We start from the raw sequence: 259,834 nt of genomic DNA on the forward strand, positions 1-259,834 counted from the left end.
CTGATTACATCCGTACAAGTCTCCCTCAAGCCTGGACTCCTTGGCCCAGTGTGAAACCATGTTGATGTAGAGATGAGTGTGTTCTCTGCTCTAGACTGTGCTGAGACACAGAAAGGCCGAGAGGAGACTGAGTTCCTGAGAGCAGAAAGGAACGAACAGAACTGTGGGGAGGCAGCCATGGGCAGCTGGCCCTGTGGGAAAAGTAGAGCCCTTCTCCCCATTTTTTACCCTCAAGCTAAGTCAGGGAGAGCCCTGCAAAATGATCAGGTAGTGACCAGAAGATCTCATGTGCAGCCATGACAGGTCTAGAACCATGCTGGGAATTAAGTCACTAAACTGAATCATCCCATGTTCTCTGAGCAGTTCCATTGCGCTAGCTGCTGGCTCCCCAAACACAGGTCCAGAAAGACTCTTTGAGGCGTGAGAGTCCAACTGACTACAGAACCAGGGACCCAACTGCTGAGATTTCACGAGGGAACATTCTGATGGCAGTTGAAGGCAAAAGTTGATTGAAGGCCCTAGAATGCAGAATCCACAGTGCTAGGACGGGGTGCAGGGAAGACGGGTCAGTCTGGACTTGATTAGATCAGGGACTGAACTGTGGCAAAGGTCTTGATTAGATTAAGTGGTTCAGCTATTCTGCTTGATGCCCAACCGGATTAAGCACCTGAGTAGATTGAGAGGTTGATTAGATTAGGGCAATCAGATTACTGCTGATTTGATTAAGGAATCATTTTAGACCAGGGGTCCCCAAACTACGGCCCGCGGCATCACTCACATACAGTACTACTTCCGGTGATGCGGGACGCACACAGCACGGCTCCAGAAGTGCTTACGGCTAGCAGTGACAAATATGGAACCGGACATTGACCATCTCATTAGCCAAAAGCAGGCCCATGGTTCCCATTGAAATACTGGTCAGTTTGTTTATTTAAATTTACTTGTTCTTTATTTTAAATATTGTATTTGTTCCCATTTTGTTTTTTTACTTAAAAATAAGATATGTGCAGTGTGCATAGGGATTTGTTCATAGTTTTTTTTATAGTCCAGCCCTCCAACGGTCTGAGGGATAGTGAATGGCCCCCTGTGTAAAAAGTTTGGGGACCCCTGTTTTAGACTGAGGGGCTGATCAGATTAAACAGTCAGATTCAGGGGCTTTGATTAGATATGGGGTGATTAGTTTAAACCGTTTGATTAGATAGAGGTGATTAGTTTTTAGCAGTTTGGGATTAAGCTGCTTCATTTAGATTGGAGGGCTGATTTAAATTAAGGGCTGACCAGATTAAGCAGCTGATTTAGATTAAGGGGTCGATTAGATTGAGATGATTAGATTAATGCCCTTTTTTTCAGATTAAGTGATTATAGGGATTAGCTTTGAGTGCCTGGTAGATTAAATGGCTGGTTAAAATTTGGCTAGGCTAAGCAGGCTAATTAGATAGTGCGATTAGATCAGGGGCAGATTAGTTTAAGCAACTGATCAGATTGAGTGGATAATTAGGTCACAAATCTGATTATATTGGGGGCTGATCGGATTGAGTTGTTGATTAGATTAAAGGGATTAATTTAGATTAGCGGTGTAGTTTGAGCAGCTCAGTAAATTAAAGGGGTTTATTAGATTAAGTGGCCTATCAGAGAGAGTGTTGATTAGTTTATAGGGCTGATAAATTAGAGTTTGGTGAGATTAAGGGACTGATTATATCAGGTATCTAATTAGATTACAGGCTAGTTAGCTTGTGGTGATTAGATTAAGTGGCTGACTAGATTAAGGAGTTGGGATGAGCTGTTTCATCTGTCTGACTTTCAGAAGGAGGCGACCTGGGGCCAGGTTTCCAGAGGATATACAATAGACATGAAATGCTAGCTGTTACAGCCATTACAATTTTGGAGTTGTTTATTATTGCCACAAAGTCTATCTTCAGTGGTAGGAGTAGTTAAAACTACCTCTTTTATGCCTCAAACGTTATATTCATGAATTAGATGAGCTAATGCCTGTTGACCTTTTGGAACCATTCGTGAGTTGTAGGCCTTGATCAAATTCCTTGTTGGGCCTGACCAGGCGGTGGTGCAGTGGATAGAGCGTCGGACTGGGTTGCAGAGGACCCAGGTTCGAGACTCCGAGCTCGCCAGCTTAAGCGCGGGCTCATCTGGTTTGAGCAAAGCTCACCAGCTGGACCCAAGGTCGCTGGCTTGAGCAAAGGGTTACTAGATCTGCTGTAGCCCCACGGTCAAGGCACATATGAGAAAGCAATCAATAAACAACTAAGGTGTCGCAATGAAAAACTAATGATTGGTGCTTCTCATCTCTCTCCGTTCCTGTCTGTCTGTCTCTATTCCTCTCTCTGACTCTCTCTCTGTCTCTGTAAATAAATAAAAAGATTTCATTTAAAAAAAAAAAAAAAAAATTCCTTGTTGGGTTTGGTATTTCCAGTCTGAAGTCCCCTCACATTTAGAGTTCACCCTAATACCCTTCCTCTACCATTGTCACTGCTAGCCACTCACACGTGCACTCACACGTGTACAGATGAGTGCATGCACTCACACACAAACACAGCTCCATTTGATGGTGCCAGCTTAGCAAGGACCTGGCAACCCAGCCTCTTCCTTGTTGCATTGGTTGAAAGTCACTTCACAGAGCTCCAGAAGGGACTGAGCTTAAAATCAGTGCACAGAGAGTGGCCTCTTCCATTTTATAACGATGTGGCTGAAGAGGGGAAAACACAACAGCTGGAGTTCAGATTGCTAAATCAGATAAACCAAGACAAACAACAGGAACACTGAGATGAGCCCCAGAGTCAGGGACAGAGAAGAAAATAAAACCGTGAACCAATTCCTAATCAGGAAAAGCATCAGACAGTCCCAAACTAGGCTGCTCACCAGAATCTCGTTAAAAGCTAAAGCTAGTTAAAAGGTGCATGCCTGGGCTCCATCCCAGATGTCCAGAATCCGAATCTCTAGGGATCAGAACAGGGACTACAACATGTTTACGAGCCACCAGGAAGTTCTGAGAATGAGCCAAATTGGTGACCCTCTGGATTAGGTGAACTACAGAGCCCTCTCTAATTTTAACATCTCATGGTCTACAACTAAATCCAGGAATATACGGAGTCAGTGTCCTCAGATATGAGAACGGAAGGTGATTTGTGCTTAGGTGAACCTGTACTCATTAGGCAATCTAATGGGAGGCTTGGATAAAAGTGAATAGTAAAAATTTCAAAGAAAGAATGAGAAAAATTGCCTCCTTGTAGCCAGGGTTCAACATGAGGGTGAACTTTCTGCCAGTGAAGGTTGGCTGTGAGAAATGCAGCAAGTCTGCATGTGGTAAGGAACCTACATTCTTTCCACTGCCATATTCTACACATCAAGTCAGGTCCAGCTTCATGTGTACATGACCTATGTCATCACAGAGGGACTCTCTCCCAGAAGGAACTCATACTTGGTTTATTGTTCTATGGTTGCTATCTTGAAATGCAGCGATAATACAGGCCTTTGGGGATGGCAAGCAGGGGACTGTCTAGGATGTCACAGGGCCCTGAGGGGCAGCTCAGGCTGAGCCCAGATGGGTAGCAGCAGTGGCCACAGCAGAGGGAGCCCATTTCTGTTACATCTGCATAAATATGAACTCTCTGTCCTTATCGCCGGGACAGGGACTGCCACCAGTGCTCAGGCAATACACTCTGCCAATAAATTATTACAAAATAAAAATGTACATGTGGACACTGCAACAAAGCATATCCAGGAGTTATTATGACGCTTCACTTTAGAATCTCCCATTTTAAAAAGACTGCAACATTTGGGTGATGGGTATGCAACATAATCAAATGTCAAAATAACCTGGAGATGTTTTCTCTGAACATATATACCCTGATTTAGCAATGTCACCCTATTAAAATTAATAATAATAATAAAAAAATTAAAACAAATAAAATAAAATTGCTTTAATTAAAAAAAAGACTGCAACATTGCAAAATAAATATTCAAAAGCTTAAAAACAGAACTCGAGAACATTATACTGAGTAAAATAAGTAAATCAGAAAAAGCTAAAAATTGATTTCACACCTAGGTGGGATACAAAACTGATACTCATGGACACAGACAAGAGTGCAGCAGTTACGGGGTGGGGGGAGCAGCTGTGAGCTTAAGGGGAGGGAGGGAGGGAGGGAGGGAGGGAGGGAGGGAGGGAGGGAGGGAGGGAGGGAGGGAGGGTGTAAAGAAGGACAAATATAAAGTGACAGAAAATTATTTGACTATGGGTGATGGGTATACAACATAATACACTCTTTAAATGATGTAGTGATATTTATCTGAAATCTATGTACTCCCGTTGATCAATGTCACCCTGTTAAATTTAATTTTTTTAAAAAAAACAAAAACAAAGAACTTGAATTTAAAGGCTGTCATTTTCACCAGAAAAGAGAACTATTTCCATAGGAAACATTAAATAAACTAATTATTAGCAAAACAGAAAAGGCATTTGTTAAATTAATTTTTCCTTGTAGGAAGAAACACAGTAGACTGCATAGACAAGTATTTTGAATAATATGCATATCATGAAGATACTTTAGTTGCTTGCAGTATATCTACAAGTTCCAGGAAATGTCAGAGAAAGCATTAAAACACCATTATATAAATTTACATTTAAAATTAAATTCAAACCTACACAAAACTGATTTGTCTAAAGAGTTAAATCTTTTTAGTAAAATCGTTAGGCAAGAATTATTAGCTGTAGACATACTAAAGTCTGTATTTCAAAATAATTGTTTAGAAATTTACCCTAATGCTATTACAGCCAATAAAATACTCTTAAACAACTCCAGTAATGGTTGCATCAGCAGAAAGAGGTTTCTCAAAATGAAAAATTACCAAAAATTATTTGTGATCTTACTTGCAAAGAGCAACTGGTGCAGCTTTCCATTGTAGTGACTGAAAATTAAATTGCTAAACGTATCCATTCGATAACCTGATAGAAGGATTTGCAGAAAAGTGGGCCAGAAAAATCACATGGTCAATCAAGGTATCACATTTATAAGGTATGTTTTATTGTCATATATAAAATTAGAACATTCTTTTTCACTATATATAATTGTTGTTACTCATGTATCACAATCACACCATTATTACAAGCAACCAAGGATTTTTAAAGGAAATATTAATATTGTAATACCTTTACTTGTCCTTTTATTTTAAAATTTTTCGTTTTGCACTGGGCTATATCTATTACATCACTGCCTTGTTTGGAGGGTAACTATTCTGAAGCTTTGCTGGAAACTTCGGATGTGTCCGAGATTCCCATCTTGCCAAAGGTTTTTAGTGGTTTCATCGAATCTAAGAGAGTCCATTGTGTTCTGTAACCCAGAGACCAGGAGCATTAGAGCAGCTATATCCTCAGGGTCCACAGTCTTAGTTCAAGAGCGCCCTTGACTTTGGGCTTCTCCTTGTGGATAAGTAAGGTCTTCCTCTTCTGAAACAGAAAGAGCTATATTTCAAGCCTTCACCCAATGATTCATGAGTGCAACATCTTTAAATAAAAACAGAGCAGGGAGGAGAGGGTGCATCAAAGTTCTTTGAATTTGAGCCAGTGTTTCCAAATGCAAAACACTCAACAGCCAATTTCCCCTGGCTTTGTAGATAAACAACAAGATGACCTTTTATGTCAGTGAGGAGCAGTGAAATTTCCATTTCCTTGTAGAATGTTGGGTTTGGAATCAAATTTTTCTGTGTTTCTTCTCACGATAACAACCCACAAAATGCCCCCAATAAATGCAAAGCATGGGATTCCTGTGGCCAATCCAGATGTTCTAACAAATGATCTTGCTACTTTTCCAAACAAAATATTACAAACACATCCTTAGAAACTTTTCCTTGCAGGCGTGGAAATCCCCTTTCCCAGTAACTTTGCACCCTTGGGTTCCTGGGAAATGATGTCCAGTGACTGGGCGGAGCCAAGGCAAGACACGCCCCCCACTTGCCTGGTAGCCACTTCAGAATGAACTGAGGCCGTTTCCCGATATCCCTTTGGTGATGGTGAGGGAGGAGGAGGGGGCCAATTTCTACCAGTGGAGAAAAATGAAACCATCGTCATTCTCTACAGAATCTTTGATCCACTTTCTCTTCTCTCACTATTCCCAAACTTCTTTAAGAATAAAAGCATGTTTCCCAGGCCCTGCCAGTCTAGGGATAAAACTGGGATGGTTTATGGTAAGAGTCATGTTCCCATCCTCTTTAAAAATATATAAAATCTGCCACTCCCCCCAACTCTAAATCCAGGGGGTGCTGATTATTCTTTTTACAGGGTTTCTTTAAATAACAACTGTGCAGGGTGAACTGAAAATAGAATTTTTGTTACACAAGTCTGGTTTACATGCACTCTTCAGGACTAGGTCAAGTACATGCAATGAGGTCCACTCGATTATTTGGCTTGTAATCTCTCACAAAATATTTATTTCAACAATAAACTCTTAAGAAAAAAATATATTTTTAAAAACTTTGTTGTGTTCTTTCTACTTTGCTTTTAAAATAACCCTGATAGGCCCTGGCTGGTTGGCTCAGTGGTAGAGCGTCGGCCTGGCGTGCAGGAGTCCCAGGTTTGATTCCTGGCCAGGGCACACAGGAGAAGCGCCCATCTGCTTCTCCACCCCTCCCCCTCTCCTTCCTCTCTGTCTCTCTCTTCCCCTCCAGCAGCCATGGCTCCATTGGACCAATGTTGGCCCGGGCGCTGAGGATGGCTCCATGGCCTCTGCCTCAGGCACTAGAATGGCTCTGGTCACAACAGAGCGATGCCCCCTGGTGGGCATGCCGGGTGGATCCCGGTCGGGTGCATGCAGGAGTCTGTCTGATTGCCTCCCCATTTCCAACTTCAGAAAAATACAAAAAAATAAAAAAATAATAAAAAAATAAAATAACCCTGATATAAAGGATCTATGACAGAATTGAAAATATGAGGGCTCTCTCCTTTGCCAAACCATAAGGGTGGTGGTGGTTTGGGGGGGATTTGGACCTTGACCTGGAAGACATGAGAAGAAATGGATAAAAGTGGAGTCATGTTCCTTGACATTTATTTCACCTTGATCATCAACATTCATTGCAAGCCCACTGGACCAAAAAGCGATGTTCCTGCCAGCACTAATACATTAGCAATGATTCAGGTACTGTGGGAGATACAACATCCATCTATGAAACTGCCAGAAGTAAAGGGACACTAGATTGGCAACAAGTACTGCCATGACCATGTGAGCTCTTCACAGCCAGGATCGGAACAGTACTGGACCCAGAACTGCCACAGAGTGTCTGTTCATTGGGTGAATGAGTGAATGGCCTTTCTAAAGGAACATACCATTTTTTTGCAGGTCTCACAAACATGGACAAATTCCAACCAAACTTTGGATTCAAAGAGCAACCAATGAGTGGGTCAGATAAGAGCTATGTCAGCTCAAGGAAAGGAGAGAGCCCAGAAGATGTTTTAGAAGGAGGGTGAGGCTAAGAACTTCACCCATCGGCAATTCCAGACACACCTCCATTTGTTCTCTTATCAAACTGAGAGTGGGGACGAAGAGGACACCTATGAGACCACAGTGAAGAAGATCTCATGGGTGACCATGCTTCATAGATGCCAAATGGCTCTGCTGGTGGCAGATACCCTCAGCACTCTAACTCCCTGCTCGCTTTCAGGGCCTAAGTGCGGAACTGCCTAAACTTCCCAAGGTTTAGAAGCCACAACAAAATCATATGAAACCGCTCCTATTGTAAAGAGCTGGGAAACTACACAACATAGGAAACCAGCCTCAGACGTGGCATTCCTGCTGACTCACCCGTGGGAAAAAGAAAAGAGCCTTACCTGCCATCCCCAACTGAGCGAAGTGGGCTGCAAAGGAGCCCAAGCAGCACCAGTGAGCCCGGATGGTGACAGAGGCCTGGGAAGATGAATGGCTAGGGGATGAACCTTCTGAGCAGGCTTTTCCACGGACTGGCTCCTTGTGCAAACCAGAAAATTGCTTTGTTCTTGAATAAGATATAATTGCTCTCTGCTTTACTTTATTGTCCCCTCTTTTTGCTTTAGTAGCTAATATATCATTTTGATTCATTTAGAAGGCATGTGAGGTTGCCATGCTATATACTAGCTGGGCACCCAAGCCCATAATCTGTCATCAAAAGTGGAGTCACCCAGTAGGAGTTTTATTGCCCAATGTCATCCCTCTGCTCTTAAATGTACTCATCATGCCAAAACCAGACCTTCACACTGGGATGTGTAAAATACTCACATGTCAACCCTCCCCCCTACACACACACACATACACACACACACACACACACACACATACACACACACGGCATGATTCATTCACTATCCTCACCTGCTCCCATCACAACACCTACCACACAAATTCAAATTCAAAAGGTGAAACATTACTTCCCTTAAGAAAACAAACAAACAATGCAGGTTTGCTCTGTTAACTAGAGATTCAGAAAACAGACTCTAGACATTCTTGTTTTTCCTAGTCTTCTGGCTTCTAGTTTCTATTGTCTTTATGCCAAAAAAAAAATTGTCATCTTTGCATAACAAACAGGGCAACTATTTCAAGGAAAAAAGACTGTAATGTCTTCCAATGAAACTTGACCTGCCTGCCTAACTGCTGGTTGCCTTTTCTATGTACTTAGTGCTATGTTATCTCCACCTTCAAGATGATACATGAAGGTGCAGCCGCCGTGGAGACCCAATATCATAGTATTTTACAATTAGAAGAACCCGAGGGATCCTTTAAGGCTCTATTAAAAGGGTTAGCCATGTGGTCCCTTAAAATGACAAGCTCGCTGTGTGCCTTTAAAATGGAATTCAATTATAAAAATTAAATTCACGTCGAGACGCTCACATTTCCAGGAATATACCCACCATATATAATAAGGTGAACCTATAATATTATTTGGTTTGTCTTGTGAGAGCTATACTACACAAGGATAAAATACAAAATGGAAGTTGCGTGGTCATCGCATTGTTAAGGAACATACAGGGATTACTGCTATCGGGGCTGCTCCCACCCAGGGCTTCTTCCCGGCTCTTCCTCTATCTAGAACATGTTGTTTCCCAGATGTGTGAATGGCTGGCGCCCCAGGTCACTGCTATGAGTGGCTTCATCCAGGTCTCTATTCAAATGTTCTCAGAGGAAGTTTCTCTGATCATGCCAACGAAAGTAGTCTCCCCCCACCCCTGCACCCCCATCCTAATGTCACCGGAGTTCTCTTCATAATACTTATGATCACCACCTGGCTTAGCAGAGTTCTTCATTCCTTATTAGTGGCCCACACTGCAGCGCAAGCTCCCTGAAGACAGGAATTGTTTTTCCTGTTTGGTTCACTAGCGGTATTTCCAGCATCTAGATCAGCGCCTGGCACATCTAGGTCAATGTGGAGTAATTGAGGAAATGAAGGAGCAAGCAAGCTCCAAGTCCAGGGAGGACTTGGTCACATCTCCAGTAGATTCCGGAGAACAGTCACACTCTCCTGCGGCCACATGGCGTGACCATCTCCTACGTGATGGTCTCGCAGTGTGAAGAGCTTCTCTCCTTTGACCAGTCTGTGCTAAATGGCAGTGGGTGCTGAACAGGTTGTATAATCCACCTGACCACTATTATTTTATTAGATTAAGTGCTGGATATGTCCAGGCCTGAGATGAGTTGCAGTGGACTTGAAAGCCCAATGACTCTCTATATCAGGGGTCCCCAAACTTTTTATACAGGGGACCAGTTCACTGTCCCTCAGACCGTTGGAGAGCTGCCACATACAGTGCTCCTCTCACTGACCACCAATGAAAGAGGTGCCCCTTCCAGAAGTGTGGCAGGGGCCAGATAAATGGCCTCAGGGGGCTGCATGTGGCCCGCTGGCCAGAGTTTGGGGACCCCTGCATATCATTCCATCCCTATTTCCTAAAACAAACAAACAAAAACCCTGCTGAGTGTCAGACAATGTGTATGAACCAACAGGGCTTTATAGTAAGAACTAGGATGACAGTGAGTGGCAAGAAGGACAATGGGAGCCACCAGGGGCCACATCCTCAAGGATGAATCCGGGTAGCCAGACAAGGATGGAGACACGGGCATTCCAGGAAGAGGGAACAGAAGACACAGACCTACTGGAACAGCAGAAATGAGGAGAGGGTCAGGAAAGAAACTAAAAGATAAAAAAGGAAACAAACGATAAAATAAAATTTGAGTTCTTTATACTGGGTGAAAGAGAACTCAGTCTTTGTAAAGGTCTAGCCCCTGATTGCCTACAACCCAAATACGAACTATTCTGTGATCATCCCCACGGTGGAGGGAGCGTAGCAGCCACCACAGCCGGCCCTGGTCGTGGCTGCGGGCAGCCCCGGTGGCGGGGCTGGACAGCTGACCTCCCAGGCTGTGTGTGAGGGACAAGCTGCCGCCCGTGCACTCAGACCTGAAAACCATCAGATAAAGATAAGCCTCTGCTGGCAGATGCAGGAAACTTCCCCAGCATGAATTTGATAACCTTGGTAGAGATCATCTGCCTGGTTTAATTTTCTGGTCTGTGAGCAAAGAGAGACAAAGATGTGATAGTCATTGGGCTTTCAAGTCCCCTGCAGCTCATCTCAGGCCTGAGCGTACGCAGCCCGTAGTTTTATATCTGATTTTATAACGAAATTACCTGACCAGTAGGTAGTGATGAAGTGGATAGAATGTCAACCTGGGACACTAAGGTCCCAGGTTCAAAACCCCAAGGACGCTGGCTTGAGTGCGGGCTTATCCGGTTTGAACACAGGCTCACCAGCTTGAGTCTGGGTCACAGGCTTGAGCATGGGATCATGTCTATGAGCCCAAAGGTGGCTGGCTTGAATCCCAAGGTCACTGGCTTGGCTTGAGACCCCCAGTCAAGGCACATATGAGAAGCAGTCAATGAACTAAAGTGTCGTGACTACAATTTGATGCTTCTCATCTCTTTCCCTTCCTGCCCTTCTCTCTATATATCTCTCTCACTTGCTAAAAAGAAGAAGAAGAAGAAGAAGAAGAAGAAGAAGAAGAAGAAGAAGAAGAAGAAGAAGAAGAAAGAAAAGAGAAGAGAAGAGAAGAGAAGAAAAGAAAAGAAAAGAAAAGAAAAGAAAAGAAAAGAAAAGAAAAGAAAAGAAGAAAAGAAAAATCCCCGGTTGTTCCATAATTTTCCATCATTTGCCCATTTCTCTGTTGCGTTCCTTCTCTATTCCAAAGTCTAACAAGAAGACTTCTGGGGAAATGCAGCACCAGAGACCAACTCTAAGGGCCAAAGGTCACCAATGTGTCCCCTGGAGCCTTTCATGGGATAAACGCATGTTGAGGACACTGAACAAACATCAAGTACCTCTTGTCAGCAAGAAATGTGAAGGTCTGTCCTTCACCCTGCTATCAATCAAAGTATCTTGGTGATTTCATCTCTAGATAAATTCACTCTGTTGACACTTGTGTCTTGCCTCTGGATCATAAAGTCAAGATTTAAGAACGCTGCAATACAGGAAGCTTGGATTTAATTAGGATTGTCTGGAATTTGTCCTTAGATCACCAACTAAGTTCTGATTTAATGCCAAGTTCTTTCAAGTGGGGGAACAAGCGGAACCATGTGACTGGTCTGTAGAAAACTTGAGTTGACCCTCTATGCTTCTCTTCAACCATCTGTCTTTAAAATGTTCCCTGCACCGTCTGGCCTCCAGTGGCATTTTCATGGCTCAGAATGTCCCAAGGACTGAGCTACTTCCTGAGTTACCAACATGCTGGTGGCTGTTGACTCTACACTTGGCACTTGTCATAGCAGCCTGGTCATGGACACTCTGTGCATTCTTCCAGACCACGTTCAGGATCACCTTCTTTCTCTACAACACCCTTCCAACCACCCGGCCCCCTGCCCTGACACCTACCCGGCCCCTACACCCCTGTACAGCTCTATTATTGCAGGGCTCACATACTCATTCAATCCCTTTAGTGGTTTTCTCCCCTACTAGACTTTGACCATTACAAGGGTGGGGACAATAACTTATGCATCTTGTTATGCACAGCTCCCACACAGTGCTTAGTATCTTTATTGCTTTTTCTGATAACACATGTAATACAAGGCAATACAAAATTCAAATCTTTTTTTTAAAGGCTTAGTACTAAAGGGATTATGATTGATTGATTGATTTCATAGAGAGAAAAAGAGAGGAGAGAGACATTGATTTGTTGTTCCACTTATTTATGCACTCATTGGTTTTTTCTTGTATGTACCCTGACCCGGGGTTGAACCCACAACCTCAGTACATTGGAATGATGCTCTAATCAACTGAACTATCTGGCCAGGGTAAAATTCAAATCTATAGAAAAATAAAATGTAGGCAGTGAAACATCCCCAGAATCCCTAACCATAGCCAGTTTGATGTATATGCCATCACTAATGTGTACATAAAACTATATATAAATTATTAGCCTTATAATTTTCCTGAAAGATGAAACCATTGCCTACATGCTGTTTTGGGACCTGCTTTGACTGCTAAGCCACAGAAGACAGAAGCACACTTCCTTGATGAGGTGCGTGGCTTCTGCCCTAGTCATTTTAACAGCTGCATGGCATTCCGTGGTGGGTGGCTGCTGTGGCTCACTTACCCACTCCCCTACGCAATGGCTTTATGTCCATCTTCCTTGCTATACAAACAATACCAATGTAAAAATTTTGTGTGTATACCTCTATGTCCACAAGGGAGTATTTATCTGAGATAAACTCTGAATTTGAAACACTGCGTCTTCATAGAATCCCTCCCCCTCTGCAGAGAACTGGTGCAGTGCCTAGAGCCAACAGTGCCCCAGAAATGATCTCTGAAGGACCAAACAATAAAAGTCAATCAAAGAAATAGTCCTAAGAGGATGATTTCTGTTTCTTTGGTAAAGTAGCTTTTGGGAACTGGCCGTGTGCGTTGTACTTGGTCCCTTACATAAAGAGTCTCGTAACAAACTCCTCAGCACCAGGGTGACGGGAAGAATCACGTCTTAGTTATATGATACTCGTTCCAGTCACCGAGTATTTTCTGAGTTTACTCTAGGCTAGCAGCAGGCCACAGAATTATCAACAGTAACTTCTGGTAACAAGTTGATGACTCCTGATGAAATTCTAAGCATCCTCGATGAGATAATTTCCCTTTCTGTCTCGTCTGCCCGGAAGTTCACACTCAGTGCTGATAAGAACTCCCTCTGGCTCCGACTTCCTAGGTGCAGTTCCTCTTCTTAGTGGTTCCATTGAACGGCTTTGTTACAGGCTCTTACCCATATTTCTACAGTCCTGTTATGTATGCTACTGTCTCATTGCAAACGGACCTCTAATTCATGCTGCGTATAATAACAGTAACTCATTTATAAAGCATTTACATGTGTTATTTTAATTCTTTTTCAAAATTATAGTGAAAGTAGGACAGGAATTTTCCCTGCCATCTCAAATTTTCAGTAAACTGAGGAGCGGGAAGATGAAGATGAAGAAACTCTCCTAAGACATTACAGCCAGAAAAACAAAGATTTGAGAGTCCATCTGGGGACTCGTGATTTGATAGCTGAAAAATAAATAAATAAATAAATAAATAAATAAATAAATAAATAAATAAAATGAACTATGCACTGAGTCATTTGAACGCCTGTCTCCTCCCTTCCTTTTTACAGTTTAGTACATTCACCCTCACTATCCTGGACACCCACATTCTCGAGGTAAACAAATAAGAATTTCGTGGGGGGGTATGTAGGGGGGAGACAAGGGAAGCAGAATCTTGCCTCACTATCAGGCATGTAACAGCATTAGCTCTGACACCGTCCCTGTACATGTCACTGTCTTCAACCTTGATCTGTCACTCTGCTCCACAACACAGCTATTTCTTTCTTGTCTCTTATGATTCCCGCCTAATTCTTCCAGAAATGTTCAATCGCATGACTGGAGAAACGAAGAATAATAGAGGTTGGTGGAGGGGAGAGACAGAGAGAGTGAGAGAGAGAGAAATGAAAGAAAAGGTGGCTGTTGGATAGGTTCAGCCAGTAAAAGACTGCTGAGACCAGCTCAGCAATGGATATGCTCTAAAGCAGTGGTCCCCAACCCCCGGGCCGCAGACCGATATCAGTCCGTGGGCCATTTGGTACCAGTCTGCAGAGAAAGAATAACTAACTTACATTATTTCCGTTTTATTTATATTTAAGTCTGAATGATGTTTTATTTTTTTTAAATGACCAGATTCCCTCTGTTACATCTGTCTAAGACTAACTCTTGACACTTGTCTCGGTCACGTGATACATTTATCCGTCCCACCCTAAAGGCTGGTCCATGAAAATATTTTCTGACATTAAACTGGTCCGTGGCCCAAAAAAGGTTGGGGGCCGCTGCTCTAAAGGAAGGTGTTGCAGGACTTAAGAAAAGCACACAAGGCACAACATACAGAAAAGATGGGTACAGGGGACTCCCAGCCTCTGGCACTGAGAGCCCAGATCCCTGCAGCCTCATTGTATTTACTGGTTTCTATGCTCATCAAGCAAATGAGCAGAGCCTGGGTTCAGGTGCAGAGAAGGGTAACTAACTATACCTTTCAGGTATGCAGGGAAAAGGTCATAGGGATCAGCTGTTTCCTTAAACAATCTTATCAGTGCTTGCAGGGACAGCATTCTGCCCCCACAGGACTTGGCGTTCCAAAGTCCACACCCAAGACTTGTCTCAGGACCACAGTCTAATTCCTGGGCATTTTCCTACAAAAGACCCTTCCCAACGTGCACACGGAAGGAAGCCCTTCTGTTCCTCCCCAGCATTTCTTCCATTTTCTTTTCTATTCTGAAAGGATGTGAAGGACTGTGCTTTTTTCCACTGTTGCAAAACGAGAACTATGAGCTCCATTTCACAATTTATGTAGCAATTTCGTGTCATTTTGAAGGTCTATTAGAGTTCCCGCAGTTATAGCATTTTCCTCCCGGGAGAGCTTGGACCTGCCACCCTCCCCAGCATCGCCTATTTATGACCTGTATGCTGGCTGTGTCGTGGGCTGGTTTCACTTTATTTATTTATTTATTTATTTATTTTTCTTTTCTCTTTATTTTATTTCATTTTTTCTTTTTCACAGGCTGGTTTCTATTGATTTTCTCCACCAGCCTCTGAATGCCTGACTCAGGGCTTTTCCCTGCTCGATCCTGGTGGTGTTCATCTCCTTCCCAGGAAAACTCTTACCTGACTCTGCAGTGAGTTTTGGAACCCATGGATCATACTTTCAAGACCTTCAGGTGTGTGTCCCCATCCGTTCCCTAGCTGATGACAAGCCCTGATACTACAGTGCCCGTGACCACTGCCCGCTGCCCCCAATGTGCCCCGGCCTCAAAAAAAGTCCGGGGAAAGGCAAATCCGTTTTCCCTCTCCCCTTAGACTGAGACGTTCCTCTTCTCCTGCCCTCAGATAGCTGCCCTTCCGGTTCTTGAGTTTTGGACTGAGACCGGGACTGGCACCTTGGCCCCTTGGTCCTCAGGTCTTTGGACTTGGCTTGCATCACACCCCCTTCCTACAGCTCCACCTTGCAGGTTGCAGGTGGTGGGATTTCTTGGCCTTTATAACCATATAAGCCAATTCCTAAAATAAATCTCCTCATGGAAATCTAGAACTAGATCTACAGTAGTATAACCCCTTATCAGCAGTTTTGCTTTCTGTGGCCTCGGGTATCCACGGGGGTGGGGGATGTCTTGGACCATGTCCCCCATAGGTAAGGGGGACTGCTGTAGGCTCTATCTGTATTGATATCCTATCTGTTCCGTTTCCTTGTGGGGCTCTAAGACACTGACTGGCCACAGGAGTGGGAAAAGAACAATGCTGAAAGACCTCTACCTTGGAAGGTTTTGGACACCTATTATTCAAAGTCCGAATATTCAAGTGTTTGGCACTTTGTGAACCTTGCCTAGCAGTTGGAGTGATAATGTTCTTTAAGCAAGGAACACTCGGAGTCAGGAAAAATCTGTGCTAGCAAATGGTGAAATTTCAAAAAAGCATCTCTCCGGGACAGATCTGTGTTCTGAGCATCAGTCCTGCACGTCGCCTGCCTTCTTGACAGCTTTGGCTGGATGATTCACAGGCAGCTTCAACGTCACAAGTGCAAAACCAAATTAGCCACCCTCTCATCGCCAGCCCCCTCCAGGTTTCCTACCCTGGAAAAATGGCACTTCTCTGTGTTCAAAGAGGAAAAGCTGGAGTCATGAGGCACCTCCTTCTCCCTGCAGCATCAACAATTTTACTTCTTGGAGAGTTCTCCAATATATTTATTACCTTCCAACTTCACTACCCTCTCAAACCGCCATGATCTCATGACAAGGCTATTCCTATGGCCTCCTGGCTAGTCTTCTTGCTCCTCACTCTTGTCTCCCTTCCATCAGTTTCAACATCAGAGTGAGCTTTCAAGAACACAAACCATTGCATAAATGCTCCAATGATTTTCTTTATTTTGTGTGTGAAAGTAGGGGAGCTACAGAGACAGATTCCTGCATCCACCCCAAACAGGATTCATCCAGCAACCCCCAGCTGGGGCTGATGCTCTGCCCATCTGGAGCCAATGCTTGGCAACTGAGCTGTTTTTAGCACCTGATGCAGAGGCTCAACAGAGCCATACTCAGCTCCCGGGGCCAACATGCTTGAATCAATGGAGCCATGGCTGCAGGAGGAGAAGGGGGGGTAGGAGGATGGGAGGAGGAGAAGCAGATGGTCACCTCTCCTGTGTGACCTGACTAGGAATTGAACCCAGAACTTCCACATGCTGGGTTGACACTCTACCACTGACCCAACCAGCTGGTGCCTCCAATGGCTTTCTTATGCTCTTAGAATTACATACAAAGATTCGACTTTGGCCTACAGGGGCCCACATAGGTCTGACCCCTGCAAATCTCTCCAATCTCCTCTTTCACCATTCTATACCATGTTGGCTGCCTTTGGGCTGCTTAAAAGCACTGTGTCCTTCCCTTCACAGAGCTTTTGCACATGCTTCTCGTTGACATTTGCAGGGATACACATGATACTTGTTAAAAATAAAACCATTTGAAGAAAGAGCATCAATGTAAGTAAGTGCTGTGTACAGAAAACTCAGCTCACTCTGTCAAACCTCCATTTTCCTGAACTCCAGTAATTAGAATGAGCAAAGAACAAGTCATCCCTGGTGTTTATTTTACTTTTTGTGGGACAATCTTTTTAATCTTTTTCTCCCTTTTTTCAAATATTGCACAGGTCTCTTGGGGATATTAAGGATTTTCAAAATCTATGGCAGAATCAATGTAGCTCTCAAATCCATTGCACTGGGACATCAAATCTGTCAACTGAAAATGAGAAACAATCAAAGTCAGCCACCAAACTGGAAAGTCTGTACAGTGGAATCTAATGTCCCCTGGGTACAGGGTAATGAGACCACATGAAAAAACACTCATTTCACAAAAGCACCCCCTACCACAGCCATCACCTGCCATAAACACTTATTCCTAATGTAAGGCTGCTGCTCAAACTAGTTTTGCAACTATCTTTACATATCCACAGTGGGGGCCGCTCTCAGCTGCTGAGGATCAAAGAATGCGGTTTTTGGAAGCATCTAAAAACCAAGGTCAACTGAGTAACCCCATTTTTTTGGTTTTTGAAAAACCTGCTGCATATTATCAAGGGCATAGAAAGACTCATACCTCACGTGGTTTTTCTCCAGGCCCATCCCGAAGAGGACCCCTGTCCTTAGGCATTTCCCAGACACTCGCCTTGAGCTGTAGACGCGTGGCCCCCCTAGAGTGGGGGCCACGGACCCTGTGCCCTGGAATCGCAGGACTGGGAGCTAGCTGACATACGAATTTCTGAGCCCCATCCTGAAAAGAAAAGCTAACTGAATTGAATCCATTGGTGGAGAATACTGAGGGAGCCCGACAAAGACTCTGACAAGAACTTCAGGAGAAGTTGGAGGCGGGATGCTAGAGGCAGGGACAAGAATGCAGGAAGATGCTGACATGGGGACAGCTTCCGGGACAAGAGAGGAGGCCTGTGCTGTAGGAGCCCAGCGGTCAAGAAGGAGACCAGACCAAACCGGACCAGACGGAGAAGGGAGCCTGGGAATGGGGAGTTGTTGAAGCCTCTGAAGTGGTCCAGTGCCCTGGGAGGTTTGGGGTTTGTCAAGACTGCTCTGGCCTGACCAAGTGGTGGCGCAGTGGATGGAGCGTCAGACTGGGATGCAGAGAACCCAGGTTCGAGACCCCGAGGTCGCCAGCTTGAGCACGGGTTCATCTGGTTTGAGCAAAAGCTCACCAGCTTGGACCCAAGGTCGCTGGCTCAAGCAAGGGGTTACTCGGTCTGCTGAAGGCCTGCGGTCAAGGCACATGTGAGAAAGCAATCAATGAACCACTAAGGTGTCGCAATGAAAAACTGATGATTGATGCTTCTCATCTCTCTCCATTCCTGTCTGTCTGTCCCTATCTATCCCTCTCTCTGACTCTCTGTCCCTGTAAAAAAAAAAAAAAAAAAAAAAAAAAGACTACTCTGATGCTGTGAGGAGACACTGGGAGGGGGAAGAGAAGCAGTCAGAAGACTGTGTGCTTTAGGACTAGGTTGGTTAAAGTGGACACAGAGACACGTGCAAGTTCAAAGTACACGGAGCAAGAACACGAGCTCATGAGCTGCAGGCCAAGGTCAGTCAGGGAAGAGGGGATTGGAGAGGTAAGCAGGATTTACAGCATCTGCAGGGTGGGGGCATCTGCAGGGTGGGGGCAGTGCCACCTGCCCAGCTAGCTGGGCAAGGCTGGAGAAGAATGGGGGGCTCAAGAGGTCCCCTTGGCATGTTCAGTGGGGTGTGTCTCATCGGTGAAATGGAGGTAATTCCACCAGCGTGAATGTTTGTGTGATGATTGGAGATAAATATGCAAAATACTTCAAGAAACATAGTAGGAGTTTAATGAATGGTACTTGTTATTATTTATTATCAAACATCAGAATATCTGTTAGTACACTGAACATGTTCAGGCCAGTATTTCCTCTTCTTTTCCCTCCTATAAACAGCATTTCTTTTTTTTATTTTTTTATTTATTTATCTATTTTTAGAGAGGAGAGAGAGACAGAGAGGGAGAGAGAGACAGAGAGAGAGAAGGGGGGAGGAGCTAGAAGCATCAACTCCCATATGTGCCTTGACCAGGCAAGCCCAGGGTTTTGAACCGGCAACCTCAGCATTTCCAGGTCGACGCTTTATCCACTGCGCCACCACAGGTCAGGCTAAACAGCATTTCTTGATGCTGGACTGGACAATGGCCCCCGCACGAGCCCAGCCTCAGAGATCTTGCACCGGGATTTTCTCTGCCAGTGCTTGGCACCAATACCTAGCATCGCACACTGCTCACGTGGTCCATTTCACTCCACTTTGTTAACCAGGAACACCAGCAATCATAAGAATTATGCTCCCCAGAACTTGTGTGTGGATGCAGTTTGTAAATTTCAACCTCCCAGCCAATGCTTTTTTTCCCTTCTTCTTCTCACTTTTGCATCTCTCAAGCCCATGCGTCTTCTCGGGGTTTCCAGCACAGATCCGAACACCACAGTTTCACCACCCTTGAGACTCAATGCATCTCACTCTTAAAATCAATGAGTCAAAGACCCCTCCCCACCCACACCCCCCACACCCCAGGTAGGGAGAAAACAGAGGAAATCAAATCCCCCAAAGTGTATTTCAGATGCCATAAGATGATCAAGAACGCAGCCCTGTTTGCACCAGGAGAATTCTGATGTCTGATGAGCTCCGAGGAATTAAGTGCTTCCAAAAATGTTTCCTGGGAGAATCTGACAAGTCACTGGGGGATCGAGCAAAATATCCCTTTGAGTAAACTATTCCCTGACATCGGGCGACAGACAGTTTAGCCCCTGGCAGCTGCTCATTGTGATTTGGGGAGGTAGGCCTGACATCAAAAGTCTTTGCTGCCAGATAAGCAGGAAAGTGATGCTTGTGGCTGACGGGGCAAGTCAGGCCAGAAAAAGAACAGCATTCAGTAGCTCCAAAGCACCTAGGAAACCACATGACGTGGGACCAAGATGGGAGTTCAGCACATCAGCTTCAGCAAGGAACAATCAAGCCTGTTTGTTTCGGGACCACAAACAGAGGGAGGGGGGTGGCGGGCAGAGGGAAAGCCTCTGGAACTCTCAGGAGGTGGAGCGCTCAGCCCCAAGGAGGCAGCATTGTTAACCCAGGAACCACGCCATCGCTGTCCTGCCTTAACAATGGCTGCAGCTGGGGAGGAGGCGAAGGGCAGAGAGCAGGGTGACTCCGGCCTAGTGGAAGCGGCTGCCGGCCCCGCCCATCTATTCTGATGGAATCAGACTCCCCAGCTCACCAGGAGGACTAGCTGCATGCCAGCCTCTCCAATCAGGGAGAAGGCAATCATCAGGCGCCAAAACAGTCAGCATTACTAGGACTGGTACACATGTCAGTCTACAGCTGCAGTCACAGGTCAAAGAAACGTGCCATCATCCTCTCCCCAAAACTTCTTCCATTGGGCATTTAATCCAGACTTTGGTCCATAGTGTTGTATCACCAGCATCAGGCTACACAGAAGGGTGTCAGTCCCATCTACAAATTATCTCCAGCCATAAGCCATTCAAACATTCAATGACTTTGATCATCCTGTCGGGAGCACAGCTGAGGCAAGAGACCAGACCTCAGCAGTGACGGGAAAACAGGCCTTTCCGTCGCACAGCTTGTACCAAAGGAGCAGGACTCGCTCGCATCTTCTACAATAAAATTTGAAAGAGGCAAGGATTGAGGGGTTTTTAATTTATGTTTCCTTTTATTTTTGAGACACAGTAGGATGTAATCAGCTTATGAGTTAAATAGAGACATCTGTCTGCTTCTCCCTGAGACCTCCCTGCCTGCTCTACACAGGCCAGAGTGCTTTTTAATAAAAGCAATAGGATAAAGGCACACAAACACACACACACATGCAGGAGGGAAAGCAGAGCTGGTCCCACTGCCCTTCTGCACGGATTCCCCAGCAGCCTGGGCCAGAGGCATTGCTTCTTGGACAGGGGAGGCCCGACGGCCCCCCTAGAGCCACACTCCACCTGCTTGTCACAGCAGCTGGAGTGGCAGCTTCTGGAAAGAAGAAGAAGTGCTCAAGATTGAAGTCTCCCCTGCCCTGCCTGGTTATGGAGTCTTACTTCTGGACAAGAAGGACCTGCAAAAAGCAGTCCATCGGTCTATCAATAGGTATTTAGTGAGCACCTACTTTGTGCCAAGCCCTTGGCTAAATAATAAAGAGCTAAACGGTGCTAGACACAGAAGTTAGGGGCAAGTAGGAGAGGAGAGCAGACAAAGGAGGCCAGCAATGCACTCGGGGAGTGGAGGGAAAGGTGAAGGGCTCCAAGGAACACAAGCAGGGTAATGGAGGAGAGGGGCCCTGGGGTGTTGGCACCGGCCACAATAGTCAGGGAGGGCCACTCTGACATGACACTTGACACGTGGCTCAAAACCTGGAGGCTACAGAGAAGGCAGCTCTTAGCCCAGGAGCAGCGAACGCAGCATCTGGCGGCGGCACACATTGTGACGGGGCCAATCCCAGCCATGCACGGCGAGAAGAGAACAGCGGTAAGGAATGGTGTGCAAGGCAGTTCTGCCTCAGCCACACGCCTGGCTGCATGCACACATGTGCCTGTGTGTTTGCATGTAGATGTCCTACGTTCCTTCGGTGGCTGGGGCTGCACATCTGGCTTAATTTGGCAAATCCAAGGCAGCCCCAGAGCATGGAAATAATGAGCCAGATTAACAGGTCAGGCCAGTGCTCAGGCCATGGGAAACCACTCCGCGCTAACCTCGGGGCTTTCTGTTCTCCGCTCCGAATGTAGCACCATCAGCCACTGCTCTGCATTATTAAGGAAACCCATGGGGAGCAGGGCACCTTTCCCTCCAAACGGTCTAGAGCAGACAGAGCTCCCCCCTCCCCCAGTTCACAGCGAGCCCGTGCCTGGATTAATGCTGGGTCATTGCGCCCCATTAAGGTTGTCATGGTTACAGCAGGCCCGGTTACCTGGACTTTTTTAAAAAATTCTTTTTTGCTATTGTTGTTTGGTGGGTTTTATATTTTTGTTTTTATTTTTTTCTTTTTCTTTTTTGTTTGTTTGCTCATTTACTTTTATTTACCTAGACTTATGAGGTGCTGGGCGCATTAGCAACAGCTGTGTTGCTTCTTCTGGTATTTGCCAGGAAAGTGGCAGAGAGGCTGGACAAGACCCCAGGGGTCAGAAAAACTGCAGGTGGGAAGAACACAGCAGCCACCACTGAAAAATTAAGGCTCTTTCCAAAACCCACTGGCCTGTGAGTTCCCACAGGGCAGGCAGGCACCCGGCCTGATAAGTCTGGCCTCCTGCGGCACCTAGAACAGGGCCTGGTGCTTAACTAACTCTCAGCAAATGTAACGGATTCATTTTCTGGCAAGAAAAACCTTCCCAAATGACAGCCCATCCATCATGAGCTCCGCCTTCTTTCAAAGTCAAGGGGTAACAAGGGGATGACAAGAAAAACGAGGCTCCTCTCGAGGCAAACTGGAGCTTGTGGACAGGGACAGCTCTCTAGACACGGGAGAGCCTCTGAACACGTGGCAGGGAAGGCACGTTGGGGTCAGTCCTCCAGGAAACAGATGCCAAGGCGGATCGGACGTGCCAGAGAGTTGCTGGGAGAAATGCCCATAGAAGATAGGAGGGGAGGGAAGAGGAACGGGAGGGGAGAGTCTCATACCCCAGTGCAGATCTTCACATCCAGCAGAGGAGAAAGGGGGAGAGGGAGATTGGGTAGAAAGAGCCTCAGACTCTAGGGCTGCTCTGGGAGACTCGCCAGGCGGCTGGAGAGGCTCTGAGCAAAAGCTATCTGTTACAGGGGTCCCACACTGAGCACAAGTGGCTAACACAAGTGTCCCCACTGGGCTCGGTCGTGGGTTAGGCCCAGCCCAGGGGAAGTGTGATCTAGGTATGAATATTACCTGGGATCCCAAGGTGGGCAGCTGCGCTCCCCAGGCAAGGAGAACCGAGCAGAGCTCCTCCGTGACCAGCAGGATGGAGAGAGCTCCAAGGCAAGGAGAGGAAGATCCCCAGGAGGCTGGAAGCAGGGACCAACATGGCTGCCAAGTGTGGGAACATCTTCAGGCCACAGAGGCAAGATGAGGAAGGGGCTGGAGGCTGTGCCTGTCACTGCTGGTTGCCTACCCAATGTCTACTCTCTCTTCCGGCTAAACACAAAAATACCCTAGGTTCCCTTGCAGCTAGAAGCAGCCATGTGACCCAATTCTGACCAGTGAGATGGAAGCAAGGAAGCAGAAACCTGCTGCGTGTCCCCAATTAAAAGATACCAGCTCTAACGGTATCTCCTCTCGTCTCCTCCTTCCTACCTAGACGGTGAACCTTTGTCTCAGTAGAGCCCAAGCTCTACATTGATCAGGCATCCCTGATTCGACTTCCGCGTGCAGTGGGACACTCCTGCTTATCAACAGGGCTGGCAGCCTCTTCGAGACTACTCTTGAGGTGGCTATGAGGATGCTACTGTTAAGTGCCATCTGAGGAAAGACACGACCGACACACAAATTAGTTGCAATAATCACACAGGCAATTTATTACTCACAAATCCTTTTGGCGTGCCTGGGTACAGCTTATGGGGCCCCGTCGGCGTGCTCCTCTCAGCTGGCTTTGGTCAGAGCTCAGAGCGGCGTGGAGACAGTCCACAGTAAGTTGGAGTCTGGGCGACTACTGCAGCAGGGGGCCCCTCAGCTTTAGTACCTTTCTGGCCAACGCCTTCTAACAGGTATCAATCTACAGGATTATTACCTCAAACCACCTTTTTGGGAGTTCCTCGTAGGGAACCCCCTTTATGTCAATCTACTGAAATGTTTATACATTCAACCACTTTTTAAAATGTTCTTATTTTCATTAATTTACAAAGTTAATGTAAATAACACCAAGCCACTTCTTATTTATGTATAACTTCACACACATACTAACTGGGCTCTGCTTGAAAGTCAGAGCCTATTTATCACATTACAGAGTTATAGCACTAAGCCACTATATTAATTCCTATCCAAATGGCATAACTTTTTTAATTTTAATAATTATTTTTAATATCTTTTTAATTACTTTTATATATCTTCCATATTTTTATATTTCTATATATTTAATTACTATAGCCTTATATTACTACAACAACCTGAGACATCCAGAGCAGGGGAAGCAGTCATCTGGCTTCCACCAGATGACAAGCCCGAGGATGACAGCCACATGCTAGAGGTGGAATGCAGACAAGGCAGGCAAAGCCTCGCCGCCGATGGACAGCATGGCAGAGCTGCTGTGTGTGGGAAGCCCACCTCCAGAATCCTTGTTACATGAGAAGAATCAACTTCCATGGGGTGGTGGGCTCTATAACAAATCTGACAAGTCTACTGACTTAAAGTAACCTGAAAGAGTGATCTCATTATAAATTCCTAATCTGGCAGGTCATGGTGGGTAGTCACACCCCAGGCATATAACATCTTTAGTAAAAGGTTTATCTTTGCCTTCAGCAAGCTCTATTGTTTTTGGACATCTTTGTTAACAGAGCATTGAAATGTCCCCTTTCAAACTCCTCAGAAGCAGTAACTACCCTTAAGAGAACACATAATCTTGTTAGCTATCCTGTAATCCAATCCCTCCCACCTTGCTTCCCACCCCCCTCCTGTAATCTTCCTTATAGTCCCTCCTTAATTCCCAATGTATAAAAGAAATCACAAAACTGTCATTCTCTGGAGCATCTGAGATCTTGCTCCTGGGCACATGTTGTCAGTTTGGCTTAAATAAATTCTTCTAAAAATTCTCTATAAATTTGGACACTTCTTACATCAACAGGGTTCAGCCACAAAAGTCAAGCTAGCACCTCAAACAGCCAACACCAAATCCCAAAATAATCCAGATGAAGGGCTACTCCAAGGTGAGCACCTGGACTCCTTCCCCTGCTTTCCTACAAGACAGTCAGTAAAATCCACTCCCCAAGGCCGTTTGCTAGCCTTTACAGGGTAGGGCGGGGTGCCCGCAGGGCAGCGGCCATGAGCAAGTTACTCCCTATAGTGCACACGCCAGGCAAGACAAGAGGCCCGTCCAAAAGAACCCTGTCACCTATAAATGAACACATCCTGAACCCTGCCCTCAAGTCATTTGCACTCTAAGTGAGGAGACAAAGCAGAGAATTTCTACCTTAATCTAAATATTAACCTTTTACATTCTACAATTTAATCACTAGAGCTGGAATTTCATCCCTGCAGCCAGCCTACGCCCAGACCCCCCACCAGCGACAGAGGTCAGTAACAGCCTTATCACTCTTGCCCCTTTTGGCCCAGAAAGGCTTGGTACCCTCCTTGCCCTCTGGCAGCCCCTACCACTCAGGTGAAGTTGGCCCTTGAAATGAGCCCTATTTACCTGGCTTGATGTCAACTGCAAACTAGAAGATTTTAGACTGCACACTATACACAAAAGGCTGTTGAAATATACCTATCTTAACATTATACGAAGTGAAATAAGTAAATCAGAAAAAACCAGGAACTGCATTATTCCATATGTAGGTGGGACATAAAAGTGAAACTAAGAGACATTGATAAGAGTGTGGTGGTTACGGGGGGAGGGGGGAGAGGGAGAGGGAAAGGGGGAGGGGGAGGGACACAAAGAAAACTAGATAGAAGGTGACAGAGGACAATCTGACTTTGGGTGATGGGTATGCAACATAAATGAACAACAAGATAACCTGGAGTTGTTATCTTTGAATATATGTATCCTGATTTATTGATGTCGCCCCATTAAAAATAAAATTATTAAAAAAAAATAAAAATAATAAAAAAAAGAAATATACCTATCTTTTCTCTCATCTCCACAGATGTCAGTAAGACTGGTTTTCCCTAAGGGTCTCCTGAATATGATTTCAGATACCATTGAAGGTGAAACAGGCACACACACACACACACACCTGGCTCCGGCCAATGACCAACGTTAGAAAGCGGGCAGGAACTCCTGCTTCTGAAGCTCCAGGTGGTGCTGTTGGGAGGGGAGGGGCACTGGCCCAGAGCAACACCCTGGCAAACAGCGTGCATTCGCAGTGATAAAGGAGAGATTTCCCAGCCACACTCCTCCTGTCAGTGTGTCAACCTCAGAATGTCAGCTCGCAGAGATGTTCACTTACCACCGCTGCTCTGAGGGTCGGGCGCTGGAAATGTGATCAGCCCTCTGGTTCTGTGCAGGCTCAGCTCACCGTCCAGAAAATTCATTAAGGCCTCCAAAAGAAACAGAAAATCTGGTCATTAAAAAGTGAAACTGGCTCCCCATTCCTCCCCTCGCATCCCCTGGAGACTTCCACCGAGTCAGTCTTCTCATCTGAGCACAAGTGCCACATCCTTTCTAGTTGCCTTAAAGGGGAAAAGTGCCCCATGGACCCTTCCAGGTCTTTCATCAATCGAGAGAAAATGCATTTGATTAGTAATCATGTCATTACCTTTCCAGTTCAATGGGCATTATTGGATGGGGCGACCCAGGAGCTCCCAAGATTGAAGTCCATCAATAACTCTGACAGCAGCGGAGCGGTTGGTGGAAGGGTGTCCGTGGTGACGGGGGCTTTGTGAGTACTGCAGTCACCACGGAGTGGAGTCACCAGAGTCCAAGTCATGTTGCAGACCTTTCCTAAGAACAAACTTGGCCCTGGCCGGTTGGCTCAGCGGTAGAGCGTCGGCCTGGCGTGCGGGGGACCCGGGTTTGATTCCCGGCCAGGGCACATAGGAGAAGCACCCATTTGCTTCTCCACCCCCCACCCTCCTTCCTCTCTGTCTCTCTCTTCCCTTCCCGCAGCCGAGGCTCCATTGGAGCAAAGATGGCCCAGGCGCTGGGGATGGCTCCTTGGCCTCTGCCCCAGGCACTGGAGTGGCTCTGGTCGCTGCAGAGCGACGCCTCGGAGGGGCAGAGCATCGCCCCCTGGTGGGCGTGCCTGGTGGATCCCGGTCAGGTGCATGTGGGAGTCTGTCTGACTGTCTCTCCCCGTTTCCAGCTTCAGAAAAGAAGATAAAAAAAAAAAAGAACAAACTTACCTCTGTGAAGTCGAACAGATGAAATTAGGGAGACAGAGGCCAACAGAAGCTGGTCCCTTAGAAGAGGAGCCCAAGAGGAGACAGTGGAAAAGGCAGGCGGCTGTGCTCTGTCCTCCCCAATCCGTTCACTGCCTCTACTGCCAACCGCGACTGCTAACATAGCCTTCAGGCACAGAACGTCTCAATCCCACTCCTCCAGCTCCCGGCCTCTGCTCAGGGCCTAACAACGCCGCACCTGCGTGGCTCCGGTTCGCCAGCTGCCGGTCATTTGCTTAGCTCCTTCATACCCTCAACCAGGCTGTGTCCTCTGTGTTTATTCACAGTCCCCCGTTATTCAAACAGGAACCTTGGCGTTGCGGTGAAGACATTCTATAGATGTGATTACAGTCGGCTCTACATAAAGGGGATTATTCTAGATCAGGGGTAGTCAACCTTTTTATACCTACTGCCCACTTTTGTATCTCTGTTAGTAGTAAAATTTTCTAACCGCCCACCTGTTCCACAGTAATGGTGATTTATAAAGTAGGGAAGTAACTTTACTTCATAAAATTTATACAGCAGAGTTACAGCAAGTTAAAGCATATATCAGTAATTATTTACCAAGTACTTTATGTTGGATTTTTGCTAAGTTTGACAGAATAAATCTTTATAAAACAACTTACTATAGTTAAATCTATCTTTTTATTTATACTTTGGTTGCTCTGCTACCGCCCACCATGAAAGCTGGAATGCCCACTAGTGGGCACTAGGGACCAAGTTGACTACCACTGGTCTAGATCATCTCTGTGGATCTGATTCAATCAGGTGAAAGACCTTAAGAGCAGAAGTGAAGTTTTCCAGAAGCAAAAGAAATTCCACCTGGGATCAGCAGCTCAGCCCAGGCCTGAGAGCCCCACCTGCCCACCCTGACCTCCTACTCTGGGGATTTCAAGCTCACCTTGCCAGACCACACACCCAAGTGAGTCAGGTCTTTCCAATAAACCTCTTTTTTTTCTTTTTTTTTTTTTTTACAGAGACAGAGAGAGAGTCAGAGAGAGGGATAGACAGTAACAGACAGGATCGGAGAAATGAGAAGCATCAATCATTAGTTTTTTGTTGCATGTTGCGACACCTTAGTTGTTCATTGATTGCTTTCTCATATGTGCCTTGACCCTGGGCCTTCAGCAGACTGAATGATCCCTTACTTGAGCCAGCGACCTTGGGCTCAAGCTGGTGAGCATTTGCTCAAACCAGATGAGCCCTCGCTCAAGCTGGCGACCTCAGGGTCTTGAACCTGGGTCTTCCACATCCCAGTCCGACACTTTATCCACTGCACCACTGCCTGGTCAGGCTCCAATAAACCTCTTAATTCTTAGATCCTACTGCCTTCGTTTACTTGGTTGAACCCTGACTAATCTATTTATGAGATAACATAATTTATATTGTTTTCTTCCAATCTACTCACTTCCTTCTACTAAAAACAAATTCATTTTGTACACCAAATTTATATCCCTGTCATAAGTAGGAAACTAGCACCACCTGCCACCATGGAAGGAGACCATAAAGATAAACACGATGAAAACAAAAGCGACGCCATGACATTCCAGCTGGTGGTAGCGCCTGCCAACGGCTCTGAGCTGGAGGCTGTCCGGATGGCTGGAGAGGAACACGAGAGAGGGCCGGCGAGCCGCTGGGATGAGTCCACAGCGAGGGCAAAGTCTGAGGGAGGTGCCGAACAGGAGGACTGAGGAGGGAACACGTTTCTCACCATGTGCTCCGTGTTATTTAATGGCACACCCATGTCTGTCCCACCTGAAATCTTCTCCTGAGCAACCTGAGGTTTCTGTCTAGACTTTGCCGAGATAACACTGCAGGGTTGTGGAAGGAAAGAAGGAAAGCCTAGCAGCCTTAATCCTTCACGGTGACTATTCAGTGTCCAGAACAACCCGTCTTGGTTTGTCTGTGGGGGGGTGCCAACCCCAGCCACAAGAACAGTGCAGTCAGTACACAAACCTCATCTTTCCTGTGAACCCCCAGAACAGGGCCCAGTACAAGGCTCCCTAGTGATATCCCTTTCCCAGCAGCAGGAGGAGGCATCACCCCCAAACTCTCAGGTGTGACTGCTGGGCTCCCCGTACCAAAGGGGAAGGGTCCCAAGCCCCAGGAAGCAGTGTTCAGAAGAAGAGGCCCTGAGTGACTCACTGCTTTCTATGGCTCTCGCTCTGCAGGCCCCGTGCCATGGAGGCCTTGGGCTGCATTCACCACATACAATAGTCAGATTCACAGCACACAGCACAGCTCTTTTCTAATCCCCTGCCTGTGTCACTGGATTACTTCTTGTTTGGCGACTGGCTTAGTGGTTCACAAATAACCTGTAAGAATCAAGCCAGCGGAAAGGCACAGTAGATGCACTTGAGATAGAGACTGTTCTATGTTAGGAGAGGCCTAAAATAGGCCAAATAATGAAAAGAAGATGGGTGAGGGTTCTGGCACTTCTCAGTGGTGAGATCTTGGAGCAAATTACATAAATTCTCTGACCTTCAGTCTCTTTATCTATGAAATGAACCCAATAATAGAATTGTGGAAGATGCTTAGTGTTTTATCTTTGGGTTAAAGTCCTGATTTTCTTTGGGAGTACCATCCCTCCCATTCCCAGTCCATATGCTATGGATGGGATGGACCTTCCCCCTTCCCCCCAAGAACCTGAGGTACACACAGAACCCAGCTTAGACCAATCAATCTAGTGTACCTCCCCGGTTAGGTATGAGCATGCACGCAAAGGTGGTTCACTGAGAGTGAATGCTGGAGCCACCGGGAAAAAACACTTTCCTTGGACCTTGCTCTCTAGGCTGGTACAATATAAGCCCAAACTACTATAGGGCATCTTTGCCACCTCCCAGAGAGTTTCTGCTGAGAACAAAATCAATATAAAGATGACATCAGAGTCATGGCAGCATGAGAGATACCCTTGATCTCTCCCCTTGAAATTTTAATACATCGAACAGCTATAACCCAGCTACCTGACTTCAACCTATACTACAGAGCCACAATAATCAAAACAGCATGGTATTGGCAGAAAAACAGATATACAGACCAATGGCACAGAATCGAGAGCCCAGAAATAAAACCACATATATATGCAAATAATCTTTGACAAAGGAGCTAAAACACACAATGGAAAAAAGGAAACCTCTTCTATAAATGGTGCTGGGAAAATTGGAAAGCCACACACAAAAGAATGAAACCTGACTACAGTTTGTCCCCATGCACAAAAATTAATTCAAAATGGATCAAAAACCTAAATATAACATCTGAAACAATAAATTACATAGAAGAAAACACAGGTACTAAACTTATGGACCTTGGCCATAGAGAACATTTTATGAATTTGATTCCAAAGGCAAGGGAAGTAAAGACAACAATAAATAAATGAGACTTTATCAAACTAAAAAGCTTATTCACAGCAAAAGCAACCAACAACAAAACAAAAAGGCAGCCAACCAACTGGGAGATGATATTTACAAACAACAGCTTTGATAAGGGGTTAATAACCAAAATATATAAAGAACTCACAAAGCTCAGTAGCAATCAAGCAAACAATCCAATTAAAAATGGAGAGAGAACCTGAAAAGACAATTCTCCCAAGAGGACATACTAATGGCCAACAGATATACAAAAAGACGCTTATTAGCTAGCTACTAGAGAAATGCAAATCAAAACTACAATAAAATACCACCTCACACCTGCTAGGTTGACTATTACGACAAGTAATAGCAAGTATTTGAGAGGCTGTGGAGAAAAAAGAACCCTTATTCTCTGCTGGTACGAATGAAAACTGGTACAGCCATTATGGAATAAAGTATGGTGGTTTCTCAAAAAGTTAATAATAGAACTACCATATGATCTACCCAAAAAATTCAAGAACATTGGTATGCAAAAACACATGCACCCCCATGTTCATCGCAGCATTATTAACAAATGCCAAGAATTGGAAATAATCAACCTATCCCTCAATAGAGGATCAGATAAAGATATGGTACTTATATACAATGGAATACTACTCAGCCATAAGAAATGATGACATATTGCCATTATGACAACATGGATAGATCTTGAGAACATTATACTAAGTGAAATAAGTAAATCAGAAAAAGCTAAGAACTATTGTATATGATTTCACACATAGGCGGAGGAATATGAGAATGAGACTCATGGACCTAGATAAAAGTGAACTGGTTGCCAGGGGGGAGCGGCTTGGGGGGGTTTGGGGGAGGGGAGTAAAGAAGAACAAATACACAGTAACGGAAAATGATTTGACTTTGGGTGATGGGCACAAAACACAATCAATAGTTCAAATGCTATAGAAATGTTTACTTGAAACCTGTGTACTCTTACTGATCAATGTCACCCCATTAAATTTAATTTGCTAAAAAAAAGTTTAAAAAAATCAGTATAAAGAAGGCAAAACAGTATGAGGAGAAAGTGAGTTCAATCACATCATTTGAGCATCTGGATCGAGCCAGGCTTATGCTATCAAGATTTATCCCACAGACATTTTTTCCGTTTCATTAGCCAATAAAACTGGTTTGGACATTGAAGAGAGTTGAGTCGGGTTACTGTCACTTGCAACCTCACTAGGTAACTATACCTCACAATATGCCAATCAAATGGAATGCCCTAAAACAAACCATGGAGCACAAGTTGGTGCATAGTCAGCCCTGAATAAATACTGGCTGTCACTGTGGGGGGGCTCAGCTGACATAATGCACCTAAAGTCCTTCCCCAGCTGTATACACAGGGTGAGCGCTTATTCAGTACGTACGTGATAGATGTTACTTCTCCGCAGTAGCTACCTTGAGCTCCAACTCATTCATCCAGCAGCCCAACTGGTCGGGCTCTTACTACTGAAGCCCCACAGTTAAGATTCCAAAGATGAGAAGTTAATAAACCAAAAATGATTTTTTTCTAAGTGGCCAAGTTCATGGCAACCACCTCTCAAGACCTGTGTAGCTTAGTGGGTTTCGACAGAGCTATTCAAATGGGAACATCATTCTGTTATCGGTTAAGTCAGAGCCATCTTTAAAAAGTAACTACACGCTGCTGCAGAAGCTGAACTTCTTCAAAAGGAAAACAAAAGGGAAAACGTCATCTGGCTTCGAAAATCCAGATGTAGAGACCGCCAAGAGTTACTCATGACACGCAACCCCGCTACATCTCGATGACAACAAAGATTTAATAATCACTTTTTTTTAAGGTGAATGTACTTAACCATTCTTCCAAAAATACCAGCGAAGGGGGAGGGGCGGAGGGGAACAGGTGGAAAGTGACGAGGTGTCAGTTGCCCACACCCTTTCACAGCACAGCAGTCACGAGGAGTCGGTCGGCACGGGATCGAGCTGCATCTGTGGATCCAGCTACTTGGCAGATTTCACCTGTCCCTGCCGCGGATTAGCTCCATCTTCTAAAAGACAATATAGAAAATCTGATGAGACAAAACATTACAGAATGAATGTTGCTGGATACCCTCTTTTAAAAAAAAAATGACCTTCTGATGGCTTCTGAATTCTCCCAAGGTCTACGTTATGGGCAGGCAACTGGTGACATTGGTTTCATCTCAATGGGGAAAGGGCAGAAGAAAGGCAAGAAATGAACACTTACTGAGATAAGTTCTCTCCTTTTATTTTCGTGCCCATCCCCTGAGATGAGTAATTAGTAAACCGACTGTACAGATCTTGAGTTCAAATGGTTAAGCAATTTATTTAAGGTCACCATAGAAATGACAAGGACAGGTCTGAAAGACTCCAAAACTAGTATGCCTTACGCTACTACCCACCCTATGAATCTCTTTCCTCTCCCCTTCTTCTAATTCTTTGTCTCTCCCTTTATACCCTATCCATAAAAACGGGCCTTCCCTATTCAAGAACTATTTGAGGAAGCACACAGAAAGAAAGAAGAAACTGAAAACCAGTATTGAATGGCTTTCCTCTGTTTATCTTTCAATCCTTTGGAGTCCACGAGGAGTCTATGCCGATGGGAACTTTCCAATCAAGCAAGATCTAAGAAACAGAAGAATGAACTTGATATGATTGCTAGCATTTTTCGACCTAGTGCTTACTATCTGCCGGACACTCTCTTCATCATTTTATTTGCATTAACTCAGAGAATCTCCATAACAATGCCATGAGATTGGTACTGTTTTTGAGCCTAAATGCCAACTTCTGCACGTATCCCACAGAATGTTATCACTGTGGCTTTGACTCTTGCCTTCCAACCTGCTAGGGCCCTTTGACCCTTGTTTCTGTCGTGGGTACCTTAGCTTCCTGGCTTAGTACCTTTAGGAAATTTAATAATTACATTTTCTCTTCCTGCTTCCACTCCCCATGGGTGCAGAATCGAGGTGGGACCGCGGTGGGGTCATTTTCCCGTCTAGTCCTACCTGGGTAGTGGACAGGGAGGGCGAGAAGAAGAGCAGTTTACCATGTCAGCCCTGGGGACTGATGGAGAGAGGGCTAGCAGAGGAGAGGAAACAGTATGGAAACAGAGAGAACAGAAGGAGGAGCCACAGAAAAACATTCTGCCTCCAATGTGATTACGGAGCCCAAGAAATCCAACCTCCGGGGCCAGCTCTCCTGGCTGCCTGCCGCAGCCGCAGACCAGGCTCTGTGGTGGGCCCACTCTGCATCACGCACTTAAGTGGCAACGACATCTGACAGACAGAGCACCGAGACATGGCCCCGTGTGTCCCTAATGTGATTAGAGTTGGAGAAATTATTCATCAGAGAATATACTAAAGTGTTTAGTGTCCCCCGGATGGATGCATTAGGGGCAGGTCCTGTTGGCCTCTGCAAGGCTCCTCTGTGTGTGTGTCCTGGAAACCCCTGCGCTGGCTCCGTACTGATGGCCTCATTACTCACCTCCAGTCCCTCCGCGGTCTCCATGACTCACACTCTTGCGGCCTCATCGCAGCCCCACGTCTCTCTCCATTCCCTTCCAGGACCCTCCATTCCCTTCCAGGACCCTCTGGGCCACCTGCCTCCCTCACCCCGAGGAGCCACAGTCCCCAGCCATGATGTAAAGGGCTTGCACCTGCTGTCTCTGCCTTACCCTCTAATGCCTCGTGCCAGCCCCCCCTCCCCTGAAATGTTCCCTGCTCTCAGCATCTCCACCTGTCCTTCCTGTCTTTTGGGGTCTGGCTAAGGCCACCTTCTGCCGAAGTCTTCTAGACTGTCATTAACCAGAATTATGACCGCTCTCCAGTGCTCACAGAGCATTTTTTTTTCTTTCTTTCTAGCACTTTCTCAGCAAGCGTAAGGATGGTAGAGGGATGGTGGGTGGAAAGCCGTTGTGAGGGAGATTGTCCGTTCCCGCAGGGAGGAAAGGCTACTACCTCCTGCTGTTGATGCTTTGCGCACAGCCTGGCATCAAGTGTGTGGGCTTGGTGTGCACAGGCAAAGTTCCCTACGCCCTGGTTTCCTGTGAGAAAGAAAAGTTTTGCCATTATTCCCAACAACCATTATTACAAAAACACTTATGTAATATTGTGAAGTCTGAGGTTAGAAAAAGATCTACACTTTACAAAAGAAACTCATTATAACTCATTGTAATTAGGACTATTATTAATTAATCCCCTTCATTCACTATGCAGCTGCTATGAACCAGGACGGTTCTAGGCTCTGTGTATAGTGTCTCTAATGATCACGACAATACTACAAGTAAGTCCTAACCCACGTTAGAAATGGGAACATTGAGGCACAGAGAAGTACAGTGACTTGTCAAAAAGATCTAATTGCTCAAAATTTGTGAAGTCTGGATTTAAATCCGAGGCCTAAGTCCATATTCCTGTCCTCCCTACTCCTCAGTGTTTTCTGGTAAACTTAAGACTCTGCTGCAGACTGGGAATTACTGAGCTGTATTAGGCTGCTTCTGTGGAGGGGATGTCAGGGTTATGGTTAAGAATAGGACCCTGCAGCCAGGCAGCCTGGGTTTAAACACTGGCTCTACTGTTTATGCACTGAGACCTTGCTTAAGGCCCTTGTCTTCTTCATGGCAAAGTTTCCTCATCTGTGAAACAGCAAGTTGGCTTGATGGAATCCCGGTGATTGCAGTTTTTTGTGTTTTTTTTTTTGTAGGAGACAGAGAGTCAGATAGGGACAGACAGACAGGAAGGGAGAGAGATGAGAAACAATTCTTCGTTGCGGTTCCTTAGTTGTCATTGATTGCTTTCTCATATGTGCCTTGACCGTGGGCCTTCAGCAGACTGAGTAACCCCTTGCTTGAGCCAGCAACCTTGGGTCCAAGCTGGTGAGCTTTTGCTCAAACCAGATGAGCCCGTGCTCAAGCTGGCGACCTCGGGGTCTCGAACCTGGTTCCTCCACATCCCAGTCCGATGCTCTATCCACTGCACCACCGCCTGGTCAGGCCCGGTGATTGCAGTTTTATGTGCCAACCACATCATGGCAATGAGTTCATTAATCCCACGGAACACCCTTACAACGAAGACATAATCAGCTTGGCAGGAAGGCTTAGGAGTTGAAGGGGCTGGAAAGAGTTTTGAAAACACCACAACTTAGAAGATCCTTCATATATTAAAAAAGTAATAAATCTAAAAGTCTCTTATAGTTAACTTGGAAGTCATTTTGTGGTTTATAAAATGCTTATGATGAGCATATTTTCAGAGACCTGGGGTTTACCAGTTCTCCTGGCAACCTGGGAAAGCTTTGTTAGGGCATAAAGACCAGAAACATGCCCTGTACTTTTGCTACCTTATGTAAAACCCTTCCTTCAACAGATCCTAATGCCAACAGGTAAAAGTCCAAATGCCGGAGCCTGCACTACATGAAGCTTATCAAGCTAATCTTGGGTCAAGTTGCCGGTCTTGACACTTCACCAACTAATCTTCCATTGCGTATTGCAACCTTCTACTCATCATTCAATATCCTTCATTGATTTCTGCAGGGAGAAGTCATTGTTACTATGTCCTGTTGCCACAGGCCTTTTGCACACATTCTACTGCTGCACTTCTTACATTATGTTAAAATGTTTAGTATGTGTATGCCCCCACTGTTAGTCACAATAGGGAGCTGGTCAAAGGTTGGGATCACATGCTGGTCATTGTTCATCTTTGTACCTGGCACGTATCAAGTACCAAGTAAATATTTTTGATCACATGCATAAATTAATAAATAACTTTCTGTTTTTAAATTGAATTTATTGGGGTGACATTGGTTAATGAAATGACATAGGTTTCAAGGTGTACCATTTCATAGTACATCATCTGCACCCCACACTGAATAAATAACTTTTAGTGTTAGTAAAAAAAAAAAAAAAAAAAAAACACCACTCCAGCTAAAGCAGTATTTTGTTTGAGCTTTAATGAATAGTAGTTCCTTCATCATTGTCATCATCCTCATCATCAAGATCCTTAAGATCCAAGCAATACAGCCTGTGTAACTGAGAAAAGTTAAGACCATCTATAGAGGATTTTCTTGCATTATTCTTCTACATAAACTATATCAGTAAAAATGTTTTCTTAGCAATGTCAGATACAACTACCTTCTTCATATAGTCAGTCTGCTAACTATGAAATGACAAAATCACAGGACCATTCAAAGGTTAATTTGTTGTGCTTGCAGGAATGTGGAAGCCTATGTTCACAGGGAAGGCACATAGTAGGCACCTGGTAAATACCTGCCACATGATGAGCATGCGTGGTGAGGCAGCTCTCCCATGATGACAGCTTGGAAGTCAGCTGTCTATACACCTCTGATTCAGCCACTTCCGTTATGAAGGGTCAGGTGGGGATGCAAGGAAGAAAAGCATTCAGTGAGAAGACCCAGGTTTAAGTCCTGGCTCTGCTACTTAGCTGCTGGGTGACTTTGGGAAAATCACTTACCTCTCTGGGAAACAGTTTCCTCATTTACAAAATCGGGACAATGTTTCTTGCCTTGTTGTTGGGATTCCACAAAATCAATACATGAGAAAGTATCTACCACAGGCCTGAGTGGTGGTCAGTAGACATCTATACGGTATAAACTTGGTTCTATTGCTAGACCTTTTTCTTGACCCTCAGCCTCAGGGCCAGAAGTATATTTGTATACATCCATCGGCATCCAAAACAAGAAGATAAAGAAAGAATATAAAACAGAAATAAAGAAAAATTGGCTCCTTGGAAGAAAAGGTGCCTTATCCAATTGGACCAGAGGCGGGGCTAAGGGACAGCATTGGGAGAGCTATCACAGGCACACTCACACACAAAGTCCCTATAGGCTGAGCCTGATACTAGAGACAAAGAGGAAAAACTCAATTTATTTTGGTCATCTAAAACTTGACAAAGTTCTCTTCTTTATGGGAATCATTTGTGTCAATTTTATGCTCATGCACACTGAGATATGAATTTAATTTGTTCTGTAACCAAGCTCATAAGTCAGTCAACTTGTATATCAAACTGCCGATACTGGACCCGTGCGCCAATGCGCCAACTAGTGGCAGCTTCTCGAATCACGACTCGTATATCAGAATTTCGCTCAGATCTCAAACAAAATACAGACCGAGTCGCGGTTCGTCGTATCTTAAAAAATTTGTATGTTGGTCTGTTTATATGTCAAGGTACCACTGTAGTTATTGGTTTCACTGGGCTCTATGTTAGTGCTGCATCTTCATAATGTGTTGCTTATTTGTTAGAGTCATATAGTTACTACTTTTAAAAATCATAAGCTATGTTGACTCTTGCTTTTATTGATATTTGTGACCAAGGAAAAAGCAACTTAAAAGAAATATGTGGATGCACCCATTAGGAATTACCAACAAAAATATGGAAAATTAGAGTTGGTGCGGATATGGGAAGATCGGAACCCTGTGCATCGCTAATAGGACTTTTAAATGGTACAACCATTGTTAAAAAAGAAAAAACCAGTAGGGCAGCTCCTCAAAAAGTTAAACAGAAATAACATATAACTCAGCAATTCTACTTCTGGATATATACCCCAAAGAATTAAAAGCAGAAACAGACACTTGTACACCAATGTTTATAGCAGCATTATTCACAGTGGTAAAAAGGGGTAAACAACCCAAATGTCTATCAAAAGAGTGGATAAACAATATGTGGTGTACGTACATGATGGAATACTACTCAACCTTGAAAAAGGAGGAAATACTGATATAATGCTACAACATGGATGAACGTTGAAGGCATTATACTAAGGGAAAGAAGCCAGGCATTAAAGAACAAATATTGTATAACTCTACTTACATGAGTAACTAGAACAGGCAAATTCATACAAACAGAAAGTAGGATTTTGGTTACGAGGGTTTACGGAGAGCAGGAATGGAAGCTACTGTTTAATGGATACAGAATTTTTGTTTCGGATGATAAAAAGAGCTGGATAGTGATTTTGGTTGCACAACAGTGAGAATGTACTTCATGCCACTGAATTCTACACACAAAAGTGGTTAAAATAGTGCATTTTATGCTGTGTATATATTATATCACAGTTTTAAGGAACTTTAAATGATGTGTATGGAATACAGTGCTGTGCTCAGATATGGATGGTTCTCAATTTCTCCCTAATTGTCTCAGTGTACCAGCTGGCACACCAGTCATAGGGGAACCGTCCCAGGCTGGCCAACCTCACTTCCTCTCTGGAGACCTGCATTTGGAAGGATTCTGAAGGGACACAATTTTTAATTCCTCCGCCTAAGTGTCAGAAACCCTGCCAACAAGGTTGGCAGAATGTCGAACTAGGCCACTCTCCTTCCGGAGCCTGGGACTCCCTGGCAGGTCCCGGCTGAAAGCAAACGCACCCTGTAGTCCTATCCTGAGGTTGTGTATCCCGTCACCACACATGACCTGCCCGGCTCCTGGCGATCCAGTTAGGTGACCGGAACTAATTCAATAAACCAGTGGTATAGACTTAATAACTTAACAGGCTGCCTCTCCCAGAAAGCATATTTGCATTTTCACGGGGTTTTCTGAAGACAATAGTTTCAATCGAAGGGGCAAAGACAAACCCATTCTCTTGACAAATATTTGCTGCTTATGGGACACACAGCCACGGAATACTTTTCCTTCCAAAGAGGCACAGGTCACACGTCGCAGGTGGCCACGGTTAGGCTTGTTAACTGGCCCCAGTGCCAAGAACAGAACGCTGGTCAGCTACAGAGAACCAAGGGCACATCTCTGCCCCATGCCTGTCTCAGCTGATAGATTGTGATGCTATGGGAGGGAAACATCCGCGGGCACTCACCTGGCCCCGGTCCCCCTTTCGGAACCAAGGTTATTCTAGGACCAGCAGTCACCCTCAGTAATAGCCATCAGGAACCTTTTGAAACTCAGGGTTTATTACTCAACAAGTTCCGAAAGGTACACAGCAAGCCACACAGTGAGGTCACAACTGTGTGTGTTGGGGGGTTGGGGGGTGTCTGCTTTTACTGGGCTTAAGGGTGGGGACCTAGGGTTTCACAGGTTCACTCTTCATTGGTGAGTTCAAAGTTGAGAGTCAGAATTAAAGCTTGGGAAGAACCAGGGGGGTCAGGGGCGTGACCAACAGTCAGTTATCTAATCAACCAAAGACCTCCAAAACAAAAAGGAGGGAGGGAGTGGCTGGGCTTTTTATCTAGTCATGTGGCTGACATTGTTTGTCTGAGACAGCCATGGAAGGGGATGTCTGGGCAAACAGAGCTTAAGTCGGGCACTTGTGTTACAAAGAGAAACCGACAGTCAGGGTTACACTGAGCTCTCTGAGAGAGGGTCCCCTGGCGTACAAAGGAGACTCTTGGGCCTCTCTCTCTCTCTCTCTCTCTCTCTCTCTCTCTCTCGCTCTCTCGCTCTCTCGCTCTTTTCCATTCTAATCATACTGATTGTGCTAAATTATATTTGCCAGCTCAGCTCCAGCCACACATGCCTCCCAGGTCATTCACTGGAGCCACATTCCAGAGGGCTTTAAGGAAGTAACCCAGCCTCCCACCCTGTTAACTCCATGGGTCACCTGAACAAAGGCCAGGTCAGCAGGCGCTCACCGCTCACCGTAGAGCTGTGGTAATTAGATTACCCCCCGCGTTGCTGGCTAAATTCCTTAACTGAGAGCTGGACTTGTGAAGCAGACTGAAACTCATTCCCATGTGAACTGGGACAAGGGCCCGAAAGGCACCTCGTTTTTACTGGCCAGAAGCTTGTCCTTCCAGGATAAGCAGCCCAAACGGCTCCTGGTCCCAGGGGCTAAGGGGTTCAGGGTTCAGCATCCTGGAAGGAGGTGGGCAAGAACTGGGTTTTCATGAGAAGGAGCTATGGCAACAGGACCCTCCTCTCCCCAACTCTTGCTCAGCAATTCTTGTACAAAATCCTAGCACAAAGGGGTAAAGGTTGGCTAGAGGATGCAGGGAAGAAAGGACTGCAGGTGAACCTTGGACTCAGGGCAAGAATAACCCCACCGAGAGCAGAAGAGAGCTGCTCGCCTGTAAGCACTTACGACGGGTCAGGCCCGCACTGTACACCGTATGGGCATTACTTCATGTAACTGCCCAGTGACACAGAAACTATTATCTCTTTGTAGATGGAACGGAGACTCAAGGACACAGGCACAAAAGCCAGTGTATAGCTCCTCTTGGCTCCCCTCGATAGTAACATTTTTTTTTTTTTCTTTTCATTTTTCTGAAGCTGGAAACAGGGAGAGACAGTCAGACAGACTCCCGCATGCGCCCGACCGGGATCCACCCGGCACGCCCACCATGGGGCGACGCTCTGCCCACCAGGGGGCGATGCTCTGCCCATCCTGGGCGTCGCCATGTTGCGACCAGAGCCACTCTAGCGCCTGGGGCAGAGGCCAAGGAGCCATCCCCAGCACCCGGGACATCTTTGCTCCAATGGAGCCTTGGCTGCGGGAGGGGAAGAGAGAGACAGAGAGGAAAGCGCGGCGGAGGGGTGGAGAAGCAAATGGGCGCTTCTCCTGTGTGCCCTGGCCGGGAATCGAACCCAGGTCCTCCGCACGCTAGGCCGACGCTCTACCGCTGAGCCAATCGGCCAGGGGATAGTAACATTTTTTACAAGGCTCAATTCATAAATGTCTCTTGGCCACTGTCCAGGAAGCATTCTATGTTTTCCCAAATAGCGGTACATGCCTCTGTACGGCCCCCCACCCAAGGGTAGCCCTTTCCCCAGCCTCGGTCCTTCCCAGAGCAGATGCAGATGCCCTCGGTGCCCCTCTGGACTACAAGTCCGCTGGGCATCAGGCTATGGCCTTGTCCACTTCGGATCCCAGATGAACTGGAGCCAGACACCCACAGTGCCACATGAGATAACACGAAAGAAACCGTAAGAACACGAGATGTTTACAGGGGTTCCTTCCCAGCAATGCTGACGTTGAAAAGACCACCAGATACCCTGTGCCTATCCTCCAGGCCCAAGGAACAGCAGGGCTGACTCTTGCCTACTGCCTATAACTAACACCAAGGCCAGGCCTTGCAAGAGAGAAGCCCCATGTATTTTCTTGGTCTCATGGAGACATCTGCCTTGAAAGTACCCGACAGCTGTGCATGCCACAGTCGATTGTACATTAATCATGCATCGCAGGGGAACGTGCCACCATTGCTTCCAAATCTTCTGCTAACACCACTAACATACAGACGGGTACCCTGCTTCTGAGCTGCTAGGGGACAGAAACAGGCCTCCAAATTCCAGCTGGCCCCTCTCTATAAAACCTCAGACATCTGGCTAGAAATATTGGCAAATGAGCATCCCTTGGCTGGGGAAGTGCGTGATTACATAAGGGCTTGAGCACCATTTGACAAATGTTCACTCGCTCCAGCCCTGCCTGGACTCCTTCATTCTCTTCTCCATCTATTTTCCCTCGGTCTCTGTCCCCTTGCTCTACGTTTCTGTCTCTCTTATAGTCTCTATCTCTCTGGTCCTCTCCTTCTTCTGCCATAGGTTCAGGGTGGTGCATGTTAAAAAGAATTAGACTCACAAGATTCATTTTTAAAAATTACAGCATTTCCCATTTGCTGGAGACTAAGGTACCAGGGACTTGGCAGGCACGGCTTAAAGCCTCATCTGCAATTGAAGACACCAAAGCAAAAGAAAATTAAGTGACTTTCCTAAGTCACATGGCTGGGAAGTAGAAGAACCAGGATTCAAACCCCAATCTGATTGCTTCTCTTGTTTTACTTTCTTTTCTTTCCCACAATCCTACAGGCTCCTCCTGCAATTACTAGTACTCGGGTCAAAATCCTAAAGCCTGAAATGAAAAATCACTCACCAGAGAGGCCAGGCCAGCACAGGGCAGAGCAGGGGCCAGGACAGGGGAAGGGGGGGAAGAAGGGTGTCAGAGCAGGAGAAACCTATGACGAAGGTTATGAAGAAGGAAACTGTTGTGAAATGTTTAATTATTGCAGTTGGGGGTAATTTTTTATGGGGGGAAATTAAGTGATTCCATTAGCTCTTGTCACTTTCCAAAATAAATCTGTCAGAGTGGGGTGAGGGGTAAAAGGAGATGAGAGCTTCTGTTTTAATGTGTTTTTCTGCCGATTGCCAAATGGAGTTAGTTCCAGGCTCCATTCATCTATGGGAAGGGAGTCGGTGAAGGTCCTGTGTGAGCCTCCCTGCTGCATTCAGCCCCTCTGCGGCCACATTTCCATAGCAGAACAAAAACACCCAGCCCAGCCTGGGGAAATGGGGCAAGTGCCCAGTCAACGCAGAAAGAGACCAGAGCTCTGGGGGCTGGAGCCAGCTCCGCCACCAGCTGGCTCTGGGGCCTTGGGCACCTCGCTCCCCAACGCGTAAATGAGATTCCCAAAAGGTAATGCCCCTTCCCCCTAGCATCCCGTAAGGGTCCACTGACTCAAGCTTCCAGTAATCATTGTGCTTTAGCACAACGTTTGGCTTATAGTAAGAGCTTGATCGATGGCCAAGCCATCCTTCCGTCCTCACCGTCCTCACCGCCAGGTACTGGGGCTATTCGTATCTAACGGATGGGGCTCTAAGCGACCAGATGGTGGGACCAGGACAGGGATGCAGGTCTGAGTGCTCAGCCAGTGCTCTAAGCCAACGTCCTGTGCTGTCACCTCCTTCCATGCGGGTCCAGGAACCTCTCTACCTGTCTCTCCATCACCCACATCACGGCAATGTGAAATCCTGCCTCCCTAGAAGGGAGCAACTGAAAGCAAGACACTATGATTTTCTTTTTCTATTTTTTAGAAAGAGAGAGAGAAACATCAATTTGTTGTTCCACTTATTTATCCATTCACTGATTGATTCTTGTATGTGCCCTGAGCAGGAATTGATCCCACAACCTTGGCATATCAGGGACAACACTAATTGACTGAGCTACCCGGCCAGGACACTATTGTCTCCTTTATCTCTGAACTAGCCCAGAGCCTAGCCAAATGCAAACATGCCTTACTGCTCTTTGTATCCCCTGTGCTTCACACTCAGCAGGTACTCAATATGAATTCATTGATTACCCTGTAATAGGAAAGTTCTTGTTTAGCTGAATGAATAACCAGGTCTTAACCAGGGAGAGGGAACTGTAACTTTTCCACGGAAAATCTAAATATCTGGAGAGAAGACAGCTGTGGACAGTCTGATGGTTCCAGTGGGGAGAAGCCAAATGATGTTCTTCTGAACAAGAGCTCCAGCTTCCCCACCAACTCAGCTGTGGCTCCACGGAAGTGAAAGCCGCCAACTGATAAGGGTCCCGGAGGCCCCAGGCCGCAGGCCACTGCCTCTGGCTGACGCCCCGCCCCGGCCACGTGCCCGGGCAGGGGCGGTGTTTCTCCCGGCATCGTTTCCTGGGCACTTCCCCATCTCTCACCTGACAACGGAGTCCCACCGCTCAGCCTCTGTCGTTGGAGTCAGGGACAACACAGGGGACCAAGATCTGCATTTTGGTCACTGGCAGGCCCAGGCACCAAGTGATATCTTCTGGAGGCTTCAGCACCAGGGAGTCAGGGCACTTTATGGTCCAAACAGGCTCCAAGCTCAAAGCCAAGGGAGCCCAACTCTGCCATCCACAGAGGCACCAAGGTACATGGCTACCAGCACCAAAAAGTTATCCCAGCTGCCCAGTCATGTCCTGTGTGCCGAGAGTGAGACTGCCCCACCATGGACAGTGTCTGGCCCCACCTGCAGCCCACGACCGGCGTTCCCAGTGTTCATTCAAGGATCCACAACTGGAAGGAACATATACCCTGAACACACAGTCTGGGTGCTTTTCTGGGTGTTTTCTTTTTTCTTTCTTTTTTTTAAATATTTCATTTATTGATTTTTAGAGAGAGAGGAGTGAGAGAGAGAGAGGGAGAGGGAGAAGGGGGAGGAGCAGGAAGCATCAACTCCCATATGTACCTTGACCAGGCAATCCCAAGGTTTTGAACCGGCAACCTCAGTGTTCCAGGTCGACGCTTTATCCCACTGCGCCACCACAGGTCAGGCTTTTCTGGATGTTTTCTATGTCAATAGATACCTTTGGTTACTGCCAACCACTCACACCAGTTGAAGATGCGCCTGCCAGGGCAGCCCATGAACACAGATTGTTGCCTGGCCCAAGTCGTGCGCATCCTGGCCCCTGCTCTCCTAGCATGGATGAAGAGGGGGAGGCACAGCCGTTCCTACCACCTATTCAATGGCTGCCTGGGTCCCTTATCTACATCTGCTGTGAGCTAGCTCGCGAATATTGAGCATTCATCTGCCTGCCCTAGATCCTGGGTGTCCACCCCCCATTGCAGGGGGAGTTAGAGATATCCTCAGGACCATGGGCAGGAGGCAGCTGGAATCTCAGAACAACACAGCCTGAAGCTGAGGCCAAGGCCTTGAAGGCAGATGGCACCAGTGCCAAACCCAGTAGCCTAAGGAACAGGACCCTCCATAAATATCTGCCTTTCCTGTCTTCTCTCCCCACACCCCCACTATCAGAGTCAGCTTGAGAGTTTCCCTCTATAACTCACACATCTCTCTTTCCTCTTATGCAAAGATCTATGCTGCCCTCCTCCCCTCCCTTTGGCTCCACCAACCGGGTATCCCCATTTCCAGAACAAGTTTCCTGCTTTTCTACCTTCAAGCTGTTAAGATTTTCCTCCTTAAAATGCTGTTCCATGTTCTTCCTACTGGAACATCAACTAGTCTTCCTGCAAGAAACAGCTTAAATCCCATCTCCATTTTGATACCTTTAAGGATCACCCCCATAGCTAGAACCAGCTGACCTTGATTTAAAAAAAATTTCCAGCTCTGGCCGGTTGGCTCAGGGGTAGAGTGTTGCCCATGTATGGAAGTTCCAGGTTTGGTTCCCAGTCAGGGCACATAGGAGAAGTGCCCATTTGCTTCTCCATCTTTCCCCCTCTCGCATCTCTCTCTCTCTCTCTCTCTCTCTCTCTCTCTCTCTTTCCCTTCTGCAGCTATGGCTCAATTGGAGCGAGTTGGCCCCAGGCATTGATGGCTTCATGGTCTCTGCCTCAGATGCTAAGAAGAGCTTGGTTGCTGAGCAATGGAGCAACACCCCAGAAGGGCAGATCATCGCCCCTAGTGGACTTGCTAGGTGGCGCCCAGTCAGGGCACATGTGGGAGTCTGTCTCTCTGCCTCCCTTCAGCATCGACTTGGCCTAATGGCATTGGCTACTGTCTAACCCCACTTCTCATCTCTCTGTATGCTCTTGGGGCACAGGAATAATACAGATGAGCAGCTGTCCCATGAGCACCCACCAGAGTGCCCAGCACAGAGCTGGTGCTCAGGAATTGGTTTGGTTTGTTAAGACAGAGGTAGCAGACTGGGAAATGTGTCAATGTTGCCATTTGTGCCCAGGAGCCCTGGACAACAGTGTTGGACCTGTGGCTTGCTCATCCTGACAACCCCAGACCCCTATCACAGGGCCCGGAGCTGGCCACAACTCAATGAATGCTTGTGAAATAACCCCCTGGACTGGACTCATCTTAGGTTGGTGACTTTGGAGAGGTGACTCGAGCCTCAGTTTCCTGAACCCTAAGCCAGAAGGATGAGTTCCTTCCCGTAAGGTTGTTGTGAAGACGAAACGAAAATGAGAAGAGTTTTGTGCCCTGTAGAGTCCTCACCTGTTCTGAGTGGCTGAGCAGATCCCTGGTCAACAGACCTTTTCTTCCCCAAGTGGACACCACACCCAGCGGAGAAGGATGTGGACCAGGGAGCTGACTGCAGCACATCCGGCTTCTATAGAACTGGCGACACCAAAAGCAAAGAGTAACAGGCTTGTGTTTCAGCAAGGAGTGTCTTTTCACCCCCCATGACTGAAATCGACTCTGCCCTCTGAGTCTGAGATTCTGAGCAGAGCGTGGCCAGCCAGGTTTCATGATGTTCTTGGTCACCGTGTGTGCTTTTCCAGGGTCTTGTTGAGTAGGGTTGCTCCAGAGAGCTGCTCTTGCCTCCCGAACATTCTCCCCATCAGAGGAGAGCCAGTGTCGTGCTGGGTATGGTCGCTACGTCCATCCCCTGAGAAACAAGAGGTTTAAATTCTACCAAGCAGTGAACGATGCAGACCTGGAGGTCAACACCTCTTTCAGCACCTACAAACCCAGGTGACATTCCCCAGGCAGACAGGGCTGAGGGACAGTCTAGCTCTGCCTTTAAAATAGCTGGTAGAGCGTCGGCCTGGCATGCAGAAGTCCCGGGTTCGATTCCCGGCCAGGGCACACAGGAGAAGCGCCCATCTGCTTCTCCGCCCCTCCCCCTCTCCTTCCTCTCTGTCTCTCTCTTACCCTCCCACAGCCAAGGCCCCATTGGAGCAAAGATGGCCCGGGCGCTGGGGATGGCTCCTTGGCCTCTGCCCCAGGCGCTAGAGTGGCTCTGGTCGCAACAGAGCGATGCCCTGGAGGGGCAGAGCATCGCCCCCTGGTGGGCGTGCCGAGTGAATCCCGGTCGGGCTCATGTGGGAGTCTGTCTGACTGTCTCTCCCTGTTTCCAGCTTCAGAAAAATACAAAATAAATAAATAAATAAATAAATAAAATAAAATAGCTGTGTGATCTTGGGCAAGTCCCTTACTCCTTCCAGCTTCAGTGTCCTCCTGGTCCTTGCTTCCTACCGTGGTGGTGAGGACATATCCAGATACTGCTTACACGGCCCTTAGCGTGGTCCCCAGCACATGGAAGAGCTCAATCTATTCTAGCTATTTGCATTTTTATACCATCAGGGCACATATTTGGGTTTGAAAAGTGTGCAGGTGGAGGGCTAGAAGCCAGGACCCCCACGTTCTCCCAGACACCTTCCCAAAGGAAAAGAGCCACAGTCCTACAACACACACGCTGACACATTTGCGGAACAACTCCATCACACATGCGCACTCCACATGCTCTCAGACAGAGGTCTGTTTCCCACAAGCTTCTATCGCACAATATACGCAGAACAGACCGGAAAACCGGCAAGTTCCCAGACCCTGATTGCTCTCATAATGGGCACTCATGGAAACTCCCCTTTTGATTAGGGAGATGGCAGGGATAGAAGGCAGAGCTCTAGAACTTTCCCATCCCAAAGCAGAGCCAAACCCAGGTGGTACTCAATCAGTACCTCCACGAAGTCTCACCGTCCAGCGTCGGGGGAGAGATACTGGAGGAATGGGAACCTTCTCTCCTTCCACTCATGCCGCCTGTCTCATCCAGGACAGAAGCAGGTCCAGATTACTGGTTCAGCCTGGGGACCAGACAGTGAACTAAAATTCTCTGCCTTAGTCAGCGTTCTCCAAAGAAAGAAAACCAATAGGATATATGTGGAGAGAGAGGGAGCAAGAGAGGGAATCAGACTGGTTCAGACGTACACATTTTGTGGAATGGCTCACGCAATTGTCCACTTTGGGAAGTCCAAAACCTGCAGGACGGGCAGGACGGCTGGAGCTGGAGCCCCCGGGAAGACTGGATGCTGTAGTTTGAGTCTGAAGCCAGAAAGCCATCCTTTCCCATGGAGGAGGACGCCATTCATTGTGGTAAGGCCTTCAACAATCAGGACGAGGCCCACCCACATTGTGAAGGGTAATCTGCTTTATCCAGAGTCTATTGATTTAAGTGCTAATCTCCTCTAAAAAAAAAACAAGAAAACAAACAAACAAACAAAAATCCTCCATAGAAACATCTAGAATAATGTTGGACCAAATATCTAGGTCCCAAGGCCAAGCCAAATTGACAATGAAATCAACCATCACACTGTCGTTCTGACAAAATGTGCCTCCTGAGGGAATGGCCTGTGCAGGACAAAGATGAGCCCAAGGACAATGCCAACAAGGGTAGAGTGGGTCTGTGACCATCAAACTCGAATGGGATCCTAGGCAGAGTCAGGGAGGCAAAGGACACATTTCCCTCCAGGGAGGCTGGACCAGAGCTTCTCCGATTTTCATGTGATGTGAATCCTAGGCAGGGATCTCAGCCTCAGCACGTCTCGCCAGGCTGCAGTGACTGCCTGAGTTGGTCTACAGGCCAGGTGGGGGTGGAGGTGGGGCTAAGAGCACAGGCCCTGGGGTTAGAAACCCAGGTCCAGTCTCAGCCCTAGCTCCCGTCACTTCCCATGGAACTTTAAATAAGGGAATCTATTTCATCTATGAAGTGGGGAAGAGGGGTAATCATAGCATCGACTTCAAAAGGTCACTGTGAAATTAAAAAGAAAATGAACAGGAAGTATGGCGGCATAGGGTCCAAACTCAATAAAAGCTTTCGGTTGCTACCATTAACGGGTGCATCAGGTTTTAAAAGAGTCCGTGTCAAGTAAGAGATCAATAAATCTTCTATCTGCCGATCAGCATGGTTAGAGGATCTAGGCATGGAAGCACAGGAAGAAGAGTCAGTAAAATTGAGAGCATTCTCCCTGGAGAATAGATGCAGAAAGGAGGCAGGGAGGCAGGAAGAGAAATGGTGAGGGGCTCTCTAACCATACTTGAAATAGAGTGTGTCCGTAAAGTCATGGTGCACTTTTGACCAGTCACAGGAAAACAACAAAAGACGATAGAAATGTTAAATCTGCACCAAATAAAAGGAAAACTCTCCCAGATTCATACCTATTTAGTGCAGTTCGATGTGGGCTCACACACAGATTCTTTAGGGCTCCTTAGGTAACTATCCCGTAGAGCCTCTACAGACTCGTCACTGACTGATGGCCTACCAGAACGGGGTTTCTCCACCAAACTGCCGGTTTCCTTCAACTGCTTATCCCACCCAGTAATGTTATTCCTATGTGGTGGCGCTTCGTTATAAACGCACCAATATTCACATTGCACTTTGGTCACGGATTTGAATTTAGCTCGCGAGCCACAGAACACACTGAACTTTCCTCTGTACCATCCACATCTCAACTGGCATGGCCGTGGGCTGCTCCACTGTATACACGATGTTACATCATCATCTGCACATGCACACATGCTGCCACATCATCCTACAGAAACTGGGAGGGTTTTCCTTTTATTTGATGCAGATTTCACATTTCTATCATCTTTTGTTGCTTTCCTGTGACCAGTCAAAAGTGCACCATGACTTTACGGACACACTGTAGAGTGAACATGAAAATGGAATGAGAATTGTCCATAAATCAACCAAGACCGACATCTGCCGTTTCCTGGGCAGTTGGAATGGGATCACTAACAGAACTTGGGAGTAATTGAAGTGGTCAGTGAAGCTGGCTGTGTGGACTGAGTTACCCATCTGCCACCAAGCCAGGCCAACAAATTGTGCCACCATTCCTTAGTCAGAGGCCACAAGGCTGGTGCCACAAATTCACTTGACAGTTCCCCAGACCTTTCAAGTACTTCCAGAACTCAGAGCGCTTGCATGGATGGCTGTCCCTGGGAACGGTGTCCAGTGTGCAGGCCTGGCACTGCAGTCCTGTTGTCCCGGGGCCTCTCCTGGGGGACGCTTGGCACATTGCAAACTTAGTCATAATGCATCAGACAATTTATTCAGATTTCCTCAATTCCATTACAGGGCCCTTTGGGAGCCAAATGGGAAAAAGAATCAGTGCCTGTTGCTGGCCAGAGAAACAGCCGAGTCCAAACAGCCTGCCCCTCATGAGAACACTGGACTGTCCTCAGGCCACCTCCCAGACCAGGGCCACCATGTTACCAGGACAATGAGATGCAAGCCTGGATGGCCAGCAGATAACACGATATGGAGGTGGCAACTGAGGCTACTGCATGCATTCATTCAGTGACTTGGGAGGGGGGGCATCCTGGATGCAGAACGGCAAGCACCTCGGAGCGGAGGGGCGGAGCCTGGGACTGCCACTGGACTCACTCGGAGCAAGAGCAGGTTCCCTACTGCCCAGGTTTGGTCACTGTAGCTGTAACTTTTACGAGACTTAGGGGACCCCTCACCTTCCCCCCCATATCATGCTTGAGTTACATCTAGAGCCTTTCTGAACTAGAATTGCCAAATAAAACTAAGGTTAGCAAATAAAAATACAAGATAGTCAGTTCAATTTAAAGTTCAAGTAAACTACTTTTCTAGTGTACGTATGTCCTGCATTATATCATATTTGGGACATACTAATACTAAAGAGATTATTCATTGTTTATCTGAAATTTAAATTTAACAAAATGTCCTCAATTTTATCTTGTATTCCACTCCAAATCCCCCATTTCTTTACCTAAGTGTGGCCTATTCCAGTGGTGGGATTTAAATAATTCAATGAGTTCTCTGCCCTAATGACTATTTTAAGTATAATAAAACAATATACAGAAATGCAGTTTATTATTTCATGCATTTAACACTTAAATAAGAACAATTAAAAGAGATATACAAAAGTAGATTATAAGAGAGTTTTAAAATATTAAATAATACCTGGAAAAAAAAACAATAAAACTGTTATTTAAAATATTTCAGCCCTGACCGGTTGGCTCAGCAGTAGAGTGTTGGCCAACCATGTGAAAGTCCTGGGTTCGATTCCTGGCCAGGGCACACAGGAGAAGCGCCCATCTGCTTCTCCACCCCTCCCCCTCTCCTTTCTCTCTGTCTCTCTCTTCCCCTCCCGCAGCCACAGCTCCATTGGAGCAAAGTTGGCCCGGGTGCTAAGGATGGCTCAGTCGCTAGAATGGCTCCGATTGCAGTGGAGCAACTCCCCAGAGGGGCCGAGCATTGCCCCCCGGGTGAGCATGCCAGGTGGATCCTGTTCGGGTGCATGCAGGAGTCAGTCTGTCTGCCTCTCCCCTACTTCTTACTTCGGGAAAAATACAAAAAAAAGATATTTTCATATTGCTTCTTGATTGGCGTCCTCACTTGCAATTTTTTCACCTGTGGACGGAATGAACATTACTACAGGCGCTTAGAATGTGCTGTTGCACAGAGAAATGTTAAAAAAAGAATAAGGAATGTAAATTTGTGATTTCCACATTGAGCCGCTTCCTAGGCGCCCACCTTAGAGAGAACCCTGATTAAAAGTGCCATTTTAAATTATTTTTATTTATTTATTTTTATTTTATTTTTTTACAGAGACAGAGAGAGAGTCAGAGTGAGGGATAGACAGGGACAGACAGACAGGAACGGAGAGATGAGAAGCATCAATCATTAGTTTTTTGTTGCGCATTGTGACACCTCAGTTGTTCATTGATTGCTTTCTCATATGTGCCTTGACCGCAGGCCTTCAGCAGACTGAGTAACCCCTTGCTTGAGCCAGCGACCTTGGGTCCAAGCTGGCGAATTTTTGCTCAAACCAGATGAGCCCACACTCAAGCTGGCGACCTCGGGGTCTTGAACCTGGGTTTTCTGCATCCCAGTCTGACACTCTATCCACTGTGCCACCTCCTGGTCAGGCTAAAAATGCCATTTTAACAACCAGTTCCCGAACTCAACAAAATATTAGGTATCAGTTCTGCCAAACTGGTGTGAACCAACTGAATCCCACTACTGGTCTATTCCCCAGACTGGTATTGCCACCCTGAAGAGTTCCTGGTATGACCCCAATACACCTGGCATGGTAGCAGGCGGTATTCACGGAGCCCCCCGACCCCCCGCGCCCCCTCTTTGCAATGGGGCTAGGGCTGGAGGCTGCCCCAGGTCCTGACCCACGGTGAAGAATGGAGTGGGAGGGGCGGAGACCACATAGCACCTCGGTGGAGGAGAAAGCCAATTGGGGTGAAGGTGCTGCGAGCTACATGCATCTGGGCTTCCTAATACTGAACCCCCAAGTTAGACAAGTCCCCTACCCAGTCCCAGGTGGTCCCGGACCCTCCCAGTTCTACTGAGAGTAGGAGGGGGCTGGGAGGGGGCTGCCATCACCCTAACTCGCCCTGGGACCAAGAACAATGGAGACTCAGGAAGAAGGAAAGGGTGAGGACTCCCATGACCTGTTTTTCCCAAATTCACCCATCAGCTACCTCATTCAGTCCACTTCCCCCCTCTTTCTAACCAGCTCCTTGGGAGAAGAAGGAGCAGCACTACTGGGCTAATGGACGGCCTCCACGCAGAAAGATCAACCCTGCGGCTCAACCCTGCCCTCCTGGGCAGCAGGCAGGGGCCCCGCTGCTCCCACCGGCAGCAGATGACTCACAAGGTGCCGTTTGGTACCTAGGCCTTGATCATGTAGTTGCCAGTCAAAACGAGCCCTGGCCAACCAACAGAGACGGCTCCTAACCTCTCTGTGCCCGGTTTCCTCACCTGTGAAATGGGGCAGAGGGCACTTACCCAAGGCTTGTTTGTGGGTATGCCTGCAGCACGCCCACCCAGCACCAAGAGCACGCAGCGGGGGCTATGACTGCTGCCATCCCTGGCTCTGACCAGGAGGGGAAGTGGGGGAGACTAGGCAAGCACGAGGCTCTGGAGGGAGGAGAGAAAAGAGGAAGAAAGGGAGGGTTAAGCTGAGTTCGGGTGAGATCCGCACATGGAGGGCAGCTGGGGGCTGGGCCATTAAAATGAGGAGGAGACACGAACAGATGAAAGGGACTAGCCTGGCTCCTACCTGGGTGAGCTCAGAGTGGAGACAATGCCCTGCAAGGGGCATGGGAATGGAGCCCTCTGTCCCCATCACCCTCTCGGAAGTGATGGTCTCAGTTCTGACAAGCGCGGGCTGTAGGCAGGCTATGACTCAGGGCATGGATCCAGGCCCAGCTGGAGCAGGAATGCTCAAGGGACCCGAACCGAAGCCACAGTAAGCCAACAGCAGAGACAATGTGTGTGTGTGTGTGGGGGGGGGGGGGGGAAGGACAGCTGGACCCACTGAAACCCAGAGTTCACACTGGATTCCAGATTCAGGTGCTCACTCACCTGGTCGCTCAACATACTTTCATTCATTCACTCAGCTAAATGGATTGTCTCATCTGCCCTAGGCCCACTGCTAAAGGTTCAAGACATGGGGCTGGTGGCAGACTGCCTGGCATCCTGGTTTTCACACAGCAGGATTCAAGAATCCAGAAGCCCAGCTGCCTAGCAGAGCACTGGAACTAAAGCACACGGTTAGTCCGCTGTGCCCCAATCCCTACTTAATGGAGGTGCCTGTCACCTGCTCTGCCTAGAAGAGTGACAGCTCTGCCATCAACACACTGTTTTCTCCACGTGGACTGTTTGCACGCACAGAGCTTGTCCAAGCGTCAAGGGCAGAGCAGGAAGCATTCTGAGCTCAAAGGAGTGGAAGTGACGCTTTAGAAACCACTTACCTACAGTTCTTCACGTGAACAACTCTTCCTCTTACTGGCAGAATCTGGTCTGAGACTTGCTCTCGTTGCCACACACCTCCAGGTAGCAAGAAGAAGATGCTGAACTCCAGCCCAGTCATGGTTGTGGGAACCTGGGTATTGATCAGAAGCCCCTGACAATCGTTCAATGTCCACAGAGATTGAGATTCCTCCCGGGTTCTCCTTCCAGGTTGTAGGGAAGACTCATGATACATGAGTTATCATCATTCTTGCCTCTCTGTTGATCAGAGAACCTCTCTCTGCTGGGGGAGGAGCTGAGAATAAGAGAGAGGTGGCTGAGATTTAGAAGCCACAATGTGTTTAGCCAATGACACTCCGGCCCCCAGAAACTATACATATTCAATCCCGGGATACATGGACCTTGAAGAGGCTCTCCCAGTGGTGGCAAGAGCTCACTCAGGACCCTCTTCTGTCAAGGTCATGAATCCCATCACCCCATTGTCATGGCCACACAGGAGCTGATAGAGCCCTCTTCCCTCTGTCATCTACCAGTGACACATGACACATGATTTTATATGGGTACACTTTGTCATGAAGATATTTTGATGATGAAGGTAAGAATAACATCAAAAATAATCATTTTGTTGTAGCTGGTATTTAGTAAATGAAATAATGTTAGCTGAGTTCTTATTGGATGTCCTGATAGTAGCATATCTTAGGAAATACACAATGGGAAAAGTGAAGCTTAAAAAAATTATGGGACCCTGGCCAGTTGGCTGAGTGGGTAGAGAGTCATCCTGGCTTATGTACAACCTGGGTTCAATTCCTGGTCAGGGAACACAAGAGAAGCAACCACCTGCTTCTCTCCCCTTCTTTCCCTCTTCCCCTCCCACAGCCAGTGGCTCAATTGGTTCCAGCATCGGCCCCAGATGCTGAGGATAGCTCAGTTGGTCTGAGTGTATCAGCAGAAGCCTCTCTCACTATCTCCCCTCCTCTCATTTAAAAAAGAAATTACAGAATTTGCCTAAATTCACAGATTAAATGGCAACTGAAACTTGAAAGCAGGCACTCATTCTGAAGCCCGTACTCCTAACCACTGCTTTACAAAATGCCAACAGGAGGTGGGGGGGGAATGTAGAAGCAGACAATCAGATTCTAAAATTCAGGTAGAAAAATAGACAAACCAGAATATTCATAAGAAATTCTGAAAAAGGAAAGCTATGAGAAAGGACATGCTATATATCCCCAATGATTAAATCAGTATCATAACATATGTCCAAATATCCCAATAGAACAGAATGACAAGGAGAGAAACAGACCCAGCTATGTATGAAATTGAGTATGTCATAAATGGAACACCTCAGATCACTGAGGGGAATAAAGAATGAATCAATAAATGGTAGAGAGCCACCTGGGTGACCATCTGGAGAAAAATTAAGTTGGACCCGTCTCCCATATGATCCACTACAATAACTCCAAATAGATCAAAGATTTAAAACTAAAAACAAGGGCCTGGCCGGTTGGCTCAGTGGTAGAGCGTCAGCCTGGCGTGCAGGAGTCCCAGGTTCGATTCTCAGCCAGGGCATACAGGAGAAGCGTCCATCTGCTTCTCCACCCCTCCCCCTCTCCTTCCTCTCTGTCTCTCTCTTCCCCTCCCGCAGCCAAGGCTCCACTGGAGCAAAGTTTGCCCAGGCGCTGAGGATGGCTCTGTGGCCTCTGCCTCAGGCGCTAGAGTGGCTCTGATTGCGGAAGAGCGATGCCCCAAGATGGGCAGAGCATCGCCCCCTGGTGAGCGTGCCAGGTGGATCCCAGTTGGGCGCATGCGGGAGTCTGTCTGACTGTCTCCCCGTTTCCAGCTTCAGAAAAATACAAAAAAAAAAAAACCTAAAAACAAAACCATAAAATTATTGGACAAAACCCACAGAATTTGCATATAGCCATGGGTACACATTCTCTTACCAGGACTCAAATTGCAGAAGTCATAAAAGAAAAAAGATGGATCAATTTAGCATAAATTAACACTAATGCACAGGAAAATAAACAATGAAAATTTGGGAGAAAATATTTATACCCCATGTCATAGATTAAGGGCTAATCCCTCTAAGTTTATTGTGTTAAAATAAACTTAACACAAATGGATGAGTAGATAGCTCCTAGCCAAAGAAACATAAATGACCCTTAAATAGACTGCTCACAAAAATTAGGGGATATTTCAAAATAAATATGAAGCGATAAAATATCCCCTAATTTTTGTGAGCAGTGTGTTTGAAAAGATGCTCGACCTTACTCATAATAAGAAAAATGCAAATGAAAACTGCACTGAAAAGAATGTTGTTTACCTAGCAAGTCGGCCCAAAGGAAGACATTAAACATTCAGCTCTTTTGCAGAGATTGTGGAGAAACAAGCTCCTTCATTCGTTACTTGTGGGGGAAATCCCCGGGGGGGCAAGTTGGCCATATCTACCAAAATTACAAATGCATATAATCCTTAACCCAGTGAGCACATCCTGGGAACTTATGCTACAGATGGACTTGCAAACATGTGCAGTGACAAGTTTACAAGGTTATTCACTGCAGTATAATTTATTATAGCGGAGGAAAACAGGGAACAGCCAAATGTTCACTTGGGACCGGCTAAGTAAGTTATGGCCTCACGGTATGTCCACCCAGAGGTAATACTGTGAGGCTGTTTGAAAGAAAATACGAGAAGAACAAGGAAGCCTTTACATGCTGATACAGAAAGAACTCCAAAATATGTTATGATTAGGGAAAAGTGCTGAACAGTGTTTATAATGTGCAACTTTTGGTGTAAAACATTAGGGGTGGGGGGAATGGTATTTTTTAATTTACTTGTACTGTATTTTCTAAAGAAACAGAAACTCAGAAAAGAAACGAAAAAAAAAAAGTGGTTGCCAGTAGGAACGGGGACAGAAACTACACAGAGAAGGGGCTGAGGAGGTTGGGGGCAGGGGCGGTTTCACTCTCAACCTTTTCAAAAAATTACATTTTAACAAATTGTGATGTGTTTTCCATTTTTATCATGATTTGCCAAGCACTCAATGAAAATAAACATCGCCATGCCCCCCCACACACACCCTCCGTCCCTCCTCCCGGACCTTTAGCCTCCTCCTATCCCAGACCCCGGCATGAGGCTCAGGGACCATTTAAGAGAAAATACGAAGATCAAAGATAACTGCTCAGTGTGTTGTTTTGGAAATTAAAACACGCAATTCTGCATTTCAAGGAGATTGTATCAAAGTGTGCCCCACCCATCACCGGCAGGAAACGGCAGCGGGCACCCAAGTACTGAACCTGAATGAAGCACCCGCCCCGTGTTCTGCCCCACCACACTGGTGGTGCTCAGGCCTGGCGACACGTTAGCATCACCTGGCAGTTTTAAAACCAATCCCGATGCTGGACCCAGCACCTACCTAGTCAGACCAGGTGGACTCCCGGGGACCCCGCGACCCCCGCATTGGCTGCCGTTGTAATTGTACATCCGGGCATGTGGTTGTCCGAGTGGTGTCTTACTCTCTTAAACTGTCGGCTCATGAGTACAGCACCTGTGTTTTCTTTGCTCATTCCTGTGTCCCACTTGCCTAGCAAATATTTGGTGCTTAATAAATATTATATGAAACAATGAAGGAAGGAAGGAATGAGTGAGTGAGTGAGTGAATGAATGAATGAATTCTGGGACCTAGAGAAGGAAGCAGGGGGACAGGAAATAGGGCAACTGCTAAGCCAAGGCCCCTCAGCTCACCCCTCCTTGGCTTAGCAGCTCACAGTAAGGGGCACAGGACCCTTCCTGGGCTATGACAGACAACTCATTCTCTCCAGGGAGCTGATCTATCCCACACAGGTGGAGGAACTGTTGACCTGCATCTCTGACCATGTCGCTGAGGGCTTTCTGGTTGACAGATGACCTTACGTGTAGCCCAGAGCAAGGAGTGACTTCCAGGTCCCTCATGGGGCCGTGGTGCCCGTGGAGGAACTGATCAAACAGAGAAACAACATACAGGAGGCCCCGCCCCACGCTCTCAGCCTTTCTCCTGAGAGTGGTGAAGAGGAGTTCAGGGGCAATGGTCCTCGGCTCACCCAGCACCTGCCACTGCGCCTGGGGACAGGTCACACAGACTCTCTGGACCTCACTTTCCTCATCTGTCAAATGAGGAATAACACCCGAGGCTTAGGCTTATGGGTGCTCACGGAGGAGCAAATAAACCAGATCCCATAACCTAGGGATCTGCTTAAATTACACACGTGGCTCACAGTATTCTATTTCTATTGGACAGCGCTGCTCTGAGGTCTCAGTTGGAGGGAGCAGGGCGTGGCAACAGTCAAGGCAGGCCGAACACTATTTATGACTAAAACTCACCTCACACAACTTTCTGAGGATGTATCTGTTTTCAAGACACCATCGGGTCGTATCCAACTATGCACTAGTTGACCCTCACTGATCAGTCTCTCTCCTGAGCCCTGACCTCTCAGAGGGAAGGCCTCCCGAGGAAATGCCAGGGCATGGGGCCTGGAGCCCAGCATAGCCCCAGTCATGGTCAGTCCAGGATGATGCTGTCAATAACCCTCGTGAAATCCTGACCGCCTTGCAGGAGAAGCTATGAGGGCTGGACTGAGTCCTACGAGGCTGGCCTGGGGCCCCAGCCAGCTCAGTCCTGTGGGGCAGATGAAGGAAGGGTCCCGGACACTCAGGGGTGCCTGCACGCCTGTTCCTCTCCACGTGTGCACCGCTCCAGGGGCATCCGTGGATCTCTGCCCTGTCTGCATCCTCCAAGCCTGCCTGCCTCATTGTTCAATGATGTGAGTGAGGGGCTAGGATGGCAGTGGAGGGCGAGGTGGCCCTCCCCCCTCCCACCTCCCCCTCCCACCTTTCCAGTTTGAGGAGCTGATTGTGAGAATGAGATAGAGCCACAACCCATTCTTGAAAAAACTGTCACCTCCAAAAGAGGACACATGCCACACAGCAGATGGACAAGTTATGTTAACAGGCCAGTCAGAGAAAGAAACATCAGTGGGTCAGGGAGGGCTCCACATTGTCCCCCAGAGCAGCCAGCCCTGCACTGAGCACAGGATGGGGCTCAGCCTCTCAGCTGAGGAGGAATGCGGTGGATTGTTCCCCTGTCAACGCAGAGCCCCTGGTGTGGTGGCCCTGTGCGCACAGGTCCCCGTCCCTGCGCCCGCCGCTTCTCGCCTGGGCCAGCCACCCACCTGACAAGCTCCCAACTCTTCCCTCAAGCCACAGCTTGGGTGTCTCCTCCTGTGATTCCGTCCCCACCCTCCCCCAGTGGCAATGGCCCCTCCAACTCTGTCCCACTGCCACACCGGTGACTGCCCTGCATTTCAGCCTGGCTCAGTGCCACCTTGCCTGCTGCTGGGCTCACCAGGGAAGGATTAGACACATAGCCCTGCCCAGAGGAGCCAGCTCAGCCCTGTCGCTGAGAGAAACAACCTGAAATTAGCACTGTTGTGTCTCAATCTTCCCTTTTTTATTCCAAACACGAAATAGAGAAGTTTTATCAAGCACATGTAATCACCGTTCTTCCTCCTCGTCTTTTTCATTACCACGAGGGCGGGCGGTTCAAGCCACGTCCTTGGCAGGCTGGAACAAACGGGAATGGAAATTCAAGTCACTGACAACACATCCAGGAGTTCCTTCATGCGTGTTGGTTTAGTCCCTAAGCCTTCACCCAGCCCCTTTCTTCTGTGAGCCAGGAACAGTGCCACACTGCGGGATCTCACAGGGTCCCCAGCCGATGGAGGCTGACGGGCTGGTGTCTTGAGTGGTCTGTTTATTTGTCCACTAGTACAACAGGGAAATGAGCAGAAGGCTGTGGAAACAGATGATGGAAGAGCTGGTTGTGTCTGGAGGAATCAGGGAAGACTTCATGGAGGAAGCATAGTGTTAGTTGGGTCATAGGATAAGAAGAAAGGGAGAGAGGTTCCAGGCAAAGGGAACAGCACGTAAAAATGCAAAGAGGTATAAAAGGGCACTGTGAATTCGGGACACAGGGAGAAAAGTGTGACATGCCCTCACCATACGGTGCATGTGGAGGAGAATCACCGATGAGACTGAGGAAGAAAGCTGGGTGCAGACTTTGAAGGGCCGTGTGTGTGATTATAGGCAGCAGGGAGCTGTGGGTGTCTGTTTTGTAACGGAAGTTTACTCTGGAAGTGGATGGGAAGCTAGACCATTCTGGCATGGTTAGCTAGACCATTCTGGTGTGTTTAGGGTGCTGTGCCGGGCACGGAGTCCTGGACTTCTGTATAAGAGGACTGACCTTTTATTTTAAAGGTCTGCTGAGCACAGACTGGACAGCCAGGGGTGGAGAAATCTAATGGAATCCCCTAAATAAGGGATCACAGTTGCCACCACTCCTTTCTTTCAGGTCCTTGGCAGGCGTGGCTAATCAATCTCAGCATCATTCTCATCCTACAATTGGGGAAACAAATGGGGATGGAAAGGCGGGCCCAAGGCCCCACCAAGTTAGGAGGCAGTGGGGGCCAGGATTGTTATCTACAACCAAATGGGGTGGCAACCAATGAGACAGCCCAGGGGCTCAGGCAAACACGGGTGTGCACCCAGCTTTTCCCATTTACTGACAGACTGCAGCCCCTTATCGTCTCTGAGCCTCATTTTCTTCAGCTGTAAAATGGGGCTAATAACATTCCCCACGGGTTTAGTGAAATGGGATAATCAATGTGAAGTTCAGTTAAGTGCTCAGCAAATGGTAACTTTGTAATATTAATAATACTATTACTTCTCACTGCTACTACACCATCTCTCTATACATCAAGCTCAGTCCACCTGTCCCTCTCACCACAGGGTCCCGTCTTTTCTTTTCTTTTTTTTTTATATATATATTTTATTGATTGATTTTCAGAGAGAGAGAGGAGTGAGAGAGAGAGAGAAGGGAGAGGAGCAGGAAGCATGGAGCATCAACTCCCATATGTGCCTTGACCAGGCAGGCCCAAGGTTTCGAACCGGCGACCTCAGTGTTCCAGGTCGACGCTTTATCCCTCTGCGCCACCACAGGGCAGGCCAAGGGTCCCAGCCTTTTCTATCGTTCGACATGCTGCTGAGGAAGCCGCGTGGGAACTACTGATCTTTAGTCATGGCACGGACAGGTGCGTGCTGGGTCAGACGTCCCGGTGCTGCTCCGGATGGCCCGGAAGACAGCCTTGTCCTCCCAGCCGTGAAGGGCGATGAGGCTGGGCGACTGCAAGGGGCTGAGGTGGGAGCAGCCGCCCTCTGGGTAATCGCTGGCATTCGCAGATCTGTGGGTTTCTAAGAAGGGAATGATCTTGGGACTTGAGTAATAGTAACAGGTGGGCAGCTGGGCAGCTGCCTGGAGCCCCATCTATAGGGGACAAGAAAACCCCACTAATATGTAATATTAGGGGTGATACTTACCAGAGTAGCTTTCAGGGAGAGTCTTATCATGCTGGAAGATTTTGAGGATAGCAAGTGGTCACTGACATGTGCTGAGAACATGAGACAGTTCCTGAACAGGATGGTGACAACTCTCTGATAAACTTTGGGTTTGCTGGGTACATTTGGGGCCAGAGCTGAATAGCTGGCTGGTTTGGGGCAGTGGCGGAGAGACCGAGAACCACCATCCCAGATCCTCCCTGCCCCCTCTGACTTGAAGGGGAGTTTGTTTTTAAGGGGTTTCCAGTTGTTTGCCAGCCTGGGCAGCCTGGTCTTTTGGCCAGCCCTGCTCACGCCTGCCGGGGCCCCACAGGCCTCGGGGTCAAAGAGCTGCTGCTGTGGGCACCGTGGAAACCTGGGTGCTCTTCCCGGAGTCTCTGGCTCAGTCTGGGCAGAAGCAGGAAAGCTGTACAGAGAGTGAAGTGGGAAGGTTTCAGGTACACGGTGTCCCTGCTGTCGTGTCATTCATCAGGAGTGTCCAGCCCGGCCTGTACTGGGAAGATGTAGGTTAAAATGTGGGTGTGGGTGTTGACAGATGTTATACAATGGTAGGTGCCCAGCTGCTGGAACCGACCAGTCACGCTGACAGGAAAATAGACCTGCCAGGATTTCAGGTGGCCCAGGATGTGGGGTGGGCAGTGAAAACCACTGACACAGAGGCAAAGGCTGGGGGAAGGCGAAATTCCTTCCATCGCAACCCTATCAGACCTTAGAGTGATTCCCCCGGCCTTCAGGTGACCTTGGGCTGAAGGGTTGACACAGCACCACTCTTCACGTGCAAAAGCTTCATGCTCGACTGCTCGATGACAACAGCATCTCCCTGCCACCCGCCAGGTGAGACTGAGTGATGGCTCCAGGCCTCTAGTCATCCCATGTTGCTAGGCTTTCGGCCCCTCGCACCTGGACACCTCCTGGGGGCAGTGAGCTGAGGCCCCAGGACAGCCAGGGCGTGCTGAGCCCCCTGCTGGGTGCCAAGTAGCAGATCAGGTGGCTCCTGATGCACATGGTCTTTAATCCTCCCAACAAGCCTGCAAAGTCTGTGTTAGAGTCCCCATTTTACAGAGGAGAAAACTGAGGCCCTGGTTAAGGACCCAGCTCCTTAACCGGCTTGGCTGGGGCCCCTGGCCTGGCCTGGAAGGAGCCTCTCATGAGAGTCCTGCGGCTCTAACAGCAATGAGGAAGGCGGGTTCTGCTCTGCATGTGCCCTGCCTGTGGGGTCCTGGTGGGGTGTGCAGTGGTCCATTCCTTCGTGGCTCAGGGGGCTCAAGACTCACAGGAACCTGCTGGTTTTACATGTGGACAGCTGGGTCCCTGAGCGCAGCCAGGTAATAGGTTCTCAGCCTGTTAGAAACCAGCTGGGCTTGTGCACTGAGGTAAAGAGGGGGCAGATAGGTGAGGGAAGGGGGCAGGTATGCTCAGGGGGCTGGGTGGGACCCTTCACAGCACCTGTGCTAAACCTGGGGACTTGGGGCAGGGGGTGGGGACACCAGAGGCCAGTGTCACTTTTCTTCTGCTTCTTGGGGTGAGTCTGGGAAGGCATGAGAGGGAAAATCAGGCCCTGGGCAAGGATCAAGTAAGGAACAAAAGTCCAACGTGGTATTTGCTTGACCCACTTGTTTGCCAAAGGCCCCTGGGAAGGTGACTGGCGGTCGGAGCACAAAGCCCAGGTCTCCCAATGAATTGGGGCCCTGCCTTCCCCCTGGAGTCCTCCCTGGGGGCCCTGGGGAGCAGTCAGATGGAGCCTCACCTCTTCCCTCACCAGCAGCCATGCCAGCCTCCCGGGCCAGATAAGGAACACGGCTGCTCTGCTGTCTGCCCCTTGGGAAGCCCAACTAGCCGGTTCCTTGTTTACATCAGACTTTGCAACTCCCTTCTCTTTCTGCCGGCAGCGAAAGAGGAAATTGAAAGGCGAAGCCTGTGGCAGCAAGGCCTTGGGAACTGCTTACAACTTTCAAGTGTGTGCTAGAGAGAGTGACAGGTTTATGAGGACTGCTGTGTGAATCGGCCACTTTGTAGGGAAATGAATCCCAGTGTACTGTTTTCAAATGGGACGCTCTCAAGGCTGTGAACCTGATTCCTGCCCACAAGCACCGTGTGATGATGTTGAACACCACTTCTCAGGAATTCTTACATGAAGTTTTCCTCGCCGGTGCTGCTTGGTTAGGACTGAAGTCAAAGTCAGGTTTTATTTTCCTGAGGCAAGAATGGGAAATACGCCTCATTTTATGTGCCACCTCAGCTAAATGACAGTGGCTACCTGCAGCTCTGCCTTGGGAAGAAATCTGTGGCCAAAACCAGATGCAGCAGAAAAGAGTGCTGTGATTGATTAGCAATGTCTGCAATGGACACGAACGTAAGGAGTGGTGACACCTATGTGAATCCCTCTTTAGGGGATTACATTAGATTTATCCACCCCTGTTTGTCCAGTCTGTACTCATCAGACCTTTAAAATAAAAGCTCAGTCCTCTTATATTTGGGTCCAATATGCTGTGCCCAATGTAGCAACCTGATTGGTCTAGCTTCTAGTCAGCTTCCAGAGTGAACTTCCTACAAAACAGTCATAGCTCCCTGATGCTTCTAACAATACACACGGGGCCCTTCAAAGTCTGCACACAACTTGCTACCCTAGTCTCATCAATGAGTCTCCTCCACCTGCACCTTTTAGTGCAGGCCGGTCATACTTTCTGTGGCCCGAATTCACAGTACTCTTTGCATTTGCACATGCTGTTCCCTTTGCCTGGAACCTCTTTCCATTTCTTCTTATCCTTTAAGACCCAGCTAACACCGTGCTTCCTCCATGAAGGCTTCCTTGGTCCCTCCAGATGCAATCAGCCCCTCCATCATCTGTTTCCATGGCATTCTGTTCATTTCCCTGTTATACCCGTGGACACAGAAAGAGACCACTCAAGAACAGCATTTTGTAAAGTGCAAAGGACTGAACCCCCAAGAGTCTCTGGTATTCCCATTGAATTAGGCTGAATTCCTCCAGTGAAGAAAGTCACTCCTATTGGCTTCTTGTGGCCTGGGAGACACTGTTCCTCTTCTTCACCCTGGAAACACTACTGAAATAAACAAGGCCAGCATCCAGCACCAGTCATGCCAACTTCCAGCACCTTGAACCTTAAGTCCTGATGTTCCTGCATTCATGTTCTTCCCCCACCCTCATGATTCAGAGCAATCTCATGCCTAGAACGCAGAGCCAGGTTACGCAGGCCCCAACATGGGTGGAAAGCTGGGGGTTTTTCATGTGAATAAGTGACACAAGATATGAAAATAGAAATGGACAAAGGAACTCCAGTCCACTGCTGATTGGTCTCACTGAGCTAAAAAGGAAAACAGGGTTTTAAGACCCTGGCAAGATCAACAATGGAGTGGCTTGTGGGGAGGAAAAGAGATGGCATTTTCTTGAGCTAAAGGGACTAAAAATAGCATGAGGTTTTCCATGAGGCTATAGCAGTACTTCAGGATGTGGCTATAAAGCGTTTATTTCTACCGCTGTTGGCGCGCTCCAAGCTAAAGCCACTCCCAGTGACCAGCTGCCCACCCAGCCCCGCAGCTGGCAGAGAGTGGCCGTGGGTTCCCACCTGTGCGTTTGCCATTGCAATGCCCCAGCCCCCACACTGAGCCAAGTCGCCCCTTCCCTGAGTTCCAGCCACTCCTCTGAGCAGCATTCCCAAACGTTTCTCCAAAGCCCGCCCCACAGCGCAGGAGAAGCTACAACGGCAGAGGGGTTCCTGAGAGCCGAGACTTTCCTGTAGAGGCTGCTGCAGGCACGACATGGCCCCTGGATCTCAGTTTCATCTTCAGGACTCACAAACATATCCCTCCACTCCAAAATGTAAGTCCAAGTTTGTGTCAGTGTTCAAAAATCAGTTTTTCCCCCAATCTCACAGTTACGTCATTACTCCAGAAGGGAGAGTTGTGTTTTATTTCTTTTTTTTTTTTTTTTTTTTGTATTTTTCTGAAGCTGGAAACGGGGAGAGACAGTCAGACAGACTCCCGCATGAGCCCGACTGGGATCCACCCGGCATGCCCACCAGGGGGAGATGCTCTGCCCATCTAGGGCATCACTCTGTTGCGACCAGAACCACTCTAGTGCCTGAGGCAGAGGCCACAGAGCCATCCTCAGTGCCCGGGCCATCTTTGCTCCAGTGGAGCCTCGGCTGCGGGAGGGGAAGAGAGAGACAGAGAGGAAGGAGAGGGGGAGGGGTGGAGAAGCAGATGGGCGCTTCTCCTGTGTGCCCTGCTGGGAATTGAACCTGGGACTTCCACCTGCCAGGCCGACGAGGGAGAGTTGTGTTTATCCAGCGACATCAAGAGGCCCAGGGCTCAGCTCTGCCGTGTGTGTGGTGCCACATCGTGACAAAACCAAAGCCTCTGCTAAGGACCTCAGCCTCAAGCAACCTCAGCCATTGAGGTGAATCATTCATTCATCCATCCATCTATCCATCAACTCATTCATTCACTCAACAGTTATGTACTGAGCTTTCTTGAATGCCTACCAGGGGTCCCTAAACTACGGCCCCCTGAGGCCATTTATCCCGCAGGCCCTACTTCCGGAAGGGGCATCTCTTTCATTGTGAGAGGAGCACATTGACCATCTCATTAGCCAAAAGCAGGCCCATAGTTCCCATTGAAATACTGGTCAGTTTGTTAATTTGAATTTACTTGTTCTTTATTTTAAATATTGTATTTGTTCCCGTTTTGTTTTTTTACTTTAAAATAAGATATGTGCAGTGTGCATAGGGATTTGTTCATAGTTTTTTTTATAGTCTGGCCCTCCAACGGTCTGAGGGACAGTGAACTGGCCCCCTGTGTAAAAAGTTTGGGGACTCCTGACCTAGGGAAGAAGCACAGGTGCACCCCAGCCCCCCAGGAAGCACAAGGAGAGTGGGTATCACATGGCTCTGTGACAAGTACTCCAACAGGGAATAACCACGGAGGCTTTGGGGGCGGGGCCATGGGGATCAGGAAAGCCTTCCCTCCAGGGTGGGCGCAGCCAGGCTGCAGTCAGCCTAGTGGTTATGTTCACGTGTCCTTGGACGTGCCACTTAACCCCTCAGCTTCCTCATCTGTGAAATGGGTCTAATGGCTTCATATGGTTTTCACGGGGGTTAAATGAGTTACACAGTGCTAAGTGTTCAATAAATACTGTATATTAAGCTGAGACCTGAGGAATGGATGGAATTGGGATGCAGAGGTGAGGCAGAGAGGGAGGAGAAGAGGAGCGTAGATTGGACGCATGTGTCCCAGACAGAGGGAACAACTGTTTGCAAACAAATATGCAAGAAATATTCGTTGAAGAATAAATTCTTTAAGGGAAGTGAGAGTAAGGCAATCTCTGTAAGCCACGCCCTTTGCCTATTTTCCCTGGTACGTGTGTGTAGGTGGCACGGAGCCGCACCTGAGCCAGGCAGCATAGGCAAGCCTGTGCCTTTTTCTAACTAGAGTGTCAACTTCTTAAGGCACAGAGTGAGTCCTCTCTCAGGGTCCCCTAGCCCTGAGCCTTTGCTCCCCCAGGGTGACCAAAGGCCCCTCTGGTTCCTCCTTTTGTATTTAACCACCACTTCTGCCCCAGGGGAAGGCCTTGGCCAAGATCACGGGAGAGAGCCACGCATCCTACCTCATGGAACAACTTGCAAAATGCAGGCGAGGGATAAAGAACCCTGAACTTGTAACCAGGGGTCCTGGACCAAGTTCTCACTCTGCCGGCTGGCAGCACTGTGACCTTGGGTGGGTCGCCTGAGACACCGGTCCAGAGCACACTGGGCCCCATGATGAGCAAGTTTGGGATTGTTGAGACAATAAAGTGATCAACCATCCTGGTTGTCACAGGACAGAGAGGTTTCCTGGGATCCATGACTCTCAGTGCCCAAACCAGGAAAGTCCCAGGCAAACAGGGGTGGGTGGGTCACTGGAGGACTCACTTCTCCCCTCCTGGTTCTGCTCCCTCCTGCTGCCCAGACCTGAGTCCCAAGTCGGCACAGAGAAGCTTCCAAGTCCTTCAGCTTCGTGGCTGACCCACGAGACCACTCTGTGAGGAGGAGGGAAGAGGAAGAACAGGCCACTGGGGTTATTGCCATGCCATTTCCACACCGGAGGTTGGCATCAATCCACTGTTTGAGATGGCAGGGCTGGGCTAGACTCTCTGAGATTCCACGAAGGACAAAAACCAGGCTAGCAGGGTGTCCACAGGGCGGGGGTGGGGCGGAGGGAAGATGATCTGTAGGAAAAAGTTAGGATGATGGAATTTATGACCCTGGTGGCACTGAGCCCACTGCTCCTCCCCACGAGAGCAAACTGGGCTGGTCGACTTGATGCCAACCCACCGGTGAGAGGGTGGGCAGGAGGTGCAGGGGTACTCTCAGAGGAACTCCAGGGGAGCCCGGGTCCTCCACTCACGACCCCATGCGCACTCCCACGGGGAGCACAGCAGGCGGCCTGCCATCCCGTCAGAGACAGCTTGTGTTTCCAATCACAAGTCCCCGTTCACGTCCCGCTCTGCTTTGGATGCCAGGCTTTTTTGGGTCGTGCCAAGCCAGGCCTGTTGCGCTTTCTCATTAGCCGCATCACGTCATGTTTTTAGGGACGGCCCAGACTGAGAGACAACGCCAGAGGGCCGGTTTGCTTCCTGAGTCCCCAGACACCACCTCTGTAAAAATACCACTCTTGAAGATTCAAGGGCCCTGTGGTTCCTGCCGAAGTCTGGAAGGGAACAGGCTCTACGACCGGGATGAGGGGCTAGAGCAGGGGTCCCCAAACTACGGCCCACGGGCCACATGCGGCCCCCTGAGGCCATTTATCCGACCCCCGCTACACTTCCGGAAGGGGCACCTCTTTCATTGGTGGTCAGTGAAAGGAGCACATTGACCATCTCATTAGCCAAAAGCAGGCCCATAGTTCCCATTGAAATACTGGTCAGTTTCTTGATTTAAATTTACTTGTTTTTTATTTTAAATATTGTATTTGTTCCCGTTTTGTTTTTTTACTTTAAAATAAGATATGTGCAGTGTGCATAGGGATTTGTTCATAGTTTTTTTTATAGTCCGGCCCTCCAACGGTCTGAGGGACAGTGAACTGGCCCCCTGTGTAAAAAGTTTGGGGACCCCTGGGCTAGATCAATCAGAGACAGCAAGAGACGTGTTTCCCCTGCCTGTTTTTCCACCCACTTCAGCCCCTCAAGCTCCGTCTGGTCCCCAAAGCCGAGCTGAGCTCCTAGCTCCTTGTGGCCCTGTACAAAAGGACAAAGACCCAAGACTCTTGTGGGGACCACACTGCCTTTGGCGGAGCAGCCTTTCCTGTCCCTCTCGACCCTCGGCAGACCCCCAGCATGAGGCAGGGGCGGGGGGGGGTGTCCCTGTGCTCTGTCCCTTCCCTGTCCCTCTCCACTACAGCAAGAACATTACAGTTCACAAAGTGCTGCCTGCCGGCAGTCTCATTTGGTTTACCTGTAGGGGCAGTAGTAGGACATCAATCCTGCAGATGAGGAAGTCCAGGCATTGAAAGGGAGGTGATGCGTCTGAGTGACAGAGGCACTGAGTGGGAGGGTCGGGGCCTCTGCATGGCCCCGGGGACTTGGCTCAGAAGCGAAACCCAGCAGCCTATTTAACTCCACTCACATGGTCACGAAGGAGGGGCCGCTGCTCATGAGTTTCCTCTCCCCAAGAGCATCATTCACGGCTGGGAGTCCTGGCAAGTCCCTCGGCCCTCTGACCTTCACTGCCCCAGCCTCCCCGTGCCCAGGACGGTCTCCATCCGCAGCGCTGGGGCCAGCGGGACAGGAGAGAGGAAGTGCTTTCTGTGACTCTGCACTTGTCCCTACCGTGGGCCTCCTAGTCCTGCTCAGTCTTAAATCAGTCTGTCCCCCTCTCCTCCCCTTCCCCTCCCCCTTCCCCTCCCCTTCCCCTTCCCTTCCCCCTTCCCCTCCCCCTTCCCCTTCCTGTCCCCTCCCCTTCCCCTTCCCCTCCCCTTCTCCTTCCTGTACCCTCCCCTTCCCCTTCCCTTCCTCTCCCCTCCCCTCCCCTCCCTTTCCCCTCCCCTCCCCTCCCCCTCCCCTCCCCCTCCCCTCCTCTCCCCTTCCCTTTCCCTTACCCTCCCTTTCCCCTCCCCTCCCCCTCCCCTCCCCTCCCCCTCCCCTCCCCTTCCCCTTCCCCTCCCCTACCCTTCCCCTCCCCTCCCCTTCCCCTCCCCCCCTCCCCTCCCCCTCCCCTCCCCTCCCCCTCCCCTCCCCTTCCCCTCCCCCCTCCCCTTCCCCTCCCCTCTCCTTCCCCTCCCCCTCCTCCTCTCCTGCACACAACTCAGTCTGCCATCTAGCCTCCAGGCCATCTTAGATTGGAGGGGGAGGGGCAGGGCCATTCTTCTAGAAAGCTGTCAATTCCTTCCCTGGTCACAACCCAGCACAGCACCAAAGCGCAGGGACTAGGGGTGAGAGGTGTCCCCCAGAAAGGGGCAGGGATCATCCTGGGGCAGAGGTGGCAGGCAGGGGTCATGGCTCACTCCAGTGCAGCTGTACTGGTAGCAGGGCTGGGATCTTCCGAGTCCCTGTGTCCCCGAGACCCTTAGGATAAGGCCGCAGACAGTGGGGATCAGGGACCAGCTCCAGACCCCTCCAGGCTTCTTGCCCAAGAAGGACAAGGACAAGCCGTTTGCCCATAGCTCTTTGGCCACTATTCCTTCCATATCATCCACACCTCAGGGATCAGAACACAGGCCACCTAACAGGTGGGCCAGCCCAGTGGGCCAATCCACATTGTTGAAGTGGTTGTGGTCACTTTTTCTTCCACGTCTCCACTGTAAAGCCAGGAATCCAGGCTCACTCTGTTGAGGGCTCAGTGCAGCCACAGGGACCCGTGAACAAACACAGCTCAGACTACGGAGCCAGGTTTAGCCTCCTGTCACTGCCCACTCCTCGCTCTTCTGGCCACCCCACCACGCCTTCCCTCCAAAACCTAACTTCTGCCCTCAGACTCTGCCCTCACTCCCATTGGCCACCCCCACCCCCACGCCAGCCAAGGCCACCAAACACCCTCTATATGCACCCCGTTAGGCACCAGGTGGGAAGTGGGAGAAGTTGGTTTATAGAGAGAAATAAAGCAGTCTCGGCCCACTCAGCAGCTTCAGGCTAGTTAGAGAGAGAGGAAAAGCTTACGTAGACTCCTCCACCCCCCCCCCATCAAATAATATGGCAAGTCAAAATCAGCCTACATAATAGCAGTCTAGAAAGATCATAAGGGGGGGGGGGATTGATAATACCCAGCTGCTCTTAGAAAGACAAAAGTAACGTGGTCCCCAGACACTCCTCTCTTCCTGGAGCCACACGGCTTAAAAGGAGCAGAGTGATGTGACCCCAGGGTACATACTCTTGACCACAAGTCTCCTTCCTTTCTCACGGGACCCACCGTCACAGTCGATTTGCAGGCATTATTGGCACTTCTACGAGTCATGCCCGATCACCACTGCACAGTGTTGGAGGTTGGCCATCTATAGGAATGTGCCGAGGGGCCAAACGTAAGTGCAGAAAGCTGGAAGTCCAAATGGCCCATGCTTTCAGCTCATCTGGTTTCATTTTGCCAACTAGATCAAAGGAGAATATTCCAAAAACTCAACACACAAAAATACATGCACACTTCACCAGCCTCTAAACTCATTTCTTGGAAGGTTCAGCCATGAAATAAATCACTGAGTGGCAAGCTTCTATTCAGGAGCGGTCACAATCTGGGCCATGAACTCAGTTGCTTTTGGTGGCAGTGACTGTGTTGTACTATTTGCTCAGCCAGGAACAACTATTCTGTCCTCTTTAGAAACACATGAAGGGTGAGCTGGACCCTAGGACTAGAAGCCCAGATGACCAGTAGCATTCCACTCCTACCACAATGTAAAATACCAATAATTCTAAGAATCAACGGATGACTGGAAGTTCCTCTCCACTCATCTAAGGAGCTGGGCCATCTAACCCTATATACTCCGTCTGTTGGCTCCCACAAGACAGCAAGTGAGCTATGAGTTTGACTTTGGAGTGACTGGGCCTCCAGACAAGTTCAAAGAACTGTGTAAGTCTTTTGAAAGAGGCATGTCAACACAGTTGGACTTAAAGAGTTGATCATAACATAGGACCAAGTAGCACTCAACAAAAGAAGCAAAACAACTAAACTCATTTCCAAGTCTTGCAACCTTGGAGAACACTGATGATGTAACTTTGACCCAAGGGTCACAGGCCTATATGAATTAGGATTTTCTTGGTTACAAGTGACAGAAATTCCAACTGAGATTGGCTTAAATAAAAGGAGTTTATTAGCTCATAATGGTTTTTTTTTAATGTCTAGATGTAGGTCTTACTTCACACCCATCTGGATGAAAGGGTTAAGTTGATGTCATCAAGACTCCCTCTTTCAGAGCTCTGCCATCTATGAAGGTGACGCCAGGTGATGGATGGACAAAGCAGACCCACTGGGAAAGAACACATGCCTCTTTCCCAGCAGTTCCAGGAAAAGTTATCGACTCTGACTGATTCAGGGACGGGACCATCACTGCTATGGTCTGAATGCTTATGTCCCCCAAAATATGTGTGTTGAAATCCTAACCCTTAATATGATGGTATTAGGAGATGGGGCCTTTGGGAGGAGCTTAGGTTATATAAGTAAAGCCCTCATGAATGGGATCAGTGCCCTTATAAAAGAGACCCAACAGAATTCCCTTGCTCAGTCTGCCACGTGAATCTATAATGAAGTCTACAACTTGGAATAGGGCCCTCACGCAACCATGCTGGTCCCCTGACCTTGGATTTTCCAGCCTCCAGAACTTTGAATCTCTTGTTTATAACCCACCTCATCTGTGATGTCACAGTCTGTGTTACAGCAGCCTGAAGGGAGTAAGACAATGACCCAGTTACTGTGGGGGGGTACACCGACAGGTCATGGCTGGTTTTACTTCATGTGGATACCTTGGAGCCCACCCCAACCACACAGACTGGGAAAGGCAAGAGAGAAGTGTCCAAACAGATATGCGGTAATTATGGCCAAAAGAGGGAATGCAGTCTGGGGAGACAAACCACACTTGTTCACCACAGGACTCATACAGATGGATTGCTTTTCCCTCACGGACTCCATCATACAAATGACCTTGTGAGCTATAGAGAGAAACCATCACGTCCGTTCCCTTTGCCCTAGTGTAGGGGAGACCCTGGGGAGCTGTGGGAAAGCTGGGGATGTGCAGAAAGTCAAACAGAGTGTCCCACCTGTGAAGAGCAGGAAGGGGGAACCTGGCAGAGAGCATCCGACATTGCCTGCATCCCTCCCCTCTGTTCTCGTGAGCAAGCGCCCCACTGTGGAGCCAGGCAGGCCTCGCCTGCAAAGCTGAGAGGGCGGAGTGTGAGTCATCCGGTCACCCTCATAGCAGGGGCCAGGCACTGGGGCAGAGAGGCATGCCCAAGACACTTCCATGTGCCACTGAGAGAGAGAGCAGGCAGCACTGCTACTGAGCAAGTACCATTGTCCTCCTCATCCTCCTCATCATTATCATCAGCATCATTGAAAGGAGCCAAGACCCAGAAGACAACAGCCTGTGCCAAACCCAAGACAAACCAAATTTAAAAATGAAGCCCTGGCCGGTTGGCTCAGTGGTAGAGTGTCGGCCTGGCATGCAGGAGTCCTGGGTTCGATTCCTGGTCGGGCACACAGGAGAAGCGCCCATCTGCTTCTCCACCCCTCCCCCTCTCCTTCCTCTCTGTCTCTCTCTTCCCCTCCTGCAGCCAGGGCTCCATTGGAGCAAAGTTGGCCCGGGTGCTGAGGATGGCTCTATGGCCTCTGCCTCAGGCACTAGAATGGCTCTGGTTGCAACAGAGCAACGCCCCAGATGGGCAGAGCATTGTCCCCTGGTGGGCATGCCGAGTGGATCCCAGTTGGGCGCATGCGGGAGTCTGTCTGACTGCCTCCCCATTTCCAACTTTAGAAGAAAAAAAAATGCAAAAAAAAAAAATGAGAGAACAAGTAACTACATTGATCACCAGGACAGCCAAGAGTAAGATATGACAGAGGCAAGCGAGCTGTGGTGACTGGTCAGGACTAACACTATGATTAGTGAGGGCACCCCGGAGCAGCTTGAAGATGAGGGAGAAAGAGGAGAAGGAGGCCCAGACCCCGCCAGGTATAGGCCATAGGACAGAGAACCCAGAGGAAGTGGCAATTAACACAGGCCCAGAGTGACCCTGACTTCATGAAGTGTGGCATGCAGGAGTCAAGTCACCCAGAGAGCAAAATAGAGCTAGTGTCCATTGCTGCACACACAAAGGGTCCCCAGGAAGTGACTGGAGCTCCAAACTGTCTGAGCTGATGAGTTCTGAGCCCCTTCTGGCCCCTCCCTACCAAGTCAGGGACAGTTTCCGTGAGCTGAGCCCACATTGTGTGTATGGCCTAAAAGCTGGTCCAGGAACACCTGCCCTGAAACTCCACTGTCCTGAATACTGTCCTAGATCAGAGTTCTGTTTTAAACCCATTTGTGATGGTTCGTTCTTTGTGTCAGCTTGGCTAGGCCACAGTACCCAGACTCCTGGTCAAACATTATTCACTATGTCTCTGTGCAGGTGTGTTTTAGATGAGATTAACATTTAAACAGATGGAGAGATAGATAGCTAGATAGATAAGATAAAGTAGATAGATAGATAGATAGATAGATAGATAGATAGATAGATAGATAGATAGATAGATAGATTCTGCTATGCACATCCTGTTGGCTTCGTTTCTCTGGAGAACCCTGACTACTGCACCATCGCTCTGGCTTTAACAGCTGAAACTCTTCCCCATAACCTCCAGCCCTCATTTCACTGCTTCAGATAAAGATGATAGACATAGAGACAGTATCTCATATGTATCTCACATATATGAGATATCATGTGGTATGTATCTATATGCATATCTCACCTATATCACATATATGGTAGAGATAAACATATGCATATCTCCCACACACACTATTCTATACCCTCCTGGCCCTGCACAGGGACCCTCCCATGCCCTCCAGGCCCCTGGGCAGCGCTGCAGCCTGAGGTCCGTCCCCTCACCCTAGCACACCTGCCTCCACTCTCTGGTGCATTCGGGCACCGCAGCACCGCGGAGCAGCAGCTCTTGGAGGTGAAGAGACCTGAAGATCTCTATTGATTCCACCCTAGCTCAGAGAAGAACCCATTTCACCAAATGAACCTCTGCTTAAACACTTCAAGGAAAGGAGACTTCATCCACCTGGAAACGTGTTCTCCCACAGGGGACAGCATGCTCCCTGTTCTTCAAGAACTTCATCCCCTCTGTCCTACAGCAGGCGTGCATGTGTGGGGAGCGCCACATGGTGTGTGTGCCTGCTTTAGGCTTTCCTTTTCACACCTGACGCTATGTATTCACCTCTGCACTCACCATCCGGCTTTTAACACAGTTCTCAGTGATGTGTACTGACTTAGTGTGTTCCATCACATTTAGCGTCACGCTCACATTCACCCGGCAGAAGTTCATTGAGTGCCTGAGACTCAGCAGGAAACAAAATCTCTCTCCTGTGGAAGTACTCTCTCCGAGATAAAACATGATAAACATGTGGCTCTGACAAGGTAACCACGCAGCCATGACACTGTGGGGAAAGGTATCATTCCACACTTTTTTCAGGGAAGGACACCGAGGCTCCAGAAAGCAAGACAACTTGTCCAAGGTCAGAGATGGAGCCACAGTACAAGCCCAAACTTGTCTGACACCAAAATCCAAGCTCGCCTGACCCCACTGCTGAACAGCTGGTGAGAACGTATGGCCTAGCAGTGGCTGAAAGGGGAGAAAACTTGCCAGAAGCAAACATCTGCATTCCTCATGGTTTCCTCTCAGCTTACACCTGAAACTCTTCTGACCAAAAGTCGCCCCACGAAGCAGGCAGCAGATTGGTAAAGACACGGGTCCCTGACCCCAGACCATTCACACTTGATGAAAAGACACTTCCCACCCCGAAGAGCCTGGGAGGGTGGGCTAGGCAGGGGACAAACACAATGTCCTTCACCACACGCATTTGCCATCGTCGGGGAAGGAGAAAGAGGTTGACAGGGAGACAGCCCTGGGATAACCGATGCCAAACCCCAGATTCTTCCCGCTATTAAAAGTAAAAAGTGTTGCAAGGTTGGCTTTAAAGTTTGGGTGTGATTTTGCAAGGCAGCAGGGGAGAGAAATGTGACATTCCACACGGAGGGCACATAACAGCTTGAGCGGGGTTACGGAGGCAGAAACAAGAGTGTCACCATCAGGAGGTGGGGAAACCAGCCCAGCGCGCAGCAAGGTGGCGAGGGGCTCTCACCTGGGTGTCGGTTTCAGGGCCGCTTCACTGGAAACCATCGCAGTCATCGGGGGTCCTGCATGGGAACTGGAGTTTGTTCCATGCCGCCATCTTGCTCTACTGAAAAACACAAGGTCTTCTTTCATTGGGCTGGAAAGAGAACGCTAGGAGCCTAAGAGGTCAAATCCCTACCACAAATTATCCTAAAAGACTGTTCTCGGAGCATGGTGCCAGCCGTGTCCAAACTAACCTGCTCAGCCCGGCTCAGCCCAAAGCAGTTTCATGAGCAAAAACAAGCCCCCAGCCCCCGGGCTGGACTGGAAAAGGTTGGCACTACTGGGTCTCTGCACTCTGCCAAGCAAGTTGGCCTGGCAACTCACCAAAACATTGGGAACCAGAATCTCCAAATTACAGGTGGGGAAAATTAAGGCTCGGTCAGCTGTTCAAAGTTCAAATCAAAGCTATGCAGTGGAGCCGGGATTGGAACCAGGTCTTCTGATGCCCAAGGCTTGGCTTTAAAGCAGGGTTCCGATGGCTTTAAGCGACCCCTGTGTTTTGGTCGTTCGAACCCTGCCAGGGTCGCGACCCACAGGTTGAGAACCGCTGCTTTAAAGAGTCTTTTTCAGAACATCAGCCATTCTCTCCAAGACCTGGACACCCACCCCCCTCTCTGGGAATTCCTGGGAGAGAGTGCACCCTTGCAAACCTGTTGGGTTTCAAGCCATCAAGCAGGTGCGTGTGCGGAGAGTCAGAGAAAGGCCCTGCCCAGAGCAGTCAGTTTGCTGCTGAGAGCTCCTCATAGCAGACAGAGAGGACACCTGTGTCAAGTCATTCCTGAATGCCCAGCAAACAGAGGGTTTTCTCTTCAAGGGACCAAGGCAAGCGAGGTGTAGGGTTGAGCACGATGAGTCACGGGTTGGAGGCTTATTAGATCTTAAGCAGAATCCACGGGGTGTTTCAAGCTCGCGTGTGCCCCTGCGTCGTCAGCTAGTGTTTGGGCAGCTCGGGAGTGCACACAGCCACACTCGGGCTCGGGCTCTGTGGCCGCCTCTCATCCTCCCCGACCTGTTGTTGTGTCTGTGTCAATAAGGCAGCCGAGGTGCGGAAACAGGACGCAAGTCAGACCAGGTCCCGCGGCCAGTTAGCTTTCCTCACCACGCGGTTGGCTGTGCTGTTGGCACGTAGCCCTGAGCTCAGAGCCAGGAACCTCTCTGAAGATGGAAATTCACAGAGGGTGGGGCGGCGGTATATCATATTTTGTAAGGAAGGGCACCTCTGAAATTCCAATATCTGTGACGACCTTGACCGGCATCGACCTTTGGGTGACTTTAGGGAAAGTAGGGGCCCTGAGCTTTCCTGAGTGACATGTCAGCACCCTAATCGGGACACTGTCATCTGTTCCCTACATGCACACACACACCCATCAGTCTCCACCCAGCAGCCAGGATGATTTTCCAAACAAAAAGAATCTAATTGTGCTCATCATCTACCTAAACTTCCCCTGAGGAGCCCCCCCTCCCACACCCCTCCTGTGGCTCCCATTCTCCCCAGGATAACCTGTCCCGGTGGCTGCAGGATCTGGCACTGCCCCTGCCCTGAGGAGCCCCCCCAGCACGCCCCCTCCCGTGGCTCCCATTCTCCCCAGGATAACCTGTCCCGGTGGCTGCAGGATCTGGCACTGCCCCTATCCTGAGGAGCCCCCCCTCCCACACCCCCTCCCGTGGCTCCCATTCTCCCAGGATAACCTGTCCCGGTGGCTGCAGGATCTGGCACTGCCCCTGCCCTGAGGAGCCCCCCCAGCACGCCCCCTCCCGTGGCTCCCATTCTCCCCAGGATAACCTGTCCCGGTGGCTGCAGGATCTGGCACTGCCCATTTCCTGAGGAGCCCCCCCTAACACGCCCCTCCCGTGGCTCCCATTCTCCCCAGGATAACCTGTCCCGGTGGCTGCAGGATCTGGCACTGCCCCTGCCCTGAGGAGCCCCCCCAGCACGCCCCCTCCCGTGGCTCCCATTCTCCCCAGGATAACCTGTCCTGGTGGCTGCAGGATCTGGCACTGCCCCTATCCTGAGGAGCCCCCCCTCCCACACCCCCTCCCGTGGCTCCCATTCTCCCCAGGATAACCTGTCCCGGTGGCTGCAGGATCTGGCACTGCCCCTGTCCTGAGGAGCCCCCCCTAGCATGCCCCTCCCGTGGCTCCCATTCTCCCCAGGATAACCTGTCCCGGTGGCTGCAGGATCTGGCACTGCCCCTGCCCTGAGGAGACCCCCTACCACGCCCCCTCCCGTGGCTCCCATTCTCCCCAGGATAACCTGTCCCGGTGGCTGCAGGATCTGGCACTGCCCCTGTCCTGAGGAGACCCCCTACCACGCCCCTCCCGTGGCTCCCATTCTCCCCAGGATAACCTGTCCCGGTGGCTGCAGGATCTGGCACTGCCCCTGCCCCCTGCCTCGTCCTTCTCCTCCTGGCCTCTCACGGTCCCACTAAAGTGGACTTCATTCAGTTTCTTGAATGTACTGTGCTCCCTGTTTCATCCCAGTCCCCTTTTGGGGCCTATTCCTGCCTACCCTGAGGTCCCCTCTAGCTGTCACTTCTCCAGGGATCCTCCTCTGATGCCGAGCCCAGGTCAGGCTGTCCAACAGAGACCCAGGAGTTCACTGAACCGCCCTCATAAGCCTGCTTATCCTGCCTGGTGCCCACTTAATATCTGTCTCCCCACAATAAGAAGATTGGCGCCTGACCAGGCGGTGGTACAGTGGATAGAGCGTCAGACTGGGATGCGGAAGATCCAGGTTCGAGACCCCAAGCCCACCATTTTGGCGTGGGCTCAACTGGTTTGAGCAAAGCTCACCAACTTGGACCCAAGGTCGCTGGCTTGAGCAAGGGGTTACTCAGTCCGCTGAAGGCCCGCGGTCAAGGCACATATGAGAAAGCAATCAATGAACAACTAAGGTGCCACAACAAAAAACTGATGATGGATGCTTCTCATCTCCCTCTGTTCCTGTCTGTCTGTCCCTATCTATCCCTCTCTCTGACTCTCGCTCTGTCTCTGTAAAAAAAAAAAGAGGATTGGCAGGGTAAAGATCCTAATAATCTTGCTCACCTCACCATTCTACCTCCAGCACAGAGAGTGCAGCATCAGTGATGTTAGTTTGGGGAAGCTCAAAAACATTGCATAGGAAGGAAGGAAGGAAGGAAGGAAGGAAGGAAGGAAGGAAGGAAGGGAGGGAGGGAGGGAGGGAGGGAGGGAGGGAGGGAGGGAGGGAGGGAGGGAAAGAAAAGAGTTTATTATTCCTTAAAACACTTAGTGCCTCCTCTGGGGGCAGGGCATAAAAAAAATCCTTACTCTGTGTATCTGCTAAGGAAGGCTAAGGGGTGCCCAGAGGAGCTGGGTAAGGAGCAGCAGAACTCTCAGTGTACCCAGAGGAGCTGGGTAAGGAGCAGCAGAACTCTCAGTGTACCCAGCAGACAAGTAGGGCCATTGACCTGGACCAGTCCCCACCACGCCCCACCCAGACCCCAGCCTCAGGGGTGATCACTGCTGGGCAGCTTAGGGTCTGCTTTTTGGCCTCCTGGGCTCAGCCTGAGCCACAGACACGAGGACAGCCTAGACACCTTGGGCTAAGAGCCAGCCACATGGTTCTCTGGGGTTTTCTTACCTAACTCACCAGCTGGCTGGGAGAATGGTGTGCATGTGTCTGTCTGTGTCTAAGTGTCCGTCTGTACCTGTATGTCCATGTGTGTGTGCCATATTCATAACAAACCCAACACAACCCCAAGACTCAATGAGGCTAATGACCCTTAGTGTCAGCTGAGCCCAAGAAGAACATATGGCTTGGCCCCCGCCTCGTGTGCCTCACCTAAGGAAGGGAGGGACAGAGGAGAGAGCAGACCTGACATTTCATAGCAGCTCAAACTGATCAAGAGAAAAGCCCGGTGAGAGCCCTTAGTCCCATATCACCCGAGTGTTCCATCGGACACGACTCACTGAGATGCTCTGTAGAAAAGTGAGTCTGCGGCCCAGGGAGTTTGAGAAACAGAGCTCCCCGTGTCCACCCCTCTCAGAGACTCACAAGGCATGCAAGCATATTCAAGGCTGCGAGAAGGCCTGCAGAAAAGACACCTGCGATAGGTTGCTCAACCCAGCAACTCAGCAGATGGGTGATGTAGACAGACAGACAGATAGATGATAGGTGATAAATACGTGTGTGAGAGAGCTTGAGATAGATTTTGTAGTTAATAAACTCTACAGAACACACTTAAATCCCCCTGCTCTAGACCAGCCATTTTTATTTCATAAATGAAGAAACGGAGGCTCAGAAAGGGCTTTGGCGGATGTCACACCTCTGGTAGAAAGAACAAAGCTGGGACTAGAACCGCAGCCTCCTGACTCCCAGGCCCAAGCTCCTTCCAACAGGCTCTGTTCTCTTTTCTGTGTCTAACTCTGAACCCCAGGACATCTGGTAATCAAAGAGATCGATGCTGTTTTCTCAACAAACCCTGGCGTTGGTGACTGTGCCCCGGGCCTCCGCAGGGCTCCCTCAGGCCCAGCCTCCGCTGAGGACCGCACCCTCTCCTGCATCGCAGGGGCTCCGGCCCACTGGGGCGGAAGCAGGGCCCAGCGCGGAGGCCTGCACGCCAGGCCTGGTGGGGGACGCTGGCCCTGAGAAGGCAGGAGCCTGGGCACTGGGACCCTGCTACTGTGTGTGAGTCAGGGAGGTCGGTTTCCTGGTAGGATGGGTGTCCTCAGTCGGGAACAGGAGCTCGCCATGCCATCCTCAGGGATCAGGATGGAGAAATGAAAGCTGGGGCCTGACCTAGGCCTCGCAGTGCTTCCACAGGGCTCAGCTCTAGACCCAGCGCTGCCTTCTCCTCCCACCACTCCCCACCTCGGCTACAGTCCCGGCATCTCAGCAACCACATCCCACTCCCTGAGCTCCCAGCCACAGCGACCTTTCCCCACTGCACGCTCACAGTACAGAGAGATGCCATGACCTTCAGCAGGCACTGAGCATCCACCACCCCCTGCCACACTCGCACTGTTGTTCAGTTGCTTAGTGCTTCCCACGGGCACATCCTGTCCCCCCACGCAGCCTTATGCTCCCAGAGCACAGGGCAGGCCCTAATCTCTTAAAGACAAGTGCTGGTTCTGCAGTGCCCATGCCTGAAAAGGAGAGAGCTGCCACACACTGCCTGGCATGGTGCTTGGCACAGAGGGCTCCTCTGGGGTTGGTCAGCGACTCACCAAACCCAACAGCACAGGAGAATTCCTGTAGAATATCAGTGGCACCAGACAGTGGGTCAGGAAGCAGTAGGCTCGAGGTTTTCTAAGATGTCACATAACCAGTCGCCTTCAGGGCCTCTGCTCCCTCAACAGCACAGTACAGGAGCGGAGGATGTGCGTGGAAACTTCTGGCTCTAAAACTCTGATTCGATTACAGAGTCACAAAGAGGGGAAACCTAAGGCCCCTTTTCCCTGTTCTCGCCCCCAGCCCGGTAGCGCAGAAGAAAGGGCACAAAGTCTTGCATCCAGGCTCAAGTGAGGGTACCACCCTTCCCCTACTCAAGGCACCTTGCAGGAGTGAATCTGGAAAAACACACTTTAGACCCAAAAGCCAACGGCTTTGATATGCTCACCAAAGTCACACCAAATAGGAGATGCCATCACAAGACAGATCCTCTTGGACCAGATGTGGACAGGAAGCTGTGAGGTGACTCCGTCTCACCTCCTGACCATCAGGCTAAGATCCCCTTGAGGGCCATTTCCCCTCCCAAATGCTCTCCCTGCCCCAGACACTTACAGACTGTGTGTCGTCTGAGCCCTTGGAGATAAACAGGGATGCGCCCTGTTTACTCCAGCCCCCCCCCCCATTGCCCAGGACTCCGTCTCTAAGGCGTCTCTACCACTGGAACGGGGGCTGGGGGCTGCCCTGCGGGGCACCGTTGCCCACACTCCCCTTTCCAGGGAGCAGGGCCTCTGGGGGTGAGGGCAAGGCAAACACAGACCGCAGACAGAGCAGAACAGAGTCAACAGCAAGCCCTGTTTGCATCTGCCCCTGCGTCTGAGACACAGAGCCCAGCTCCTGGGGGCCTGCCAGGCTGGCCTATTGTCTGGCGCTGTTTGCCTTTGGGGCGATGGGTGCCTGGAGTGGGAGAGACAGAGAGGCCAGAGTGGGGGCAGGGAGCAGGGCTGAACACCAGACCTGGCAGCCAGACTTGGCAGCAAAGGCCACAGTGTATGAAGCCCCCAGGCAAGCTCACAGGAGCTCGGCCTGCCCACCCTGCTGTCTGCAGGCTCAGACTTCCCACCTCCACAGAAACATCTCAGAACCAATGCGTTCCCTCTCCCGGCCCTCCTGGGGCCCAGATGACTCTGCAGGGCTCTGCATCCTCCCACCCTCCCACACACACCCTCGCTACCACTAAAGAAATTAAGGAAGACACACACCCTCGCCTCACTACAGTGTTACCCTAAGGGTGCTTGAGGACCTGCTTCTGGGAGGGGGGGGGGGGCATCCAGAGCTGGTCTGCACGGTGTGTCTGCCTTTGAAGTCCATCCTTTCCCAAACCAGGGCCCGCGGTTGTGATGGCCCCTCAAATCCAGCTCCCGGATGGAAGCTCTCCATCAGCCGTGTGTGATAACACACATGCGCAGAACTGCTCCAGCTGCTGCCCAGCTGGACCAGGCAGCATAGGTCCATAGCCCCGTCACCCAGAACTGCGGGACCCTGCGCAAGTCACTCCTCTGAGAAAAGGAGGGGTTGGATTCTTGGATTTCTAAGGGCCTTTCCCATATCCAAGTGCCATCCATAATCATAACATTAGGGTGAAGATCTTAAATTCTCCTACACAGCAGGGCAGAACTTGATATTACAGAAATGCAACAGGAAGGATTCATGTTTTTGGCTGGAGACATTCAAGCCACCAACTACTACATGATTCTCTTTAGGTTTTTATACCTCGCTCTGTGCATACACCACACTGTGGGCTCCACACCACATGTTGCATATTATCACACTGTAAGGTGCAATACACATCTTGGAGTAGATGCACTTTGTACATATACCATACTTTGGAGAATATACATACACTTTGAAGTAGGTACACGCCTGCAGGGCATATAGACACCCTGCTGTGTGTACACACTTCATGTGTGTATCTGCACACTTGAGATATGCCCCATACTTTGTGTACATAGGATCCATGGTGTATCGACCTCCCTGCTGGTAGTATTCTGCAAAATGGTAATGATGTGACTCTGGCAAGGCACTGGCCTTGAATACAGACCCTGGAACCAGAGAAAGCTGTAAACAAACCATTCCCATCTCTTGTTAATCTTGAGCAAATCTCTTGCTCTCTGAGACTCAGTTTCTTTGCCTCTAAAATGGGGATAATAATAGCCCCTATCTCACAGGGCTTGGAGAAAAAAATTAATGAAGCAAAACTTATAATGGGCTCATCATAGCAACCAGCACATAAGAAACACTTGGTAAATGGCAGCTGTTACTCTTTGCTCTTGTAAAGGTATTTTATAATGTACATGTAATACATATATATATATATATACATATATATGTATATATATATATATATATAATTTCAGGTGTTCCCCAGTGCCTTAAAACTTTTGGAAACTCAGATAACAGACAAGACCATTTAATTCATATTTATTTCACATTTGATCTGTAAACTTTTTATTTTAAAAAAATCCACTGTCATTAGCAACATGTGCTGACATTAATTTTTCTTTAGTAAAATAAGAGTGCAGGCCTTAAAGAGTCTCTGTCTGAAACATGTAGAAACTCGATGTAAACACGAGGTCTCCGCCCTCCTCCGTTGACTTTGGGAATTCATCGGTGACGTGATCTCAAGCAGAAAAACAGAGGGGGGAAAAGGACAACACTTTGATACCTAAGAGCTCTTGGGGCAGGAATGGTACAGTTTGGCAGGCCCATTTGTCTTTTCAAACTGTTTACCTTCGGCAAATTGTATTAGGTTAGCCTCTTCCACATAATTTACACTTCTCTGTGTCTAAAATCAGCAGCTGAAAGATTTCCCCACAGTCAGCACTTTGGGAGACAGAAGGGCACATGTACACACAAAATAGACACATACATATTCTTCAAGCAGTGTCCCCGGAGAAAAGGAAGGAGGGGATACCAGAAAGAGGAGGTTTTAAAATGAGTTACTGGGGCGAGGGTGCATCAGGAAGGGGATCATGGCTTTATACACGGGGCTAATGCCAGGCAGACAGGCTCATTTCTTCTGTCTTGGTCCATCATTGCAATATTTACATAGGAAAAGGCCATTATGCTGTTAGGCACAGGGGAAAATATGGACAAATCTCTTTGCTCTCAGGACATCTCAAAGCAGATCCAAAGGGACAGTCACCAGTTGCTGGTGAAAAGGACATAGAGGGAAGTAATGAGACTAGAAGAGGGCTTGCTTGCATTGCAGAGGGACTTGGCCTGTACCAGACACCAAGTGTCTATCTCCAGGGCATTTCCAACAGCTAGGGTTCCGACAACAAAAGCCAAGCGACATTAGGGACCCCCCCACCACCACCCCGCATGTGCTATCAAAAATAGTGTATATTTACAGTGGGGGATGGGACGGTGGGCTGGGCTGCCCTGAGCTTTGTTTAAAAACAGAGTTTGGTGGGAGGTCAGAGCAAATAGGGCCGGGTAACCCCTGCCGTTAACCCTTTGTGAGCCATGCCGTCTGGGGCTCAGAGATTGCTCTGAACTGCTCTGGACTCAGGGGAGGTGAAAACACCTTTAGGAAACAATACTGATTAGAGGCGGCCCAAGAACCCTGGAAGATCGCTCGGAGTGCGGAGCGGCCATAACAACAATTGGGGGGCGTGTGGCCCTCCCAGCCAGTATCTTTCCGTGGTAGGGAAGGGCAGAAGGGGGCCGCAGAGCAATCCTGGGGCCAGGAAACGCGGAGTGTGCAGGCGCCGGGTGTCAGCGTGCTGGGACTGCGGGGACGCGCCCCTCGACCCCGGCTGTCCGCGGCAGCGCCGTCCGTTCGCTGGGGGGCGCGGGCTCCGCGCTCACACGATCCGCTTCCTGTCCCCGCGGCAGAGGATCTTCTTGAAGGCGCGGCGGAAGTCGTGGTTGAAGATGGTGTAGATGACCGGGTTCAGCGAGCTGTTGCAGTAGCCGAACCAGAAGAAGAACTTGAAGAGCGTGGGCGGCACGGAGCAGCCGACGGCCGAGAGCGTGTAGGTGAAGAAGAAGGGGAACCAGCACACCACGAACACGCCGATGACGACGGCCAGCACGAACGTGAAGCGCTTCTCGCGGTTCTGCCGCCCGCGCCAGCGCGACGCCTTGGCTCCCCCGCCGCGCTCCTCCCCGGGCCCGGCTGCCGGCACCCTGGGCCCCGGCGCCCCCTGCCCGCGTCGCGGCAGGCTGTCCCCGGGCTTCGCCTGGCTCTCCCGGGCCTTCCCTTTGGCCCGGGGGCCGCGCTCGGACCTGCGGGTCCCTGGGGGCCCCTCCGCGTGCTCCGACGACGAGCTCTCCTCCAAGTCCAGGGCTTCGGTGTCGCGCGGCCCAGCCGGTGTGGACTCCCCGGGCGCACCGTTAAGCTGGACGGGCAGCGGCTCGGCCTCAGCGCCCCCGGGGCCCACGCCGCGCTCGGGGCCCAGGCCGTTGGGCCTGCGCTCGGTGCCCCCGGGGGGCGCGGCGTCCGGGCCCCGGCGGCTGGGCGGCACGCGGGTGCGGCGCTTGGCGATCTGGTAGATGCGCACGTAGACCAGGATCATGATGAGGCAGGGCGCGAAGAAGGAGCCGATGCACGACGAGATGACATACCACTTCTGGTCGTTGATCTCGCAGCGCGGCTCGGCCTGCTGCTGGTCGCCGCCGCCCTTCTTCTCGATGGAGATGAGCGGCGGGAAGGAGATGACGGCGGAGATGACCCACACGGTGACGATGATGGCCTTGATGCGGCGCGGCGTGCGCTTCAGGTTGTACTCGATGGCCTGCGTGATGGACCAGTAGCGATCCAAGCTGATGGCGCACAGGTGCACGATGGACGAGGTGCAGAAGAGCACGTCGAGCGCCAGGTAGATCTCGCACCACGCCTTGCCGAAGTACCAGTAGCCCATGACTTCGTTGGCCAGCGAGAAAGGGATGACAAGCGTGGCCACCAGGATGTCTGCCGAGGCCAGCGACACCAGGAACAGGTTCTGGGGCGCCTTGAGCGCGCGGCTCGTGAACACGGCAATGATGACCAGCACGTTGCCGAACACAGTGAGCAGCATGAGCAAGCCGGCCAGACACACGAGCGTCAGGGTCACCTGCAGAGAGTAGGGGGTGGCCCGGGCGCCGCCCCCCGGTGCCTCGGTCCCGTTCCAGCTCGCGTTGCCCGCGTCTGGCTGCAGGGAGCCCATGGGCGCGAAGCTGCCCTCGGCCAGTGGCTGCTCCTGGCGGAACATGAACGCGGGTGCCCGCTCGCCTGGGCCTGCTGCCAGCTGCCTTCCGGCCCAGAGCCCGTGAGTCCTCCTCTTCCTCCCGCGCCCCGCTCGCCCCGCGGCGCCTCACATGGGGAGGGGGCCGCGGGGAGGTCGCGCCGGAGCTGGGGGGCCGCTAGCGACCCATGGACCCGGCTCCCGCGAACGGCTCCCTGTCCGCGCTTCGCCGCTCAGGGTGGGCGCCTTCTGGTTCCCAGCTCCTAAACACAGCCAAGTTTTATTTCTAAGCAGCGGGAGAGTGTAGGTCGAGCCGATGGGAAAGAGATTTATTCTTCAAAAATCGAGAACAGAAATCACCGCTGGCCTGATGACTTGGAAGGATAACAGGAAATTAAAAATACATGTCTATGTCTATATCTTGACTCTTGAGCCCAAGCCTGAGCGAAAGCAAGAGATCTTACCGTGTGTGGGGACCGCCCCCACCTGGGAAGGCAGCCGAGGGGTGTTGATGCGGGCTTGGGGTCCTGTGTCTGTCTCCTTACATCCCCGAAGCGATTACCGGCTCTCCTGCTTCCCCTAGACGCGGCGGGGCCGGCGGGGCCAGGGCTGGGTCCGGGGTGCAGACTCTGCTTGCTGCCTCTCGGAGCGCCGCAGGACTTCCAAAGTTACGTGCCCTGCTGGGGCTGGGGTGCAGCGCGCGGAGCTCGGGGGCGGAGGCGCCGGCGTGGTGAGAGGTGTGGGGGCCGCATGAAGGCGCCCCCGGCCTCAGGCGAGCCTGGACTGGTGAACGATCGGCCCTCCAGGAGCCACGGTCTAGGGTCTCTTGGGCGTCGGCCTGGCGCGCCGCGGGTGCTGAGCGCGACCCGAGCGGCCGGGTCCGAGGGCAGCGCGAGTTAAGGCAGGAGCACCTGGCTGGGAGGGAGAAGGCGCTGGGGGTGGCCCGGCGGCGGCGCGCCGGCTGCTGGGCGTCTGCACCGAAGCCGGAGCTGCTGCTGCTCCGCCGCACTCACGGTGGACTGGTTTTATAGCCCCGGGATCAAGCCGGCGTTGCCGAGCAGCCAGCGTCAGCCCCCACGTGGGAAGCCGACCCTCCCCCGCCCCTTGCACCGCCCCTCCACGGGTCCAGCGCCCGCGCCCCGCGCCGTGTCCAGGGGAGCACTGCCTCCGTAGCGGGACTTGTCCTTTAGAGAGGCGGGTACCGTGAACGAGGGATTTAAAGAGCGTGCCCGAGAGTGGGGAGCGGACCCCACTGTGAATTAGCAGAGCAGCTACGGGCCAACCCAACCCAGCAGAAAAAGCAGCGGACACCCAGCAGTGTCCCCATCGAGTTGTGCCCGGGGAGGAAAGGGGTTGGGGACCCCCAACCTGAATCCGGAAAAGCAACCACCGGTACGGGTCACATCCGAAGCAGTCCCGCCCTAGGCGCGGCCCTCAACCGTAAGTGCTCCTGGCGGCCGGAGCGAGTGGAGTCCTGGTGAGAAAGGAAGGCACAGATTCGCATCGACCCCCTGGGGCGGAATGGGAAGTGCCTCCCGCGGAGCAGCCCCGGCCAGAGTTTAGAGTTGCGCTTGAGGGCGGGTGACCACGCATCGTCGCAACTGACGAGCTGTCTGCGGGACGCGAGAGGCCAGGGGCCCGGACCGCGCCCCCTTAGACCCCTTAGACTGCGGTGGGGAGGGGTCCTGGAGGCGGAAGCCTCGCTCAGTGGCAGAACGAGGGCGCACTGACACCTGCTGGCCGCTCGTCGTCACCGCTGGGAAGCTATCCGCCAGCACCAGGCGCCTTCTCCGGCCCCTGCAATCCTTTGCCTAAAGCTTCTTCTCCTATCTCAGCACAAGTTTGGGTTCAAGCTCCAGAAAGTAGGACCCAGATTTTATATTGCACCGTCGTGTTGCAGAAACCTTTCATGTCTACCCGCAGCGGGAGCGGGGGTTTGTCTGATAAAGCCACATCAGGAAGGGGCTCCGCAGGCATTAAGCACCCAGGACTGGCACAACCCACCCTTCCAGCAGATCCAACAGGTCTGGACCCCGCCTCGCTGGATGGCCAGCTCTGGCCCGCCTCCGGGAACCATTGTTCTGTTGAGGCAGGAAAGCTAGACCCCCACCCAAACCCCAGTTGAGAGGCACACACACCATCTTTTAGGAAGGGGAGGGGGCTGGCCGAGGGAAGAGATTTTCCGTGTTCTCTCAGATAAGAATGACTTGGAGTGGGGTGAATGGCTTGTTTTTCTCTGCATGCTCGATGTCCTATAATAGATTTTAACAGTTGCTAGAGTACCAGCTTGTACTGTGCTATCTGCACTTTTCAAATAAGCAGCAGGCCGTTTAAGGGTAAAGCCCAAGAGGATAGGAACTGTCAGCAGAAAAGAGATTAGACCTAAAGACAAGCGATCTTATTTAGGGACCCTCTATACCAAATATGTAGTCGCCCGTGCTGCAAGTTCCAAGGGTTGAACAGATCACCTCTGCCCAGCAGGATGCAGGCTCAGGGCTGGCCGGGGGCTGAGAACTAATTCAAGACCTTGAGCATCACCTTCAACCGGAGCTGATGATACAGTTATTAATACTGCTGCTCTTGATGTAGATAAGCACAAAGTCTAGCTAAGGACTTTCAAAGTACTGCACAGCTGTCTCCTTCGACTGCAGTACCTTTATCTCCCAGTCTTTGCTCCAGGGCAATGAACTCCTCTTCCTGTCTTAATTCGGAGGAGTCTGTCTAATCCCCTCTTCTGGATAAAGAAGGCTGAAAAGGCAGTATTTGCTCCCTCTGCTGAGTCCATCATTTCCCATCTTCTACTGGGGTCTCAGCTGAGTCTTTTGTCAGGGGAAGACACTTTACACTAGGCTCCGCTGGAAACGTGGTTACACTCATCTTTGCACAGCAACCAGGAGCCCCAAACATCAGGTATGAAAGCCCGTGGCAGTCTGGGGTTCACCTGCCGTCCACAGAGAGTAGGGAGGCCCATCTCTGCACCAGCTCCTAGCACAGTGTTCTCCTTCCTCTCTCATTTCAGAAGCAAAAGGGAAAATGAAAAGACACACCACGGTGCTTTCCTCTCTTGAAATCTCTGCTACTAGCCTGCGTATGACACCTCCTGTCACATTTTCTAAATGCTACCCAAACAGCTGGTTGGTTTCTTAACTCCTGACTTTGGAGTCTTTTCTCCTAAAATGGAAACAGACTTTTCAACAAGCAAGGCCAATACACAACTATTAATAATGATGATGGCTGCCTTGTGTTGAGGACCGAGTATGCACCATGTCCAGGGCTACATAGAGAGTCCCAGATGTGCAGAGTTCTTCCTCTTCACCAATGGCTCTGCCTCCTTAGCTGGACACATGGGGTCAGTATCTCAGCGCTTGGAAAAGCTACTGGACACCATTACTTTTGCTAGAAGATGCAGTGCAATGTAGCCAAGTGAGGTAGCATTGATCAGAGACACATCCTCCAAGACAGTAATTCTTTACCAGGCCTGCATGTTGGCATTGCCTGGAAAGGTAAGATATACTCACCAATGCTCTGCTAGGGTAATTATGAATTCTCAAGTCCGATGCATCATAGTGGGACGCAGTTTGTGTGTTTTAACAAAGCTCTTTGGCAGATGCTAACACAAACACTGCTTAAGACTCACTGCTATAAGCAATAAACGTCAGTGGGGGCCAGGAAGGAGGGAGGGAGTTCAGATGACCTGAGGACTTTTATCAAGCTGAACTGAGCTATGAAGAATGGGCACCAGATTGAGAACCACTGTCCTAGCTGACGATAGGACAGCTAGGAAGGTGTCATAGCCTTCCAGGGATCTGGGCAGAATGAACAGTTGACAACCACTGTAAATACAGAGGTAGGCTTTCATGGCCTGAGGAAGAGTCAGCTCTGGGCACACAAATAGAGGTTCATTATTAGGTCTACTATTAATAAAAATAAATACTATGTATTAGCACTGACTCCCTGTCAGGCACAATGCTGAGCGGTTTATGTACCAGATATTTTGTTATTCCCCGAACAACCCTCATATGTAGCTGATATCACCTGCGTTTGCAGATGGGGAAAACAAGGCTCTGAGACCATGCAGATTGATTGCCCAGCTAAGACGCAGCAGGGTCAGACCTGGACCCCACGTTTCCTGATTATAAGCCCAACAAGAGGTCTAACTCCCTGTCTGTGGATATGTGCCCTCTGCCACACACCAGGGGACCTGCAGGAGGCTCATCAGGAATGAGAGCTGGGACCTTGTCCACCCCACCCATTTGTGGCTACTAGGGCAGGACAGTGTAAGGCAAGATGTGTTCTTTCCTTCCACATCTGATGCCCGCTGCTTAGAGAAAGCATCAGACACAACATCCCCCCAGTGGGCGACCTGCTGGAGAGTGGGACTGCGGCTTCCCCTTGGTGGGAGGGGCCACTCCCTCTCAGGGCTGCACAGATGGGTTTCTTCCATAGCGTGGGGGGACCCTGATTGAACTAGCCTACCTGGTCATGTGTATGAAGGCCTAGTAAAGGAAAAAGGCTGTCCTGCCCAACTTTGTATTCCCTGAGTATCCTTCAAACAGAACTACTAAAAAATCACATTTCTAGAAACTATCCCTTGGAGACTCGTAGAACTTAGGCATTTACTTGTATTTTTAACAGATACCTAAGTAATTCAATCAATACAAAATGTAAGATGTACTGGCAGAGATACTTGACAAATGTTTGCATGATGAACAAATGAAAGACTTAATGAATGAATAAATACTTACAATTAATGTACCCAAGAGGAAGAGTTCTAGGAGAGGGTGGCTGAGATGGTTGCACTTCATTACAAAATTAGGTTTTAGCTGAGGAACCTTAACTAGCTTGGAGATATAGGTATAGGATTCTCTCATTCTTTATTCCTCTCTGTATCTACCTATCTCCTTATCTATCTATCTATCTATTGTCTATATCTATTATATACTATCTATTATATACATACTTTTAAAGGAACACATAAGTAGTGAGAGATACTCTATAACTATCAGACAATTTACCCACAAGTGAAAGCTGCTTAAGTGAAATAATGTTTGATCTGGTATTACATCTGCAATTAAAGTGTTAGGCAAAATGACACTAAAATACAGCCTGACTTCTTCATCTAAAGGGAGTGAGGACTGGGTAGAGGTGGTATTAATAGCTTTCTTTTTTTTCTTTTTTTTTTTTTTTTTTTTTGAAGACATGACTAAGAAAAACCTATGTGCCCTGTTAGCTTGGACTTCTAGGCTGTGATATAACCCTCACACACAGTCGCTGGGACACACACCCACACACACAGGCCATACTTAAACACACTCTCACCCATCTAAACACGATGAGCAGGTGCAGAACACAATGTTCCCGCTGCTGTCCATGCCGTGAGCACAGCTGGAACCACACATCTGTCAAATCACTGTATTGCTGACACAGAGGCGGGGCAGTCACTAGGAAAAAATCTATTGCTTCCTTTGAGCTGTTATTTAATTCCTCCACTTTCCTGTACCTGTGCGGTGCCCTCGGGAATCACACGATGACTGAAGGTAAATGAAAGCCAAAAGAAAAGCCTGGACTCCGAGAGGGTTGCTGTAGGGCAGGGGTCCCCAAACTTTTACACAGGGGGCCATTCACTGTCCCTCAGACCATTGGAGGGCCGGACTATAAAATAAACTATGAACAAATCCCTATGCACACTGCACATATCTTATTTTAAATTAAAAAAACAAAACAGGAACAAATACAATATTTAAAATAAAGAACAAGTAAATTTAAATCAACAAACTGACCAATATTTCAATGGGAACTATGCTCCTCTCACTGACCACCAATGAAAGAGGTGCCCTTCCAGAAGTGCAGCGGGGGCCGGATAAATGGCCTCAGGGGGCCGCATGTGGCCCGTGGGCCGACCCCTGCTGTAGGGACTGCCTTACTTAGCACCATCCCTGTTTCTCACCACTGACTGCAGGACCAATCCTGCTGTACTCACAAAAACAAGCGAGAAGTCCTGCCACGCCCTCGTCAAAGAGGTTCTAAAGTGCCAGCCACCTCGCCCCAGCTGGAAGATAAAGCAGGTGTGTTCTATCTCTGCAGGGGCCTCTGGCCAAGACCAGGAACACCACAGTCTATGCCAGGATCCTCACTGCCTTCGGGATGCCAACGAAGGTTGGGCTCCTCTCTGGCTCTTTGCTGCTGCCCAACCCTGCAGATGTGTTTGTGTTTCCACTGACATGTGACTGTCAAGGGGAGGGCCGAGCACACACACCAATCTTACCATCACCTCCTGCAGTCCTCCAGGTGGGTCCTCACAAATAAGTGTCCCTCCTCCCAAATCCAGGCGAATTATCTTGCCTGCTGTGTCCAGAAGCATAAAGAAAAGCAAAGCTTGAAACAGTCATGGTGAGTGATGGCTATTTGTTCTCAGGCAAAAAAGGTGAACCAGACCCACTGGCCCTCGGGTGTAAAGGACATCATTGTCCCCAACATCAGTAACTCTTAAACTAACATCCCATTAATCTAATTAGGTAAGGTGAATCACCCTTCACATTTATGCGAAGAAGCCAAGGAGACATGGTGCCTGAAATACACACACAATTTAAGAGGTGGTCTGGCTATCACTGCTCCCTGGAAATGATTGTTTTCCATTCTCCTCAGTTAATGACAATAGCACAGCTATTCCTTCCTAAAGGGAGCCCTGCCTGGGAGGCGTTCAAGTAATTAGGAGCCTGGGCTTTTGAATAAAATAAGCCTGGGTTCTGGTCCTGTTTCTGTCACTTAAGAACTGAATTAACTAACTTAGTGGACCTCAATTTCCTCATATGGAAATGGGGAAAATACTTGTACACACCTTATGCATACCCTTAAAGATTAGATGTGTAAATATGTGGGAAAGACATAACACAGTGTTTGATATTTAATAGGAGCTCATTGCACATTAGGAACACTTAATGTATTTGGCCACACTTTTTTTTTTTTTTTCAGAGACAGAGAGAGGGATAGATAGGGACAGACAGACAGGAACGGAGAGAGATGAGAAGCATCAATCATTAGTTTTTCGTTGCGACACCTTAGTTGTTCATTGATTGCTTTCTCATATGTGCCTTGACCAGGGGGCTACAGCAGACCAAGTGACCCCTTGCTCGAGCCAGCGACCTTGGGTCCAAGCTGATGGAGCTTTGCTCAAACCAGATGAGCCCGCATTCAAGCTGGCGACCTTGGAGTCTCGAATCTGGGTCCTCCGTATCCCAGTCCGACGCTCTATCCACTGCGCCACCGCCTGGTCAGGCCACACTTTCTTTATATAGTTTAATTTTCCTTAGACATGCAAAGAGATCCTGAGATAGCCCTCTAAAAGTTTGATAGCTAATTAATAAATTAGCATGAGAAATAAGAAATCAAAACAAAATGAAAGTGGTAAAATATTACTTTAATAGGTTTTAATAGGTACTTTTGTGTATGTGTGACCAGCAAAGGAGGGGGTAGAAGTCAAGGGTTTTTGAACCATTCACAGAATGTAATTACTTATATTATTAGCTACCAAACAAGAGGCACAAACATCAATGAAGTTCAGAGAACCAAGACAACTGAATAAGAGAAGCCTCCCAACAGGGTCATTAGTACTACAACTTGAGAGATAAAAGCTGGGAATTGCTTTCTTTGGGCACTTTAAAGGCAGGGCTTATGTCTATCTGTTGATTTTGAGTCAGATGTGGACCAGACGGTGGGGGGGGGGGGAGGGGGGTGCAGAAAGAGCCAAGAGAAAGAAGAGAGTCACAGAATCTTAAAGCTGATGGGACTTGAGATAAATAGAGTGAATAGGATGATGCTGTTCTGGGATGCTTTCTTTCGCAACAGAAAGCCCAACTAAACCTGGCTAAAATAGAACAGAAAATGGATTCATTCACGTAAATGACCTTCAGTTCAAGCCAGGGGCCGAGCTGGCTTTGGGCAAGGTTGATGTGGCGGCTTAATGCTCTCACTGAGAACCTGGTTTCTTTTCATCTCTCTTTACCATGGAGAAAAGAAAGAGGATTAAACAAATGTGCAGTGAATGGCAGATATGAGGAACCATTTGTCCTCCAATGTGCACATGAGAAAGAAGCTGGCTTGCTTCTTCCCGGCACTCCAATATTCATACTGTATTGCTATGAAACTAAGATGTTTTTGGTCCTCCGATTCCGTAAGACTCCAGAGCCCAGAAAACTACTTCTTTTCACTTCAACCTATTTGAGGTTTCTCTTCTGTGCAAACGGAATGTTTGACCAGAATGAAAGTAAGGGCTTTAATTTCACAAAAATTATTTATTCATCATCTACAATGAACCAGACTTAGTGCTAGACACTGGTGCTAATTATCACTAACAAGACTTCCCACTGACTGGGAAGTCTCTGAGAGGAGTCTTTCACATTGACCTTACATATATTCAAAAGTTTTAAATGAAAAAACCAAGCCTTTTAAAAAGCAACAGATATTTCCAGTGAAAATACTATTCCCAGTTGGGCACTAAAGCATTCCTTTGTCTAAACATGTAGAAATAAAAGAGAAAATTTAAAAGACATATCCATTCCCAGTGTCAGACAAAGATTAAGCCTGATACAGCCTCTCTCTCTCACTGATTACAACTGAAACATCTGGAAAATATACAAAAAGTAACTGCTTAAATAGTAAACAGTGGCAGGTTTCCAGTTTAATTCCATTGTGGTCTAAGAACAAATTTGTATGATATCTATACTTTTAAATTTGTGTAGGTGTGTTTCAAGACCAAGAATGTGGCCTGTTTTAGTGATTGTTCCCTGTGAGTTCTAGAAGAATATGTAATCTGCTGTTGGATGAAGTCGTCTATAGATGTCAATTAGATCCAGTTGATTTATGGTGCTGTTGTGTTCAATTATGTTCTTACTGATTTTCTGACTGCTGGATCTGTCCCTTACAGATGGAGGGGATATTGACCTTTCCAATTATAATAGTGGAGTGATCTCCCTATAGTCAGTTCTATCAGTTTTTGCTTCCCATATTTTTATGCTCTTTTGTTAGGCATCTACCGATTAAGAATTATGTCTTCTAGCTCAGATAAGGGCCTAATATCCAAAATATACAAAGAACTCATAAAACTCAACAACAAACAAACAAACAATCCAATAAAAAAATGGGAAGAGGATATGAATAGACACTTCTCCCAGGAAGAAATACAAATGGCCAACAGATATATGAAAAGATGCTCATCTTCTTTAGCTATTAGAGAAATGCAAATCAAAACGGCAATGAGATACCACCTCACACCTGTTCGATTAGCTGTTATTAGCAAGTCAGGTAACAGCAAATGTTGGAGAGGCTGTGGAGAAAAAGGAACCTTCATACACTGTTGGTGGGAATGTAAAGTAGTACAACCATTATGGAAGAAAGTATGGTGGTTCCTCAAAAAACTGAAAATAGAACTACCTTATGACCCAGCAATCCCTCTACTGGGTATATATCCCAAAAACTCAGAAACATTGATACGTAAAGACACATGCAGCCCCATGTTTATTGCAGCATTGTTCACAGTGGCCAGGACATGGAAACAACCAAAAAGCCCATCAATAGATGACTGGATAAAGAAGATGTGGCACATATACACTATGGAATACTACTCAGCCATAAGAAATGATGACATCGGAACATTTACAGCAAAATGGTGGGATCTTGATAACATGATACGAAGCGAAATAAGTAAATCAGAAAAAAACAGGAACTGTATTATTCCATACGTAGGTGGGACATAATAGTGAAACTAAGAGACATTTATAAGAGTGTGGTGGTTACGGGGGGGAGGGGGGAATGGGAGAGGGATAAGGGGGTGGGGAGGGGCACAAAGAAAACAAGATAGAAGGTGACAGAGGACAATCTGACTTTGGGTGGTGGGTATGCAACATAATTGAACGACAAGATAACCTGGACTTGTTATCTTTGAATATATGTATCCTGATTTATTGATGTCACCCCATTAAAAAAATAAAATTATATAAAAAAAAAAAAAAAAAGAATTATGTCTTCTTAGAGAAGTTACCTCTTTAAAATTTTGTGATGCCCTTTTATCTGATAGTTTTCCTTGCTCTGAAGTTTGCTTTATCTTAAATAGTACTCTCACTTTTATTAGTTTTAGCATGATATATCTTACTCCATCCATTTGCTTTTACTCTATGTGTCTTTATATTTAATGTGAGTTTCTTCTAGGCAACATATGGCCTTGTTTGTTTTATCTACTGTGACAATCTTTTTTAATTGGTGTATTTAGACTATTCATACATAAAGTGATCATTAAAATAGTTGGATTAGTATCTAGCTTCCATAAATTTTGAGTTTTTTTGTCTTCCATACTTTGCCTTCTGTGTTTTAAGTTGAGCATTTGATTCCATTTTCTCTCCTCTCTTAACAGATTAAGTAGACTGTTGGAAGTTTTGTTAGAGGTTGTCCTAGAGTTTGTAATATATATTTACAACTTACCCAGGTCCACTTTCAAATTACCCTTATATTACTTTATGGGTAGGGGAGGCACTTTATAAAAGTTTCCCATTCCTGTCCCATCACTTATTAACACGGCTGTCATTTATTTCACTTACCTATAAGCTATAACACCAAATACACTGTTGCTATTATATTGTACAACTTGTTATCTGTTAGGTTAGTTAAGTATAAGAAAAGTTTTATTTTACCTTCATTTATTATTTAATGCTCTTCCTTTCTTTGTGTAGATTACATTTCTGACCTATAGCATTTTCCTTCTCTCTCAAGAACTTCTTTTAGCAATTCTTGCAAGGCAGGTCATGTCCACTGGTGACAGATTCCCTAAATTTTAGTTTGTGTGGGAAGGTATTTCTCCTTTTGAATGGTAATTTCACAGGGTACAGTACTCTAGGTTGGTAGGGTTTTTTCTCTCAACATTTAAAATATTTCACTCCACTCTTCTTGCGTGATTTCAAAAACAAGTCTGATAAAAAAAAAAAAGTCTGATATACTTCTCCTTGCTTCTCCATGGATAAAATGTTTTGCCCTCTTGCTTCCTTCATGAAAATTTTCTTTATTTTATCTTTCTTTTTTTGCCATTTGGATAAGATATGCCTAGGCATAGATTTAAGAGTATCCTATTTGGTGTTCTCTGAGCACCCTGGATTTGTTGTTAGGTGTCTGGCATTAAACTTGGGAAATTCTCAGTCATTATTGCTCAAATATTGTTTTCAAATATTGAAAGGAATGTCTTCCCATTACACATATACCTTTTATAGTTGTCCCATAGTTCTCGAATATTGTTTTCCCATTTTTTTTAATTTGAAAAGTTTCTACTGACATGTCTTCAAAGTCACTGATTCTTTTCTCAACCATGTCACCTACTAAAGAGCTCATCAAAGGCATTCTTCATTTATTTCTAGCATTTTTTTCTTTCTTAGAATTTTCATCTGTGCTGCATTACCTATGTATTTTTGCATGTCATCTTTTTGCTTTAAAGCCTTTAGATTATTAATCATTACTTATAACTTCCTGGTCTGATAATTCCAGCATCCCTGCAATATCTGAGTCTGGTTCTGCTGGTGTTCTGTCTCTTCAAGCTGTTTTCTCCCCCCTTTTAGTATGCCTTGTACCTTTTTGTTGAAAGGTAGTCATGATGTATTGTGTAAAAGGAACCAACATAAGTAGGCCTTCAGTGATGTGGTGATAAGATCAATGAGCTCTACAACCCTGTGAGTAGGTGTGACTTTTAGTGAGTTTGTGCTCCTGGGTTGTGACCAAAAAATAAATACGTCTTAGTTTTCCCCTCTTCAGACAGGAAGACTAGGGTTAGGTATTCCTCTTTCCTCAATTAAGTTAGGCTCTGATAAACCCAACCGGTTAGGCTCCAGTAAAATAGTTTTTCTGGAGGACAGGACTTGTTAAGAACAGAAATGCTCTCAGTATATTTCAAAATGGCTATTTTCTGCTCTCCATGCTGGAAGCATATAGATTGTTCTACAGTCTTCACTGTAAGAACTGGCAAGGGCTCCTGAAGATAAAAACTAAAAAAAAAAAAAAAAGTGTGGGGTCCCTGTAGACTGGACCACCAGTTTTTAACTTTGAGACTGGTTCACAGTCATCAACAATCCATCAATCATGGTCCAGGCTTCCTACCCTGGCCCTGGTTTCCATGGAGGTTTACGCTCATGGGTTTCTGCTCTGGTGATCGTGATTCTCTGTACCTGTCTCTCCCTCCAATTTTGGGAACAGTAGTTTTGCCCTATTACCTCAAATCTCTGACAAATGGTCCATGTGATTTCTTTGAACCCCTAACTCTAAAGTCACCAACCCTTGACTTTGTCCAAAACAAAAATTCTATTACATATTTCACCCATAATCAAGACAAAGGACTACACAAAAATTAGCAGTTAATTATATAAATTATATATTATAGACTAAAGTCTAGCAGTTTGTGGCTTATATCTTGCATTTGATTTAAAAGGATAAGAAGAAAAAAAGTAGGGAATTCAATCTAAATTGTTCAGATTTATGGTTGTTACAATATATGGGTATTCCAATTTGTAGATTTTTTGTATTTTTCTGAAGTGAGAAGCAGAGAGTCAGACAGACAGACTCCCACATGTGCCTGACTGGGATCCACCCAGCATGCCTAGGGTTTGATGCTCTGTCCATTTGGGCCAGTTGCTCCATTGCAATCGGAGCCATTCCAGCAGCTGAGGCAGAGGCCATGGACCCATCCTCAGCACCTGGGCCAGCTTTGCTCCAATGGAGCCTTAGCTGCGAGAAGGGAAGATAGAGATAGAGAGAAAGGAGAAGGGGAAGAAGAGTGGAGAAGCAGATGGGCGCTTCTCCTGTGTACCCTGGCCTGGAATTGAACCCAGGACTTCCACACGCTGGGCCAACACTCACAGAACCAAATGGCCATGGCCCCAATTTATAGATTAATGGAGAACAAGTTTTGATTTGGCTTTCACTTGGTTAGCTTGTTTGTTTGTTTAAGTGAGAGGAGGGGAGATAGAGACAGACTCCGACATGCACCCTGACTGGATCCACCTGGCAACCCCTGTCTGGGGATGATGCTCAAGTCAACCAAGGTATCCTCAGTGCCCAGAGCCACCACTTGAAACAATCGAGCCACTGGCTGTGAGAGGGGAAGAGGGAGGGGAAGAAAAGCAGCTGGTTGCTTCCCATGTGTGCCCTGAGGATCGAACCTGAGACGTTCTGCACACTGGGCCAACGCTCTATCCACTGAGACAACCAGCCAGAGCCTGATTAGCCTATTTAAATGAAGATGCCACTTCCCAGCTGTCACCCAGTTAGCACGTTGGGGTCAGAGCAGTGGAAGCACTGCGGTTCAGACAGGGAGGCAGTGCTGTGGAGCAGCAAGGGTCCTAAGGAGTCCGAAGACCCAGGCTCTCATTCACTGCTGCCATGATACTGCACAGTGCACCTCATTCACTTTTCCTGCATATCCCCTCATCTTGAAAATAGGTAATAAACTCTGATCTACAGAAAAACCAAAGGAACAGCAAGGGAAAATGAAATTAGCTTAGTTACTTAAAATAATACACAACTGATCCTTAAAAAAACAAAACAAAACAAAAAAACACCTAAAACTAAACATTACCAAAACCCAAAAAGTGGGAAAAAATTATTACCAAGGTTGTCAAGTTTTTGAAGGTTCAGCAGTAATCTGAGTCCTTTACAATCCTCAATAAAATGCATAGCCCATGCCCATTCCAGTAATCCAAAGTGTTTTAAAATTCACTCTTGACAAATTATATAAAAGTTGTGATATAACTGCCAAGACTCTTAGGTATAAATAAACTCTTGAACTTAGAACTTGGAAGAATTGTCTGTATATTTTAGAATTGTATATTTTAAAAAGCTGGTATTTACTACACAGCATTCAAATATGTTGGAAAAGCTGACGAAATGTAACCTCCATGAAGATATGCATAAGTGTATATGTATGTATATATGTATATAAAAAACTTATCACTAGATATCTCACCTACAATAACACCTAATGAATGCAATAAGATTACTTATGCCCTGGGAAAAGTTAACAGAATAAGTTGTTACAGTACAAAAGCAGAAAACTAGAAGAATTTTGCTTTTAGTTTTCATCTGCAACCCAAATAAAGTAGGGGTTTAAAAAATTCTTGACTGTACAGTGCTCTTTTGAAGTTGACATCAAAGGCCAAAATGTGCAGATTATTTGCATCTAAGCTGATGTTCAGAGAAGTAAAAAAGGAAATCACCAAACTTTTTAAAAGGAAATGGTAATCACTCAAAACCCAGGCTCATCCAGAACTCTTCATATTAGTATTTTATTCTCCAGACACCAAACTTTATCAGTATTTTTTAAGGGCAATCAATATTCGCAATGCCTCGGGATGGCCATTATCAAGCAGTAACAGGAGGTACTTTGGAGGTTAGAAAAATTGAACTCTGAAATCAGCTATTCTTAACTTTTTAGAAGTTGATTACTCAAATAGGTGTGAAATCCATTAGACTGTGCAAAAACTTGTCGAGAGTGTGTTTGACAAAATGTATGATAAACATTGCTTTGCACTAAGTAGTGGTAGTTAAAAGGCATATTATCTGTAACAATTTAGCAAAACATAATAAACCTCCAAAATCAGTAAAAACCAGGAACTTTTTAACAAATCAGTCGCCTGTCTCAGTTAAAACATGAAGTTCACTACCTTTGTTTTCACCATTATGCTTTGACTCTCTCCATTCATATTCATACACACTCACATGCACATATGGGTATCTTCACACTTCAGAAACTAAAAGGCTAATTCCAAGCATTCAGAATACTATTTTTTTCTTAGCAAGTTTGGACTTTGAGATGCTTAAACAGTGTGCATTAAAACTCTCTATGATATAAGTAACATTAAAATTAGGTTTTCTTGCCTTTTGACCCAGCTATCCCACTTTTAGGAATATACCCTAAGAACACCATAGAACTGCTCCAAAAGGAGAAATGCACCCCCGTGTTTATGGCAGCATTGTTCACAATAGCGAAGATCTGGAAACAGCCCAAGTGTCCGTCAGTGGACGAGTGGATTAAAAAGCTTTGGTACATATATACTATGGAATACTACTCAGCCATAAGAAATGACGACATCGGATCATTTACAATAACATGGATGGACCTTGAGAACATTATACGGAGTGAAATAAGTAAATCAGAAATAACTAAGAACTATATGAACCCATACATAGATGGGACATAAAAATGAGACTCAGAGACATGAACAAGAATGTGATGGTAATGGGGGGGGGGTAAGGGGGGGAGGGAGTGAGGAAGGAGAGAGAGGGGGTGGAGGGAGGGGAGGGGCACAAAGAAAACTAGATAGAAGGTGACGGAAGACAATTTGACTTTGGGTGAGGGATATGCAACATAATCAAATGTCAAAATAATATGGAGATATTTTCTTGGAACATATGTACCCTGATTTATCAATGTTACTGCATTAAAATTAATAAAAAATAAGTTTAAAAAAATTAGGGTTTTTGACTGGTTTTCAAAGGTACCAATAAAAAATTTTTTAATCTAAGCATTTAGATTCCTCTCTCTAATCTCAACAGGGAAATTAAAATAACCATATATTTAATCAGGTGATATCTTTAAAAAGATCTGGACATAAACATTGCCTAATTTGAAGGTAATAGAATATATACTGTTAGTATAATTACAAGTTAATATACAAGCATATCTTATACTAACTCTGTACTTGTAATTATAAGGACATATTAACCAGTTTTTTTAAAAATCTCAGTAAAAAACTAAAGTATGAGCTGATAGTCTAATCATTTAACATGTTATTAAAGAGCCAATAATCTTTTCTTAAAATCCAATAATCTAATCACTTAATTTAAACATTTTATAATGGTATTCTGTCCAAGTCAGAATTTTTGTATGTACATTTTAGAATTCTGTCCCTCGCAAATATGGACATTCTCCTCCTAGGCCTGATTTTTGCTAGCCAGGGCTAAGAACGTGAAAATCAAGTTCTTTATCTAGACCAGTTAAGCCAGTCTTGCTCAAGTATAAATTAAAAATAAATGTGTAGTCTTGCTCAGTCATCTGAAATCTAATCTATTCCATAAGATTAACCACAAAGTGCCTGACCGGTGGTGGCATAGCAATGGATAGTGTTGACTTGGGACACTGAGGTCCCAAGGTTGCCAGCTTGAGCACAGGGTTGCCACCTTGAGCGTGCGATCATCAACATGATTCCATGGTTGCTGGCTTGATCCCAAAAGGTCACTGGCTTGAAGCCCAAGGTCGCTGGCTGGAGCAAGGAGTCACTGGCTTGGCTGAAGCCCCCCCCCCCCCCCCCCCCCCCCCGTCAAGGCACATATGAGAAACAGTCAGTGAACAACTTGTGCCACAACCTAGAGTTGATGCTTCTCATCTGTCTCTCCCTTTCTGTCTGCCTCTCTCTCTCTCTCTCTCTCACACACACACACACACAAAGAAAAGGAGGGAGGGAGGGAGAAAAATTAACTACAAGGAGAGTTAAATGGCTAAAAGGAAGAAAGGCCCCGTAAGCCAGTTGATTAGAATATGGAAAAGAGCAAAACAATTTGCTTAAATGAAGAAAAATAAGTTAAGTCTTTGGCATTTCTTGAGATAAGATTTAAGGGACTCAAATGTGAAGAATATAATCAATCATATAAGATAATTGGAAAGACCGTAAGAGCTGCACCTAACCATTCTGATCTGGCACCCTCCACCCAATTCTTTGGGGAAATAAAATTGTGCACAGGCCCAACCTGACACTCAGTGTAATCTCTATCTCAGCTTCGAGGCCAAAAAGCAAGCAGGGAGAACGTGGATATCAACTAAGACCACTGCCACAGACTTTTCTGGGACGACACATATGTTCTGCATCTGCACTAATGTAAGTCACCACCAGCCACAAACGGTTACTGAGAACCTGATGCGATTAGTGTTACTGAGAAATTCAAGTTTTTATTTAATTTTAATTACATTTTAAAATCAACATGTGGCTAGTGGCAACCATTTTGTATAGTGCAGATCCTAGAAACATAGGTTTGGTAGTAAAATGATATTGAAGCAGAATATACTGACAGGTTAGAAAGACTGAACTCAATAAAATTCGCTATACATTGACTAAATATTTTGCTTCCCACTTCTATTATAGCTCCTTCTCAGTCTCTGCAGGATCCTCTCAAACTATGCAGAAGTTAAAAACTGAGGTCGATCAGGATTCCATCCTCTCCCATGTTCTACCCAGTCTCCCCCAAAAGATTCTTGCTTCAATTATAACCTATATGCTGAATCATGTTTCCCAACATAGCTGTCTAAGCACTGAATTGAAGTATCCAATTGCTTACTTGCCATCTCCAATCGATCTCCTGCAGGTACTAGGACATATCCTCCCCTTACATCCCAACTAAAAGAACCTGGTCCTGCTGCAAGTTCCATAGTTTAGTATCTACATCCAGAGGTTAAATCATACTGGGAGTAACCGTTGAGTCTCGAACTTACCTTTTCCAGTCAGTCATGATGTCTTACTAAGACCTCTTCCTAAGACCCCCTTAAATGTATAATTCTTTCCATCCCCACTGCCACAACCCCATCAAAGCCATGTTCTCTCTCACCTGGATTACTCCAATAGCTTCCCATCTGGTTGCTTGATTTCTAGTCTTAATTCCCTTCAACCCATTCTTCTCAAGGTTGCCAGAGTGATTTTTTAAAAAATACGTTATCAAAGAATGTTAAAAGATGAAAATGAATCAAGTTGTGCAAAGGTTTAATATTTGTTACCTTCCCTAATAAGTTTTCTTTAGCCAGTAAAATAGTTCCTTCCCACAGGGTAAGGTCTTCTTTACCCTTATAACTTTTGTTCCTATGAACCATTTAAAAATACAACTTAAATAGTTGTTAGTATCACAACTTTTTCTAGGAATCCTGCATTCAATTTCAACCTTTAGTTACCAAGACTTCTTAAGCAGCAGGGCAAAAAGGTTACACAGCATTTTCTTCATGAAGGCTAAGATAACGGGGGAATCACCTATAATAATTCAATGTCTCCATTATAGGACAGTCTTCATTATAGAATATACTCATTATATACTCTAAAATAAAACATAGTTTTGGACTTCATAAATAGTAAATATAAATAATATAACTAGATTGAAGGTCACTATTGACCATATAAAATATATTGTTGCCTATTTTCCTATACCTTCTGCATGACATTTGTTCTTTTAAAGTTTTTCAGATTAAATGACAGTGAAGTCTCAGGTCCACGTTTTTGTGGTTCAGTGACACTGCAGAGATTTCCTGTGCGACTTTAGTTACATGTAGCGTTGGAAAAAGTCTCCAAGTCTCAATGGCAAAACATTCACAAATAATTATTTATAAGGAATACCTTACTAAAGAATGATTAGAAAATTTAAGATAATTTTTATATAGCCAAAATAATCAGCAATTCAATTCAGGTTAAAAGTACATTTTCTGAAGGCTGTTTTATCCTCAAATCAACAAATCCAAAATATCTAAGTATGTACCACAGCACAAAACCTGTTGAACATCAGGGAAGTTTAACCTTTACTAGAAGAAAAGTCAAAATTGTTAAATATTGTTTTTAGATAGTATTGTTTTTGTAGAGTCTACCTGCACCTTGTAATCTGTGTACTATGTAAATTGTCATGTAGCTAATTAAAAATAAGTTCTAACATGCAAATTAAAATATAATCAAAAGACACTACTCATCATACAAAATAATTCATTATTCTTCTTTAGCAATTACAAGACAGCATTCTGAACTCTGATAAAATACGTTTTGAGGTAAGAAAACCACTAAATAAAGAAAAATGATATATTAGTATACTATTCTATTAAAAGCAAATATTAATGAGCCATACACATTCACTTTAGTGGTAGACACCAGGTTTTAAGTGCTAGCTAGATAAATACTTACTGAAAAATAATTTGTACAAAATCATGAAAAGAAAATGGTATTCACAAAATACATGTATTCACAACTAGTGTGAATGCGATTTGTATATTAATGCTGATCAGACCCGTGGAAAGTTAAATTCTCTACGTAAATAATACCAGTAATGACAAGAGGTAAATTAGACAACATATGAAATATAAATAATGGTCACTGATAAAGCACCTCTTAATTAGGTTTCCCAAGTAGGACAATTTTTAGTCATACCTGTACCATATAAAATGCTTATAATGTCATTTAAATATTCTTCGGTTGTTATTAGGATTGTTAGACTGAAGCTCTAAAAATCTGCAGGAAGATTGAATCTCCCCATTAGCCCACTAGTACCCTGTTCAGTTGAGGGAGGAAATAGTCCTTTCTTAAGACTATTTCCATCTCTCTGAAATTTAACATAATATACTGATTTTGTTAGAAGGCAGCACCGTATTGCCATCTGCTGAAAAACATTCATAATAAATACACAGATCTACAATGTGAATATATCCTCCAACAGGTGGTAGTGTACTCTGTACAATCTGCAAAATCTATACGTGACAGCCTTCTCTGTGCTACTGTCAGCAGTGGACACTATTCCTCCTACCAAGCTTTAAAAAGTCCCAAACCTGAAACACGAATAAACTGTCTAGCTGAAGTCTTGACACTGACAAGTATTTACATTAAAAAGTTTATATTCAGAATGTATTGTGTTAGCAGGATAATCAACAAGTACAGTGTGTCCGTAAAGTCATGGTGCACTTTTGACCAGTCACAGGAAAGCAACAAAAGACAATAGAAATGTGAAGTCTGCATCAAATAAAAGGAAAACTCTCCCAGTTTCATACCTATTCAGTGCAGTTCGATGTGGGCTCATACACAGATTTTTTAGAGCTCCTTAGGTAGCTATCCCGTAGAGCCTCTACAGACTCGTCACTGACTGATGGCCTACCAGAACGGGGTTTCTCCACCAAACTGCTCCTTTCTTTCAACTGCGTATCCCACCGAGTAATGTTATTCCTATGTGGTGGCGCTTTGTTCGTTATAAACGCGCCAATATTCACGTTGCACTTTGGTCACGGATTCGAATTTAGCGAGCCACAGAACACACTGAACTTTCCTCTGTACTGTCCACATCTCGACTGGCATGGCCATGGGCTGCTCCACTGTATATACATTGTTACGTCATCATCTGCGCATGCGCACATGCTGCCACATCAACCTACAGAAACTGGGAGGGTTTTCCTTTTATTTGGTGCAGATTTCATATTTCTATTGTCTTTTGTTGCTTTCCTGTGACCGGTCAAAAGTGCACCATGACTTTACGGACACACTGTATATAAAGAGCAAGTTTTTATAAGGGTAGTAACAATCAACTGCAGCTTTAAAAGTTAACCCCCCTCAACAAAATACATATATTTTAACTTATGTTTCAAAGTTTAAAATAAACCCACACGGGTTTCCTCAGAGTTAATGTTTCTAGGTTTAGGAGGCATTCTATTCAATAACAAAGTATTGCTATTTTATAAAATATTCTCATACTTTATTAATCTAACAACAGTCAAGATACTTCCTTAGATACCAAATCAATGTATCTGTATATTCAAATTCTCAGAGATTTGATAATCATCCAAATATTGCCATATGTTGTCCAATTGCCCAAGTTGGTTCTTAAAGGCTCAAATAACCAAAAGAACAAAGCAAGAAAAAAGTTTTAGCTAAAGTATTTGGTATACTACCTTATCCTCTAGGATAGGCAGAAGGAAACCTTTCACTAAAAGTTCTTCATTTTAAAGTTGGAAATTTTGGATGTTGATGCTTCTTGCTCCTCCCCCTTCTCTCTCTCTCTCTCTCTCTCTCTCTCTCTTTCTCTCTCCCCTCTCTATAATGCATAAATAAAATCTTTAAAAAAAAATTTTGGGGGGAAATTTAATCTGCTTATTTTTAGATCGTGCCACTTGCTTTCATCTACCATATTTCTCCATGTATAAAATGCACACAACTTTTTTCAAAAACTTTGGTGTCTAAAAATTGGATGCGTCTGTACAATGGTTGTAGATTTTTTTTGCTTGCATTTCTCGCTTTTTCATGCTTATTTTTGTGCTCATTGTTGAAGTCAGTGATTCATCATCAGACACAGATGAGGACAAGATAATGGATGAGAATGTTGACAGTTATGAGGAGTTGTGTGAATTTTATGATGAATAAAACTTGAGTTCAATAACTTTATGCAATACATTTCTTTTTCAAATTTCAGGCCCCCAAATTAAAGTGCATCTTATACATGAAGCGTCTTATACATGGGGAAATATGGTCATTTTAATCCTGCAAGTGTAACCGTATATCCTAGTATTCCAGAGAAAGTTCTGATGTATGGATGTATGGTTGTTGGCTCATTATGATGATTGGTAGTGCCCACTTCCCATTTCAAAGTGTTCCATTTAAATATGTTAATCATGACCCATTCTTATTGATAAAACAATTACAAATTCTGCAAGTTGCAATCTGCAAGCAATAATTAAGATGAAAAGTAAAAGTTGTAACAAAGGTATCAGAGAAAGACTAGATAACTTGTGATGTATAAGTTTATCCATTTTAAATGATTCAGACTTTACAACAAGATAAATTAAAAAGATGCAATTACATATTTAGAGCTCATTCCAATTGCATCACCAACCCTTTAATACAAGTACAAATAAATGTTTCGTGTGTATTTTCTCCTCCAAGAGTTTGTATTTTCTACTGCTTTCATTTGTATCCATCAAGTCCATAAATTACTTAGCCTCCTCCTTCTTTCTGTATGAAATAATCATCTGGGATTTAAAAAGCATTAAACTACCACAAAAGGACTATTTGACCTAGTTGTTGATGTTTTGCTACTAAACAGGGTGAGGCAAAAGTAGATTTACAGTTGTGAGTACAGGAAACAGTTTATTTCTGTATTATCTTTTGTATTATTTTCCATACGAACACCTGTAAACCTACTTTTGCCGCATCCTGTATACGAAAAAAAAAGCAAAACTTAGAGCAATGAATTTTGACTGAGCCTCATGGAAAGACTAAACCTAATCTCTTTAAAAGAGAAATTTTCTTTAAAAAGAAAATTTTGCCTGACCCGTGGTGGTGCAGTGGATAAAGTGTCAACTTGGAACACTGAGGTCGCCAGTTCAAAACCTTGGGCTTGTCTGGTCAAGGCACATATGGGAATTGATGCGTCCTGCTCCTCCCCCTGCCCTTGCCCCCCCCCCACTTCTCTAAAATGAATAAATAAAGCATAATAAATAAATAAATATAGAAAAAAAATGTTGGACATGCCAATTAGTCCTATTGCAGTTAGCTCACAGGTAGTCAACAAGATCCCTTATAGTCTATTTAAATACTTTGATTTCACAAGGATATCCCAGTTAGAATCCACTTTAGTTTCTTAGCAGAAGTAGTAATGAAATTCATGGGCTTTTACAAGGTGGCAGCCATATCCAGGACATATGTTTTATATTTCTTAAAAAATGTTTAACTCCTCAGCTGTGTATTATTTGTCTATAACATCACTTCTACATGTAAGATTTTGATCATTTTATATTTGCTATAGACTAATATAAATGAAAGGTAGGGGAACCAAAATGTTAAAAACCATATCTATTTTCATTTTTAAGAAACAATAACCATATTAAAAAAAAGACATTAGATTACTCCCTTTAAAGTTCAAGTTCCATCATCTTAATACATAAGCACACCTGCATATGAGACTTAAAAACCACACAAACACACAAGCTCCTGGTAGAGCTGTAATAAACAAATTCCTTTTATAAACAAAATTTTAACTGAAAAGCCACAGTAGATGGGAAAAGAGAAGAAAGGATATTACTTGGTAAAATCCAGTGACATCTACAATAGTTTTACAGCACATTTAAGCATTCTAGGGTTTTATATCTTCACCTGCCTTACATTTCTTAGTTGCTTCTTAAAAATTTGCCAATTACGAATACAGGTTCCATCTCAAACTCAGTCCTGATTTTGAGCGCCAGGAAAAGCAAAAACAACACTCCAAATTTCTATCTGAATGATGGCTTTAATTCAAATATGGTTTTATGGCCCTGGCCGGTTGGCTCAGCAGTAGAGCGTCAGCCGGGTGTGTGGAAGTCCCGGGTTCAATTTCCGGCCAGGGCACACAGGAGAAGTGCCTATCTGCTTCTCCACCCTTCCCCCTCTCCTCTCTTTCTTTTTCTCTCTTCCCCTCCCCGCAGACAAGGCTCCATTGGAGCAAAGTTGGCCCGGGCACTGTGGATGGCTCCATGGCCTCTGCCTCAGGTCCTAGAATGGCTCCGGTCGCATTGGAGCAACACCTCAGATGGGCAGAGCATCACCCCTTAGTGGGCATGCTGGGTAGATCCCAGTTAGGCGCGTGCAGGAGTCTATCTGCCTCCCTGCTTCTCACTTCAGAAAAATATGAGGAAATAAAAAAGAAAAAGGTTTTATTTATTTTAAACACAATGCCCATCTAAATGGAAATTTAAAAAAAGAAATCCAAGCAGCAACATGTAATTACACATAATAGTTATTCATTATATCTGAAGTGTTTTTTAGGATGATATCTAGAATGCACTTGCTCTTTGAGTCTCTTCAAAAATTAAATCGACTTAGACCGACACTACCAAAAGTAAGAGTACTGTGTAAGGGGCACACATTTACAAGACTGCCAGCCTTAAAGCAGTAAAGCAAAAGAAAATACATCAAATAGCACATGCACATCCTACAGAACTTCCACTGAACTATCAATGGCTTCTATGCAATGTGCCTCTTTTTCATAACTGCATTAACAACTACCCAGAAGGAAAGATGAGATAAAAATCAATGGTACTGAACTGAATTGTTTGAAGCCAGTGCCCCACATGTGGGGAAAAGTGCATTTAGTTCAGCAGCAATACAGCACAGTGTGAAGATATTGTGCTTAGACGCAGCTATTCCAGAACTGAAAGATGTACAAGGCAAGTCAAGATATAAAACCATAGTACACTGTTAAATAACCTTGAAACATACATACATTGCAGTGTTCAAAGAAAAAACATTCATTTTCATTGTACAAGGCTAGGGAGAAATCCTTAAAGTTACCTATTGTAGTTTATGATATAATAAATACATATCTATATAGCATTATATATACATATATAGAATGTGTGTGTGTTTACGTGTATTTTTTGCCAAATTATTGTTATTTTTTGTGGACCTGTAAGTTTTAGGAATGAAAACTTCTTTGCACTGAAAGTTTCTGTTCCCCCAAACTTAAGAAAAGATATTTATACTAGAAAAGGTCTCAATATCCTCCCCCTAATCCAAAGACGCACTTCAGATATTTTACTTCACAACTGATCTGAGAATCACAATTAAAGGAATTCTAAAATTTCTGTCTGTATCTTTTCACCTTGCTAGTTGTTCCAAAAAGCAAATATCTTTTAATAGTTAAACCAGCTGGCACAAATTCTTTATCAGAGGATATAAACTCTAGATTTGACTGATTAAAACAGAGCAAATCAAAACAACAACAACAAAAATCCAGTGATTTACTCTGACTGTAAACAATATATAAAATTTAAATCTCAAATTTCAAAATAAGTTAAAGAAAAATTCTACCTTCAGGGCCTATGATACTATAAAGAACTGACAACTGATAAGGGGAAAATGTATATGAAAAGTTGCAACAAAATTGTTTACCCATTATTTTTGCTAAGAGAAAGTATATCTAACTATATACTACCCCTGCTCCTTAAATTTAATAAATTCATAATTTGTTTACAAATGTTTTAAGCAAACTGGCATATCATATTACACAAAGGAAAAACATCCATCAAGTTCAGCAAAGAAAACTTATATAAGCCTTTTATACAGAATTAAAAAAAATCTAAATGGCTATGATTCCTCTATTAGCAGAAACACATAATGCAGTCTTTATAAATCTGCCAAATATATCAATATCTACATAAATAGATAGAGATACGTATAGGTATGAAACATTAATGGCAGTCTATTTGTGAACAGTGTGTGAAACCAGCAGACTTGTATCAGACCATGGCACGATACGGACCCTGCATCTTCAGGAACTGAATGATGAAAGAAGGACCCCCAGCAACGATCTGAGGTGGAAGGTGACTGAGCGGACAGTTCTCAATACTCATGATTGTAAGTTTGCTGCAGAGGGCCAGCTCAAAAGGAAGGCTATGCAGGTTGGGGTTGTCGTTCAAATACAGTTCTTCCAGGTTCTCCAGTGTACCTTTTAAAAAAATCAAATCAATTATTTTTTTTTTTTTTAAATCAGCTACTACTAAAAAGAACTCAATAACTTGATGCTATCTTAGGCATTATATATACTGAAATACCCATTTGCTCTTACTTTCTTTTAAAATTCTCTGTAACTGTGGGTCTCAAACTCTGCTGCATCAATTCAAATACTGGGGAGATTTTAAAAACCCTAATATCCAGGTCACACTTCATACCAATTAAACCAGAATCTCTTCCTTTATGGCTGGTTTTCAAGCTTGGAGAGTTTTGTTGTTGTTTGTTTTTTTTTTGAAACTCCAGAGGTAAGTTGATTGTATAGTCAGTGTTTACTATCGTTTCTGTTGTAGACAATGTGACAATCTCTCTTACTAATAAATTTCTCACGTGGAAAGGTTTTTATTAGGCATTATAAATCCTTCACTAAGAGTATATATTTGACAGTAAGCCAAAAATCAACTTAGATAATCTTAAAATATTTTTATCTCAGACTGCTTTAGGATACTCATACTTTCTAGGCAAATGTCTCAAGCAATTGCATGAGGCCAGTTGAATAAATATTCTAGAAATAAAAATGTAAAGTTGCTTCATGTGTTGCCAAATTTTAAACTTCAAATTTTGTGATATTTAATAGTTCTATGTAAAAGTGTAATAAAAATAAAAACTACCAAGTAATGGATAGTACATTTGTCATAATTATCTGAAACACTATTTAAAAACACAAAGAGAGAAAAAAAAAGATTCATACCAATTTCCTCCGGAAGATGAGTAAGTAGGTTCTCTCCAAGGCCTAAATGTGTGAGGTTGGTAAGGTGACCAATACCTCTGGGAAGAGTGGTCAACTGGTTGTTTGTCAAGACTAACTTCTAAAATATCAATATAATAAAAAATGGTTACATATATATTTCTAAACAACTGACATATAAAATAATAAATACATCTACTAAATCAGTAATAAACAGGGAAATTACATTGGCCAGGACAAGAATTACTAAGTTTTTCTTTCAAAAAATATTAGTTAGGAACACAAAAGCAAATAGGTTAAATGAACATAAAATTCAGCCTTAATACTGTAAGAAAATCCATTTGGTCCAAAAATTATATCAAATTCTTAAGATAAATGTGCAATCTAGAATGCATCCTGAAAACGTTAATCACATAACTATAAAATTACCAGGATAATGTTTTACCTGTAAATCCTTAAGATAAGCTATTTCATTTGGCAAAGACTCCAATTTGTTCTCCTCTAGATCCAGCTCTCTTAACTTCCTGAGGTTTCCAAGACCATGGGGAAGCTTCTTTAGAAGATTGTTTGATAATATTAAAACCTAAGGAGAAATTATTGATAGTGTTTGGCAACTCACAAAATAGAATTATATATTACCACTGTGTGGCTTAAAAATTAATTAAGCAATGCTAATTTTCTAAACATTAAATATTAAGGGTAATGTTCAATTATATCACATAAAACTCTTAACTTACTATTATACACAAAATTCTCCATAGTTATTGGAAATAAAATAAATTTTATTTAAGTCAAAACTAATGTATGCAGAAGAATTTAATTCTAAATTTAAAAACATACAGTTACTTAGTACTTGCACTAAGATTCATATAGCTAATGGTATGTTGATACTGAATAGCTGCAAACATCTAATAGAAAACCAATTATTTTATTCAGACCCCTTATAACCATCACTTGAGAGGTAACTGACTTCTAAACTATATCAACCCACCAGTTATTATTTGTCACATATTTACATTGCAAGACATCCTACAATACACTGAAGAGAGAAAAAAGGTTGAAGAACACAGTCTTTGCTCTCAGAGGAGTTACACTGGGGCTGCGGGGAGACAATACTGGGTATGCGGAGAGTGAAAAGAACACTAAATGGAAAGATCTACATAAGGTTCTGGTGAATTTTTTATACTAACTTATTTCCTCCAAAGTTATACTACCCACAATAAAATAAATATATACAGTAAGACCAAGAAAATAATAATAGCAGTTATCACTTATTAAGTTTACTAGTTGCAGGACACTGTACTGAATGCATAAGTACAGCTTTACCAGAAAAATAGTAGATATTATCCCCATTATACCATACTATTTCACCTTACTAAATAAAAAAAATAAAAGGAGAAATTAGATTTTTAGACAACATGGATACAGAGAAAATCTTTAAAATATGGATTTACTATTAGTAAGCTTTCTCATCAAAAGAACAAAAATTCTAGGGACTCAGAGGCAGGCGATATTATACTTGACTAAGGAGGTGAAAAGTAAGACAGATCTTACTTGTCTTAATTATGGAAAATAATTTTAAAGGGGAAAAAAAGGGAATGAGAAGAGGGCATTATAGATACTGAGAACAATAAAACTAAATGTATAAAGCTAGAAATATGCATGTTTCCAACAAAGAAAATAATCTATTTAACTAGTAAATAAAAGAGTAGGTGGATTAGGATGGAAAAGTAGGCCAGACTAGCATGAAGGGTTCCCAATGCCAGTCTGAAGAATCCATAATTATTTTGATAAGACAATGGTGCCGAGTTCTTAAACAATTAAGGGAAAAATATATTCTAAAAAGTGCTAAATCTTAGAAATCTTTTATTTCAAAGATACTTTATAGCACTCAAATTTACCAACTTTTAGTGAGCAAGAATAATTCAGAAGCACTGAGCCCAAATTAAGTCAACACCTCATCATCCTAATAGGGTTGTATGTTCTAACATTTCTTTACTTTTTTTTTTTTAGCGAGAGAGAGACAGAGACAGACAGACAGAGAGGAAGGGAGAGAGATAAGAAGCATCAACTCATAGTTGCAGCAGCTTAGTTGTTTACTGATTGCTTCCTGTTATGTGCCTTGACTGGGGGGCTCCAGCCGAACCAGTGACCCTTTGCTCAAGCCAACGACCTTAGGCTCAAGCCAGTGACTCTGGGCTTCAATCCAGAGGCCTTTGGGCTCAAACCAGCGACCATGAAGTCATGTCTATGATCCCATGTTCAAGCCGGTGACCCACGCTCAAGCTGGTGAGCCCATGCTCAAGCCGGCAACATCTGGGTTTTGAAACTGGGTCTGCAGTGTCCCAGGCTGACATTCTATCCACTGCGCCGCTGCCTGGTCAAGCAAGAGTTCTAACATTTCTAATTATTATCTTCACCCAAACAAAACTTGTGTATTTTAATTGGAAACTTTGAGACCTAAAGAGTTCTACCAAAAAAAAAAAAAAGTTCTAAATGTTCTTTTTATACACACCTCAAGAGAAACGAGACCAGACACATCCTCAGGGATCTTTGTGAGCTGATTAGTAGCTAAATTCAATTCTACCATACTGGTCCATGTTCCAAAATCCAAGGGAAGTGATGTCAACTGATTGTCCTGGCAACGACAAAAAGAAGCATCTAAAGCATAACCACAAAAACAAAGTTCCACCACCTGAAGGAAATTCTTAAACAGAAAGCCTTATTTCCTTTTTTTTTGACAATAAACATAGTAAAAGCAGAAGCAATAGAAACTCTAAACTCCAAAGTTTTTCATATCATAATTAGGTTTTTATTTTGAAGTTAAATTGGAAGATTGTTCCCTATCTGATTACCAGTATATGATATAGAAAAAATATACCATACCACGCAAACCAACACTTAAGACCACTGAGATTTCAACAGTCCCAATGATAAATATATTTTCCTCATTCTGCAATAATGTACAGAAATCACTGAATAAAATTTGGATGCTCATGAGCACAATGGAAGAATAAACATCTAATTATGGCCTACAAGAAAACCAGATAAACTTAGCATTTCTAGAGATGATGAGCAATAAAGTACAAGAGGGAAAAAGTCTCAATAAGATAGTGAATTAAATCACTAAGACACTAAGTATCCACAATTTTACTTTAAATATGAAAAAAAAATTTATCACTGCATAATAGAAACAGATGAAAGTGAGTCTAATTTTATTTAAAAATTAGTTATAGCTGTACATAGAAAAAAAAGTGAAATATATGCCATATGCTTCCTCATATTCACTGATAAAACACATTTTCATCAGTAACAACTCTTACCACACTGACATGTGTTAGGGGGACTGGTATGGAGAGGTGGCCATCAGTAACCCTCTCCCAGTTGGATAGCAATAATATATGCCAGTACATTAACAGTGATGCTAACTCTCATTGGTGGGATTATTTTAAGTTCTTTTTGTTAATGTGTATTTTTAAATTTTTAGCAATGTACAATGATTACTTGGTCTTATTTTACACAAAACCATACGTTAGAGAAATCCCAAGTAGCAAATATGCATTTGAAAACCAAGTTTTCCTTTTATTCTATTTTAATTTACTACCAATTTATTATTACATTTAACCTTATTTTCTATTCATGTCCAAACTACTGATAGTTAATTGTATATATAAAACATTTTCATTAAAAAAACTTACTACTGGTGCTATGAGGAGGAAAATGTCAGGCTTCATTTGACTTCTTTCAAGAAAATGTTTTGTTAAATATTTGTTATAATTTTGAAGAAAAATTAAGACAAAGCTTTACACAAAGTTTTATTATTTCACTCAAAACAGCAAGTCTCTCCAAGTTAACATTACATTAACATCATATCCATAAACATGTATAACCAAGTGAAAAGGTAATGAACGCCTACCTGGACTGCTGCGTTCTAACCCTCTTATAACTAACTGAACATTAGATTAATGCCATCACCATTGCTAAATCTCATACAACCTGACTAACATTAAGTTTCATACTAGTTTAAGATTATAAAATTATTTTGAATTTCCATTAGTTCATTTATTATATATTTACAAAGAATTACATGAAAGAAACATATATCATGTGACCATAAAGTCATGGTGCACTTTTGATCGGTCACAGGAAAGCAACAAAAGACGATAGAAATGTGAAATCTGTACCAATTAAAAGGAAAACTCTCCCAGTTTCATACCTATTCAGTGCAGTTCGATGTGGGCTCATGCACAGATTTTTTAGGGCTCCTTAGGTAGCTATCCCGTAGAGCCTCTACAGACTTGTCACTGACTGATGGCCTACCAGAACGGGGTTTCTCCACCAAACTGCCGGTTTCCTTCAACTGCTTATCCCACCAAGTAATGTTATTCCTATGTGGTGGCGCTTTGTTCGTTATAAACGCGCCAATATTCACGTTGCACTTTGGTCACGGATTCGAATTTAGCGAGCCACAGAACACACTGAACTTTCCTCTGTACCGTCCATATCTTGACTGGCATGGCCGTGGGCTGCTCCTCTGTATACACGGTGTTACGTCCTCATCTGTGCATGCACACATGCTGCCACATCATCCTACAGAAACTGGGAGGGTTTTCCTTTTATTTGGTGCAGATTTCACATTTCTATTGTCTTTTGTTGCTTTCCTGTGACCGGTCAAAAGTGCGCCATGACTTTATGGACACACTGTATGAACGAGTATAGATAGAATCAAGGAGCATCGTACATTTAGACTACAGTTTAAGGGACCATTAATTATACTGAAATGGTTCATCAAAGACAAAAGGATTTATTATGATATAAGAGAAAGAACACTATATCTGGAAGCAGTAAATATAGGTTTCCTGAATGCCTACCTCAGTCATGGAATAGCTACGTGGCCAATTTACTTATCACCTCTGGCCCTAAAGTTTGTTCACTACAAATTAAATCTCTGAATAAATCATTTCTCATTTCTTTCCTCCTTTTGTAATAAACTTTTTTCCTTATTACAAATGTAAAACTCATTCACTGTAGAGAATACAGATACAAAAAAGAAACTAAAAAAACCCATAAATAATTTTGACATTCAAAGATAAACATACTTTGGTGAACACTGGCTATATATGTGCATTTACGTATGTGTACATGTGTGTATGTAAATCATAGGTATTTAATAAAATAATTAAGCACATTAAAAATAGCTTTCAAAAACTGTGTGGAAAGAATGTCTTATATGCTTTAACTTTTTCCTATTAATAAATCAAGAATACTTAACTGGTATTTAATATTCTTCTATACTAGCATATTATTTTTAACAGCTTCACTGTATTCATACATGGGCAAATCTGATATTGTGGGTTTGGTCCAGACCACCGGAATAAAGTAAATAAATATCACAATAAAGCAAGTTACACAAATTTTTTGGTTTCCCAGTACACATAAAAGCTATGTTTATACTATACTATAGTCTATTAAGTGTATAATAGCACTATGTCTAAAAAAATGTACATACCTTAATTTAAAAAGTTTATCGCTAAAAAATGCTAACCCTAATTTGAGCCTTCAGAAAATCAGTCATTATGTTGGTAGAAGGTCTTGCCTAGTTGGCTAAAGCTTGGGGTGGCTGTGACAGTATCTTAAAACAAGACAACAATGCAGTTTGCCACATCAATGAACTCTTCTTTTCATAAAGGATTTCTATAGCCTCCCTACCTCTCTCAGCCTTCAAAGCATTGAAGTTAGGATCTTCCTCCAGATTTGGCTTTTGCTTAAGGGAATGTTGTGGGTGGTTTGACCTATCCAGACCACTGACATGTTCTTCATATCAGCAATAAGGCTATTTTGTTTTCTTATCATTTGTGTGTTTACTGGAGTAGCACTTTTAATTTCCTTCAAGAACTTTTCCTTTGTAGTCACAGCTCGGCTAACTGGCACAAGAAGGCTGGCTTTCGGCTTATCTCGGCTTTCAACATGCCTTCTTCACTAAGCTTAATCATTCCTAGCATTTCATTTTCAAGTGAGAGACATGCAACTCTTCTTTCACTTGAACACTTAGAAGCCATTATAGAGTTATTAACTGGCCTAATTTCAATATTGTTGTGTCTTAAGGAATACAGAGGGCAAGGAGTGGGAAAGAGGGGAATGACCGGTCGGTGGCACCATCAGAACAAACACAGCATTTATCCATTAAGTTTACTGTCTTCTATGAAGCAATTCATGGGGCCCCAAAACAATTACAATAACATCAAAGACTGCTGCCTGACCAGGTGGTGGCGCATCAGACTGGGATGCAGAGGATCCAGGTTCAAGACCCCGAGGTCGCCAGCTTGAGCACGAGCTCATCTGGTTTGAGCAAAAAGCTCACTAGCTTGGACCCAAGGTCGCTGGCTCGAGCAAGGGGTTACTCAGTCTGCTGTAGCCCCCTGGTCAAGGCACATATGAGAAAGCAATCAATGAACAACTAAGGTGTCGCAACGAAAAACTAATGATTGATGCTTCTCATCTCTCTCCGTTCCTGTCTGTCTGTTCCTATCTATCCCTCTCTCTATGTGTCTGTAAAAAAAAACAAAAACAAAAAAACCCCCACAACACATCAAAGATTGCTGATCACAGATTACCATAACAAAATAATAATTTAAAACTTTGAAATATTGCAAGAATTACCAAAATCTGACACAGAGACATGAGTGAACTAAAGTGGTGCAGACTTACTTGATGCATGGTTGCCACAAACCTTCAGTGTGTAAAAAAACCCCACAGTATCTGCGAAGTGCAATGAAGCAAAGTGCAATAAAATGAGGTATGTCTGTAGTACTTTTAGAAAATGAAATCTCTATTACTGTTATAAGACGTTTGGTACTAATAAAATAGGAAGCTCTGCAATAAAGTGCCCTATAACTATGCTTTTGTAGACATTCCTAGTTATTTCTTTAGGACCATTGCTAAGGGTCTACATGGTTTTAAGATATCTGTTACCTAACACAACTTGTCCTGAAGTATCTTTCGTATCAGCTAGACCCCATCAGCAAGAAGCAAACGCCCATTCTCCACAGAGAAAACAAATGAGAAGTGCCAGGAACAGCAGCTTCCCCCTAATACAAACAGAGGCTTACCTTCATATTCAGCTTACTTAATACTTTCGCTCTGGAGAAAATTCCAAATGGGATTTTATTGATTCGATTGTGTTCCATGTTGAGGGAATAGATGGTGGAAAACTGAGATGGACCACCTACTGGATATAACTGGAAGCAATTTCTAGCTAAGGTCAAACTATTCAGTTTCACAAGACTTGATAAAAGACTCTGTAAAAAAATGAAATAAACATAAGAATTAGAACTGTAAAAAGACTTATTCTGGAGAGTATAGAGCAGAAGTTCCATACACAAATGCCTCAAAAGGGCCTTGCAGGTAAGAAATGACAGACTGGCTGGGACATTCTATGAAGCCCCATGAAGAGTGACAGTCACTATTCAACTCTAGCTAATTATTCCTAGCAGGAATACGGAGCCAAATAGAGTCAAGGTTTCAGATTTTACAAGAAACAGAAAATTCATTTATTTATATGCAATCTTCTCATTTTTATTCTTTGGCTCAATTTATTTAAAATATAAAGAAAATAAGTCTGTGGGTAAGAGGTGCCTCGTGAGGGGCCAGTCTGAGACATCTGTAGAAGAAAAACTTTGGTATCACACAGTCCTGGTTCTGACACGAGCAGGTGACCAGTCCTTTCCAGGTCTTTATAGTTAAGTACCCGTCTCTCAATTATTAAGATTAACACAATGCCCGACATAGAGTAAACAGTTTAGTAATTTAATGGTTCCTTTTAGAAATATTAAATTCAGAAGAGAATTATACATCCTGATATTGTACAATACATTGCTTTTCCATATGGTAAAATTTCTGAGGGAATATGCACCTATCAAAATATGTATTAAGCACATCCTCCCATAACCCCTTACTTCAGTCTCTACTATGGTGTATGTGGGTACTAGGTGTTTAGGAATGTCTGCTATTAAGAAGACTAAACCCTAGAGAAATATATCACACAGACATGAAAAGAATATAATACATAATTGTATATAATCAGTGATAAATTATATAAAATAGACTCTTGCTATCCAAGTCTGGTTTAAGGAAAAGCGAATCAGCATTCCCTGGGAGCTTACTAGATATGCAGTCTTAGGCCCTACTAGTACAGAATCATAGTAGGTATACATGAATCTTGAGATTCCTGGATGATTTGTATGCTCATTAACATTTGAGAAACTGGTATAGGCTATAAAATAGTTTTGAATCCTGGTTCTTTTAGTAGCTTGTGATCTTGGGTAAGTTATTCCTCTGAACCTTAGTTTAATCATTTGTAACTAATGAAGCCTTATTTTACAGGTTGTAGTAAAGATTTTTTAAAGAAATAAAATACATATCTATAGTTTTACAATATCTAACATACGGTTAAGTACTTAAATTTTAAGACCCTTCTCTTTGAATTGAAGATGAGAAAAAGTGAAAAACCTGGAAAAGCAGTAAAAAGGCTGAGAGTGAGCTAAATATTGAATGATGAACAAAATTAAGTATTTAGAGAAGCAGAAGAAAACACTGTGGATTGAAATAAAAGCTCAAGCAGGAATAAACCAAGCAATGTGAAATGTGCATGTGTATGTGTTTTAAGTAATGTTTCACTTTTAGCTGTCTACCATGAGGAAATGGGAGACCAAGTACCTGAGGTGGTAACTGATTCACACGGCCACAGCAGGAATAAAAAAACTATATAATTAAAGATGTAATTACAAGGTGAACTGAAACTTGTTCTTATACTGAATGTTAAGTTATCAGCATTTGTCTACTGGAGCACACAGATAAAAGGAAGAGCACAGATAAGAGTGGTGAGAAAGCTTCACATGGCAGTCAATTCAGGAAAAATGTCTACAGTATATTTTACTGAAAATAAAGGAGTTTTATTGAGTCTCATGGCAAAAACGTTACTTATTCTTACAGCCTTCTTTATTGAATTAACATTCTCCTATTTAAAAATGTTAACACTGAGGATATTGGAAAAGGGGCAACAAAGAAGGCAGCTCTCCAACCTTTCATTCTTAGATCATATTGTGAACTTTGGGATTGTTTATCTTTGCTTTAGAGTCGGACACATCTAGGTTCCCATCTTAGATCTTTACTCACTGGTCTTGTGACCTTTGGTGAATTAGCTAGATCAGGGGTGGTCAACCTTTTTATACCTACCGCCCACTTTTGTATCTCTGTTAGTAGTAAAATTTTCTAACCGCCCACTGGTTCCACAGTAATGGTGATTTATAAAGTAGGGAAGTAACGACTCTATAAAATTTATAAAGCAGAGTTACAGCAAGTTAAAGCATATAACAGTAATTACTTACCAAGTACTTTATGTCAAATTTTCGCTAAATTTGGCAGAATAAATCTTTATAAAATAACTTATTATAGTTAAATCTTTTTATTTATACTTTTGTTGCTCTACTACCGCCCACCATGAAAGCTGGAACACCCACTAGTGGGTGGTAGGGACCAAGTTGACTACCACTGAGCTAGATGATCAATATATCTTTCACTATATTCCCAGAAAAATATGTAAAGTAACAGATCTGGCCAAAAACATAACTTCTCTTAAGTCTTATTTCTGCACCTCTTTGATAAGAATATCCCCAATAATAAGTAGGAATATAATGAAGATTTGAATGGATTAATATGCACAGAATTCCTAGCCTTATGCCTTGAGCATTAAGTTCCTTTTCCTGATGTATATATGTCTACATTAAAGCCGGTCCATTTTTAGATAGTCTTAAAAAGGTAAAGTGTACATTTGTCAGTTCTGATTTCAGCAATGTATAAGCCTCAACTGGAACTCACTTTTCTTGTTTTTCTTGCCTAACCCAGTATCTTAAGTGCTGTCTAAAAGATTTTGTCTTCTTTACTCTATTTAGTATAAATGCAGATAAGTAGGTATTTGCATTAGGAATATGCTCTCCCAAAGCACATACACTATGTTTAAATAAGACTTAATGCTTTCCTATATTTGGATAAGGCCAGTCAAGAGCTTCCCCCCATAGCTTCTCCACCTGAAAATAGGCCAGTTAAAAACACACATACATACATGCACACACACACACACACACACAAACATGCACACAAAGCCCTCTTCCATAGCCAGACTGAAAAGAGCTGTGCTCTTTATAATTCTATCAAAAATAAATTCTGACTTATTTCGCTCACAGAATACTATATATGAAAGGACTTACCGCAATCTCTGTATTCTAAGAGGTAACCAATAATTATTAGCTTCCTTTCATTGACAGAAAGACTAAATATAGAAATAAGTTTTAAATTTCTCACTGTGAAATCTAATATTTACCCAGTGTTTATGTTCAGGCACAGTGAAGTTGTAAAAGTGGTCAATCACACCTTAACAGCATCCCAATGAGGTCTAATCGATAAGCTAATTTTTGTCTTACTATGGTATGAATCACTTTTACAAAAAAGGATGATGACATTAAACAGTAGACTCTCATCCATTTTGATCATTCTAAATCACCATTATAACAAAACATGAAAATTCCGACAGTCTAGTTGTCAAGGCTCCAACTACAATCTGTGGATTCTATTCCTTATCCCACTTACACTGCTGCTAACAACATTACTCTTCTGCCGCAGGTGCAATACTGTCACAATAGTTTCAGTGAACGGGTCCAGCCTAGAAACTACAATACTGGGAAGCTCATTTTTGTTCTCTGGCCAAGATCCTTTCTGAAACCCCAAATGCCCAAATTAATAGGAGTCAAATTAAGAGATGCTACTTTATTTTTGTATCCCGAAGAAACAAATAGATTGAATATATGTATTAGTATAATAATTGCTATAAACCTATAGCTTCATCTACTCAAATTATTCTTTCTAAATCAAAGTATAAATCTGGAAAACATTCATCCAAAACACTTTCATTCTTAATTCAAATATACATACATGAACACTATGGAAAAACCAGCTAGTCAAAACAAATTATGTGTATAATATGTGTTATAGTAGACTTTTTTTGATATTTTTATATATATATTTTTAAAGATTTTATTTATTCATTTTAGAGAGGAGGGAGGGAGAGGGAGGGAGAGGGAGAGGGAGAGGGAGAGGGAGAGGGAGAGGGAGAGGGAGAGGGAGAGGGAGAGGGAGAGGGAGAGGGAGAGGGAGAGGGAGAGGGAGAGGGAGAGGGAGAGGGAGAGAGAGAGAGAGAGAGAGAGAGAGAGAAAGGGAGAGGAGCAGGAAGCATCAACTCCCATATGTGCTTTGACCAGGCAAGCCCAGGGTTTCAAATCGGTGACCTCAGCATTCCAGGTCAATGCTTTATCCACTGCGCCACCAGAGGTCAGGCAATATTTATTTACTGATTTTTAACTGAATTTATTACGGTACAAGTTTAGGTGTGCAACTCAGTAATACATCATCTGCACACTGTATCGTGCACCCATCGCCAACCATTTTTAAGTGTTAAAAGGAAAAAAAAAGACTTTACAAAAGCTTACTGAATCCATAAGTCTACAATTCCATTCTTTTATATGTTAGAATACTACAGTAAGATATTATGCTGAATAACCATTAGCAAAGATACAGATTGTTGGGTATGCTAATAAAGTAAGCAGCAAAAGAAGAAAAGGCAAGAGTGAAAAAATAATAAAAGTTGAGAAGGAATTTTTTTTAAAGTATTGTATTTTGCCCAACTAATCTGAGCAAAATAAGTGAAAATATTTCTTCTAATAGAGCCAATAAAACTCAAGTTAAAACTAACGTGTTAAAAAACAACAAATTAAGAAAAACAGATTTTGGTGACTGACAGATGCTAACTAGGCTTTAATATTACTGTATAAACAGGGTAATTAATAACTTGGGTCATAGTGTTGAAGCTAATATTAATCTTGATAATAAATAGTATGTTCTATGTAGTTCATTGTTTTCATATCTTTTTACAGTCCCTTTTTTTATATAACTAAACTAGGTAGGGTAGTTGAGCATTAAAACCAGCCATACAACTTTTCCTTCATTATAGCTTTTATTGCCAGTTCTCAAAATGAAGGGAGAAAGATTTACGTGGTGCTAAAGGGGAATGTAGCACACCAATTTCCCACCTTGCTTTCTCCCTGCTGCACATGGAAAAAAATGTTTTTATTATGTTCCTTTAATCATACCTGTTCTTTCTTCTTTGGAGTTTTTATCGTAGTGGTGACTCTCTCCACGGCATACTCATGCTTAGGCAATCTCAACCATCAATTACTGACCCCGCTGTAGACTTACTAGTTCTCCATTCATTGTCGTGCATGCTTGTTTCTACTTCTTACCTCTGGTAAAGTGGAAATGTTATTGTTCTCTAAATTTAATTCTTCAAGTGCACTGCATTTTGCTAGTGATCTTGGTATTGCTGACAGTCTGTTATATCTCAGACCAAGACGACTTAAACTGGACAGGTTTCCTGTGAAGAAATATATAAAAGGAATTTTTAAAAATATGACGAGCTTCTCACAGTCCCAGTGTATCAACCAGATTTTCATGAATCACTGTGAAACATTATTTCAGCAAAATCTTTAAGTTGAAGTACCAAGGAACACACTACACTCCATTGATTACTGAAACCACTTTTGTGTCCACTTGTTCTAGTGAGATAATGAAATACACAGCTGTAAGTCAATTATAAAAATAAATTGTTAGGCAGTATTTACATACTTTAAAAACAACCTTTAGATAAGGCCTAACTGAATAACATCAAGCAGTGTATATTTAAAATTTATAATAGTTATCCCATTTGTATCTATGTGATAATGATCCAAGATGGAACAAGTGGTTATATATAAAAACGTATGTGTAATTTTGAAGAAAAGAATTTCTAATTTCTAATGGTATTATTTAAAATATATAAAGCATAATTATTTAGTAAGATGAGAAAGGTTCAAAGGTTCAAATTTTCCATGAGCTTAAATACAAACATTCCAAAATTTCTCTGAAAAGTTGACTTAATAATAAAACATTTCTCAAAATTATTTTTTTTTAATTTCAAACAAAAGTGAAAGTTATAGTTTCTTTTATCTAAATCTATACCAGGCTTGAGCACAAATTAGCTATTATTAAATACATGAAAAAGCAGAGCAAAAAAATAGGTATTTTCTAGTTTTTCTGCCAAGACTACATATATGGCAAATGACAGTAAGCTACATAAATTAATGATATCTGCTGTCATAAAAGGTTTAAATTCAATTCAATTTCACAAACAATATACATCAGAAAATAAGTACATTTTATAGCCAAAAAAACCCCACACACATAACAGTGATGAGAATTTAGTGTTTATTATGACTGGTCAATTTCTTTTCTGACTTCAAATTTACAACTGTTGCTATAGCATTTTTATTTTTATTTTATTTTTTTAACTTATTTAATTAATTGTGTTTACATAGATTCTAGGGTCACCATGAATGCATCCCCCCTCCCCTGTATTCCCCTCAACATCTCCCTTGCCCCCCTCCCTATAGTGCCCTCCCGCCTTCCCTTCAGGTTTATCCCATCCTGTCATCCCCTTTCCCTCTGTCCTCTTTTCCTCTGGTCCCTTTGATCCCTACTCTGTCTCAATTCTGTTCCTCAGTTCTCATTATTCCTTGGATTCCTCAAATGAGTGAGGTCATATGATATTTTTCGTTCTCTGCCTGGCTTATTTCACTCAACATAATAGTTTCCAGGTCCCTCCATATTGTTGCAAAAGGTAATATTTCCTTCTTTTTCATAGCCCCATAGTATTCACTATAACATTTTTAGACGGGCCAAGTTTCAATATCAAATGGAGCCTCTGGCTTTAAATTAAATAGTATTACCAGTGTTAGGAATAACAGAAGTAGTTGTCTGTGCCACACTTAACTTTTTGGAGACAAATATTTGGATGCTTTTCAACTTTCAGCAACCGTCTATTTCTTTATTTTTGCTCTTGTCTTTTTTTCAAAAAGTTGTTGCATGAATAACTTTTCTCTTAGATACAACTTTACTACAACACTTACAGAAAAGATTTATTAGCCTGTACATAAGTTTAGCCTTGAAGCCCAAGAACAGCACTCACTATGCCGTATGACCCTCACCTAGTTACAACTCATTGCATCTTCCCCTCTTGCTGAAGAAATCCATGACTGAAGTTGTAGAAATGACTAAATGAAGTTAATTTTTACCTTTTACATTTTCAAGGTAAGAATTAGTCATTTGCAAGGAAAAGACATTGATAATTGTATACCACAAGTATAGCCAATTATAATATAGAAAAACTCAGCAATCATTTCAATTCCGGCAATTTAGAGCTATTCCAGAGGTATGCTATGATCATTTACATTACTTTCTTATAAACAGTGTTTGGAAACTGGGTCAAGAGTTCACTGGTACTGATTAAGTATATTCCAATAGGCAGAAAACTGAACACAAAAGTAACAATAAAAACTACGACTTAGCAAAGACAACTTATTTAGTCTTTAAAGTGCTTTTTCTAGCCTGACCAGGAGGTGGCACAGTGGATAGAGCGTCGGACTATGATGCAGAGGATCCAGGTTCGAGACCCCGAGGTCGCCAGCTTGAGCACAGGCTCATCTGGTTTAAGCAAAAGCCCACCAGCTTGAACCCAAGGTCACTGGCTCCAGCAAGGGGCTACTCGGTCTGCTGAAGGCTCACAGTCAAGGCTCATATGAGAAAGCAATCAATGAACAACTAAGGTGTTGCAACACGCAATGAAAAACTAATGATTGATGCTTCTCATCTCTCTCCGTTCCTGTCTGTCCTTGTCTATTCCTCTCTTTGACTCACTCTCTGTCTCTGTAAAAAATAAAAAACAAAAAATAAATAAAGTGCTTTTTCTAAATTAACTAAGGATGCTTCTTCAGGAGTGCCGTTCTAATGACATGCTGGTGAGACGTGTCAATTCTGGAGAGAAAAATGAAAAGGAGAGGATTGGATGACTTTCCAAGCTTCAGAGAATTTAGGGATTAGAAATAAGGGCAAGAACAATATTTACTATTGTTATCACTGAATTATGATATTGAATATGATATGTTACTTAAAAGTCAGGTTGTCAGAGCCTGACCAGGCGATGGCACAGTGGATAGAACGTCAGACTGGGATGCAGAGGACCCAGGTTTCAAACCCAAGTTCACCGGCTTGAGTGCAGGCTCATCCAGTTTGAGCAAAGGCTCACCAGCCTGAGCCCAAGGTCGCTGGCTTGAGCAAGGGGTCACTCAGTCTGCTATAGCCCCCGGTCAAGGCACATATGAGAAAGCAATCAATGAACAATTAAGGTGCTGCAACGAAGAATTGATGCTTCTCATCTCTCTCCCTTCCTGTCTGTTCCTCTCTTTGTCTCTCTCTGTCTCTATCACAAAAAAAAGTCAGGTTGTCAGAAAATAAAATAATCTGCTTTATGACCACTAAATTAGTTAATTATAGTCATATTTTTAACAGCTACAAATAGAAACTACCTATATATTCAAGAATAGATAAAAAATTATTTAATATAGCATAAAAAAACCAAAGGATTTTATATTTTCTGTGTGACCCTAGGCAAGTTACTGAACTGAGTCTATTTCTTCATCTGTACAGTAGAAATATAATGCCAAATACCTGACAAGGTTACTCTAAGGGTTAAATATAATGTGTATAAGACACTTAGCACAATGACAGATATATAACAAATATTCAAAACACAATTTTATTCTATGGTATGCCTACATACCGATATATTCTGCACCTATTAAGATGTTACAAAAATTTTTAAGATGTGACAGACTTTTAAGTTATAATGTTAAGTGAAAAAAAAAGGTAAAATTGTACATTTTATATAATCTCAACAATGAAAAACAAACACAAGCACACACAAAAAGAGCATGGTAGAACAATGGAAGGTTAAACTATTTTCCTTTGAATTTGTCCATATTTTTCCTAATTTTCTATAGTTTTATAATTTTTAAAAATTCGCTTGATAAAGAGAACAATCTAATTCTAAAAACATTTTTTTTTTTTTTTTTTTTTTTTTTTTTGTATTTTTCTGAAGCTGGAAACGGGGAGGCAGTCAGACAGACTCCCGCAAGCGCCCGACCGGGATCCACCCGGCATGCCCACCAGGGAGGGATGCTCTGCCCATCTGGGGCGTCACTCTGCCACAATCAGAGCAATTCTAGCGCCTGAGGCAGAGGTCACAGAGCCATCCTCAGCGCCCGGGCAAACTTTGCTCCAGTGGAGCCTTGACTGCGGGAGGGGAAGAGAGAGACAGAGAGGAAGGAGAGGGGGAGGGGTGGAGAAGCAGATGGGTGCCTCTCCTGTACGCCCTGGCTGGGAATCGAATCGGGGACTCCTGCACGCCAGGCCGATGCTCTACCACTGAGCCAACCGGCCAGGGCCCTAAAAACATTTTAATGTTAAAATTGAGATTTTTTTAGCCCATTTAGAAGCGCCCATTTGCTTCTCCACCCCTCCGCCGTGCTTTCCTCTCTCTCTCTTCCCCTCCCGCAGCCAAGGCTCCATTGGAGCAAAGATGGCCCTGGTGCTGGGGATGGCTCTGTGGCCTCTGCCTCAGGCGCTAGAGTGGCTCTGGTCGCAACATGGCGACGCCCAGGATGGGCAGAGCATCGCCCCCTGGTGGGCAGAGCGTCGCCCCTGGTGGGCGTGCCGGGTGGATCCCGGTCGGGCGCATGCGGGAGTCTGTCTGACAGTCTCTCCCTGTTTCCAGCTTCAGAAAAATGGGGGGGAAAAAAAACTGAGATTTTTTTCTACCATCCTTTTTCTGAATAAATATTTTACATTATGGAAATGTTTTTCACTAATGTAGAGGTGTGATGTTTGTACACTTTACATTTTGAGAACCATCTTCTATAAAGTGAAAATATGACCTAAACTGTGGAAAAACAGACCATGGTGGTTTGAAGTTTTAGATAGCCATCCTGATTAAAAAAAAAAAAAAAAAGATAGATAAGATATCCAAGCAGCAGCAATAAAAGCCACCTGCGAGTAATCAGCCTGGACTTGACCATAAGATACATGAAGTGACTTGTCAAAGTCACCAGCTAGTTGTGGTAGTTATAATCAAACTCAGCTGGCTCCTTATCAAGCAACCGTTCTTAGGACCTTGACTGCTCCAGTTCGCTTGTTTTCTTCTGACACAGAACTAAAATGTTTTTTACCTCCACACTGTTTGTCCATGTTGTTGTGCTCATGGAATTTGTTTTTATCCCATATTAAGTCCAACACATCTGTTCATGAAGCTTTCCCTGGCCCATTCTATCAAGAAATTATTAATCTCCCTGCAAACTGCATTTCTGGCAGCATACCATAAGTTGGTATTTAATTATATTTGGTCTTATACTGTTAGTTGTTGCATAGATTAGTTACCTCCTCCAATAGACTGAAAACTCTCTTGCTATATATATACTTCTATCTCCCCATAGAATTTGTTTTAGTGACACATAAGTACACAAGCAGGCATTTATTATTTGTCCTTTTTCCATTAGGAATGCGATTCAAAAACTTAAAATTACATGGAAGGCTCATAAAATTCTCTTTTCTTTGACTATTCTCATTTTATAAAATGGCTTGTCTATGAAACAGATTTTACTAAACATGATTTTAAAATATGTATCAGATTTGTCTGGTCTATCTAAACAGAAATTAATTATTCTATGAATGTTCATAGTAAATTGAAGGGGGACAGTTCATCTCTAAGTAATCTAAGCAGCCCATTTCCAGAAACGAAGAAGTAACAATTCCAACTCTCTGCTTCCTACTGCCCCGCCAAATAATTTTTTATATTACAAAATAAATGAATGAGTCTTAATCTCTTTCCCCAGATAACTATGGTTTGCAATCTAATATGTACCTATTGAGGCCTTTCTCTAAGCATTTATTTACATACATACAAATACAGAGATTTTGTATACTTGTTTTTATATAAATGGAATCATTCTATAAGCTCCTCCCCCCATATATAGGAAATACATATAAATCTCATTTTATTTAATCTTTATAAAGTATTCTAAATGTTTGTATCATTATCTCTAATCATTTCCCAATTCGATGACATTGGTTTCTAATTTTTTTTTTCCTTTTTGTATTTTTCTGAAGCTGGAAATGGTAAGGCAGTCATACAGACTCCCGCATGCGCCCGACTGGATCCACCCAGCATGCCCATCAGGGGGGCGATGCTCTGCCCATCCGGGGCATCGCTCTGCCACAACCAGAGCCATTCTAGCGCCTGAGGCAGAGGCCACAGAGCCATCCTCAGCGCCCGGGCAAACTTTGCTCCAGTGGAGCCTTGGCTGCGGGAGGGAAAGAGAGAGACAGAGAGGAAGGAGAGGGGGAGGGGTGGAGAAGCAAATGGGCGCTTCTCCTGTGTGCCCTGGCTGGGAATCGAACCCGGGACTCCCACACGCCAGGCCGAAGCTCTACCACTGAGCCAACCGGCCAGGGCTGGTTTCTAATTTTTAAAAAAGAATTCTGTGAGCAACCATATATATATATACACATACTATATATATATATATACACACACACACACACACATATATACATGTGAAAGTATTTCTGGTCTATCAGAACATATAGATATTTTAAATCTTGATAGTACCACCGGGCTGTATAAAGTCTCATTCCTACCAAAAGTGAAGGACAGTGTCCATTTGCTCACGTACTTTTAAAATGGGGAGGGAGGAAAGATATCAATATTTTATCCCTTGCCTATTTAGCTATACAGCAAAGGCTGAGAGAGGTGGAAATTTTCCTACAAGTCGTGATAATGTCTGACTATAAAGAATTTCAAAATCTTTTGAACAAATTTCATTTGTTCTATGATGTTAAAGATTAAAAAAAGCCATCGGCCTTAAAAACAAAACAAAAAATCCCCAGCCTGACTTGTGGTGGTGCAGTAGATAAATGTCACACTGGAATGCTGAGGTGCTAGGTAGTCGGTTCAAAATCCTGGGCTTTGGTGCGTACAAATGGGAGTTGATGCTTCCTGCTCCTCCCCCGCTTCTCTCTCTCTCTCTCTCAAATGAATACAGTTTTAAAATATATTTAAAAAATAATAATAACCTGGAAGTAAATAAGACCAAGCTTTTCTCTCCTCCTTCATACCATTGCTTTCCCTACGGAAGAAAGCTGTTCCACTGTAAAAAGGACTCAAGTATTCATTCAGGGGTCTTTGAAACTTCCCAGAAGTGGAGAAGACTTGTTAATAGTAAAAAATGCCCACGATTTCCCTCCATCAACTGAGTTGCCTCATTCAATCACTGTTCAGGGGGTCCTCAGGTTACAACAGTCTGACATATGACGTTTTGAGTTTACAATGCTCACTCCCATAAAAACTTTAAAAAAATCGAGACATGAGTGTCTTGGCTTACACCATTCACGTCGTACTTATGGACTGTGTAGGCAAACCAGTTCCAGACTAGCCTGGAACAATTCTTTAAGGAGGTAGAGAGGACTGCCACAGATCCTGTGCCCTCTACATCAGCTGCTTCTCGAGATGAAACACTTGTAGTACTGGTAGAATCACCAGCGTCTCCTGCAAGTTATCCTGCATCTCCAGCTTCTTCCTCCCAGTAGGTCACTCTCTCCCACCTTGCAATGCCTCTTCCAGTGTGCAAGCCAACCACAGGAATAAAAAGTAAGGAATTTTTTTTACACTTATTTTTTGTCATTTTTTCTATTACTACAGTACAGTGTACAATACAGTATATTTACATCCTTTTCCTTTTCCTGTGGCTTAGTTGTGTATTTTTTTAATTTTCTTTATTTTTTTAGATTTTATTCATTTTAGAGGAAAGACAGAGAGATAAAGAGAGAGAAGAGAGAGAGAGAGAGAGAGGGGAGAGACAGAATGGGAGAGGAGCAGGAAGCATTAACTTCCATTTGTGCCTTGACCAGGCAAGCACAGGGTTTTGAACCGGCGACCTCAGTGTTCCAGGTGGACACTTAATCCACTTAGCCACCATAGGTCAGGCCATTAGTTGTGTTTTTATGTTCTAAATTATGATTTTACAACTGTGTTAGGATACGTGACTTAGGCTAGCGTATGTTTCAACTTACAACCAAAAATCGGTTTACATCACTGTCGTAGGAATGGAACCATGTTGTAACTCGAGGACCTCATGTGGTAGACACATACAATATTTTAATCATTTTTTATGTTGACTGAAACCCCAAAGCTTTTTTCTGGTAACAAAAATTAGTATGGTAACCAAATTCTAAATGCTTATCAACTCAAAAGCTGAGTAAATAGAACCAGATTCCTACAAGTTCTCTCCCAAAGGCAAAATAATTCTTAAGTTTCTCACTATTAAAATCGGAGTAAATTTCTAGAATTTAAAAATTACAAAATGAAAATGATGGTGAAATTACCATATTAAATTATCTAGTACCAAAATTCAGTTATTTAAACAAAAATGGTACCTCCAACTTTCCTAAACTTTTTCTTTTTTCCTGGTGTGTGCTTTAGAAAAAGTTGAACTTTAAAAAATGTAATGTATAAGAATATGCTATTCTGATGAAGAAATTCATGGTTGTAAAGGCTTTACCACTTTCTTGAGAGCATGACATGTTCAAAGAGTCATCCACAGTTTGCCAAAACCCATTACTCTCAAAAAAATAAAAGCTGAAAAAAATTAAGGATGAAATATCAAAACTCTCTTATGCCAGAGAAAACTTGACATCAGAAGTCTGGCATTTACTGTGATTCACCCCCTACAGTGGTTTCAACCTCTAACCTCTTCCAATGAGCGGTTTTAACCACAAACTAAACTGTAACCTAGAAATCAAGCCATAACTTGCTTTAATATTGAGCCATTGTGACTAAGTAAAATCAATGTTTCTGAGGTTTTGTGTATAAATGTAGGCTGATCACTGCCACAATCACTGGCATTTAGCATTTAAGTGCTTAACTTTGTAAGCTGTTCTATGCTTCACTTTGACAGCTTGCTTTCTTATGCTGTCTGATTTTTAAAATATGGCAACATCAAATGGCTATGAATTAAAATTAAATGCTTTAATTTCAGCTAATATGATCAGCATCTTTAGGTTAATTCAGTATAACTTTTGAGTAAGACTCTAACTTAAAAAGCCTTCATCTTATTTTAACAAAGTAACAACAAAAAAAGGCAGAAAATGTACACAGTTCTAACAAATATCAAAGGTATAATTCTTTTTTCAATATTAAACTAAAAAAACTGAAAGCACACTGAAAAGCAAGCAATACAAAAATTCTTAAATGCCAAAACCTAAAAGAATACCACTATTAAAAATAAAACTAGTAAAGTTGTTATATGTAAGCTGCACCGTAATTACCTAAAACCTAACTACTAAAGCTCTACTTGTTGATAAAAACCATAATTATTGTAACATTTCTTCAGAGCCCAGTGCAACAAAAAGACCTCTGTGAATTGTTCTGTACTCCAGCCTTGAAGGCAAGATCTTGTTGCATATTTCTCTCTTTATCTCATTTTAAGAAAGGAAAGGAAAATATGTTTTCCTACTTCAGACACAATCTCTCTCTCCCACCCACTATTTCATAAAACCACCAGAGATCTCCTAAGCCTTTAAGATTGTCAGGTTCATAGTCTGAAACCAAATGATTATTGTAATTTAACAATATTTTCTTTAGTTCATAACTGATTCTTGAATTAGAAAATATTTACATGAGACATTACACTTTTTATCCTTCCACAGGGCAGACTAATGGTTAAATGAGAGAAACTAGAAATACGTTTTAAAGTACTGTCCCACTTAACTGCAACCAGCTGCCCCTCCCCATTTTCTCCTGCATCTTTTCCACATTCTACGAGCTGTCAGTGATTCTGGCACTGCTCAGCCTGGAGGTAAATGGCAGTGATTATTGCCAAGGAGCAATAACTTCTCTAAGAGTGTTCATGTTAAATAAATAAAGAGACAAAACATCTCAGTCTACATTTTTTTTAAGTGAGAGGAGGGGAGATAGTGAGACCATCTCCCACATATGCCCCAAATAGGATTCACACAGCATCCCATCTGGGCCCAATGCTTGAATCAACCGAGCTATATTTTAGTGCCTGAGGCCGAGTCTCAGACCAGTGGAGCTATCCTCAGTGCCGGGGCCAATGCTCAAACTAATCAAGCCACAGACTGCAGGAGGGAAAGAGGGAGAGGAGGGGGAGAGGGAGAAGCAGATGTGCCCTGACCAGGAACTGAACCTGGGACATCCATACACTGGGCCAACCAATCAGGGCCTAAGTCTGTATTTTTTTAAAAAGAAAAGGCAAGGAAATAAAGTAAGTTTTGAAAAAGTAATCATAAGGTGGTAGTTAGAAGATCTGTCTTTGAACAGTGAGTTTAGGGCTAATTTCTTCAGTCCAGAGGGAAGAGCAGGGCAGCTGCTGCAGGACTACCATCAACCCTCCAGGATAGGTGGTGGGTTGTTTTTTTCATTTTAAGTTATACTTTTCAAAAAGCAGACTAGGAAACTGAGAAAAAGTATCAGGAAAACTATATTCTAATTATTATAGTTTGCCACTATGTTTTAGGTGAATCATACTCCAATAAATGAGAAAAAGAATCTCAAAAGTCAATTAGGACTGTTAAAATTTGTAATAGACCAAAATCCAAATGTTCAAATTTCTCACCAAATCTCAACCTTCTGCTAAATAATCAAAGTACTGTGGATAGAGGGATGGAAAAAGGCAAAGAATTATTTTAATAGCCATGGCATATGATAAATGACTACAATATTATAAAAATTTCTATAAATATTATTTCTTTTCCTATTATATTTGTAATAGCTGTACTCTATTTGATGACAACTATCAGAATATTCAAAAATGAAATATCAAAATTTTTCTTATTGTTAATGTTTCAGTTCTCATTGATTTTCAATATATACTTGTAATCTGTCCATGTAAAATGTACTAGAAGTGAGACACTTGTATTATTCTGATATAACATCTTAACTAAGAGATTAATAATGAAATAAAGTATTTTCATATTAATCAACACACTTAAAATACATTAGAATTACTTCTGAGGGAACAGAGATATGTAAAATTAAGAAAATCGGGAGAAAGATGGATACATGAAGACATTACCATTTGTCAGGAAACATGAATCCAAAGGACCATAGTCTTACTAACTAGAACATTTTATCATTCATTACAACCTATGCTTTCTCTGTTTGACAGGATTATTCATTTTAGTACTTAAACTGTACCCTCCTTTGATTGTTAAGAAGATAGGAATAGGAGTGGCAAGATGGCGATGGAGTAGACGGACGTACCAACTTCCACTTCCCAGAACCAAAGTGGATTACAACTTAATTTTAAGAACCATCATCTGGAAAAACCAACTTTGGACTAAACTAAGAGGACTCTATAACCAAGAAACACTGAAGAAGCCACACAGACTGGTAGGAAAAGCAGAAATGCAGAGGGGGCTGCCCAGCTCCCAGCACGAATGGAGGGACTCACATGGTGGGAAATGAGTTTAGAGGAGAGGGGAGGGTCCTTGGCCCCAGGACCAAAGCCCCAGCCTGCAGCCTCAGAGACTAGAAGAGTGTCCATATGGACAGTATTTAGCTGCAAAACAAGCCAGGATACTGTTTGTGAGAAAGAGAGAGATTTCTCAGACCCAGTACTCTTATTAAAGGGACCGCGCAGAAAACCTCTTTCACAACCACTCACCCAGGACTCTGGGGGACGGGAAGAGATGAGAGAACTGGAGTAGCAGGAAGAGAGTAATCTAGGAGGCACAGGGAGAAACACTTTGAGGGACAGGTACCCTAACCCTTGGGTTGAGTCACTCCCCAAATCTAAAGTGAGTATTTACCCTGGAACTAGCAATACCAGCAAAGGGAAGGACACCAGCCAAACAAGCTCTCCCATGGCACCCAAAGCATAGTCGCTTAGAAGAAGGGAGCCATCAGGAATACAGTATTCAGTGCTAGGGTTTGAGCTGCACTGCCCCAACCCACACTGCTGAGGGATTGCCACGGGCGGGTGGCAGCAGCGGGATGCGGAAGCCAGGCTGGCCACCACTGAGGTCCAGGGTGAGCTCAGTCCCGCCCGGTGAGGGCAGAAGGGGCAGACGAAAGTGGTCTGACCCAGCTGCTGGCCAGGTGAGCAAGAGCGGTCCCACCTGCAATCCCACCCACAGGGGCAAGGCGAAAGCCAGAGAACCTACAGAGAGCCACGGCTGAGCAGGGGAACACAGCCCCGCCAAGGAGCCGGGCTTACGTCCCAATCTGCAAACGCAGCCACGCCATCGGAGGCGGGGCGAAAGCCAGGGAATAGGCAGAGACCCACGGCTGAGCCAGGGTGCGCAGCCCCACCCCTGGAGCAGGGTCTTGTGGTGTTGGGAGCACAGCCCTGCCCGCAGGGGCGGAGACCCATGGCTGAGCATAGGTGTGCAGCCCCGCCTCTGATGCCAAGGCTTGCTGCCTCAGCGCAAAGCACAGCCCCACCTGAGGGGGGGGGGCGGGGCGAAGGCCCACCAGGGCTCGTAGCCCAGGCATGTGAACACAGCCCCCCCCATCCCCCCCCCCTTCCCTCGTGGAGGAGAGGTGGAAACTTCAGTGACTGCGGCAGCAGTCGGCACCGGCAACACCCATACACCAATGCCTGAGGCAGCAGCAGAGGGAGTGGTGGGCCTGCAGACAGACCACACTTAGGGAATACAGAGGCCACACCTACTGGACTCCTGTGGCCACACCCTTGTTATACACAGACAGAACGGGAAGGCAGAGAAATGCAACCCAAATGAATCAAGAGAAATTCCCAGAAAAGAACTTGAATGAGTCAGATAATAAACAAATTACCAGATGCAAAGTTTAAAATAATGATTGTTAGGATGCTCAAAGATCTTAGAACAGCAATTGAAAGACATAACAAGCACCTAAAGAGATAGCAAATATAAAAAAAGGATATTGAAATAATTTTTAAAAATCAGTCAGAAATGACAAATATCAGAAAGTGAAGACCACAATGGAAGGAATTAAAAGCAGGATGGATAAAGTGGAAGACTGAATCAGCGAGTTAGAACAGTGGCCCCCAAACCCCGGGCCGCGGACTGGTACCAGTCCATGGGCCTTTTGGTACGGGTCCACAGAGAAAGGATAAATAACTTACATTATTTACATTTTATTTATATTTAAGTCTGAACGATGTTTTATTTTAAAATATGACCAGATTCCCTCTGTTACATCTGTCTAAAACTCACTCTTGACACTTGTCTCGGTCACATGATACATTTATCCGTCCCACCCTAAAGGCCAGTCCGTGAAAATATTTTCTGACATTAAACCGATCTGTGGCCCAAAAAAGGTTGGGGACCACTGAGTTAGAGAACAAGATAAACAAAGGCACAGAAGCAGAGCAGCAAAAAGAGAGACTCACTTTTGCAGTGCTGGTAGACCTGGTCCCTACCGCCCACTAGTGGGGCGTTCCAGCTTTCATGATGGGCCAATCGTGGCGCTGTTTGGTTGCACGGTAGGGACCAGGTTGACCAGCACTGCAAAAGTGGGCGGTTTTTATAAAAAGTTTGACGACCCCTTAGGAGCCCTGGCCGGTTGGCTCAGTGGTAGAGCGTCGGCCTAGCGTGCGGAGGACCCGGGTTCAATTCCAGCCAGGGCACACAGGAGAAGCGCCCATTTGCTTCTCCACCCCTCTGCTGCGCTTTCCTCTCTGTCTCTCTCTTCCCCTCCCGCAGCCAAGGCTCCATTGGAGCAAAGATGGCCCGGGCGCTGGGGATGGCTCTGTGGCCTCTGCCTCAGGCACTAGAGTGGCTCTGGTCGCAACATGGCGACGCCCAGGATGGGCAGAGCATCGCCCCCTGGTGGGCAGAGCGTCGCCCCTGGTGGGCGTGCCGGGTGGATCCCAGTCGGGCGCATGCGGGAGTCTGTCTGACTGTCTCTCCCTGTTTCCAGCTTCAGAAAACTGAAAAAAAAAAAAAAAAAAGTTTGACGACCCCTGCGAGAGCACTGTGACAACATGAAGAGAAATAACATCCACATCATAGGGGTTCCTGAAAAAGAGAAAGAGCAAGGGATAGAGACTTTGTTCAATCAAATCATAGCTGAAAACTTCCCTAAATTGATGCAGGAAAGTCACACATGTTCAAGAAGCACAGAGAATTCCATTAAAGAGAAACCCAAAGAAATCCACACCAACACACATGATTGGATCATTTAATCCATTTACATTTAAGTTTATTATTGATATGTAGTTGTTTATTGCCATTTTATTCTTTAAAGCTATCTTCCTCTTTCACTATATTCTTTTCCCCATACAAGGACCCATGTATGTTACGCATTATCCAATAAAAATTTGGTGTTCCCGGAGGACAGCTGTGATTGGCTCCAGCCACCCACAACCATGAACATGAGCGGTAGGAAATGAATGTATTGTAATACATGAGAATGTTTTATATTTTCAATGTTATTTTTTATTATTATTAAAAATTTGTCTGTGAGCCAGATGCAGCCATCAAAAGAGCCATATCTGGCTCATGAGTCATAGGTTCCCAACCCCTGACATAGAGGCTAAAGAATACAGAGGATCAATGAAACCAAGAGCTGGTTCTTTGAAAGGGTAAATAAACAAGATTGACGAACCTTTAACCAGACTCACCAAGAAAAAAAGAGGACTCAAATAAATAAAATTAGAAATGAGAGTGGAGAAATAATGACACAACAGAAATACAAAATACTGTAAGAAAATACTATGAAGAACTGTATGCCAAAAAATTAAACAACCTAGGTGAAATAGAAAAATTTCTTGAAACATATAATCTTTCAAAAATCAATCGGGAAGAATCAGAAAACCTAAACAGACCGGTTACAACAAATGAGATCAAAACAGTTATCAAAAAACTCCCAGCAAACAAAAGCCGTGGGCCAGATGGCTTCATTGGTGAATTCTACCAAAGATTCAAAGAAGAACTGACTCCTATCCTTCTCAAACTATTTCAAAAAATTCAAGAGGAAGGAAGACTTCCAAGCTCCTTTTATATGACAAGCATAATTCTGATTCCAAAACCAGGCAAAGAAAACACAAAGAAAGAAAATTATAAGCCAATTTCCCTGATAAATTTAGATGCTAAAATCCTCAACAAAATATTGGCAAATCAGATCCAGCAATACATGAAAAAAATCATACATCATGATCACATGGGATTTATTCTGGGGAGGCAAGGATGGTACAATATTTGTAAATCAATCAATGTGATTCATCACATAAACAAAAGGAAGGAGAAAAACCACATGATAATTTCAACAGATGCAGAAAAAGCATTTGATAAAATCCAGCACCCATTTATGATCAAAACTCTCAGCAAAGTGGGAATACAGGGAACATACCTCAACATGATAAAGGCCATCTATGAAAAACCCACAGCCAATATCATAATTAATGGGCAAAAATTAAATGCAATCCCCCTAAGATCAGGAACAAGACAGGGGTATACCCCCTTTCATCACTCTTATTCAACATAGTACTGGAAGTCCTCGCTACAGTAATCAAACAAGAAGAAGAAATAAAGGCATCCAAATTGGAAAAGAAGAAGTAAAACTATCATTATTTGCAGATGATATGATACTGTATATTGAAAACCCTAATGTCTCAGTCAAAAAACTACTGGACCTGATAAATGAATTCAGCAAGGTGGCAGGGTATAAAATTAATACACAGAAATCAGAGACATTTTTGTACACCAACAATAAACTGTCAGAAAGATAAATTAAGGAAACAATCCCTTTCACTATTGCAACAAAAAAAAAGTACCTAGAAGTAAATTTAACCAAGGAGGTTAAAGACTTGTACTTGGAAAATTACAAATCATTAATCAAAGAAATCAAGGAAGATACAAACAAGTGGAAGTATATACCGTGCTCATGGTTAGGAAGAATAAACATTATCAAAATGTCTATACTACCCAAAGCAATTTATAAATTTAATGTAATACCAATTAAAATACCAATCACATACAGTGGTTTGTTGAGATACGAGTTTAATTCGTTCTGTAACTGAGCTCGTAAGTCAGTCAACTCATAAATCAAACAAATTTCTCCCATTTAAAATAACTGAAATAGAGTTAATAAGTTCCAGCCCTGTGAAACATCCCCAAACCACCCTAAATTATGAAAAAAGATGTTTTTAATTAAGAAACACACATGTATACTTTACCAATGCATAACAAAATATATGAAATAAGATTAAAAAGTGTTATTTAGCACTGTATTCTTACCTTGGAGACAGACGAGTGCGGCTAAGGCTAACGGAGGTGAATGGCGGAGGAGGAGGGAGGGAGAAAGGGATGCAGGCACTGTAGACACGTAAACTAAAACTAAACTTTCTTGACACTAAATGTAAACTAAAACTGTACTTTCTTTACTTAAAATGAAACCACAAAAACTTAATTGTAAAAAAAGACACTTTCTTAACTTTAAACTTAACCTAAGCTTAACATTACGTATTTTTCAGTTAGTCATAACCTGTTTTTGCCTTTTTGGCTGCACTTTCAGAACTTTCACTTGCAGGACTTTTGAATAAAAATCTATCCAAAGAGGTTTGCTTTTGCCTGCCTTTTAAAATGTTACAGAAATGTGACAAACAAGTGTCATTAAAAAATGCTGAAGCTCGACCAGTTGAAACTTTTTCTGGGTGTTTCTTTTCAATGAAACTTGAAAGCTTTTCCCACATTGCCAGCATGTCTTTAATTTCACTTGTAGAAATCACTTCCTCCGACTCTAGCTCCTCCTCACTACCAATCTCTTGCAGAAGCTCCATATGTTGCATCATCTGTAGCTCCTTCAACTCCTCAGTTTAGAGTTCCTCCTCATGTTCCTCAACGAGCTCCTTTACGTCACCCTCACCTACCTCAAGACCCACTGACTTTCTGAGGGACACAATCTCCTCCAATGCTTCTATCTCGTCTCAGTCTCTGGTTCGAATCCTTCGAAGTCCCTGTCTGCAACAACATCAGGACATGACTTTTTCCATACCGAGTTCAAGGTTCTTCTTGTAACCTCTTGCCATGCCAAGTCAATAATGCATAAACATATCACGATGATCTTTCCAAAACTCTAGAAGGGTTAGATTTGTATTCTCAGTCACTTCAAAGCAGCGGCGGGACAAGTGCTTTGTGTAAAGCCTTTTAAAGTTGGAAATGACCTGCTGATCCATAGGTTGCAAGATTGAAGTCGTATTGAGTGGGAGGTAGAAGACTTTCACAAATTTGAGCTCATCGAGAATGTCATCTTCAAGACCAGGTGGGTGAGCTGCAGCATTTTCAAGGATTAGAAATGCTTTCATCGGGAGTTTATTTTCTTGAAGATATTTCTTCACTGCAGGACCAAAGACCAGATTTACCCATTTAATAATGGGTAAATTACTAAATGTGTACTAAACTGCCGAGTAACCCATGACCTAGCATTGGTGCGCCACATAACCTGCAGTTTTTTTTTAAGAATCTTGTGAGTCTTAAAGGCTCGAGGATTTTAGAAATGATACACTAGCAGTGCCTTTACTTTACAGTCACCACTAGCATTTGCACACAATGCAAGGATCAGACGGTCCTTTATGGGTTTATGGCCTGGCAGCTTCTTCTCCTCTGTGGTGATGAAAGTCCTCCGGGGCATTTTTTCCCAAAACAATCCTGTTTCATCACAGTTGAACACTTATTGGGGGATGTAGCCTTCCTTTGTGATTAGCGCAACAAAACGTGCGAAGTACTCCTCAGCTGCCTTAACATCAACACTCGCAGCTTCAACATGCCTCACTACCCAGTGGATGCCAGATCTCTTCTTGAAATTTTCAAACCAGCCGTGACTTGCCTTAAACGTATCTTCTGCTGCCTCTTTTGAGGTTGACGGTTCTTTCTTCTTCAAGTTGCCGTAAATAATACATGCCTTTTTGCATATTACAGTCTCCGTCACTAAATCTCCTGCCAGCTCTTTCTCTTTCACACACACCAGAGAAGCTTCTCCATTTTTTCAGGGATATGTGTCCTTAATTGGGACAGAACTGTAGTTTCTTTCATTGGATTTGCGCTTTTGATGGCATCCTTTTGTTTAAGGATGGTACAAATAGTACATGTATTGCGGTTGTACAGCCTTCCAGTTCAATCACTCGTACTCCACACTCATGTTTTTCTATTATTTTTTGCTTCACTTCTATTGACATCATTCTCTTCTTCTTCTCACCATTGTCCTTAACACTCACTTTCTTTGGCCCCATGATAGCACACACAAAAAAAGTTAGTAAAAAATACAAAAATGATGCAAGAACGAGTACAGTACACAAGATTTGACTTGATTCTGCGGGTAACATGTGAGAAAGAACAAGATGCTGGTGTTGTGCTACCGATACTAGACCCATGCACCAATGTGCCAACAAGCAGCAGTTTTTCGAATCATGACTCGTACCTCAGAATTTCGCTCAGATCTCGAACAAAAATATTGACAGAGTTGCAACTCGTATCTTAAAAATTCATATGTTGGTCTGCTTGTATCTCAAGGTACCACTGTACTTCAAAGATATAGACTACATATTCCAAAAATTTATATAAAACCAAAAAAGAACACGAATAGCCTCAGCAATCTTAAAAAAGAAAAATAAAGTGGGAGGTATCACACTTCCTAATATCAAGTTATACTATGAGGCCATTGTACTCAAAACAGCTTGGTACTGGCATAAGAACAGGCATATAGATCAATGGAACAGAACAGAGAACCCAGAAATAAACCCACACCTTTCTAGAAAATTGATATTTGACAAAGGAAGTAAGAGCATACAATGGAGTAAAGACAGAATCTTTAACAAATGGTGTTGGGAAAATTGGACAGCTACCTGCAAAAAAATGAAACTAGACCACCAACTTACATCAGTCACAAAAATAAACTCAAAATGGATAAAATACTTAAATTTAAGTTGTGAAACCATAAGCATCTTAGAAGAAAACATAGGCAGTAAGCTCTCCGACATCTCTCAGCAATATATTTGCTGATTTATCTCCACAGGCAAGTGAAATAAAAGACAGGATAAACAAATGGAACTATATCAAACTAAAAAACTTTTGTACAGCTAAAAACATTATGAACAGAATAAAAAGACAAACTATACAATGGGAGAACATATTCGACAATACATCTGATAAGGGGTTAATAACCAAAATTTATAAAGAACTTGTAAAACTCAAGACCAGGAAGACAAACAATCCAATCAAAAAATGGGCAAAAGAAATGAATAGACACTTCTCCAAAAAGGACATACAAATGGCCAATAGACAGATGAAAAAATGTTCAACATCACTAATCATTAGAGAAATGCAAATTAAAACCACAATAAGATATCACCTCACACCAGTCAGAATGGCGTTCATTAACAAAACACACAATAGGTGTGGGCGAGGATATGGGGAGAGGGGAACCCTCCTGCACTGCTGGTGGGAATGCAGACTGGTGCAGCCACTGTGGAAAACAGTATAGAGATTCCTCAAAAAATTAAAAATGGAACTGCCTTTTGACTCAGCCATCCCACTTTTTGGAATATATCTCCAAAACACTGTATCACTGATTCAAAAAGAAATGCACCCTCATGTTTATGGCAGCATTGTTCACAATAGCACAGATCTGGAAACAGCCCAAGTGTCCGTCAGTGGACGAGGAGATTAAAAAACTGTGGTACATACATAAAATGGAATACTATGGGGCCATGAAAAAGAAGAAAATATTACCTTTTGCAACAACATGGAGGACCTGGAAACTATTATGTTGAGTGAAATAAGCCAGGCAGAGAAAGAAAAATATCATATGATCTCACTCATTTGAGGAATCCAAAGAACAATGTGAACTGAGGAAAAGAATTAAACCTGAAGGGAAGGGGGGAGGGAGGTGTTGGGAGGGGGACAAAAGATATGTTGTGGGGAATATAGGGGAGGGAGGATAGGGGATGCAATTGGGGCAACACTAGAATCTATGTAAACACAATAAATTTAAAAAAAAGATAGGGATACAAACACAATAAATATTAAACAACAAAATATTGTTAAGACTATTCGAAAGTAAGAAAAGGACTGATTGATGACCATGCCCTATATATCTATTTGTCTGTTGAAAGAGTAGAGGAAATTATGTGGATATTTTAAAAAGTTCTAAGCAGAGAAATCAAAAAGTACAAAAGCCCTTAGGCTAGAACTTGTCTGATACTCTCACAGAACAATAAAGTATCTATAATCTATAATATCCTAAGAAATACATAGTGATTAAGCATCAATGAGAGGGATAAGAAGAAACTTTATAGTATTTCAAACATCTTTAATTTTGGTTCCCCTATCCAATTCCCAGTAAACAACATTTTTTCCCCTCCTTTACTGTTCTAAGTCATTGGTTGTTCAAAATAAGCAAACTTACAGACATATATTTCAATGTAATATATAATTCAAATCAAAGATGTCAGTATATAATTCAAGAAAACTATACTGAAATAAAAGTTAAACCTAGGCCCTGGCCAGTTGGCTCAGTGGTAGAGCGTCGGCCTGGTGTGCAGAAGTCCCGGGTTCGATTCCCGGCCAGGGCACACAGGAGAAGCGCCCATCTGCTTCTCCACCCCTCCCCCTCTCCTTCCTCTCTGTCTTCCCCTCCCGCAGCCGAGGCTCCATTGGAGCAAAGATGGCCCAGGCACTGGGGATGGCTCCTCGGCCTCTGCCCCAGGCGCTGGAGTGGCTCTGGTCGCAACAGAGCGACGCCCCGGAGGGGCAGAGCATCGCCCCCTGGTGGGCAGAGCGTCTCCCCCTGGTGGGCGTGCCGGGTGGATCCCGGTCAGGCGCATGTGGGAGTCTGTCTGACTGTCTCTCCCCGTTTCCAGCTTCAGAAAAATACAGGAAAAAAAAAAAAGTTAAACCTATATATTGAATTGGCTTAGAATATCTCGGGGAAATGGAACCTGAAAGATCAACACTGTAAAATATAGTATATTCAAGTTCTTGAACTTAAGGTATAAAAAAAATAACCTTTTGGGTGGCTGGACAAAACAATTAAGTCACTTGTAATGAGAAAATATTGGACTGGCATCATTCTCTTACACATTCAGTTCCAGAAGACAGAACTACCTTTTAGTTCTATTAATATGCTCAAGAAAAATAAGATGAACACAAAAATTTTAAACCCATCCAAACTGTTCAAGTATAGAGGTTACAAGTATACAATTAGGGAACTACTTTTCCATGAATCATTTCTGAAAAAACTACTACAATATTGATTTCGGACAACCAAGAGATTATGAGAGCAACTATGCAGCAGGATTGTTGATGAGCATTAAGATTAAAACAAAAACAGAGATTGGTAAACTTAACAAGAGATAACATAAACATTAATGTCCTCACAATGTAACCAACAAAACTTAGAAGGAAAAGAGGTAAAAGAAAAAGAGACAAAAAAGGACAAATTCTGATTTGTTGGGTTTTTCTTTTGTTTTGTTCAAAATTCTTTAATTTGCCTTTCTGCTTCTTCTATAATCTATGATTTATTCAGATGTGTTATTTATTTCCCAATATCTCACGGCTTTCTATGGGTTTTTCTTTTATTGATTTCTAATTTAATTTCCTTGTTGTTGAGAACATACTTTGTGTGGCTTAAAATTAGTTTGTAATCCACTTTGGATCTGGGAGGTGGAAGATGGTACATCCGCCTACTCCATCGCCATCTTGTCTTCTCTCCACTTTGTGTGACTTAAATCATGTAAATTCTTTGAGACTTATTTTATGGCTCAGTATATTGTCTATCTTGATTAGTATTCCACATGCAACTAAATGTGTATTTTACTTTTGTTGAGAAAAGAAATAATTATATTCAGTCCCTACTGAACCAGAAATCTAATTCTTTTATTTATATAGCAAAGTTGGTAAAATAATTATTATGAATATTAACATAATATTAACATTGTGTTGTAGACCATCTTGCCTTTCAGAGATAAATTTAATCCAAATATAACTAATTAGAATAATTAGTTTGTTGCCATTGCAAATTGCTTCTGTTTCAAACAATGGTAGACTAGGTGGATAATTCAAGTAAACCCTCCCATTGAAAAAAAACAAAACTAAACTAAAAACACTTCTAAAACAAAAATCAGATAGCTAGGTAAGACAATACTAATTTCCAGGCCAGAAAATGGCTGGGAACTCCAGAAACACTGGAGAGAATTTTATCCTATGAGCACTTCCCTAAATAAAAGATGCAACTGAAAGGCTCAGGCAAGTTTCCACCAAGAGTCAAAACTAGTAATCAATATTAACCAGAACTCTACAAGGCTGCACACTAGTATTAAGGGTGGTCTGAAACTAAAACAGCCTTATAATTAGTCTGCAGCCTGCCTTTGAATCACCTGCAGGGTTAGAAAAAAAATCTCAAAACTTTGAACATAAATGAATTAAAGTGGTCCCCTAGATATGATAGAAGAAGAAAAAATCCTGGAGAAACTGGAGAAAGATATCATACAATTTAGTAATAGAACTTCATAAATATTCATTACTGAAATTATATAAATTAAGTACAGATATCATTTTTCTGAAAAAACATTAAGTTTATACCACATCAATAACTAAAAAAGTGCAAATTATTCAAAATTCCCCTTACTGTTCATGTAAATTTATGGGCATTTAGAAAATAAACAAGACTGTGTAAATATAGAACACGTCTGGCTCTGACCAGTTGGCTCAGCAGTAGAGTGTTGACCCAGTGTGCGGAAGTCCAGGCTCGATTCTCAGTCAGGACACACAGGAGAGGACCAACTATCTGCTTCTCCATCCCTCCCCGACCCCTATCTTTCTCTTTCTTTCTCTTCTCCTCCCACAGCCATGGTTCCATTGATTTGAGCAAGCTGGCCTTGAGCACTGAGGATAGCTCCATGGAGCCTCTGCTAAAAATAGCTTGGTTGCAAGCCCCCCAAGATGGGCAGAGCATCAGCACTAGATGAGGGTCACTGGGTGAATCCCAGTCCAGTGCATGCAGGAATCTCTTGGTATTCCCTCTACTCTCACTTTAAAAAAGAAAGATAAGGCCCTGGCCGGTTGGTTCAGTGGTAGAGCGTCGGCCTGGCGTGCGTGAGTCCCGGGGTTGATTCCCAGCCAGGGTACACAGGAGAAGCGCCCATTTGCTTCTCCACCCCTCCCCCTCTCCTTCCTCTCTGTCTCTCCTCTCTGTCTCACTCTTCCCCTCCCGCAGCCAAGGCTCCATTGGAGCAAGGTTGGCCCGGGCACTGAGGATGGCTCTATGGCCTCTGCCTCAGGTGCTAGAATGGTTCTGGTTGCAACAGAGCAACGCCCCAGATGGGCAGAGCATCGCCCCCTGGTGGGCATGCTGGGTGGATCCTGGTCGTGCGCATGCAGGAGTCTGTCTGACTGACTCCCCGTTTCCAACTCCAGAAAAATACAAAAGGAAAAGAAAAAAAAAGAACATATCACAATAAATGCAATTCAACTTTTTGAGTTTTGGTTAAGTCACTGAAACACATTTTGCACATCTCTTAGTCCCTCAATATTATAAAGGAACACATTTAAAACTATACTGGCTATGGTTTAAAAACTAAAGTATAATGGTTTTGTTTTTCAGTGTGGTCTACTTTAGCAAAAAAGGGACCACATCCTATAAATAGCATGCAACATTCTAAAATTTCAAAAACAGAAAATGTACCCATTCTGCAATTTAAGCACAGAACTCCAGTAGAATATATACATATAACTTATTCTTTCTTTTATATAATACCATTAACTCATTTCCCAAAACCTAATTATTTTCTTGGCCAGGAAATGGATATAGTGATTTTAAAATACAATCTATTAGAAGTTTTACTACTTCAACAATGTTCAGTTTTAATCTTTTAATATTATCAAAATGGATCAAAAATAGTCCTTTCATGTCCAAGTAGCTATAAATGATTATCAATATCTTCTTTCTCCTCTCATACCTTACCTATAGCATCTGGAAGGTCTAACAGTTCATTGTGCTGCAAGTCAAGGTTGGTTATCTGTGTGCAGTTTCCTATCTCCTTTGGAAGGTGTTCAAGTTGATTGTGAGCTACGTCCAGCGTAATGAGGTTACATAATTCACCTGCAAAATGACCAACATAAACACTCAGTAAGAATTAATAAATATATTAATACTGAAAGAAAAAAGTTCATTTTCTATACCACAATTATACTTTCTTCCTGAAAAAGTTAAATACAAAATCTGGAACTGTTACTTGACAATGGCATCTTACAAACACTGAGTCATTATGTCGTACACCTGAAACTAATACGCTGTATCTCAATCATTATCTTTAAAAAAATGACATCAGATAAAATTAAATTGTCTAATAATCACCAATCAATATATACATATATATTAAGTAACCAATTCAAGTACATTTACACGTATGTATTCCAAGAACTCACTGATTTTTTAAACCAAATTCAACACAATACCAGTTTTGAATTCAATTTGAGAGTCACTTTCTATCTCAAAATATACATGTTCTCAAATAGGCGTATGTTAGACAAATGTGTAAACTGAAACTGCTTCTCAATTTAATAGTACTCTATAAGCATAGAAAATAAGTATTTTCATTTCCTTTTTATTTCCGTTGAAAGGGCTGTATTGACAGATTATTCTTAATGTTTATTTACTGTCTTCAAAAACTAACATAACATATTTGTTCACGATTTTTTCTTTAGGGTAAAGGCTGGAGATACGAAAAAAAGTAATGTGAGTAAATAAAGTGCACAGACCTCTGAAAAAGGGTGTGGGGTACATTATTAAGTCACAAATAAACAGGTTAAAAAGAAATTAAGAGAAACTGAATTTCATCAAAATTTAAAACTTATGTACATCAAATGACATTATGAAGAGAGTGAAGAGCAACCCAGAGAAGAGGAGAAAATATTTGTAAATCTTTTATCTGCAAATGGATTAATATCCAGAATATATTATCACTCCTACAATGCAACCAAAAAAAATATTTTAAAGTGGGCATAAAACTTGAATAGACATTACTTCAAAGATACACAAATGGTCAATAAACATATGAAAAGATGCTCAGCATCACTAATCATTAGGGAAATGTAAATCAAAACCACAGTGAGATAACACTTCACACTCATTAGGATAGCTAAAATAAAATAAACAACAAATGTTGGCTTGAAACCTTTGTTTTTCACCTCCAACAGCCTCACCCCAGATTCTAAGGGTGAAGACAAAACAAAAATCCCCTCCTGTTTCACCGAGGCATAATATAATCAAACTGCAGAAAACTCAAAGACAAATAGAACATTTTGAAAGAAGCCAGAGGAAAAAAACACCTTATAGAGAAACAAGGATAAGCATTACACTGGACTTTTCTTCAGAAACCATGCAAGTAATAAAAGATTGGAATTAAATAATTTAGTGCTGAGAGAAAAAACTCCACCAATCCAAAAACATTTATCCATAAAATTATCCTTCAAAAGTAAAGGAAAAATAAAGGTTTTCTCAAACAAAAATTGAGGGAAATTGAGTAGACCTTTCTTGTAAGAAATATTATAGAAAGTTTTAAGAAGGAAAATTATATAAATAAGAAACTTGGATATACATAAAAAAAAGAGAAAAGCATTAGAGAAGAAATAAAAAAAAGGTTAGTTTGTTCAAAGAATTAATAGCCACAATACACAGGGTGATTATAGATTAAGAAAGAATAAATGATATAAATGTCAGCAATGTTCTAAGTGACAGGAGGGAGGAATTAGGAATATTCTGTTACAAAGTACCATATTACCTATAAAGTAGTACAAGTATTATTTAAAAGTGGGCTTATACAAGCTGTAAATACATACCTCAAAACTCCAGGGCAACCACATGCATACACATACCAAAAAAATAAGTAAATAAAATAAAAAGTATAAATGTACAAATGATCTGCTAAGGAGAGAGACTGGATTAATTAAACCGATCATTTAAAATCAGATAAGACAGAAAAATGGTGAAAGACAAAGAATAATAAGATCAAGTAATAGAAAAGTTACAAATATAGTTGATATTAATCCAATTAAATCAATAAACACTTTAAATGTGAATAATCTAAACTCACCCATTTAATAAAAAACAGATTGCACAATGAATTAAAAAAACAAGAACCAACTCTATGTTGTCTTCAAAAAATCCACTTTAAATATAGATACAGGTAGAGTAAAAGTAAAGGGATAGAGAAAGACATTCAATGCTAACGTTAATCAAAAGAAAGCTGGAATAGCTATATTAATTTCAGATAAAGTCAAGTTCAAGGAAAATTATCAGTTATACAGAAAGCACTACATAATGATAAATTAAAGAATTTTCCATCGCATAACAATCTTTAAAGAGTATACACCTGATTATCTCCTCCATATCTATCTAAGTACAGTGCTTATTAGATTACACCATGTTAACTAAAAGAACAAGACAACTGGAGAAAATAAAATTTAAATTCTAATATTTTTCATGCCAGAGGTAATAAAAAATATTTTGTATTTACCATCATCTTTTCCAATAAATATCTGATGTAGTTTTAGTTTCTACTACTCTAAAGGAAGATGCACAAATTCAAAAGTATATAAAGTCCAGGCAAGTAAATAAAATTAGAAGGAAATTATGGCTAACTTTAACCCATATAGAACAGCTATGACTTAACTCAGGTCAATTATTGCTATATTGCAGGACTTCTCAACCTCAGAAGTACTATGATACTTCCAAGCAGTTCTTGGCCCAGATAATATTTTGCTGTGGGAGGTCATCCTGTACATAAGCAGATCCCTGACCTTTATACATTAGATGCAAATGGTACCTCCCCACCAAGTCATGACAATTAAAACAGTCCTAGACATTATCAAATGTTTTCCCCTGTCACATTGCCAAAATTGCCCCAGTTAATAATCACTGCTGTGTAGGAACGAGAAAGCTCAATACTGTTCAATCCTCACATTTTTCAGAAGTTGGAAATCTAGATTTTTTTTTTAAACTTTAATAACAAAATAACAAGTAAAGTCAAACAGGCACTTATATTAAGAGAAAAAGTAACTCTAGAAAAACTTTATCTTAAACACCTTACAGTAACCTACTTGCAGTTGCATTTAACTGAACTCTGTTGCTATGAAGAATACAGCTCATGCACAGGTCTGGATGAATGAATTGTACATTTTTCAAGTATTCACTGAATACTACCTTATATACACATATACATTAAATTTGAAAAAGATTTAATTGATGATCCCCAGATATACTTCGTTTCTGTTGATCTTTTGGAAGAGGTAGTCTAAAGAGAAGAATATGTGGTTCTGGCTCATGAATCATGTAATGAACCCAGCCTAGACTCTGTTGGACACCAAGTCTCCTCCACTCCTCTTCTGACATCAGATGGGTTTTGGGTACTTGTTTGGAAAGTTCTCTGGGTAACATGACATGCCGGTACTCGTAGTGCTCGTCGAAGTATTTGTCTGAGTAGCAGATCTACTTGTGGGCCATCCTGCTAGCGGTGTGCGGCGCGGAGGGGGAGCGAAACACAAGAAGGGCAGGTGCAGCGAACCGACGCCCCACAGCCAAACAAGACAACCAGGTGACTGCAAACAACCCGGAAATCTAGATTTCCATATAAAATATTTGAATGCATAAATGCTAACACTAATTCTTAGCTTAAAACAACAAAACACCGTTTATCAAACACATCTGTAGGCTTTTTTGAATTTTCAGGATGCCAGTTTGACACCTCCAAACATAGAAAAATATTAATTAACAACATCTTAGGACAGGAACTTGCATAGGACTAATATTAAAACGAAAAAAAGTTAAGTGTTTTTAAAAAGCAGAACACAATCACCTAAACTCAAATTAAGTTAAATCCCTTTTCATTTGTGTAAATCGCTACATGGTAATTGAATTATTATTTTATTTCATTTGATTCTAGAAAGAGCAAAGAGGGCAGAGGAGAAAACATATCAATTTGCTATTCCTCTTATTTATGTATTCACTGGTTGTTTCTTGTATGTGCCCTGACCAAGGATTGAACCCACAGCCTTGGAGTATTGGGACAATGCTCCAACCTACTTAGCTATCAGCCAGGGCCTGAATTATTTATTTTAAGTAAACATATATTCTCTCCAGAAAGTTATCCTCCAGAGATATGACTCTGCAAAGTCAGAAAATCATGTTAATACCAACACATTAAGAAGTGTCATCTAATAACATTAATATTTCTTTCTCACAATCTAATAATTCCTAAAGGTTTTGAAAATGCTTATAACTCAGAAAATGGGATTTAATTTTTTAATATCAGCACACAAAAATAACATGTAAAATTTGGTCTGTTAGTGCATAAAATATAATAAACTCAAAACTGAGTTACATATATTATTGTGTTTTATTTAAAAATTATTTTATATTTTCCCATAATTCCATGTATACATTTTAAGACTATGAAGAACATTTTCTCTTAAGAACTTTGAATTTTCTTCAGCCCAACGAAAAAGACCTAATAAACTTCTAGAAAGTTTATCTTTGTAAAAACAGTTTCCATGAAAATTAAACTATTATCAAAACCGATCCAGAATTTCCTATTTAATGCAATTAACAAAATTTTAGTGTAGTTCTGAAAAAAAAATTATTCTCTTTAGAATAATTATAACTGCCCCAAATCCTTTTGTTCATATTCAAATAATCAGAACCATTTGAAAATTCTGAATATACAATAAATTCTGCACTAAACAATACTGTGCCGGGATAAAAGCCTGTTGTAATTTGCAAGGAACAGGATAGTAAATCTTTGAGCAGGTAGGTCATAAAATACTTTCACACTGTTTACTATTGATTTGTTGTTTCACCCACCTATGCATTCACTGGTTGACTCTCGTTATGTCCCCTGATTGGGTATCAAACCCACAACCCTGATGCATCGAGATGGCACTCCAACTAAGCTACCAGGCCAGGTCCTAAGTGTGGTTTTTATATTCTATTTAGACATTTGTATTTTGGGATTTTTAATTTAATTCAAAAGGAAAAAAAAGGAGATTTAAGAAGTAACACTAGCAGGCTCTCCTACAGTCTTCATGGAAAGCATTTTTCTGATCCATAAATAGAAGTTTCCTGTCTGTGGAGCAGATGTATCCTTTAGTGAAAACAAATGTATCATGTTATCATACTAATGACATCAGCCATTAATATGCATCTTATGACTCATGTTGCATACTTACTAAGCAATCTTTTGATTTTAAATTTGACTCCCCTTACAGATTTACCTACAGAGAGAACACTGACTTCATTCATTCATCCATTCTATAAATGTTTACTAAACACTTTGTGCTAGACACTATTCTAGGGGCTAAGAATACAACAGGATAAAAAAGAGACAAAATTCCTGCCTTCATAAAACTTACATTTTAATAAGGAAAAAATACACAAATTAATATATGATCAAGGTCAGAAATTATTAGGAAAAAATACTGCAGGCTAAGAGTAAGAGTGTGATGGGGGAAGGAGAAATTAGAGATGTTGATAATAAATAGACAGGAAAAGTAACCCTGATAAAATAGCACCTGAGAACTGACCTGAGGAATGAGAGGGATGAAGCAATGGGAGTGTCTGTGGGGAGGGTGTTCCAGCTGAATGAATAGAAAGCACAAAGACTCTGAGGCAAGACAGCAGTTCAAAACAACAGCCCAATGTGGCTGGAATAATGAGTAAGGAAGAAAGTAGTAGATTAAGTAGCCAGAAGTCAAAGATTGCAATTTGTATCCAAGACTTTTTAAGCACCACATTACCCCATATCCAGACAAGGAAGCATGTTGGATGTATCCCTTCTCAAAAGAGACAACATTGACTAGACTCATGTTGGAATTCTTCCTGCTATTCCTACAGGCAATATAGTCTCCTCGGTTACACTAACATATTAAATGCATTTTCATTTTGTAATACAGAAAGGTAGTATTCCACATGTAATAAGAAGTGGGTATAGGACCCCTGATATCCAGAAGTTAGATAGCTGGGATTCATGAAATAACACAAAGGCAACTTAAAAAAACAACAACATACCCCTCTTCTGGAGACTACAAATAATTAAAGTGTTTAAATACCAAATTCCTGAGGATTATTTGGCACTTTTCTAAGTTTCCCATTTTTCACATCTTACAATATTTTAGAATAATTTTTTACATTTAGTATGCTAAAAATATTTTATATATGGTTTTGTTCAGTATAGAAGCTTAATAAATATTTGATAAATGATAAAACTACAATAGTAAAGGAACATTATTATACAAACATTTGAATACAATACAATGTGTCCATAAAGTCATGGTACACTTTTGACCGGTCACAGGAAAGCAACAAAAGACAACAGAAATGTGAAATCTGTAGCAAATAAAAGAAAAACCCTCCCAGTTTCCATAGGATGATGTGGCAGCATGTGCGCACGTGCGGATGATGACGTAACACCGTGTATACAGTGAAGCAGTCCACGGCCATGCCAGTCGAGATGTGGACAGTACAGAGGAAAGTTCAGTGTATTCTGTGGCTCGCTAAATTAGAATTCGTGACCAAAGTGCAACATGAATATTGGTGTGTTTATAATAAAGCACCACCACATAGTAATAACATTACTAGGTGGGATAAGCAGTTGAAGGAAACCAGCAGTTTGGTGGAGAAACCCGTTCTGGTAGGCCATCAGTCAGTGGCTCTACAGGATAGCTACCTAAGGAGCCCTAAAGAGTCTGTGCATGAGCCCGCACCGAACTGCACTGAACAGGTATGAAACTGGGAGAGTTTTCCTTTTATTTGGTGCAGATTTCACATTTCTATCGTTTTTTGTTGCTTTCCTGTGACTGGTCAAAAGTGCACCATGACTTTACGGACACACTGTATGTACCTATAACAGAAGAAAATTTATCGCTATAAAAGCATTAATTCCGTCAAACAAAAAATTCTTGGCCCTGGCCGGTTGGCTCAGAGGTAGAGCGTCGGCCTGGCGTGCAGGAGTCCTGGGTTCGATTCCCAGCCAGGGCACACAGGAGAGGCGCCCATCTGCTTCTCCACCCCTCCCCCTCTCCTTCTTCTCTGTCTCTCTCTTCCCCTCCGGCAGCCAAGGCTCCACTGGAGCAAAGTTGTCCCGGGCACTGAGGATGGCTCTGTGGCCTCTGCCTCAGGTGCTAGAGTGGCTCTGGATGTAACAGAGTGACGCCCCAGAGGGGCGGAGCATCGCCCCCTGGTGGGCATGCTGGGTGGATCCCGGTCGGGCGCATGCGGGAGTCTATCTGACTGCCTCCCCGTTTCCAGCTTCGGAAAAATGAAAAAAAAAAAAATTCTTACGTTGCATATTCTCTTTACCAGGTACTAAAGATACAAAGAGACTACAATACACTAAATTGTTATTCTCATGTTAGTTAGAAACAGACTTTATGTAACCTGAGGGAGGCTGGAGAGGATTCTGCTTACGAAGTTTCACCATGAAAGCGCCATTCTTTCTGATCTTCAAGGTCATCCATGGCCAAAATTCTTTAAAGTGACCATTTCATTCACGTAATCATTCAAGAAAAACTGATTGTGCCCCTACTGGATATTAAGCAGTGAATAAAACAGTCTCTATTTTCATGAAGCTTACATTCTACTGAACATGGAGTGGGGAATCAGAAAATTAGGAAATAAAGGGACAGTAAGTGATAACTGCTGTAAACAAAAAATATAGCAGGGGAAGGCAGTCAGAAACAAGAGTGTTGAGAGGTAAATCATGAGCCTATTTGAACTGAACCACAGGGCATAAGACGGCATGGAAAGGGAGGGGAGTGAAAGGACCTGGAGTCTTAAATATCAAACTAAACAATCTGGACCTTTTAGATCAAGTCATAAAGCACAATTTAAAATTTTTGAACAAAGCATGATAATCAGAATAGTGTTCTAGAAAGACTTATTTTCACATAGTTTTGAATGGATAGACTGAGAAGGCAGAATTAGGCATGAAACAACATAAAAGTCTACACTGAATCAATAACAGTGGATGAACAGGCCACCACAAGAGCTACGACGAGAGGTGGGGGAAAAGCAATAGGAATGTAATAAGAATAGTGATTCTCAAGTTATATATGATGAGGCCCTGGCCAATTAGCTCAGTCAGTTAAGAGTAATGCCCCAAAACCACAAGGTTGGGGGTTTGATCCCCAGTACACACATGGGAAGCAACCAATGAATACATGACTGAGTAGAACAACAAATGAATGCTTCCCTTCTCCCCTTCCCCTTCTTCTCTCTCTCCCTTCCTATCTATCTCTGTTAAAAAAAAAAAAAAAATTAAACCGTGGCTGAATAGCTCAGTTGGTTGGAGCACTGTCATGGAGCACAAAGGTTGCTGGTTTGATTCCCCAGTAAAGGCACACACAGAAACAGCTCAATGTTCCTGTCGCTCTTTCCCTGCCTCTCTCAAAAAAGAAAGACAATTATATATGATGAAGGCTCAGTTTTGTGGTTTTGCTTTTTTCCCAATTTGTTGTAAGCCAGTATTTTGCAAAATACAAAATCACATGCTTGGACATCTCAACACTGTTAAATTGTTATACAAGGTTCCAAATGCTTACTTTCAATTTCTAGGGGGGTTTTTTTGGTTTTTGTGACAGAGACAGAGAGAGACAGAGAGAGGGACAGATAGGGACAGACAGACAGGAAGGGAAAGAGAGAAGCATCAATTCTTTAATGCAGCACCTTAGTTGTTCATTGATTGCTTTCTCATATGTGCCTTGACCGGGGGCTACAGCAGACTGAGTGACCCCTTGTCAAGCCAGTGACCTTGGGCTCAAGCTGGTGAGCCTTGTTCAAACCAGATGAGCCCGCAATCAAGTCAGTGACCTCAGGGTTTTGAACCTGGGTCTTCTGCATCCCAGTCCAACGTTCTACCCATTGTGCAACCGCCTAATCAGGCTTAATTTCTGTTCTTAACCTGTGGCAAACTGGTAACAAAAAAATTGGTGGTCCACACTTGTCTGATGAATAGGCCACACCTTGACTACAACTATAACAAAGGAAAAAACTCCTGATTCTTAAGATCTTGAACCTTGTTAACAGAGAAGATAATGATGAAATCAAAAGCGAGAAATGAAATCTGAAAGGAAGAAAACTTTTTAGTAAGAAGTTCTATTTTAATCATACTGAATTGGAGATACCAGTGAGACATCTAGGTACAATATCTAATGGTTAATTAGGAAAATAAATAAATAACATATACAAGTATGAAGAAAACATAATCATGATAGAACATTTTTGTCTGAAAGAGGAGTTGGTGCTAACATCCCCAGAGTCAAGTATTAGGCTTCTGGCTAATGGTAATGGTGGAGATCTGGATAAATTATTTAAACTCTGAATAAATTATTTTTAAAAACACACACACTATAAAAGCATGTAGCAAGACCAAAAGCAGGTAGAAACTGGAGGAAAGTCAACTCTTGCAAAAAGAGAACTGTGATCGGTATATTTTTGAGATGGCCCTAATGACCTGGTACCTCACATATACATCCTGTATACTTTGTGTAATTACCCCTCCCTTTGAGAGTAGGCTGAATTTAGTAATTGCTAAAAGCATGGCAAAGGAGATGAGGTGCTACATCTGTGATTAGGTTACAAAAGACTGTGATTCCATCTTGCTAGCACTATTACCTTCTCAGCCTGTACCTTTGAACGAAGCAAGCTGCCATGGTGGAGAGGACCATGTGGCAAGAACTGAGGGTGGTCTCCAGCCAGCAGCCAGTAAGAAACTGAAGCCCTTAGTCCAACAACCTGCTAGGATCTGAATCCTCACAACCAACAAATGAGCAGATGATACCCCAGCCCTGGCTATCAACTCAATTTGAGAGACCCTGTGAAAAACTCCGAATCAGAGGATCCAATTAAGCTGTGCCCAAGTCTGAACCAAATAATTGTAACCGAATAAATTAGTGTTGTTTTAAGTTATTTTTTCATGTAATTTGTTGTACAACAGTAGATAACTACATAGGAATCACACTGAGTGAAATCCACATTTGTAAGGCTTCAAGTTACTCACAAATCTGCCTATGGAAAATAAATCTCAAGTAAAAATCCAGAGTTCTATTAGCCTGAGAAGCCAGAGGGCAGGTACGGAGTTACAATAGTGCCTAGTCGTCAAGGTTGTATACACTCTGGAAAGGAGGAAACTACCTACAAGAAACTACGTACAAAGAATGAAGTTCCAAAATCTGCATATACAAAACCCTCCAATTCTTGACTGACTCCAAAAATACACCTATAGGAGAAAAAACTGAAAGGAGCCCAGGTGGAAAACAACAGCTAGTGGGTTAAAAGAACCAAGCAGAAATTTTGACAGCCGTCATATGTTGTAGGTAATATTTTGGAATTTCAATCCTGCCAAGTAAGAAGTATCAGAAACAAAAATCCCAAAAGGGCCATAGCTAAGCGTAAAGACCACATCTCAAGATGAAGGAATTTTCCCTGAGTTAAAGGACATCGCCAAATAGAACCACCCTACGAGAGCTAAATCCAAAATTCTATGAGATCAAAGTTTCTTAATACATAGTCACTTAGTTTGCTACCAGAATAAAATTTAACACTTTCAAGAGGACAACAACAGAATCCCTAGTCATTATAATATCATCCATTTATACTATACAAGAGTTTCTAGACTGACTTCCATTTCTGGAAATGATACAACTAGAAAATGGACAAAATACAATGGTCCCTCGTATCTACAGGAGATATGTTCCAAGAGCCCCAGTGGATGCCTGAAACCACAGATTGAATAAAACCCTATATATAGGCCCTGGCTGGTTGGCTCAGTGGTAGAGCGTCGGCCTGGCGTATAGAAGTCCCGGGTTCGATTCCCGGCCAGGGCACACAGGAGAAGCGCTCATTTGCTTCTCTACCCCTCCCCCTCTCCTTCCTCTCTGTCTCTCTCTTCCCCTCCCACAGCGAGACTCCATTGGAGCAAGGATGGCCCGGGCGCTGGGGATGGCTCCTTGGCCTCTGCCCCAGGTGCTAGAGTGGCTCTGGTGGCAACAGAGCGACACCCCAGAGGGGCAGAGCATCGCCCCCTGGTGGGCAGAGCGTCGCCCCCTGGTGGGTGTGCCGGGTGGATCCCGGTCGGGCGCATGCAGGAGTCTGTCTGACTGTCTCTCCCCATTTCCAGCTTCAGAAAAATACAGAAAAAAAACCAAAACCCTATATATATTATATTATGTTTTTTTCCTATGCATACATACCTATGATAAAATTTAATTTATAAATTAGGCACAATAAAAGATTAACAACTTATAGTAAAATAGAGCAATTACAATATACCATAATGAAAGTAACACAAATATGGCCTTTCACTCTCCCTTTCAAAATATCTTACTGTTACTGTACCATACTCACCTTTTACTTAAAGGAAATACTTCACATCTTCTCTTTGGCAAATCCGAATTGCCAGCATCGCTACTCTTGCACTCTGGGGCCATTGCTAAGTAAAAATAAGGGTTACTTAAACACAAGAACTGCAATACTATGAAAGTCCATCCATCTGATAAACAAGGTGGCTACTAAGTGACTAATGAGCAGATAGCATATACAGACTGCATGAATACACTGGAAAATTCACATTCTGGGTGGGACAGAGATTTTCACACTACTCAGAAAAATGTGCAATTTAAAACTTATGAATTATTTATTTCTGGATTATTCCATTTACTATTTTCTGACTGCAGGTCAAACTGAAACTAGGAAAACAAAACCTGGGTAAAGGCAGACTGCTCTATCTGAGAAAATGGTAGAGAGCAGACAACAGCCATAAATGGCTGTGATCATGAATATAAAGGAAAGAAAGTATGTGAGCATACACAATTGCCCCACATAATTGCCTGGCATGATCTAGGCCATAAAAAAAGCAGGGAAGGAACACTGAGTTGTGGCAAAAGATTTGAGTTTAGGAACGGCCAAGTAAACGGAATATTTTAAGCAGAATTTGAGAGATAAGAGAGAAACAGATCTGTGCACTATGCAGAAAAGTTCCTTTCAGTCTTTGTCAAAGTATTGATTTGCATATATGTGAAAAGAAATTACCAAAGGTTAAGCAAAAAACCAGCAAAAATCAAGCAGTAGCCAATAAAATTTCTGGCAGTCACAAAGACTGAGAATAGTCTGAATTCCTGCCAGGCAAAAAGAAAAGACCTCATAATGTACAGTGCCATCAGGGAGATTCCTCAGAAAGGTATCAATTTAGTAGTGTGGGCTAAGTGAGATCTAGACTAAAGGCTGCTCTGAAACAGCCATAACGAAGCTTAAAAGCCAGCCACAGAAGGATCAAACTGACTCCAAGTAACTTGACAGTATGCCAAAGTTCAGCACTATTTGAAAGAATACAACAAAATCTTAAGGCCCAAAAATGTAAAAATTATAATGCTGGACATCCAATTAAAAATTTCAAATGGTCAAGCATGCAAAGAAATAGAAAAATATCACCCACAGGCAAGAGAAAAATCATTCCATAAGCTAGAGAGAAATAAAAGAGATGACAGAACTAGAAGAAAGACATTGAAAAAGCTCTATATGTTCAAGAAAAAAAAAAAAAGACATCCAAATGGAATGTATTAAAAGTACAATATCTAAAACTAAAATTTCATTGCATGAGATTAATAATAGATTTAGACATTTATAAAATGACATCTAGTAATAAAAGTATTTCAGTAGAAACAAGTTGAAATAAACACACACCAAAAGATAGACCATTAATGATCAAAAAGACAATATAATATATGATATGTAATACATATTTATGACATATAGAGATCTAGAGTATAAAAAAGCACTGAAGGGGCCAAAATAATAAAAAGGAAATTTTTCAAAAAATAATGTTCAAAATCTTCCCACCTTTAATGAAAACTGTAAACCCACAGATCCAAGAAGTTCAGAAACTCCAAGCAGAAGAAACATGAAGAAAACCAAATAAAAGCACTTTATAAACAAACTGCTAGAAACCAGGCATAAAGAAAAAAATATTTAAAATATGCAGAGAAGGGAAAAAAAAGAAAAATAAATGCTCTCCAAGGGGCCACAAAGGGAGTCTCCCCTCTTCCTTCTTACTGAAGCAGCTCATTGGGAATGCCTTTTGAACCTCAACCATGTTAGCAAAGGTTTGCTGTTTAGCAAAACAGTTTTACAGAATTTGACATGAAGGCAAGCATCTTCCCAGAAGTGTCAGAGAGCACAGATGCCAGTGAGTGTAAGCAAAAGAATGACATGAGAGAAAAATTCATCATGATTATAAATAGGGTCCCCACCCATCCTGCCCACTTACACCAACAGCCACTGACCAGCAGACACACAGTCAGACATCTAGAGCTGAACTTGAATCAACAAAAACAAACTACAGGGCAGTGCCTCCCACAGCCAAAGGAGCACACTAATTGCCCACCTTGCCGCTTGTCAGAATGTAGGCTTTTTGCTTCCGTGAGTCTGGAGTGGAGCCTGAGAGTCTTCATTTCTAACAAGTTCTTCAAGAATGCTACTGCTAATGTGGACCAGGAGGGAAACTGGCATAGAATGCCAATAATTCTATACACACAGTGGACCCATGAAACCATTTCCATTTTAATAGAATAATGACTCCTTTTTAAATAGGCTCCTTCCCCTCTGTGGAATGTTTTAGGTGTAATACTGCCTGAGACTGGGGGTTTGTCTGAGAAGACACCCACAGGCCTGGGATTCCATATGCATATGTTTCATTAAACAAATGTCTCCACGCCCTCAAAGACAAACAAAAATAGGAGATATAGCCTTAAAATATGGAAAAGAAAAGATATCAAACTAGAATTCAAAACCAGGAAAATAGCTTTCAGAAATCCAAGCTAAATAAAGGCTTTCAGACAAACAAAAGCCTAGAGAATTCACTATGAGAAGACCCACATTTCAATATATATTAAAAGAAGTTCTTTGCACAAAAGGAAAGTATCAGATAGAAATTCAGATCTACAAAAAGAGCACTGAAAAGTGCTCAAAGTGGTATACACATGGGTAATTTTTTTTTTTTTACATTTTTAAATCTTTTTAAAAGATAACTGAAAAGGACGATATGTCAAAAGGCTTGACTTCAAGAGTCTATATCACCAAAGCTGGAACAATCTGAGCAATAAAATGATAAAAATAATACTAAATTGAAACCCATAAAATAAATAGGTCCAGATTTATGTAAATTAAGTAACTGAATAAAAAAATAAATAGGGAAGAAGGGACAGCTCTTCCTTATACAAAAATTTCAATTAATAAATGCAAAAAATAAGGGAAATAAAAAGATCACCATTCAAATACAGTAATAATTGTTTCAGGGAACATCCACCAATGGATGCTAAAATTAGTGAGCAGAGATTAATGCACAACCTCAAGCTGGTCATGAGAAAACATTACAAAAACAGAAGACTTAGTGATATAGATGTATCACTAAGGAGTACTCTTCCAAAGCATCAATGTCATGAGAGAAAAGGAAAGATACTTAGTATTTCCAACTGTCAACTGCTGGAGGAAACTACAGGCAAGTGACTATTAAATGTAATGGACTCTGAAACAGAAAAATGATTAGTGAAATCAGAATAAAATTTGTTTAGTTAAGAGTATTGTACCAATGTTAATGTCTTGGTTTTGATCATTGTACAATGATTAAGTAGGATGTTAACATTAAGGGAAGCAGGGTAAAGGGTATGTGGGAACCCTCTGTACTTGTTTTGCCACTTTTATGCAAGTCTAAAATTTGTTAAAAATGAAAAGCTTAAAAATGATACAGTGTAGCCCTAGCCAGATATCTCTGTTAGATAAAGCATTGTCCTGTAGCACAGAGGTTGCCAGTTTGAAACCTAGTCAGGGCACATTCAGAAACAGATTGATGTTCCTCTCTCTTGCTCTCTTTCTTTCTCTCTCTAAAATCAATAAAATAAACATTAAAAAAGAGATACAATTTAAAGCAAAAGCAATGGCCATGTATTATTCTGGGATTTATAATATATGAAGTAAAAATAAAGGATAATAACTGCACAAACAATGGGAGAAATAGAAGTGTTTTATTGTAAGATTCTTGGGATATATGTGAAGTTGTATTTTATGTGTGTGTGTGTGTGTATTGTATTTTTCTGAAGCGAGAAGTGGGGAGGCAGAGATAGACTCCCGCATGCGCCCAACCAGGATCCACCCAGCACGCCCACGAGGGGACGATGCTCTGCCCATCTAGGGCGTTGCTCTGTTGCAACCGGAGCCCTTCTAGCACCTGAGGCAGAAGCCATGGAGCCATCCTCAGCACCTGGGCCAACTTTACTCCAGTGGAACTTTGGCTGTGGGAGAGGAAGAGAGAGAAAGGAGAGGGGGAAGGGTGGAGAAACAGATGGGTGTTTCTCCAGTGTGTCCTGTCCAGGAATCAAAGCCGGGACTTCCACATGCTGGGTCAATGCTCTGCTGCTGAACCAACCAGCCACGGCTGTATAATATTATTTTAATGTAGACTCTGTTGAGTTCTAATACATACTGTAAATACTAGAGCAGACACTAAAGAAAGTAACAAAGATGTATAGCTAATACGCCCACAGTTGAGATAAATGGAATTTACAAAAAAATCCAAAAGAAGGCAAGAAATGCAGGGAAAAAAAGACTAAGTTACAAATGGCACAAATAGAAAATAAATAGCTAGATGGTAGGTTTTAACCCAATCATATTAATATAGTAACTATATTAAATGTAAATGATATAAACCCTTCAATTAAAACAAAAACTATCAAAACAGGATAATAACGCACCACATTATTTGCTGTCTATAAAAAAACCATTACTTAAACATAAAGCCACAAAAAAATAAACATAAAAGGATAGAAAAATGATATACAATGTAAGCAACAATCACAAGGAAGCTTCCTTGAATAGCAGTAGTTAATACCAAAATAAAATATAATTTAGAAAAATAAATATTCCCAGAAGACAGACATTTCATAGTAAAATGTCACCTCATCAAAAAGGAAGTAAAATCCTAATTATATATACAACTAATAATGAAGTTTCAAAATATAAGAAGCAAAAAGATAATAGCACTAATGGGAGAAAGGCAAATCTATTATAGCTGAATATTTCAATACTCACTTTTCACTAATTGACAGATAACCGATAGGGATATAAAAGAAATGAATAACATTATCCTCTTATGTGGCCTTGTTCCAAAATTAATAGCATAATGCACATTTTTCCAACTGCAAATAGAACATTTACCAAGACAAACCATATTTTATAAATCAATAACAAGAAGTACCTGAATACAACTCTCAAATACTTAAGACACTGAACAATTCAATTCTAAATAATACACAGGAAAGAGAAGAAATAATGAGATATTTTGAAAATATTTTCAACTGAACAATAATGAAAACAGAACATATCAAAATTTGTGTGCTGCCGTGAAAATAGTGCTTGGAGGTGGATTTATACCCTATAAATGCTTATACAATTGACTCTTGAACAATGTGGAGGTAAGGGACACCAGCCCACATGCAGTTAAAACTCCAGATACAACATAACTACAGTCATCCCTCAGTATCCACGGGAAACTGGTTCCAGCACCTCCATGAACGCTAAAGTCCTTTACATAAAATGGCATAGAATGATGCACAGTTGGCTCTTGCCATCCCTGTATTCCTAAACATGGACTGAAAATACTGTTTTCTATCTGCAGTTGGTTGAATCCCTGAATGCAAAACCCACAAATACAAAGGGTCAACTGTATATTTATTGGAAAAAATCTACATGTAAATGGACCCAAACAGTTAAATCCATTTGATTCAAGGATCAACTGTATAAGGAAAAGAAAGGCTTGAAATAAATCTAACAATTTAATAAAGTAGACAAAGAAAAGCATATTAAAACTTATGGACTAAAGTACGTATTAAAAAGCAGAAAACATAACAAAAAACACAGAAAGATATCAGAAAAAAACACCAAAAGCAGGGTTTTTTTTTTTTTTTTTTAAAAAAGACCAATAAAATTGATATACCTATAGCCAGACTGATCAAGCAGAGAAGAGCCAAACTACCAATATCAGGAATGAAAGAGGGACATGATTACCTGTATTCTAGATGTTAAAAGAACAATAAATAACTATTTTGAACTTTACGCCAAAAAAATACAACCATTATATAAAATAGACAAATGCAGCCATGGCCAGTGGCTCAGTAGACAAAGCATCAGCCCAGCGTATGGACGTCCTGGATTCAATTCCTGGTCAGGACACACAGAAGAAGATACCATCTGCTTCTCTCCACCTCACTCTCCGCCTTCTCTCCCTCTTCCCCTCCCAGTGGTTCAATTGGTTTGAGCATGGTCCCAGGCACTGAGGATAGCTCCATTGGAGCGCATCAGCCTCAGGCATTAAAAATAACTCGGTACTCGAGCATTGGCCCCCCAATAAGGTTGTTGGGTAGATCCTGGTCAGGGTACATGTGGGAGTGTGCCTCACTATCTCCCCTCCTCTCACCTAAATAAAATAAAATAGACAAATACTTTGACAGATTCAAACAAGTAGAATTCAATTGGGGGAAAAAAACAGAAAACTCAAATAACTCTTATTAACTAAGTTAAATTGGTGATTAAAACCCCTCCTACAAAGAAAACCTTAGTCTCAGATTACATAACTGATAATTCTTCTAAACATTTGAAGAAATAATAGAAATAATATTAATTCTACACAAACTCTCCCAGAATATAAAAAGAGAACACTTGCCAACTCATTCAATATGAAGCTAGCATTACTCTAGTAGTAAACAATAAAAACAAGAACTACAGATTAATATCCATAATGAATATATATGTGAAAATCCTTACCAAAATTTTAGTAAATGAAATCTAGCAAAATATTAAAAGGCCCTATTAAAATATACCTCATAGGCACTCAAATATTGGTAAATAATGTTTTGTTAGTTATACTATCATTTGACTCTCCATTAAGGATGCTTAGATTTTTAAAATAACTCTTATTTCTGAACTTACAGGAATATTTTCAAATAATGAGTTTAGCTTTATGAAAATCACATCAAGTCTTACTAAAATACATTTATTTGTAAAACTACATTAACAAGGAGTAGAAATAGCTGTCACAGAAGCTTGAATAGATTTAGGGACTTAAGTGCTCACTTCAGTAGCACATATACTAAAAAAGATTTAGGGACTTAGATCAGAAGTTATATATTATTTAAATTTGTATTATAGGCTTAATTCTCCCTTTCACTGCAAAGAAGACTTTAGTAGCTCTTCTAAGCAACTGCTTCTGCAACTTAGCAACACGGACAACAGCGCCCACATGCCTTTGTGTGAGTAGCATGCTGTTGTTGGAGCACTATGATTGCCCTATTCTCCATACCTCAGTAGTACCAGAAGTCAACGGTATCCTACCAAATCCCCTCAGATAGCTTAAGTGCTATTTTTTTCTATTCTCCCCCTGCCTTCTTTAGCAATACTTTTTCAAGATTTCTATTGTTTCAATGAAAAACCTGACAATTTCATAACTAAGTTTTCAGTTCATTTCTAGGTCTCTAAGATTTCATACTGAATCTTAGTCAAAAAGTTATTTATTAACAACTCTGAATTTCCTTTCCTGATTTTTCTTGCCAAATGAAGTTACACATTAACAACTGTACAAAATACTCAAATGAGAGCATTAAAATAATGTTCCCTGGACCATGAAAGCAACTGTATCACCCCTAAAAGCCTTGGGAAAATTTCAAAAATTTTAAGGACTAAAGGTTACAATTTGAGTTAATATTGAAACATGGGTAACAGTACTAGGCTTCATTAAATTAAGTTCAAGACACATTTATTAAAAACCGATCATTTATTACATAAAACAGTTCATAGAAATTACAATAATTGGGAGTTAAAATCTCTAAGATCCTTCAACTTTAAAAAAAATGCTCATTCTGTTCTTTGTATTTTTATATAGACATAATTATTTATATATGTTCATTTATACTTTTTTAAAGACTTTATTTATTGATTTTAGAGAGAGAACAGAGAGAAAGGGGGAAGTACAGGAAGCATCAACTCACAGCAGCTGCTTCTCCTATGTGCCTTGATGGGACAAGCCTGGGGTTTCAAACTGGTGACTTCAGCATTCTAGGTCAACGTTTTATCCACTGTGCCACCACAGGCCAGGCCATTTATTATATATTGATTGTATATTACTTGACATAAAATGTAACACTTCAGTACAGTAGGAATTTATTGATTTTTATTTCAATAAATGTTACTGAGTCAAATATAAGAAAATTGCTTATTTTATTTTCTCATATATCTGAATGCTTTGAGAGTTGTTTAAATGAGTAAAAATGATCTAGGTTCTCAAAAAGCAAACACTTTTACTTATCAAATCATTTTCTTAAACAAAAAAGGTTATTTTGACAAATTCATGTAGAATTGTATACTACATAAATGATGTAGCATTTTATTGAACATACAATATAGAAATAGATTTTTTTAGTAAGTTCTCTAACTTAGTTATCTTATAAAGAATAATTCATTAGGCAGAAACTTTAAAGAAAGTGGAAAATTCCTAAACTAGGCAATAATTCAATGAAGGAAAATAAACTGTAGAAATATTAGCAAGAGACAAAGATAAAGTTTACTTCTGGTTTCAAAGAGTAAACATTTCTTTCCTAGAAGAATAAAATTCTGTAAAACTTGAAACATTGATCCACAAAAAACAGCAGTAACTAAGGTTTCCCTCGACTTAACACAAAAAGACATGCCTTATACAAATAAAGAAAAAGTAAATGAACATTACCAAATGCAGTTTTTCTGGCTACTCTCCAATATATTATTATCTGTAGCTCTTCATATGCTTATATGTACCATCTGTTCAGTATCCTTTTAACTGTTTTCGGCCAATATTCACCAGGTGAATATTTATCACGTATCAAATCACATGGCATTACACAGTGTGTCCGTAAAGTCATGGTGCACTTTTGACCGGTCACAGGAAAGCAACAAAAGACAATAGAAATGTGAAATCTGCATCCCAGTTTCTGTGGGATGATGTGGCAGCATATGCGCACACGCGGATGATGATGTAACAACATGTATACAGTGGAGCAGCCCACGGCCATGCCAGTTGAGATGTGGACAGTACAGAGGAAAGTTCAATGTGTTCTGTGGCTCGCTAAATTTGAATCCGTGACCAAAGTGCAACGTGAATATCGGCGCGTTTATAACTAAGCACCACCACATAGGAATAACATTACTAGGTGGGATAAGCAGTTGAAGGAAACCGGCAGTTTGGTGGAGAAACCCCGTTCTGGTAGGCCATCAGTCAGTGACGAGTCTGTAGAGGCTATACGGGATAGCTACCTAAGGAGCCCTAAAAAATCTGTGTGTGAGCCCACATCGAACTGCACTGCATAGGTATGAAACTGGGAGAGTTTTCCTTTTATTTGGTGCAGATTTCACATTTCTATCGTCTTTTGTTGCTTTCCTGTGACCAGTCAAAAGTGCACCATGACTTTACGGACACACTGTATTAATGCTTAAACAGAGAAAATGTTCTTTTAATATAATTTCCCTATAAGGCAGCAGCACAGTACAACCTTGTGTAATAGTTAAATTCCAAATATATTATTTAAACTAAATAGTCACTATAATTTCGAAAACTTGAAATTTCTCACATTCCTCAAATATACTGCTGAACACATATGAATGTATACTATAAACCTAATATATATCTATAATAATGTGAATCTAATATTCATAAATCGAAGTTTAACAAAATTATAAATTCTCCACTGGGTTTCAGCCAATTATATCAAAGGTGTGTAACACTTTTACAATGTCAAATTTGGGGTCTGGTGAGGTAGCTCAGTTGGTTAGAGTAGTGGTCCCCAAACCCCGGGTCGTGGGCCAATACCGGTCCGTGGGCCATTTGGTACCAGTCCGCAGAGAAAGAATAAATAACTTACATTATTTCCGTTTTATTTATATTAAGTCTGAACAATGTTTTATTTTTTAAAAATGACCAGATTCCCTGTTACATCCGTCTAAGACTCACTCTTGATGCTTGTCTCAGTCACGTGATAACATTTATCCGTCCCACCCTAAAGGCCGGTCTGTGAAAATATTTTCTGACATTAAACTAGTCTGTGGCCCAAAAAAGGTTGGGGACCACTGGGTTAGAGCAATGTCCAAGGTTGTAACTTCAATCACAGGTTGAGGGCACACACCAGAATCTCTCTCCTTGTCTCTCACTAAAATCAATCAAAAATAATTTTTTTAATTTCTAAAATGTCCCACTTCCATCCTACTTGATTTCTGTGCTTAGATCTTATATTGAAGATGATTTTATAGATTTTACTTAAAAAGCAGTAAAGGGGCTCTGGCCACCTGGCTCAGTGGTAGGTTGTCCATCCGGCATGTAGAAGTCCTGAGTTCAATTCCCAGTCAGGGCACACAAGAAGGGAACCATCTGCTTCTCCACACCCCCCTCTTTTTCTCTCCCTCTCCCACAGCCACAGCTTGACTGATTCAAGCACAATGGCTCTGGGAGCTGAGGATGGCTCCGTGAAGCCTCCACCTCAGGTGCTAAAAATAACTCGGTTGTGAGCACGGCCCCAGATGGGCAGAGCATCGGCCTCAGATGGGGTTTGCTGGGTAGGATTCTGGTAGGGGTGCTTGCAGGAGTCTGTCTCTCTATCTCCCATCCTCTCAACTTGGAAAAGAAGGACAAAAAAGCAGTAAAGGAAGATCTGCATCACAAAAAATAAATATTTCTGTCTTTCCTTTACAATAAAAGATAGCTTTCAAGATTTAAGAAAAAATATATAGTCATCAGGGAAGTGCAAATCAAAACCACAATGAGATACCACTTCACACTCATGGAATAGCTATAATAAAAAAAAATTACAAGGATGTTGAGGATGTAGAGAATTGGAATCCTCACATGCTGCTGTTGGGAATGTAAAATGGTACAGGAAAGTCTAGTAGTTCCTCAAAATGTTAAACATAGAATTACCACATGACTCAGTAATTCCTCTTCCAGGTACATACCCAAAAGAAATGAAAAACAAATGTACAAACAGAAATTTGTACAAAAATTTTCATAGTAATTTTATTCATAATAGCTACAAAGTAGAAACCAACCAAATGTTCAAAACAACTGATGGATGGATAAATAAAATGTAGTATATTCCTATTATGAAATATATTCAGCAATAAAAGGAAATGAAGTACTAATACAGGCTACAACCTGGATAGAATTTGAAAACAGTATGCTAAGTGAAAGAAGCCAATCACCAAGACCATATTTGGTATTATTCCATTTATTTGAAATGTATAGAATAGGAAAATCTATAAAAACAGAAAATAGATTAGTGTTTGCCTAGGGCTAAGGGTTTGAGAGAAAATAGGGGTGGGGTGACTGCTCAAGAGTACAGTTTCCTCTGGTGTGATAAAAATGTTGTAAAATTGTGATGGCTGCACAGCTCTGTGACCATGCTAAAAACCATTGAATTTTACACTTTAAATGTGTGAATTGTATGGCATATGAATTATATCTCAATAAAGCTAACATCCTCCTCACCTCAAAAAAAAAAGAAAATCTAATGCAATGGCTTTCAACTGCAGCTACATATAGAATAAATCAACTTATGCTTTAAAAGTACAGATCCCCTAGAATTGCTCGACTTCTAAATTATCTATGAAGGGGGACCCACTTTAGATTAGTGGGGAAAATACAGTGAGACCAAGGCTCACATTCTGACTCTGACAACTAACTTCTAGCTGCATGATCTTCAGTAAATTATTTAATCTCTACATTTTCAGTTCTTTCTTTAGCACGAGGGGAGAAGTACCTATTTTACTTGGGTTACTGTAACAATATAATGAGACAATATGCTTAAATATCTAAATGCTCAAGAACTGAAGTAAATTTAAAATCCCATGAAATATAGTAATTCCTTGCTTAAGAAATGTGTGTTCTTAATTCCCAGGTAATTTGATAACATCTCTGTGGAGAAAAAAATCCTTAGAGAGAGACTTCATATGAATTAAAGCTAAAGTTTTAGAATGGGTAGAATACATACACAAAACAATAAGAACAAAGGCAGGGCCTGACCAGGCGGTGGCTCAGTGGATAGAGCGTTGGACTGGGATGCCAAGGACCTAGGTTCAAGACCCCGAGGTCGCCAACTTGAGCGCGGACTCATCTGGTTTGAGCAAAAGCTCACCAGCTTGGACGCAAGGTCGCTGGCTCGAGCAAGGAGTTACTCAGTCTGCTAAAGGCCCGCAGTCAAGGCACATATGAGAAAGCAATCAGTGAACAACTGAGGTGTCGCAATGCACAATGAGAAACTAATGATTGATGCTTCTCATCTCTCTGTTCCTGTCTGTCTGTCCCTGTCTATCCCTCTCTCTGTCTCTGGGGAAAAAAAAAAAAAAAAAGAACAAAGGCAGGAAATAACTTTTTTTTTTCATTATTCAGTGAGAGGAGGGGAAGCAAAGACAGACTCCCTCATGCGCCCAGCCCAGGATCCACCTGGCAAGCCCACCAGGGAGTGGTGCTCTGCCCATCTGGGGTATTGCTCCGTTGATCAGCAATTTAGCTCTTCTTAGCACCTGAGGCAGAGGCCATGGAGCCATCCTCAGCAACTAGGCCCAACCCGTTCCAATCAAGCCATGGCTGCAGGAGAGAAAGAGAGAGAATCCAGAGGGGGAGGGATGGAAAAGCAGATGGGTGCTTTTCCTGTGTGCCCTGACCAGGAATCGAACTCAGGACATCCACACACCAGACTGATGCTCTACCACTGAGACAACCAGCTAGGCTGGGAAATAACGTTTTTTATTTCTATATAAAAAGTCAGCATTTCTTTCTCCAATGGCCTATACAGCTATTCCAAAATGAGCCATAAATACAGGTCAAATTTTGACTGAATCTGGTATAAAATCAAAAGTCTTTCAACAACAACCTCCCTGTATGCATGCCCACATAGAAAGGAACATTTCCATTCAAATTCCTGGGAATATTTTAATATCTCAGGGGTAAGTCATACTTTGCAAGTTCAGTGCATAGCTTGAGAAAATCTATCATAGATTTTCTAAGTACATTTAACTTAAAATTAAATTAAGATTTTTAAGTATCTGGCTGGGGTCAAATGTAGTAAAACCATACCTAAAAGTTAAACTGGAGCTTTTTCAAAAGTAGATTAAAATTTCTAAAATATACACAGATTATACCTATACATAGCTACAAAGCCTAAAAAGAGAAAGTTTCCTTTATCACCCACTACAAGACCAATGGCTCAAATATTTAATTCACCTGTTTTATTCAGAATAAACTGATCTTTCATACAAAAGAAAATTTTCCTTAAAAAGTTACATAATCAATTTTGTCAATTTGTAAAAAAGATCCACAAAGATAATACCTCATCTATTTCCCAAAATTTATGCCAATGGTTTACCATATTCAAAATCTTTCTAAAAATTTTTCCATAATTAAAAATATCAAGACAATAAATCTATTGACTTGTTTACACATGTACATTCCCTATTTTTATCTTAGTACTGTTCTTTTAAAAACATTTCCTTGTTTTAGTAAAATTTAGTTTTATATACAAAAACTGGAATGAAATCTAGCAAGATGCTAACAGTGTTGCATTGCGACTTTTCTTCTACTTTTCTGTTTCCTTGGATTGTTCTTAACAAACATGAGTACCTTAAAATGAAAAAACATTCTTCAATTTTCATATGACATTGCTTTTTCACAACTGCTCTGTTATGCTAATCTTTTATAATAGAAAAGGGTTGTGAACTTAAAAAAACATTTTTCAGGTAAAAAGGGAAATCAGCTTGGCCTCTGTAGCAGAGTGGATAAAACATCGACCTGGAACTCTGTGGTCACCAGTTCAAAATCCTGGCCTTGCCAGGTCAAGGCACATATAAGAAGCAACTATTACCCTGGCCAGTTAGTTGGTTCAGTGGTAGAGCACCGACCCTGCATGTAGAAAGTCCCGGGTTAGATTCTCAGTCAGGGTATAAAGGAGAGGTAATCATCTGCTTCTCCCCACCTCCCTCTTCCCCTCTCCCCCCTTCTCTCTCTCTCTTCCCCTCACACAGCCATGGCACAATTGGTTTGAGCATGTTGTTCCGGACGCAGGTGCTGAGGATGGCTCATGGAGCCTCCATCTTAGGTGCTAAAAATAGCTAGGTTGCGAGTGGCCCCTAGATGGTCAGAGCATCAGCCCCAGACAGGGGATGCCAGGTAGGTCCTGGTCAGTGCACATGCTGCATGCAGTCTGTCTCTGTATCTCCCCTACTCTCACTTAAAAAAAAAAAAAAGCAACTATTATGAGTTGATGCTGTCCGCTCTTCCACTTTTTTCCTCTTTCTCTCTCCATAAAATCAATCAATAAAAATATTTAAAAAAAAAAAAGAAAATCCGACAATGGGAAAATGTAGCCTTAATGGATGTAATAAAATTACATGTGTAAAGACTTTAAAAATAAGTGGCAATAACTTAAAAATTAGGCAAATATATTTTTTGCTTCAAATTCACTTTTTCATCAATGAAAATGAAAGCATATTAGGTTTGAGTGAAAAAGGTCTAATTATATTTCTATTCTAACTCTCTTAAGTCTATAAAATATCTAAAACCAAGTACTATTACTATTGCTAAAACTGAACAAAGTAAACCATCAAGAAGATGGAATTTAGAAACCCCAGCTATTTTCAGGCAAGTAGCAGATATTTTCTGATAAGGAAAAGCACTCAACTAAATTAAATTATTCAGCATAACAAATACCACAAACAACAAGAGTAAACCAAGGCCTCTTACCAATTTCAGCAGGTAGTTGTTTGATTTTGTTCTCTCGAATGCTAAGCATGCTGAGTTTTGACAGGTTTTTGATGTCCTTTTCCACAGTAGTTATACGATTAAAGCGAAGGTAAAGGGTGGTGAGAGAATCCAGCCTGTACACCACTGAAGGAATTTCTCTCAGTTTATTATGCCGTAAATCAAGCATCCGCAGCTTCTTCAAGTTATCAAGAGAGTCAGGCAAACTAGTAAGTGAATTTTCACTTAGAGCCAGTGTCATGAGATTTACTAAATAGCCCACTTCTGCGGGGAGAGACTGCAATTTGTTGCTATATAAATAAAGTTCTGTTAATTGAGTCAACTCTTTGATTGATGATGGCAATATGTGTATAGACCTCTTAGATAAGTCCAAACGCATTGAGTTCTCTTCCCGACATTTGTTGAGCTCTTTAATTACCTCTGCATTGCTAGATTTTTTTCTAGTCCCGGGTGCTGGATTTGGCCGTTTGATCGTATTGTCAACTGAAAAAGCCACCCCTGGTTGGGCAGCACTGGAGTCCTTTTTTCCATCTTTGGCATCTTTCCCTTTGGTCTTAGGTTCTTTTTCTTTGCTCTCTTTCCCAAAACCTCCAGAGGCTTTTGCCTCCTTTTCTCTTTCCTTGGCTGATGGTACTTTGGGATCTTTCTCTTTAGAGTCTTTTTCTTTTCCTAAACTACTACTCATGGTGACTTTAGCTTGGGCAAAAACTACATGAACTCCTTTTATTCTAGTGCCAACAACAGTAATTGGAATAAAGATGAAGAGACAAAAATCCTATGGATTCAAAAAGGTGTCAGCTGGAAGCAGTAATCACCATGGAGTAACAGCCATCGGTTACATGTTGGATCTATTCCCATTTCTGATAATTCATTCCAACTGGTAAATTGTGCTGGTCAATCAAGGGTTCATTAGAATTCCTGAAATATAATATACAGAATATTAATACTTTAGATTGTAATTAGCAAATGAGTTCTGAAAAACAATCTTACTAACAATTGTCATTTTCCTATGATTTTATATAGTAAATATTTATCACTTATGCAAAATCCTTTTGAAAACTACAAAAATGAATAAGGAAGGCTCTATTCTCAAAGAATGTATAGTCTTAACAGGAGAAGTAATATATCAAAATACACAAGTTACACAGTACAAAACTATGTTAATAGCAGAAAAGGGGGAGAGTCACAACAGCATTTAATGTTTGAGTATATTCTATGTATAAGCACTATTGCAATAAATTTACAAATATTAATTCATTTAATACATTTAACAGCCCTATGAGATAATTTGTTATCACTGTTTTATTCACAGGAACACTGAGGCACAGAAATATTTTAAGTAACTAGCTTTGTAATCTTGGAAAGGTGACAAGAGCTGAGATTCCAAAGTAGGTAGTATGTGTATCCAAAGACTATGTTACTAACCACTACACTGAAGTTGTTCTGTCTGTAACTAATTACTAGAGAGCTTTAAGTAACAGGATTTCAAAGGTGGTGATGATAGAATGGAGAGCAGTCTGCTAAAAGAACAAAGTTAGCAAAGTGAAATATGTGTAGAGAACAGCAAATAGTTTAGGAAAAAGGTCATTAAGAATCTGCACTTAAATAAGCACTCCAGATGCAGGTAGATCTGGGGGCCACATTTCAGAAACAGTAACAAAAAGCAATCTTCAATTATGTCTATATTCTAGGAACTAAGAAAAGTTAAGACTCTTAAGGGTTCTTACAAGTAGAAAAAGTTCCCAGGTACAATGACTCACTAAAGCAATCCACAAAGGCTGAAAAGAGGAGTAGAATCTTTGGGAATTAGTCATCCCTAAACATTTCAAAATTTAAAATACAATTTTTGTTTTGTGACTCTATGATTAATTTTATAACTAACTGATCTTTATTTTGTACTAGGATTTAAAGATTAAAACCAACCATAACATCTTCCCTATTAGCTTAAGAGATTAAAAAGATGCTAATAAAATGTTATTAAACCACAAAAAGTACTTGTTAGTCTAAGTCAATGATTTTCAACCTTTTCCCATCTCATAGCACACATAATTACTAAATTCTGCAGCACACCAGAAAATATTTTTGCCAGTCAGACCAAAAAAAAAAAGTATAATTTATTATTTATTCACACCAAATGGTTATTGTGTTGGCTGTTATCATTTTTTTATCTGACAATCTAAGGGAAAAGAGGTCAGTGCCCTTGACTAAATAGTCAGGTATTGCATGTTTTAAAACAGGGGTCCCCAAACTTTTTACACAGGGGGCCAGTTCACTGTCCCTCAGACCGTTGGAGGGTCGACACATACAGTGCTCCTCTCACTGACCCCCAATGAAAGAGGTGCCCCTTCCGGCAGATTTCACATTTCTATCATCTTTTGTTGCTTTCCTGTGACCGGTCAAAAGTGCACCATGACTTTACGGACACACTGTAAAGTATATCTATTCCCTCACGCCTCCTCCTTTCCAGGCACCAGCTTTCCAGATGAACCCATAAACATCTTTAAGACTTCTAGGAGTCAGTTTTTCCAGAAAGCCTTTCTACATCGCTCTCATTAGGCTAGGTATGTCCCAGGAGCTCTCATAAATGGCAATCACTATATATAACATGGTTTTTTAAATTATTGGTTTTACTTTTAGTTCCTAGGTAAATCTTTATAGACCTTAAATTCCTGTTAACTTTCACAACAGCAATATACTTGTTTTTTATATATGCTCATTTGTTTCTGTTACATCTATATTTTTCATATTTAATAAAACTGTAACATTTCTGAATATTAAACAACCCCATTCCCCATCCTGATCAAGTCAGAACTAAAGCAACTAAGTGCTGTAGAGCAAGGTGGGCATCTACCCCAGTGATGGTGGAAGGTGAAAAATCAAAATGTCCCACTCACAACAGCAGAAAGTCACAGCCCAGGCAGACTAAAGAAGGTAGAGGACAGAGATCTGCTTCCCATCTTGGATTTCAGAGCCTGAGTGAGATGAGAAAGACAACCCTACAAAAAGGCAGCTCAGTGAGGGGATATCAGAACCCAACTGGACAAAGTGGACACTAACATGTGTTAGCAATCCACAAGAGGTATCGAGGCCAAGTGAGGTGGGCATGGGTGTCCTCAGAGGGAATGGTTCACCATGGAGAATGATGCAGTGATACTGCAGTGTACGAGGGGTAAGTAAGGAAGATGTCTACATGGAGAGCTGGATAGTTAAGTAAGTGGCATGGGATGGAAGGTTAAGAATACAAGCAAGGTGACAAGGGCATCCATGATACAAATACAGCACTAAAAAGTGGGCCGGCGATTCAGAGAAAATACGTAAGTGGCCAGTAAATTTTGTTTCAAAACTACTCAATATCACTAGTAATTTAGGAAATATAAGAGATATTAGTGCCATTGCATTAGCAAGTAAAAAGTCTGATAAAACCAAGTTGTTGGAGACTGTGGAGCTGAAAAAATGCACACTTTGCTGGTAAAAATATCAACTGATAAAACTGCTTTGGAGAGCAATTGGGCAAAAAGCTGATGAATTTGAAAATGCCACATCCACCCATTAGATCCATCAATTCTTCTAGGTACTTACAACATGAAAATTTCTACACCCTTGCATAAGAAGCCTCTGTGGCCAAGTCACTCTACAACCTTGGTAAAACATCACTATGCCTACAGGAAGCAACATGTACAAATCTCAGAAACAATAGTGAACAACAACAACAACAAAAAAACCCCAGAAACATGTAAGTTGCGAATGATACATAAAAAACAGTTCTATGGGAGAACATATTCACCAATGATGTATCTGATAAAAGGTTAATACTTAAAATTTATAAAGAACTTATAAAACTCCACATCAAAAAAACCAATCCAATTTAAAAATGGGCAAAGGATGTGAATCGACACTTCTCCAAAGAGAACATACAGATGGCCAACAGACATATAAAAAGATGCTCAATGTTACTAATCATCAGAGAGATGCATATTAAAACCACAAGATATCTGGTGGGTATGGTAGCACAACAGTGTGAATGTACTTGATGCCAAAGAACTGAATACTTAAAAATGATTAAGATGGCAAAAAAAAAAAAAAGATATCACTTCATACCTGTCAGAATGGCTATCATTGACAAATCAAGAAACAACATGTGTTGATGAGAATGAAGAGAAAAGGGAATTCTCATGCACTGTTGGTAGGAATGCAGACTGGTACCACCATTGTGGACGGCAGTATGGAGTTTACTCAAAAAATCACCTAGCAATTCCACTTCTGGGAATATATCCAAAGAAATCTGAAACACCAATTGGAAAGAATACACGTTCCCCTATGTTCACTGCAGCATTATTTACAATAGCCAAGATGTGGAAGCAGTCCAAGTGCCCAACAGCAGATGAGTGGATAAAAAAGCATGGTACATTCACACAATGAAATACTATTCAACTGTAAAAGAGAGGAAATCTTACCTTTTCAATAGTATGGACAGACCTGGAGATCATTATGCTAAGTGAAATAAGCCAGTCAGAGAATGACAAGCACAATATGATTTCACTCATATGTGGAATCTTATGGACAAAATAAAGAAACAAAATATTATAGAAACAGACTCATAGGCAGAGAACAGACTGACAGCTGTCAGAGGGGAGGGGGTTTGAGGGGCTGGGTGAAAAGGTTAAGGGATTAAGCAAAGGAAAAAAACCCTCATAGACACAGACAACACCACGGTGATTCTCAGAGGCAGAGAGGGGGAGGGGGAGGTAGAAGAGGATAAAGAGGAGTACTGGGGTGGTGAACACACAATACAATATACAGACGAAGTACTATAGAACTGTACACCTGAAACCAATGTCATCTCAACAAATTCAATTAAAAAAAAAGAATGGTTCTATTTATATAAAATTTTAAAACATACAAAAATAGATATTGCTTGTGGATACTTACATATAAAGATTAGACACACATAAAGGATTGAGAAACAGCAAATTTAGGATAATGGTTCTAAGCTTAAGAATAAAAATCAAGCTAAGGTAGCATGCTAACCAATGTTTTGGTAAGCTGAATCAGAGTCCAAAGTTATGTTTCCATTTTGAAGTAAATACTCAAATGAACTCTGGGATCCTCCCTGGCTATTTGAAAGATTTAGAAATGTATCTTCATTAGTCATTAGAATAATTTTGATTTAAAATTACAATGAGAAATGTTATATCTTTCTAATTTATGAAAATATAAAAGAAGAACAATGCTAGTAAGGATTCAGAGAAATAGCCAATCATACTCTGCTGGTGGATATACAATCCAGAGAAACCTTTCTGAATATGTGGCTTTTTCATAATATGATTAACTGGGGTATTTTTATTTGTTTACTTGAAGAAAAACATAAATGTATGTGAAAGTTACACATATAGGTTAGAGCACATAAAAAATAAAAGAATATGCCCCAAACTTATTTAAGTGCTAACCCCTCTCTCTGGAAAAACATGGTAGTTAGGGGTGATGAGAAAGAGACAGGTAGAGGAAACTGTGAGGAATAAAAATAAATAAATGGGCCTAGGCCCTGGCCAGTTGGCTCGGTGGTGGAGCGTCGGCCTGGCATGCAGGGGTCCCGGGTTCGATTCCTGGCCAGGGCACACAGGAGAGGCGCCCATCTGCTTCTCCACCCCTCCCCCTCTCCTTCCTCTCTCTCTCTTCCCCTCCCGCAGCGAGACTCCATTGGAGCAAGGATGGCCCGGGCGCTGGGGATGGCTCCTTGGCCTCTGCCCCAGGTGCTAGAGTGGCTCTGGTCGCAACGGGGCGACGCCCCAGAGGGGCAGAGCATCGCCCTCTGGTGGGCAAAGCGTCGCCCCCTGGTGGGCGTGCCGGGTGGATCCCGGTCGGGCGCATGCGGGAGTCTGTCTGACTGTCTCTCCTCGTTTCCAGCTTCAGGGGAAAAAAAAAAAAAAAAAAAGAAATGGGCCTGACCTGTGGTGGTGCAGTGGATAAAGCGTTGACCTGGAACACTGAGGTCGCCAGTTCGAAACCCTGGGCTTACCTGGTCAAGGCACATATGGGAGTTGATGCTTCCTGCTCCTCCCCCCTTCTCTCTCTTTCTCCCTCTTTCTCTTTCCCTTTCTCTCTCTCTCTCCTCTAAAAACTGAATAAAATCTTTAAAAAATTTAAAAATGGAGGTGGCCAGCTTGCTCAGTGGTAGAGCATCAGCCCCGCGAGTCGAAGTCCCAGCTTTTTTTCCCAGTCACACAGAAGCGCCCATCTGCTTCTCCACCCTTCCCCCTCTTCTTCCTCTCTGTCTCTCTCTTCCCCTCCCTCAGCCAAGGCTCCATTAACAGTGGAATATATACATAAATGTTTCCATAACTGACCACTAGAAAAGTAATGATGTAGCTGAATTCAGAAAACAACCTGACTCGTGCATCCTTGGTCCATGCACCGATTCTTAAAAACTAGCAATGATTATTCCTTACTAGTAATACTGTTAAGAGTACATGCATATTTTAAAACTATTTTTCTCTCACCTAGAAGAGAACAATTCAGATAAGTAAGGGAGGGACTGGATGTCCAGAGACTTACCTGGGGTGTCCTATCTATATAAAATTTAACCCACCTTAAATCTAACTCTAAACTTGATTATCATGTTCAATGAAGGCACCTTCTAGCTATTCCTATCTCAATGGGAATGTGATTAAAAGTAATATATTGAAAAAATGCAGTAAAAAAAAGACCAAGAGATATGGAGCAGTGGATCTGGGTTCCAAAACCCGTAATAAATTACAATGTGACTTTAGGCACATGATACATTTCTAAGCCTCAATTTTTTAATACGAAAAATGAGTTTAGAAAGCTACATGATCTCACAGAAAGCTACATGATCTCACAGGAAACTTAAAGCCCTAAAACTCCTATTGCTAAGTTTTAACAGAAAGTAGTTTCAAGGATCAATTTGGGGTATTTAAATATTCTGAGTAAACCTAACATATCATTTATCCATATTAGAAAGCTTATTAGGCCTGACCAGGCGGTGCTGCAGTGGATAAAGCATTGGCCTAGAATGCGGAGAACCCAGCTTCGAAACCCCGAGGTCACTGGCTTGAGCGTGGGATCATAGACATGACCTCATGGTCGCTGGCTTGAGCCCAAAGTTCACTGGCTTGAAGCCTAAGGTTGTTGGCTTGGCTGGAGCAACACAGTCAAGGCACAAATGAGAAAGCTATCAATGAACAACTAAGGTACGCAACTATGAGTTGATGCTTCTCATCTCTCTCCCTTCCTGTCTGTCTGTCCATCTGTCTGTCTCTCTCTCTCTCTCTCTCGATTAAAAAAAAAAAGCAAGCTTATTATGTCTCCAAGGTAATCATAACTGTCATGCAAACACATGTTTTGAAATACCTAACAACATGCTAATCTGAAAATGTTCAATACTATTCTCTGAATTTCCCAAAATCTATTTCTACAACGTTTAGTTCCATGGTCACATAAGTTTAGGATAAGATGTATTTCAAACATAATTATACTATGTTTTCACAGCAGAAGTTAGCAGACTTTTAATATAATAATGTACTTTGTGAAGGAAAATATAATATATAAGACTTCTCCATTTATTAGTTTAGATACTAGCTATCAGCATTCTTCATTTAATGATATCAATATCTTATATAATTAATGAGAATATTAATATATATGTCATGAGTATTTCCCCTCTGTTGACAGTTTTTCTTTAATCATGGCATTCATAAATAACATATAAAATCTTAAAAGTCTAAAAAAAACCTTTCAAGTGATAGCAATGTATAAGGACGGATTTCACTTTTATCTCTGTATTATTTTTTAAATGTATACAGTAAGCACTTACTCCTTTTATAACTAAGGATACAAATAAAATAAAAAACTTTTCATTTTGAAACAGAAAATATTCTAACAGTGCTAATTTGGTTATGTTGACTTTTAAACTGAGAAAGAATAAAGGTAATTAAAAATATTTATAATGAAAATCTGAATGCATAATACAGGGGACATCAACATAGTATCAAAGCCCACTTATATTATTAGTCCATGATAGCCCATGAAGAACTAACTATATCCAGCACTTCAGATTTGAATTATAATTTACATTGTTTTTATAAGAGATAATTAAAAGTATCTGGACTGATATGATCCACTGAAGTTACAAACCAAGTTTTTGGATACTGGTATTTCAGAAAACCAATTTTTTCTCCAATTATATATATTTAAGTTTTTATAAGTATAAAAACTATTTTCATTCAGTCAACATTTTATTTAATACCCAGTGTCATGCACTGTTCAAGGTGCTAAGTATGCAATGAGACACAGTTCTGGACTGCAAGCTTATGAACAAATGGAAAAGGCAAAGAACTGCTGCAGCACAAAGAGAAGGCACTTAAACTAGTCGTGGAGGTTGGGGGTATTAGTAAAGACTTCTTTAAAAAGATAACAGCTATGGAGAAATCAACTAAAAAGGGTAGGAGGGGGTCAAGAACCCTGGAGTCATCCTGACTCCTATCTCTCCTTCAACTCTCACATCCTAAAATCACCAAATCTTATCCATTCTTCTCTCCAAATTTCTCCTCACTCCAACTTCTTTTCATTCTCACTGTCACTACCCTGCTCCAGGATATACCGAATTTCCTCTAATAGCTTTGTAACTGGTCTTACCACATCCACTCCCCCATCCTGTTCCTAACCTTAATCACTACATTGTAATTAGTGATCATTCAAATACATCAAATTGGGTTGCTGTCCCATTTAAAAGACTGGGGGGACGAGTGAGTGGGTGGCCCCCACAAACATAGCCCTCAGGATAAAATCCAAAATTCTTAACAGTAATTACTCAGCCTTTCAAGATCTGGCCCCAGCTTACTTCTTCTCCTGCCACAACTGATATTTTCCACTTTGCACCCTAGTCACATGAATGTTCAGAACCCACAGCAGGTCCTCCTATCTCTGTCCATTGACTTTACAAAAGCTATTTCCTTCCGCCAGAAACATAGGTTTACAATTCTTCACTGAGTAAATTCTTATATTCTTCAGATCTCAGCTCAGAGGTCTAGGAAGCCTTTCTGAATAGCCCCTCCTCCATGATCCCACTTTAAACTGTCCCTTATCAGGGTATGTATCCCATTGTCTTATATTTGCCAGGTTAGTTGTCTGAGTCCTTCATTTAAACTAATGGGAAAATAGTCTACGGCCATACCACCCTGGACACACCCGATCTCGTCTAAACTAATGGGAAAATAGACATCCTCCCTTTCACAGTTGTACCCTGGTACTTAGAAATAACGTCTAACACATATAACAGTACCGTTAGTAAAAGAATTATAAATATAACTTGTTAACTTGGCTTTATCTGCCCTAACAGGAAAGCAGACTCCTTACTAAAGAAGCAATTTTTACTCTATAAAGTATCAACAAATTAAAAAATATTATGAACTTTTTATTAAGCACACAGTATTTGCTCAATAAATGCTTGTTGAAAGAAGACCATCAAACAATAAATAGATGAAAACCTTGTCTCATGATAGTTTCCCTATACTCCACTTTAAATTATTTATAAATCATTCAGATTTTGATATGACTACCTAAAAACAGCAAGATTTCATTTGCTTTTTCCTTTTTTTATAAAGATCTGAAACACTCTTTATTATATTGTAGCTTCAAGAACAAAAATAAACTATCTCCACTCCAAACTACATAAAACTATGTATTTGCATAGTTAAGGAGTTAAAAAGGAATCCTCAAAACTAAAAGACCTGGCCCTAGAAAGTTGGCTCAGTGGATAGAGCATCAGCCCAGAATATGGACATCCCGGGTTTGATCTCGAATCAGGGCACACAAGAGAAGTGACCATCTGCTTCTCTCCCCTTCCTTCTCCCCTTTGTCTCTCTCCTTCCCTCCCGCATCCAGTGGCTCCATAGGTGGGAGCACTGGCCCCAGGCACTGAGGATAGCTCAGTTGGTGCAACTGACTCAGTCTCAGGTGCTAAAAATAGCTCTACTGATTCCAGCATCAGCCCTAGATGGGGTTGCCAAATGGATCCTGGTTGGGGTGCATGCGGGAGTCTATCTATCTCCCATCCTCTCACTTGAAAACACAAACAAACAAACAAACAAAAAACTGGAAGACCAAAGATCAAAAAAACACCCTAAATTAACATGCTCAAGGGAACATTATTGTTCACATAGGAAAAAAAGAAAAAAGCACATCCTTAAGCAGCATTAAGTAAATCTGAGGTAAGAGTAGTTTTCATGGAGGCTAAAGAAATAGCTGTCTGTGAAGAAAAATACTAATCTGTTTATTAGAATTATGTCAAGAGTGTACAACTCATAGCACTTTCAAATTCATTCATTCAACTTTATTCCCCCTTTGGTGAAGAGGCAAGATGAAGTAGTTTGGACTGACATAGAGGAAGACAGAGTTAATTTATTTTATACAACAGCAAATACATGACAGTTTTTCAGGAAATCTGTGTTCCTTCTTATGAAAAAGCATAAGACTTATATACGTACTATAATTTTGATTCTGGGCAAACAAAAGTTTTAAGTAAAAAACTGAAAATTCTTGTTTACTCAACTCACTATATAAGCCATAATTGGAATTACAGCTCTCTTGTACAACACTTCAACTCATCATATACATAAATTGCACAATTCTCCAGTAAAGTTTCAAAATAAAAGGTAGGGGTTAGGCAGGGGCAATTAACGTCTCAATATAACTTAAGATATAATAGCAAATATACTTGACCAAACATTATCTGAAAATCTCTTATACCACACAAACACTCCCCCCAAAAAGAGTTACCTCTGAATAGTGCTTAAACTGTCTTTCTTGGCAAGGAATTCAAAACATGTCACACACAACCTAAGTATTCCCAAAATATACTTTACTCTTCATTTACCAAGGGCAAATTGGCAATAAATCAATACATTGGTTACCTATCAGTGTAGGGCAAAAGAGAAAATTGTAAATGCTATCTTAAGTTATTCACACTAACATGACTATAGTGTTCAATAAATTATTTTCAACTTCAACAAATGACTGTCAGCACTTTTAAGCTAAAAATTAAGTTAATTACACTTAACTGCTTCATTTTTGTTTGTATAAACTTACACATTCCTTCACTAGGTTTTATCTGATCCTTTCCATTACTCACTCTATAAACTATTTATCAGAAGCTGTCAGAAAAATATAAACAAAAATAAATGTACTATATGTAAGACGATTAGAGGAGTGTGTGGTCTCAAGGTAGGTACTTAAGAATCAGTATTTAATAAGTAGCCATTACCATAAAACAAATAGCCTTTCTCACTTTTTGAAACTATTTAGACATGGACCATATGCTCAACTAATTATTCATCTACTTATCTTGACAATTGTAAAAATAGGATTTATATCTCACTTACTTCTGTATTAATTTTTTTAAATATACCAAAGGAAAAATTATTTCTCATATAAAATCAAAAGAAATATATTGAGCAGCCAGTCCCAAATTAACTTAAGCTATTACATCAGAAGCTACTTAAATAAAGGCAGCCTTTATTTATATTTTTGAGTATATATAAAAAGACATTTTATTGCTTTTTGTAATTTAACACATAAAACCCAACCATTTGCAACTAGTATGTACCACCACCTATCTTATGACTGTAATCTCAAAATATAATTCCCACATAGTTTACAGAAACTTTGATGTAAAAAAAATTTCTTACATCATAAAGATGTAAATCATGTAGTAATTTGCAGATAGCAAGTGATACATTACTTACATTATGCCAAAAAGGAAAAAAAAATTGGCTAAATTTAATTTTAATTAATCTCAGGAGCAACTCAAATATTATCAAATTATTAGTTTAAAAAATTGGATAATGGTATATAGTCAGGAAAGACATACACTAATTAAGAAGTTGTTTTTATTTTTATACATGCATCTACCATTTGTGGATTAGCAATTTTCAAAAAATTTGAGAATAAAATATAGCAAAACTTCAATTATATTAAATATAACTTCAACTTTCTTTGATGACACAAAAAATCTTCCAGATCTTGCTCCAGGACCATTATTATTATTATTATTATTATATCGGTTTTTACACACATACAGATATATGAAAATGTCAAGTATAACTGAGTTCCAGTTGAGAAAAGGCTGTTGTTTTTTATATTTTTATATATGAATAATTAGTCATGTATTAAGGCATTACTTTCAGAGCTAACTTTACAAGAATTACATAGCTGACTTTTAAAGCAAATTTATTAAGTCCTTCTTTTTCATATCATAAAAATCCTTAACCTGAAACATTTAACTCTAATATCCATTTGCATATACTACAATTAGTGCAGATCAGCTCAGTCTCTTTTTTAATTAACAAAATCAGAAGTTTGTTTTATCAAATGTCTTTACAAACATATTTTCCTGAACAATGTATATCAACTAGTAGATTTCATTCTTTAGAGTTGTTTCTAAAGTTTCATTAGCTGATTCTCATAGACTGACAATGTTGCACAACATTCTAGGGGAGAAGTTTACAATTATTTCCACTGAAAATTTTAAATCATATACACAATCATCATAGAAATGTTTATATCAGAGTTACTTTTTAAATTTTAATAAATTTTAATAGAATTGAGAAATTCTTTCTGCCCTGACTGGGTAGCTCAGTTGGTTGGGGCATCATCCTGATGTGCCACGGTTGTCAGTTTGATCCCTGATCAGGGCACATACAAGAGTCAACCAATGAATGCATAAATAGATGGAACAACAAATCAATGTTTCTCTCTCTCCCCCACCTTCCTCTCTCTCTAAAATAATAAATATATAAATTTTTTTTTAAATTTTTGTTTCAGAAGTTTCCAGTTTTTAAACCACTTTTTTTAAGCCCCAAAACAATTCTTGCTTTTCATGCCTAAACTATTACCACCTGATTTATGTCATTCATTCAGTCACTGGCCATCATTATATTTGATTATAGTTAGGACCATAGAGCCCAACACAAAGTCTAATATATACAATCTCACATATTTTGGGCCTTCAATAAACTTTGTTATTGTCCAAATACTCATGTTCAGTGTGTACTACTATAAGCTATTATATAACAGAAGGTAGGGAAAATTAAAAAATACTGCAGCACTACAAGTCATTTAGCATGCTGAGTTCCCACAGTTGCTCAGTGGGTGTTCTGAAACTAGGCCATATTTCTAGTATTAAGAATTTCAAATCACTACGTCCAAAGTGCAGAAATAAACAGATTGAAGATTAAATCATAAAACCTTACTATTTTAAAGCTGCCTAGTATATAAGCATCCTATTTCTATGAGTTTAAAACTGTAATTAACATAGTACATAAACCAGCAATTGTTTTACCAACAAAATAAGAAATAATTAGTTCTAATTTTATAGTAACAGAATTCAATAGATTACAATATCAAGATAAAATGCAATTTATCTGAATCAGAATAATAACGAAATTTTATCTCAGAAGATATACAGTGTGTCCGTAAAGTCATGGTGCACTTTTGACTGGTCACAGGAAAGCAACAAAAGACGATAGAAATATGAAGTCTGCACCAAATAAAAGGAAAACCCTCCCAGTTTCTGTAGGATGATGTGGCAGCATGTGCGCACGCGCAGATGATGACGTAACAACGTGTATACAGAGGAGCAGCCCAGGGCCATGCTAGTTGAGATGTGGACAGTACAAAGGAAAGTTCAGTGTGTTCTGTGGCTTGCTAGCTAAATTCGAACCGTGACCAAAGTGCAACGTGAATATCGGCACGTTTATAACAAAGCGCCACCACCTAGGAATAACATTACTCGGTGGGATAAGCAGTTGAAGGAAACCAGCAGTTTGGTGGAGAAACCCCGTTCTGGTAGGCCATCAGTCAGTGACGAGTCTGTAGAGGCTATACGGGATAGCTACCTAAGGAGCCCTAAAAAATCTGTGTGTGAGCCCACATCGAACTGCACTGAACAGGTATGAAACTGGGAGAGTTTTCCTTTTATTTGGTGCAGATTTCACATTTCTATCATCTTTGTTGCTTTCCTGTGACTGGTCAAAAGTGCACCATGACTTTACGGACACACTGCATAAAACAAAATAGAATTAACTATAATCTATTTCAGGTCACCTAATCTGTTACTAGACTACATATACTTCTAGCAAAAAATTATGACCTCCAATCTAATTTTTCCAGTCTAGGTTACCAAGAAATGCCAAGAGATTAAGCTTATTCTCTTCCACAGAATAAAAGTTGCAAAAATATGTCATTTGTCTTATCATTGCAACAGGTATGTTTTCATTCAAAACTGTTGAAGAAAAACATGTTGTTACTCAATTTTACATATTTCACAGCTAAGTAAACAAAGAACATATGTTAGGTATAAAAAATCTACTTCTGCAAATTATAAGGTCAAAATATTATAGTGCACTAATTCTGTATTGTCAGATAATTATCTGCTTCTAGTTAATTTTACTCATTTTTACTTAAGGTGCCTACTATATTTCACCTCATTAAGCACATCATTTTCCACTAACAAAAGCGTAACACATTAAAACTTTTTTGTGTGTGTATTTCTCCGAAATGAGAAGTGGGGAGACACCCAGACATACTCCCACATGCGCCCAACCAGGATCCACCCGGTATGCTCACCAGGGGTCATGCTCTGCCCATCTGGGGCGTTGCTCCATTGCAACTGGAGCCATTCCAGTGCCTGAGGCAGAGGTCATGGAGCCATCCTCAGCACCTGGGCCAACTTTGCTCCAATGGAGCCTTGGCTATAGGAAAGGAAGAGAAAGAGAGGAAGGAGAGGGGGAAAGGTGGAGAAACAGATGGGCGCTTCTCCTGTGTGCCCTGGCCGGAATTTGAACCTGGGACTTCCACATGCCGGGCTGACGCTCTACCACTGAGCCAACCGGCCAGGGCCACATTAAAACTTTTAAACAGTACATTTTAGATAGAAACCTTTCTGAAATACAATATATTGTCCTGTGTCATCTTTAACAAAATTTACCAAAAGCAATAAATCTCTATATGTTTATCACAACATTAAGCTGCCTTAAACTATTTTTAAATCTTCTATCTGCTTTTTAACTGTTTTCCCTCTGTTCTTATTTTCAACTGTCTTATGACCTCTAAGAGTATCCCAACCCTCTTTACATTTGGTTACCAAACTTTTTTTAGTTGTACATTATAAGAGAAAAGCTCTGAATTCAGTCCTGAGAGTTTCTAAGAGCAGAAACTATGTTTAAGAGTAATGACACCTCTTTGTCCTTTTTAGTGGGCTGTTTGTTTTGGGGCTCAAGACTACTAATTTTAACTAATTTTCCATTAGGAGCCTATAAGCCAAGGTCTAGACACTGTATACTGGAGAAATAGTAAAGATAGACATACACAATGCTCATCATGAAATTTACAGTCTAGCAAAACGACAGACATTAAATACATCATTACAAAAAATGATGAGTGGAATAAAAAAGAAAGCACAGGTGCTAAGGGACCTTTAAGTAAAAGAATCTAACTAGGGATCAGAGAAGGGCCTCTCCAAGGATGAGATATTGAAGGCTGAACGGCAATTAGGTTAGCCATGGAAACAATGTATTGGGTTTTATCCCAGGATGACACCCAGAAAGTTTTAGTTTCGTAATGAATAACCTTGAGATAAATGAGGTTTTATAACATTTATAAGATAATTGCTAAAATGCAAAAAATTTTAAAAGAAATATCTCTACTTTCAATAAATGAAAATAAAGTATCAAAACCAAAAGAAAAGCAACATGAGAATGTTTTAAAATGAGCAACCAGAGTACTTTGTGAGGAATGGAGCTCAGGATGGCAAAGAAAGCCTCACTGAGCCCTTTAAAAAGTATTATTTATACTATATGAAAAACTACTTAATATTCAAGTTGAGAAAATTTCTAAATCATGTAAGACCATAAAAAGACATCTACCAGGATATAACTACTGATCACAGTCTGACCTAGCTAATAAAAAAAGTGGGGGGGGGGGCACTTTTAAATAAGTTTGGAAAGAGATTATTTTTAATTCTCGGAACAGCAAATTTAAAATGTAGAATAAAATCCTACCATGAGTTCTAAAGAAATTCATAAATGTTACCGGTGACGTGACGCATAAATACTGAGAAAAAAGATATTTAATTTAGATTTTGGAACATATTATCATTATTCACGTTGTAAGCCTGGGAATTATTTTACATCAGGCTATGTTCTCCTTATAATTAAAATATTAATGAAATACATACTTTATTAAGTTTAAGTAATAATTTGGAGCAGCTCCCCAACATGAATACAGATCTACAGTTCAAGACCCAAATTAAATTAAGCACACAAGAAATAACAGTTTCTAAAAATAGGAGCTTTCATGAAAGCTGTATCACCTAAAATATTAGGTCATACATAGAACCCAAATTGTAAACGAACTTTAACATCTCTAATGTCTATGCCTTTTTTAACCTCTTCTTACCTACTTATTCCTCAACAGTTAGTTCAAGCCCAGTCCTCCAGTAAGCAGTGCTGGTTTTACATTCTGAGTCTTAACTTACCTGAATTCATCAGTGTATACTGCTATCAAAACACTTGTCACACTAAAACAACTAGCTACTGATCTGCCCAGCTTATGCAACAAATTGAACTTATTGAGAGCAGGAAACACAGTATTTATCTTTGTATCCTCAGCAAGTGAGACATGCATGGCACTCAGTAGAAGGCCTATGACATTAGTGAATATGAAACTGTAGTAAGAACTATTATTCATGGGACAAAATTTTAAAGTTAACATAAAGACTATGTGCAAAACTGTGAAAGTCTTAAAAGCCAGGAGTGGTGTATGACATGAAACTGAGAAAGCCCTAATTTAACTGATGAAATTTACTCCAAATTCTAAGCATTACCAGTATCAGAACAAATCATTTTCACTTTACCTCCAAGACATTAGAAAAACTAAAAGATTTATCTTTGTCAACTATAACGTTACTAAATTAAAATTGTAGGATTTATAAATAGTAACTGAGGGCAAAAAAAGTGCTTAAATTGTGAGTGTTCACAGTGTTATAAACACTAGAAGACACACACCAAATACTTTGTAAAAACCTTTCAAGTTCATTTCACATAGGGACAAATAAAGGTCTCCTTACTGTTTTATCTTCAAGTAATATGTTCACTCTTTCCAATAAAAGAACCTTTGCTTTTTAGAGTATGCACTACTTTTTTGCAACTAGTGAACTTTAGAGAAGTTGCAATGAGATATACACAGTGTGAAATCTAAATATTCTTTTAAATCTTGATAATAGGAACGTAATATTTTCTCAAAAAGCATATGTTACCAACACCACAAGTATCTGAAATCACTTTGTAATTAGAATACTTTTTTCATGTGTTAGAACTTTGGTTTGCTAAAAGTTGTAAACCAGAGGGGAAATACCCAATAAAGACAATAAACATTAGTTCACTTTAAAATAATGCAACTACATATTTTAAAACATAACTCAGTTTCTCAGACTTATGCATATTCCTCTCAACCTACTGATTGACAGTTTTACTTCAGAACTCTATGTCATGGTCAAGTACATCATAGGTTACCTTGTAACTTAGACATTTTCCAGATTTTAAAAGTCAATTTAGACAGAGGTAGGAAAATAAAAAATTTTAACAACTATATGAACAAATAAAATATTTCTAGAAAGATCTAAAGGGCATTGAAAGGGCATACATAGACGCAATGTAACAAGTAGACAAAACAAAATTCCAAAGGCAGGAATAACAAAATAACAAATTTTATGCATGTGTATGTATGAACAATTTAGCCTTAAATTATAATATGCCTAATACATATAATTATTTTATGCATATAATGCATAAAATATAAGTCTAACACTAAACAAAAATAGCAATCTATTTCATATTTGCTGGACTCACTTCTCAAGTACCACATAAAAATATTTATCATTCTTCTGCTAAAATACAGCCAATTTCTATAATATTTAACTTATCTGTAACAAAATATTTACCCATTTCCTATTAGTCTTATTAGGAGATGTCAAAGTGTTTATTTTATATCTAAAATTTCTTTCCTAATTGATATTTTATAAACTAATTCAAGAACACTTCCACCAAGGCCAACCTACAAACCTCAGAATTCACTGAAGGTCTTGTGGGTCGATTTGTTTGGTTGTTTTTTATTGTTTGGGGGGGGCTGTCTTGGTTTTGTTAGTTAGTTGTTATAAGCACTGATTCATGAATGAAACATGAATGATATAGTAAACTAAATTCTAAAGATATACTTTCATTTAATCTTCAACCTCCAAAAATATTAATCCTTATATCTGCACATACAGGTTAGAGTATATATTTTAATCAAAACACAACAGATTATTTTTATATTTAAATGATCTTTTTACTAGAAAAAAATCTGAAAATTATTTAAATTGTTTAAGGAGCATAAGTCCTACATAAATATTAAACTACACAACAGATATTGATAATCCGGCATATCTTCAAAACAAATATAACAGCAATTAACTGCCTGGATAATAAAGAATTCCAATTTTATTCACCCTTCACACACAATCGACACCAATAAATCAAGGCAAAAAATATACCAGCAGCTATTCAGGAAGCATTTTTGGAAGTATTCTACAGAGAATTACAGTTTATGTCTCTCTGAACATGCAACAAGCCCTGACCAAAGACACTAAAGAAATAGCATTATTTAAAAAGCATAATTCCAGCAAGTGTAACAAAAAAATTTATAATTTTGCTGTTCCTTTCAAAAGTGAAATGTCTTAATTTCTGACTGGTTTGTGGTCCACAGTTGCTGTATGACTCTTGCTTGCTACGATCATCAAAACACAGCTCTGATAAATTTTCTGAATATGGTAGTTTAAAAATTAAAAAATAATCCAGCTGCAAGCTGTTAATGTAGCTCTTAATATCACTCTTTAACCATAATAATTTCTAAGAAATAAGAGAAAAGGTAAAACACTTGAAAAGAGTACTGACAATGAGATCAGATAACAAATGCTAACCTGACGTATATGTAGTTGTTTCTTAAAAAACTGAACACATCAGGTCTGAGGAAAAAGTAGTAATCTTAGAGATAGGCGAGGTCCATACCTCAAAACTGGCATTTCAAGAATACAGTTTTACAAGGAATTCCTATCATTTGGGACAACACAGATTGACCTTGAAGGCATTAAGCTAAATGAAATAAATCAGAGAAAGACAAATACTGTATGCAAGACTCACTTAGATGTGGAATCTAAAAATACAAAAACAAAATCCTAATAAAAAAAGAGATGAGACATGGTTATGAGATGAAGAATGGGGTGAGGAGTGGGAGAAAGGTGGTCAAAAGGTACAAATTTCCATTTTTACATATACAATAAATACTAGAAATGTAATGTACAACATGATGACTATAGCTAACACTGCTATATAATATACAGGAAAGTTAAGAAAGTAAATCCTAAAAATGTATCCTTGTTTTCCTTCTTCTCTTTTTATTGTATCTATATGAGAAGATGGATGTTACCTAAAGCTATTGTAATAACCATTTCAATATATATATATATATAAATCAAACCAGCATGCTATATGCCTTGAACCTATACAGTGATGTATGCCAATTATTTCTCAATAAAATTGGAAAAAAGAATACTATAATTTTACATGTTAGCTTTATATTACATTTAAGCCATTTGAAAGTTACAAAACTTAAGACAAAGCCTTTATTTATTTGTCTGTGGTCTATTTTTCAAATGTATATTCATAATTAAATAAAAGCATTAAAGTGTACCTTATGCCCAAACAAGTACTCAACCGGCTTATATTCAGTCTAAGCCCTATATATAAGGAAATGGTCATTTACACACTTTATTCCTCAAAATTCGTGTCACTGCCACAATGAAATACCTCAACACTTGAACTATAGTTCCAAATTGTATCCAATAGCTAAGTCTCTTCAAATACAAAGTAACAGTCCTATGGCACAAAGGGGGAAGTCGTAGAGATCAGTACACTAATAAAACGAGGTCTTTAAAATCAAGAAAAATTTTCAGGGTTGTTTTCATTTACATTCAAAGATACTTGGTTACACAAGTGTACCCTAGGATTCTGAAAAACATAAACAAAAATAAGTTTTGCATGCAATACTCCCTCTGAGTAGATACTAGAAGCTGCGGACATTTAAGAAATGTATTTTAAAAATGTCCAAGTGTAAGCTTATAGACTGCTGGTAGTTCTGATGGAGGCACATACCACATCTGCAACCCACTTTTGCTTCAGCATCCCCAGGGACTTAGAAAACATTTCTTTGGGTAGGTTGCAAAACATTGCTTCCTCTTTTATTCTCATCACTCGCATTATGATACAAAGCAACAGATAGACAAGAAAATCAAATCAACAACTGTGAGGGCTGAAAGCTTAAAACACATACACACACGCACAAAACGATCTTTCCAGCTCCTGAATCGGTATTCATTCCACCTGTTTGTAAATCCACAATAACACAACCCCGCTGCTGACGGGGGGCGGGGGGCAATTAATGGTTTGGAGTTCTTATTCTTCTACTTAGGCTCGGGGCGGGGGAGGAGGATGGTACAAAACAATGGATACCGAGGGGCTGGGGGAAAATCGTTTAGCCCTGAAGCTTCCAGCGTTGAGCTGGGGCGGGAGGGGGTTGAGTAGAGAGTACTTTTCCTCTATCCCTAAAAGCTACCGCGAAAGAGGCTGCCATCAGGCTTGCCCCACAGGGCAGTGTCGGATGGCTACAACTCTTCACCCGGCTACACGCCCGAACCCTCCTCCCCACTCCCGGCCGCCGGGAGAGGAGGCGAGCAGAGCGCGGCGGGCTCTGGGGAGGGGGCGAGGAAGACCCCACCCCGCACCGCCGCGCCGGCCGGGAACCCGGGCAACCATTCACACGCCTCCCGGCGCCCCGGGGTCTCCCGGCAGCCTGGCCCCGCCGGCTCCGGGGGCCGAGCGGCACGGGACCGTCCGCCGGACGCCCCCGGCCCGCGCCCGCGCCCTCGCCCGCGCCCGGGCGCTGTCCCGGCCGCCCTCCGCCACCGCAGGCCCGGCCCCAGTCGCTGTCAGAGCCGGCCGGCTTGCCCGCGGCGCCTGGCTGCGGTCCCCGCGCGGAGAGCCAGGTCCGAGGGCCCAGCCCTCCCGGCGACGGCACCCAGGAAAGCCGCGGCAGCGGCGTCGCCTCCCAGGGCCCCGGCCCCCGGGGCCTCGCCCCGGCCCCGCCGGCTCGCGCCTGTCAGGGCGCGCGGGGCCTCCCCCTGCCGACAGCCCGCCCGACCGCCCGACGGGCAGGAAGAAAGGCAGGAAGGACCGACCCACGGACAGCCTCCCGCCTCGGCGGCCCCCGGTTACCGTCGGGAGCCCAGACTCCGCCATCCCGCTCGCTCGCTCTCCTGCTCGCTCGCCCTCCTTCTTCCTCCTCCTCCTCCTCCTCCTGAGAAGAGACGCTGCCCAACCGCCGCCCCCCGCCCGCCCCTCCCCCACTCGCCCCGCCCCGCCCGCCCGCCCGCCCGCCACACACTTTCGCTCCTACCATAGCGCCCCACCCCTCGGGCGCAGGCCGGTCACTCGCAGAAGGAAAACAGGCGGAGCGAGGGAAATCGACGCTGCCCAATCAAAGGGAGGTGCTGGCGCCCGCGACGCTGCCCGGCCGGAGTGAGGCGTTGGCTCCAGCTTTCCTCTGCCCGCCCTTTTCCTTGCCTCCGCTCCTCGACGCCCTCTCTTCCACCCACTGGGCGCCGCTGGCTAGCGGGTCACAGAGTAAGCCTCCAGCAGGGTAGAGCGACAACTCTCAGTCGGAAGTTACCCTTGAAGCTAAGGCAGCCATTACTGATCGTGGCAACGGGAGTTCTCTGCCCCCCCCCCCCCGTCCCCAGTGTGACGTAGTTTTTCCTTCGCCCAATCCCTCTGTTACTGTTGCAACAGTTGAGCCGTGTGGGAAAAGAAGCATCTGTAAGTAGGCCCGAATGGGACCAAAGGTGACCAGACGTCCAGTGTTACACAAGTTCATTCGTATTCCGGACCACCTGCCTGGGATGGGGGAGGGGAGGGTGCAGGTTTCCTGGCCCGTAGTTTGCTGGGACGTCTGGTCACTTACCTAAATGGGCAAGAGTTTAGGGCTCTGATAATCCCTGTCCTGCCCGGAAGTTGCGTTTGGCACTTCTGAACCGGGTCATAGCGGAAGGGTGGGAATAGCGTGCGCCCCCGGCGCCCCAGGGAGTGCCCGTTCCGTCTGGAGTCGCGTAGGGAGGTGAGTGTCCTTCGGCCTCGACCCGTCGGTGCAGCAGGCCTGTGCCGGACAGTCCCTGGTAGCCCGAGCGCCACGGAGGCGAGCGAGGGCACCGAGTTGCTTCCGCTGGAAGATTTCTTTCCGGGCTGGCCAGGAGGTGGCCCGCTCTCCCTCCGCCCCTCTGAGGCTCCCTGTGGGGCGAGGCCGCTCTACCGGCCCCTCCGTCCAGATGCAGCCAGCAGCGCCGGGAGGGGCGTGGGCGCGGACCGCGGGCGGAGCCCTTAACTCGCGCACCGAGCTCCTGGCCACGCCCCCGCAAGTTCCTATTAAGTACTCTCACCCCCTGACCTTTGGAGAACGAAGGATAGGGGAGGAAATCATTTTCCATTCCTAGCTGTAAAAGAAAAGGAGGGTTCCCTCACCACTGAGTGTTATATCCCGCTTCCTTCACATTCTGAATTTTCTTCCTTTTCTTTGTTTCTACTGAGGGTTTGTAAGCATTCAGGATGAAGGTATACTGCCCTAATCCTGCATGCCTACAATTTATTCAACAGTTTAATGCATGTGACTATATATATATATAGTATCAGTTTTATATGGCTCTTTACAAGTGTCACACACACAATCCCATGTAGTCCCTTCCTTCTGTAGGCTTGAATCAAAAATTATCAGTCATTTTGGTAATATCGGGTTAGCTGTGTAAATCTACCAGGAGAAAGACCAGAACTTTCACGTAAAGTGAAATTTATTTATACCCAGCCAGTCAACAACAAAGGTGCAAAACTACATTCTTAATTTCTACTCATATTCCAGCCAAAATGAACTACTATTGTTTCTTCCAACGTTACTCACTGAAGCACCAACCTTTTGTGATTCTGTATCCATGCCCTGGTGATCCTTCAAGATGTGTTTCCAGACTCTGCTCAGCAGAAAGTAATTTTATCTGGGATTACCTCACACTTTTTGTACCTCTTATATGACAACCCCTATGAAACAGCTGCTTGTGTTCTTAGCTTTGTTACTGTGTTTACACCTAAATAGAATGGTTTCTATCAGATTCATCTGCCTATCATTTTACCCTGCATATGATATTTTAGTAAGTATTTATTGTTTTGAAATGTCTCCTGGATGACCACAACACTGCCAGCAAAGTTTTATGGAACTTGAGTTTTTCAGAAATTCAGTATAGCCCCTACTACTCAACCTTTTCTTAGGCTTCCCTCTGAAGGCTTTCCAACATGACTATTCCCCCAATTTTTTAATTTAAAAATTCAAACAAAAAAGTTGAAAGAAGACAAACATTCATGTACCCTTCACATAGATCCAACAGTTAATATTTTGCCATATTTATTTTATCCCTTCTCACAAACTTTTCCATTGTCATTGAACCATTTGGAAATAGGTTGCAGACACCTATTATTAAGTAGACACCTCTAAAATTTCCAATATGTATTTCCTAAGAATTATAAAGTTCTCCTGCAAAACACAGTATTATCACAACAAAGGAAATAATCCTGTAATAATTTAAAATCCAGTCTATGTAAATTTTCCCATTTGACCTAAGAATATCTTTATACCTTCTCCACTTCCCTGGGGGGAATAAAACCCAAGGATCCAGTCAAGGTTTCTCTGTCAGATTTGGATATTTTAACTCTTTAGCCTTAATGTAGTATAATTCCATTCTTTTTTATCCCTTGTTACCTTGACATTTTGAAGAATTAAAGTCGAGGTTTTTGTCTCCTTTTTTCTTATTTCTTGTAAATCAGAAGTTAGTCTAGAGACTTGATTAGATTCTATGTAATATTTTTTGAAAGAAATCTTCACAATATTCATACTTTTCCAGTCATAATTAAGCCTTCTCAATTGCAGCTACACCTACCCATGCCATGAGCTGAAATCCATTCCACTTCTCAGCACACTCATCTTCCTATGCTGTCTTACAAAGAGTTTAGCATTTAATCCTCCTGTCTGTGTAGAGTATGTGTTAATGCCCTGGACTGGCAACACAGACTGCCTACCTTTAATAAAGTGATGCTGCTACTTTGCCCACACTCAGAGCTGATGCAATGTAATCTGCAGCAAAATGTACTGATGTCAGCATAGTTTCATGAGTTTAAACTCATAGCACCCGGAGGACTGTTGATAAAAGATGTGTGGGCCCTGCCATTCATATACAGATGAATCTTGATGTTATCAAAGCATATACTAAGGCAACTGCTGGCCATCTGGCCACATTCCAGTTTAGGCAATGTTATTTTCCTCCTGAAATTCTCTTGCAAGTCCTAATTGGTCATGGTGTTCTTGTGATAGCTTTTTGTTAACATTCATCAAAGTCTATTAAAAATTGCAAAATCAAGATTATACTTAACACTTAGTGCATTAAGAAAATTCTCTATCCAGTGGATAGAGAAGTGCTTGCAGAATTTGCTTTATAATCGCAAGAGAAAAAACTCCCCAAACTCATTACTCCTCATATCCTAGACTTCTATGTGATCGTGAAAGATAAGTGAAAGGAAGAGAACGTACTTACTGGAGAAGGAAATGCTGTGGGAAGGCAGAAGTTGAAAGTTAAGTAATGCACTCCGTCAGTCACTTCTTTTGTGGAGAACAAAACTTGCTCATGTGGGACTATGAAACAATTTTAAGTTGACTTCAGCTTCAAGTAACACAAAATAATATACTTACTAAGACCACAGATTTTAGAATCAGACCTCAGCTTCAGAAACAGGGCCATTCAACTACCTGGTGACTTTGGACAGTTTATTCATTCTATTTATCATCTATTAAATGGAGCCATAAAAACCCTTGAACAGAATGACTCAACTATATATAGTGTATGTGTATAGCAAGACATGTAGTCAGCCTGACCAAGTGGTGGCGCAGTGGATAGAGCGTCGGACTGGGATGCAGAGGACCCAGGTTCGAGACCCCGAGGTCGCCAGTTTGAGCGCGGGCTCATCTGGTTTGATTGAGCAAAAGCCCACCATCTTAAACCCAAGGTCGCTGGCTCCAGCAAGGGGTTACTAGTAAGGGGTTACTAGTCTGCTGAAGGCCCACGGTCAAGGCACATATGAGAAAGCAATCAATGAATAACTAAGGTGTTGCAACGCGCAATGAAAAACTAATGATTGATGCTTCTCATCTCTCTCCGTTCCTGTCTGTCTGTCCCTGTCTATCCCTCTCTCTGACTCACTCTCAGTCTCTGTAAAAAAAAAAAAAAAAAAAAAAAGACATGTAGTCAGTGGTAATTAATAATTTCTAAAGCAGTCCAATTCGGGCACATAGTAGGCTGAAATATTTATCAAGTGAGAATGAATCTAAAACTCTGGTTCTCCAAGTTTAATGGGGGAAACTTAATAAAATAATTAGAGATTCTGATTTAAGAGTCTGGAAGCCTCCAGAAAAATCTGTATTTTTAATAATTGTCCAGGGGATTCTGATGCAGGTAATCAGAGGATCAGGCTTTGATAAACAATGAAGAAATTATCAAACAATTATTTCCCCTTTTCCCCTTCCTTGCATACTGTTGAAATAGCTTTCTATCTCAGATGCTGAGAATATAAAAAAATTCTTCAAATACCTTTTTAAAGGTTAACAGCTAATATTTTAGGACCACTTTCTAGCACTGAATTTAAAAATAGCAAAAGTCATTATAAAAAGACATTCTGCATTAGTGGGATGTAGTATCATTTTCTCCTAACTTAATAGTGACTGCTACTGGAGTATACCAAAACCAGCGCTATCATCCCAGTTCACCCAGGAAGCGTAGTTCTTGTTCTTAGGCCCTGGCACATTCCAGAAGCCAGACACCACACATTTTATTCACATGAGTCTGGATTAATTAGCCAAATTGAACATGTTGCAACATTTTTCTACCAACAGATGCCAGATAGCAAAACAGAATAGAATCTATTATGGTTTCCAACTACATGACATATGATGGTATTTGGCATCTCCAGATGAACATTATCAATCCAAATTAGGTCCCTGCAAGCATGTGGGCAGCCACTTGAGTAAGGGTGAGCATTGCTACATTGTGTCTGCTCAAAAACATTTTCTTTCTGTGCTCCCTCTTAGCTTTTTGTCATGTGAGTTTACATTCAGAAATTTGCATTTAAAAATTCATCTATTAGTCAACCACAGGTCTTGGATAAGACAAAGATAAAAATTTTTGCCATTTTTCCTACAATTCCTGTTACTGCTATCCATCACCTACACTAGCCAGATTGAATTTACTTTTAAAAGTAGCTCACATTGCCTGACCAGGCAGTGGTGCAGTGGATAGAGCGTCAGACTGGGATGCGGAGGACCCAGGTTCGAGACCCCCAGGTCACCAGCTAGAGCGTGGGCTCATCTGGTTTGAGTAAAGCTCACCAGCTTGGACCCAAGGTCGCTGGCTCAAGCAAGGGGTTACTCGGTCTGCTGAAGGCCCGAGGTCAAGGCACATGAGAAAGCAATCAAGGAACAACTAAGGTGTCGCAATGAAAAACTGATAATGATGCTTCTCATCTCTCTCCATTCCTGTCTGTCTGTCACTATCTATCCCTCTCTCTGACTCTCTCTCTGTCTCTGTGAAAAAGTAAATTAATTAATTAATCATAAAAGTAACTAACATTAAATATTCACGAAAGAAAACTGTCCTGGACTTTACATAAACAGGATTGCTTCTGGTTTCTCCCTCAATTCCCAGATTGTATTTTTGCTTCTGGACAGTTTGACATATAATATGTTTTACTGATGTTGCAAAATCAAAGGCCTGGAGAGGCTGGGCATGTCGGGTGAAGGGAAACCATATGCTGTAGTGGCAACTGGAGAACTCCCCATGCTCATCTGAATGGAGCATCGCTTCCCACACAGCGAATCTCTCCATGTGGTAATATGGGCCTGGTGTTCCCATATTTGTCGAGAGGAGCTGACATTTGAAATTTACGTGAAATCTCATAATTTTTTGCCATATTTCAGGTGCCTTTATTGACTTCTCTAGTTAGGCAAAAAGTGACTTGTCACCTCCATTAGAAATTCAAAATAGATTCTTATGTACACCAAGTTTCTATTCCCTTGATTACAGTTTTAAAGGTTTACTTTTTACTGCCAACTTATAAACTTGTCCATATTTTCTCAACCTTGTACTATATTATGAAATAGGTTTGCTTTATTTTTAAAAATATAATTAAGAACACAATTTTGCAGCACATGCTCTTGGTAAGTAAAACAAATTTTAAAAGGAAAACACATTCATTCTGTCTTACAGGTACCACGATATTGATAAGCAGTCAAAGGATTTTTAGAGTTGGAAGGTACTTGACGGGAAATCTACAACAAATCCTTTATTATAGCGATTTGAAAATTAGACCTGGGATAATGTGTCACAATATATTTCTAATCACTTTCACATCTACTTTTCACTTAAACTTTAAAACCCAGGACAGATACTAAACCTGGTTTTTATGAGAAAATCAAATCTCCAATTTGCAAAGAAATGTATTCAAGGTCACACAGTTTGCAGTAGAGCCAGAGTACAACCCTATACCCCATTTAAAGTATAAACGTGATGATTAGGAAAAAGTGAAAAAAGAAACAAACTCCAGTACAAACTTAAATCATACATTGGATTTTACTGTCAGAGCTTATTTAAAACACTTGGAACACTAGAATGCATTTAAATTCAAACTCTTGGAACTCTGAAGCATTTAAATTCAAACTTTAAAAATGAGGTTTTATACAATTAGGATAAGCTGATAAGTTTTGGATCAATTAATGAATAGGTAAAAAGAATTATGATGAACTAATGGCTGGTTAGGAGTGGTAGGCACCTGGATATGAAGGATAACTACATACATTGACCCATAGAATGGCTCCTTGGGGCACCTAGCAAAGGTTAAAAATGGATTAAGGAGGTAAGTATGACATAGGACAGTTTTTTAAACACCCAAATATGTACTGTCCAGAGCATTTTTAGAAGCCAAGACTTGGCTTTGGTACCCACGGTATGTTTTTTGATATTTCTGATCCATAATATGATGCTGTGAGTTACCAGGAATTGGATTTGAATTTTAGTAATCTATTCCCTTTCTCTCTGCCTCCTATATGACTAATCTCCATTTTCCAGATGTCTAGATGAAACTAGGGTACAATCTAAAGCTAACAGTCGTGTCCAGCTCTTTAAGCGTGATCTTGGTCTCATCATACTCTCCTATGTTAAAAAAAAATTACAAAATTTGTAAACTTTAAAAATATTGAATATTTCTAATTAACCTTGAGATTTGAAAGCCCCAGCAGCATCTTTTAAAAATACTAATGTGGCCCTGGCCAGAGCCAAAAAGAAGTATTTTTCCCTGCTAAATTTCTTTCAAGGTGTTATCAAATGTGACAACTGGAATACAGAATCCTCAAATTAAGGAGCGTGTATGAGAAGGAAAAACCACATGTTGGTTAGAGCTATACACAGGCCTGATTTTAACACAATTCTCAAAACTAAGGAGAAAAAAAATATATGCAGTGCTTTAGTCAGTATGCTGCACTTATATTTTTATCACGATATTTAATGTTTGACTCATTTTATATTCATCCTCCTTTGCCAAGGTCATTAGTGGCTTCAAACTGCCCATTTTGGCAGAAATTGAATCTCACGTTACGTTAACCTTCATTGGCTTCTATACAGCCCAGTCTACCTCCTCTTATCTAATATCGTCTTCAACGTTGGTGTTCCTACAGTGGAGTGCCATACTAAATCCGTCTGGGGTTCTTCAGGCCATTCGTACAGATACAGCTTAGCAAAAACTGAAGACCCCAGACTTTGGAGTCAGGCAGATATGAATTCAAATCTTGTTTCTCCACTCATTATACAATGTTAGACAAGAGAACTTTTCCTAGACCTGGTTTGAGTCTGTTAAATCTAACATATGTATGTATGAGTTGATGCAATGGGAGTTGAGTAAATAGTTAATACAATTCCAAAGTTGACTCTTAGAGTGAAAGTTATTTTCAAAATCACTATAGAAATCCCTTAACATGTCTGTGTAGTTAAAATATATTTAATTTTTGTACTAAAACATTGTGCTGTTAATCTTAAGCCAGGCAATCTTTTGAGCTTGGTGTGTCACTTCAAAATTCGCCAAAAAACCGAGCATACCTCGGGTGGTGTGTCACTTCAAGAAAAAAACCATAATTTCATGATATTTATAGTTTAAATAACAAAAATGTGTAATTGTAATATACAGTGTATCCATAAAGTCATGGTGCACTTTTGACCGGTCACAGGAAAGCAACAAAAGACGATAGAAATGTGAAATCTGCACCAAATAAAAGGAAAACTCTCCCAGTTTCATACCTATTCAGTGCAGTTTTTTTTTTTAATGAGAATATTTTTATGTATTTATTCATTTTAGAGAGGAGAGAGAGAGAAGGGGGGAGGAGCTGGAAGCATCAACTCCCATATGTGCCTTGACCAGGCAAGCCCAGGGTTTCAAACCGGCGACCTCAGCATTTCCAGGTCAACGCTTTATCCACTGCACCACCACAGGTCAGGCTATTCAGTGCAGTTTGATGTGGGCCCACGCACAGATTTTTTAGGGCTCCTTAACTAGCTATCCCATATAGCCTCTACAGACTCGTCACTGATTGATGGCCTACCATAACGGGGTTTCTCCACCAAACTGCCGTTTCCTTCAACTGCTTATCCCACCGAGTAATGTTATTCGTATGTGGTGGTGCTTTGTTATAAACACGCCGATATTCACGTTGCACTTTGGTCATGGATTCGAATTTAGCGAGCCACAGAACACACTGAACTTTCCTCTGTACTGTCCACATCTCGACTGGCATGGCCATGGGCTGCTCCACTGTATACACTATACACGGTGTTACGTCATCATCTGCGCACGTGCACATGCTGCCACATCATCCTACAGAAACTGGGAGGGTTTTCCTTTTATTTGGTGCAGATTTCACATTTCTATCGTCTTTTGTTGCTTTCCTGTGACCAGTCAAAAGTGCACCATGACTTTACGGACACACTGTGTAACTATTTAATAAACCAAAAACTATTTAACTTACCTGCTTAGTGACTTCTTTGTTCATCTGTTAGTCAGTTCTTTTGTTGGTCTTGATATTATTTAACTTGTGTGGGGTGCCGTGAACTAAGATAAGTGAGGGGAGAGGGAATTCTTTAACTAACCTGCCTATTAGTGACTTTTTTGTTGCTAAATTTCATTGGCTAAATCTTCAATTGAAGATTGGTATTTTGTACACTTCAAGCCCAAGCAAGCGCTACTAACTTCATCTGTCAATCTGTTTCTTTTGTTGGTTTTGATATTATTTAATGCTGAGAATAAGGTCTCACAAAAGTACATAGAGGGAAAAATTGTGAGTAAAGCCGTTGCTATATTTTTCAGGGTGCTAAAAGTGCCTGGTAATCTGTTCTAGGCACTTCAAATTTCCTGTTCATGGTGGCACTCCTCTTGATTCTCCAAGCGGCACCTTTCCAGATTCTCAAGCTTTGACCTCAAGTCGACAAACACCTGAGCCCAGATGCTGTCTTGAAATTCTGCAAGTTGCATCTTATGTAAATTAAGATGGCTGCCGCTATTTCTAATGGGGGGAAACAGCACCCATAGCACAGGCCCTCGCCTCTCACAGTCTCCCCCTCACTTATCTCAGTAATGATGGTCAATTAGAAATCCACAATACCCCAGCACAGTAGATTGGATGATGGTTGCTGTGGTTATGTGGTTGCTGGTAATGGCGATCACAGGGCCCCCAAAGATGCATCCCCGGAGGCACTCTGCTGCTCCCTGCTCCGCCGGCTGGAAGTGAGGTCAAAGATAACCTAACGGCCTAACCGGAAGTCCCAGAACTAGACGCTCTGTGCCGGAGTTCTGATGTTTTGGCCTACAGACCTCTGGCACAGAGTGTCTACACTACAGCAAATGTTTTATCCTCGGCTACTGCACCTGGCCGTGCTGGAGCCGAGGATGAAACGTCCTTCTCAGCATGCGGCCCCATACTTCTCTGGTATGCGGCAGCATGCCGCATGTCATCGAAAATGGCTACACGTGTCATAGGTTCACCATCACGGTCTTAAGCAAACTAAAATTTAAGAGCTTCTATGCTAAAAAAAGCTAAAGTAGCTATTCTTCCTTTAAGATAACTTTTAAGACAATATGGTGAGTAAAGGACAAATATACAATGACGGAAAATGATTTGACTTTGGTTGATGGGCACAAAACATAAGTCAAATGCTATGAAAATGTTTACCTGAAACCTATGTACTCTTATTGATCCATATCAACCCATTAAATTTAATTATCTAAGTTAAAAGACAGTAAAGGGGATGAGTCAACAATTATAAAGTGTTCCTTCTTGCCTGTAGGTTTTTCTTCATTCTGTTTTATTAATAAGCCTCTATAACTAATATATGTCAATAGATTTATTTTTCCTAAGAATCTAATGACAACATTGTATTGATAAGAGTCACTGAAATTCACTGCGCTTTTACCATGTGCTAAGAAGTGGTCTAATGGCTTTATATGAATTGTTATTTAATATACTAAGTCAATACTATTTTAAGCTTTATTTTACTGCTGAAACTGAGCCTTAGAAAATTAATTTGTTTAAATGATCATCCTGACTCCCGATCCTTCTCTTAGCCACTACACTACTCATCTCTTTTTATTTTATTTATTTATTTATTTATTTATTTATTTTGTATTTTTCTTAAGTTGGAAACGGGGAGGCAGTCAGACAGACTCCCACATGCGCCCGACCGGGATCCACCCAGCATGCCCACCAGGGGGTGATGCTCTGCCCATCTGGGGCGTTGCTCTGTTGCAACTAGAGCCATTCTAGTGCCTGAGGCAGAGGCCATGGAGCCACCCCCAGCGCCCGGGCCAACTTTGCTCCAGTGAAGCCTTGGCTGCGGGAGGGGAAGAGAGAGACAGAGAGGAAGGAGAGAGGGAGGGGTGAAGAAGCAGATGGGTGCTTCTCCTGTGTGCCCTGGCTGAGAATTGAACCCGGGACTCCTGCACACCAGGCCAATGCTCTACCACTGAGCCAACTGGCCAGGGCCTCATCTCTTTTTATCTACCATCTTTCTATATCCTTTTTAGGGGAAATTATATCCATTTCTATAGCGTATACAACTGTAATATCGACTTCTGGGCCTCCAGTCCTTTTTACCTTCCTATTGGACTTCCACATTCATGGGGTTTGAACCTAACTCGTGGTCTCTACCATTCCCTCCTAACCTGTTCCTCTTGTGTTCCCAACTTGAATTAATACTGCAACCATCCACTCAAACATGTTAGTTTGAAATCTGTTATCTTTGATCATCTTCTTATCACTCAAAGGGTATGTGGGACAGGTGGAGTGGTGGAGAGGTTTAAACCTCAACTTCGTACATCCTGAATACTTCTTGTCTTTTCTTATAGCCTGTTAGCACTGCTTTTGCTCATACCCTTACCTAAACAATTATAGCTTTCTTACTAACCACCTTGCCTCTAATGTCTCTTCTGTTTTTCCTGTCTAGAATGTGTTTCCAAAAAAAGAATTATGTCACATGCCCATTCCAAGCCATCAATTAGGTTCCTGTCTTTAGGATACAAAGTCCAAATTCCCAGTCATGGCAGTGAAGGCTCAGTAGGAACGGGCCTCCACCTAGCCAACCCCACCAAAGTGCATTCACTCTGTGTACACTGTACTCTGGCCCTTCCCTTGGTTTTTCCTTTTTCAATGCTTTTTTCTTTGAACACATTTTTTTATTTTGTCTAGAACACCTCCCCTTGCTACAAAACCACCTATTATCATAATACTTCACACCCTTCATCCTTCTGGAACTAGTCCCAGTGTCAAGTGTAGTGATTCTTCAGATACCAACCAAGTATTTCATGGTTTTGGTTTATTAAGACACAGTAGATATGCTTTTATTAAACTGTTATGTTCAACTGTAACTATTTATTTACATGTGTCTCTCCCACATTTCACCTCCCCCAAATTCCTCGAGGGAACTAGTTCTTATCCACTGTATCCACCTCATTTAATATCTTTGTTGAAAGAAAAAATCCATTTGCAAAGGCACATATGATCCCAAATTCCTCTTTTATTTTCCACTCTGAAAGAATAATTCTCATCACCAAAAACAGCATCCTTTCCTACTCCAGTCTTTCCTGTTGTGTTTACATCCAAAGTTCTGTCCTTATTTAAAGATGTATAGCCATTAACTTTATTTTTTATGTTCAGTATTTTATTAATGTCATTTTTTGACCAATTTTTCACTAACTGTAATAACTCAATCCAGATTTTTTTCATTTAAATTTATAAACGTTTCTGTAGCACAGAAGTATGACAGGATGATTAAATGTGTTCAAGCATGAAAATATATTACATTAAAATAAAATTATGTGGAATGGACATAGAGGTCTAGGGAGCAAAAGGACGTAAAATATCTAAAAAATAAATTCATTTTTAATTAATGGATGATGGAGCTATCAAACTGCTGTGATATTTAGATCACATTGGATATATTTTTAAAAGACTAATATAAAAGTTATTTTAAGTATGCCAGAAGTTATATCTTCTATAAATATTTAACATAACAAATGTATATCTCAATTTAGAAATGTGTAAAGGAGTATGCAGTTTTTCTGCCTAGTTTTTCAGAACCACTGGGAGTTCTGAAAGTGTAAAATTTGAGGGCCACAGACACAGATTCTCAAGGTTCAGACGCGAGCTTGTTAGTGCTGTCTGGTCCCACACCCATAATTCAGTTTTATCACCAAACTAAGTCACCTTGGAGATTTTTAACTTGTCCAAGTTGTATGATTAACTTAAGTTATCAACATGTGTATGACTGATTTAAAGTAGTAATCCTTCCTAGACTTAAGTGTCTTTCAACCCTCACTCTACAGCTTAGTAAAATATTTCATGACAAAGATTTGGTTTCTCTCCAAATTCTTCTAGATTAATTTTAAACATCTAGCTCAAATGGTTATGATAGGTGTGCTTATGTTGTCATGACTTTGAAATGCACTATGCATCTAAAACCATTATCTCTAGGAGAAATTACAAACTAAAGGAACCAGGGGTGGGGGATTGGAATGAAACAGCAGATTATTTTCTAATTACCCAGACCAAGAGCTTCAAAACATGATTGACACTGCATTCTCTTTAAGCAGAAAAAGTCTGGGTTCTATTATTTTAAGAATTTTGTTTCTGCAGTTTAGTATTTCCTCTTAAAATATGACTTAACAATCTGTGATATTTTAAAATCTGGCACAGTATTCCATTGTGTGGCTGTTCCATAATTTAACCTTTGGCATGCTGCTGAACACTGAGATTTAACCATTGCTGAACACTTTGCTATTCAATGCAATACTTTAATAAACATTGTTATATATTGTTATATCTTTATACACTCATGCTTTGTTTCTTTAAGGCTCATTGCTAGAAGTAGAATGTTTGAGTCAAAAAATGTGCATACTTAGTTTTGGTAAAAACTACAAGAAATTAATAGCTACTAAAAAATATCCCTCTAAAAGCCCTGTATTTACCATCAACCCTCCCAACAACAAAGTGCTCACTTCTCTACACCTTCCCCCTAACTATAGATACTATCAGGCTTTTGACTTTTTTGCAATTTTAAGACATAACATACACACCAAAGTGATTTTTACCTTTATGAAGCCAAAGTGATTTGCCTATTTAAATTGCAATACCACGACTCCCAGCATTTCTAAATCCCCTTAAACTATCCTATTTTCTATAGCATTTACTAATCTTCTACTAAAGTTTTTTTATTTTTTGTCTGTTTTGTTCACTAGACCAATGCCTGGCACATAGTAGACACATTTATTGAATGACATGGCAGTTGTATGATAAGCATGAATTTCAGCTGTAGTTGCTATGTTTCTTCTTTGGCCCATCTGTCTCCAGTGGTCCACACATCTTACCAACAAGAAATAAGAAAGTACCCTTAGGAGCAGCCACAGCTCCTTAGGGCATGTTACACCAAACAAAACACCCATGTCTGGCTACTCAGCCATCCTGAGGAAACAAATGCTCCTTCCTACTCTGACTCCAGGGCAGTTGATTTTCAAGACAGTGTAGCCTTGCCCATGTGGCCATACAGCCACCACCATGCTTATTTTGGCCCTCCCCTTCCTGTTTCTCTCCTACCAAAGCCTACAGGGGCCTAGGAACAAGAACCAACCCTAGTAAAGCAGACACTCCAGCCAGGCTAGTGAGGCCACTAAGCTTCCCAACACCAGGCCTTCGGCCCCACACCCTTTCCCGTAACAATGGCAGCTTAGTCAAACAGGACTAAGGTTTGGTCGAGTGCCACATTTCACTGTTCTCCTCAAGACAGATTTTAGAATGTGAAAGAGGTACACGACAGAAAAAGCGAATAGTGATTGAATTCTGCGTCCCCAGTGTAGCTAATCTATAAAAGAGCTGAGTTGTTTCACCTCCCAGTTTAGCATTGTGGTGATTAAAAATGTTTAACTCTTTAGTATTACCTTCACATATATCAACATCTATAATGCATATCCTCTCTTTCAGTAGTATCATGTCAGATTAGGCCCAAATAAGGGCCTAATGAGTGTTTTCATTATGGTACCTTAAATGAAGAGGCTACATGTTTTAGTTTTATTCAGGCTAATCAGGGATCTGCAACTACAATGTTATTAGCCTTCAATGTAACATGGGAAAAAAATCACTAGGTACCTACCACTGGCAGGCCTAAGTACAAGAAGGAAAGAATGTGGCAGGAGTGGAAGCCGTGCATTCTAAGGAAATTGCATTTGCATTTTCTCAGATCCAATTAGTGATGAGTTGCTTGCTTTATTCCTGGGCCATTCCCAACTTCATCTTCACTCTGGACAGAGCAGCATTGGGGTGCGGTTGCTGCTTTGACGTTCCGGAATGGAAATTTGAATGAGGTGAAGAAGTTTGGTGAAAGAAGAGTAGGAAATTTTTATTAGGAATGTACAAGTAGTAGTGGAGTGGGAATAACTAAGACCAGAAGCAGTTTCACTTGATTACAACTCATTTGCAGTAGGCGGGTAAGGCAGGCATCAAGCCAGCATCACCACTTTATAAACAATGAATCTTTCTTCGGTGGCAATGTTGTGAAAGACACATGGAAAGGTTGCATCAGTATGGTGAAATATCACAAAATGGGTGGGACTGTCTGAAGAAGCATCTGTTTGGAAAGGAACCATGCTACAAATTACATCCAGAATACCTTGATGATATAGCAGACTGTAATCTGGGATGTAAGAGTGGGAACAAGTGTCATCTGCCAGAGGTAGCATATATGCTGGGCTATTGATAGGAAAAACACATATAAGGCTATTCATTGGTACTTTAGCGTATATTTCGGTATTGGGGAAAATAGTAAACTGAAAGCATACCTCACTTCTGTTCTTCAAGAGCCAATATCACCTGTTACTGCCTTACCGCTTGAAGCCAGTAACAGAACCTTAAGATGCTTTTTGTCATTATAGCAAAAGGGTTAAAGTAGAAACTAGCTGTTAGCTATTGAGAGAAGTGAGACTCGTAGGAAATGTTTGCCTGCTACCCTATTCTTTCTCTAACCACCTCTTACCACCTCCCAAATGGTCATGTAATTTACGTCACCCACCGGAGATGCTGTCAGTAAACAAAAGTGGCTGCACATAAATGCCTGTTTTTCCTCAGCTTTGTCTAAAAAACCCGACCAAATTTTTTGCTGGGGGGTGGGGGTTAGAATGTGCAGCCTTCCAATTTACACCAGCATTGACTAGTGGAAGTTGACAAGATCTAGATGCTTGTATGAACTATCTCAGCCTTGTTTCAATGAAAAGATCCACATGAAATTAAGGGGGAAATTATACAAGAAGAGGTAGTTCATTTTTTATAGAAATTATTATTTTATTTTAAATTATAATGGAAATGTCTCAGCATTATGTTGGGAATTCATTCTTGAACACTAATAACTGATTTCTCATTGAAGGAAAAACTATAGCCAACAATTCAGATATGGCAGAAGTGAAGTCTGTGTTCCGGGAAGTTCTTCCAAAACAAGGTATTTAAATCACAAATACTAGATTGTAGAATATTATAGGGCCCTAAAAAGTAATAGGCAGTGTCACATAGTAGACTCAATAGCTAAAACTCTGTAACTACTGAGGTTCCCATATTTACTGTCCATTTCTATTCTACTTCATTCAAGAGTAGGTTGTAAAGGAGTAATCCATTGCTTAATTTTTCCCAGTAAAGGATGACAAATGAAATATTTTTTCTTAAACCTAGAAATCCTGTTACACTCAAGACTGCAGTTACAATACAAATTTTTTATTTTTTTAACATTTTATTTTATTTATTTATTTTACAAGGACAGAGAAAGAGTCAGAGAGAGGGATAGATAGGGACAGACAGACAGGAATGGAGAGAGATGAGAAGCATCAATCATCAGTTTTTTGTTGCGACACCTTAGTTGTTCATTGATTGCTTTCTCATATGTGCCTTGACCATGGGCCTTCAGCAGACTGAGTAACCCCTTGCTCGAGCCAGTGACCTTGGGTCCAAGCTGGTGAGCTTTTTGCTCAAACCAGATGAGCCTGCGCTCAAGCTGGCGACCTCGGGGTCTCGAACCTGAGTCCTTCCGCATCCCAGTCCCAACGCTCTATCCACTGTGCCACTGCCTGGTCAGGCTACAATACAAATTTTTCAATAAAAAAGAGCACTGTAATCCATATTAAGGTCTGAATGTGGGTAAAAAGAACCTAAATCAAGCAATAGTAAAAATTACTAAAGGTTTCTATTCAACATTCAGTAATTTGAATATTCATGTTAAATTATTACCACACAGTATTTTTAGGCACTGTGCATTCCTCCCAAAACTCTTCTAATTAAAAATTTGACACAAAAAGTTGTCTTGTGATAGCTTCGAATCTTAAGAAAGTTTGATACTTGTCTTCATCATGAACTCCATAGCATTAAAAGCTTTTTTAGATGTATTTACAGGGGTAAACTATGAGAACGAGATTTTCATTAACAATGGATAAGTTTTTAAACCTTCATGCTACCCAGAAATCCAAACCACCAAACAACTGGGTTGTCTCAAATTAATTTGTCTTTCTTTTTAAACTTAGGGCAGGTGTCTGTAGAAGATATAACCACAATGGTGCTATGTAAACCCAAACTTTTACCCTTAAAATCTCTGACTCTGGCAAAGCTGGAAAAAATGCAACAAGCAGCACAGGAAACGATTCGCCAACAAGAAATGGCAGAAAAGGAACAACAGCAAGTAACTCACTGAATAATGGAACACTTCTACAGGACACCCTACCTTACTATTAACAACAGCTAGAAAATACTCCACCTGTATGCTGAAAGTAGTATGTGTTAATAAAACTGATACTCATATAGACCATATAAAAATACCTAAGACTAATGAAACTTGTGAATTTAAACACTCTGGTTTGTACTGAACAGAAGCCATTAAAAAAACTAATCCAGGTTTTATGGTTTTGTTTTTTTCTTTTACCCAAGTTTGTAGAACTGCAAAACTATTGTTCACCATTCCTACTAATCAGTTTTATCAAAAACATTCTTAGGCACAAGTGACTAAACACAACTTTTCAGAGACTCTACATGTTTATTAAAAACTGAATTTAAAGATACATTCTAATCCTGCATTGTGTTCACGCTGGACTTTTACAATACCTAATTGTAAAACATTTTCTTTATGAATTTGGTGTGACATGTCATGTTTAAGGCTATCTTGCCTGACCAACAATTCCTACCAGTCAGGACAAACCTCTGTTTTTTAAAAACTTCATTTTTAAGAAATCCTCACTTGAGCTTTTAATTATATTGATTTTAAGGACTTAATTACTGGCTACCTTTATCATCTAGGTATTAAACACAATTAAAACTCTAAAAATGGGAATATGGACTTAAACGAATCCATGAGGTAAATATGAACATTCATCTTATAGTGTTCTAAAAGACTACTAGAAACCTCAATAGGTATATTCCTAAAAATACCTTTGTAAATTCTGAATATAATTCTTGGTTGGTTTTCTGCAATCAATAATAGACACTACAGTATAAATTAGCATAGCCCTTCAGGCTTTGCTGAGTAATTAAGGCTCTGCAAAAGAGGTTAGAAATGTGATCATTCTTTAATTATTTATTGGCAGCTACTATATTCTCAGACACTGAATAAATGTAAAACTCATTGAAGAATAGTTTTTTTTAAAGAACTTAAGAATGATGACAGGTGATAATATATTTACAAAATCTCATTAAGCTATTGATAAAAGTTTTTAAAAGTATGCATGCATTTCCCAAGTATATTTAAAGAAATTATATACTATTGTACTTTTGATTTAAGTTTATAAGGAACAAATTTTAAATTCATTAGGTTTAAATATGCTCCCTTGTATGATTTAAAATTTGCTGTGCAAAATAAGTTTTTTTAAAAAACCTAAAATAAATGTACTCCCAATAAAGAATCAACACTGCTTCACATGTTTTATTTTGTCATACATTCTTCTAGAACCGGTTTCATTTTTCCAGTTTTGTAGAAAAATAGATGTTCCAGCCAACCTTTACTTAACTGTCTAGTCTTTAAGACCAATCAATATGTTCCCTGGAAAGATAAGTCTCATGACTAACTCATTTTCTTAAAATTCTTTGAGAAATAACTTTTTTTTTTTACTCCCAAAGCACAGTATTTCAACAGCAGCAGCCAACGTGGGGTATGAGCAGCTTAGCTTTCCCCCCTAAATAAAGCTTTGTATAAACCAGTGATTTTACTACAAAAACACTGTCCTTGAAAGAAAGGAGTAGCAGTCTGACATCAATGCAAAACTTGGAATGATTAGGTCATAAACATGGCACTTATAAGGTAGCTTATGAGAACATTCCACTTTTCTGTCCCTCCTTTATACCATCAGAAAAATAAAAGAAAAAGAAAACACTTCCTTTAAAATTCCCCTTAAATTTAAGTCTATACAATTTCAAAAATGACTTGTACCCAAAACAAATGCTTAAAAAAAAAAAAAAAGACTGTGCTAACAACTCTTACAATTCAGATATATATTTTTATAACATCTAAGACTGCAAGAGTTCTTATATTCAGTAGCTCTCTGGTTTAAGACGACCTCCATCTCCTTCACTTACAAAACGTTTTCTGCCCCTGTAATGCAAAGAACATAAACATGAAAACAGATACAAATTCTGACTACAGTCAATTTTAAAAACTTAAAACTTGGTATCTCCTGATTATTCATTAAATTTTTAAAGGTTTTATTGTTTAAAAAAAAAGTTAGTATGCCTCTAAATCTTCTGAAAATGGCTATATATCCTAGGATATAGCATATCAAATGAAATGCTAATCTGAGCAATATTGGGTTGAAAAAAAGCTAAATTACTGAAATAAGTTCATTCTTAAAAGGAGTCATGTAAAAAACCCTTAAAATATAAATAAGACATGTTTGCTATTTACAAATTTAATATTTACTTCTATGTCATCAATATTATTTGAAAGAAACAGCCAGGGGAGGAGGAGGGACATAAAAAGGAACAAATATAAGGTGACCGAGGATGACTTGACTGGGAGATGGGTATACAACATAATCGACTGTCCAAATGATGTGGAGATGTTTGCTCAAAATCTATGTACTATAGTTGACCAATGGCACTCTGTTACATTTAACTGTCTAAATAAAAAAAAAAGATAAACAGCCAAATAAGAAACAAAAATATAATCTAGAATTATGCAAACTAGAGCTACAGAACCAATCAAAATATCCATTTGTTTTTTTTTTTACTCCCCCACCTCAGTTTTATTGAGATTATACCCATGTTTAAAATATTTTTTTAATCTTTTTTCAGATGTAGAAAAGCCAAAACCTGAATATGGAAAAATAAATCAATCAAATTAACTCCAGTGTATGTTCCATTTGGGGATTCCTATTATTTCAAATGCAAGTGGCCTTGCTCTGTACTGTAACCACACTCTAGTTACATGTTGTAGCAAAAGCCCAGGAGAAATAGGTGACCAGCTGCCTAAAGCAGTAAGTGGAAAACAGAGCTTGGGCAGAATTAGCACTTTCTGCGGCCCTAGACCAACATGCAAAAGCATCTGAGCCCTGGCCAGTTGGCTCAGTGGTAGAGCGTCAGCCTGGCGTGCAGGAGTCCTGGGTTCGATTCCCGGCCAGGGCTTCTCCACCCCCCCTCCTTCCTCTCTGTCTCTCTCTTCCCCTCCCGCAGCCAAGGCTCCATTGGAGCAAAAAGATGGCCCGGGCGCTGGGGATGGCTCCGTGGCCTCTGCCCCAGGCGCTAGATAGAGTGGCTCTGGTTGCGACAGAGCGATGCCCCGGATGGGCAGAGCATCGCCCCCTGGTGGGCGTGCCGGGCGGATCCTGGTTGGGCGCATACGGGAGTCTGTCTGACTGCCCCTGTTTCCAGCTTCAGAGAAAAAAAAAAAAAAGGCATCTGAGATTACACACAAATGAGCAGCACTTTTCATACTAAGTCTAAGAAACCAACTATATTTTTGTGAAGATAAAGGCACAGACCTAGACCTGGCCCTGGCCAGGTGGCTCAGCAATAGAGCTCCACTTCACGTGTGGAAGTTCCAGGTTCAATTCCTGGTCAAGGCACTCAGGAGAAGCGCCCATCTGCTTCTCCCTCCCCCTCCCCCCATATTCTTTCTTTCTCTCTCCCTCTCTCTCTCTCTCTCTCTCTCTCTCTCTCTCTTCCCTCTCTTCCCCTCCTACATCCACAGCTCCAGTGGTTTGAGCAAGTTGGCCCTGGGTGCTGAGGATGGCTCCATGGCCCTGCCTCAGGCGCTGAAATAGCTTGGCTGCCAAGCAACAGAGCAGTGGCTCCAAATGGGCAATGCCCTGTAAGGGACTTGCCAGGTGGATCTTGGTCAGGTCACATGTGGGAGTCTGTCTCCTTGCCTCCCTCTCAGTTAATAAAAAATGAAATAAAATAAATAATAAATTAATAAAGGTACAGACCGAGGTGGGGAACAAAGCAGTAAGTAGCAAGAAGTCTTGCCAAAGTTGACAGTTTTACTGATGTATACCACTGGGAACAACAGTACTGACGTTCACCACTGGGAACATCAGTACCTAAAAGGTGCTGTCACCAAACAGAGATCTACATTTTCAACATTTTTATCAAAGCCACTAAACTGTATCCACCACTATTATCTTTCTCTTCTCTCTTAATGGGTTCTACTTTCTAGAACAAAGGACACTACCAGGAAGTATTTTTCTGAGATTTAACACTCACAGCACACTTAAATAAAAATACACAAAGCTTAGAATTTTTTTGATAAAAATGGTAAAAACTTAAAATGTACATAAAACAGACCCACATTAAGTTACCTATTACTAAAGAGTTAGATCCCAGTAACACAAATATAATACCTCCAAGAATCTGACATACATTTCCTAGTGAGGTAAGATCCAATTAGCCCCAATTCTCCATTTTATGACGGAGCAAAAGGAAACAATGTTGAGTTCAGGAATTATCCTACATATTGGAGTCTACCTCAGAAATAGTACATTACAACTCCCTAACCCTCAATTTTCTCATCTTATGTATGATATCTACACTGAAATAATATTTAAACTACATAGAATCGAGCCTGGTACACAGAATTGCTCCACAAAATTAATTTCTTTCCAGTAGCCTTATGAGGTAGTCCAATTTAGAGTCACAAGAGGGCAAAATAGGCTTTGCCCTTGTTCCTCCAGGAACACAAAATAGATGATTTTTCTTTCACTCTTGAGCGGCTCCAGGAAAAATAGTATTATTTTTCTGACAGAACTGGAATGACAGAAAATTAGCTTAGCCTTCCCAAGCACCTCAGCCAGTATTTTAGATTAAGAGAGCAATAAATAAAGTACCTTGAAGGACAAAGATCTCTGAGTTGTTTGGAAATTATTCCAGCCTGAAAACATTCTTCTACAAATCGCTCAAGCACAGAGTATGAATATGGGACATCCAGATTAATGTCTGGAATTTCATTATAAATTCTTTCATAACCCTAAAAACAATGAAATTGTATACAGAAGTATTATTAGCCCATATCAAATATATAACTTATACACATCACTGTCATCAAACGATACTTAAAACCAAATGTTCATATAGTTAAGACTGAAGTCAGGTCTGAAACTTGAAAAGCACAGATAATTGATACATTTGTTATAGCACGTTTTATTTAAAACTGTTCTTTCAAAAGATATTTAGGCCGACATCAGATATTGGACACATTTCTTCCCTATCTACTGTTCTTTATACGTATAGGGGTATGCAAAAGTAGGTTTACAGTTATAATACAAATAAATACAGTAATTAATAAATATAAAAATGTTTCACACACTCAAAACTATACACCTACTTTTGCTCATGCCTGTACATTTACATTTTTAAAAAATAAAAGGCAGGTAAGAATCTCACCAACATTTTAATAGCAATGCATACAATTTTAAACAAGAATAAATTAAGTACTTTAAAGTATAATTTGTTAAATAGTCATGTTTCTCTTTCGATATAAAATTGAACTTATATCTTAAAAATAAAACTCTTGAGGAACAATCACATTTTTAAAAATAAAGGTTAAAAAACCCACTGATGTGTTACTTTCCAAGAAATGGCTGCAAGAGATCAACACTGCCAATTAAAAACAAAACAAAACAAAAAACCCATAGACATACTACTAAACATACCTAAAGGGAAATTTCATTAACAGTTCATATTTTCACTCAACTATTATATATTTAAGGTATAAGTCTAAATATTGTTCATAATAATGTTATACTTACTCTTCTCATTTGGTCTAGAGTAATGGTAGAAGATTTCCAAAGAGATTTTAATAAATCCAAAATCATCTTAAATGTATTTTCTCCAGTTGACTCCAAAACCATTACAATGGCCTAAAAATTGAATGAATGAATGAATGAATGTATTTTGGTCATTAATTCATATAATAAATGGCTCCTAAAATGTATCAGATCCCTTTTCTCTAATATATAACTAAAATCACTACAAAAATTTAAAAACAACTTTCTTCATTAACGTATTTTAAAAAGAAAAGATGTGATTAAGAAGCACTGACCCTGGCCCTGGCCAGTTGGCTCAGTGGTAGAGTGTCGGCCTGGTGTGCGGAAGTCCCGGGTTCGATTCCCGGCCAGGGCACACAGGAGAAGCGCCCATCTGCTTCTCCACCCCTCCCCCTCTCCTTCCTCTCTGTCTCACTCTTCCCCTCCCGCAGCCAAGGCTCCATTGGAGCAAAGATGGCCCAGGCACTGGGGATGGCTCCATGGCCTCTGCCTCAGGCGCTAGACTGGCTCTGGTCGTAACAGAGCGATGCCCCGGATGGGCACAGCATCGCCCCCTGGTGGGCGTGCCGGGGTGGATCCCGGTCGGGCACATGCAGGAGTCTGTCTGACTGCCTCACCATTTCCAGCTTCAGAAAAATACAAAAAAAAAAAAAATGTAAAAAAAAAAAAAAAATCAGCACTGACCCTGTAATGCAAAAGGAAACCAATAATTCTCTTTGAAATATCAAAGCAATCTTACTTCATATACAAGCTCATGGTGAAAATGAGGTACTTCCAGGTCCTTAAGGCAATGTTCAGCTTCAGATATGTCTCCAGAGAGTAAATACTCTTTCAGCAGCATATCAATCTATTAAATTTAAGAATTGAGATGCATCAGAACTTTTTATTAATTGTGTTAAAGGATTTATTTACCCTCATCTCAATATACTACTAACTACATGATGAAATATGTTACAAACAGCTGTCTAAGAACATATAGACTTGACATGGCACTATCATAATAGAATTTTTTCATACTTAAAAAGTAAATCCCCTGACCTGTGGTGGCGCAGTGGATAAAGCGTCGACCTGGAAATGCTGAGGTCGCCGGTTCGAAACCCTGGGCTTGCCTGGTCGAGGCACATATGAGAGTTGATGCTTCCTGCTCCTCCCCACCTTCTCTCTCTGTCTCTCTCTCCTCTCTCTCTCCCTGTCTCTCTCTCTCTCCCATTCTCTCTCCTCTCTAAAATGAATTAAAAAAAAAAAAAAAAAAAAAATTTTTTTTTAAATTAAAAAAAAAAAAAAAAAAAAAAAGTAAATCCCCAATTTTTAAGTGGTTCATAATTATGAAGAAAATTAAGTGTTTCATTGAGTCTTAATAACCACTGAGATTGACCAGCCGACTTAAAATGTAGGCCTGAGTTGTGACCATACTACTTCAACGCTCCCTGTGAAACAAGGGATCTTAATACCACTAGAGGGCACTAACTGAAAGTCTCAAAATGAACTTTTAAAGTAGCACAAATTCGCACTTCCATCAAGATGTCCTTAGTGTCACACTCAGAGCAAAAAGAAAAAGAAAAAAGAAACATCAGGGCTTTACTAGCAAGGTAAAGATTGCCATATACTTTTCTCTACAACTGAGGATTTGAAACCCATTATCTAAAACATTCGTCAGTAATTCAGCTTCCAGTTATAGCTAGAGGCAAGTTTTGTTTTTCCTATTCAAATTTATACAATAAGATCTATAGCCCCAGAGAGAAGGGGGAAAGTTTTTCAGCACGAGAATGTCAACTAGGAATGTCTTTCCCTATACACTGCCTGTAACACCTTTGCACCTAGTAGATGCTCATTGATGATGACTGAATAAATAATCTCATGAATCTTCTACTTCGTATTGCATACATCTACAACATATTTCATAAAAGGTAAAGTAAATGCATCCTAATAATTCCTGCTATGCTTTAGAAAAATATCTAAAGCATGTCATCTGAATAACATTTTCACTCTATAATATTTATCATGTAAATTATATTACTTTGTTTCTAAACTTTACTATGTAACTTAAAGTATTTAAACATTTTCCATTAAGTTCCATTAACTTTTGAGAATGATGAATTAGGAACACATGTATACATTTCTAAGTCTTCTTTGCTCAACTCATCTTTCCATGTAAAAGTAAATGAATCTCAAAATGTCAAACAAATACTGGGTAGTTTTATTTCAATTTTTATCTTGACCATTTTTTATTGAGGTAATTCATATATCACAAAATAGTTTGGGAGTTTCCCAAATAATTAATTTCGGGGAGTACAGATATCTCTCAAATTACAATGGGCTTATGTTGCAATAACCCTATCATAAGTTGAAAATATCTTTTTTTCTAAGATTTTTATTTACTAAGTTGAAAATATCTTTAGAAAATGCATTTAATGTGAACCTACCAAACATCACAGCTTAGCCTAGCCTACCTTAACCATGCTCAGAACAAGTTCAAGTTAGGCAAAATCAACTCACTTCTGCTGCCCTGCATCACAAAGTATCATACCACATATATCACCAGCCCAGGAAAAGATCAAAATTCAAAGTACAGTTTCCACTGAATGTGTACAGCTTTCCCATCATCATAAAGTAAAAAAATCATTCAATCAGGCCCTGGCCGGTTGGCTCAGTGGTAGAGCATTGGCCTGGCATGCAGGAGTCCCGGGTTCGATTCCCGGCCAGCGTACACAGGAGAAGTGCCCATCTGCTTCTTCACCCCTCCTTCTCTCCTTCCTCTGTGTCTCTCTCTTCCCCTCCTGCAGTCAAGGCTCCATTGGAGCCAAGTTTGCCCGGGCGCTGAGGATGGCTCTGTGGCCTCTGCCTCAGGCGCTAGAATGGCTCTGATTGCGGCAGAGCAACGCCCCCAAGATGGGCAGAGCATCGCCCGCTGGTGGGCATGCCAGGTGGATCCCGGTCGGGTGCATGTGGGAGTCTGTCTGACTGCCTCCCAGTTTCTGGCTTTAAAAAAAAAAAAAATCATTCAATCAAACCATCCTAAATTGGGGATATATTACCCATCTGTATTACCATCTTAACAATATTAAGGCTGCTAATCCATAAACATGGGTATCTATTAATTTAGGTCTTCTTTCGTTTCTTTCAGCAATGTTTTGCAGTTTTCAGTGTATAAGATTTGCACTTCTTTTGATTAATACTTATTCCAAAGTATTTTAATCTTTTTATGCTATTGTAAATGTAACTGTTTTCTCAATTTCATTCCAAATCAATTGTTAATGTGCAGAAATAAAACTGAATTTTGTATACTGATCTTGTACCTTGCTACCATGCTGAATTCGTTTTATTAGTTAATAGTTTGGCTTTTGGCTGTGTGTGTGTGTGGGGGGGGGATTCATTTGGTTTTTCTTATACAGATCACGTCAGCTAAGACCAGAGATAATTTTACTTCCTTTACAATCCAGGTGCCCTTTATTTCACTTTCTTGTCAAACTGCCCGGGTATCTTGATTGTTTTTATACTGTAATTGTTCTAATAACTTTTTAATTTAAAAAAACCCATATTGCAACCATGATATTATTAGCACCAACTCATCTATCTTACATAAAAGCAAAAATGGTCATAGCTCTAACTACATTTTAAGTTCCTTAACATTCATATAGCTGTACCTATCATTAAGAAATTTACTGGCCCTGGCCGGTTGGCTCAGCGGTAGAGCGTCGGCCTAGCGTGCGGAGGACCCGGGTTCGATTCCCGGCCAGGGCACACAGGAGAAGCGCCCATTTGCTTCTCCACCCCTCCGCCGCGCTTTCCTCTCTGTCTCTCTCTTCCCCTCCCGCAGCCAAGGCTCCATTGGAGCAAAGATGGCCCGGGCGCTGGGGATGGCTCTGTGGCCTCTGCCTCAGGCGCTAGAGTGGCTCTGGTCGCAACATGGCGACACCCAGGATGGGCAGAGCATCGCCCCCTGGTGGGCAGAGCATCGCCCCCTGGTGGGCGTACCGGGTGGATCCCGGTAGGGCGCATGCGGGAGTCTGTCTGACTGTCTCTCCGTTTCCAGCTTCAGAAAAATGGAAAAAAAAAAAAGAAATTTACTGAGTATCAAAACTATAATCACATTAAAAACTATATTCTAGCCCTGGCCAATGGTGCAGTGAATGGAGTATTGGTCCTGGATGCCACGCCACAGTCACTAGTTCGATCCGGGGTCACCAGCTCAAGCCTAGGGTCACTGGATGACTCGACCCCAAGGGCACAAGCTCAACCCCCAGTCAGGGTACATATGATAAGTAATCATGACACAATTAAAGTGGAACAATGAGTTGATGCTTCTCTCTCCCCCTTACCCTCTTCCTCTTCCACCCCACTCAAAAAAAAAAAAAAAAAAAAAAAAAAAAGAGATTATACTCTAAAATCAGAAGTTCATGATCTATAAATCTAATTTTCTTAAAAATCAACAAATAAAATTTTTAAAATAGTTTTTGCTATCCTGATATAGAACATCATTTTATTGCCATAAAAAAATCCAGAGAATGAATCCTGCATTTTAATGTAATAAATTACTTTTTCTTTTAATGTTGCATACAGTGAACCTCCTTATAATAATGCATCACTCTCCATCCACCACTGATCTACTCGTGTTCATAATTTACAATCTGGGACTATACAGTTTCAAGTCCTCACATAAAAATGAATATTTATTGAATAACTACAAAACAGAAAGTCTTATTTCAACAGTATTTGAATTTTTTTTTTTTTTGACAGAAACAGAGAGAGAAGACTCAGACAGAGGGATAGATAAGGCAGACAGGAAGGGAGAGATGAGAAGCATCAATTCTTCGTTGCGGCATTTTAGTTGTTTGTTGATTGCTTCTCATATGTGCCTTGACCAGGAGGCTACAGGAGACCGAGTAACCCCTTGCTCAAGCCAGCGACTTTGGGCATAAGCTGGTGAGCCTTGGGGTTTCGAATCTGGGTCCTCTGCGTCCCAGTCCGATGCTCTGTCCACTGCGCCATCGCCTGGTCAGGCAGTATTTGAAAATTTTTAAATACTGTACCAATATAAGAAAATTACTTCATGCATTCCTTTGAGGTTCACAGTTTCCTTAATAACACAGTCTCATTTTTAAGTCAGGGAAACCATACAAATTTAATAACTATATAATTATTGTATAATTTATGGTGAAAGGGTATGAAGCCAAACATAAAAAGATTATTCAATGTTCCATTTGTATCTATAAGACAGAACTTAATTTTGTCCACAAAAATACCAGCTAGAGGGCAGCTTATTTCTCTAGAGAAATACATAGATAATAAATTAAATAACCAATAGTTACCTCTTTAACAAGGTGATTGACAGACTTCTGCCCACCTCCAGAGCCCCACACACTATCTTTGCGCTTTCCACCTTTAGACATACTCAGGAGCACAGTAGCCTTGTCCAGGGCCGCTCTACAAAAATGATTAGTTAATTAATTTTTGTTTGGACATGCTTCAGGTTGACCAAATTATGAATAAAGTTTGAAAACAAAAACCATAATATTCAAAAGTCTTTTTAGAAACTATTTTCCTAAATAAAAAGTTTGGAGCAAAATAAGTTGCTTCTCATGTTAACATTCTCACACTCTTCTTATTGCCATTTCCCAGTGAACAAAAATCTAACGTTATTACAAAATAAGTGATCCACACTGAGAAGGAACATTTCACAAAAAACTAAGTTTTACTTAGATCCATGCGTTCCCACCAGAGCAACCATTCCACTATGACCTGAAGTAGTCCTAGAAAATTAACATCTATACCTAAGAAAACCGAGCACATGGTTACGCCCAAATCTAAGTTTCCAGGTAGTTTACCTAAAGGGACCTTACAGAACACGCTCAGTTCAATCTTTTTATTTTATAATAAGGAAACGGAGGCCCAGAGGATAGTGGTGTAACATGATGATGGTTTAGCTAAAATCCAGATCTTTTGCATTATAGTACTGTTCTCTTCCTATTAAATCAAGCCAACAATCTCTCAATTTTGTTTTAACAGTGGAGAATACAAACAAATGACAAACAGATGTCCATAATGTCTGATTAATTCATGTGTCATCTAAATAGAATCCTGTGGAATTGTCCCCTCTTTTGAAATTCTAAGTAGGAAAATTAATTTACTTACCTAGCCTGTACACAATCTACAGTTCCTTTGTAACTATCAATATAGGTATTACATAAAATTCCATCTCCAACAGCTCTAGCAATAAACTGGCCCACCAACTATAATAAGAAAAAAAGAGCTATATAAAAACATCTAAAATAAACCTTTATAGGATACAATTTCTAAATACATAAATGATGAAGGATGACCTACACAGTCAATACCTAAAACAGATCAGAATATTCAAAAAAACATCTATTCAGCAGCTACTAGTTATGCTTGGCACACATTCCCACATCTTAACCTTCAAGTTGGGTGCTATGGGGGGTGGAGGTACATCTGTTTTGCTCATTACTGAATCGCCAACACCTTCCACAATGCCTGAAAAAGAGTATGTGATCAAAAATACTTAAGTCAATGACTTAAAGTCAAGAAAAAAACCTCTTTTCTGGAGGAAGAAAAAATATGGAACTAGGTTTTCTCAAAAAACTGTTTGATTAAAAAATTTACCTTACATTAAAAGCTGTACACAGCTATTTATCTGAAAGTATGTTCACAGCATTATTTCTTATAAAAATTGGAAACTTTAGTGTCCAACAATAAAAGTATGGCTAAATGATGCATGTATAATGATGTATATACTATGTAACCACAGGGAAATATATTTACATTTTATAGTGTAAGGAAAATCAAGTTTCCAAATAGCATATTCAGTATGATTTCATTTTTTATTAAAATAGAAAAATATGGCCCTGGCCGGTTAGCTCAGTGGTGGAGCGTCGGCCTGGCATGCAGAAGTCCCGGGTTCGATTCCCGGCCAGGGCACACAGGAGAAGCACCTATCTGCTTCTCCACCCCTCCCCCTCTCCTTCCTCTCTGTCTCTCTCTTCCCCTCCGGCAGCCAAGGCTCCATTGGAGCAAAGATGGCCCGGGCGCTGGGGATGGCTCCTTGGCCTCTGCCCCAGGCACCAGAGTGGCTCTGGTTGCAACAGAGCGATGCCCCGGATGGGCAGAGCATCGCCCCCTGGTGGGCAGAGCGTCGCCCCCTGGTGGGCATGCCAGGTGGATCCCGGTCGGGCGCATGCAGGAGTCTGACAGTCTCTCCCCGTTTCTAGCTTCAGAAGAATACAGAAAAAAACAAAACAAAACAAAAAAAAAAAAACAGAAAAATATAAGGATATATAAAAACCATACATTTAACCCACAGAAAGTAGAATAAATATTCAACACCAAAATGTAAACCATGAGATCTTTCTTCATTTTGGATTTTCTTTCTTCTCCAAAAATTTCCAGGTGGCTCAGTGGGTAAAGCACTGACCAGGCTAGCCAGCCAGAGGTTGTGGGTTCACTCCCAGTCAGGGTGTGTATGAGAAGTGATCAATGAATACACAATTAAGTGTTAACAACCAAGCGAAACAAGTTAATGCCTCTCTCTCTCTCTCCCTCCCCCTTCCTCTCTTTCTCAAATCAATAGAAAAAATTTTTTTTAATTCTATAATGAATATGAACTTACATAATCATTCTTTTTAAAGTATGGTTATTGGTATTAAAAAAAAAGTCTATGTTAGAATCACAGCTCAGTAACATAGACTACTGTCTGTCATCAGAAAGTATAATAGAAACAGCATTTAAGAATTAACTTACCTATACTCTATTCCTAAATTAATGTTTAAGTGCTCCTGCCTTGATATAAAACTTTGGTCAAGTAACCAGCAAAAATTTTATACATTTTTTAATTTCAAACCAGAAAGTCATTATTACAATGTCAGCATGTATTAAGTCTAATAAAAGTATAAGGCTCTGAGAATAGAAACCTAAACAGAAGCATAAACCATGAATTTTATAATTATTTCCCCACAATGCCTCAAAAGGGAAGTCTTACTTATGATCAAACTGAATCCTCAAAAATAACATTTTACATTTTTTAAAAATTCCAGCTCATAAAACAGCTTAACTACATATAATAGAGAATTTACAACAAAAAAAGTATGACTTAAAAACTACACAGAGAATTGGGGGGAAAGCAGAGTGTAAAATTACAGTATGATAAAAACTACGTTTGGAGAAAAAAATCAGCTCAGGGAAAATACACTGAAATGTTAGACGGTAGTTTTTGTGTGGCAGGAAATAAGGGCCATACTTTCCTCTTCCATCTACTAAACTTCCTAGGGGTATGTATTACTTCTGTAATTACAAAGGTAGTGGGGGAAGAGAATGAACAAAAATCATACGAACCTGTGGCGCTCTAGGAGTATCCAATGCTAATTCAGGTAGATCTTTCAACAATTTATCAAATGATTTTTCTACATCATTTGTGCTCACTACTGTCCCACAAAGATCAGAAAGAAGCTTAGATGTCATTTCTCTATGACTAGCCTTTCCCTCCAATGCCAAGGACACTGCCAACACTGGTACTCCACTTTTCATTTCACCAAGATTTAAATCTCTTAGCATTTCCTATTAAAAATAAAAAAGGTATTTTACTTTTGAAAAAAATCAAGATTTTATTTATCTTTTCCTCTCCCTGTTTGGAAATAATCAAAAAAGCAGTCATATTTTTAAGCATAAGATAAATACCTTACTCTGCATATAAATTACACATTTACCTACTTTGTCAATCTTCAACTGTCTGAACATCATGAACTTAAGAATGTGAATTATATACCTAAAACAGTTTATTAAACCATGTAATATTACTAAGTTTGCTATTACAAATTAACCAATCCTCTGCTTTATAATATTATTCTAGGAATATTGCTTTATAAGCATATACAGAGAAATTTGTTTTACATGATTATAAGCTGTTTATACTCTACTTTTCTCCAAAGCTTTCTCTTTGCACAAAACTTTATTTTATACTGTCATATACAGTTTAAAATGAGATGTTAAACCATTGTTTTTAAAGTGGGATTTTTGTTTTAAATGTTGAAATAAAGTTAAAATTTTCTATTAAAAATATAATCTCAGCAACTAATATTTATTATGTATCAGGCATTCCAACAGCCACTTTATTTTATCTCATTTAATACTCAAAACAACTTTTTGAGGGCAGATACTATCACCATGCTCTACACACAAAGCACAGAAAAATTAAGTATTTGCCAAGGACACACAGCTGGAGTGGCCAGGTTGGAAGTGGACTACAGACACTTTGACCCTTGAGGCTAAATTCTAACAAATACTTAGCGTGCCTTCCTTTCACTCAAAATTTTCTCAGAATATTTAAATCATGATATGCTACTAAAAGAGTGCCAGTACTATTTTCAGAAGCACCTAACTGATGTCCTTGTAAATTATCTCTTCCACTCCATTTCATCTTTCTGAACTGCACTTGAACAGCTAAATCATTGCCTTTAAACATGATACTACTTCCTGAAACACCCTCTCCAACCATCTTACCCTGGCAAACTCCTAACCCATCTTAGATGGCTCAATAAACTCTTCTATCACTGTCATTTTATGCTTCCATAACACTCTGCTCATAGTACTACTCAGTTAATAAACACAGCATACTGTTGGTCCCATGCAAGGTAGGTAAGCGCTGTTCAACAGTCCCTGTCCTCGTACGACTCAGTTAAATTCTTCCTCTACAATACAGTGTTTCACATTATATTCCAATAATGTTTATATATCATTTCCCTCACTTCACTGAGCTTCAGAAGGGCAGGAATCACCTAGTACAAATTTCTCCACATAGAATGCACTGAACAAATACTTGCTTCATATTCAAATCCTACAAATCCAAACATATGAAACCTCATGGTATCAGACAAACCAAGGAAGTCCAGTCTGAATTAAAAGAATCTAAAAAGGGGCCCTGGCCGGTTGGCTCAGCGGTGGAGCGTCAGCCTGGCGTGCGGGGGACCGGGGTTCGATTCCCAGCCAGGGCACATAGGAGAAGCGCCCATTTGCTTCTCCACCCCCTCCCCCTCCTTCCTCTCTGTCTCTCTCTTCCCCTCCCGCAGCCAGGGCTCCATTGGAGCAAGGATGGCCCGAGCGCTGGGGATGGCTCCTTGGCCTCTGCCCCAGGCGCTGGAGTGGCTCTGGTCGAGGCGGAGCGGCGCCCCGGAGGGGCGGAGCGTCGCCCCCTGGTGGGCAGAGCGTCGCCCCTGGTGGGCGTGCCGGGTGGATCCCGGTCGGGCGCATGCGGGAGTCTGTCTGACTGTCTCTCCCCGTTTCCAGCTTCAGAAAAATACAAAAAAAAAAAAAAAAAGAATCTAAAAAGGGCCCTGGCCGGTTGGCTCAGTGGTAGAGCGTCGGCCTGGCGTGAGGAAGTCCCGGGTTAGATTCCAGGCCAGGGCACACAGGAGAGGCATCCATCTGCTTCCCCACCCCTCCCCCTCTCCTTCCTCTCTGTCTCTCACTTCCCTTCATGCAGCCGAGGCTCCATTGGAGCAAAAGTTGGCCCGGGTGCTGAGGATGGCTCTGTGGCCTCTGCCTCAGGCGCTAGAGTGGCTCTGGTTGCGACAGAGCGACGCCCCGGATGGGCAGAGCATCGCCCCCTGGTGGGCATGCCGGGTGGATCCTGGTCGGGCGCATGAGGGAGTCTGTCTGACTGCCTCCCCGTTTCCAGCTTCAGAAAAATACAAAAAAAAAAAAAATCTAAAAAGTCTTCTAAGAGTTGAAATTTTATTAATTTAAGTCAGTAATCCTAACACCTATACCAATAATTTCATTTTACCCTTTTAGATTTACTTAATAAAAAATTCATAACACAGTAAATGTTCCCCTAACAAGTTATCATATTTGTTCTCTTGGTTTCTGTATACGGTTTTTTTCAAATCATTTCTGTGTTATTTTTAACAGAGTACAAAAATATTTTTTATTCTAATCCTAAACACTGATTTGAATGTCAAAAAAAATGGAACAAAATCAAGCATTTTAACTGAGATCCCTGAAGAGGCATTAGAAGGCCCATGAATGCCTTGAAATTATCAAAATTATATTTTATAAACTATCAATTATAAAAGTGGTTTATAATTATAAAAATTATAAAGATATCGTGATATGTCATTTTTCAGAGAAGGAGATGACATATAGCCCTCATCAGATCCCAGAGGTTAAGAATTGATCTAAATTAATAAAATTTTACTCCATTTCTTAGTTAGAAATTCATTTACGAAAAAGAAAATTCTTGAATTTATTCAGCAATCCAAGATCATTCTAGATATGTTCTGCTTTTAATAGCGTTTTCTCTTCTACATGAAACAAATTGTAACTGCAACTTTAAACCTACCGCAACTTCATTAGTATCTCCATGCTCAAAATATTCCTGTATGATTGGTGTTAAAGTCTTCTCAAATGCTGTTTCATCCAAAGGCAAAACTACAGTTTCATAAACACAGTTCTCCTAGGAAGGAAGAGAGAGAAAGAGTTATAAATTAAAGAACAAAATATTCAGTTAAACTGGAATTATTTTTTTTTTAACGTTTAGTTATTGATTTTCGTGAGAGAGGAAGGGAGAGAAAGAGAGAGACAGGAACTTCTATCTGTTCCTGTATATGCCCTGACCAGGTATCAAACCAGCAACCTCTGCACTCCGGGACAATGCTCTAAACAGCTGAACTATCTGGCCAGGGAAAAACTGGAATTGTTTTATAATTTTATATTCCAACTGATTCGTAATCCAATTCTAGGAAAGAAGACATGCTACATGCTTTGATCAGTTATTTATATAAAAATAGACTCTGTTACTGTTCCTTTACAAAATTTAAATATAACAAACCAACATACAGATTAGTAATAACCACAACAAATATGACTTGCTTCAAACCCCCCAATATCTTCTGTTAATTCTTTAGATTTTTCACAAAATCAATCCTTCGGTGACCAAAAAGCTTTAAGATGGCTTCCTATCATATCTAGTGTTTTCATCAAAACTTCACTTAAAAAATAATGAAGCAGGAACCAAAGCCTTCATGATTAGCATTATCATAATAAAAGTCCCTATAACAAAAATCTATGTTGTCATGACTAAAATATCCTCAAAGGAAAAGCACTACTAAACTGAAATTTCAAAAAGAAGTATCCCCGCTCCCTTCTCTTATGCAAAAATATCTGAAATGTTTATATTCAACTTGTGACTGGCTCTCATCTAACAACATAAACTTGAAAGATTATGTATTAAAACTAGAATATTTAGCAAAGTTTCTACAGTATTTGAATCCTACTGGTTTGAAATTTTATTATTTCATGTTCTCTTAGAAAGAGTTCCATATCCAACTATTAGTTAAAATAGATTAAGTACATACATATAAACAACATACGTTAAAAGCAATCTAACATATACCCTGATAATTTCCTGTCTAAAATTTTCACTACCACCTCTTATCTTATACCGAGAGTACTTTATCTAGCTTGTGGGGGTGGCGAGGAGGAACAAAATGGAGGTACAAGATGAAAAAAGACTGGTCATGAATTTTAATCATTAAAGCTGGTAAAGCTGGGAAATGAGTACAAGTGGTTTTATTATAATATTCTACTATTGTATAAGTTAGAAATTTTCCAGTAAAAAGATAAATACATGTAAGTTCATTAGAAAATCTATTAAAATTTTACATTATCAGCAATGTCCCTAGAAAAGATACACATTTAAAATCTACGAAACTTACCACCCTAAACAGAAATATTTAAAAGGAACTTAGTATCTACAAGTCTTTAAGATATTCAAATATATATATATTCTTCTAAACTTTCATTACTATAGAAACTATGTTGAATTTATTGAAAAATACTTAATCTGATAATCCTTCTCTCTCTGTCCCTGAATAAATAAATAAATAATAAATAAATAAATAGGTAATTCTAGGTGAATTTGTCAAGATCTACTTTTGACTCCCTTCAGAACCCAAGTGAAAATTATGTATATACCACTACTAGTTATCTTGTCTTCCTGACCCAAACTAACCCGTCTGAAGATATGGAGAATATATATGACATACATGCATATACTAATGTGTGTATAAATATATATATAGTCGTTATATACACACATACATTAATAAAATCATACACGATTGACAGTTATAGGTTATAAATAGATTATAAATATAAATATAGAGCATATGATTTGACAAATGTATGAGTAAACCACAAACATAAGATAAAAAATTTTGTTAGTATTTAAATATATATTAAAGACAAAAACACTGATACCTGGTCATCATCATAGTTAGGATCTTTCACATCCACCTCCTCCACGTCATACACCTGCCCAGGTGTACCCCAAACACCTTTGCCTCCTGCACCACCTGAAGAGTTTTGAATTAATCAAGGAAAGAAACAAAGTTTATAGTTCGTAAATTTTAGTTTTAATAAAAATTTAAAATAATTCTTGATATTCAAATGTTAATTAAAATAACAGCTAAAAACTTGTATTTTTTTTTACAGTTGAGTTATACTTTAAACCTCTTTTTATTCAGATCACTGCTTTTCCAGTAAAGATTAGATATTTTATAACCTACTTTGAAATATCACGTTGAAATAGCTTATAAAGTTAAAACTAAAAAGGCAGCTGCTTTACAATAAATGAAAAAACAAAATAAGATCAGAAAAACTGCTATATTTGGAACCTCAAAGGAGGTGACATTATAGTTTAGCTCTAAATTTTATTTGGCATTTGAGACCAAAACAAAAAGAAATTATGTTGACCCAGTAAGATGTGGCATAGATAACTCAATAAGGAAGAAATTATTTAACAAAGAAGCATATAACGACCATCAAATGTTTTAGGGTCAAATACTCTTTAGATATAAAAGTACATATTAAACTACACTTTGCAAATAGCAATGTTACAAATAATTTCTATTTAAGCATTAATAGTATTGATCATTATTTCTCTCTACTTCTATATACAATCTGACTTGTAGAATTTAACAAATGCAACTTTCTCTCATTCACAGAACAAGAAAATTGTAGTACAAGAACCAGACAATCTATTTTTCCATTTGTACCTTTAGATGTGGTATATACCAACCTTTCTTTGGTAGTCCTCGTCCTTTCCCAGATCTGGATCGCCTATCTAGCAACTTTCCTTTTGGACTGGTTGGCACAGTCACTCCACTTCTAATGGCTTCGCTCCCATTGTCACTGACTGAGTCGCCTCTGCCAGAGTCCCGGGATGAGTTTTTTCGTAGTCTCCTTTTTGCCTTGGCATTAATTCTAGCTTCATGAATGGAGGATGCTGAAATCCAATTTCCATTTATCTCATTCTTTATACCCTCAGTCCCCGCATTTTCCTCATCACCAGAAAAGAGAGAGTCACTTAAGTTATCAGGATCTTGAAGAGGAAAACAAAAAAAGAAAATTCTAACTAAGTATTTTAACCATCTATTACCAAACCAATTATAATCAGAAGTTCTATTAGGTTGAATCACATGAAATTACCATTTTTATCGGTCAGTAATGGTCACATACTGGCAATTTCATATGACTCAAACTAATACATGACAACTAAATAGGATTGTGACTCTTCACATCAACATAGAAAATAAACTAAGGCATTGAATTTTAATGAACAAAGTTTACTGAAAGCATGTTATCTCACGTGCTTAGATCACACAATCTCTCTTAATATAAACACCAAATATAAAAACATTACACTTTTGTGAGCTAAGACAACTAAAGAGTTGGAGATATAAGATTAGTAAGGATCTTAAGAGACAGGATATAAATATATACAAAATGCCTAATATTACTGTATTTATCAAGCATGGTGCTGGCACTTTATTATTTTTACCCACCAATTTGGGAGCTATTTATTATATCATTTATACAGATTAGGAAACTAAGGCTGAAAGTATTTAAATAACTTGCCAAACATCTCATGATTAATTACAGACACTTAGAAAATATTACTAATCTGGCAAATAAGTGATCACATACGATTATTGAGCTGAACTGTTTATTGCTTTCAAAGCCGTCATCTCAAAGTTCTAATTTAGCTCTCTAAACTGGACTCACATTACCTAACCATCCTCTGAAAATCTTCCAGCCTATGTAAGGTTTGTACATTATCACTGAAAGATAGTAATATGTTTGGAGTTTCCAATGGTCTCCTGTTTAAAATGTTACCCTCACTACTCTTTTAGTTACCAAAATCCTTGAGGATATAGGTCAAGTATTACTTCCTCCATGAAAACTTTACTAACAATTCTACCCACAGTAATACTAATGCATGCATACTGCTCATTATCCGTATCACCAAAATCACTTTATTTTTATATAGCAGTTTTGCTTTTCCACTTAAGTTAAAAGTCTCAAAAGAAGAACTGTACTTTTTAGTATCCTCAGCACCTAGCAGAGTATCCTTCACACTATCAACTCAAATGTCTGTGCAGATCACATGACAGACATTCAGCTCTGCTCTGAAAACTTTGTTAAGTCAGAAAACCACTAAATTAGTTTACCCCTGGGCCAGTTTTTTTCATTTAGGCTAACTCAAGTCAGAATTGAATTCCTCAAATGGTTTTAAATATTCCTAACTGTAAACAGGATGTGTCAAATCTATGTGCCTGGGCTTTAACATGTTTTAATTATGTTGAAACTAAATTTTTTAAAAAGCTAACCTTCAGTCCCTGGCCAGTTGGCTCAGTGGATAGAGTGTCGGCCCGGCATATGAACATCCTGGGTTCAATTCCCAGTCAGGGGCACACAAGCGAAGCGGCCATCTGCTTCTCTCCCCACTTCCCACTACCCCTTCCCCTCCTGAGGTCTGAGTGGCTCCATTGGTTCAAGTGTCACCTGGGTCTGGCCTGTGGTGGCGCAGTGAATAAAGCGTTGACCTGGAATACGGAGGTTGCCAGTTCGAAACCATGGGCCTATCTGGTCAAAGCATCTATAGGAGTTGATACTTTCTGCTCCTCCCTCATTCTCTCTCTTTCTCTTTCTTACTCTCTCTCCTGTCTCTCTAAAAATTAATAAATAAAAATCTATAAAAAAATTTTGGAAAAAAAAGTATCACCTGGGTACCTGGATGCTACAGATAGCTCAGTGGGTCTGAGCATCTTAGCCTCAGGCACTAAAAGTAGCTCGGTTGATTTGAGCATTGGCCCAAGACGGGGGGGGGGGGGGGGGCGGGTTTGCCAGGTGGATCCCGTTCAGGGATGCCAGTCTGCCTCACTATCTCCCCTCCTCTCACTTAAAAAAAAAAGTCAACCTTTAAAAAGCATAGATGTATTAAAATCTGAATAATTCTTGACAAAACATAAAATTTAGCAATAAACATCATTGTAATAAAAAAAACATTAAATAGCCCTGGCTGGTTGGCTCAGTGGTAGAGTGTCGGCCTGGCATGCAGGAGTCCCGGGTTCGATTCCTGGCCAGGGCACACGAGGGAAGTGCCCATCTGCTTTTCCACCCCTCCCCCTCTCCTTCCTCTCTGTCTCTCTCTTCCCCTCCTGCAGCCAAGGCTCCACTGGAGCAAAGTTGGCCCGGGCGCTGAGGATGGCTCTGTGGCCTCTGCCTCAGGCACTAGATGGCTCTGGTTGCAACAGAGCGATGCCCCAGATGGGCAGAGCATCGCCCCCTGGTGGGCGTGCCAGGTGGATCCCAGTAGGGCGCATACGGGAGTCTGACTGCCTTCCCGTTTCCAAATTCAGAAAAATACAAAAAAAAAAAAATTAAATAGAATCAAATTACTTCATTAGTCTCTTAAGTACTACTATCCATGCCTTCGGTCCTCAAACCATTCTCCAAGTTGAGTGGAAACTGAATTTCTAAAACATGCCCACACTGAATGAAACTCATTTGAAGGTATTCCTACTAGGTCAAAATAAAGTGTAAACCCATTACCTTGTAACTTAAGGTCCTTTATTTTCTTTTTCTTTTAATGTTTACTTTATTGATTTTAGAGAGAGGAAGGGAAAGAGTGGGAGAGACAGGAACATCAATCTGTTTCCGTATGTGCCCCGACCAGAGATCGAACCAGCAACCTCTGTGCTTTGGGACAATGCTCTACCCAACTGAGCCATCCAGCCAAGGCTTATGGTCCTTTATGATCTTGCCCCTGCTTATATCACCAGAATAACTGCGGAGCACCCCATATTCAAACAGTTAGAGCTTATACCTGGTACCATAGCAGGGATCATGATGTGCCAATATGTGACCATTACTGAGATACTGACCTAATGGGGGGCTTAGTTTAGCAGAATAATACAAAATATATTAGAAAAAAGGGAAAGTATAAAGTAGAAGACCAGCTAAGAAAATGTTGCAGTAATGCAGTCACCAACTGGAAAGGGCACGGGTAGGAACTGCAGGGTAATTGAAAATGTGACACTTTTCATAAAAAAATAAAAAGCTTTTAAACAAAATAGATTCAAGAAAAATGAAATGATATCTTAAAATTTATATTTTTTCTTTTTAAATTTTTCCAATTTTCTTTTAAAATTGATTTTAGAGAAAGGAAGGGGGAAGGGAAAAGAGAGAGGGAGGAAGAGAAAGAGGGAGGGAGGGAAAGAAGGAGGGAGAGAGACATCGATTTATTGTTTTATTTATTATATGCATTCATTGGTTGATTCTTGTATGTGCCCTGAACTGGAATCAAATCCACAACCTTGATGTATCGGGATGATGCTGTGACCAACTGAGCTACCTAGCCAGAGCCAGTATCTAAGTTTATAGACTAGGAAAGCAATCCAGGGTTAGAAGGGTGAGTTTGTAATATCATCATAACCATCATCATAACTAAACTGGTAGCCATAGTAGTACTACTTCTGTCATTACCATCACTATTGTTACCTACTAGGTATCAGTTTCTATCCTACACACTTTACATACATGGTCTATAATCCTCACAAAACTCTATAATGAAGATATTTACCCTAGTTTACAGATGGAAGATGTTTCATAGGAAAGTTACATATCTAAAACAAATTGTGGCCAGGATTCAAACATGTGAATCTTGGATCACTATAATTATAGACTATACAAAGCTTGAGTACAGCAGAGTGGTGACAGCTAAAGAGATAAAATGAACAAAGGAAGGGATGTAAAGAGAGAAAAGCAAAAGAGGAAGGAGAAGGACCAGAGCTCAGACAAATCAGATGGAATTTCAAGTAAGAGTCGGTAGTAGAAGAAAACATTAAACATCTACCTGTAACATATTACTTTTAATTATTCTACAATTAAGGTGAACCACCAAACTCGTCTAGAAGATAAAGGACTTAGAAGTATAATTAAATGCTTTAAACCATCCCCTAGAGTACTAAAGTATTCAGTTTAAATATATTTCTCACTTGAGTTTTTCTTCTTCAACTATTTTATTATCTTTTCAGATACAAGGGAGGGCCCAAATAGGTTTAGTTATAATACAAATAAATGATACAATAATAAGTAAATAATACAAGAATAAACTGTTTCATGTTCTCATAACTGTAAGTGGCTATCATACTGGGCAGTTCAGAAAACAAAGTAATAACCAGGTGTGTGTGCACATGTGTACACACACAATGGAATACAACTCAGCCATAAAAAATGAAATATTGCCATTTATTACAACATGAATGGATCTTGAGAGTATTACATTAAGTGAAGTAAGTCAGACAGAAAAGGACAGAAACCACATGATTTTGCTCATATATAGAATATAAAATAATTAACAAAACAAATAAACAAAGAAATGCATAGATACAGACAACAGAATGGTAGCTACCAGAGAAGAAAGAGGGTATGGGAAGACAGACTAGGTAAAGGGGGTCAAATATATTAACAGAAGGAAACTAGACTTCAGGTGGAGAGCACACAGTAGAGTACAGACAGAAAACTATAATCTTATACACTCGACAATTATTTAATATTATTAACCGATGTTTCCCCAATACATTTTAACTATATAGAGAAACAATTATCTATATGTAAAATATATATATATTTTTTTGTAAAATATATTCTTAACTTGTATTATTACCACCCCCACCTCAATGAAGGAGATACATGATACCCATTTATAACCCTAAAAATCAAGTACATTACTCATAGCTATTGTATATACCAGGACCCAAATAATCCTTAATTATAATAGTTTTTTTCAACTATAATTTTCAAGCATACTTGAAATCAGAATGATAAATAAAAATGGCAAAGAAGTTTCAACTTCAAATTGTCTGTTCTGCTCAAAGAAAACTATATAACTTGTACACAACAGTGAGATAGTCACTGAAAAAAAATAAAGCTGTATTAAAAAGTGAAATATCTATTTATGTTATAAAAATTATTTTTAATTATTAAAATTATAAAGCAAACAAATATATCAATATGAAACGGTCTCATTATTCAGAATATTTCAAAATACTAATTAACTGTCTACATCAGTGGTAGTCAACCTGGACCCTACCACCCACTAGTGGGTGTTTCAGCTTTCATGGTGGGCGGTAGTGGAGCAACCAAAGTATAAATAAAAAGATAGATTTAACTATAGTAAGTTGTTTTATAAAGATTTATTCTGCCAAACTTAGCGAAAATCCGACATAAAGTACTTGGTAAGTAATTATTATTATATGCTTTAACTTGCTGTAACTCTGCTTTATAAATTGTATAAAGTAAAGTTACTTCCCTACTTTATAAATCACATTACTGTGGAACCGGTGGGCAGTTAGAAAATGTTACTACTAACAGAGATACAAAAATGGGCAGTAGGTATAAAAAGGTTGACTACCCCTGGTCTACACAAAGATTATTATGAAAGCTAGACATATATCTCAAGTTGTCTGAAGTTGATATTTTGTTTGTTAATTTTATCCATTTATTCATTTTTTAGAGAATGGAAGGGAGCAAGAAACATCAATTTACTACTCCACCCATTCATGCATTCATTGGTTGATTCTTGTATGCGCCCTGACGGAGGATCAAACCCACAACAACCTTGGCTTACCAGGCCAATGTTCTAACCAACTGACACACCTGGCCAGTGCTGAACTTACTCAGCAATTGAATACCTATTGCAAAAAAACCATCTTTATAAATACATGCTATTCAAGCATGACAGAAAGTAAGGGAAAATACCCACAGGTAATTTATAAAATATAAATTACTGGTTAGGAAAGATATCAAAAATACCAAGTAGTTTCTGTTATAGAACTCACTAGCTCATGCAAGTTCACTATTCCTCCCCATTTTGCACAATAGTTTATTATAGTGTAAAATAAGAATATATAATATTTGAAGGGACAGGCAAAAATGTAAGAACATGTGATGAATTTTCTATGAAAATAAGAATCACAAACTTGATTTTAAAAATATGACCTCGCCTAACTGATAGTAGCACAATGGACAGAGGATTGCTGAAGTCACTGCCCTGAGTGTGGGTTCATTTGGCTTGAACACAGGTTCACCAGCTTGAGCGAGGGATCATCAATACAATCCCATGGCTGCTGGCTTGAGCAAGAAAGAGGTCACTGGCTCAGCTGGAGCCTCCCAGTCGACGCAGTATGAGAGGCAATCAATGAACTAAAGTGCTGCAACTACGAGTCAATGCTTCTCATCTCTCTCTCTAAATAATAATAATAATAATAATATGACCTATTTTCTTCTAGCATGAAGATGGTTTTTAAAGTAAAGACTGCCCTGGCCAGTTGGCTCAGTGGGAGAGTATTGGTCTGGCATGTGGATGTCCTGTGTTCGATTCCTGGTCTAGGCACATAGGAAGAGACCATCTGTTTCTTCACCTCTCCCCTCTCCCCTCCCTTTCTCTCTTTCTTTCCTGCCACCATCCTGCAGCTAAGACTCAATTGATTCGAGCACATTGGCCCAGGTGCATCAAACAGGTCCGTGAAGCCTCTGCCTCAGGTGCTGAAAATGGCTCAGTTGCAAGCATGGCCCCAGAAGGGCAGAGCATCGGTCCTAGACGGGGGTTGCTGGGTGGATCCCAGTCAGGGCACATGCGGGAGGCTGTCTCTCTATCTCCCCTTCTCTCACTTGTAAAAGAAGAAGATAGATAGATAGAAATAGACAAAATAAAGTAAATGTGGTTTTAATATCATGGCTTCATAAAATGTGGTATGGCCTGAAACTTGGTCAGAATACAATCAAAGTTCAAAATAACACTTACCTGTAGGGTTTACATTCAGTATCTGCTCATTTTCTACATCCATTATTCCTTAATTTCACTTGCACTGATTAAATTACCAAATGGAAGTCTTCCCTTGGGATCTATTTCTTCAAAAAAATAAAAAAGAAAGAAAAGTTTCAATATATTTCTGATATAATTAAGGCAAATTCCATTTATTTAATAATACTGTAAAAAGAAAGCCACCAGATAACTCCATTTTTTAAACAAAAGAGTTCAGTTCACTTTCAAAGCTTATGCTAAGTAATATTTGTTTTCAATCTTCTTGACAAGTTTACCTGTGTCCATAAAAAAAAAAAAAAGGTCCTATTTCTGGATATGCCAAATGACCCTTTTAACTTGGAATTAAAGATCACTCACTATACATGTTTATTTCAAGTTAATACATACACTTCTATTTTTTTTTAAATAAAAGGCTTTATAATTAATCTGATAAAAAATACTGGTTAGTTTGCTAACAAAGAATTATGAGGACTACAAAATGCAAACAATAAAGTACTGGCTAATCAAGAATATCACAAGACTATGTTATTTTTCATTCTACAACATATCTGGAAGCAGACATATATGCCATTTCATCACATAAGTACCTATAACTACTGTTATACAACTTTGAGATTGGGACAGATTTTAAAAATTGTTTTCCATGATAAGAGTATTATTTTTATAGCCTGAAAAAAAGCATTAAAAATTTTTTCTTTACCTATTTTAAAAAGGAATAAGTACAATGACATTATCATCTCAATATTTGAGACTTCAGTTTCAAAATGGCTTAAAAATTATTAATGCTGGAAGATTTTGATTAAATCATTTACCTTCTATTTAGACAATTAACTTAGTAATATAAATCAATGTTGCTGGAAAGACTATCAAAATATATTTTCATAAGAACTTTTACCAGAAGGTATAATCAAGTATGATTTCAGAATCTCTCTGGAATTATTTTTCAAATAGTGGTTTACAGCAGTGGTCCCCAAACCCCGGGCCGCGGACCGGTACCAGTCCGCGGGCCATTTGGTACTGGTCCGCAGAAAAAATAAATAAATAACTTACATTATTTCCCTTTTATTTATATTTAAGTCTGGACGATGTTTTATTTTTAAAAAATGAGGCCTGACCTGTGGTGGCGCAGTGGATAAAGCGTCGACCTGGAAATGCTGAGGTCGCCGGTTCAAAACCCTGGGCTTGCCTGGTCAAGGCACATATGGGAGTTGATGCTTCCAGCTCCTCCCCCCGTCTCTCTCTCCTCTCTAAAATGAATAAATAAATAAATAAAAATTAAAAAAAAAATGACCAGATTCCCTCTGTTACATCCAAGACTCACTCTTGATGCTTGTCTTGTAAGTTCGACAATTATATTTAAAAATATCACAGTTTTTACACAGGTCGCATAATTTTATTTTGTGCATTTATCCATCCCACCCTAAAGGTCGGTCTGTGAAAATATTTTCTGACATTAAACCGGTCTGTGGCCCAAAAAAGGTTGGGGACCACTGGTTTACAGTACACTTAAATAATAAAAGTTGTATATCGGTCCTCCCAGTCATTCACAGTAATTTCACTGGCAGTATGATCCTCTTTTAAGACATAAAATGCACAAATTAACGAAAATGACTGATGAACTACAGAAAAGCATATTTTTCTCATACAGCATAACCAACAGCAGATGTCATTTTAGAATGATATATGATGCCACCTGGAACTCCAAGGTGAAACTGACTTAAATTCCTCAATATATACTATTTTAACATCTTAAAAGTTTACAGTATTTTTTTGCCAGAAAAGGGTATTATTTTGTAAAACAAAAATAAACACAATCTTTTGCTAAAATTATAAATTCTTAATATGACATAATCCTTAGGCTGCTGAAATGCTATCATGCTGCTTCAGAAATTGACAAAAAGCAACATCACTCCAATTCTATAAAGACATGATTTTATATAAACACCTCTGAATATAATTCCCACAAACTGGATTTAGGAGAAAAAAATAACCTTCGAAAGATATACAAAAATAGTTTTGAATCTAAACATTTAATGTCTTTCATGACTGAAAATGCCATCTGTTTCATTTCTGTATATGAATTACTCATTACAAAAAAGTGAAAATGTGTATGAGTTTTTTACACTAGAGCTACCATTAAAGTATTTTTCATACTGATGCAATCATAACCTGAGAAAATACTTTCTGCAGAACATAGCTAATAAAGGAAATGAAACGAGAACTGATGTTTATAAAGCCCTTTCTACTTCAAAAAGAATTTTACATACATTTCATGTACCTCTCAGAACAATCCTGAGGTAGGTACTTTCACTCTGCACACAACTGAATAGATTCTGAAAAGGCAGGTGACCTGTCCAAAGAGAAGGCTGCTCAGTGGAAGAACCAGGTTTAGAACCTAAACCTACCCTGCACTGTTTGCATACATTCAATACCAAAGTTTAGAATACCACAGTAAGATTGTTTTTTTAGGGTTAAAAGAGAAAAACTTATTAAAACACAGACTCCGATTATTACATCAAATTTTTAAGTACTGCTTTCCAAACAAAAATATTTACTTTTAACTATTATACAGAAGACATTCAGTTGGGCAAAGAAAATTGTTAGATAATGACTATCATCTATACCATGTTTGTTTTTATTAAGTAATCATAAAAAAAATAGCCCTGTGTCTTCAGGCGATGGTTATGCAATCAAGAACTCAGTCACACTTGATAGCAAAACAGACAGTTGTAGAAGGATAAAGATATGTTCTCTGTTTTTATTCTCTTCAAAGCAGGAACACCCCCCCCCCCTCAGTTTACTTAAGAACCCTTAAGATCTTTGCCCCAAACTTAAGAAAATGTAAAACAAAAAAATTAAACCTCCATCCTCCATACTAAACTACAATATTGTTTCAATACAACAAAACTATATGTGTATTAGAAAAAATTAAGGCTGAAATTAAAGTTTTTATTTCTCCAATGTTTCAAAGAAACATACACACAGAAATCTTCAACTGCCAAGACAGTCCCTAAAAGATAAGTCTCAGCTTCCCAGCACTCCCTTCCAAAAATCTAATTCCTGAAATATACCTGATAATCCACCCTGACAGTTTTTAAAGTTCAGTCCATATGTTAACTAGAAAATTATTTGTATTCATTCCAGGGCTACAATCACAGCTAATTAGCAACTTAAAAGCAGCTAAAACGTTTTAACCACAATGATGCAAAAGTGAGCACTATAGAAAAGATCAAAATATCATTTATTTTTGCACTCCTAGGCACTTTTCCTTATTACTATACTACAAGATAATAATAACCCATCAAAATTCAAAGATGCCTGCAGAGATCATTAGGGAATTTAACAAACCTATAGTGAAGGAGGGTTAAGAGCAGAAATACCAATAATTACATTTACAACACATCAGCAGTTCTTTTTAAAAAGTATATGGTGGTTTCCTAAAAAGCCTTGTATTAAGGAGAATGCCAAAATTCTAAGAACTCAACAGTAAAAACAGGCGGTGGCTGACTTATCCACACGAAGATGCATTTTTAACTGTTTTAATTACGTGTAGTAACTACCCTGCTCCTGGCGACGTGGCTAGTTCTCACAAGGACACGGGAGACGGGCGATACCGACTTCAGCAAACCGTTCTGCAGCTCTTGCAGAAATGAAATCATAAAAACCCTGCCGTGGACGAGGCAGCACCGAACTGACAAATGCAACACACACAGCGTGCTTTTCAGCGAAAGGGGGCTCCCTTCCCGTCTGTGTTTTCTCCGGAAGATTTCATTTAAACTAAAACAAACAGAGGGGCCCACGACCCCGCGCCTCCCCGCGGAGAGCCCAGCGGCGGGCACGTGCCGGCCCCCGGCGCAGCGGCGAACGCGCGGCCCCCGAGCAGCGGGCGCGCCGCGTCCCCTCGCCGGGAGGCCCGGCCCCCGGCCGCCGTCCGGACCGGCCCCGGCCCCGGCGGGCCGACGGCATGGGGGGCGGGGCGGCTCCCCAGAGGGCCCCCGAGGCGGCCGGCGCGCGAGGGGCCGCGACCACGCTCCCAGGGTCTCCGCCAGGCCAGACACGCGCCGTCCGACGCCCACTCCCCAGATAGGAGGAAACGGCGGCCTGCGGGCCGGGCCGGGAACGGGCCCTGTCCGCCGAGCGCGCCCCGAGCGGCGGGGATGGGGGCCGGGAGGGGGCGGGCCCGCGCCGAGGGCACCGGGGCCCGGGGCGTCGGGGGGGACACGGCGGGCCGGCGGGGCTCCGAGGCGGCAGCGGGCCCCCAGCCGCGCCGAGCCGGACCGGCCAGACGGGGCCGCGGCCTCCACGCCCCCTCCCCCTCCCAACGTGCGGCTGCATCGCGGAGAGACCAGGGCTGGGGGAGACGGAGCAGCGCTCCCGAGCGTGCGAGCCGCGCCGGTACTGACCCCTCGAGCCGCTGCCGCCGCTGCTCGCCCAGGTCCCCGGTCCGCTGCCCCGACCCCGCTCCTCAGCCTCTGCCGCTGCCTCGGAGCGTCTCCGACCCCTCTCGCTCTGTTTTTGTTTTGTTCTACCCAGTAACACGGGGGCGAGAGGCCGGTGTTGATTGGACGAGGCGAGGAGGTCGGCTGGCCAATCGTAGCGGAGAAGCTGGAGCTGCGAGGAAAAGGGAGGGAAGTGAAACGTGGAAAGCTGGACAGGGGCGCAGGAAGGCGCATGCGCGTCGGGCTCCCAGACTTGTCTGGAGTGGGAGCGGGGCGGGCAGCTGAAGTGGGGGAGAGTGGGGAGGCGAGGCGGGATGGAGGCGTTGGTTCTGAAAGGGCAGTGGCCTTGGTGGGGAGTGGTGGGGGGAGTATGCTGAGGTGCCTTGGCCTGCTCGCTCATTCCCCTCACTGGGCAGTTAGCAAAGTCCGTTAAAGCAAAGGCTTTGAGCTTCCTGAGGGTCCCTGACCCCATTTCCCGACACTCCTCCCCGAATACCCTTAATTTTTCCAGTTCTTTCTCTGGCTGGCCCCTGCTCACTCCTTGACGCCTGTGTGTACAAACCCCACGTTAAGGACTTTATCTCAGTGAATGCTCTCAACCTTTGAGATGGAAATCACTCCCATTTCACAAACGAGGAAACAGACTCAAAAACGCTTTGAAGTCTTTGTATTCGTGAGTAGTCAGGCCACTGTTGTTCAAACTCACTGAACTCTGGCTATAACTTCTTTATTGAAACTTTAACTTCCTTTTTAATTTTTCTATATGTTTTTGAGGAAGCCTCATGCTGTTTATGACCCAGCAATTCCACTTCTGGAAATAAATCCAAAGAAACCCGGAACACTAACTCGAAAAGGACATGCACCCCTAGTTCATTGCAGCATTATTTACTATAGCCAAGATTTGGAGGCAGCCAAGTTGGCCATCAGTAGATCGGTAGATAAAAAGGCTGTTGTACATTTATGCAACCGAATAGTACTCGGTTGTGAAAAAGAAGGAAATCTTACCTTTTGCAACAGCATGGATGGACCTGGAGAGTATTATGCTAAGTGAAATAAGCCAGGCAGAGAGAGACAAATACCATATGGTATGATATGATTTAATTTATACGTAGAATCTAATGAGCAAAATAAACAAAATAGAAACAGACTCAGAAATACAGAAAACTGACAATTGTCAGAGCGGAGAGGGGGAGGGGCATGAAAATGATGAAGGCATTTAGCAAAAAAGAAAACATAGACAGACAACAGCATGGTGATTACAAAAGGGACAGGGAGGTGGGGGAGATGAAGAGGGTAAAGGAGGATTAAATGTGATGGAAAGGGCATGACTTGGATGGTGAACACCATACAATACACAGAAGATTATAGAAGTGTGACCTTGGAACCTATATAATTGTATTAACCAATGTCAACCCAATAAATTCAATTAAAAAGAAAGAAAGAATAGAACTTCCACCTCTTGTGGTTGTTCTTTGTGTTTTTTTCCTCCTGGCTATGCTTCTCTTTGACTAGTCTTCTCAATTTTTCTTGTCCCCCAACCCCTGAGGTCCTGACCAGAACCTTCTGCTGTCTCTGTGGACTCAGGAGAAGACTCAGGCACTATCTCTGGCAAGATAGTGTCCCCAAAATCCAAGTGCTCCCTCCCTCACCAGGTGAGCCTCTTGCCTGACGTACCCCTTCTGCCCAGTCACTCTGTCTGGGAACCATCTCTAATGTTGTAATTCCTCTACACACACACACACACACACACACACACGAAGAAAAAAAAAACACAAAAGAAAACCTGTCACCTGCTACCCTTTGCCTGCCTGGAACGTTGGTACCTGAGCCAGGCATTTAAGGCCCCTGGTGTGACTTCAAGACCTTCTAGCCATGTGTCTCCACACCCCTAACCAGTGCATACCCCACCTTGGCTGTGACCCACTTGGACCACTCCTTGTTCCATATGCTTTCCCACCTCCTGAAGACTCTATCATATCGCCTGGAAAGGCCTCCTCTTATCTCCCACTGTTGCCTGGTGGATCCTATCCATGGCTCAGGGCCCTCCCACCTAGGCCTTTTAGAGCCTCGTGACTAGATATGATCTTCCTGTGACCAGATTTCTCACAGTATTGGCTTGTTGTGCCTCTGGGGGCACCAATCACATTCTACTTTTCATTATGTCCTTGTCCTAGCTCTTCTCCTGTTAGATTGACACTTCTTTGAGGGCAAGACTTGTGTCTTATTATTGTTGTAGAGCTTAAGAAGACACCTTGTACATTTATTGTACTTGTGCAATAAATACACCTTGATCTGAGTTCACAAAGGTTCTCAGCAGTTGGTGTTCAACCCCACCTCCTGGCAGGGCCCTCCTGGCATGGCCAGCATCCAACTATGAGTCACTTTTACTTTTTAAAAGCAAAGCTTCCTGTTCATTCAGTTTTGTTTTGTTTTCCAATCACCCGCAGCTGTCTCCTTTCCTTTCTCTGCCAGGGTTTAACCATCTCCACTGGTTGGGAACTGTTGGCTCCTTTTCTTCATCCATCCCTCGCTTTAACCACATTTTCCCTTTTCTCCTTTTCAGATCGTGACCCTTTCCTTCTTCCTCCCTGCCACCAACCTCCTCTGACGCTTGCTAGGTTCTTTCATTAAGTCACTTATTTAACATTAATTATACTCCTGTGGAATATCCAAGCTGCAATGGGGAGGCACCCCAAGATCTACGCAGTCAAAAACCAGTGAGATACAATTACCCATCTTTAAAAGCACCTATAACAACCGCTCTCTTTTAGCAAATCGCCCCAAAAGAACCCATTATGGAATAAAACTTTCAAATCCTTTTTACCCATCCTCTTCAGGACTACACGTGATGCCTGGCATCCCAGAACCTACCTTAGGGAATGCCCCTGTAGTTGACAGTGCTTGACCAGTTTGAACCAGGTGGTCAAGAAATGGGGTTCTAGTTCTAGCTCCCCTCCTAACTACCTGGAAGAAATTCAACCCCTCTCACCAATAATATTTCAAAATTGGGCTCAAGTAGTAGTTTTCAAGGTATTTTCCAAAGACCATGAATTCATGGAACTTTAACAGATATCACAAAATCAGCTAGGAAAGAAATTGTTTTAACAAAGTTAAAAATGTTTATTTTTTCCTCCAACTCTTCTCAGTGTATTTCATAAGCTTATCTGTCTTGAGAATCTTGGGGGACCAGAGTAGGAAACTAAATAACATTACCCCAACTTATTTAAACCCAAATCCTTTTTTTTTTTTTTTTTTTTTTTTTGTCAAGGTACCCAGAATCAGTGTTGCTTAGAAACCAGTTTGGGAAATATAGCTGCTGTCACCAACATTCCTTCCAGCTTCACCTTTGCTAAATATTCAAAAAGAATAAAAAAGAGTAAGCTGGAAAATGGAAATGTATCCAAGTGCAAAGAATGTTTGCCCACCAAAGCAATCCACAAATATTTATTGTGGGTTTATTCTGGGAAAAGATGGAGCTGATCCATCTGTGTTCTTGGCAGAGGCACTATATTCTACCTTAGGGTGGTAATGTCCAAAGCCTAGCGCTGCCCTGGCTTCTGGGCCACCATGTACATTTTCATTCCACATTATAATGGCTACTAACTGACTTTCTGTTTCCTAAAGTCCCGTGCCTAGGAGCTTATGTTAATTTAGCTGTTGGATGAAAGAAAAGGAGAGAACCCTTCCCTTCAACTCATTCGATCCAGAATTATGGAAATATAATATTCATTTCCTTTAAGAATGACCCATTCCAGTTTAGGAGAGAAAGGGCCACACAGTGTTGTCCAGAATAAGACAGCTATTCAGAGGTGACAATCAAAACTCTGTGCTGTGTGATCAGCTAGACATACATAATGTCTTACCTATACCCTGTACCCCTCAGGATTAAGCACTATTGAGATGCCTAGAGGGACACAAAAAATAGTTTAGTTTGTTAGGTTGTTTGTGGGTGTAGGATAGTTTCTTTCTAGTTTCTTGTTTTTGCCTCTGAAGAGAAGTTATTGTGTCCCTAACTGACTGTGTTGCTTTGGGCATTTCACTTCTGGGTCCATTGAATGCCTCAATTTCTTACACTGTAACAGGCATCCCCAAACTACGGCCCATGAGCCGCATGCGGCCCCCTGAGGCCATTTATCCAGCCCTCCACCAAACTTCCAGAAGGGGCACCTCTTTCATTGGTGGTCAGTGAGAGGAGCACTGTATGTGGCAGCCCTCCAATGGTCTGAGGGACAGTGAACTAGCCCCCTGTGTAAAAAGTTTGGGGACACCTGCAGTATAGAAGAAGGCTTAGGCTCCTGCAGGAAGTCCTTAGAGAGCCATTTGCATTCTGGTACCCAATGATACTAGGCAAGGCATTGAGATAGCACAACTGGAGTCCTTGTAATGGGGGACAAGACAAGGGTGAGTTTGCCACTGGTGACAAGGGAAGAATTCCACCAGGTGTGGACAGAGAAACTGTCAACCCAGGGGCTTTCTTTGAATGCAAAGCTCAGATATTACTTCCCCGTGGCCTATTATACCAAAGGCAATAGCAAAGGCTGGTGTAGGGTTGGGAGTGCTAACCAGTTCATGTGGGTTAGTTACTTGGAAATGCACAGGTGCGAGGCAAAAGATAAGCAGCTCAAATGAGCTACTATTGTCCTTGGAACCCTCCAAAGCCTTTTCAGGTCTTTAGGCAGAGTGGGTTCCTTAGTTACTAAGGCTTAGTAAGCACCGTTCATGCCCCTTGAATAACATCTAGCGGAGGCCATCTTTCTCTGGAGTCTGAGGGAGGCCTTAGCCTACTTCTTCTGAAAAGCTTTCAGATACTGTCCTTTGCACCAGCTATATCTACCTGAGCTGATACCCTACCTCCTATTTCATCAAACCAAGGACTGAATTTTAGAAGTCCCCACAAGGCACTGAATTGCTTTTATAAACAGTAATAGACATGAACAGAGGTCCCCAAACTATGGCCCGCGGGCCGCATGCGGCTCCCTGAGGCCATTTATCCGGTCCTGCCGCACTTCTGGAAGGGGTACCTCTTTCATTGGTGGTCAGTGAGAGGAGCACATTGACCATCTCATTAGCCAAAAGCAGGCCCATAGTTCCCATTGAAATACTGGTCAGTTTGTTGATTTAAATTTACTTGTTCTTTATTTTAAATATTGTATTTGTTCCCATTTTGGTTTTTTACTTTAAAATAAGATATGTGCAGTGTGCATAGGGATTTGTTCATAGTTTTTTTTTAGAGTCCGGACCTCCAACAGTCTGAAGGATAGTGAACTGGCCCCCTGTGTAAAAAGTTTGGGGGCCCCTGGACATGAAGCATACACTGAAGAAAGAGTTAGCTGCATATAAAGAATTCTAATACGATAGCTGACATTGGTGTTGTGTCTTACGGCTCTCTGAGCACTTCCACCTCCTCCCTATGAAGTATAGAAGCAGATTATCTCTCTGTCTCTTTCACTCTTTCCAAATAGGGAAGCTTCCAGAAAAGCTTCTGCTTTGAAGATGAAGAAAATAAGGCTTGTGGAGATCGTTGGTAATCATGAGACTTTGATGCCAAAAGGAAATGCAGGGATCCCTACTCCAAACCTTTCATTTTACAAATGAAGAAAGAGAGACCCAGAGAATTACTGAGTTGCCCAAAGCCATGCTGCTATTTAGTTAGTAGAGGCAGCATATAAATGAGGTCTCAGTGTCCCAGCTTTGCACAGGCTAGGGATCATGTTGACAGGGGAGGTCCAGACCTCCTGACACCCAGGGCTGGGCTGGATTGTATCTGCCACTAAACCTTGAGTCTTTTGATTAAAAGAATAAATAAAAGTTTTATATCTGAGCCTGTTTCTGCTCCTCAGAGCCTCTGGTTATCAGATGAGTCCATTTTAAGGACTTGGATGTGAAGAAGGCAGGGGAGTGGTAGGTGGGTTAGGCTTTGCATGATGTTTAGAAGCTGTTGATCGGGGCATTTTCAAGAATCTCTGTTCAAAGAGCATAGAGTAATGTGAAGCATAGCACACACAAAAAAGGAGATGCAGTGTTTTAAAATAGCATGTACCGAAAAAGGCTAATAAGGTTTTACTTCCCCAATTCAAGTTTTGAGGGGTTTTCTCGATGCAAGTCTTTCCGTCCCCTCTCCACCCCCACCACCAGATCACTCCTGTTTCTAGGACTTAGAAAGAAGCTCAGTTAGGGTTGAGGAACTCCAACAGATCATCTTTTCCCCCAAAGTCATAAAGTTTAACACATCCCCTGCCTGTATTTTAAGCCTGTGAAAATGCCAGCACCTCCAAATTTTGCAATCACCCTTTGCTTTCCAGTGCTTACTGCCAAATGTTACACCCTGCACCTATTTACTCGTCTTGAGTGCTGGAAGAAGAGAACTCTTCTAATGGTATCTCTGGAGGTTTTATTTGCATTCTTCTGGAACACTGGCTCCTCAGCTGGGAATCACACTCCTCAGAATTCATCCTCTCTTCTCCCATGAGCCCCGAATGAACATAAGCTGCCATGATGCCTTCCTCCTGTCTCTGATACAGTTTCAGCTGGCCTCCCAAATGTAATAGAGTCCAAGAAGTCTGGTGTGGAAATGAGGGACCGCCCATGCTGGGAAATAGGAGGAATGAAGGATCATGGGTTGTGATAGATAGTGTGTTTTGCAAAGAAACACAACCAGGGAAGACTGGAAAGGGGTAGAGGGGAGGCTCAAGAGGTTAAAGCTGGGCAGAGGGAAGAAAAGGAAGTTAATGAACTAATCAGACTTTTTTTATTTTGGGTGAAAGGCTGGAAAGGGGTGGAGGGGAGGCTCAAGAGGTTAAAGCTGGGCAGAGGGAAGAAAAGGTAGTTAACAAACTAATTTGGGTGAAAAGAAATCAAAGTAGTGGGAAGTAAGAAGAGAACGGGCTAGCCAAGAAAGATACTGTTTTTTATTATTAAGTATGTATAATAAAAATGAGGTTAGCCCCAGGGAAGGTCAGAGACAGAGGAAGGTCCTGGAAGATGCTTAGTGAAGTCAACTTGCTCAGAATACAGATAAAAAACTGAGGCCTAGAGAGGGGAAGAGGTCTGAATCCAGCGAAATTACAGCCATTGTACCTCTTCCCCCTGTGCCTTCCTTTACCACATGGCTGTCTAAACACATCTTGTTCTTCAGCCCCCTTCCTTCCTTTCTCTCTCTTCCTTTCCCCCACTTCTTCCTTTCTCCTTCCCTCTCCTTTTCTCTCCTCTTCTCTCTGTCTCTTTCACTCTTTCCAAATAGGGAAGCTTCCAGGAAAAAAAAGATGGACATTTTTAAAGCAGCTCCAGAAAATTCCCAAATTCTGAATTTAAAGCAACATGATTAGGCAACCTTTCAACACAATTGACAAAGCCAGCATCAAAACAGGAACTAGCTGCCAACAAGGCACCCTCCAAGAATCAAGAATTCAAAAGGAAGAAGAAAATAACTCCCAAGGGGGCAATTTAAAGTCTTATCACCATTTCTTGCATTGCATGTGTGTGAGTGCATGTGTGTGCTTGTTTTTTAGAAAGTCTTCTTTCAGGGCAGTGAATCTAGGTCAGTGATTTGTTGATGAGCTTCAAAGGGCACAAGCACATCCTAAAATTTTGTGCAAATGTTATTTTGAATACAGTGGTACCTTGAGATACGAAAAAACCAACATACGATTTTTTTAAGATACAAGCTGCGACTCAGTTTGTTATTTTTGTTCGAGAGCCGAGCAAAATTCCGAGATACAAATCATGATTCGGGAAGCTGCCACTAGTTGGCGCATTGGTGCACAGGTCCAATATCGGCAGTTTGATATACAAGTTGACTGACTTACGAGCTCGGTAACAGAACGAATTAAATTTGTATCTCAAGGTACCACTGTATACATTTTCTGGCACAAGGAGTCTATAACATTTTTCCATAAGGCATCCAAGAGAGTAATGTCCTAAAAAAGGCCAAGAACTTCTGGAATACAGCATCATCTTCAGTGGGCATCCCACCAGGAAAGGCGACCAGACTTTCCTCTGAGTATCAAACCAGGTACAGAATCAAGATGTCTTCAAAGAAAGTACAGCAGGGAAATAAAACAAAACAAAACTGGTTTTAAAGATAGCAGTGGTCTGGCCGTGGCCAGGTGGCTCAGTGGATTCAGGGTTGTCACAGCACACAGAGATTGCAGTGTCAATCCTTGGTCAGGGCACATTTGAGCTGCCATAAATCAGTACACAACCAGATGGAAAAACTAAGTGGAACAACAGGTTGGTGCTTCTCTCTCTCTCTCTCTCTCTCTCTCTCTCTCTCTCTGTCATTAGGGGTAAAAAAGACAGCAGTTGTCCTAAAAATAAATGGGATGCCATCTTAGGACATCACAATAGTCACCCAGTCAGGTATGGTAGCTACTTCCCATTACAGGCCAGAAATATAAAGCTGAACTTCCCAATGTTTCCTAAACAAAGATCATAGCTCCATCACCCACGAATTTATCTTTGAAACCTCTTACACTTATTTAAGAGAAGAAACAGTATATGGTGCTTGTCAAAATACAGCAGGTCTTCAAATAACATCATTCTGTTCAAAGTCCTTTTGTTATAATCTGGTTAGGGAAAAAAAAAATCAATTCCTGCCAGGGCTTCTGTTTGTGTAGAGTTAGCAAAATCTGCATGGGTTTTCTTTGGGGGCTCTGGTTCCTACTATGTCCCAAAGATATGCACGTGAGTTGAACTGCTGTGTCTACTTTGTCCCAGTGTGAGTGTGGATGTGTGTGAGTGTGCACTGCAGTGTAAGGGCATTCTGTTCAGAGTGGGTCCCCACCTTGCCCCCAGAGACACTGGGATGGTCTCTGGCCCCCTGCCACCCTGAACTGGAATAAGCAGGTAGGAAAATAATTATCTTACTTGTTTCTATTAATTTTACATTTGTATATCTCATGTTTATTTTAGTATTTAATATTAGAAGTGTTTTAGTTCTATGTCTAAGTTTGATGTTTTTGTGACGAAGAATATGCTATAGGAACATAATTTCTGTTTCTATCAATTAGCTTATGGTAAAATTGTTTCACTATACATCATTTTGCTTAAAATTGCAGAACGTATCAGCAACATTAGATGAGGACTTACTGTTTGCTTCACCACAAAAGGGTTCTAGGATGAACTAATCGGGGAAAAACATATCATCTACCCTCTTATAGACTACAATAAACAATGGTGGTGTAAAAGTTCTGAGAAATCCTATTTTAAGTAAACCCATTTGATTTTCTTTAAGCCAATATTTGCTGAAATTACCTGACAGTGGCACTATTTTTACATAATATGTGTTAACATCTAGGGGCTACACACTGGGAAGTACTGATATAGCAGAATAGGACCTAGGCTAGAAGGCTACAGTCTGAGATTCCAGTCCTACTTCTGCTGCTAATTGGATATGGGATCTTAGGTCAGTTGTTCTGAAGGTGTAGAACTTACAAGGTTTCCCGGATTCTTTCTGGGGCTGTGATCCATCCAATATGATCTTTGGGTTGGCTAAGAGTCTAAGACTCTGCTTTGGGCTATTTTCAATGATTATACATAGTTTCATCCAGAAGACAGTATGGTACCCTTAATAAGCAACAGTCTCTTAAGAATCCTTTGGAAAGATAAGGTAAATGTCAAGGTACTAGAATTGGATGGAACCAACACTCCCACGTTGGGTTGACTTTATTCACTGGGATGAGTGCGTGTGATAGGCCCAAAGTCATAGACCTTGGTCAGCACAGACTGGTGACTGACTGTACATGTTTGATGGGGCTGGCTTTTGGAAATTACACAATCTCTTTGAAGCCAGCAAGGTGTTACCAAGCATGATCACATGATCTTAAGAGCAAATGCCTCTTTTTAAAGGACCAAAGTTATTCCCACAGATGTGATTACCCTCGGGAGAATCCCCTATCTCAGAGAAAAGGGGTGCTGACTCTAGCTCACTTTCAAAGGTGTTTGAGTCAGTAACAGCCCCAACAGCCAGCTTTCCCAGGGCATTCTAGAGGCCTGGGAACACTTTAAGTACCACCTGTGAAGGTCTTAACTCTTGCACAATCAGTGGGGAGGTAGCCCAAGGTAACACGTTAAGATTACACGCACTTTCTGCATCCGAGGCGCAGGAAGCTCTATAAAAATTTTGCAGGCATAGCATAAGGAAGATGTAAAAAGCAGGGCCCCAGAGCTGTAGGCAGCAAGGCGAGAGATATGTTAGAACTTGTTCCACAGAAGGGCTTTCCCCAGCCACCACTGTGGTAGTGCGTGTGTCCTTATAGCCAGGTGGGGCCACATGTCCAGACAGGCTATGCTGAATGCAGCTTCTCACCTCCCATAAGAAATAAAAAAAATAAATAAATCTATCTTATCACCCCTTTGCTTCTTGGTGACCCGTGAAAATTAAACATTTTAGTAAAGCATACCCACATCTTCCCAGCTAGGGCAAACTGCCTTGTGTTTGAAAGGACATGATCAACAAATGAAGAACAAGACAGCTGTGTAAAAGAACAAGGATGATCTCTACATACTCCACTGGAAAATTCTCGGAGACTATATTAAGTACAAACCAGTGTTAATATCTGCCATCTTAAGTTATAAGAAATAAGGAGACATAAGAATAAGATTATTTATTCCTACTTGTTTATATTTGCAAAAAGGAACATTGAAAGGATATACAAGAAACAAATATATAATTTTACATATGTAAGGGCATTGGGGGCATTGGGTGTACAGGGACCAAGAGAGGGGACAGACTTCTCAGCCTATACCTGTTTGTATTATTGTGATCTTTGAACTTACCAAAAAGTGTAACAGCCTGGGTTCTGGACTCAGCAAACACAGGTTTGAATATGGGCTCTTTTGTTTCCTACTTTTGAGCAAAATTCATCTTCTCTGACCCTCAGTTTCTGCACCTGTAACATCACCTGGGTCATTGCAGTACTTATGGCATTAAAGCCATTGTTCAGAAATAACGTTTGTAAAGTACTCAGCAGGATGCCTGATATATTATAAGTACCTAATTAAAGAAATACTTCAGTTGCTATTGCTATTATATATTTTTCCTTATTGAATTCTGTGATCGTTCAGATTTGGATAAAACAGTCCCTCCTCTGAGAAGCTCTCCCCAGTCTAGGGCAGAGTATGGTATGCCTGTCTGTCTCATGCTGGTCTACCAGGCTCAGCTTTGTTTCCACAAAAGCTCCCCACTGGACTCTAGGTTCTCAAAAGCAAAAAAAAAAAATCAACCCCTGCATCAGGCTCATAGTAGGTGCTTGTCAATATCTGGAGGAAAAACTAAAGGAATAAATACAATTTTGATTTTGTACAGGAAAGTTTGAAGCTGTGGGATTTCACTTCCTGGTTTAGCCCAGCCGGTGCCTGCCTGTCATTCACTGAGTACACTGGGCGTTGCTCACAAGAATAAACTGCAACTGAGAATAAACTGCAACAATCGCCTTCAGTGCTTGCAACTGAAACCTGGCTTTGCAGAGACCGTGCCAAGAAGGGGGACTGTGGCAATTTGCAGGGGCCCAGGAATGGCAGGAAGCTGGAGCTCTCCTGGGACCCGCGGCATGCCAGATCCCGGGCAAAACGTTCAGAATAACACTCCAGCTGTCGCAGGAACACTCTGCCCCAACCGCTGAGGCAGGAGTGATATTTCTGCCTCGGCCCCGGGGCCAGACCCACCAGCCGCTGAGATGTTTGTGTTCTCTCTGAGCCTGCTCCCCGCAGTGAGGACTGGTTCAGAGGAAGAACTGACAAAAATAAAACCCGAGTGGTGAGCTGCAGCACAGGATGCTGCAGGTCTGGGAGCCAGAACAGAGCCCAGGTACCTGGGTGACTCACCATAGGAACAGCTGCCTGAGTATCACACCACAGAACAGAACCCTGACTATTTGCATGTGAGGGTTTCATCTTTAAGGAGACAAGTCAACAGTACCTGTGGTTTTCAGGTAAATAAGAATCTAAGCAGTTTTTCAACTGACAGCCTGTAGACCTGCAGTCTGCCAGGAAATTTTCATCCGGCACAAAATTTCTGGCAGACTAGGGGTCAAAAATCAATAGACCTCTCTTATTTTTCCTTGTCTGGAAGGCTTTAGAAAACTTAAGAAAAAAAAATACACTCAAGTATTTACATGATAAACATTTTCTTTCTTTTCTTTATTATTCAGTACTGTAAAGAGAAAAACTACAGGCCCCAAATGGTGCCACTTGTGCTAAAGCCCATGTTACCTGGCCTACATTTAATACCTGATCTGTTATTTCAAACTTTCCTAAAAGGATCATCTTAATCAACCAGTCTGGAAGTTTCTGGTCAAAGACCGTTAAGGTAATCTGTCTGGTGGGCCCTCTCACTCACCCCCATAAGAAGAAGAGGCAATCTGCATGATAAAACCCCTTGCTTTACACTCTCCCAGCCCCTCACCCCAAAAAAGAATGGGTCGTAATCTAAAAATAACCCTTTCTTCCTTTTTGTTAATCGCTCCTTTGTCCCACTGTTCTTTCTATAAACACCTTCCATTTTTTTTACAACCCCCCTTGTTGCTGAGCAGGATGCTGTCCTATTATGAATCGCTTAATAAAACCAATTAGAGTTTCAGATTTACTCAATTGGATTTTGTTTTTTAACAGCAGTATTGAAGGGGAAAGACAAGGCCTCAAGATTAAGGTGAAATCTCACTGAAATCACACCACACACAATATACACATACTGTACACACACGCACACACAAGCACCACACACATATATACCGCATGCCACGTACACATACCACACACATACACATGCTAAATTTAAAACATTTATGAATCAACAACTCTAAATTTTGAAGTCCTCCCATTGACTGCTCCCTAATTGGAAACAGATCGTCTGTTTCTGGGGCGGAGTGCCTCTAAACCTGGATCTGCTCATAATGATTCCCTTCCCTTTTCTCAATCAACAGTCATTCGACAACACTACCCAGTGTTCTTTTGCAGCATTGTCCTTTCATTCGTCAATCTGGGAACTGAGGGCAGGCTTACAAACCTTCACAGAGATCACCATTTATTGGATGACTACTGCATACCTGGCACAGTCCAGGGTGTCTGATCCTCACCAAACCCAGCAAGATACTCCCATTATCCCCTCACACAACAGATGAGGAAACTGAGACTGAGAAACATTTAAAAAAAATTGTTCAAGGTCTCACAAGTAGTAAGGGGCAGGATTTGAACCCAAGTGACCTACCAGCCTGAACTCTTTCCACTGCCCACTGCAGCCTAGCAATACAAAATCTGATCTGAGCTCTCGGGGAGCTTCTAACCCACTGTCCTGAATACTACCCAGGCCGTTTCTCTCCCTAGTTTCTACTTGGCTTCCTTGTGGTCCAAGCTCCCTCTCCTCCCCTCTGCCCTTTTCCCCCTTGGGAGCTGCAGGCTTTGCCCTTTTGGAGAAGTGACCTGTGGAGGCCTCTACTTCCTTTACCCCCCCCCCCCCATGGCCAATGCAAACTTCTCACTGGAAAAACCAAGCCCTCTGGACAAAGGCTCTGTGTGGTATTCTAGTGCCTGCCTAATGGGTCTTCTGTGAAAAGACCCAGCTGGGATGGCTGGAGTGCCAGCCCTGGGCCAGGCAGAGTTCCGTCAACAGCTTCCCCAGCCACAGAGCTCAGATGGGACTGGAGCCAGCTACTGCCTGTCTCAGTGCTTAAGCCCTCCCTGGCCTCGGTCAGCCGCAGCCTGTTTCTGGGAAAGCAGCAGGACAGCTGGATCGCCAGGGGCTGAGGCTGGGGGCCCCTGTACGACAGAAAATAGGTTTGGGAGTCTGGCAGACGTAGGTGTAAACCACAGGTCTAACACCTTAGGAGAGTGGCTTCTGCTGGTAGAACCTCAGCTCAAATGAATAACATCCACTGTCCCAGTGCTTGGGGCTCAGTCTCCCCATCTCAGAAGTACAAGGGTTGGGTCACGTGACTTTGAGGTTTCTACCTAAAAGGCTCTCTGTGCAAGCTGGCGTGAAAGTGTCCTTCCTTCCTGCTGTGGACGGTGGGGAATTGGATGTCTTGTTGTCTCTATCAAGGTGAGCCCAGCCCTGCGGGAGAGTTTCTGGTTTCATTAGACAGATGTTATTGAGCACCTCAGAACATCCTGCACTGTTTTAAGGACTCAGAGTACAAAGATAAGCCTAGGCCCTGCCCTTAAGCAGCTCATACACTAGCTGGGTGGGAATGATAAGACCCATAAAAAGAAGCAGTGTTGTAGTGAAAAGTGATAAGTGTACTAAAAGGGGGAGAGAAAAACACTATGAACGCTGAAAGCGGGAAAAGGGTGGCTTTGGGCTGGGAGGGAGGTGACACTGTGCCAGTCCGGGAAGGATCCTGAAGGGTAGTTTGCACTTTGTGGGGCAGATTGTTGGAAGCCATCAAAGGCTTCCAAAAGGGCTGTGAGCAGATCAGACCCATAGGAACTGGAACCTTTTGTTCGTCCTCTACCACCTGAAGGAACCAGACTGGAATTCCTACTAGGAGAAGGCTGAGGTCCCACCATTTTGTACAAGGGCTTTGCTCCGTGAATAAAATAATTCAGGGTTTGCATAAAACGTACAGTGCCCAAACGCTGCCCTTTGTTCCTGGTCCTGAGTGTTCCTGAGCCCGATTCTCTTATCATCATCTCTCTCCCGTGTGCCCTCTTACCCAGCCAGCTCCCTGCACCAGAGACGTGAGGACGAGGCATATGGCGTAGTGGGCAGGCCTCCAGGCCAGGGCCATGGTCCTGGCCCTGGCTCAGCAGAGTGCCCTGGGACCTTTGCTGACCTGCCAGCTGCCCTTGGCTCAGCTCACAGCCTTCTGGGAAGGAGTCGGGCCTGTTGAGGAAAGATGTGTCAATGTGTTGCAGTTGGCTTAAGTTGACTGAGAAGTGAGTAAGTGAGTAAGAGAGAGAGTGTGTGTGTGTGTGTGTGTGTGTGCGCGCGCGCGCGTGCGTGCGTGCGTGCGCGGGCGCATGTATATGTTCGGCACTACGTGTTTTGCAGCTGATTTCAATCTGGGTCAGAACTGTGCAGCCCTCAGCACATCGCTATCTGGAGAAGATAAACTGGAACAATCCCCTCCAGGACCGAGCGGTGATAAACCAGCCCTCGGCAAGTAAACACAGCTGTTTCCCAGGCTCTAATTTCTAACGATGAAGAGGCCTGCTTCATTAGCAGCCGTGACCCAGGTAGAACGTGGGTTTGGGGAAACTGCCCAGAGGGGCGGGGCTCCGCAGCGGACCCGCTCTTCTGATGAGAAACACAGAAGAGGCAATCACGTGTTCTCCCCCCCCACCCCATCCCGCCAACCTCCTGCCACTTGGCTTATCAAGGAAGCATGCATAGGCCACACCTGACATGGTCATGCAGCCGAGGAGGACACCCAGGTGTTAGTCCTTGTTCTGCCACTCAGCTACCATGTGACCTTGACCAAGTCACCTTGTCTCACTAACATCCGTTTCCTCACCTGTAAAGTGGGCCAAAACTCCCATCAATGTGAATACCAGGGAAAAAATCCCCAAAGACTTCAAAATCAGAAGAAATCAAAAGAATATGCAAAATCAAAAGAAATTCCTTCACCTGTCAGCCTATGTTCTTTACTCAGGGAAAAGCCCCTTAGATCTTCTCTCGGAGCCTGTGTTTCCTTAGTTCACATATAATGAGACTACGCTTGGATTTTGGGCCTCCTGGCCTATCACAGATGACAAACAATTGATTAGCAGGGAGGTGGTCTGCTAGAGATAGGCACACTGTTGATTGACAGAAACATAAAAGGCAACCAAGAGAACAAGGAAAGACGAAGAAAAACTAGGGCAGAAACAAGATCTTTGAAAGCAACACGAGCCATCTGGTACTAGGGCAAATATGCTTGAATGTGTCAATAGCTCCAATGGCCATCAGGCCTAGAATCTTACAGTGATAATTGATACTTACAAGGACTTCCCAGGGAAATTTCAAATGACTCCACTTCCACTTTGTATCTACTGTTTATCAAGGCAGGGCTTTACAGAATATTATTTTAGAAAAATTTCTTTCCAAATGTTTCAAATAAATAAAACCTTGGTACTTAAAGGTGAAAGTCTCCAACATCCTGAACATATAGATACCAAAAAAATATATAAATATGCTGGTGGGCATAGTTATACTGGTTCTCTGCATACCAATGTTTGGCCCATGTTATCAAATCAAGTAATAGGAATGCAGAAACTATTGAAAAGCTATAAGACACTATCCAAATTAACCATTGGGATTGCAAGGGGTAATGAATTCCTTACTTTCAAATTATTTTTGAAGACTGACTGTTTAGCGATGATCTTGACAAGCATGGGTGCTGATGAGTTGACCTAGAACATCAATTAGGTTTGCCTTTACTCCTGTTTACATTGTCACCTTTTCCCCACAAGTGTGGCATACCCACCTGAGAGAAGGGAGCAGGGAACCAGGAAATAAAATCTCTGACCAGAAGAAATGTCCTTTTCAATGAGTGGAGCTGTAGTCTTTGTGTC

General features: G+C 42.1%; 4 protein-coding genes and 1 pseudogene across 9 annotated transcripts; 1 reads left to right on the forward strand and 4 right to left on the reverse strand.

The window, feature by feature from the left end:
- Positions 1-82,986: 82,986 nt before the first annotated feature.
- On the reverse strand, positions 82,987-85,918 carry ADRA2A (adrenoceptor alpha 2A). Its single transcript, XM_066354771.1, has one exon. The coding sequence runs from the start codon at positions 85,777-85,779 to the stop codon at positions 84,391-84,393; it is 1,389 nt and encodes a 462-aa protein (XP_066210868.1). The 5' UTR covers positions 85,780-85,918; the 3' UTR covers positions 82,987-84,390.
- Positions 85,919-108,484: 22,566 nt separating this feature from the next.
- On the reverse strand, positions 108,485-195,882 carry SHOC2 (SHOC2 leucine rich repeat scaffold protein). Of its 3 annotated transcripts, none has more exons than XM_066354765.1 (9): positions 195,747-195,882; positions 173,604-174,539; positions 147,719-147,856; positions 124,074-124,204; positions 118,833-119,021; positions 114,239-114,361; positions 112,169-112,306; positions 111,727-111,844; positions 108,485-110,973 (listed from the first exon to the last, which is right to left on the reverse strand). In XM_066354765.1, exons 2-9 carry the CDS (start codon positions 174,304-174,306, stop codon positions 110,765-110,767), a joined length of 1,749 nt encoding a protein of 582 aa, XP_066210862.1. In that variant the 5' UTR covers positions 174,307-174,539; positions 195,747-195,882; the 3' UTR covers positions 108,485-110,764. The 3 variants fall into 3 exon arrangements, with proteins under 3 accessions (XP_066210862.1, XP_066210863.1, XP_066210861.1); XM_066354766.1 differs by lacking the exon at positions 195,747-195,882 and adding an exon at positions 195,183-195,398; XM_066354764.1 differs by lacking the exon at positions 195,747-195,882 and adding an exon at positions 195,002-195,117.
- On the reverse strand, positions 150,977-151,258 carry LOC136384890 (cyclin-dependent kinases regulatory subunit 2 pseudogene; annotated as a pseudogene).
- BBIP1 (BBSome interacting protein 1) lies at positions 195,515-212,374 on the forward strand. 2 transcript variants are annotated; one of them, XM_066354772.1, is made up of 3 exons: positions 195,515-195,601; positions 210,868-210,939; positions 212,009-212,374. In XM_066354772.1, the coding sequence occupies exons 2-3, from the start codon at positions 210,894-210,896 to the stop codon at positions 212,173-212,175; spliced, it is 213 nt and encodes a 70-aa protein (XP_066210869.1). In that variant the 5' UTR covers positions 195,515-195,601; positions 210,868-210,893; the 3' UTR covers positions 212,176-212,374. The 2 variants fall into 2 exon arrangements, with proteins under 2 accessions (XP_066210869.1, XP_066210870.1); XM_066354773.1 differs by lacking the exon at positions 195,515-195,601 and adding an exon at positions 195,804-195,899.
- Positions 212,375-213,369: 995 nt separating this feature from the next.
- PDCD4 (programmed cell death 4) lies at positions 213,370-243,466 on the reverse strand. 3 transcript variants are annotated; one of them, XM_066354767.1, is made up of 12 exons: positions 243,311-243,466; positions 238,887-238,993; positions 231,816-232,118; positions 230,996-231,090; positions 229,077-229,190; positions 226,076-226,297; positions 223,862-223,959; positions 223,039-223,153; positions 218,469-218,576; positions 217,712-217,822; positions 216,791-216,930; positions 213,370-214,062 (listed from the first exon to the last, which is right to left on the reverse strand). In XM_066354767.1, exons 2-12 carry the CDS (start codon positions 238,927-238,929, stop codon positions 214,002-214,004), a joined length of 1,410 nt encoding a protein of 469 aa, XP_066210864.1. In that variant the 5' UTR covers positions 238,930-238,993; positions 243,311-243,466; the 3' UTR covers positions 213,370-214,001. The 3 variants fall into 3 exon arrangements, with proteins under 3 accessions (XP_066210864.1, XP_066210866.1, XP_066210865.1); XM_066354769.1 differs by having other exon boundaries at positions 238,887-238,987; positions 243,311-243,444; XM_066354768.1 differs by lacking the exon at positions 243,311-243,466 and adding an exon at positions 240,023-240,123.
- Between the last annotated feature and the right edge of the window lie 16,368 nt (positions 243,467-259,834).

This window comes from Saccopteryx leptura, chromosome 13, assembly GCF_036850995.1.
Source record: "Saccopteryx leptura isolate mSacLep1 chromosome 13, mSacLep1_pri_phased_curated, whole genome shotgun sequence".
Lineage (NCBI taxonomy): Eukaryota > Metazoa > Chordata > Mammalia > Chiroptera > Emballonuridae > Saccopteryx > Saccopteryx leptura.

Bases quoted from the DNA above. Each gene is read 5' to 3' on its own strand.
- ADRA2A (XM_066354771.1), bottom strand. From the start codon at position 85,779: ATGTTCCGCCAGGAGCAGCCACTGGCCGAGGGCAGCTTCGCGCCCATG.
- SHOC2 (XM_066354765.1), bottom strand. From the start codon at position 174,306: ATGAGTAGTAGTTTAGGAAAAGAAAAAGACTCTAAAGAGAAAGATCCC. The intron at 114,362-118,832 runs GTAAGCCTCTGT...TGTCGTTGCCAG, and splicing joins TAAGTAAGCTGAATATGAAG to GACAATCAGTTGACATCACT. The intron at 111,845-112,168 runs GTAAAACATTAT...TTGATATTTTAG, and splicing joins CTTATCTTAAGGATTTACAG to AAGTTAGTCTTGACAAACAA.
- BBIP1 (XM_066354772.1), top strand. From the start codon at position 210,894: ATGGCAGAAGTGAAGTCTGTGTTCCGGGAAGTTCTTCCAAAACAAG. The intron at 210,940-212,008 runs GTATTTAAATCA...TTTTAAACTTAG, and splicing joins GGAAGTTCTTCCAAAACAAG to GGCAGGTGTCTGTAGAAGAT.
- PDCD4 (XM_066354767.1), bottom strand. From the start codon at position 238,929: ATGGATGTAGAAAATGAGCAGATACTGAATGTAAACCCTACAG. The intron at 232,119-238,886 runs GTAAGTGTTATT...TTCCTCTTCAAG, and splicing joins ACTGAATGTAAACCCTACAG to ATCCTGATAACTTAAGTGAC. The intron at 216,931-217,711 runs GTAAGTATAACA...CATTGTTTTTAG, and splicing joins CTCTAGACCAAATGAGAAGA to GGTTATGAAAGAATTTATAA.